Here is a 243,346-nt window from a genome sequence, read left to right on the forward strand (position 1 = left end):
CTCACTTTCACTGAGTTGGGATGCGGGAGGGGGCATGGGCTCTGGGGTGGGGCCAGAAATGAGGGGTTCAGGGTGCAGGAGCGGGCTCCAGGCTGAGGCAGGGGGTTGGGGTGTGGGGAGGGGGTGAGGGTGAGGGCTCCAGCTGCAGGGTGCGGGCTCTGGGGTGAGACTGGGGATGAGGGGTTTGAGGTGCAGAAGGGGGCTCCGCCTCCGGGCTGGAGCCAAGGGGTTTGGAGTGCAGGAGCGGGCTCAGGGCTGGGGCAGGGGGTTGAGCTGTGGGAGGGGGTGCAGGCTCTGGCTGAGGGTGTGGGCTCTGGGGTGTGGCCGGGGATGAGGGGTTTGGGGTTTAGGAGGGGGCTCTGGGCTGGGGCCAAGGCGTTTGCAGTGCAGGAAGGAGTGCGGGGTCTGGGAGGGAGTTGTGGTGTGGAAGGGGGTTCCGATCTGGGCCAGAGGGTTCAGGGTGCAGGGTCTGGGAGTGAGTTATGGTGCGGGAAGGGGTTCCGACCTGGGACAGATGGTTCAGGTTGTGGGCTCTGGCTGGGCGGCACTTACCTCAAGCGGCTCCTGGTTGGTGGTGCAGCGGGGATAAGGCAGGCTCCCTGGCTCTGCGCCGCTCCCGGAAGTGGATGGCATGTCCAGCTGCTAGGCGGAGAGACCGGGGGCTCTGTGAGATGTGCACTGCCCATGCTCGCAGGAGCCGGTCTTGCAGCTCCCATTGGCTGTGGTTCCCGGTGGGAGATGTGGAGCCAGCGCTGGGGGCAGGGATAGCATGTGGAGCTTCCCTGATCACCCCTCCACCTAGGGTCCAGTCATGCCGTCCATTTCCGGGGAGCTGTGCAGAGCTAGGGCAATCAGGGAGCCTGCCTTAGCCCCGGTGCACCGCCAACCAGACTTTTAATCACCTGGTCAGCAGTGCTGACCAGAGCCACCAGGGTCCCTTTTCAACCAGCCATTCCGGTCGAAACCAAATGCCAGGCAACCCTATGGGGGGTTGCCTTCCTCGGCAGCATTTCGATGCAGGTCAGTTGCAAGGATTACCTGGGTATCTCTCACTTAATCATTTCCCTGCCATTGCAGAGGCCTCAGGCACCTCGATTCTTCCTGTTCTCTTTCAGTGGTACATGACAGTCTGATCTACTGTGGGCTGTAATACTTTGGTCTAGTGTCAGTTGCTAGGTTTAGTGTGCGGGTGCTGGGTAGTGTTGGTGACCTATGATACAGGATGTCAGACTAGATGACCTCATGATTCTTTCTGGCCTTAAACTCGGACAGAACAAAATAAGATGTTAAAATATGTAATAGTTGCAATTGTGGGTCAGCCTTTTATTTTAGGTATGTCCAATTTGCTTACCGCTATATTATCTCACTCTATTTATGGATATTCTAGCATAAGGCAAAGTGTAACACATTCTGCTGTATTTAGAAGACCATAGCACCATTCCTTCTATAAGTTAATACACAGTTGAAACTAGAAATAAGGTTCTGAATGTAAGTATGCTAAGTAGAAGGCATATTCTCTATTAAACTGTATTATGGACACCTTTTGCAATGTTTAAGGACTCAATCTGACAAGATTCTGAGCATTCTGAGTGTTTTGATGGATCTGGTAAGGAGTACTCAGCATATTTCGGGACTCTTCACTTGTTTAAAGTTAATCATGTGCTTCAGTGCCTTACTAGATCAGGGCCAATGTGCTCCACACCTTGAAAGATCAAGCCCTAACGTGTTTGTGTCAACCTGAGCCCTCGTGAAAGTGATATGACATCTCAGTATAATATTATGACACACACAAAACCACCTTCCTCCCCTCCACCCAAGAAAGAAAAAAATCCAGAAGGAAAGTTTTGCAGTAAAATGTAGTGCTAAGTCAGACAGCCAATCAAGAGGAGGAAGTGGGTTCTCTGCACATGAATGGGATCAAAAGATTGAAATCAAGGTAAAACCCATGATCAAAATAGAAGGAAAAATAAAGTTTGGTGCAGGATGAAATATTCCATCACATTACATGCCCTGCTGCTATAAAGATTAGCACCATGCTTGTGCTTTAACTCATTGGGAAGGTGCAAAATATCACAACCTAATATGAGAACCAATGGAAGCACTCGTAGCAGTAACACACATCTCTCTTCTCACTGATGGTTCTGGTATCTCAGCATGTTTTAAATGAAGGTCCCATTAGATGGAATTCTTTAATTCTGTTCCCCCCCCCGTTCTTCTATTCGAGCAGTCCCCAAACTTTTGAGGGTCATTGCCACTGTTCCCTCTAAGCTGTGCGCGTGTGCGCACACACACAGATCCTAAACTCTGCGCACATGGCAAAACACTGCACATACAACAATTTGCACAGAAGAAATTTTTTGCGCACACGGTCTGTCAAAAATTAGAGGGAACATTGGTCATGGCCCCCTTTACCCCTGTCCATGCCCCTCTGTCCCCCCAGAGCCAGGGCTGAGAGTAGGGCCACGGCTTCGGGATCAGGGGGAAACAGACAGGGTAAAGGGGCCGCAGCTGGAGGTGGGGCTGGGGCTGGGAGTGGGGACATGGCCAGGGGCTGAGGCTGGGGGCAGGAATGGAGCCACAGCCAGGCTGCAGTGTGGGCTGGCAGCCAGTCCGGCAGCCAAGTGTGGTTTCACTCCCAGCCTCGCCTTCAGCATCAGCCCCAGGCTGGCGACAGAGCTGTGGGCAGGGGCTGGCATGGGGCTGGGAACAGGGCCAGGAGCCAGGGACACAGCTGTGGGCAGGACCAGAGCACAGCTGGGGATGGAGAGGGGCTGGGTGGCACTCCCTCCTTACCGCCCCCCATGGGGGCTGGCCTGGGCCCTGTTCTGCCCCCTGGATGTTCCTCCAACCTCCTCCCTCGCCCAGGGGCGCGCCCCATAGTTTGGGATGTCTGTTCTATTCCTACATCTTCCTTCTATCAGTTGCCTGTTATGTTCAGATTTCCCTCTGAAATCAGCCATCTTGGCTCAATGTTCCATATTTTACTCCCTTTTATCCCACCTTTTGGTGATATATATCCCACATTAGTAAATCAGCTGGTTTAAAGAGAGTATGAGGATTACTTGCTACGTGTATCATATGACTTTTTGCAGAGCCTTAGACTTTGATCCTTCCTCTGTAATGCTAGAGTCTAATGTCCCCATTTACACCACATGATTGAGTTACATTACAGCTGATGGTATAACTTTAGATTTCTCTTCTGGATCCGATCTTTACCTGGGTGGTACAGACAGTGATACCATTGGCTGTCATTAGTTTATAGGAAATAATTGACAGAAGAGGGAACAGAGCTCAGTAGAAAGGAGTCTTACATTAGCATTAATATGAAAAACAACCTCTGGTTCTTATTAAAAATATTTTCCATGTTTTTGATAAATGATACCTTTTTATTGCAGAGTGCAATTTTTATAATACCAATCCTCCAATGTCCTTCTGTGCCAATTCCAGGTATTGGATACAAATCCTACTGATAAGTGAAGACAAAAAATACCAACGCTCTTGTGAATTCACTCCTAAAACAGCAGAGTCTGGCTCACTCCCCAGTTGACTCGTCTTAGTTGTTATTCCATTTCCAGGAAATTAAGGCAGCTCTTTTGGGTAATCAGGTTAGATTGTGGGGTGTTTCCCTTTTCTCTAATAAATGTTTTCCCTAACCCTTTCCTTTATTTTTAGGTTTTGAGTAGGCTACTCTTGTAGTGAAGAGGTTGTTATTTTTTCTTCTGCTCAGAGTACTCTAAGAAGTTTAAGGCCTTTTTACATTTGAACACTGTAAATATAGGGCCATTTTGGTACTGGGGGAAATAGGCACATACCTCTTTACCTCCATCACAATCATTTGGACTAATGAGCATCTTGGAGGGAAAGAGTAGGAAAATGGTCAGTGTTTTACTGGCAAATAGAAGCTATGTCATCTAAATGGAGACAGTTGGTCTAAATGTCCAGCTGTCCGAGATCAACTAGTGAGCAAGCAGCCTCCATTTGTGACCCTGCTTTGTCTTCATGGCCACAATATCCCACACAATCAACTAGGTGGCACTGGTCACTGCTCTCCAGGAGAGCCCTGGATGATTGGTTGGGGCAGCTAAAATCAAGAAGAAAGGCAACCCTGGCAGTTAGCAGGGTGCCATTTTTTCTGGAATCTTAGAGCAGGGTGATAAATCAAGCCAAGAACTCTCTCTGTCTCAGGAACTGTCTTGGAGCCAAGTCCAATATTTAGGTCAACAAGGAGTTCCTTCCAGAGCATCTCATCATGAAACTGAAGATTGAAGTCATCTCCTTGATTCAATGAGTCTGAGAGCCTGGCTGGGTCTTCAAGTGCTGGGCTACATGGGGATGTCTCTGGTGCGACTGCCCTGGGTATATGCAACCAGTCCTGCTTTGGCATCTCAGCCATTGTTTCTCTTCAACCAAGCTCCACTGGCTCACCTTTCCTTGCCTCTAGAGATGAAGCCTGCTCTAATCTGTGGGTTACATGATGGGAATATCCACCAGGATTTGTCCTTCGATCTCTCTGGTCCACCATGATGGAAATGAACCTTTTGGGAGAGGAAGCCATATAGGCTGCAAGGGGGTGCAGGGCCATTGGTCTTGTTGTCAGAACAAACTTGAAATTGAGCTTGTTTTCATTTCCTCCCCAAAGTCTCTTTCCTGACTCTGTCTGTCATCTTGAAATGAGAAACAACCTTTATGTGAAGAGGGGTCTGCATATTAATCTGATAATACGGGCTTCAACAAAGATTTCTCAGCCTCATTGGGTTCAAAACTTTATTCTATTCAGGATTCAAATGCTTTGCTTTCTTTCAAGGCCAATTCCATGAAAGCAGTCTGTCTCTCAGGATGAGAAAGGGGGTGCTTCCCACCTAAAGTAGTATAAAGCATAATTCCATATAATTTCCATTAAAGACTTGTGGTGGCAGTTTCTGCTGGTGCCCCAATTGAAAGTTGGGTCCTGTATACTGTACTCATTTGACTTTTTCAGATAGCCTACGTCTGTTCTGGCCTTAGCCACTGCTGTTTTCGTTCTCACCCGGTGGACTGGCACAGTAGGATGTTGGAGAATACCAATTTCTTTTCTATTCATTTGTTTTCTCTATGTCCTCCTAGGCAAGCCAAGTTATCCCATCTGTTTTTTGTTTTGTTGTGTGATCGGATGTTTGCCCCACACAGGTGTGGAAGGGATTAACCCTGTCTTAGCCCCAGAGTGGACGTGAGTCCTCCAAGCAGCCTAGAGAGGCTGCATGAGCCACAGGCAATCAGGGAAGGGCTGCAAGAGGCAGACAATCAGGGCCCAGTGGGCTTACATAAAAGGAGCTGCAGGGCCAGAGACTGGCAGTTGCTTCAGGGAGTCTAAGGAGCAAGGATTGTGTTCCTAGGGGGCTGCAGGAAGGTAACATCTTTGACAGAGCAGTTGCTGGCATGGACTGGGGGAGCAGGAGGGAGCTCATGGCTGGCTGCTGGGACTTGTGGGCTGGAGGCCTTGAGAAGGGGGAAAAGAAGGTGCTGGGGCTGCGGTGAAGTAGCCCAGGGAATTGAAGCAGCACTGGTGGAAAAGTTAAGGAGTGGCAGAAGGAGGCTACTATCTACAAAGTCCCTGGGTTGGGACCCAGACTGGTGGGTGGGCTGTCCCCTCCTCTTGCCACTGGGGAAGTGTCTGGACTATAGAACCAGAAGACACTCCCTCTCCCCTTCCCCTCCCAGGGGGGAAACATGGATCGTGGCATGACTGAAGGGCTGAGTCATGAAAAAGACATTGTAGTTCCTGGGCTGAGATGGATCTGCAGGTGAAGGCCGCAGGAAAGGCACCACCCAGGAGAGGGCATGCTGATGGCAGAGATCTAATCCCTGAGACAACCAGCAGGAGGCACTGCTCTGGTGGGTGAACCCTGTCACATGGTGGTAGACTTCAGCCTATCTTTTCCTGAAATACTGAATTAAAATTAATGGAATTTGTTTTGCTTGGGCAGTCTCTAAGGGTATGTCTAGACTACAAAAAGATGTGTCTCTTAGCTTGAGTTAGCTAACCCAGGTTAAAATAGCAGTGAAGATATGGGAACTTGGTTTTTAACTTGGGTTAGAGCAGAGGTGGGCAAACTACGGCCTGCAGGCCACATGTAGTGTATTAAATTACCCATAGGAATGTGCTACTTATGGTGTACTACTTATGGCTGCCAGTCCTGGTGCTCTGAGCGGCATGGTAAGGGGGTGGGGAGCGGGGTGGTTGGATGGGGTGGAGGTTCTGGGGGTGGTGGTCAGGGGATGGGGAACGGGGGGTTGGATAGGTATGGGAGTCCTGGGGGGCCTGTCAGGGGTCAGGGACAGGAAGCAGAGGGGGTTGGATAGGGGTCGGGGACAGGAAGCAGAGGGGGTTGGATAGGGGCTGGGGTCCTGGGGGGGGTGCCTAAGGGGGGGTCCTGGGAGGGGGCGGTCAGGGGACAAGGAGCAGGGAGGGTTGAATGGGTTGGGGGTTCTGAGGGGGGGCAGTCAGGGGGTGGAAAGTGGGAGGGGGCAGATAGGGGGCAGGGGCCCGGCTGTTTGGGGAGGCATGGCTGTTTGGGGAGGCAAAGCCTTCCCTACCCTGTCTTCCATACAGTTTCGGAACCCCAATGTGGCCCTCAGGCCAAAAAGTTTGCCCACGGCAGCACATACACTAAAATTGGAAAGATACAGAGAAGATTAGCATGGCCCCTGCGCAAGGATGACACGCAAATTCATGAAGCGTTCCTGGGTTAGAGGCTGAATTTCAACCCTAGGTTACCCTACAGGCTTAGCTTGAGGCACTAACCAGAGTTAAATGCTGTATCTTCATTGCTATTCTAAACCCAGTTAGCTAATTCAGGTTAGCTATCCCAAGTCTAAATCACTTTTTTAAAAAAAAATTTCAGTGCAGACATAATCAGAATCTGGTTCAGCCAAACCTCCCTATAAAAAAGGAATTACATTGTAAAGACTTTTTTTTTCCTTTTCTTTGTGCTGGTAGGAGAACCCTCTTTATCAGGATTGGCAAAGAGGGACTTGAAGAAACCAAATTATCAGGTAAGAAATTGCCATTCCTCAATTTGCAGGATTTCATTTTGGCAGTGAGCATGATATGATAGCTTAATTGAAAGAAATTTATCTTCTAATACAACTCCTGAAGCTCCTAATTTCACTAAAGCTAATTATAAAATCTCTCTCTATAGCATTCAAGATAAAGGGATTTCAATGAGAGAATTTTCTCAAATTCCTTTCCTTTTATCTGTCATTCTGCCAGCTATTTTTGCATGGTACTTCAAGACCTAGATGTTTGTTACTGTGCTGAGATTTACATATCAGCTTGAGAACTTTCCCTGAACACACAATATTGCCTAGTAAGTCATATGGTTTCTAATGATATATGCAAATGCTGAGGGCCAAATTGAGGTCGTTGCTTGGTTTGTCCTTCTATGGAAGAATAGGATTTGGCCCTGCATGAGTTTCACCTCTGTCACTAGCTAATGTCTGGAGGCAAACTGTCCAGGGTAAGCTAGCCCTTCAAGGGGATTGGGGTTCAGCTTCATTTGTGGTAGGCTTAGCCCCCTTCACCAGGGTAGAGGGAATTAATTCAAGCTTCATATGATAGGAAGCATGTAACTAAAATCCAGGCCTGCTGAGAGGCGTGGATGCATCCTGAAGTCATTTAGGAGAGAGACTTCAAGGAGCTGGTATGTGTTCAGAAGAAAAACCTCAGCAGGGACAGGTCTAAGATCCCTGAGAGAGTGAGCCAGCCAGGAAGGCTGAGTGGAAGATTTGGGCTGTTTTGAGCTAAGCCTCTAAAATGGAAGGATTATTGAGAAAACGCTTGCAGTGTGAAATCTGATTAACTGGGGAAGAAAGGTAAACTGAGGCAACAACCAGGCCTGAAGTCAGACTGGCCAAGTTGCTGCCAACAGACATACAGCTAGAACTTGTTTTACTAGGACTGAAAGGGAGAAAACCTGCAATGGTTTCAGTGGAGAAGATGCATAGTATAAACAAAACCTTTGGGCCACAGAAGAGAGACCCACAGCTCTGATTTTATTTTCTTATTTTTAGATGAAAAGATTCATTTGATTCCAAGAACCTGGAACCTCCAGTGCCCCTCTCAACTCTTTCTCTGCTTCTTGCTTCTACAGGTCCCTTTCCCTAGAGCAGTGGTTCCCAAACTTGTTCCACCACTTGTGCAGGGAAAGCCCATAGCAGGCTTTGTTTACCTGCCATGTCCGCAGGTTCAGCTGATCGTGGCTCCCAGTGGCCGCCGAACCTGTGGACGCGGCAGGTAAACAAACCGGCCCAGCCCGCCAGGGGCTTTCCCTGCACAAGCAGCGAAACAAGTTTGGGAACCACTGCTTTAGAGCTGTTAATATACTGAAATATTTGTTGTAGAACCTGCAAACATTGTATTCAGTTTACAGAGGTTAAAACTTGCATATTTTGTTGAGAACGTTCCTGAATATGCCAGATCTGTTTCTATGAATCTAAAGTTAGTGATACTGGGATGGGGCGGTGGGGGCGTCTTGACCCCCACTACCTAATTCTAACCACTTCCTTCTTAGGGCTTTTTTCCAGTTGGGAATTTTTGTCTTTGATTTATTGATAAATAAAATCTGTCCACTTCACAGAAGTATCACTATCCTTTTTTTGTTATCCTAGGCCCAGATTTTCAAAGGCAAGTATGTCCATTTTGTTAGCATATCTTTACATGCACATTTGAGCATGTGTGTGTAGTAAGGTGGCATGAATGTGTTGTGTGTGCACTGCTGTGCTGTATGCTCAGTGATTGCTACCCCAGATACGGCTACATTAGAGGTGCTTTACAGCATACGTATAAGTGGTTTTAGAGTAAATGTCTGCAAAAATATAGATATACACTGAAATCTTATTATACTTAAAATTCTCTGATATTACTATTTCTTTAAAAATTGCCCCTACTAATTTTGAATACCTATATGTAAATAGGGTAGGGTATTTATTCAAGTAAAAAATATCCATACAATGGGATTGTTAATCAGCTCCCCTGTTTGTGTCATTCAGTTCATAATTACTCATTTCCATTTTCTTGATCTGTCTCTGACGCTCAAGGGAAAAATAAATCTGCTTTTCTGGGATTTAATCATTACACCCCACTCCCTTTTCTAAGCATTTGAGCAATAAAGGTTTTGGTAATCATATACAATATGTAGTATGACTGTTCTCTTAGGGCAGTCATTGGTAGTCAAGTTTCATGACTAATCTAAAACTTAGGCACAGCTGTTAGAATAGAAAGGTATGGCACCAAAAGTATAGATTGAAATACAAAAAAAGCTGTGGCATTAGCTCCAAGTATCAAATTGAAAGTGCATTAGCAAATCATGACTTCATCAAAAGCATTAAATAGTTAGTATTTACAGGAAGACAAACATTTAGATTGGCAAATGTGTCAGTGAAAATGAACAACTTTTATGTTTGCAGTGTTGTAGCACTGTTGGGCCCAGGATGTTGGAGGGACAGAGTGGGTGATGTAATACCTTTTGTTGGTAAGAGAGACAAGCTTTTGCACTTACACAGAGTTCTTCTTCAGATCTGGGAAAAGTACTCACAATTAAAAACAAGATTAATCTGTTCCACCTTGCATTTAGCTGTGCACTCTGGTATTACCTCACCTACCTTGTCTCTGTAATGAACATCTTTTAGTTATTTATGAAACTCAAATGAAATGTACTAGCAGAATCGAGCTCCAAGCATCTCTTCTAAAAGCTAAGTTGTAAATCTATAACATTCATCTCTAAATGATGTGACGGACCATTATCATTTTCATTTTTTATTTAAAGGAGGCATTGCAGAGTATTCAGTATTACCAATGTCAATCACGGCTGTCCGTCGAATCTGACGATGATGTCTCTGCATCTAGTGTGTTCTCTACTGATGTTGATATATAATTAAAACCACAGAAGGAGATCTATGTTCTTGCCTGTTGTTTTAATTATATATCACTAATGTTGATCTATAATTAAACCATAGGCAAGAACATAAGCATCCTCATTAATCGTATTGCCAAGTGTCAGAGTTCTTTAAAAGATTATTTAAAATGATGCTGTGGTGGGGCGGTGCCCCACCCCCATGCCAGATTGGGCTACAACAGGCCAGAGCAGCTGTGCAAGGCAGCAGCCAATCAGGGCCAATATTACAGCCAGCCAATCAGGGCTAGACTAGCCCTATATAAAGGCTGCCCAGGAAGGGAGCAGGTAGTCTCTCCCAGGCCTTCAGAGGGTGAAGGTCTGTCTCCTGTGTGAGGGGGACAGGGACGGGGACAGGGACGGGGACGGGGACGGGGACGGGGACGGGGACAGGGACAGGGACAGGGACAGGGACAGGGACAGGGACAGTGCTGAGCAGGCAGGGGGAGCAGAAGGGAACTCCCACCCGGTACCTGCTGGGCTGCGGGCCCTGAGAAAAGGGGCCTAGTCAGTGTAAAGGGACCTAAGGAGAAATGGCCCAGGGAGAAAAGGAGGGCAGGCAGGAAGGCTGCTGCCAAAGGGTCCCTGGGTCAGGACCCAAAGTAGAGGGCGGGCCTGGATCCCTCCCCCTTGCACTTCCACCTGGCTGTTTGGAGTGGCCATCACAGACTGCACCAGACCCCTGCCAAAAAGAGTTAGACTTTGGGGTGTGGTTGGCCATTGTGCTGGGGTGAAGAGAAGGACTGCTGATAACACCAAACCCCCGGAAGGGGGTGAGACCGGAGCAGTGGGTACTGCCAGAGGGTAGTGCCCTGAAGACGACGACGCAAGCTTGGAGCAACGTGGGTTGAGATGCCGATCTAGGGTGAGAGACGGACTGATGGGACGCCCACTGGCAGAGGGCGCTCCGTATGAATTGAGCTAATTCCCAGAGTGAGTGGCAGGAGGCACTGCGGTGGTGAGTCCCAACCCCATCACAGATGATCAATATTATTTTAAAATGATGCTCAGTGAGAACAATATTAAAAGGACACACATGCTTTGTTGCTCTCTAACTCTTCTAGTTTTACTGTGGGTTGACACAAGTTTGTGACCACAGGGTACTGGTCATCTCTCAATTTTGGTTACTTTCTGTTTCTCCTCTGTCCCCAGCTCTACACACAATACTTACATAATCTTCATATCTGCTTCCTGCAGTGCTAGCTGACCTTGGTTATGATCTCTCACTTGTAGCTAGCTGAGAACCTTCTCCAAGGCTGTTCTCGCTGCTACTGCTGCTTTGAAGTTTAGCTGTCATGGCATTGTCCCTCCTTCTGGGGACAAACTGTTTGTACTTCTGCTGCCCCTCTACTCTGCACCAAAAGTTAGGAGTTAGTGTTACTCCACAACATGGCTATTTCACACAGCAATTCAGGGCTGGTCTGCACTTAAATTAGATGAATTTACCTACATTGCTCTGGGGGGGTGGGGTTGAAAATGTACATCCCTGAGTGCCAGAGTTGAGCCAACCTAACTCCCAATGTAGACGCGGCTAAGTCGATGGAAGAATTCTTCCATCAACCAAGCTACTGCTGATTGGAGGTGTAGATTAGCTACAGTGATGAAAAAGACCCTTCCATCACTCTACGAAGTGTCTACATTTTGGCGCTGCTGCCCTATAGTTGTGCCACTTTAGTGCCCATAGATGCTGCCACCGTCTCCAGCCAGTGTAGCAGTGGTTTTGATATCGTCTCTTTGTTTGCCAAGTGATTTTTTTTTTCTTTCAGTTCGGTGTAATTGTTACACTGGTAGTTTTAACAACTTTTGATTTAAGATAGCAAGAAAATGTTTGAGAAAATTAGCATCCATTTCAGTTAACCTCTTCCACCTAACTTTTGCCTGTGAATGAATAAAAGCTAATAAGCGCTGTATTGTATCTCGGGGGATTTCTTGTTTACAATTATAGGGCTTGATTCTTCTCCAATTGGTGTAAATCAGGCATAACTTTAATGACACTGGTGTAAAACCAGTGTCAAGTCTGAAAAGAATCCGCCCCCGATAGGCGTCAAGGAGGCCATACTGAATCAGTATTGGGTTTAGATTAAAATATGGTCGATGCCAAGCCAGACGTAGGGTTGGGGCATGGCAAAGCACAAAAATCTTGCAAGCCAGTTTTGGAAGATCTTGGCCTGAAACTGGTGAAATATCGTAAGACCACATGAACTATTTTAAATCTGAACAGGAGGTGGAACGATGGCCACTTCTGATTCTGGACCCAACCTAGGAAGCAGAACAACAAGGTGGATTTTGATACAGGAATTTGAATTCAAAGCCTCCCAAATTAGGCTGGGGTGAGTAGTTGATCTGATGATCCAAGTCAGCCTCTGCCATCAGACCAGCTATTTATAAAAGCACTTAACAGAAGGAAATGGAGTAGAGCAATAACTTGAGTTTGTGATGCATGTCCAGGAGTTGCAGCTCAGAACTTGAACCTTTTGTTCAAGGGCTGCTCTTGAAGCCAAGATGGTTCCCTAGGGGCTATTGTCTGTTCCGGCACCCCGCCTTCTGGACCAACCCCATAATGCTGCACACATCCTGCCCTCCCCGACACACCCTTTATGCTGGGGTTTGTGAGGGGTCCTGCAGAGAGCACTCTTTCCCCCTGTTTCAGCTAACAGACTTGGATTGCCCTTGTCTGCTGCCACAGCAGCTTGCGGGGACCATTAGGGGGAGTGACAGTCCCATCTGGAGCACTTTGCAGAGTTGGGTTCTGCAATTATGTAAAACAGGAGCAAAGCAAAAAAGGCTGAAATGTAAATACACGAAAGGTACAAGTAAGTTGTCTTGCAGGCTAGTTACAATGAGGTAGGATTGACAGTGGTAGGAAGACTGATCCATGGAAGGAGAAGAGCATCTCCAACGGGAAATTGAAATGCCTCCACTTTGTTTTCAGTGCTCACCTCCCTCTCGCATCCAATTTCTTGCTGCTATTAATAAAAATGGACAAAATACATTTTAAAATGTCACTTACTGGGGAAATAATATCTCCCGTCCTTTAAATGGATAGGGGCAATAATGAGGCTGAAGCACTATCAGGAACTGTTGAAGAATTGTCTTTGCAGCTTACCAGGTCACAATCCCTTTCTCTGTTACTTCTGTATATTAATGAATGTCTTTAGACTATGGCCCCGTGACATCCATAGCAGCGACACCATCGAAACAGCCAAGATTTTTCTGAGGCTGTCCTTAGGGGCCTGAGAAATCTGCTAGATGTCTAGCAGCAGGCAAGCATGGAGGAGAGGGATGCTAGGAGTTGTGGCAGGAGGAACAGGGGGTAGGGGAAACACAATGCCAAGATGGAGAGACTGGCTGGCGGAGGAGGGGGTGTTTAGGACCAAGGGGACAAAGAAGCAAAGGCAGGCTTAATGATGGGGGTGGGGGGCGGGAAGGCTAGGGACCAATATGAGAGGAAAGGGATCCAAGGGAAGGAAAGGACCAGAGGTTGTGGAAGAGGGACGTGGAGCAGAAAAGAAACCACAAGGAAATTAGTTAAGAAATCAGAGCAGTGAATGTGGGACAGCACTGAAGGAATGTCACATCAAAGAGAATAAAGCTTTAAAGAAAGGGTAAGGCTTTTTCCCTGAAGGAATAGAGAGGACAAAAGGAATAAATGTTCAAAGGGAATGAAGAACTTAAGGCTGACAGTCACAAAGAAGGAAGATCCCACAATGCTTCAGTAAGTTATTTGTTTTATTGAATGTTTGTTTTTATTCAGCATTCTACACCTGTGACTTAATGGCTGATTGGTTGTTTCCTTCCCTAGATTCAACCTGCTTTAAACCCCATATAGATCAGCCTCATTTTTCATTCTGAAAAGTTGACCCATCCCCCACTGCTTGCAGAGGAAAATCAAACTGAAATAGAGCTCTTGAATTGGTACTTGTTCTTTTCTGTTGTAAATGGCTTTTGAGATGCTCCTTGCAGTATGAGACTTCTTATTGTGGTGGCAACAACTGGCACCAGCTCTCCGCTGAGGCCCTGATCCTGCAGTTTGCTGTGGACAGGTGGCCTGCCTCACCCTCATAGAGCCCCATAGAAGGAAAAGGGATTCTGCATGGGCACAGCATAGTTCATGCCCCCAGACAATGAATTGTAGGATTGGATTCTAATTCTCACTTAGCTCATCTGAAAATATGATCATTCTCAAATGCATGTGGCCTCACCCTGCCTGCCAGCAAAGATGGAGAAGTCTAATATTACTAAAGCTTCATTACTCCTATAAAATATACTACAGGAGAATACTTACCAGCACACTGAACTCCAAGAGTAAATAAGAGAGGTGATCTTGGTGGACATTACTTTTATTCTCATCTGAAATTATTTAAGAAACTCTTGGGTGTTACACAATGCAGGGCCATTACTAAGTTTCTGGTGAACAGTGGGTTAATACCAGCTCAGCTTCACCCCCTGCCTTGGCACAAGTGCTTAAAGGAAGGTATCTAAGAATTGTTGCTTAGGAAATGGGGGAAAAATACCTCTGGGACGATAGGGCTCCGGGCTCTGGCTTGAACCCCAAGATGGGAGATTTTGTCTGCTTTTAACTTACGTTTTTGGTTTGGTTTTTTTGGTTCCAAATACTGCTCTGGGAGGGAAAACACTTCTGACTGCTTCCATAGTCTTCCCTCTGAATCATCAGGTCAGTGCATATGTTATCAACCCATGCATAATAGTGGAGAAAGCCACCTTTTGAACAAGTGTATATGGTCCTAGCTGTGCTCCAAGGGAGTGGGACCTGCAGGGAGAACTTGGCAACTCCTATGTGCCCCATCTGACTATCTCAGGGGAAGAGGGGCTAGAGGGTGTGAAAATTGGCAGCCTTAATCTGGGCACTGTTTATGTGCTCTTGACTGAGCAGAGCTGGGGTATGCTCTCCTTTACTGGCTCTGCAGGAGCTACAAGCAACCTGTGGCTGTTTCAAGTGGTTTGAGAATGTATACAGTAAGATTTGGCCATCTTCATTCTTAGTGAGTAGTACCTTACTCTGAGTAGTCCCATTGATTTGGGGCCAACTCATGGAGTAAAGCACTAGTCAGCATAAGGGTAGCAGTATCTAGCCCATAATGAGTGAGTTCTGAGGCACTGACACAATGTTTGTGGTGTCTGAGTTCCTGTTGCTACAGGGGAATATTTAAATTCTTCTAAAAACTGTTGTACCTTCTTTGTCAAAACTTTTTATTCCTATTAGGAATTTTAAGAAAAGCTTTAACTCTGTTTTTGTTCACAGGCATAACAAATCCAAGTCAAGGTTCCTCAAAAAGACACATTAGAGAAAATAAGCAGATCTGCTCCAGTCTACGCTCAATGAAGTGAAATTAGTGCAGTGCTCATCAAACTGATAGGAATTCCTTTTGCCAGGCCTAATGCAGGGAAAGCATGTACAAACTTTCTCCTTCCCCTCCATTTTGCTTGAATCACTCTCCTATTCCAGTCAGAGCATCTTCTGAGAGAGACTGAATATCATGCCAAATTTCATGTGTGTACAGTGGTGCAAGTGGCATAATTATTTGGCTGGATCAAGGTCTAAGGCAGGAGAGACAGGTCTAACTTAGCAAGACATCCCTGCCTTCTATCATTGCTATGTACCCTATAAATTCTGGGGCATATGAGGGCCATGTTTGGCCAACATGACACCTACCATATTGAGATTCAATGTAGAAACTCATTTCTGAGGAATACTTAATTTCATACTCCCAAACACGTAGAAATTCTATTTTAGCAATAGGATAGTGACCATGCAAGTTCTGCAATGCAGAAATAAACAACTTGAAAAAACTAATTTAACAGTGGGCAGTAGCCTGCAGGCCATGCTAGTTTTCCCCAAGCACCAAATTAGATTTGATTCAGTTTCTCCTGGACAACCACAATTAATGTTTAGACATAAGGTAATGGCCAGTTTCAAAAGGGAGCAATATGTCTATCTGTGTATCTCATAAACCCACTGTCAAGAACATGTATAGTCCTGCCTGACTTTCAACAACCTCCACTGTGAAACTTAAACCAAATGTTCCAGACAGTCTCTTCTTCAGTGATGAGCAGAATATAATGAGATGAGAATGGTTGTGATTTGCAGCTGGAATCAGTTGTTGAGAGATTTTTTGACCCAGATTCTCCCCTGACTTAGGGCTCCTTTGCAATATAGGCACGCTAAATTGACATGGCTAGCCCCAGGAATATTCCACATTCACATACCCCACTATTGATCAGTGGCTAGAATGGGGGACATGATGTGGGGAAACGGGCACCTCCAGGGCTTTCCTGTACCTCAGCAATCCCTGATTGCCATAACAGCCCCTTGGTAACTAGCCTGGTGCACAGCAAGCCCAAATCTGGGGAGTGCAGAGATGACTTAATGCCACTCTGCATCCCAACCCCCTCCGAAGTTTCTCTGTGAAATTGCCTCGCCACAAGTAAAGATCTGGGCCTTTGTAACTCTTGTAATGTCACGGTTGACAGGCCCCAACTTTGGGTCTCTCCTCATTAGAAAATAACATGTTAATTTCTTATCACTGGGATGTTTTGAAACAATCACCCCTGAGGTCCCAGTACTGAAGTCTTTAAAATGGCAACTCTCAGACTGTGCACTCTACCCAAAACAAATGCAGAAGGCTGAGTTTGTTCTGAGAGGGAGGGGGATGTTTGTGTGCAAGGTGTAGTCCCCTGCTCTCCCTGCTGCCTCTGCTCTTGGTGGCTGAGAAGGGACTGGAATTCTCACCTTTTGGTTTCCATCCATTTCAATTTGCTGGCTGCTCATAATACAGTCCTTATCCCCTAACAGCTGTGTGGCCTATGTGAAATTAACATGTGCCCTCAGTCCAGTTCCTAGTGGACAGGTGCTCATATGCAGGAATCAACATAGCTGGCACTCATTGGCACCATCATCTGCAGTCTCAGCTGTGAGGCCCACAAACTAGATGTGCCCGGGGACTGAAGTACCCTGTCCTCCCCAGAGGTGGTGGTCTCGGGTCAGGATTGTGACACATCAGCAGGAAGCAGTGTGGGGAAGCTAACATGATTGCTGCCCATGTTGTACCTGTTCTATGAATGAATATTTAATATTAAGCTGTATCCAGGATTCCTTACTCTAGCACTGGGTGAAAAGGCACGTGTGTAATTTATCAGAGACTTTCTCTGCCCTATCGTTCTGTCTACCACATCTATACATCCTGTTCAAACTTAGGGTATATCTACACTGCAGGCTTGCCATATGTTGTTGCCCAAACCCCCTTACCATCTACACTCAAAGCCCTTAAATGCAAGTGAGGATGTAGGATATGAGGCACGTGCCGCTCTGCAGTGTGGATACTCTGAAGCGGCCTTGGCTAACACATGTCTTCCTTCATGTGAGTCAGGTATAGTCTGGCATGCCGATATATCCTGAATCTCCTTTGCCTCCCTGTGCTGCATTGTGACATTTTGGGGTTCACCAAGCCAGTAAATAGTTCAGTCACCATCTGCCTTGTAACCCAGGGTGTCTTGTGGCTGTGCAGCTTTGATCCAGCGCTCTGACCCCACCAGCAGCCCATAAGCCCAACCCTGGCATATTTTTTTACAAATATTACTGCAATAGGGTGTGAATAGAGGGACTCACATGCACAGTTAAGGACTCCTGTGTCTTTCTCCTACCCCATCTGTCTGAAATTCTCTCCCATCTTCTAAGACACTGACTCATTCTTCTCTTCAGCCATTGACTTTCATTGAATAGTTTTACATGTTGGATGCTATATAAGGAAACCAGTCATACTGAAGTGTATTAGCAAAAAGGCTGTTTGTTTGATTGTTTTATTTTGGTTCTTTAGTTCAGCATTAGGAACAATTTACCAAACCCTTCAAACTTTCTGAAAAGACTGACTCATGCTGGTGACTTAGAGGGATTACATAATGGCTTGACACAGCTGTATGCGCCAAATGTCTTTCTCCTGCATTCATTCGTTCCCTTATTCAGTCTTGATCATTTTCTCTGAAATTATTCAGAGGATGCTATAGTTAGCATATTTCATGTAGAACTGAAGACTCAATTAACTTGTACACTATAATTAGACAAAAAAGTAACACCTCTGAAAATAAATGGCCAAGAGATGGGGGGGGGGGTGTTTGTGTTTGTGTGTGGTTTTTTTTGGTGGTATGTTACAAAACAAGTGGGTGGACAGTCAGACAGAACTGTGGCTATGGAGCCAGAGCTGCAAGTGATGTAAATCCACATAACTCCATTGGATTCAGGGGAGCTACACCAATTGACATCAGCTGTGCATCTGTGGTGCAGTTGTGATAAGAGCGTAAAAATGATAATTATAGATAATATCAGTGGAAGCCTCTTCTGGCAAGGAGTTCTACAGCTGGAGTCCTGCCAATGCAAATGCTGCCTCCCAGCGTGATGATCTGAACTTTGGATCTCTTGTTGCACTATCCATGAATAGCTGCTTTGGGCAGTCATGGATGATAATGACATCTGAGGTAACTAGGTCCCAATCCATTAAAGCAGAGATTTACAAACTATGCCCATGGAGCATTTACTGAGGCCCCATGGGGAGCTGATTGGTCACAAGATACTGTTCTCCTCATTTTCAGGAGATTGATGTATTTTTAGCTTCTTTTAATACAGCCAAATACTTTCCTGATGTTACTCCTTCATGTACATGCCCATGTGATCACAATTCAGAGACAATGCATCAATGAGACCAGCTCTATATTAATATGTGGTCCACACTGAAAATCTGCATTAATGGCTGGATAGAGTTAGGCTTAGTTTTCACTAGTAATTTTTGCTGGTATAATGTCATTTTTGACAACATTTTTATAATGGCAAAAGCCCTGGTGTAGATACAGTTATACTGGCAAAAAAGTGCTTTTGCTGATATAGCTGCTTTTTCTCGGAACTGGTATACACTACACTGGTAAAAGCACTCTTCCTCCCTGCCCTCCAGTATAGATATACTGGCACAGCTATTCTGGCAAGCTCTTTCTAGTGTAGGCAAGGCCTAAGACTAGGTCACTGAAATATCTCCTGAAACGGATAAGGAGGCAATGGGATTTTCTAAACTTGGGTGTGGTGTATTCTCATTGGCCAATCTCATCAGGTATCAGCCTCATTGTTGTGTTTCCTTCAATGTCAGGTAGGAACAGTTGCAGTACCTGGAGTCTAATGTGAAGGACAAAAGCATCACCACAGTGGTTAGGCCCTTCTCCTTAGACCACTGGAAGATGCAGCATTACCAACCCTAAACATTCACAAATTGTGAGTCAGGACGCAAACACTCATGAGATCAATTTAAAAATTGAGAGAAAACCACAACAACAAAAAGCACATTTTGGTTCATTTTACTTGTAGTTTTTGAGCCTTTCAGGCAGTCTTGGGTCACAACTTCATTGTTCTGTTCACAATCACGAGAACTAGAAACATTTTTTTAATTAATCACAGGACTCCAGGAGTTGGGACTTTGTTTTTTTCCTTAATCACTGCACAACTCGTAATACAATCACTAGAGTGGGCTACACTGAAGATGCATAAAGGAATGCCTTGCTACTGAGCTAATCTGTACATCCAGGAACAGTGGTGATTCAAGCATGGCCTGAGGCATCATGATTTTTAGTCATATGCCCTTAATCACTTTTGAGGTAAGAATATTGACATATTTCCCAAATGTTTTTTCTCTTCCTACTAACATCACTTCTCTGCCTTTCCTGGATTAAGTTTTGGAGTAAAAAATTCAAAAAGCAGATAAGCTACTTTTGAAAATTGGGGGGGCTCTTAAATCACTTAGGAACTCTTTGAAACTTTTACTATTATCCACTGCATATCCAAATTCTCCCATGCTGTAGCATTTGTTTATGGCATCTGACAGACAGATCCTCAGCTGGTGCAAATTGGTGAGGGCTTCATTAGGATCCGCTAGGAGCCTATGTTGAGAGTGGAAGTTAAAATGAAACCTTTCAAATCCACTTCAGTTCTCATTTTGTTTGCATTAACCAGACCAAAGCAGATCTGTGGGGGCTTACTTCAAAGTGTAGTACATGTTTCTAAAATTTAGAAACACTACTTGAAAAGAAATCCATAGCCACTTGTTTGCCATTTGAGAAAGTAAAACATTGTTAAATCCAGTTATTTACACTGGCCTTTCCAGGTACGTGTTGTCTTCCCCATTTTTCTAAAAGTCAAAAGAATGCTCTTGTCACTGCACTTCAGTATTTATTACTCAGCAGTGCCATAACACACATTGTTCTTCATCTTTAGTTTATTTACTGCCTTTGGCTGATCACAGCTCTGCAAATTGCATTTTATAATTCATGTGTAAACCTCATGAATTTATAGAAATTGGAGCACCAGATGAGAGCTATGTCAGTAATCAGACTGGTCACCAATTTTATAGACTCAATTAAAAAGTTGCGAAAACAAAGGATGCACATAGGAAATTAGTTACTGATGGTTTGTATTAAAAACCTGGCAGCACTGCTATGTGCTTATCTGTAGTGTATTCTAAACATACACTATGATTTTTGCTCCTATCACTCAGGGCAAGTCAACACTATGGTGCTACTTCGGCAACGCTGTAGCATATCTTTACCAGACATGCTATGCTGATGGGAGAGCGCCTGTGTGGACAGCACTTAGGTCAATGTAACTTGCGTTGCTCGGGATGGGAGGGGTCTTTTTCACACACCCTGAGCGATGTAAGTTACATCCACTTAAGCGGTAGCGTAGACCAGCCCTGACTTATATCTCTACCAGCAGCAGGTCTCATCAGTTTTGTTCTTTGCCTCTGCATTTTTGGAGTACATCTGACTACCAGTGTTGGAGCAAAGGTTCATTTCTTAGTGTTGGCATATGAATTTCAGTCTTTGACCGCAACCCTGTCCGATGTTCTGTATGGACAGACCTCACTGTGCAAGCAGAGCTCCAATGAATTGTGGATGTAGTGGTGCTAATGCTATAAGGATTCATTGAAGCATAAAGACTGAGAGCTCTTGTAAATTTGGTCTTAGCTAGGGTGACTGGAGGTGATTCACTCACTCCTATAAATGTCTGTTTCTCTTAATAATATTAAGAGAAACATCTTAGCAAGATTATCTGGTGGGACTAACTCTGGGATTAATTCTTCTGGAGGGGCTCCCTAGTATACACCAATTACTTCTACTTGGTAGATCAAGCAGAGATGGACCCTGGTGAGTAGAATTGATCAGTACCGTTAACATTAATAAAGCTATGATATTTGAGGCCCTTGAGACAGTCTGCTGTCTTTGGTAAGAAGGAACAGTGAGATTGAGGCTTTATTTCCCAAATTTATAGTGGTGTGTGTTTTATTTTAAAAGATGTTTCATTTGACAGTCCTGAATGCCCAAAATTCTTCTCTTTTAAAGAAGCTGGATTGCATGCTAAACAGTATATTAATGCACCTGTTAATGATTTGGTCTCTTTCACTTCTTCTCCTTTCTTGTCTCCTCCCTCCCCAAATTCTGATTTCCATTCTGTTATATTGGCTTCTTTAACACAGTGGCTGGAGGGCCAGATGCAAAAAGGCAAAGTTGTTTGAATTTTTAACACAAGAGCCAGTGTTTTCTTGCAAGAAAACAGCTTTGCATCCTGAAAACCAGAGTAATAAGGTAAGAGAATAGGAAGAGAGAGTATTATTGAGCCACAATTCTAAGGGGAGTGCTCAAGTGGTGGTTCTGTTCATCTTGGTATAGCGGCATAGTTCCTTTTCTTATAGCAGGCTGTACAGAGCTGCCTCCTACAGGTAGAAATTGAGACCAGTAGTGTACTCTGGGTTGGGATGGTGTGCAAATTTGCACAAAAACCCCACATAATACACAGGTCTTATCTAGTAGTGACCTTGAGAATACTGTTATTCTCCAGGAGACTAAACCATGGGCATCAGTGCAGTTACGGCAGAAAGGCTGAAGCGTTACACCGGTAGTCCAGCACAGAATTGTTTCCTATTTGATTGATGTGTGGTGGTTCTCTCACCTGGCAGTGCTCAATGGCTCAAAGTTAATTCCAGTCAGATATCAGGGGCTAGACTGGATCAGTTCTGTATTTCCAAAAATAAGAGGTCAGTGGTCTTTCTCCCTCTTGTCAGGTCAGTGTTATGATGATTAAGGACTTCAGCTTCACAGAAGTGTTCACACTTTGGGGGAGAACTGTCAACAGCAGAAACATTTCTACACGTCTCTGAGACAGTGGTGGGATGTAGGGAAACTTAAATGCAACTGTTTGTGGTAAGCTGGATGTACTATTCACAAATCTACTTGACTCAGGCCATGCAAGGTCTGGAATAAAATATCCTGGAACTTGACAAGACCCTAAGCAGGGAGACTAGTATGAGGCTATACCAGATCTTATAAGAGAAGAAACCACTTTGGGGAAGCCTGATGCTGGAGAGGTACCAAAGGCTCCACGTAGGGCCCATTTTACCAAATTGAAAGATGGGCTGCAGCAGGGTTCTTGACTGGTTTGGAAAGTCTGGAACACAAAGCATAGAAAGCTGCCCAGTGATCAAGAGAGAGCTGGTGCTACAGAATTTACAAAAGCTGCCCATGCTGATTCAGGACTGTGAAGTGCTGGCAATGGAGGAGCTGCTGCACCCAGAATTATCCTGCCCTGATTTGTAATTCCCATCTGAATTATCAATTGGTTTTTCTTCATCTATGTAACGAGAGAGCTTCTGACAGTGAAGGTTAGTCCAGTATGTTCTCTAAACAGCTTTGAACATAATTGGTAATGACTTATGTATTCCTGGAACGTATTCAGGAGAATGAGCTGCCTCTCCACTGCTGCCAGAGAAAGGAGATCTGTAACTTTAAGGAACTGGAGACCTAACTCTTTACCCTGCTCCAATTACAAGATATTGTTAAACCCTAGCAAATTGTTAAAGCAAAAAAATTACATGCTCAGCAGCATCAAATGATCCATCTTATTGCATTGTAAATTCAATTTTTGAGAGAGTGTTTTTAATCCAACATGATTTAACTGTTTGCAGACTTCTTAAGCTCATTTCAGTACTTCTGTAAAAAGCACTTCATGGAGTTGATTGGAACTGTACCAGTTTTTACCTCTTGTGTTACAGTAATGTATCACAATGTAGGTAGTTTTAAAGATTAATAAAGGTCTCAGCCAGCGTCTCCCTGTTAAAAGCTCCACTGTCTCTAATGCATTTGTTGACGAGCCTCTTGGGTGAAATTTTCTGTGCCAGGTAGGTCAATAGGCACATCTGCTTGTCAGGATAATGATGTCACTTTTTTAAAAAAATTTCCACAGAGTGATGTGCAGGCTCTTTGCAAACAGGCACAGAAGTAGCCTATTCTGTCTGCCCAAACTGGGCTAAAAAGAATACCTTTTAGCAAGTTCTTGGCAGGGTGGCAGCTCACAATCTACTCCTCATGGCAATTGCTTGGGGTGTTCTTTGGGTGTAATCAGCTTATGACTGAAAACAGGGAGGAGCCATGGAAAAAAATGAAGATTTGATTGCAGAACTGTTGCTTGGGCTCTTTCAGAGGAAAACCTTTTCGCTAGTAATTTGACAACTTCCATGTTGGGGCACAGTTGAGTGTATGTAGGCCGTTCCTCAGGGGGCTGCTGGGACAGACCCAAGAGTACGTTACTCTTTTTGTAATGTTTATTACTAGTTAAAACCCACTTCATTGTGTTTGACATTGCCTAAAGGAAGACAGGAGTTGATTGATCTGGTTGCTAGGGTGGCAGCATTTCACCTGCAGTCTGCTCTGTTGTTGCATTTACACTCTCCTTTTGCTTTTTTTCTTTCCTCTGTCCTGCTGGGTGCTGATTTAAACACTTATTTCAGCGGGATAACAGTGGGTTGTATAGCAGGAATTTGCACCCTTTAAAATAGAATCTTCTAAATGCCTGGAAACCATTACAATGTCATGTACTCAGATTGAAATGACCCTACAACACAACAGCCAATGGTATTCAGAGGAGCATTGTTTTTTACTTTTCTCTTGTCTTCTGTGGTTCCTTCCCTTAGAGTTTGTTGCAATTTTTACGCATGCTGGGTTAGCAAAGCTATCTCCTGTGAATGACTTTGATCTTTTAGGTTGGAAGGCTGGAGGAAATCATTGCTGTTCAGACGGGGATTAGATCTTTGTTTTCTGGATTAAAATCCTCCACAGGCTACTCATTTCGTCCAACACATTTTCAAGGAGAATATTTTAGCAGAGAGAGGATGCTGTTTTTCCATCATTGGTTTACTCTTCCTCGGTGGACAAGATTAATGTGCAACAATGGAGTGGAATTGTCTAGGGCACTAGCCAGGGACTACGGACACCTGGGTTCAATTTCTTGCTCTGCCACAGACTTCCTGTGTGCCATTGGGCAAGTCACTGTGGCACAGATTCTCAATGAGAGAGGCACCTAACTCTCACTGATTGCAATGGGAGTTAGCCATCTAAATATCTTTGAGGATCTGGGGTTAATCTCTCTGGCTCAGTTCCCCACCTGTAAAATGGGACAAAAGCACTTCCTGACCTCAGTGGGGTTATGAGGATAAATATATAAAGATGGTGAGGTGCTCAGATACGATGGTAATCGGGACTGTACACACATCATAGAAGGGGAAGAAACAGTTTTGTGGCTGTATAATGTTACAGCATTATCCATCGCTTAAAGATTTCCTTACTACCTTTTAGCAGACGTATTTGTCCCTGTATGATTCCATCTCCTGTCTGCAGAAAGCTGTTTAAAGCCACCATTACCTGCACTCTCTCCCTGAACTGCACTGGAGGAGACCACACAGAATCTCAACCAGAATATTTCAGGTGTTTTGTTGTTTTTTTGGGGGGGGGGTCGGATTGTCCATGCCTCTTTCTTCCTTCATTCTTGAATCGTGTGTGTACTTGAGAAGTACAGCTAATTCAGAACTCTGTGCTGTAGTTCAAGTAAGTTCCTTCCAATGAGCATCACCTCTTTCTCCACAATTTCATTTACAGTTAAGTCTTCCAACTAATTACAATAGTTTTCTTAGATCCTTCTGGTGCTCTTAGTCATCCTGCCTAGTTTTGACAAACCAAAATAATTCGGTATCTTGAGCAAATTTTATTACCTCACTCTTTATCATCACTTGCAGACCAGAAATAATATACTGAACATTGGTTCCAGCACTGGTCATTGGGGCACTTGGTTAATAACCTCTTTCTATACTGAGAACTAGTAATCTATTCCTTCTTTCTCCTAACTAGTTTTTAATTCATGACAGGACTTTACCTCTCATGCTGGTTATCAAGTTTTCTATATAGTCTCTTGAGAGGGACTTTATCAAAAAGTTTGAAGGTCTAAATAAATTGTATCCACATTTCTCCTTTATCCATTATTTTAGTTTATTTTAAAAATTTTAACAGCTTAGACCTGATTTGCCATCATAAATGTTATGGTTGTTTGTCTCTATCCTAATATACTCATCGACCTGCCTTAGAAATGCATTATTTCTCCCAATGCTGAGGTCAGACTCACAAGTCTATATGATTCAACAATTTACCTTGGCTCCTCTTTTAAAAGTGAGCACAGTATTTTCACCTTCCTCTGAGTCCTTCTAAATTACATAGTATAGGACCTGATCCAAAACCCTTTTCCACTGTTTTAACTTGGTTCTGGATCAGGACTGTAGTGAGAAGTTTAGTTACTTCATTATTTAGTTCTCAGAGAACTCTCTCATATAACCTGCTCCCGGTGATGTAATGGAATTTAATCTTGCTAACGTTTGCATTACCTTTTTAAACACACACCTCTGATGGTGTGTCCACTTCTTTACCTGTAAAAAAAAAAAAAGTAAGCTGTGTGTAGATATTGCCTCCCTCTCCCCTACCTTTGACTGGGGTGGAGAACAGTGCAAATAAATAATTTGGCTTTCCTTCTGTTTGTTTTTCCTCTTTGACTGTAAATGGAGGGGTGTTGAACTTCACTATTTAAGATTTTAAAAATGCACTTGTTGTGTTCTGCATTCTTTAAATATGCACAAAGCAATGCATTGCAAATGTTTGCCCTGGGATTTAGTATAGCTGCACAATTGGATTGAGGGGGTTTAATGCTAGGGGAAGATTACATTTCCCATAATTAAAGAATTTCCTGCTGGTAGGTTTTTTTTTTTTAATGCTCATGTGGTTTCAAATGGTATCATTTGAGATTAACCAAGTAATGATCAGGTTTCAAAAGCTTTCCACCCTTTGTCTAGGAGGTTACAAAATGGCGAGGTCACTGTACATTCTGTTATGTCTGTAGGGAGCTGTGGCTGCATACATTCCAAGCAACCATTTGCCAGGTCAGTGATTGGCTGGATTGGGGTGACCACGTTGACCTGACTATATATGGGCTCCATGTGAATGAGTCCCTTTCAGACCTGTAAGCAGTGACCTTTATCTTTGCTTGCTCACATACTGGACCAGTGGCATGGTGTGGGAGGCTTTTTTTGCTTGCTTTGCTCCTGTGTTAGCCTTGTCAGTCACTTGTGTCAAATTCTCGCAAAATGTGCCTGTTATGGAAAGGAAGGGATTAAAGAGCAGCTCCAGGGCCAAGTGTCTCCACCCTGTAACACATGCAAAGATTGCACAGACTCAAGGAGTTCAGTAATGGTAGAGACTAGAGGTGGGCTGACCTACACTCTGAGCTCCTGGGAAGGAGTCCCACAGGAGCTCTTGCTGCATGAAGCCTGGTGGTAGTGACTTTGCCAAGCCAACAAAGAATGGTCCTGTGGCTCTCTGAAGGTTTATCTTTGTGTTCAGTTCTGTAAGATCTTTCCCCACTGGAAAGAGAAAAGGCTGGGAGGAAGTGGTCCAGAGAGGCAGCTGCATTGCACTCTAGGATATGGGACTTATCTGGTTACCACTGGTCCCTGGATTGGAACTGGATTCCCTACCAAACCCTCAGGAATGGTTGAATATGGAAGCCTAAGACTGGTGTGGGGAATATAGTTGAGGGAAGGCCCTGAAGCTAGAAGAGTGCAGATCATGAGACTGTGACCCAAGGTGAAGCCCAGGGTCCTTTGCCTAACCCAGAAGGCTGTCCCATTGTTGTGCTCTTTACATGTACTCTGAAAGAGGTGGATTTGAACACAGGACCTGGATGAAGGAGCAGATCTTTGCAGGGCCAGAGCAGCCATAAAAAGGGGAGTGCCTGGGAAGAGAAACATCTGCCAGGCCCTTGCCTGACCCCTGGGCAGTGCCAGCAGTGAGTGTTCCCTTCACAGTACCATGTATACTTTTTCTCTCCTCCCCACCGATAAATGTGTTTCTATACAATTGGTGATGTTTGCAGCTCTGCTGCTACAGCTTTCCTCCAGAGGGGGACTCGGAGGCCCATCCATCAGCAGCCAACACTGCTGCACAAATGGCATCTACAGAGTAAAGCATGGATGGAGGTGTGCCTGCACAATGGCCCTGTTTTGTATGGTATTGGGCCAGGGAAGGGCTTGGCTGAATTATCACCAGTGGGAGGTTCAGCTTCCAGTACCTGACTCTAGAGATGGTTTTTCCTTGGGGACACAAGGAGTACTGGTGAAGTTTCAGCTGTTATCTGTTTTGATCCATTAGCATGAAGTACCTAATCCAATGTTCATGCAAGTGAAAATGAGGTAGGATCAGAGGCTAAAATACGGAAAAAACAAGTTCTAAATTACTTTAGACAAGTTAGATGTCTTCAAGTCACCAGGGCCTGATGAAATACATCCTAGAATAATCAAGGAGCTGACTGAGGAAATATCTGAGCCATTAACAATTATCTTTGAAAAGTCATGGAAAACAGGTGAGATTCCAGAGGACTAGAAAAGGGCATCTATAAAAAGGGAAATAAGGACAACCCAGGGAATTACAGACCAGTCAGCTTAACTTCAATACCTGGAAAGATAATGGAGCAAATAATTAAGCAATCAATGTGCAGACACCTAAAAAATAATACGATACCTAACAGTTAGCATGGATTTGTCAAAAACAAATCATGTCAGATCAACCTAATAGCTTTCTTTGACAGGGTAACAAGCTATGTGGATGGGGAGGGAAGAGATAGATGTGATGTATCCTGACTTTAGTAAGGGCTTTGATACTGTCTTACCTGACCTTCTCATAAATAAACTAGGAAAATGTAACCTAGATGGAGCTACTATAAGGTGGGTGCATAACTGGTTGGAAAACATTCCCAGAGAGTAGTTATCAGTGGTTCACAGTCAAGCTAGAAGGGGGGCATATCAACTGGGGTCTGCAGGGATCAATTCTGGGGTCTGTTTCTGTTCAATATCTTCATCAATGATTTAAATAATGGCATAAAAAGTACACTTAAAGTGTGTGGATGATACCAAGCTGGGAAGGGTTGCAAGTGCTTTGGAGGACAGGATTAAAATGCAAAATGATCTGGACAAACTGGAGAAATGAAAGAAATAGGATGAAATTCAATAAGGACAAATGCAAAGTACTCCACTTAGGAAGGTACAAACTGGGAAATAATTGGTAGTACTGCAGAAAGGGACTTGGGGATCATAGTAGATCACAAGCTAAATATGAGTCAGTGAAACAGTGCTTTTTTTTTTTTTTTTTTTTTTTTGGAGCAACAGTAACATTTTGGGATTTTTGGGGATCATTTTAGCAGGAATGTTCTAAGCAAGACATAAGAATTAATTCTTCTGCTCTACTCTGTACTGATCAGGCCTCTGCTGGAGTATGTGTGTCCTGTTCTGGGTTCCACATTTCAGGAAAGGTGTGGACAAATTGGAGAAAGTTCAGAGAAGAGCAAGAAAAATTATTAAAAGTCTAGAAAACACAACCTATGAGGGAAGATTGGAAAAAATTGGGTTTGTTTCAGCTGGAGAAGAGAAGACTGAGAGGGGACATAATAGTTTTCAAGTACATAAGAGGTTGTTAAAAGGAGGAGGGAGAAAAAATTCTTGTTAACCTGTGAGGATAGGACAAGAAGCAATGGGCTTAAATTGCAGTAAGGGTGTTCAGGTTGGACATTAGGAAAAACTTCCTAACTGTCAGGGTGGCTAAGCACTGGAATAATCGCCCTGGCAGGTTGTGGAATCACCATCATTGGAGACTTTTTCAGGAGTAGGTTAGACCATATACCTGACAGGGATGGTCTAGATGATACTTAGTCCTGCCATGAGTGCAGGGGACTGGACTAGATGACCTCTTGAGATCCCTTCAGTCCTACAATTGTATGATTCATTGATGTCAAATGGTGGAGGGTTTTCCCCATTATCTTTAGTGACTTTTTTGGACCAACCTCTAAGGCCCAGATCTTCAAAGGTATTTAGGCTCATAACGTCTATTGATATTCATGAAATACCTTTTGAGGAGCTGGGCCTAAGTAACTGCCTGGAATTGTAATGAAAGTGTGAATAAAATGGGTACCCCTTTTTTCCTCCCTGTTGCTGTATCTTGCCTTTGGCAACAAACTTTGCCTGGGGTAACTGACCTGTTCTGTGCAGTCAGGGTCAAGGATGATTTGTACTTTTCCCATCCTCTATGGCCAGGTGTTAAAATGGGAAATATGCCATTCTAGCACACTTCTAAATCTCTTTAAAACTCAGCCCCTGAGACTTATAGGTGAGGTTTCTACTGGACAATAGCAGAATTCTGTCAGTCTAACTTCACCTCTCCACCAATGAAAAACTAACTGTAGCTTTCTATTAATGTTTCCTCGCAGAACACTCCACTCATTTACTCAAGCTGTGGGCAACCTTTCCAGTTTATTCTAGTTAGGTTCTTACATTGTACTCTATGAGGGCTGGGTACAAATGTGGGAGTGGTGGAAAGGTGTATTATCTTTTATTTAGGTGTTATGGTGTGCCTATGCATGCTGAGACTCCTTATAATGCAGCCCTGGTCTAAAGGGAATATAAATGGTCTGTGTGGAGAAAGGGGGAAAATGTAAATCAGAAAATGCATCTTTTATTTAAAAAAAATAAAATAAAATTGTGAGCTACTGTAGGTGGAGGAAGGAAAGGAGTGTTGAAGCAAGGGTGTAGCTACATTCCCATCACAGAAGTCATCAGCACAGGCATGAATTCAACAGATCCAACCAGCCAGTAACCACCACAACTAACCAACAAAAATCAGGGAAACAGTGAGGACTGATCCAGTGCAAATACCAGCCCAGTTACTATGTACTGAGCTGTGGCTACTGCAGCAGTTCGCTGTTTACCAGAAAGTATCAGACTTTGCATGTGCACGAGCCTGGAACAAATGCCTAGTACACAGCCTTCAGCTGCTTCCTTATAGGGACTGGCTATACACTGCACAGGGCAGAGGTAAGCAAGCATTCAGTGTCCCAGTACTTCGTCAGGACTAATGGTAAACATAGAAGGTCTCCAGGCTGAACAACATCACAATGCACTGACCAACACAAAGGGCAAGCCAGGTGTAGATGTGAGCAGCCCTCACCAACACACAATATGCAGTCTAGGCAATGACAGCATTAGCCAACCATTTTCAGTATTGCCAACGCCATGAGCACAAAAACCAGGATTTAGACCCCAAAATCATGAGATGGCTTAAATAACTGGATTTTAAAAATAATAAACTGAGGAGAAGGAAGGTATCTTTCTTCTCAGTTTTGAGGCTTCAGGGTGTTCTCGGTTCATGTTTGCTGGCTCTTCTCTCTAACTGTGAGGGTTAAAAACTCCTTTTTAAAACAAAAACTGACTCCCACAAAATCACTTCATCCAAGTGCTAGGGTCTGAAGAAAAATGTCACCTTGTGATTTACCTGATTAAAATCACAGGAGCTAGCACCAGTGACTTCTCCACAGCACCAGTGAAGCCCAGGCATTTCAATACCGCTTTCCCACCTGCTGCCTTTGCAGATGCCCCCTGGCTTGTGTGTGAAAATGTCATTCTTGTGGTTTTATCAACCTGCTGAGCATCTTCCCTGACAGTCTTGGTAGTGAACCACATCCACTGATTTGGGCTACTAATGCACCATAGCAGCATCCCATTTCCAGTTTACGTGCTCCAGAGTATCTACTTTATATAGGGGAGGCTTGATTCTTTGCTCTCACACATCCAGTGTTAATCAGAAATAAGTCTATTAAAGTCTACAAGGTTACACTGTATAGGAGAAAAGGATTCTGCAGCTTAATTTACAGTGCTTGTACATGTGACTTTTTTTTTCAGCATTCTTTAGACCACTGCGGATCAAATGTACCCCTGGTGTAACACCATTGCTTTCACTGGGCACACATCAGGGATGAATCGGTCCCAGGCAGTCAGTAAACCATCTCATTGTGGTTGTGTCTCTGAGCCCCAGTCAAGGAGCAGGACCCCATAGTGCTAGGTCCTGTCCATTCACAGAACACAGAGTCCTGGCCCCAAAGAGCTTACAAGTACATTTTCCATTTCTCATTTCTTTTAAAGGAATTGATATTGCATTTTATTTGAGACTCCTTCCTTGGGAATTGTTTCTTGTTGCTTCCTACTTTCCAGAGGTAATGTCCAGACCATGTATGTGAAAAATAATTAAAAATAATGGAGGCATCCACTGGTCTGGACAGACCCTCTCTATATCAAAAACATATGTGATAAAAATTAAATCTTCGCTTCAATGGGGTTCCAGTTTTGGAAGGGAGTTCCTGGGGTCAGAGTATAGTTCTGCGGGACTCCAGCAGAGGGACTCTGAACGTGAAGAGGGAGAAAATCCTAGACTGCCTCCTTTGTGGAGGAATCCACAGACCCAACCTATGGGAAAGGGCCAATCCAGTAGAAAGTGATTTTTCTCTTTCATTCACCTCCTTCCTCTTCATGTGATCGCTTCTGGCCATGTTCCCTTCCCCCACCCCTCCCTTGCCAAAATGGAAATTTCCAGGTTTTTCCCCCCATTTTGTTTTAGAAAGCTGGGGGACAATCAAGTGATTTGCATGCAGGTAAGGAGGGTAAGGTTTGGTGCAGCAGATGATCTGGTTGCTTGCCTCCACAGCTATAGACAAGCTGAAACGTGCATTGCAAACTTAGGCAAAGACAGTCTTTTTTTTTTTTTAAACTGGTATGAAATATTAGGAAAGTTCCTTGTTCTTGGAACAACATGGGTAAGCAGCAGGGCCAAAGGCATCGACATTGTGGCATAAGTGCTCAAGAGGGATAACTTGCACCCCAGAGACATTCAGCAGGAATGTAACAGGAGTATAATTGACTTGCTAGAGAGCAGGGGGAATAAGTGAAGGAGGCCATGGCCAGGTGAAAGGAGGGACAGACAGATTAGGAAGAGGGCCACATTCAGCAGTAGTGCAAATGGCTGGAAACATAACTGAGGGGGAGATGCAAACTAGTTTTATACAAGATCATGGAGCTACTTAGTCTGTAAACACAGCAGAGTGACTACACACCTTCCTGTGTCCAGCCATTTAACACAACAGTGTGGATGAGATGTTATCCTTCCCAGTTCTCAATGGTCACCAACACATACTGGAAAGTAAGGCTACCAGTAGGTGGTTAAGATGAGACTCCCCAGGAAGGAGGAGGAGAAAAAGGAGTATTACTAGGGGAGGATGAACAGATTTCTGACAGTGAGCCTGGAGGGAGGCTATAAAAAAGGGTAACACGCAAAATGCTCAGACAATAAGCAATGATGAAGCCAGTCACTTCACTGCTCACACACCTCTGCCACTATTCAAACTGCCTAAGCCACCAGGACACTGCACTGAGTGTAGATGCTCTGCACAGGTGCACCATGCCTTTTTGTCTTTGGCCCACTTAGTAACACACAAGTCTGACAAAAAATGAAAAATCTTAACATCTCATTGAGTAGGATACAGGAGAGGTAATTGTGTTAGGGTTGGAAAGACTGGAAATCAAAAGGCAGTCTTTCACTGGACTAACTAGAATTTAACTGTGTGCTTTTGAGAATCGCTCTCTATCAAACCCTGGGAAAGAGCAAGATGCATACACACACGTAGTGTCAGGGTCTTAATTCAGACCATGTAATTTTTAATTCGGAATTACATTAGATCAAAGGGAAACTGAACAAGGAATATGTAGAATGAAGTTCCTCTTCTTTAATAGCTCGGGAAGAATTAAAGTGGCATACAGCTCTATCAATCAGAAGAGGAAAATCAAAGCATGAGGATAAAGTGAAGGTTGAGTGCACAAGACCGAGGAATATCTCCACAGCTTTCCTTTCATTATTATAAATGGGATGGTTTTGTGGTAACAGATCTATTAAGAAGAAAAACACCAATCTATATGATTACCTGATTTTTGTGTGTCCACACAGTTTCCTCTGATGAACAATAGATGCATCTAACTTTTAATTTTGTGGTCTGAATTAACATACTGCCATTATATCTCCGTGCTCCCATATCTGGTGGAGATAACAATGTGATTCTTGAAAGTGTGTCCATTTAATGTTTGTTTTTAGTTAGTCCCACAAAAGGATAACCTAAAATATCTGTTCATTATTTGTCAAATGGTAGGGTAGAACAAAAGAAAAGGGAGGGATAACTCAGTGGTTTGAGCATTGGCCTGCTAAACCCAGGGTTGTGAGTTCAATCCTTGAGGGCCATTTAGGGATCTAGGGCAAAAATTGGGGATTGGTTATGCTTTGAGCAGGGGGTTGGACTAGATGACCTCCTGAGGTCCATTCCAACCCTGATATTCTATGACTCTCTGAAAAAGAGGCAGATTTCTGAGCCCTCAGAGGTTTGTCTTGTCCTAGGTCATTGCTGTCCAGAGGGACCGATTTACACACACACAGGCCACATTCCTTTCTGGTAGAACTGCAGTGACATGAACCCCAGAGATGTTTGGTCCATGATGAATAAGAGAACGCTAAATCTTGGTAAGAAGATATGGAACTCTAAATATCCCCGCCTTTAAGACAGGGCTGAAAATCAATATTTTAGACTGGAATTCAGTTTGTCTTTGTTTAGCATTTGGCTTTGATTTATTGCTTATTGTAGAGCTCTGTGACTGTAGATATCAATCATGCTCTTAAGTCCATACGTGTTCTGCCATTGATTTCAATGGCAGTGCAATCAGGCCCTATGTGTGCACAACTATATAACATTTTATTATTGTATAGCCACTGAGAGGGTTTACTAGATTTGTTACCTAATGTTCCCTTAATCACTTTGCAGCTGGAGGCCATCATAACTTCAGTGCAGTAATGGCAATCTTTAAAGGGGTATTGCCAACTTTAATATGCCCCAAAACTTTTATTTGGGGGAAAAACAAGCTTTTATATGACCTAAAACAATAGAAATGTTTACTCATTTTAAAATTCCAATTGTTTTCAGACCAATATACATTTCCTTGCAATGTTTGAATCCCATACACTGCAGCACTTGCAACCTAAAAGTAGAATAATATAAACAAAAGTGAAACTGACCTCAGTGCTTTTCATTGGTCAAGAAATGTAAAAATTGGCCATAAAAAGTGACAAATTATTTCTGTCTCATGTAAAGCATGAATGAATTATATTCTACATAGTCTATGGTGATTTTAGTAGCATAGGTAAAATCTATATTGTGTTACAACATAGTTTTTCAGCTGCCTGTCTTTTTTTTTTTTTTTTTTTAAAGTGCCAGCATTGTCTGATGTATGTACTTCAAACAAATTCATAAGGTACATAGCACAGCATGAGTTTTTTCCATTAGACTGCAGACAAATAGTTAAGTTGTATTATTTGACATAAATATGATACTGAGTTGGGTCCCACACACTCATGTGGTCAACAAGGTTCGCCCAAAAACTAGGGGCACTGCCACACTCTCTCATTTTTTGCCTGCATTGATTCCTGTCCCTGGAAAACCTCTCCTCTCACTCTATCCCTCTTTAACTTAAACCCCACTGTGTTGGGGCACATTAAGCCCATTTTGTCAGCCTACCTTTACTCTTCCCTAACATCTTGGCATTGAACCCTGCAGGGCTGCACAGACGTGTTCGAGGGCCCCAGACAAAATCTGAAACTGAGCCCACCCACACGCTTCCAAAAAAAAAATTACCACCGCTTGGAGAGCAAGCCTGCCACTCACTCACCCCATAGTGACTGCTCCTGTCCTGTGGGGTTGGGCCTGGCTTCTCATTCTGGGTGGTGCGACCTGGCATATGGGGTCACAGGGCCACTTGGGTTTGACCCAGCTGCTCCTCCATCATGACAGAGGACAGCGGGGCCAAATTTGAGTGAGTGGCATCACAACCACCATGTGCTACGTCGCAATGCCAGTGGGGCCCTCTCAAAGGGGCCTTTTGCTCTCCCCTGCCTGCAGCCCTGGAACCCAGTATAATAGCACATATGAGCACGAACTTTGTGCACTTACCACAGTCATCCCAATTAAGGAAAAATGCAAAACTTGGAACATAAATTGAAAGCAACTGATTTCTTGGTCAAAGAAAAATTGTATGCCATGGCACACACCTGCCTACATCCCTGGAAGCCTTGAGCTAACAATTTGGGAAAGAATTGGAGCACCCATTAAAGAGTACATAGAATCCGCCTAGCGCTTCTAACCATCTTTGTTTTTGTTTTTTGGTGCTTCAAACACCTCATTAGTGATTCTGCTTGCTTTTTCAATATAACTCAGCCAAGCATGTTAATTTTAGGGTGTTAATGGCTTTTTTTCTGGGCTGGGGAGGTTGGATTTTTTTTTTTCTTAATTGAGTCTACTGCCTTTTAGAGAGAGCCCTACAATTCAGATTCCTTGTTGACCCAGCCGTTCTCAATCTGGAAGTTGACGGAGCAGATCTTAACCTTTCAGAGTAGCAGCCGTGTTAGTCTGTATTCGCAAAAAGAAAAGGAGCACTTGTGGCACCTTAGAGACTAACACATTTATTAGAGCATAAGCTTTCGTGAGCTACAGCTCACTTCATCGGATGCATTAACCTTAGCATTCAACATGTTCTTGTTGGATGATGGAATATTTATGTCCTGTCACTGAAGACGCCAAGTATTTAATGCGAGGACTAGAAAAATGCAATGTGCAAGCACCTCCTCCTCCTTCCGCGAAGCCAGTAGCGGCAGCCGCCCCAGCGGAGGCGGGACTGGCTAAGGCTGTTCTTTGTTAGCGTATCGAGCGAAACCACAGGATGGGCAAGGACGGAGCCTGTTCGGAGAAAGGCAGACCGAAGTTAGATCTCTGCCTGAAACAGTTTAACGGGGTAGGGACCATTCCTGCCTCCTTTTAAGAATTAAGGTATAATCTTGACTCCTTCCTTTACAGTGCTCTTCTTTTCTAGCTCTGCATTGTATTTGTTGGTGTGCGCAGTAAGGTGGGGGTGCGATCCTTGCACGTGTGAACGGACATGAGTAATTCAGCCCACGGACCTTCCTGGTGTAGTTTGAACGTTCCGGGGCGTGTTTGTCAATGGATTTGCCTGGCAGCGTCTGGACAGCCCGGTCCTGTCCGCTCCGTGGCTGGGACCGGAGCCCTGACAGCTCGCGTGACACTTCTTGTAAGCGCCCTTGGGGGGAAAGCCCCGTCCCCGCGAGTGTGACGCCTGCTGGGGACACGGTGACCGGTCTCCAGCGGGGGCTGCACGGGAGGAAGGGCGCCACACACGTGCCGGGGATGCTCAGATCTGCCTGTTACCCCATGGGCAGCAGGCATGCTCCGGCCACGGACAAACCGCACCAGTTGTTGTGGCTCCGACAAAGGTGCAACAGAGTTCGGAATCAGTTTGCTCCGCTGAAATCCAGGCTGCGCAGCCTTCGGCGCCAGGCTGCTGGGGGCCGAGCACCAGAAGTGCAGGAACGAGGGGTGCTGCCGCACCCCCTGGCTTGAAGCGGTTTCTGTTATACACAGGGCTCACCGTTTGGTTCAATGGCGCTCAGCACCCCGGCTGTAGAAACGGATCCAGCACCTCTGCTGAGCACCTGGCTTTGCTGGGCTGCCAGGGGAGCTGGCCCACCCCGCACTTGTTTCCACTACAGTGCCAGCTGCTGCTCGGAGAGGGGCTGGGAACCTGTCCCTCCGGTTGGCCCCCTGAGTGACAGCTCCCCACGCTGCTGGCAGCAGCGTATTGACCGCCCGCACCCCATCCTCTTTCTCCACCTGTCCGAGAGGCGCCTCTCGCTGACATCATGGAAACACCCGCCCTCCTCAGACTAGCCGGGAAGGCGGGCGCTAGCGCCTCCTTTGCTTGGCCCAGAGTAGAGGTTTTCGTTGGTCAGTCCAGCTGTCAATCAATGAGATGAAGCCCGCCCGCTCTGGAACCTCCCTTGGAGTCAAGAGACCCGAAGAGCCGGTCCCACGGCTCCCCGCTCCAGCAGGCAACCAGGTGGAGCCGCTGAGTGTATGATTCTGGTTGCCATCCCCCGCCCACCTCCTTTTTTGCTGGTGCCTGTAGCAGCCGGTTGAGGAGAAGGGCTGAGCTGCTTGTGTCTACCTGGGGCGCCGCCGCCGCCTGGGAGCTTCTCTTAGCCCGGCTGCTGCCTGCGGCCACGCGCTCAGGTAGGTGCCCGGCTCCCACCCCGCTGTGACCCTGCGGGGGGTCAGGGACTAGGCTGGGGTTTGGCACCCCCGACCCCTGCCTGCCCTTGGGGCTCGGCGCCCTGGGAGTGAAGGGACCTTGTTCCCCTCCCCAGCCGGTTGGTGTCCCTGGGGTGGGTGCATTGCTGCCCGGGGGTCTTGTTGCATTTTCTCCCGGGGATGTGAACTGGGGGGGGGGCTTCCAAGGGGTGTGGGATGTTGCTGCTAACTCCCGAGGAGCCCAACGCGCGGGGGATCAGTCGTACGGTACAGGTAAATGGGTCTGGTTAGTTTTTCCCCCTTGCTCTGTGACACATCCTCCCACCCCCAAAGCTGACGAGCTGGCTTGGCTTACTGGGAAAAGAGGAGTTGTGCCTTTTGGGGTGTCCCCTGCCAGTCCGGAGAGAGAGTGGAGAGGCTGCGAAATTGAAGAGACACCAAGGAAACTTTGTAACAACAAAGTGGCTTTTAAAAACAATCACACACACACACACACACTTTTTTTTCAGTATGTGGCCGTTGGGAATTAAGGTTAATTGGAGACTTGGGAGAAAATAACTGTCTTGGGGGTGAGCTACTTATGCTCAGCCTTCATGTCGTTGCTTGGAAACCTTCGCATTGCCAGAGCTATCAGCTTTCCTGTAAATTTCAGGAAATGTCTGAAGAGGATTTAGAGACTGTTCCCTCTTGTGAAATACAGCCAGTAGGGGAAAATAGTTCCTTTCTTCCTCTAATGTATGGGGAATCTTGACTTGAACTATAAACAAAACACATTACCACATCAGTCTTTGTATATTCTGTCCCCTCTACTAACGTGTCCTAAAAAGAAATAGGATTTATATATCAGTCTAGTCATCTCTTGAAATTCATTGAGATCCTTAGATGTGCTGTTACAGAACAGAATATTTATTTTTTTTTTATTACACAATTTAAAAAAAAAATCTTGACTGGCTTTGAATTGTGCACCATTCAAGATTTTCATTGTGTTGGATTCATTGTGTTTTCTTTGTGGCATTGGAATAGACCTAATTCTAGATTAATTGATATATTAAGCATCTGTTTCTAAAACATAATCCTGTATCAATTACTAAGTCTTCAGGGTTGAGAGGTGAATTTCCCAGGAGTCATTCAGCAGGGAGCCACCACAGATTTTCCCCTCTTGCTGTGTGCTTTGGAAAATGTAACTGGAAGCCAGCTGGCTGCTAAATGTAACTTCAGAAATCTTGAGGATATTTCCAAGTTACTCACTCTTCAGCTGGTTCTGTGATTCTCTTTAGTAGTAAAAAAACAAAGTTGCCATGATTATTTTTTTTTCTTCTTGTCCACCTCTTTAAGGAAAATAGGTTAATTAAATCCAATCACTTCAGTACAATTTCCAAACCAGTGTAATTTCCATCAGGACTTTGAGTCCAAATTAGTAAATGAGCATTTAAGTATTCTACTGCATGAAATCCATCTGGTACTCATCTCTCACTTGCTGACTTTCAGTAGTTTAATATTGTGCACCATTTGGAATGGGTATAGAAAAGGCTATTTAACTACAGCCATCTCTTCCTTGGGAGGTTTCAAAGTAGCAGCCGTGTTAGTCTGTATTCGCAAAAAAGAAAAGGAGTACTTGTGGCACCTTAGAGACAAAGAAATTTATTTGGGCATAAGCTTTCGTGGGCTAAAACTAATGTAATGTAATTTTGACCCTACTGAATTTCAGAAAAGTATGTAGGTGTGATTTAAGTGTTTAAAGCATAAGAAATACTCAGGCAAACAGGAAACAATTTTAATTTCCATGATCTTTAACGTAATTATTAGGACCATCTCCTGGTTGAAATATGTAACAATAATTAACAAATACACTTTAATCTTTTTTTTTAAACTTCTTCCTAGAATAGGAAATAAATTAATGTCGTTCTTGTTAAATGAATTGGTTGAATGTTCTGTAATTAGATTTCACCAACCAAGTAGCAAGAGTAAACTCCATAAGCCCTATCACAGCCTTGCCATGGAATCACAGACAGGCTGAAGTGCCCCAGGGGTCTATCTTGCCACCCAGGCAAGCCTGCCTTTGTGGTAGGTGATCCCTTGCATCAAAAATCACAATAATATTCAGGCTACTCAAGTCCCAAAGGACGAGTCACTTATCTCAGGTCAATAGCGCCCCAAATCTCTCACCAAAGACCACTCTTGTAGCTAATCCTGTAATTAACTAAAGATTTATTAACTGAGAAAAGAAATACCTTATTTACAAGGTTAAAGCAGGTGACATGTGTACACACAAATGAGTTACAATCTTAAATTCTGAAAGATAATTTCTATAATAAGCAAACTCCATATGTCCTCTAGGGCTAAAGTGGGTGGGGTGGTGATTTTTTATGCTTAGTAATTCTTGCCCCTTTAGGATATGTCTACACTTCAGTTAGACACCTGTGGCTGGCCCATGCCAGCTGACTTGGGCTAAGGGGCTGTTTAATTATGGTGTAGACATTTGGGCTTGCTGGAACCCAGGCTGTGGGACCTTGGAAGGTGGGAGGGTCCCAGAGCTCAGGCTGCAACCCAAGTCTGCATATCTACACTGCAATTAAACAGCCCCTTAGCCTGAGTCAGATGGCATGAGCCAGCTGCAGGTGTCTAATTGCAGTGTAGACATACACTTGTAGTCCAAGCAGCCAAAAAGAACCCAGTTTCTCCTTGTCAGAGATTTTTATCCATTTCTCCCCATAGTCGAAGCTGATGTGATGAGTTCATGAACCACTCTCTTCCTGGAGGGGCTGAAGAATGCAATTAACAAAGTCTTTGTTCTTTGACCCTCACATCCACTCATTTTGTTTCTAAGGCCTTCTTGTTGGCCAGGGCCTAAAGTCTTCTGGAGGAAGCCAGCATTTGCATTAGAGAAAGCTTCTCTTGTGGAACTCAAAGAGAGGTTTACAATGCAAACACTCAATATAACCTTATACCATGGGCTACCGAGGTTATAAGTGAAATCAATAATGTGACACCCTATAACACTAAACACATTCTTATCAATTTAACATCGCTAATGTGCTGATAAGCCAGATTAGTTTCCAGCTATGCATTTGACAGTGTTCAGTGAGGCCTGGGGGGGCCTTGGCATGAGCTGGCACCGGGTCTGCTGATGTCACACCTTACTCCACAGGAAAGGTGGATCTATTCATGGAATAAATTATTACTCAGTGGTGCATGTGCATGCTAGGGGCTGGTGCAGAATCAGGCCCAGAACAAGGAGGTCGCAGCTGAGAATTATGAGCTTGCTTACCAAAGACAGGAAACACTGGTAAGACTTCAGGTGGGGTATATTTAGTACAATGATTAACATATAGATAGTTTTGTGGTGCACTTTGCAAATGCAAACACTATATATAAATGCTAAATATTTTTTATTCTCACTAGAGCTTGAACAGTTAAAAGCACATGACTATAAATGGAGTACATTTCATTCAGTAATGGGTTTCCCCAGCATACATTTGCTGTATTATATGTACTTTTGTTGCATACTATCTAGAGAACAGATGAAAAGTTGCATTATTCTGGCATGCTTAGATTTCATGGATTCTAATGGCAGAAAATGAGTTCTCAGTTGCTTCAGTGGTGTTAGCAGTTTATATATTAATTAGTGTTTTAAGTATCAAGGTTTCTGTTGGTTTGTAGCAATTAACCTTTTAGCTAAATTTCATCTTGCTGTGGTGTTCGGTTCAAAGGAATGCTATGATAAATATGGTGCAGTAGGTTATAAAATTATGGCTATCTTTTATCTTAGGAGAGGCTTATTTACTTCACCTGGGGCCACTGAAGCCAGTAGAAACTTTTGCTGTGGTTTCAATGGCATTAGGATCTGATGTTGGTGAACATCTTAGTGGTAAAGGTTTGGAAACTCGGCAGTATAGTCATAGGTAGTAGTATTAGTGTTGTTGCTGCATGGACTGTTAGCATAAAGGGCCTTCTAATTATATCCTATTTTCCATTCATACACCTTCTTTATTCAGGGCTTTAGGGAAGGTGCCCCATCATGTGACTAATGCAGAATTAGTTTGGATAAAACAGTAGCACATATTCTGTTATGCAGGGACCCAGAATCCATGCCTCTATCGCAGATTGTGCTGTGTAATTTTCATTTTTAAAAAATTGTTGCAAAGAAAACCTTTTCATTTATCACATTTTGTTCATGCTTTAATTTGTCATCTTCTGTAATCTGCAGATAGCATGAAATGGTAGCTCAGAAATGTGAAATGCATTTCAAAGTGGTGTTAACTCTGAAACCTAGAGGATAAATTGAATGTCATTTAACTATTTCAATGTTGATCATTTTAGTTTCCTATTATTGTACTTATCCCAGAATTCCATGCTGCTTCTCATGTCTTCTCCGGTACCAAGAACTCACGGTGTCTCCTAGGCACCTGCCAAAAGCTTCAGCTTCCCCCTGATGGATTCTAGGATGCAGTTTATATGTTGTGCAATATATTTTTGTGATAACTTTGGAAAATTAAAGATTTGGTGATAGCTTGTTAAATGTAATATAAAAATAACTTGGGGCTACAGTACTGATTGTTTCATATGTAATTCAACAAATACTTAGCTTCATTTATATTAAAAAGCAGCTACAAAACTTCCAATCTTCTGCACCAGAGTGGCACAGAATCTAGGGCCAGTTTCATATGGAGTTCACAGGGCCTTGACCACAGAGAACAATCCTGCATTGATGAAGAAAATGAGGTCACTTCCATAACTAGCTTCAGAGTCTGTAACTTGGCATTGGAGCTAACTTGTCTTTTTTTATAAAATGTTACCAGACCAAAACTTTGCTGGTTTGGCACTTTCAGTTTATTTATTTTATATATATATATATATATATATATATATATATATATATATATATATATATATATATATATATATATATATATATATATATATATATATATATATATATATATATATAAAATAAAAACAAACCATATACATCAACCCCCTACTGGTATTTGGAAGGGGTACATTCTTCAGGTTGTGTGGATTTAGACTTGTGCAGCTAATCATTTGTGGTGGAGGCATTTAAATCCCAACACACCATAGAGGTGCCTGAAAGTAAAGAGGAAGCTAAAATAATGAAACAATAGCCTCTCTGGGAGTGGAGGAAGGGTGTGTGTGAGTTAATATAGAAACAACTAAGAGAGAAATTTGGTTAAATTAACCTTGAGCACTGAGACTGACATACAAATCAACAAAAGTAAAGGAACTGGGATATTATGGCGATGAGTGTGCTATAAGTACCTGTACAGAACAGAAAACATGCCCCTTACTGTTGGCCTGATCCTGAGAGATGCTGCATTTCCTTAACTCCCATTCATTCAGCTTCAGCTCTTAGTCTCTTAGAGACTATCAAATTTATTTGAGCATAAGCTTTCGTGAGCTACAGTTGTAGCTCACGAAAGTTTATGCTCAAATAAATTTGTTAGTCTCTAAGGTGCCACAAGTACTCCTTTTTCTTTTTGCGAATACAGACTAACACGGCTGCTACTCTGAAACCAGTTCTTAGTCTGCTACTCTTGCAGAGTTCTTGAAGCTGCTCATCCCTTTATATAAAATCTCTTGCTTGTGATGTACTTAAGGTTGAGACATGAGTCAATGTTATACTTTTTGCAGCTTTTGAGTGCTACCACAATACTAATAATGAAAGTAAAGAGCTAGTGACTTGATCCAGTTTTAGCATTGCAGGTACTGTGCAAGCTTTACTGTGCAATTCTGCTAGTTCTCTTCAGATACAAAACCCCTACTACTCAATCCTAAGTCACTTCTAAAGAAATTCATATTCGCGTCAAGTCTTGTATATCTGTTGTGTGTACAGATGGAAACTAAATAAGTCTGGAAGCTAACTTTCATTGAAATCTAAGGCATCACTTGAAATAGCCTCATTGTGAATTTCTGGATTTCAAAGTAAATCTCATGTTCTCTCATTTCATTATTGTCTCAAGATCCTTGTGCTTTCAAGAATGGCTCAACATTAGCATTTGTTAGACATAGGAAGGAATGCATGATGATGATGATTTAAAAACCAAAAAAGTCACATGTAGTATCAGTTTGCTATCTGGTCACCCTGTTCTTTGAGGACATCCCTATTAGTCTGTCCATTGCTTCCAAGGTGTGTAAACAGACTTGTCTCTTATATTCCTTTGTCTTCTGACATAATGTTTGAGTTGTGAGTTGCTGAGTTTCTCATTAGATTTCTTTTAGCATATCTGATCGTTAACCCTGTCTGTTTTTTTGCAGTGGTGGACAATCTTTGGGTCTCTTCATGCATGCTCACTGAGCTCTCAGTTATAACACCTATGTAATCAGTAAAATCTAGATCTTAGTGTGCTGTTGATGAGCCATTCAAAGACTGTTGCATCTGTCTACACTTCTCATAATGAAGTATGATGTTGCTATTGACAGTAGAGGTGAGAGAGAGCATCTGACACCTGTGTTTATTTTGAACCATTCGTTCAAGTCTGTTTACCTTATCAACATGCCACATGCAGTTATAAAGCCTAGCTGGTGGTGGTAGGTTTTGTTGGCATGCCATAACACTGCAAGTTGTTGCTGAGTGAATCCTGATGGAGGCTATTGAACATTTTCCTGAAATCTATGAAGTTGGTGTAGTTTTTGCCATTCAATGCTCTCTTCAATGATTGTTCTTAGGGAGAAAAACTGGTCAACAATGATCTTCTGGGTTGCAATTCAGCCTGATCATCCCTTAGCTTTGTCTCACCTACTTGCTTTATTCTGCCTAAGATGATACTACAGGAAATTTCACCTGTCACCTGAAAGGACTGTTGTGCTTTGCCAGTTGTTGCAATTGCTTAGGTCACCTTTCTTTGGTGACTTATTATAATGCAGTTTCCCCATTGTTCTGGAGCTTTTCCTCATCCCAGTTTCTATAAATGTGGTGTTCTGACCTCAATTGGGTCTGTCGCTTTAAAAAATTTTTTAAAATTACTTTTTTTTTTTGCTTGTATTTGTTTAATTGCTGGTAGAGTTGTGTTAAGTTCCAAGATGTTACAGCTAATTATATGCTTTCCATCATGCAAATCCTACAACAGACCACACACAAAGCACACCCACACTGTCACTTCTCCCTTGACGTACATTTGTACACGCTTCTTCTTAAACAATAGAGGCACCCAATGCAAACGCAGACTCTAACATCACATCAACCACAAGTGGAGCCACATTTATGCATGAGCCTTCACTCATCTCTGCTTGTGCACACATCCCATGTGTCATTCCTATGAAGTGGGAACCTTTGTGAGTTTCCTTTCCCTCTTTCTTCTCTCCCCTGCTAGCTTCCTCAATGAAACGTCCCGTGAGCCATTGTTACAAAAGGTTGAGAATAGCAAAGAAAAGCAGGAGGCTCATATCTTGCTACAGGAAAGCTTGTTTTATAATCAGTCTTTTTAAAGTGCTGTGGATTTTATCTTATGCTTCCCCATCATTTGTCTGTTGCACAGATGGGACTGGATTCTCATTTACCCAAAAACCCTTTTACACTGTCTTGGCAGTATAAAGAAACCATAGAGTGAATGTAAATGCAATTTTTGCTACCAGGGCCTTCATGTAAATGTGAATCGGGCCCGTGGGACTCATCTTCCCAGAAAGATGAAAGGATTTTATTGTAGGTGGCTGGCTGAGTGCCTCCTTGAAATGACTTATTTTTAGTGCTACTGAGATTTTATTGTATTACAAGGCTTGAGGCATCCTTATATGTAATTTAGAATTTCAATCTAAATAAATCTAGGAGCTGGACTGCACAGGGAAGAAGAAACCAGAGTGCATGCCCTGGGTACAGCTGTAGATAGTGGCAGGGTAGCAGGGGGTGTTTGCCTGAAACCAGATGTTTATCCTTGTGGAAAACTGAAGTGGGTTTTGCTGGCTCACTGATGCAGGTCCCTTATTACCCCACTTAGATATCAGAGAGGTAGGTGTGACTCTCTAAGGGAGAGGTAGATCCAGCTGTGGGCGGACCAGACCTATTAGAGAACACAAGGAAAGGCCAAGTCTGAGAAGAAAATTTTGAGCTGAAATTTATTTGATTGTTGATTTTTTTGATTGATAAGGCCAAGCTCCAGGAAGGAGATGAGCTTGGATTTTACATAGTATAAGGTCTGTGCTCTTATGACAGGTTGTGAAGGATGCCTGTCTTCAGGAAACTGCTCTAGAAGCTCAAAAAAACAACATAATTTACCCTTGCTATGATCCATTGGCAGGTCAGGAATACTGTTGGTAAATGTCTATTTTACAAACCCATGCAGGTTTCTTTTTCGGGTTATTTGGGGTGTACCAAACCCCGGGTGGCCCATCCAACCCAGTTTGTCTTGTCCAGTGAAGGCGGTCATGAATTATTGTTGGTAAATGGTATCTGAGGCAATGGACAGATAAATCAATAATTAACATGGACACCACTTCTTCTGCCAGCCCTAAAAGGAAATCAACAACCAACAAAACCAGTGCAGTTTCAGTAGCACAAACCTGATTTTAACAAGTCTGGTTGAGTTTAGAGACTTGGGAACTCAAGATTTGGAGACTGGACCTGCTTTGCCAAAACATTGTCAGTCTTGCTTCTAAACAGAAAGTTTGAAATAGTGCAACAGTTAGAGAAGTCTTCAGCACCAAGCAGTGGCTTCTTGAACCAGGGTATAACAATGCTTCCCAATTGGAAGCAGGGAAGGCACTGTTGTGCTGACAATCTATTCCAAAGCAGCCCCTTTCACTGGTGGCACGCTGACTGTACTTATAGGTAGTAGTTTGAAGTTCCTCTGGTACCACCAGAGCTGCTGAAATTCTAAGCCCATACATTTGTCCTCATTAGATGCAGATGTGCGGCCTCAGAGCTCTGCCACAGCTCTTCTCCCCACCCCAACCCCCAATCAGACCAATCTATCTTGTCTGCAAAGTTTTTTTTTTCCCCCTTTTTTAAAAAAAAAAAATTCCTCATTACAAATAACCTCCATAAATCACTGAGCACAAACACACATATCAGACTCCCACTGGCAATGTGAGGGTAAGGAATGTTGTAAGTTGGGGGGGAAAGCATAGGGACATGGGAGGGAATTATAACTGTGCACAAGTAACGATAGTATATATTCCTGCACTAATTAATGACCAGTCTGTTTCAGTGGAATCAGCTTTATTTTTTCCAACCAAAAGTATTTTATCGTGACAGTTATGAGCTTACGCTATCATAGTCCGAGTGTTTAATCTGATTTCTCTCTTTACAAATATATTAACTGAGTAAAAATAACTTAATTTCTGACTCCTAGATAAGGCGTTAGAACTTTACATGTGTGATATCTGTGCCTGTGTTTTCACTGCATTTCACAGCTAACATTTTTATGTATTTGAATGACACCTTAAAGTCAAATTGAAATCCTGGTTCCGTTGAAGTTAATGGCAAAACTCCCATTGATTTTAGTGGTACCAGGGTTGCACCCTTGCATGAAACTTCTCGAAAATAAAGAATCTAGTAGCAGTCTCCTTTTTCTTTTGCGGAATACAGTATGTTGATAAGGGAAACGTGTGAAACATTTCCCCCTGTACTAAGTAACAATAACGTGTACAAGCTGGTTGCTTGCTACCATGACTTCTGTATGTAACTCCTAGTGCACTGAAGAACCCTTATTGATGATGATCTTCCCTTTTAAAAGATCAAAATTCAAGTACTAGGACATCATTTAATGTTTTCTTATGCATCAAAAAAATGGTCAGTCAGGCTTTACAAAAGCTGCTTTCAATCTGAGTTGATCAGCTGTAACAGGAAAGAAGTACAACTTCCTATTTAAGATCTAGCTGTGGGTTCAGCAATCTTTTTATTTTCAAACAGCCTCATTAATGTTTCATTGCAGTTGAATTGTAAGGTATTGTTAATATCCTGGTGTTGTCGTGAGTTGAATTTTCTCATATTTGGAAGTATTATGCCACTTGCCTGAGAACAGGTACTCTCCACTGCAGAGCTACAAGAAGGATAAAGTGTGTCTGTGATGGAAGATGTTTTGTGAAGATTCTGAACTAATGATTCCACTTTACAGCCTTGGTAACTTTGATATAACATCACTACAATAATGACCATTCATATTATGTTACCAACCATATTTTGCAAAATGACCTTGCATTATTTATTTTCCCATGATTAGAGTATGGGGGTAGCATAAAACAGTCCTTTGTTTAATACAGAAAGACAAACGTTTATCTTTGGTATTCTCAAGCTGAACTATTAAATAGTAGGTTTCAGAGTAGCAACCATGTTAGTCTGTATCCGCAAAAAGAAAAGGAGTACTTGTGTCACCTTAGAGACTAACAAATCTGATGAAGTGAGCTGTAGCTCACGAAAGCTTATGCTCAAATAAATTTGTTAGTTTCTAAGGTGCCACAAGTACTTATTAAGTAGTCATTGCATATGGAATGGCTATTCAGATTAATTATTCTCAACTCACTGCAGAATGGAATTCCTATTTCATTAGGGCTTTGGCTGAAAGCTTTTCTGCTTGTATCTTGCATGTTGGCAAGGATATAGTGCTGTTTTAACATGGTCTGTTATCTGCTGACCTTATCACTAAGGTTGAACTCTGAAGGGAATTTCTTTCCTCGTGTCGTTGCTCAACAGTGGCAAAACTTGACACTTGCCCAAATATGAGACAATGTTTCTGAAGTGCAGGAGGGAACATGTGGGCATATGTTGTTGAGCACTATGCTTCACTTGTGCCTACATAACTAGAGACTAATTAGCTTCTGTACTTGCGGACTGATATTCCTGAAATGAGGGAGATGGGGAAGGCCGGAGCAAGGAATCAAAATGGAATATTTTTTAGAACAGTTAGTCTTCTGTTAAAATGTACTTTTCATATTGTTTGAGTGCTTTCTTTCCACTCCCCCCCCCCCCCCCCCAATGGCTCTGCCTCCCTCTCTGTAAGCATTTGCATGTTCTGGCCTATCTAGATAATTGTTTGGTTCTCTTCCCACTATCTGGGTGCCTCAGCTGCTCCTGCACATAGCTCTTCCAGGAGCAACAACATGAAAATGACAATGGTGGTGGTACTAGGGAGCACGTTATAGACAACAGATACAAATCACAAGACGGGGATTAAAAAACAGTGCTAGTGATTGTGAGGAAAAATCAAGTATTTCCCTGATGCCAGTGCTAAAATTGCCCTAGGGTATATGAGTGGATGTAAAGAAATGTGTATTACAATTAGGGCTTCTGATTTTTGGTTTTAACCTATAAAACACCCTCAAAACACACACGCAATGAAATCAATGTTTATCCAATAAACCCTGGAAATGGTTACTTATATCTAAGGGTTTGTCTACACAGTAGTAATGTGGACTACTGGGGTGTGACTTTTTTTTTTAAAGCACACTAACATGCTGTGCATTGATTGGTCCATGAAGACCCTGCTGGTGTGCACTTAAGGTTCACTAGTGCACTTGAACATAGTACTGTTTGAAACAATAGTATGTTAAAGCACACTAGGGAACCTTACAACAAGATTACACATTACAATATGCACTACAGTAATGTGTCTATAATATACGTAAATCATTACAATATATTCAATGAGCTCCGAAAGCCCCCACTTGTTTTACATCTATATAAAACTCAATGCTTAAAAAATGAAATTAATAAACCTCCCAAAACAAGCCCTAATTATAATATGTATGAGGTTTAAAAAAAACTAATATGGAACTATAAATAAAAATAACTTTAGGACAGAACAGCAGTTTTAGATTTGAGCCTTTACAATCTAAATTTATTACAGAAAATATCCAGTGACTGTATGGAAAGCATATGACCAATGAATCAAGGGACATTGCGTTCATCCTACTGTATATTGTCAAGAGACATGAACTGTAGGGAGGTGCACAGAAGATAGTATATGGATATGACCTTCTAGTATATCAAACTGTTCCATTAGGAGTGGAAGGAAGAATTCATGTGATTTCTAGAGCAGTGACCTAATGAACATGGTGTAGCTATGACTATGTACATGAACAGGGATGTAGAATTAATTAGTTGATAGTTTGGGCCAAACAAGACACCCAAATGATTGGGGGCAGGGTGGAAATAACTGTACACCTAGTTAGAGGGACTATTTTAATATATTGGTTTTCTGAACTACAGTACCGACAAGCTATTCAATTCAATGGTAAATTTTTTTCTTAAAAATGACCTATAAATTTTCCACAATGGCCTCAAAATGTAGTAATAGGTGCTGCTGTGGCTACAATTTAGTCATTCTTGTAAGAATATTAATAAAAGGAACTGGACAGTGAACAACTTCTGGGATGTGTATGTATTATTGCTGGAAACATTAGATATGTGTTTTTTGTTTTTTGTTTTCCCCAGGAACAATTTTCTGAATAAGCTTAATATCAGTAGGCCCCAGCTATTGGAGGGTGACTTGTACATACTGGTGAAATTTAGGTTATTTTAACATTGTGTTTAAAAAAAAAAAAAAAAAAAAAAAGAGGGGGGCTTCTATAAAGTCTTGGGAATCATCCAGATTTCCAGATGCTTATCAAAGCCTACGGAGCTTGGACTCAAAGATTCATTTCCCCCACCCTCTGACTCATACTTGGAGGAGGAAGATAAATCCTCTTTGGTGTGTTCAGAGGCAGGACAGCAGATCAGTTTCTTCTTTCCTGGTGGGGGTTCCTCATCTTCAGAGCCCTGGTGGGTACAAATTTGTATCTGCAGCTGATCTGCGATCCGCAAACGTGGTCCATGGATATAAAGCTGAAATCCGCAGCTTTGCAGGTCTCTACTCTTCTTTCTCTCCTGCTGAGATCCATCTGTTTCCCTGCTCAGTGCGTACTCTTTCCACCCCTACTCCCAAAAATCTGTCATCTCTTTTCTCACTTAGATAGGAGGCAGGGAGTCTGAAGCTCCCACTCTGGTACTAGGTATGGGAAGGATGTAAGGTGCCTGGGTGCTCAAGTCACTATACAAAGCATGCCACTGTCTGTCTCTTCTCTTCTTCTTCAGAGAACGTAAGGCAGGGAGGAGAGTGGAAAGCCCTTGGTCACCAGCCTCACATCCACTCCTTGGCCCCATTATAGGCACACTGTTTAAGTGTGTTTCCTTATAATAGATGTTCAGGGTATATTTTTAAAAAATATATAAATACATTGAAAAGACTACTCCGCCTTGGCTGGGGCTGGTTTTAAAACTGGAATGGCTCCTGCCAAAACAGAGTAGCTTGTAAGAGTGTGATGCAAGAAATTAGTGTAGAACAGGGGTTCTCAACCTTTTTCTTTCTGAGGCTCTTGCAACATGCTACAAAATCTCCATGGTGGGGGGACGGACTTAGCGCTCCAGGCTGGGAGCGGCCCTCGGGCATAGGTATAGTTTGACTTGTATTTTGGGGGGGTAGGTGACAGATGGGCTCAAGCAAGCTCTGCATGCCAGGGTCTGGGGAGGGAGTGCCACCTCTACCCCTGACTCACTTCAGCAGGCCACCCAGCCGGTCTGGGTTGTGTGTGGGGGTGGTGGAGCAACCAAAAATTATAACTCAAAGGTGGGGTGTGGGGACGCAGTTCAAAAAGTTTGAAAACAGCGCAGGGAGAGGGTGCTAGGGACTGTGTGCGGGTAGGGGCATAGCTCAGGATACGGGGAAAGGGATAGCTAGAGGCTGTGCAGGAAGGGTGTACCTCCGGATACAGGGAGAAGGGTAGCTAGGAACTATGTGCAGACAGGGGGTAGCTTATGATGCAGAGAGAGGGGTAGCTAGGGGCTGTGTCCCAGGAGGATCCCCTCTTGTGGCTGCTGTTTCCCAAAGGTTCTGCTGGTCCTGGAGCCAGGTCCTCCCTTCTGGGAGAGACTTACCAGCTGCCTGAGCAGTCAAATTGGGCTGGGAGCTGAGGAGCAGCCACAACCCTGGGCAGCAGCAGGAGATGGGGGAATGCTGCAGCTGCCTGCTCCATGGCACCAGGCAGTGCATTGCCTGGCTCTGGCTTCCCACCTCCAACCTAGCCAGGGAGCAGGGCTTCGGGGGTTGGGAGAGGGGTGGAGCTGCTTCTGGGACTGCCCTGATCTGGGTAAGGCACTGCAGTTTGGGGTGGCAAGGCTCCCAGTGCCCTACAACTCCGCACATGGGCTCAAGGTTCTGCCCTAGGAAGAGCATCAGGGCTGTGGGATTCAGCCCCATAACTTCAGGCTTTAGCCCCATGGGGGCTGACACAAGGCTACGGACCCCTCGGTTGAGAATCACTGGTGTAGAAGGCGCCTACAGAGCCCATGAACTATATACTGATCCTTATTTTATGAAACTGTTTACATATTTTAAGTAAACTATTAGGTCACTGTCCTAGCTACTTGTAGTAATTTCCTTATTCAGAGAGTAAATTGAGGTAACAAAGTCCATCTAAACCAGTTCTCAACCATGGGTTCTCAGAGGCCTTCCAGGGGGTACATCAACTCCTCTAGATGCTTGCCTAGTTTTACAACAGGCTACATAAAAAGCACTAGTGAAGTCAGTAGAAACTAAAATTTCATACAGACAGTGACTTATTTATACTGTTCTAGTATAGTATACACTGAAATGTAAGTACTATATTTATATTCCAATTGATTTATTGTATGGTAAAATGAGAGAGGAAGAAATTTTTCAGTAATGTGCTGTGACACTTCTGGATTTTTATGTTTGATTTTGAAAGCAAGTAGCTTTTAAGTGAGGTGAAACTTGGGGATCTGCAAGACAAATGAGACTTCTGAAGAGGGTACAGTAATCTGGAGAGGCTGAGAGCCACTGATCTAAACAACTTTAGTATCCTTTTTATGCTCTAATGCAGAACTTTGCGTAAGTTCTCAGTGTGCCTCCTTGGCTTCCTTTTAAAGGGAAATTAAAGAATAAACAACATTCCTCTGAGTGTTTTGCCCGTCCAGTCTGCGGGTGGGGGAAGGGCCAGGGCAGTGAACAGAGTAAGCTGTAGCATCTTGGATCCACCTCTTCTTAATGCAAACATGCTGCTGTAACTATGTGTAATGCAGGTGACAGCTCCTTGAAAGCCACCTTCCTTCCTCTGCAGCTTCCATAGTAGTCCCTAAGGCAGATGATCACAACCCTATGACATTGGCAAGGCTGCACTCTTAGGCAACCCACAGATCTACGTTTTTTCTCTGCTCCCATGGCACTCAGCTAAAGCTGTATGCAACTAAGCTTATGGAGCCTCGAATGAATGGCCACGCCCACCTTAGGTAGCTTTCCACCTTCTGTGAGTGGGGAACAAAGAGGGGAAACCACAAAAGAACAAAAATAAGTTCAACATATGAAAGAAAGAGGTGGGTTGGTGAAACAGGAGAGAGAATAGGCAGGGGGAGAAGTTGGTGAGAACTGTGATGCAACATGCATGCGTGAGAGGAAATAAAAGGGGTACCTAACTGTCAGTCACTGGGGTCTCCTTAAGAACACATTGGGTGTCAGTGCTTCTTGAAAAACAGCCTACCACCACCACCTCTTCTATCTTGCTGTCTGACTTCAACTTTTATAATGTGCTTTTTTTAATTAGATGATCAGAAATGCTGAACCCATATATTTGTTAGCTGACAGCTAGAAATAAATCTTCAGAGGTAGGTACTGGTTATGAATTCTTGAGATTATCATTAAAACTGGAATTCACAGAAATCCATGTTCCGTGCCATGAGACACAGGTCTCTTCAGTGCTTTTGCATTAAGTCCTAGAGAGGACGAATGGCTGACTAGGTTTGGAGAAGGATAGGTGTGCACATTGCAGTGCAGCCTGTAGACCAGCTTTTTCAAACCGCAGGTCCTGACCAAAAGGGGATCCCAAGCCTGTTGTAGGGGAGTTGCGATATTGCCACCCTTTCTTCCATGCTGCCTTCAGGGCTGGGCTGGCGGAGAGCAGCGGCTGGGCACCCAGCTCTGAAGGCATTGCCGCCGCCAGCAGCAGTGCAGAAATAAGGGTGGCCTGGGTAGTACTAAACACTGACTTCTTGTAAATAGCTTATCTGCAGTGCAGTTCATGCAAACTATTTTAATCTGCAGTTTCTCTTAAAAATCAAGTCCACTGATGGCTTTGATACATAAGCCTTAGTGTGATTTTTAGAATGCACTTAAATCACTCCAGGTACTTGTTGAAGAATGTCTGCTTTTATTACTGCGCAGTGTTTAATTTTTAATGTTGACTTAGTTTTGTTGGGCTCCGTGGTGGACTTTTTTGCCCCAGAAATACTTTCAGGAATGTGCAGTTTCTGTGAAACTGGCACTGTAGATAAAAGCTTGATTGCTTTGTAGTTGTGAAATGGACAATTGTGTTGCTGGTTCCTCTTTCTTTGGTACCAAACAATTCTTTTGTATCTCTTTCCTTGGCTGTGGTCACCCATGGACAAACCTACTTTCTTATTTCTTAACTTTCTCTTCTTCTTCTTCAATGACTCGTAACTTACATTCTTCTGGAATCTCTTTTTGGAAACCTGTGAACTTGGCATACAGATGTGTTTAATATGTCAGCGACCACTCAATTCGAAGATGAGCTTTACCACAGATTTACATATGGGTCTTGAGATGATTCAGGAGACCGACCCTGGATCCACAGATCTGTCCGCAGTAGGTACAGACATTTCCTGGCAGGGCAGCTGCCTGCTGGGAGAAAATTTTCTTTTTTTTTCCCTTCTCTTTCTTTCCAGCTTCTAGGACTAAGTGCTTCTCCTCGAACCAGGCCACTGCCTGATGGAGGATGTGGTGCCATTGAGGTCAGTTGGTGGCTTGCTCCTCCCAGCTTGTGATACACTTTGTAGTGTTTCCTCTGACCACTATAGGATCTCTGACCATAGGTGAGCTGAGAGTAGAGGGCTTGTTTTGGGAGGTGAGATATGGGACTTAAGTGACTACTTGTGTGGAATTCTTTTTTCCTAAAACTAAATAAAAAGCTGAAAAATTGTCTACCATTCAGAGTCACAAAATGTTTGGAGGGGTATGGGGTCAAATTAGCTGGTATATATCATTGGAGATCCAGAAGTGTGCTGCATTGCAACAGTATTCAGGAATGCAGTTTGTGTAAACGTAGATTATCAATTGGGCCAACAAAAAACAAGCAAAGTGATTTGTGGAAAGAACTTGCTGAGGTATTCAGGAGATGAAGAGCAAGCTCTATAGTCTTATCAGGCTGGTTGATATATCAAAAGATAACTTGTGCGTCACACAGGCTTGTTCTGTGTTACAGGCTGAAGTTTTGGGGTCTTGCTTACAATGCCAAGAACAGAGCAGAGCTTGGCTGAATGGAGGAAATGCACTGTGTGCTGAGGTCTCTGACCAAGGGCATATCTTCACTACAGAGTTAACTGTGCAGTGATGCAGACTTCAGTTACTCCTCTCCCGTTAGTGTAGCTCAAATGAGAATCACTCCACTGCAGGGCAACACTCGAGTTGTTGTTGTGTCCACACTGGTGCTGCACTACTTGTGTGTGTTGCTAGGACTTCTGGGGCATGTCCCATGGTTCTTTGTGCTGCAGTAAGCTGGGCTGTTCTATGAATTCTTTCCCAGTGAACTGTGGGAGAACTTATCTGTTCTTTGTGGGTATACTGGCGAGGGGTAGGGGTGGATCGGAGAACTAGTTGCACTCAAGTGGTGCTAGCCAGCATCCATGCTACAGAGTGGTTGTGCTAGCAGCTGAATAAGGCATGTCTACACTAGCACTTTTTGTAGGTAAAACTTTTGTTGGTTAAGGTGTGGAGAGAAAACACTCCCAACAGACAGACAAATTTCACTGACAGAAGCGCTGGTGTGAACATAGCTCTCCTGCCAACCACAGCAGCTTGTTGTGGGTGGTTTAGTTATGCTGACGGGAGAGCTCTCTCCTGTCAGCATGGAGCAGCGGTACAGCTGTGCCACTATAAGGTCTTTAGTGTAGACATAGCCTTACTCAGCATTAGCCTATGTCCCCTGATGAGCCAGTAAAAAGAACCGCCATACCCAAGTTCTGGGTTGTTGGGTGTGGGCAAGACTCAAATTGGGAGCAATGCTCTAGTTATAACTTAAGTTAACTTTGCAATAAAGACAAGGCTGAACAGTCCTTCCTACGCAGATAGGTCTGCTCAGAAGCCACCGCTGTAGGGCTGTGGAAGATTCTCCAATTTTGTGTTTTGTGGCTTTTAGTGAAGTGGGATTTTTGGTTTTTAGGCAGAAAAGCAGCTTTTTGGAGAGCAAAATAGTGAAGCTTTCTACCTGCAACTCCCTTCTATTCCCTTGACCCATGAAATTACTGTCTAAGGCCTGGGCCTTGTAGGCCATGCTAAAACTGCAATTGTTTTTGGTTTACTTTGGGCTTAAGCCTTTCCCATTTTTTTTCATGCTTTAGTTTGGGGATGACTTACTAATGGAAGGGCAGGTGGAAAATCTTTCCTGCCAAAACCTAATTGCTCATTTGTTTTAAAATAATCAGGCCAAAGTCTACATACTTTACTTTTTGGAAATTTGAACACTTTCACTATACATGTTAATTCATCAAACATTTCTATGGTAGAAGTGCATTAAAAGGTACTCTTCTGCATGTCACTTTGCTGGGATCCATATTAGAGTCTCTAATGGAATGTATACAAAATATATCTCAATTATAATTTGATAAGTAGCCTGTTTCTAATCAGAATTTTTGTTTTAATTTTTACAGATATAAATGGTACAAGGAGTTGAAGCTACAAGCTTCTTAGTTTCTCAAGAAGCAATTTTATTACCTAAACAGTGATAAGTATTTAACATAGGATAGCCTAATTTGTGTGTCATTTGGAAAAAATGCTAATCGATGGATTTAGGAGTGTCTAACTAATAACTTTTACGTCACACTATTTCAGCCACCCCTACACACTGCAAGTTCCTGCAAGTGAAAAATGCTGGTGGTCTTTTGCTTTGTTAGCTATTGTAAGGCAACACAAAACAATGGGGAAAAAAAATTTGGATTGATAACATTTTGTAACTATGATCCTGTCCATACATCACTTTTTTTAATCTACCTTTTTAAAACATCCAGCCCTGGTATTTAACTGCTGCTTTTTATCAAAAATATAAAGAACTAATAAAGTAAAACAGCTAGTATAAAAAATACCAAGGAGTCTAGCTTCACAGGCAGCTCATGACTCGGTAGTGGTAATTTCAGGAATATAATATAACAAATGGGAAAAGGGAGAAGTTGATAGCAATGGCTATACATTAGCAGTTATGAAATGTAGACAACTGGTAAGAAAACCTAAAGTCTATGGGTTGATGACAATATGGATTTTTTTTTAAAGAACTCTTAGCCGTCAGCAATGATGTAAGCCAATTATTAGACAGGGATGGTAATATCAATAATGATTCCCAAAAGGCAAAAGTGCTTAATAAATAAGCTGGATGAAACTATTCACAGATAATGAAGTACTTTAATATCTTCTTTAGTTTCTGTCAAAATAGAAACGGCAACTGCTAAAGCTAAATATTTTCAAGTCTGCTGGACTGGAGAAATGAAAAGATCTCTGAGCCATTGATGTTAATATTTAATAAATCTTGGAATACTAGGGAAGTCCCAGAGGACAGGATAAAAGCAAATGTTACCCTAAGAGTTACAAAGGGTAAATGGGATGACTCAGATAAATTCGCTAGCTTGATTTGATCCTGGGTAAAAGGCTAATATAGCATGGCAACGTGATTGTCTTCATGCAGGAAGCATTTTTAAGTTCTATGGTTAGACTAGATGATGATAATGGTCCCTTCTGGCCTTAAAATCTATGAATATAGTTGCAACCTAAAATTATTTTTCTATCTGCAGATTAACTTTTTTAGCTTTCCAGTTGAGCATCTACCCCAGACCTTGTCAGAAACAGCCTCCTGGCACAGGGCTTTCATTACTCTACAGGTGCATCTCTGGGTATGTCTACACAGGAATAAAAAGCCTGTGACTGACCTGAGTCAGCTGACTCAGGCTCTTGGGTGAAAAATCTGTGTAGATGTTTGGGCTCAGGCTGGAGCCCAAACTCTGGAACCCTGAGAGGGTGCAGCGTCCCAGAGCTCAGGCTCAAGACTGAATGTCTGTCTTAGATATTTTTCGCCCCACCAGCCCAAGTCAGCTGACCCAGGCCAGCCATGGCCATGCCGTGGGTCTTTTATCCCTGTGTAGACATACCAAATGGTGCCACTCTTCAAGCCCCTAAAGCTACAAAATGTGATTGTCTCATCAACAGGGGGTAGCTTTAACTAAAGGTCAGAACTGAAAACCTTGGGTATATTTTAAGGTAACCAATTTAATAATAGATGGAGGAGGTCAACATAGGTCACTTTTTTTTTTCCTTTTCCTTCTTTTCTATGTAGGATTTCCCCCTCTGTTTGTTCTGTTTGCTAATATAACTCTGAAGTCATTGTACAGTGTCCTGGAGCCTTGTGGGGCAGGGATGGCTTCCATTAAGAAATCCACTACTTATTTATTTTATTGACTTTAATCTCACTCCAGGCTAAAATTTCACTGTCTTCCATGGCAGCGCTCTGCTAATTTGGACCTTTGATGCATTATGATTGGAGAGGGGATCTTAAAGATTCAGAATATGTTAAGAAAAGTCAGTAATGTACTTTCAGCCTTGGTAATAGCCTTGAAAATGCAAACTGATCTTCATAAGGAAAAGAGCTAGAAGCTCATTACTTTTTTTTTTTTTTTTAAATGAGAACTGACACTGATATTTGTAGATTTTTCCCCTTCCTCCTCCTCCAGTCATAGTGGGTCACAGGCTTCATGGGACCCCAAAGGCCATATGTGAGAATCAACTTTCCTTTTCTCCTCATATGTTATGTCTCTTTCTAGTCTAAAATCAGTTTAATGTGTGAGGTTGTCAGACTTTCCTGACAGGATTGCTTGAACTCAGAATGGCTAGAGAAAGTAGATGTTTAGATTCCTTGCACTTGTGCAAGTAGAGGAGTGATCCAGTGTAAGTTCTTTGTTGTGGTTGTGAATTCTCTCTCCAGACTTCAAGTAGAAGGCAAGTTATTAGGGACCCTAATTTCAGCCCAGAGGATGAACTTTGTTGCTCTGACAAGCTTTATAAAGAAAAACTTCCTCAGACATAGAGACCTGGAGACAACTAGGCTTTAAATTTTCTCCACCATCAAAAATACACCAGGGGACAAATCTTAGACATGGGGAGAACTTTCATTTTCTTTTGGGGATGATGCATTATACTTATTGGTGCTGCCTATAATGGAGGCCTGGGGTGGAGAGGAGGAATGAGCCTGTTCATAATCTTGGGGCGCACTGAGTGTATTTTATGGTCTGCCAGTGGGAGGGAAATTGTTCAATTCCCACCCATGAAGGTATTGTCTATGGTTCATTACTTCCCAGAGATGACTAGGAAGGTATTGTGCATATAGATAGTGTTCTGGAATCTTTGAGAACAATAGCTCCATGTATCCTCTTCTCATAAAAATGTATATACTTCTGTCTTGCTTCACTAGTTTCTCAGCTAGTTTATTTCAGTGTTTGTCGTATTAACCAACAGTTCTGAAGCTCAGCAAATGAAAGAATAACAGACAAACATTTCTGTGGTATGCTAAACCTGTAATTTTAATGTGTTTTTTTGAGTTGTGAGCATGTGCAGGATTGTTAGCCCCTACCTGATCTGGCAGAACTTATTTCACATTCTGTCCTCAATAGTTTCAGATAAGAGTAATGAAAAACATAAATATGTAGCAGGCCCCCAGCTATGCCAGAGAGATTGAATCTTTCCTGGAAACAGTCCATCTAAAGAAAATATGACTTGTAACTTCTGAGAATTTGAAAACAGACTCACAAGACAAAGAATAGCTGATGTGGGGCAGAGGGAAGAAACCTTAATTGTGCATATATTTTGTTTTTAGATGTAGCCAGAAATGTTCAATAATTTTATTGCTAGTTGTAGGAAAGGCATGTGAGAATTGCAAATATTATTTCTTATAATACTAAGAATTAATACTTGGCTTTCCTATAGCATTTTCATCCATAGATCTCAAAGTACTTTATAAAGAAGTTTGGTATCATTATCCCCATTTTCTTCAGGAATTTGTGATGACTGCCTCATTCTCAGCTGTCTGGCCTAAGGGAAATTGATGAGTAGGTGCTGAGTTTTTGTTCTCCCTGCTTCCCTTCTGTGATGTTCTATAGCTACACATTATTTTATAAGGAGGATCTAATTAGCTAGAAATAGCTGCCTTGAGCTATTGACTCCCTTAAGGCTTGGCGCGCTCGCTCGCTCTCTCTCTCTCTCCAATGCGCTCATAGCATCAGGCACCCTGGAACTTTTATCTGATTAAGTATCAGGTATTCCTCATATAAAAACTCTTCTCCAGGACTACAGCAAACAGGACACTTTTAGTATCTCTCGGACTCACCAAGTTTGATGCACAGTATCAGACTTTCAACCTCTAAAGCAAGGACAGTTCTCTTCTTTTTACACTGAATTCTCATCCCAAGAAGTGCACAGTAGTTTTTAGTAAGACTGGAAAGCACAGGACTCAGTCTGGTATAAATGCATGCATACTCGCATGCTGTTTTAAAAACACTGGTTCAGCAAATTTTAATAGCAACTATATTAAATTAAAATTATAATGTAAAATCAAATCGACTACATGAGCCCACTGCCTTGTGCAACTGGAGACCTACTTTCAGAGAGTGCCTGGGCTTTTACTCTTGGTCTAATAAAGCATAGTCATGTAGTGAGAATGGCACACCTGGATTCCGTTGAAGGAAATGTCTGGGTGCTGCATGAGCGCTTTACCTTGACAGAAAGTGACTGTATTTAGTATTAATCACAGAGATTATTTTTGTGCATTCCATGGTTTATCAGGAAAGAAGTAATGTTGCATTGGTCTAATGCCTTTTAATCAAGAATTTCAATGAACATCATTTAATAAAAAAGCTTCCCCCCACTATGAGGCAAGTAAATGGACTCATTTTACAGATGGGTGGGGAGGAAGAGAATGAACAGAGTGAGTGGTTTGTACCCAAGCTCACACAAGAAGTCTGTGACAGATCCAGGGACATCCCTAAGTTTTCTGCCCCCAGTTCTTTACCTTTAAAGAAAGAAAATAGACTGGAAGAGATCTGTTATGGTAGGGTCACTAATATCCTATCTTTAGCCTGTTAAAATATTTAGACCTTTTTTTATTTAGTTTTTAAATTCCTGGATTTGTATATAAATGGCTGCAATTCTTCCATCAACACTTACTTCTCTTGACTGGTACTAACTAGAACAAGTGACTAAGATTTTTGTCTAGTAGGTAGTTTTAAATGCGTTTTACTGCTGCTCCCAATGCTCATGATCCTGTGTAATTAATCAAGGCCATGACATTTTTTTTTTCTTGATCCTTCTATATTAGGCTATAACAAACTAGTGCCTAGAGTCAGGATGGATTGCAATTGGGCTAAACCCTCCCGTTTCGATGCCTTACAATTGTTCATACTCTCTCACAAGGTAGAGAGGAACAAAGAGCTTGTAACAGTAATTGTAACAGAAGCAGTAATTAACATAACTAACACAATAGATCTATAAAGAATATGAGCCCTGTGTACTGCATTGCAAACTCTTGCAGTAAAGTTTGCATGCAAGGAAAACTATGGAAAAGTAAAAAGAAAAGGAGTACTTGTGGCACCTTAGAGACTAACAAATTTGTGTCTGATCATTTTAGAAGGAAGCTTTCTTGGCTGGCCTGCACTTTAGGAACAGGAGTAAGTTAACTTCTGGAAGCATTACAGTAGGATCTGTGCAACATGGGATTCTTCAGCACCTTTCCTAAAGGCTTTGGAGGAAGCCAAAGTTCCTTCCACTCAAAATTCTTCCACCTCTCACTGAAGTTGCGTATGCCCTTTTATCTAAAGCTTATCCATTAATTCAGCCCCATGATTAGATAGATAGACTTTGTGGTTAAAGAAGCCAGTAGTAACCTAGGCACTGTGATGATACAAATAAATAGCAGCCACTTATGTTCCTTGTACCTCGGGTAGTGCAAAGATGTCCTCATTTGCATGTGGCTGAACCCCAGTCTTCAATAAGTTTACATCCTAGTAAACATGGTAGACTGAATAGCCTCTACCCCGATATAACGCGGTCCTCGTGAGACGACAAATCACACCACGTTATATCGAACTTGCTTTGCCCCCCTCGTTCTGACCTCCCCCTCCAGAGACCCCCATCCTTAATCGCTCCCAGGACACCCCGCCAACCCAACCCCCCTGTCCCCTGACTGCTCCAACCCCTATCTACACACCCCACCCCCTGACAGGCACCCGCCGCCAGCGGCGGAAGCGGAGCAGCTCGCTCCCAGCCCGCTCCACTCCGCCAGCTCCCAGGCGTGGCGCTCGGCTTCCCGCCGCCAGTGAGCGCGGGAAGGTTGGGGAAAGGATGCCCCCCGTACTCACCTGCGGCAGGAAGTGGAGCGCCACGCCTGGGAGCTGGCAGAGTGGAGCGGGCTGCTCCGCTTCCGGCGCTGCTGGTGAATGCGGGGGGATCCTTTCCCCCAAGCCCCCTCCCCCGAGTGACACGGCTGGGGTGAGGGAAGCAGAGCAGGCTGCTCCCAGGCCCCCCGCTAATCCCCCCGGGCCACCAAAAGTGCCCCCCAGCTTCTGCCTCCCAGACCGTGGGGGTGGGGAGAATCCCTGACCACCCCCAAGACCCTCTGCCCCTTATCCAACCCCTCGGCCCTGGCCCGGCCTGCTTAACAAGCCGCTCAGAGCAGCGGGTGGGAGCTTTACCGTGTTGTATGCGAACCTGTGTTATATCGTCACACTATATTGGGGTAGAGGTGTACATTCTATCTTGTTTTACTAGAATGAATATTTACCCAACCCTTCCATGTTCTCTTAAATCTGCCTAGATTCTGAGGAGTTGCTTCAAGCAGGTCTACACTTAAAACGCTGCAGCGGTGCCACTGTAGCGCTTCAGTGCAGATGCAACTACTTCTGTGGGAGAGCTTCCCTCGTCTGTGTAATTAATCTACCTCTGTGAGAGGAGGCAGCTATGCTGCCAGGAGAAGCACTCCTGTCAACTAGCACTGTCTATACCGGGGATTAGGTAGGTATAACTGTGTTGCTCTGAGCGAAGTAGCTATACTGGTGTAAGTTTATAGTTGTCTACCAAGAATGGATGTATTAGCAAAGAAGAGATTTGCTGCTTTCTAGGTGTGTAGGTCTGAGAAAAATATCAACAATGAATAACTGTCACACTGGAATTTTCAGAAAAACAACCTCTTATTGGACTGTACAAGATATTTAAAGGATAAAGCAAACGTGGCTTAGATTTAGAAACAAGTGCAATTGCTAGATTTCCCCTTTCAGTTTTGTAGTGATGCAAGTACTGCAGTGTGGAGACAGGGAACTGAAATTTTGGTCCTGGTATGGGAATGTTAGTTGGTGAAGAAAATATATTTGGCTGTTCTCTAGTGACTCTCATTCTCTCTCCCTTTCATCCTCCAGGTAAATGTCATAAGTACTGTTGTCTCCCTTTAGGAATGGTCATATCCAGCTCCACTTCCAGATGGAGGGTCACGGTAACAGGACTCAAAAGGCATTTGAGGGAGGAGATTGGGGTGCCAGCATCCACTCGGATTTGAGATGTATGGTATACAAGCTCTCCTGCGTCTTTTCTGTTAACATGACAGACAGGGGAAAACAACAGGTCATAAAATATGCAAAAGCTCTAACAGTGTCACACAAATAAAAGAATGAGCCAGTTATTTGGTTTCCAAGGGTATATTATAATGGTGGAAACTATAGAAGGCTCTTGCATAAGAGCTAGTTAGATCTAAGTGATATAAACTGGCATTTTCAGAGTAGCAGCCGTGTTAGTCTGTATTCGCAAAAAGAAAAGGAGTACTTGTGGCACCTTAGAGACTAATAAATGTATTTGAGCATAAGCATTCGTGAGCTACAGCTCACTTCATCGGATGCATCACGAATCTTATGCTCATGAATGCTTATGCTCAAATAAATTTGTTAGTCTCTAAGGTGCCACAAGTACTCCTTTTCTTTTTATAAACTGGCATTGTTGCTTTTTGAGGGAGCTGTTTCCTTACAGAATGGTCATGAATAAAGCCTTCTATAACAATGGAAATGTAGATTATGGGGAAGTTTCTCTTACAGCAGACTAATGGGCACAAGAATGATTTGTGGCATGCTTTCTCAGACATATATACAGTATGTATGTAAATGATGTGCACAATGAGTGAACGAAAATGTTTGTCTTAATTTGAAATGTGAGGCTATAGCATGGTGTGTTGCTTTAGAAAATTAGCAAGTGGAAAGGAGACCAGTTTCTTTTGTGTGACCAAGTCTACATGTTTTATTTATTATATCTTCTAGAAATGCATTGTCTCTCTATTCCTCCTTTTTGTTTTTGTTTCTGAACCCTGGACTACATCTGCAAAGGAATATTTTTTTCCTTAAATTTGACACATCCAATCAGTAGTAGTGGATGCTTCACTTATTTTTATGGGAGTGGTTAGTGCATGGCTTTGAATGAAAATGAGCAAAGTCCTTTCAATCAGTAATTTTGAAACTTTTTTTTGAGCTTCTAATCTATAAAATGTGAAAACTGTGTACCCTCCCTCCCCCCCACACCTTCTTTTGTGCTGCACCTTATACCTGGATCATCTTTGCTTTCTTCCTTCAAATTCATTAATTCACATTTCACTCCATAAAACTCTCTGGCTCTGTTCTTGATCTAGTGCCTGGTCAGACCATTTAAAATGAAATAATAAAAATGAACATAAATAATTGTAAATAACTGCAGAGACAACAGGTGATCGTTCCTGAGTGTGTATCTCCCTTTCTATTGTTCAGTCTCCCTTTCACTTGCTAACCAGCATGCACATTGTCATCTTTTGTGAAGATTTCTGCCTAGCCTAGGTTATGAACTTTTTGATGGGAGAGCGGTGACACAGGAACATAGAAATTATCATACTAGATCAGCCCAGTGGCCCATCTATTTCATTATCCTGTCTCTAGCAGTGGCCCATAACAGATGCTTCAGAAGAATCCCTGTACTGGACAGTTATGGAATAACCTGTCCTTAGGAAAAGTTTCTTCCTAACCCTTCTTAGGTAGAGGCTGACTATGTAATATACAATATTTATAAATATTATGGCAGCATCTAGAGGCCCCAGTTAGTGTCGGTGTCGCATTGTGCTAGGCACTGTACACACATGTAAGTTAAGATTGTCCCTGCCACTTACAGTCTAAGTCAATGGTGTGCAAACTTTTCCAGTTGTGCCCTCCTCCATTACTGCACAGCCAAGGCTTCCTCCACGGCATAGCTGGGGGAGGAGCTGGGGCTAGAGGCCGGGAGGGAATGAAGGCAGAGCTGGACTGGGGGCAGAGCAGAGCTGGGATGGAGTGGGATTGGGAGGTGAAGCTGGGCCTGGAGACGGACCAGGACTGAGGGCTGAGCAGGGTTGGGGGCAGAGCAGGGCTGGAAGTGTGATGCTCCTTCCCCACCCTCCGTGGGGACTGTCCTGGGCACCCCTTCTCCTCCCCCCCAAAAAAGTTACTCCATGCTCCTCTGGTAGGGCGCCACCCCATAGTTTAAGATAGTTAGTTGATCTGGAAAGGGTTAACTGCACTTTGAATCAAACATTGTGAATGTTAATTCACACCTATTTTCTTTATTGCCAGTATGAATTATGCTGACCCTCTGACTTCCAGGTACTACTACAAAAGTTCTCCTGTTGATTGGGTAGAACGTAGCACCATCAAAAGTCATCTGGTAACTGACCTAGAGGAAGAGTAGTGTCAGCTTCTCTCTCTCTTGTAGGCAGAGGTAAGAGTGTGGCAGATCTGCAAGAATAATGGCCCGGGCCATAAAAATTGATACAGATGTTCAGTCGTCGTTGTCATCTTCCACACTAAGCCAAACAGTCAGCCGCAGCGATCGTTTGCCATTTGGTCTGTTCCTGCGCGGATGCTAGGACTTAGTCCAACATTGGAACAGACTTGATAGATGTTCAGTGAAATATTCAAAGATGTTCAAACTCTTCAAAGACACAAACAGTCTTAATTCTTAAATTAGTTGCCTTTTAGCTAAGCACTTGAAATATGTGCTGCTTTCTCTGACCAAAATCATCTAACGTATGGTGATTTTTAATTGTCTTTAGGCCCATGGGATTGAGTGCAAGACTTCAGTATTGCTTAGTTAATGAAATTCTAGTCTTTGACCTGGAGACGGAGAACATAATGTTTTTAATTTTTCGTTTCAAAGGTTGGCTTTATTTGTGATCCAGCTAGGAGCCTTAACATGGCCTCCAGTTAGGATGTGGCTGTTATAACAGAGGACAGGATGCTTGCTGGAATTATTATTTATGCAGGGTATTACTGCAACACTTATTTAATCATAAATTCCTTTATTAAACCCAAAGACCAAATGGTATTTATGCAATTGCTGTAAACATGCATAAAAAGCCAAATAATCAATTTACTACATCCAAACAGTAACCAAACACTTATCTACATTTGATCAAGATCCTTACAAATGGGCAAAACCCAGGGGTGCTTAGACCCATATTGGCTTGCTCCAGTGTGGTCAGTCAGGTATTGGCAATGAATCCTTTAAGAGTTTACTTTTTATATACCTTTCAACAAACAAGTGATGTCATTGCCAAGTACTGACCTCAGCTAAAAACCTGTTTGAGACTGTTGACCCCTTTTTTCCAGACTTAATCCCAGATATGATTTGCAACCTCCTTTCCTCCCTATCTCCTCTCTTCCTGGCTGAGCAACAATTTTTCCTTTGCACCTGAGTTCATGGAGGTCCTAATTTTTGAGATAACACTGGTATGTGGGGTGGGCAGGACCATTTTGGCTCATTTTAAGCTTTTTTTTAATTTAAAATCTGCAGTTTACCCCTGTTTGATCAGGGGCCTTCTTTTTAGAAACCTCTCCATATTTCGTTAGTTATTCTTTGAACCAGACCTCCCCCCTGCTTCATTCCTTCTGACCTTGTAACTGATTATTTTCAAGGCCTTCTTCCTTCTGCTTGCTAAACAGGACCTTTACAACAACACCAACACCAAATTTCCTTAACCAAAGTTAAGAACTCTAATTCTTTAATTTCATATTTATCCTACAGTGCTAATGAATGCCGTTTAAGGATTCCCTGCCCCTCTTTCCTTGTAGGGTATATTTCATACCTGCCAACAAAGCAAATGTTAACACTTCTGCACCTACACCATGAAGTACACCCTTGAAATTTTGAGATACAGGATGTTAATTTTTGCTACTGAAATATGTAAGATCTAGCCTGTGCAAGATAGCTCTATAAAAGCTCAGATACAATGCCATTTATTGTATTTGGATTGTATGGTAGACAACTTTGAGACCTTAGTATTTAACTCACTATCTGAGAGAGAAACCTGTGTCCTTGCATAAGGACGTGAGGCCTGATTGTCCTTTTTCATTTACATCAGGGTAACTCCTTACTTAGATCAGTGCTGAAGGAAGGAAAACCAGGCCCATAGCATGTCTAGAATTGATTTTGCAATTTACAAAATCAAAACATACTAACAAATGTTATCGCTCTCCTGGTGTAGACATAGCCAATCTGTGTGTATTCAGTTTCATTTACTGAGAGAGAGAGAGGAGGAGGAATGCTTGGTTTTTAAATGAACAGTAACTGGATTACTGTGCTTGATTTACTTTCCTGTGCACGTTGTGGTGGCATCAAGCTAATGACAATTCTCATGTGCTCGTTTGTGCAAGTGCTGCTAGCTTCTTAGACTTGCCTGGGAAGTATGGGGAAAGTGGTATAACCTATCCCATTTGGAAAATGTAGCTAGCTGTAACACTCACCTGTAACACTTTTGTATCCAGTGTTTTGGCCTATCTGTAGAAAAGAATTTCAAAAATTAGGTATTTGGCGGGGAGGAAAAATGAGGCTGATAGTATACAGACTGGCAGTAACAGTTGAGAGACTATTAAAACCACATGTGGAGTCCCCAAGCAAACAGGAAGACAGACCAATTTGTGGAATGAAGCACAGGCAGTAAGTTACAGCATTTACGGGACACTGTTTTATGCAATTCCAGTACACAGCCCTACAGGATAATTGAAGTGCAAGACCTGACTTAGGCTCTCTAAAAATAAGCTTGTTAAACACCAGGAAGAATAAATGCAACTTTATTTCTAGTATTTGGAAGCAAGAAAGAAATTCAGAGATGGATGAGAATCTGGGTGCCTACGAACATGGTATCATTTACAGCATATTAAAAATCCAAAGTGGGATAGAGAATGCAGTTCTTGGGTCGGAAGAGTGTTTTAACACAAACTGAAAACTGAGCTAAAATTAAGGGGAGATTTTCAAAAGGTACAGAGGGCAGACAGGTGCCCAGCTCTCATTGAAAGTCATCAGGAGTTGGGCACTCAACTCCCTCCCATTCGTGTCTTTGAACCCCCCTCCTACTCCCCCCCCAAAAAAACCAAGCCAAAACCTAATTCTACAAAGATAAAAGTTCAGTGTGAAATACCAGAATCTCTCAGTCAAGGTATTTGGCAGAATACATTTTTTTTCCCTGCTCCTGAATCACAGGCTTTCAAGGTGAGCCAGGTTGCTATTATGTAAATGGGGGAATAGTCCCGCTATTGTGGGGAACTTTCCTGGCTTCTGCACTACCCTGGTGAAGTGGGCTAGCAAAAGGATCTGAGTCCTCACTCCCACTTCCTTTATCCAACCCAGTGGCCTCCCTGCCCTTGAGGACTCCCCTTCCACTCTCCTGTCTGGCAGAGTCCTCGTAACCCCAACAAGGTTGGGCCCAGGATTCCTGAGGGGCTCGACCCCCAATCCTGCTGTGGTCATCTAGGACAGGGGCTAGGGTATCCCCACTCCAGGGTACTCTCTCTGCACTGGGAACTTCTCTGACCCACTGATTGTTGCATGCAATTTGAAGCAAATGCAAGTTATTTAATCAAAAAATAATTTTAAAAAGAAAAAGGAAATGGGAAAAGTTAAAGGAAACACATCAACCTGCTCTGTGGCACGGAACGTCACAAACAGTGTCTCTGGAATGTCTGGGCAGTTCAGTCTGTTCCTTGTAAGTCCCAGGCCGCCTTCTAAGGCCCTGGCTGTGCTGCAGGGATGCTGTGGGTTGGACACTTGCTCTGGTGATGGCCACAGGCACTAGGTGGCAGGGCCCTTCTTCCCAGCGTTGCCCCTGCCCTGTCAGGGTTACCAATCCCTCTTCAAGTCTGGCCTGCTGAGGCATCTCCCTGTGCTGGGCCCACTGCCCAGGATCCCCCCCACGCTTTCCCCAGCTGCTCATGACACCTGGCTCCAGACTGCCCCAGCACTCTGCCTCAGCACGGCTGCTGCTCTGCCTCCAGCTCCCAGGCTGCTTCTCTGGCCCCTCTGGCTCTGGTTGCTGTAGCTCTGTTCTCCAGGGTCTGCTCTCTCTGGGCTGCTTTTCTGGTTCCTCTGGATCTGGCACAGCTCTGCTCCCCAGCCCCGCTTGGGCCCCTGCTTTCTCCTTAGCTCGGCCCCACTCTGTCTGTCTGACCCAGGCAATTCCAGCTCACGTGGAGGATGGGACCTCCCTGGCCTCCTGACTCCCTGATTTAGCCTGCCCACCCTGTCATTCAGGCTGACCTGGAGCATTGGCCTCTCCCCATTGTTCCTGGGGACTGTCAGTCTCAGGGTCCTGATACCCCATCAACCCTTCCCTTTTGAGTAGTGGGAGTTAGCAATTAAAACACCCCCACTGAATGTTAGTAAGGGGGCAGCAGTCCCTTACATATTATTGACAGAACTCAGTTTACTAAGATGGATCCAAACCAAAGGTACCAAATTGTCCAACTGGCTCTCAAGAATTGTCTCCTGCAGCAGTCTGATTTTTTTTTTTTTAAATTATCATGAACTTTTGTAAACTGCTGAAAGCAATGGTAACCTGTTAACATGATATGTCCTATATCTTAACTGTCATCTCCAGAAGTCACAGATGGAACTAGAGCAGAGGTTCTCACAACAAAATTTTTGATGGCCTCAGAATGCAGCCATCAACTCTTGCTGGTGGGCACTCTGACCCTGAGAAGTGGGTCCCCACCAGCCCGAGCCGCCCTGCCCCAGGAAAGCTGGGTCAGGAACTCACTGGCTGCCTGCAGAGTCCTTGTGCCCCAGCCAAGCAGGAGCAGGGGAGCGCCCAGGCGACTGAACGCCAGAGCTGCCTCTGGTGTGCCACACACACTGGCCCCGTGTCTCCAGAGGCGCTGTCCAGAGCCACCTAGGAGGCTATGTGGTGCAGGGCGCAGATCCTTGCTGGCTGCACCAGTGCAAACACCAAGGCAGTGTATCCAAGAGCAACACCTGAGTGATTCAGGGCGGGGCCGCAGCTTTGCCTCCCCTTTCCCTAATCTCTGCCATCCTTTGAAGTCTGTCATGGCCGCAGTAAAATCTGCTGCTGGTTGCATGCGGTCACAGTGGCCGCATTTGAGAAATGCTGAGCCAGAATCATGCAGGAGGCCTGCTGCTGCTCGTGCTTTTCATCAATTTTATGGTCCAGCCTCTTGGCCACTGAATGATTTGGCAGGAGTTGTCTCATTACTTATCCTCTCCACCCTCAGCAGTTGGCATTGTAAACCCTCCTTAGGAGCACCCTCCCTTCTCAGGCTCTAAATCACTGACCAATTTAGTAGTAGTTGCAGCAACAGCAGCCTGTCTGGTAATTCTCCAGATTAGGGCCAGCTTTAAAGCACAAAATGTCATCCTGACAAAGTTCTGGACGTACATGGCCTTTAGTTATCAGCAGAACTGCTTGGCCTGTAATTCTAGTCTAATTAAAGACCCTCTCCTCCTTCACGTTGAAGTACACAGATACACTGTGCGTTCTTTGCTATGCATACTGTGACCTTTCAACATCCGTAAACTGCTAACAACAAAACTTGTTTGGTGTATGTCAGCTACAGGTATCTGTCAAAGTGAACTTATTTTTTCATCATCTTTAAGGAAAGCCTAGAGAGATGAACGAGGGATTCTTTTCCCTCATTCACAATAATAGTTTCTTTTCAGAGCAACCCTTATCTTGGAAATGAAGGAAGTGAAATCTGCTCTCACTCCTTCCAGTTTTGCTGATCTTGATGGGTGGTGGCGAGTAGTAGTGTGGGAGTTGGTAATCGGAAATCTGAGTTCAGTGGGACTCCCCATCCTTTCCTTTGCTGCAGCGACAAGCATATGATTTGTTTTCTTCAGTTTGAGCGCAGGTGGGAAGATCTATTGAAACTACAAATGCTGATTCATGTAACATCTTCTAATGTAATCTTTTCAGCTATTGCTCATCTCTCAACATTTATATTTAAACAAGCTTCCTGCAGCAATGCTTGTCATTTTGGGACAATAAAAATAAAATCTGAGCCATTTTTTGGCATATTTTGTGATGTCTTCCCAACACAGTACAGCATAAGATTTGTTAAGCAGAAACTGAACTTGTCTTTTCAAAGACACTTAAGTTTCTTAAAGGAGAGCTTAGTGTTGAATGGAGAGCCGAATGGCTTTAACACCGGTGTTTTGAGTTCTGTTTACTTATGTTACTATTCAAAGTAATTTTCTCTTTACTCTTCCATATCTTTGTTTTGCTGCAAATGAAATTTCATTTTTCCTTTTCACAATTAAACATTTTTTGAATTGAATATACATTATATTTTCATGTAATGTTAATATCGCATTGTTTAAAATAATAAAAATCTCAAGAAATGCAAAGCTAAGGTTCCAGTAGCAATATTAAATTGTCTGCATTGCATGTGTATATTATTTTCTATTCCTGACAAAGTCAGTGCTAGAGTTATGCATAAGCTTAAGTGTTTGCTGGAGAGGAACCTTATTTTTTTTCCCCCTTAAATCAAGCAAAGGCAATAACCCTCAGTGGAAACTACGTATGCAACAAGTTTCAAACTTCATGTTTGTCTGAAAAACGTGTGTGTGTGTGTGTGTGTGTGTGTTTAAACATTTTCCCCTTTTCCTTCTACACACTCTTCCATATATATATATATATATATATATAAAATATAATTGTATTTATTTTAATGCCGGAGAGATTTAACAAAACAAAAATCGCGTGTACATGCGCGTCTCACACTTGGTTTTGGGTTTTTGTTTTTAATTACGTATCTCTTCAGTAAAGACCAAGCATAGAAAACATAATCACCAAACATGAATGTTTCAGAACATTGTCTCTATTTATTTATTTATTTATTTGTTAAAACTGTCCTTCCTAGAATGGACACAATCAGCACCGGCTTAGAAATTTACTTTCTATCTTGATGTTTCCTCAACTTTACACCCTAGTCTTCTCTTGTGTGGAATTTTTTTTTGTGCTTTTAGCTCTTTGCTTCTACTAAATAGATCTTTTTGCCAAAGCATATTTTAATGAATTTCATCAAATGGATTAGTACAAATAAAGGAAAATCTTTAAATTGATCAGGATTAAAGCTTCGGAAAAACGTGAAACCATAGGTGTAAGTATCTTTGTGGCAACCATCTTGCTTATTTCCCCCCCCCCCCCCGCCCCAACACATTTGGAAAAATGGAAGGGAGGGAGGAAGAAAAACAAAATGGTGGGACTTCCATTTTTTTTGTTGGTGTTCAGGAGCAAGTTTGAGCAAGTTTAAACAAGCAAGTTTAAACAGGAATTGTACAACTTATGAGGCAGGTTGCATCTGCTCTTCTGTATAATCTAAAAATAAACCCCAGATAACTGAGTTATAGTAGAACCATAATTTTAAAACAGTCATGGAAATTCTAAGCAGCGAGAAGAATAGTAAACGGTGAATGAATTATAAAGTGTCCATGACAACTCTGCTGCCAGTCTTCTCAGTATTTCCGTTCAGCGGTGACTGGAGCTGGAATTGAAATGATTGATAGAACACTCCATAGCAGTAATAAAACAGATGGTTAAATTATAGTACTGACGCGCCCAACTCAGTTGAGATGCATTGTAAATTCTGTTTTTAACAGTGCTGGTAACTCGTTTTAGAACAACTCCAATCTTAACTTCTAGAAATACTAGGAAATGGGGAATGCATCTACAGCTTCTTCAATTGTTTAAAGAAAAGGCAGTTATCCAGTAGGCTGCAATAACCTATATAGATCTTGATTCTGCAAAGTGAGCCACCAGTGCAGACAGTAGGCCTCCTGGAAACCCATAAAACTTTTAATAGGAATAAGGATTTGTACCACTAGCTCCTCTTCCTGGAGTGGCGCCATGGTTTGCATTTGAGTGCTATACTGTAGTTGGAAGGATCGAATCTTTGGGAATAAGGCAAGTCCATTAAGGCTCACGTACATCTTTCATATTCTGGTCTGTCTGCAATAGTGCTAAATTATTCATTATTAACTCAAATCCATCCTTGTTGGCCAATTTCTTATTTACAGACATCTAGGTATTAAATTGACCTAGCTAAAAAAAATTTGCCACCTTCAACATAAAAAGGAGTATCAGACTTAAATTAAATTCTAATAAGGCCCATCTTTTTTTCAAATAGTGCATCCCCCTAGTGGGACTCCAAGGCATCCTGGAAAGGGCAGTGGAAGCGAAGGGTCTCTTTTTTTTTTTTTTTTTTTTTTTCTTTTTAAGTAAATCTCTTTAAATTACACTAACACATTTTCCCAAATTCAGGAAAGGCAGATCCCTCACTAATTTCACAAAATTCTGAGTAAAATTTTCAAAGGCACCTAATTCCCATTTTCAAAAGTAACTTGGTCTCCCAAGTCACTTACGTACTTTTGAACAGTTATTTTTTAAAAACAGTACAGTATCACTTAATATAACCTTTGCTTAAACTAGAAACTTTATAACCAAGACTTCACAGACTTGTACATTACTGTAACTGTATCAGTGGGTAATCTTGTCACAAACCATGAAGGAAAGAGTGAAAGATGCTCTGGATCAATAAAATGGAATTGCTGTCCATCTCCTTGCCTATTTTGGAAAAGTGAATTTCAATCCTACGTGAGGTCGCAACAGCTGTTTAGAAGATTTTTTGAGACCGTGAAACCATTTACCCTTTGTTTTACATCCTGCTTGTCGTTAGGTAATTTTGGTGTGCAGGAACGTGTTTATCATCTAGCTGGAACGGGTTCTGTGTTCCACTGCATAAAAACAGCCATTGTGACCTTTCCCTTCCTTTTAATGTCTATCTCTATATGTTTAAGATCATATTTGCTCCGTCAGGCAATATTTGTAAATTGAACATGTATATATGCAGTTTTATACCTTGTGGCTGTTTTTGTTTTGCAGATTTTTCCAGTGTTTTTATAAAATAAAGATGAGATGGTGACCAAGGCACTTAGTTCCTTTATCTAATAAATTACTATATTTATAGCACATTAATTTAATAGTACAGAATAATCTAGTAATCCTACAATCCAGCAAGAGGGTTCTTCATGGTTACAATGACAAAATCAGTCAAGGCTATGTAATGGGTATAATTATTTTCTTATTCCAGTTTATGAAACCTAATTTGAGAGATGTAAGCACACTAAAATAAAACTGAGTGGGAAAATTGATAGTGTGTGTGGTGGCGGGAAGGAATTAGATAGGAGGGGAAAATGTTTTCCTATCGCCATTGTTGTTGCCTGAGTGCTGTTGAATGGCAAATCCTATATTTATTCTGAAGTATGCTTCTGGGCAACTTCCCTCCACGCATAACTACACCAAAAACATGAGGCCTCAATCCCACAAAAGCCTAAGCATATGCCTAACGTTAAGCATATGAGAAGTCCCTTGGAGTACAGTTGCAGTGGGTTTAATGGGACTACTCTCGTGCTTAAATTTAAGCATGTGTTTCAGTACTTTGCATGATTGGGGCATTTGCAGAGAGTAAATGGTGTGGGGGTTTTTTTTGTTTTTTTTTTTTTTTTGTTTCCCATGCTGGCCCATTTCTCCAGGGCAAATGTTTTTGTAAACACAGTTTTATTGCACTTTTCCCATGGGCTCACTAATTTAAGGGGGGAGAGAATTTTCAGATACAAGTTCAAGAGTTCTGGCATTAAGGGAATAGCTGTGGAACTTTTCCACATATGAGTGCAGTTGATTGAAGTGGTGAGATCCTCCAGTAACTCCCTCACTCTGTGAGCAGAGCAAATGAAGCCATGGCATATTGAGTTGTGGAGGATTAAATTACCTTCTGTAGATCAAAGGAAGACTTGTGTCTAGTTACCATGCTCATTGGTGGTGAGCTTTAAAACCCTAGGCGGTGATAGGGCTTCTCAAAGAATGGAAAAATTAAAATCTGCAAAAGTGCAGTTTTTCTTTTCCTAATTTCAATTGAAACTCTATTTTGAAAAATTTCCTATGATGTCCACTAGACAAGTATGTAGCAGAGTTCCAGTAGGAATGGGAAGAAAATACATTCTGCCTGACGGTATTTAATTCCTAGGATAGATAGCCCAGTCTTCTCAAACCTTCATGTTCCTTCGCTATTTCCGAATTATTGCCTCCAGAAGACGTGCTGGAAAAAGTAACCAATGCTCCTGAGTGATACCCACTATTACTGCTTGAGAGGGGTTCATTAGGCAAGTTACCATGGCGTCCAGCACCCTTTTGTAAGTATGTACACTTCCCTGAAATGGCTGAAGCATCTCTAGGCTGTGCTTGGCTTAGCTTTAATAAACCCGGAACTACCTGTGTTATCACACCTTGTTGCTTTTTTTTCCCCCTCTCCCTTTTCTCATTGCACATCAGGAGGTAGACTGGGAGTTTCATGAAGAATTTCAGAGAATTCCCCACCCCCTTTTTTTTCTACGGCTCTCCAGTAGGTTCTGATATGAAATGATAGAATCATAGGGTTAGAAGGGATCACAAGGATCCTCTAGTCTAACCCTGCCAAGATGCAGGATTTGTTGTGTCTAAACCATCCAAGACAAATGGCTAACCAGCCTCTTTTTGAAAACCTCCAGTAAAAGAGCTTCCACAGCTTCCCTAGGCAGTCTGTTCCATTGTCCATTGATGAGAGACATTGATGCTTCCAGAGTTCTAGCAGCAGAGAAGTGACTGTCTCAGTTCAGACACTACCAGCTTAAGATGCTAACTTATTTTGCTGGCATCTGCCATGTTACATGGCCACGGAAAGGCATGCCGCTGAACATCAAAGTTTAGATATGTTTTCATCAGGCTGTGCCTATTGAAATAACCCTGTAGAAACGGAGAGAGAACTCCATTTTTAGAAATCTGGGATGAGGGAGAGATTGCTGCTTTAAAACTTTGTTCTGTTCATTAGATACACTACTTCTATTATTTCCCAAGGCCTACTCCTTTTTAAACAGTAAGAGATGACCCAAAAAAAGGCAACCAGCCACTGCTGAAATCTGGAAGCTTAGTGGTAAACCATTTTACATTTGTAACCCATCTCTGGGTTCTTATAATTAAGTATCATAAGTGATCGCTTCAGAGCATTCTTACTGTAGATGAGGTGGATGTATGCCATAAAGAGTTGCATAGTTTTCAAATGCTGCTTTCCTCACTGAAAACTACAAATATTCTCCAGTATGCTTCCTTATCTTCTGTTTCTTGCTACTAGTAAGGCACTGCCTCTAGCTAAGGGTAAGAAATGCACCTTCTGCTGCGGCTGTCTTTGGTACCTCTGCATTAATTAGTTGTAAGGGAGTGCTTCAGAATAATTCTGTCTGGGTTCCCTATTTATGTAACTGGCTTGAGCGCTGTATGCATCTTGTGTATCAGCTCTCAAGTGACAGAAAACTTGCATCTTATTCTGTCTCCACATTTAAATGCTCACTATAGCACTTTACCCTAATTAACTGAGCCAGCTGCAATTAGGGTAAAAAGTGCTATAGTGAGCATTTAAATGTGGAGACAGAATAAGATGCAAGTTTTCTGTCACTGAAATCCACTTTATGAATGGAGAACAGGGAAGGCAGGAGAAAATAAATAACCAATGGAAGTCATTGAAGCACTCCTAGTGCACTAACCTTCGCACATTAAGTCAGGAGTCTTCTGTGTGATATTTTAAAATACATTTAGCTGGCAAACAAATTCTCAAATTATTTTGTTGGATAAATGTTATATTGGAGATGAGAAACAACCAACCTCCTCCCCCCGCCCCTCCCGACTATTATCAGATGCCTGAGCCATCCAGTCTTGAGGACTTTGTTTTAATTTGACTTTAAAGAATGGTAGGGCTAAGTATCATTTTAAATAAGGTGAATTAGGTAAGAAATACCATGCTTTAGATGAAAAAGGGGTATTTTGGTAGAAACTTTATAGCAAGGCTTCAGTTAAATTTTCTTAAAGGAAAATACGTTATTGATTTTTGAAAAGATCCTCTGATAACATCTAAATTCTGGTTTATAGCAGCACAGAGAGGTATTGTCTGAAGATCTGGGGAAGACAGCACTGTATTAGGTTACATTTGGACACTTATTTTAAACTAGCTTTTTCAAAAAGGAAGCTTGGTTTCTTTAAAAAATGTGTGCCTTAGGCCCCTCCATTTAGTAGGGTTGCTCTAATTAATCTGGCCTCTGAACGTATTTTTCAAGCCTTTTAAAAAACAAAAAACAAACAAAACCCCCTGCTCAGTGCACAGTAAGACTAATGTACTACTGGAGTGTAAGCTGGCACAACTATTTATTTAAGGCAATGGAGTCACATGCACTTACATCAGCAATAAAATCTTCCTCCACTGTAGAAACTTCCTTACTTTAAGCCCTTCCTCCTATCATGGAAATTCTTAGGCTGCTTTGTCCATGAGCAGTCAAGTATGAAGTGATACACAACTTGCACAAATTTTTTTCCCCAGGTTTTGAAAAATGACTCGTGTCCTTTTGGGTGAAAAACCATTGCCATGGCAACCGTTGCTGACACTGCAAATCCGTCATTTGGGGTTTCCATCAAGTTTTTTTGCACACATTGCAACACCACTATTAGACAAGCTATTAATCTTCCTGCCACTCACTTAGTCACAGAAGTGACTTACCAATTTCTAACTCCAGGTACAGTTAGTCATGCCCACCTGTAAGTAGCTAAGTTTGCACAATTCTTCTAAAAATGAAAGCAACTTCTGGAGCTGCAAATGTGCACTGTATCTAAATTCTTAAGGAATCTGGAAGTTAATTATATGTTCTGGTTTTTCCCTTCTTGTGGGATATTTAGTTTCTCCACGCCATTCACAAAGGTTCTGTTCTTTTCTAACTTTCTGAATTTCTTGTTTTTATGTAATAGCCTTGTTCAGGGTTTTTTTATATTTCTTGTGATGGGGTCTGACCACTGGTGCCTCCTGGGCTACTTTCCCTTCGGCCCTATGCCCCTGCCTGGCTTAGGCTGGCAGCCTGAGGTTTTCCTTAGTCAGAGCTCCCCAGCTCCTTCTAGCCTTCCCAAGCACTGCTCTGTCCAAGGAGCATAGGAGCCAATCCTCCTCCCTTCTCCACCAGGGAGAGACTGCCTGCTCTCTTCTTGAGCAGCCTTTATATATGGCTGAGTCTGGCTCTGATTGGCTCCCTAGCAGGCCTTCTCTGATTGGCCGCCCACCCGCACCGCCTCCCTGACCTGCTGAAGCCATCTAGGATAGGAGTGGGGCAGCCACCCTACTACACACCCTCCCCATTAAGAACGCTCTCGGGGGGTGGGGGGGTTAGAGACCCCCAGTAGGGGAGCCCAAGCCCGCCCTCCTTCACCGTGCTTCGACCTAGAACCCTGTCATTGAGGGTGTGATCTGACCCGGGTCAGCGGGGAATCCTACCACAACATGCTGCCCTCATTGTGGTGGGAAATACCACTCCCTTCCCTTTCCTGGGTCACTTCTTACCAGTTCTCCTGACGTAGCAGTCCCTGTGGCACCCAAGCCTTCAGGTTCCTTAGCCCCTGGGGCTCTCCAGGGTTCCCACAGCTGCCAGTCTCTAGTCCCACTTCTGGGCCCATCGGCTCTCCCCAGTAAGAGTTGCCCCTGCTCCTGGGTTGGAGCCTCTGCTGGGTGTCCTCCTTCCTCAGCCGCCCACCCTGACTGAGCAGCTCTGCAGGCTTTTGTACTTGACTCTCTGTTGGAGCGTGCCCAGCAGAGCCTCAGGCATGTGGCTTTTTCTGCCAGTAGGGAAAGGCTGACAGTCTCCTACCCAGTGCGGGGCCCGTCCGCCTCGTCACACACCCTCCCCGTTAGAATGATGGTAGGGGTTTCCCTTGCCCCGTCCCCTTTGTCGTCGTTCTATTCTCCCCTCTGGGAGAAAGTCTGCATTTCCATGGGCCTTACTTGGCCTGTGCAGTACTTGAAAGGTACAGGACTGGAGGCACAAATACCACCTCATAATTTGGTCATTTGTTTCTTTCATGCTGTTGATCCAGCGGAGGGGGGCGTGATTAGTCACTAAGAAGAAGTGGTTCCTCAGCAAGTAGTACCGCAGTGTTTCGACTGACCACTTAACTGCTAGGGCCTCCCGTTCTATGGTAGAGTAGTGCGTCTCACTGGAAAGAGCTTCTGGCTGAGGTATAAAATGGGGTGGTCTTCCCCCTCTACCTTTTGCAACAGTACAGCTCCTGTGCCTACTCCAGACATCTCCGTCTGGAGAGTGAAAGGCTTCGATAAGTCAGGTTGACTTAACACCGGCTCCCTGGTTAGTTGTTATCTGAGTACGTGGAAGGTATTATTGCATTCCTCTGTCCATTGGATCTTCTGGGGCTGGGTTTTTTTTGTTAGGCCCATCAAGGGGGTCGCTTTTGGCCAGGGATAGTGGTGATATGGTGGCTGATCACAGTCTTCCTGGGTTGAGCAGACACTACAGTGGGGAATGCGGCTACCACCTGCCGTATCTGTTCTCGTTGTGTAGGGTTGAGCTCCCGGCCAATGTCTATCCTGCCCGGCTCCTCGTACTCACCGGCTAAGGGCCCTAGCTCGGGCTATGGGGCAATCATAAACCCCTCTCTGTCCTTCCACGCCTTCAGCAGGTTCATGTGGCATATCTGGGTGTCCCTTCATCACCCAGACATCTGGATCTCATAATCAACACGCACCAAACCACCTCGAATGGTCCCTGCCACTTGTCTAATAAACAGCAACAGCAGAACTCGGTCCCCCGGTTCAAAATTCCTCATCTTTGTCCCTCGATTGTACTGGATCTGCTGATTGTGTTGTACTTGTAACACGTTCTCTCTGGCTTGGGTGCCTAGTTCCCAAAGCTGTTCCCTCAAATGGAGGATATAGTGGACCAAACCTTTGACCCGGGTCTCCTGTTCCTCCAGGTTTCTTTCAAGAGGTCCAAAATTCCCTGGGGTCATCTCCCATAGAGGAGCTCAAATGGGGAGAACCCAGTGGAAGTTTGTGGCACCCCACGTATGGCAAAGAAGTGCTGGCAGGTACTTGTCCCCCTGACGGGGGTCGTCCCCCACAAATTTCCACAGCATCACTTTCAGGGTCACATTAAAGCGTTCTACCAATCCGTCCATCTGGGGATGGTAGACAGAGGTCTTAAGGGCCCGGATGTTCAGTAGTCTGCAGAGCTCTGCCATCAGTTTGGAGGTTACATTAGTCCCCTGGTCTGTCAGTATCTCTTGTGGCAACCCCACCCAGGAAAATATCAGTAACAGCTCATTGGCGATGACAGGGGCTGTAGTTGTTTGTAAGGGTATTGCCTCTGGATACCTAGTCGCATAGTCTACTATGACCAGGATGTATCTATGTCCCGAGCTACTTTTCTCCAGGGCCCCCACCAGGTCGAGGCCAATCCATTTGAAAGGGGTGCCAATCGCTGGTAGAGGCACCAGCGGGGTCCTGGGTACCCTGTTTGGGCCAGCCTTTTGGCTCTACGGGCAAGAGTCACAGTAATACTGGACCTCTTGGTGTATGCCGGGCCAGAAAAACCATTGGGCTAATCATAGGAACGTCTTTTCTCTCCCCAAATGCCCTGCCAGGGGACCGCATGGGCCAGGCGGAGCAGTGTTCTGCGGAACTTTTGGGGGACCAACAATTGGCACACCTCAGCTTGTGTCTCTGGCTCTTGGGCCAGTCGATAAAGTAAGTTGTTGTAGATTTCAAAATGGGGGCCTTGGGGCCGATATTGCCAAAGATGGGTCTCTCCATCCCGGCTCTCCGCTTGCTCCCAAGCTCGACTAAGGCTGGAGTCCCCACTCTGTTCCTCCAGGAAATCTCCATCAACCTCCAGCCACCTTGTCTCTTATCCTGTTGGAACGCCAGTCGGGGTTTGGCTCCCTTCAGTTACTTCGGGCCCTCTCGATGTCCCCTCCAAGGGGTCTTGTGGCCCGGGTTGGCTCAACAACCCATGCTTCCCATAGCAGGCTCTTTTCCCCTTCCCAGGCTGTCCACTCCACCCCTGCATAAGATCAGCAAAACCCGGCCAGTCGCAACCCAAGACCACGGGGTATGCTAATCTAGGGGCCACCCCCACTAAGCAACGTGCCTCTTGTTGGGTGACCTCCAGTTGTACCCAGATGGTGGGGTAAGCCTTCATGTCCCCATGTATACATTGTAACTGTATCGGGGCCCCGGTGGGAAGGGAGTCCTCTACCAGGCCCAGGCGAATGACAGTCTGGCTGCACCCTGAGTCAACCAACACTAAGGTTGGGGTTCCCTCCACTCACACCGGGATCACCATCTTCGCTGGCCCATCCTTCCGGGCTCATCGGTCCGCCATCAGACCCTGTCCATAATTACAGTCTATGTAGGGGCACTCTCTCCTGAAATGCCCTCTTTGTCCGCACTGGTAGCACCTATCGTGATTCCCCTCTGAGGGTAGGGTGCCTTGTGGGAGGCTTGATTCCCCAGACAGGTCCTCTTGGTCTCGGAACAGGCGTGCTGCCGAGGGGCCCCGGGGTTTGTTGGAGACCCAGACTGCCAGGCGGGCAAGCAGGGACCTCCCCCGCCGGTCTTATGCGCCGCTCCCTCCAGGGGTCGACTCCCCCTGGTGAAGTCCTTGTCTTAAGACCCATTCGCTCTTCTGGCTCCGCTGCCATGAAGTCTTTGACAAGGGACGTAGCCTCTGCAAGGGTCTTCGGCCGGTGTCACTGAACCCACTCCGTCCCCCCAGTGGGATGGATTCAGAGGAACTGCTCCAGCATCACAGTGTCGGCCACCTGGCAACTAGTATGGCGATCAGGCTCTAGCCACCTCCAACAGAGGTCACGGACCTTCTGGGTTACGTCCCGTGGTCTGGCCCCGATCAGATATTTCTCTCAGCGCAACCTCTGTTGGTACGTCTCCGGACTGATGCCCATCTGGTCTAGGATGGCAGCCTTAACCTTCTCGTATTGCAGTGCCTCCTGTGGATCCATATCGCAGTAAGCGGCCTGCGCGGTCCCGTTAAAAACGGGGTGAGAATAGTGGCCCAATGCTCAAGGGGCCACCAAGTGGCCGTAGCTACCTGTTCAAAAGTTACTAAGAAGGCTTCGGGGTCGTCCCCCGGCCCCATTTTTGTCAGCCGCACCAGTAGTCCCCCGCAGCCCTCCCCGGCTCTCCTCCGGCTGGGTTGGAGGGAGGCCTGGCTGCCATTTTCAACAAGGTCACCACCTGTTTGAAAGAGTCTAATCTTGACTTGCTTGCTGCTGGGCGGCTAACTCCCGAGCCAGCTGTTGGTGGGATTCTTGTTGCTTTGCTGCCTGCAGTTGCTGCTGCGCCGCCAGTTGCTGCAACAGCTGCGTCTGCTGTTGCTGCTGTTGTACAGCCTGTTGCTGCTGGTTTTCCAGCAGCCGTTTTAGGAGCTTGTCCATCTCCATCTTGTACATGGGGGGGTCCTTCTAGCAGGCCCTGGTCGTTGCCCACATTCTCCACCACTTGTGACAGGGTTAGGACTCACCACCGCTGGCGCCTCCTGCTGGTTGCTCCAGGAATTAGCTCTGTCCAGTAATGGAGCACCTTTTTTGCATGGTGCCTTGCCCTTCGGCCGCTCTGCTGCTTCAGGGACCCTCGTTGCTCCCCGCTTGGCAGAGTCCTCTTCAGGACACTACCCTCTGGCCGTGCCCACTGCTCCGGTCCCACCCCCTTCCAGGGATTTGGTGTTACCAGCACTCCACAGTCTGCACCTGTTGTAGTGGCTGGCTCCAGCCTTGAAGTCTAGCCCCTTATCGCAGGGACAAGCCACAGCCTGGATCAGGCCATGCTCCTCTTCAGCCAGGTGTAGCACAATAGGAAGAGGGGGACCCAGGCCCCCCTGCTACTCTGGGTCGTGACCCAGGGACCCTCTAGCAGCAGCCTCTCTACCCTCCTTTTCTCCCCTTGCCCTGCTATTGTCCCTGGGCCACTTTCCCTTCGGCCCTATGCCCCTGCCTGGCCTAGGTCAGCAGCCTAGGGCTTTCCTTGGTCGGAGCTCCCCAGCGCCTTCTGGCCTTCCCCAGCACTACTCTGTCTAAGGTGCTACCTTTCAGCCTAGGAGCCTATCCTTCTCCCTTGACCACCAGGGAGAGACTACCCGCTCCCTTCCTGAGCAGCCTTTATATATGGCTGAGTCTGGCTCTGATTGGCTGTCTCTAACTCAGCCTCTGATTGGCTCCCTAGCAGGCCTTCTCTGATTGCCTGCCCACCTGCACCACCTCCTTGGCCTGCTGAAGCCCCATCTAGGATAGGAGTGGGGCAGCCACTCCACTACATTTATTTATATAAATAAATAATAAATATAAACTTGCTCATGGTTTGGATGCTTTAATCTTTAAAGAGAAGCTTGATGTTGCATTTAAACTCTGTTCTTTACAAGCAGTCAGATGGTATCATGACTTTCAAATGTCAGAGAGAAACAACAAGACAGTGGGTTCTAACTACTTGTTTTAAAATTATCATAAAGCAGTTGTTCAGTTAATTTCTAATAACAAATAGTAGTGCAGTCCAACTACGTTACCAAAGACTTTCTTATGAATTCTTAACTCATGTTTCCAAATAACATGGACTATATCTGCTGCTCATGTGTTTCTGGTTTTTCTCTTAGGAATCTCCTTGTGGCCCCAAGGATGCCATTGGAATGCATATGGGTAAACAATGACTCTTGCCCATGTCTCTCCCATGTCTTCCAATACACTTGTTTAATTCCCTTCGGATGGTGTTCTAACTAAATAGACACAAAACAAACTGTCTCTGGGATCATGAGTGAAGAAAAGAGCTTTGGTGTGTCCCAGAAGGTGTTGTCACCTTCAAGAAGTACCAGCAGCTGCTCCTCCAAACAGGGAAGTCGACAGGTAAAGTAAACTTCACTCGCTCCTATTTGGTTAAGGGCAGGGGGGACTTCAAAGTATTAGGAGAAATGGTCTGCTCTAGTGACCTTGATGAACAAAATTATGTGTTTAAGGGTCTGTTGTGCAGTTGTTTGATCTTTTTTCTTTTTTCCATTTTCCTCTTTTTTGCCAATGGCAGCATCTTGTCTTCAGTCAAGTGAAATAAACAGATATTAATGAGTAGCTGATACTTATAACATTGGAAGGGGCAACCAGGAATTCAGTTAATACCGTGCTCTCGCTCTCTAGATGCAGTGTGCCTATAGCAGGGGTGGGCAAACTTTTTGGCCCGTGGGCCACATCTGGGTATGGAAATTGTATGGTGGGCCATGAATGCTCATGAAATTGGGGGTTGGAGTGCGAGAGAGGGTTCCCGCTGGGGGTGCGGGCTCTAGGGTGGGGCCAGAAATGAGGAGTTCGGGGTGTGAGAGGGAGCTCCGGTTGGGGGGTGCGGGCTCTTCGGTGCAGGAGGGTGGGACTGAGGGGTTTGGACGGTGGGAGGGGGATCAGGGCTGGGGCAAGGGATTGGGGCAAAGGAGGGGGTTGGGGTGAAGGCTCCGTGTGGTGCTTACCTCCAAGTAGCTCCCGGAAGCAGCAGCATGTCCTCTCTCTCCAGCTCCTACATGGAGGCATGGCCAGGAAGCTCTGCATGCTGCCCCATCCGCAGACGCTGCCCCTGCAGCTCCCATTGGCCCCATTTGCTGGCCAATGGGAGCTGTGGGAGGGGTGCAGAGCCCCTGGCTGCCCCTATGCACAGGAGCCAGAGGGGGGATATGCTGCTTCCGGGAGCCACACAAAGCAAGCCCCCGACCCCGCTCCCCAGCAGGAGCTTGAGGGCTGTAATAAAAGATCTGAAGGGCCAGATGTAGCCCCCAGGCCATAGTTTGCCCACCCCGACCTATAGTCTGCTGCTGAATGCTTGGCTTCTGTAGTTTGGTGCTTAGAACCCATAAATCTCCCATAGAAAAGGTCACCCCAGTAATAGCTGCCTACTCAAGTCTTCAGTGACGTGTGTGTGTGTGTGTGTATATCAGTTAGGAACATTCTTTATCTGCCTGTGTTGCCAATATTGATACTGAAAATCTGCCCAGGAGTGCAGATTGTTGCAGTGGCACTAGGGTGGCCGATACACAAACCCAAACACCCGTGCCTCTTCTCCAAGGTCCCACCCCACGCATTTTATCCCCCCTCCCTCTGTTGCTTGCTCTTCCCCACCCTCACTTACTTTCACAGGGCAGGGGGTTGGGGAGATGTGGGGGGGCATGCAGGCTCTGGGCTGGAGCCGAGGGGTTCGGAGTGTGGGGGGGCGTCTGGGCTGAGCCTGGGGAAGAGGGTTGGGGTGCAGGCTCTGGGAGGGGTCTTGGGGTTGGGGCAGGGGGGTTGGGGTGGGGTGCTGGCTCTGCCTGGATGGCACTTACCTTGGGGAGCTCCCAGTCGGCCCCGCTCCCAGAAGTGTCCAGCATGGCCCCACGCACTGCTGCTGCAGATCCTGGCCAATGGGAGCTGTGGAGTCTGCATTTGGAGTGGGGCAGTGTGCAGAGACCACCCTCCCCCACCCGCAGGGATGTGTCAGCCACTTCCCGGAGCGGCGCAGAGCCAGGGCAGGCAGGGAGCCTGCCTTAGCCCCGCTGCACCGCCAGACTGTTAGCGGCCTAAAATCTCCTGGTTTGGCTTCAGTAGTCTCCAGGAGATAGAGCCCAATTTCAGGAGACTCCCGGTGAAACCAGGAAAGTTGGCAATCCCATGTGGCACCCAAAGGTCCTGATAAATTCATATAAAAAAACCCCACGGTCTGTGCTTCAGAGTTTATCATCTGTGCCTGTTTTAAATTTTAGGGTTAGGTTTTTCAAGTGTGCCAACAAGTGTTTGAACATCAAAGTGAGAGCATGCAGATATCCAAGCACAGCTTTGTTCTTGGAGAAACAGACCCTGTGCTGCAGCCTCACTGAAAATGTATGCTTATGTGCACTTGAGCCATTTTTCCCTATCGGTGAATAAAAGTGAGTGTGAGTGGCTTTGTTGCAGTAAAGCTTTATGTGCACAGAACAGGCTGGTTGAGATTTTCAAAGCTGCCTCTAATTGAATTTCACTGGGAATTGGGCATCCAAATCCTTTAGACAGCTTTGAAATCTCAGCCATGATGTTTTGAAATGTTACTCCTTCATGCAAAGAGACAGAGGCAGTCTAATCTCCTCAATGATTTCTGCCTCTAGGACTGTTGTGCTTGTAAGCAAAAGAATCCCATGTTTATAGCTTTGAGTGAGAGATGCATTTGCTTTTAAGATACTTTTTTCTTTCAAGCATTTTTTTTTCATTATAAGGTTAACTTAAAAAAATTGCAAGATATAAATGAAGTTTGTTCTTGGAGATAATGTCAAGCAAGCATTATTAGCACACAGGATTTCAGTTATAACTTAATAAGATTTACATGAGCATGGCTAAATCCCGCTAAAAGTATATTGCATAGTAAAAGCATAAAAGTAAAATCATACATTTGCAGGCACAATTTCTGTAAGAACATGCACAATAAGACTTCAAAATAAATACCCACTAGCATGGCTCAGCTTTGCTGGCCAGAGCATTGGGGTAGAACTCACTATTCACCCCACTGTGTCTGCCTTCTCTATGGGGATGGGGGGGTTGCGAGGGAGTTGGTGCTGTGTACTCTTACTCCTGTGTCTACCAAATCAGTCTGGGTAGCCTTCACACAGGGAGTTAGGGAAGGGAGTGTTTCTTATATGGATATATAATCCAAGATATAATCTAGCCCTGAGCGTGGAAAGATTACAAGTCTAGCACATGGAGCATACCTTCACCCTACAAACCTTTTGTCTGGGTTGTCTTAGCCATCTAGCCTTCAACCAAGCCATGTTGTCTGTTAGGCGCTGGCTAAATAGTCAACTGCACCAACCAGGTCAGGTGAGATGGAGGTATAAAGCTGGATGCCACTTGTATCCAGGAGGCACCACAATTCATATGTCCTCCTCATAAGAGTATGAGACCTAGTGATATACCATCTTCCTGATTTGATTAATACTTAGACCTTTCCTGTTCTAAAGAGTCTGATAAGTGTAGTCAATCATCACAATACTCTAAGTGGATATTATCCCAATTTCACATATGGGAAACTGGAGCATGAAAGTTGAGTGACTTGCCCAAGACCTCAGAGAAAGTTAATGTCCGAGTCAGAAACAGAATTCAACAGGTTTCTTTGGTAGAGGAGAACATTGATAATTGGTAGAACATGTGACCATTAAAGCATGATATCAGGCTGAGATTGGAGGAGGAATGCTGAAAGCTGGGGCCAATACTGCATTATACAGTTGAAATGCAGAATGCTTATTTCTTAGAAATGTATTCCTGAAGAGCATGTGTTATCAAGTGTGGGTGGCAGTGAAATCTTTTCTGGAGGATTTTTTTTTAAATGTGGATTTGTAATTACTTATTGCCAGATTTTTTTTTAACATTTTTCTCCCCTTTTTGGGGGGGGGGCAAATATAATAACTTGGAATACAAGCTCTACCCAACTGCCCAATACAAGCAGGAGATCTTCTCCCAGTACAGTCTATTCCTGTCAAAAATGCAGTTCTTTGAATTGAATTGGTGGATTTTCAGCATCAATTGTCAAGAGTTCCCAGAAGTGAGCTTGTCTTGACTACTACGTTACTGGTGCTCATTGTTTAACTCCACAATGATGTTGGTGTGCCATAAATGACTGATTCTACACTAGAATGTACAAATCAAGATCTGTTTTGTGGAATATTTTAAATATTTTTTTGATTCTACACAAAAACGGTCTTTCCCGTTTGGATAGTTACCTGCTAATAACCAGTAGGTGGGAAATACAAGAAATATAAAATTGGGGCTGATGTCTGCTTTGATTAAGAAAGATGGCTTGATCACATGTAACTTTTAAAAGTTAATATGTTAAGTCTGACTGTCAAGTGTTCATGAAATTCAAAAAATAATGCAATGTTCTGGAAAATATTTCTTTTCTTTCTGTTGCATATGAAAAAGACAGACACTTTGGACCAAATAGCGCAGTATTCTACACATTTGTAGAGCAACTGAGAAGGAAGAGGCATGCTGCTAGATGACTTGCTGTTCATGTTTAAGTAGAAATGTGATCTGTTCTCTAACTGTTTCAGTGCTAGTGAGGAGAGAGTAATCTCTAGGTAGCTCAATTTAAATGGGTTCTGAGGTTGATTCTTCCAAAGAGAGGGAGGGAGCCCAGAAAAGAAAAGGAGTTTTGAGTCTTCACAAAATCTGCTCATTCACCTTTTAACATGATATTGTTGGTGATGATAGCCACGCTGAAAGTTATCTGGTGGGTTTTTCTGGTAACTTGTAGGGGAGCAGAAGTTTGTGAGGCTGGATTATATGGGGAGTTTCTATTTGGTACTGTCAATTGGATTTGACAGAATACACATTGCGTTGTTAACTAATTGCACTCTTCTCCCCAAACCCTTCTAACTGGTGAATAATTGCTGCATTCCCATCCCTGCCACTGTGCAGACATCAGACAGACATTTCCCTCTTTCCCCATCTCTAGAGACAACACCAATCCTTAAATGAAAGAGACTGGTTACTTTTACTAGGTATTTAGGTTTCTTCTCCATCACTGATGCAATTTTGCTTAAATTACAGCTTTTACATTGCTTGTTTTTCTAAAACAACTTTTTTTTTTTTAACCAAGGTAGTTTTATGAAACTATAAGAACTAAAACTGAAAGAAAAGGTCCGGCAGTGCTCCAGAGGGACAAATAGAGTACACTCCACTATTTTTATTAGAAGGAGCCCCAAAACTACAGCTTACAATTTCAGATCCTCTGTGGGAAAGTGAAGAATATTGTTTCTAATCATCTAGTATTCTTCTCTTCTTCCATTCCAATGAGGAATTTATTCCCCCTCCTCCATGCACGCACACCCATATGCCCCTTCCTGATCCGCTTCAGTCAGAACTGTCCTCTTTATTTTCTGCTATATCAAGACAGTGTTGGCTGGCCACCTCTTTCCCCTTTGCCTCAGGGTCTCTGCAGCTGATCTCATAGGACAGGACAGTCCTTTAATCAGATTAAGTGGAAAGAAACTGTTACAAAGCACAGGGGAGAAAGGGATCTTGGCAGACATTTTGTGGAGTAGTGGGGTATGCGTTACCAGTTTCTCAAACTCAAGCAAGCAGGGAGCGCTACCACAAGTGCAGTCGGACCCCAGAGAAAGGGAAATTATTTGGGAGTGTGGTATTGTGCAACTGATGGAATAAGGGCACTGCCTGGGATCAGAGTATTTTAGTCTGATGTGATGTGACTGCTCCTTCCCACAGAGCAGCATATGGCACTGGTGACACTTATGTAAAGATCCCCGTGATGCAGACCAGAGACCATTATGGCTTGAGAGATTGGTTCAAGTGGGGTTGTGGAACTTTTGTTTTAGGACAGTCTTCCTTCCCTCGCTAATCCTAGTGCCCTGTTTCTGGCAGCCTGAATACATTTTGCAGCATGACTCTGAAAACAATGACAATTTAATCCCTTCCCAGGAAATGGGACTGACCTTCACCTTTAAGCATCAGTAGTTGGTGGGAAATGATTTCCATTTCCACACCTCCCACCTCCGTAATGCAATATAACGTATGCCATTAGATCATAATTTTAAATATATTTTGAGGGAGGGAAAAACATCATTATCTTTTTTAAAGTTTAAAATTGACGTTCAAAATAAATAGTGTGGATGGGAAAGCAATACATTTGTGAAATAAGTAGATACAGTAAGGAAAGGCACTAAGAGCTATATTAAAATCTTGTACTAAAAAGAAAATTCAGTAATTTTTGCCAAATTTATGAACCATAACACATGCTTTAGTTGCTGCTGATGCAAAACCTTATCCTCCACGAAGCCGCTTTCTATTTTTGGCACTTTAAAACATGCAGTACATCTGGCTGCATTTTATACTAGAAGGAAGTCTGGCATCAACTATATTCAGACATCTATCCGAGAGCCGTTCAAACTCGTTACTTCATTCTTTTCTCTACAAACAAAATATAGCCTTGAGGAGTTTCTGGTGTGCTGTGTTGTAGAAAATCAGGGTGCTTTTATTTGATGAGTTAATTTAATGCCAGGTTACCAGACCTTGAGACCAAAGTCCTTCAGAACTGTTCCTTGGCTAACCCAGACCGCAGCAGTGCAAATTTCTTCTGCTGACCTGCCTCAGGCATTGGCCTTTGTTGTCACTGCTGTCACAGATAATGGTTTTGCTCGTTCTATGTTGATGTTGGTCCACAAGGAAGTCAATTTTTGTTCTAAATGAAGTTGCTTTCTGCTGCAGCATTGCATTTTTTCACCCCACCAGTCTGGACATGGACTGTGCTGCTGCTATTGATTTTTTTTTTAATGTAATTGAGCTTCTCCAAACCTTAGTTTTGAGTCCCCAGCAGGGGGTAAGAATCGGCAAGAGAACATGCTATAAATGCTGCCTGCAACTGTGAAGAAATCTTTTATGTTCCCGCTCTGATATTACAGACAGATTAGAACAGACAGATTTATTTGACTTCATTTTAAGATCATTGGCTGAGCAGACCTAACTGCAGTAGTTCCTTCTAGCAGCATACTACCACAGATCCTTTTTCTTTTTCTTTTTTTTTTTCTCGAGATGAGACAAGTTGTGGATAAATTGCAGGCCACATCAGCTCTGTTCTGTTCAGCGTGGTGTGTCCTTTAAGGGGCATAAGATTCAGATCAAGGGAAAATTGCATCTTTCAAACGAAAAGGAGAGACAAAGGAAATCAAGGGTTCATCTGGGAGTTATTTGATTCCTGGACCTTCTACATGTCTGAGGTCTTGCATCGTTGCTCAAGTGTTGATTATTACTGCAGGAAAAGAACCTGCAAGTGGCTGTGAGATCACCCACCTCTCACCCTATCCATTTGGGGACTATAGAAACTGCCCTTTCCCATTGCCACATATCTCTAGGGTGACCATATTTCCCTATGCTGAATACGGGACACGTGGTAAAATTACTCCTTCAAGCAAGTTCAACGGCAATCGTACAAACATTCAAATTTAACATTAAGTTGACTGAGCCCCTGTTAAAAAGAAATTCTGGGTAGTTGGCTTCTTTTTATTTACCTTTTTATCTTTAAGGCTTTAGAGTTCACATGGGTAGGGGTGACACACATCCCTACCTCCCCCACCACCACACACACAGGGCAGGGTGACACACACATACTTCTGCTGTGTGAGAGAGGAGTATGGGAGTGACTGACCAACTTGACCCTCCATGCTTGGCTTGGCCCCCGGGACAGAGCTGCCTCTTCTGGTACCTGGCATCACGTCTTCCTGAAGTAACACATGGGGGGCATGCAGGGTCACATCCTCCCCCCCGCCTGATTTCTGCCAGAATGTGGCCAACAGCAGCCTTTCAGCACTGTGAAGGAGGGAAGGGACAGGAGCTGCTTCCATCCACAGGGGAGGGAAAGTGGGGGTGGAGGGAAGGAATGACCTGGCCTGTGTCTTCGCAGAGCTCATCTCTCTCCCACCCCATCGCTCCGGTGTGGCTGGAAACAGCTTTTCCCTTCCTGCCTGCACAGTGTCAAAAGGCAGCTAATACATCCAGATGGTTGCTGGCCACCAACATAACCCAGCCACTGCCTGTCCCCTCGCTACCGTGCGGGCAGGAAGGAGTTAAGCCCTCAGGATGCATGGTGCACCAGGGTCTAGGGAGCCTGACTGAAGGGCAGTGGCGTAGCCAGGTTCTAACATCATGGGGAATGAACACACAGAAAAAGGCGCCACCCGACATATCAAATTACTAATTACATGCTTTTAAATTCATTATACGTATTTATTTTGTACTTAAAATAAAAACACAATGATATTGTTTTACAAGTACATGTTTTGTATTTAAAATATAAAGACAGTTTTACAGTATGACATCTATTTATATTGTATATAAAATCAAAACATAATAAAACGTGTTATTTACTTATTTTATATTTCAAAGATAAGATCAAAACAATATGATCTATGAAGCAACTACAACATCCTCTTTCATCTAAGCTTCATTCTAGCAAAGTTATCTATTACTTTATAATAATCTATTTCAGTAGCCAATTGTCTTTCAATGGAGAGCAAAGCAAATCCAGACAATCTATCTTCACCCATTGTAGAGTGCAGGTAGGACTTCATAAGTTTGTCGGCTAAAGGATCGTTCCGCAACTGCGCTACTTATTGGCAAGGAAAATGTAGTACAATCTCGAAAGGTTAGGATAAATGGAACACATCATTGGCGATCACAAATTTCAGTACACTGTTGATGGAGAGTTTCTCGTCGACACTTGACTTTACCCTACTACTAGTGCTCATTATCTCTTTTGTACATGTCTTTAAATGAAAGAAACTCTTCCACAATTTTGGTTTTGACTGTCGATCACATCTGAGTATGTCTGCCAAAAATTCTAATTTGTTCACATTATCCTCTTTGTCAAAATGCTTTGGAACTAAACCACTAAATTTGGCAGCCACATTTTTAAACTGCTCGAATCTTTTACTTGTGCTATTTATAACATAATCTAAGGACACTAAGTAGGATTCAACTATGAATTTCTCCCGGGCATCAAATATTCCTTCTTCATCCTCTGCAATTTCCTCATGGAATCTTTCTCTTGCTTATTCTGTGCTGCTTATATTCCGTAGTAATATCACATTTTTGAGCCAACTCGGTGGCTTCATTCTCAATCTGCTTGAATTCAGATTCAAATTCACTTTGTTTTTCATAGCATTTTAAAAAATCTGAAGCAAATGAGAAGCTGTTACCAGATCTAGACTACTTTTCTGTAAATATGTGGATAAATGGAAAGCCTTCTCTAGCACTTTACTCCAGAATATAAGAACAACTAAGAATTCATAAGTATCGACTGTTGCCAGAATACCCTTTGCCTCAGTGAGCTGTTTAGGAGTACAGTTTATGTCACCATCCACAATTCTTTGCAGGGCAATTACTAGTGCTGGAAAATTTTGCAAGACTGCCTCTACTGCTGACTTTGTGATACCAGATGGGTGTCTAGAAAGTTTCTTTAGAGTTAATGCAAAAGATTTGATAAGATTGCATTGTTCTTCTTTTAGTATTGAAAGATGAGGTAAACTGCCAGGAAAAAGAAGTATACAGACTTTCTAGAGTTCAGAGTTTGAATATTGGAGCTCAATGCATTAATCAGAATTAAATTAAAAGTATGCGACAGCAGTGTGTAAAGAGTGCATTTGGAGCAATTTCCCGTATCCTAGTTTGGAGACCTGATATTTCATCCGACATGGTGCTTGCTCCCATTGTAAGACCAACCGTAACACATAGTTATTGATAACCCCAAGTTTTTGATTGCTGAAAGAAGAATGTTGAAAAAATCTTCAGCACTTGCTCCAGGTAATTCGCTGAATTGTATAAATCGTTCCACTGCATCACCGTTTACTGTTACATATCATAAGGATAAAGAAAATTGATCAGTTCTGCTGATATCAATAGTAGAGTCAACAATTTAAGGCAAAATACTTTGATTTCAGCTACTATCTTTGATAGAAGCTCGGCTGATAAGGACTGTATCAGATCATTTTGTGTGTCAGGACTGAGATGTTGCATTTCGATCACTCAGTAATAAATGTTGTTCCAGTAATGTATTATTTTTAGCCGACAGCTTAATAAGTTCCAAAAAATTGCCTACATTTGTACTTGGGGAACCTAAACCTCAATACTCATGATGACCGCGGAATGCCAATCCCTGAATTCCCAAAAAGAGAACTGCATCTATAATACATCGTAAAATCATCCTATTTTTTCTATCTCTTTCCTTTCCGCCATTAGAAGACCAGCCAAGACTATTCAAATAGAATTTTTCCTTACCAAATTCCTTCTCTGCTTTTTTTAATGACTTCTTTTCACTTGTTTTCATGATTTTCAATTTTGTGCGTACCTTTTGCAAAATTCTTGCTTCTTGGATCACTCCAAGCATCCGACCGATTTGCAAAAAGCCAACAAGCAAAACAAATCATAGCGTTTGCTTTTGGTGAGTAAACCATCCAGTGCCGGTCGATTGTACAAACGCTTTTCACTTGTTTTTGTTTGTACCAAGTTGCACTGAAATGACGTCCAGCTTCATCTTTTGGAAAATTGTCAAAATTATCTTTAAGTCCTGGCTGACAAGGGCCTAACTCAAGCAGAGCACGTACTAGATCGGGTGTGTCACAAAACAAGGGTGGATCTGTTGGGTATTCCCTATGTATGTCAACAATAGCACGGAATCTTACTGTGTCATTCTTGTCCTCTATATGATAGTCTGCTGAAGTAATCATGTCTTCTGAGGACTCTACTTCCACTATCTGTGCAGCCGCAGCAATCCAGATGCTGTAAGCAGCTCCTAGGTTGAAGGTAGGTACTAACAAGTCTTCAGAGGGTTTTACCTCTGGTGAAGCCGCAATGGCCGGGGCACCAGTTCCTGGGCTGAAGGTAGGTAGCAAGTCTTCAGAATGTTCCACCTCTGGTGCAAAAGACGTCGTGGGTGTGTCGAATGAAAAGTAGGCCTCCAACCTCACATATTTTGATGATTCTTTTACTCTATTTGCATCTTCCTTCATCTTCTTTGTGTCCCACCCGGATAGTTTCTTCTTAGTGCGCTTATCCATCCCGTATCAGAAACAAATAAAATAAATATGAACAACATATGATTTTGTTTTTAAAATGTGATTTATTTAAAAAACTGTCCACACAGCAGCCAGGTCAATTTCACAGCTCTAGGAATTTGACGCCTGTCAAATTTGGTCAGCAAAGTGTTAAATGATTTGTTGAAAAGGCGCCACTTTATTCAAAACTAGAGGAGAAGTGAAAACAATCCACATACTAAGAAGTAATCAAACAGACTGAACTATTTGAAATTATCCAGAGGGTTCAGCATTTCTTTACACTGCAGGAAACAATTCTTATGAGTACGCGCACTTGTGTGGGTGCCTGGGTGTGTGAGTGCACATGTCAACCGATTAAAAAAAAAAAAAAAGCGCTGACAAAAGGGAAAAGACAAAATGTTTTAAAAAAAATTGTGGGCCTCTTGGCTCTTGCAAGGGATTCACGTGTTACAAGATTGACTAATGCTGTAGTGATAAAGTGTTACAAGTGTACAGACGACATTTCTATCGCATTTGATTATGGGATGGAAGTTTGTCCAGAAGAAAATGAGCGCGCTCAAAAATTACTTGGAAGTACCTGTATCGGAATGCACTCTTTCGTCGGCGTTCTTTTGTCGGCACTTTTTTTGTCCTGCATCGCACTGGCGCCAACTTTCCTTGGTGCTGGTGGGTGCTTGTGCCCCTGCCTTGTCCTGACTCTGCCCCATTGGACCCTCCCCAAATCCCTACCCTGGCCCTGCCTGTTCCCCAGCGTGCTGCATTCCCCCTCCTCCCCCACCCCCAGCTTGCCACACAAATCAGCTGTTTCACAGCGCAAGCACTGGGAGTCAGGGGGAGAAGCAGAAGGCAGTGGCATGCTCAGGGGAGGAGGTGGAGCGGAGACGGAGGGGAGCTGGGCAGGGGGACAGAGCGGGGACCAGGGAGCTGCCAGTGGGTGCTCAGCACCCACCAATTTTTCCCCGTGGGTGCTCCAGCCCTGGAGTCGGCGCCTAAGGTGCCACTTTTGGAGAATATGCTCAGTGGGAGCGGCTGCTTTTCCCCTCCCCTCCTTCCCCCCCCCCCACTACATTACTGCTGCAGGGGCTTCAGCAAACCCAGCCAGAGAGGTGACTCAGCAGGGGAGGCTGCCTAGGGGATGGAGCAGCCCTGTGTTCCATGGAGACAGGACCCGGGGGAGGGGGGGTGCAGCTGAGTGGTGAAGAGGGTGCTAAATCCCTGCCTTGGGAGCTGCTGTGGAGCCTGCAGGTTCAGGGTATGAACAGGCTGGAAATCGCTCCCCGCCCCTGACCATGCTAGAGCTGAGCTGAGGGGGCAGAGAGGCTTCCCCATGCCAGCACTGTGCGGGGCTTTGATATGTGCAAGGCTTGTCTCCTCCTGGCCAGTGTCCCAGGCCCAGTCAAGGCAGTGGGGGAAGGAAGGAGGCTGCAGGCCAGGCTGTTAGTAAGCTGGACGCTCCGACCAGGGGCTGGTTCTCTGCACAGTGCTGGGAGCGAGAACAAGTTTATGCCTCCAAATTGATGCATTTTGATGAGCCTTCTTTCTATTCTTTCCTCATCACCTCATGTGCCCCCATCTGCTATGACCCTCTCATCACCTGTGGACTCCACTTCTTTGTAACCTTCCCCCATACAAGTGTCCTGATTCCCCTGTGCTCAGGTGTTTTCCAACCTGGAAATTGGATAGTGTTATGAGGAAAAGATTAGGCATGAGCTCTATTATGCTCTGATCCTTTTCAATATGTTCTTGTTGGTTGATAGGAGTGCAGATTGAACTATGAATAACTAATTTGAAATTATAAGGTTCAGCTTCTCTCCCACCCATCCCAAGTCAAGGTGTTTGTGGTTTGCTAAAGAGCTTATGTGAACATGCTTGGTTTGTTTTCTTCTATGACCATTAGATCAATAGAAAGTACTGTAAATCTCCTGCACTTTGGAAATTATTTACCTTCCAAAAGATTGAAGACCTTTCTATCAGATCTATTCTCTGCTTATGCTTAACAAAAATGCACAAGGACTGAACCCAGATGATCAAGGACTCCCCCAAACTTGTCAAAAAAAACAAATGATCTATAGTGCACTAAGAAGGCTCCATGTTCAGTAGTTTATTCAGTTCTTATCGGATTTATTCTTTTTCATTATAGGCTATGGTTTTGGGCGCTGCTATCAAGTATGTTTGGGCTAAAGCAGTGGGTGACAGTTGTCATGTATAATGCTTGCTTGAGAATTTTTTTCTCTGAAGGGAGTAATCTAATTGATGGGGAAGCCAATACAACTCTTAAGCAGTTGGCTCATTCCAAGGATAAAAATCTGTAGAAATATCAAGTACGTTTTCAGTCTTTTAGCTACATTGGTAGGCTCTCTAGCCAAGGAAAACTTCAGTTAAATCCAGCAGTTTTTCTATAGGTTTTTTTTTCTTGAGCACCAAATCCAAAAGCAACCCTTGTCAAGCTGTGCTTAGTGGAAAATTCTTCCTTAACAAGGACATTTATCCACACACTTAACCTTTTGCAAAAGTTAGTATAATTGTGACATTTTAACGTATTCCCATTACTTAACTAATGTAATAGAAAATCACTGGTTTCCTGTTCCAAACAGCACTTGCTGTCAACTACTGCACTTGCATTCTGTTGTGTGCAGTGTTTCAGTTTACACTACATAACTGTATGCTTTTTGCCCAGTTACATGGGTTTATGTCCAGATATTGTATAAAACAGTGACCTAGTCAGATTACAGTGATGAAGCTAGAATGAAATTAAATGACTGAACGCTTTTGTAAAGCATGTCCACTTCTCTGATATGATGCGGACAGCTTGGAGCTACTCCAGTGGTGCAAAGATGTTAGGACTAGTCACTAAACCTTGGGTGGTGCAGTGTGAGGCTGGACTTCCTTATGCCCAGCTGCCAGAGCAGCCTTTTCAGGCCAGACTAGCATCCAGATGGTGCCAGGATTACATAGCACTGCTTTTTTCTGGGGTGGCACTGCGGCTCTTTGACAAGGTCTCTGTGAGTCACTTTCCATTTTTAGCCTGAGAAACTTACTGAAAAATCCTGGATGAGGTCAGAACGTTTTTGGGCAGAATGATGACGACATGAAAGAAGCCTTGACTTTTTTCCAAACCAAGTGTAGCAGCACTTCATTGGGCAAAAGAACCTTCAAGGCTAAGAAGGGAAGATGTAGTCTATGTTCCAGGACTCTGATAAAGCAGATGAGTCTCCAGCTTCATAGCCTCATACAGCATTTGCTGAGTTTCCCAGGAGCTGCTTCTTAATATCATGCTTCTTCAATGATTTAAAATGGCTGGGATTATGTGAGAGTCAATAGACCATCTTTAGAGGTTGGCGTATTCCATCCTGCACCACCATGGAGGCAGTTTCATTATAGACTCAATCACTTTAGTACAGAAAGGATGGTGGAACATACACTTTCTTTGGCTTTAAAGAGTATACATTAATACATGTTGTTGGGATTCCCTCTGAGACCTACCTACACACACCGCCAAAAATCCACAACACCTTTATTTATGAAATTTATAGCCTGCTTTAGTTTTTGCATATATCTCTAGCAGTAAATAATCAACTAAGGCAGTGGTTCTCAACCAAGGGTACCCCCTGGAAGACCTCTGCATATGCATACATCAACTCATCTAGATATTTGCCTAGTTTTACAACAGGCTACATAAAAAGCACTAACTAAGTCAATACAAACTCAAATTTCATACATACAATGACTTGTTTATACTGCTCTGTATACTAGACACTGAAATGTAAGTACAGTATTTATATTCCAATTGATTTTATAATTGTACGGTAAAAATGAGAAAGTAAGCAATTTTTCAGTTATAGTGTGCCGAGACACTTTTTTGTATTTTTGTCTGATTTTGTAAGCAAATACTCTGTAAGTGAGGTGAAACTTGGGGTATGCAAGACCAATCAGACTCCTGAAAGTGGTACAGTAGTCTAGAAAAGTTGAGAACTACTGAACTAGGGGCTAGCTTATTGATTGATGAGAGACCCTATTCTTCAGGGGTATCCATCTAAGACCTAGTTATCTCTCTGCTTGATCCTTGCTCCAGGAGGGAAGGGTAGTAATTTGCTGTTATCCTCAACCAGAAGCAAACTACAATGCCCACTACTCTGGCTCACTTTTGGCTGGTTCATTAGAGAACAGAGCCAAGAGTTCACCAATTCACCACCTACTCCTTGTCCACCTGCTCTGGGTGGGTATAAGTGGGTTCTGTGTATCATGATCAAAGGTCCAGCTAACTTACTTAGAAGTGTAAGGGGGCAGAGAGTCTCCTGTGGATGTATAGTTCAAGCTACAATCTAGCCCAAATGGGGAAAGATTAAAAAGTAAGGAAAACCATGTTTTTGCAAGTCTTTATTATAAATAATACTTAAGTGATCACTTAAATATATTTCAGATTGGAAGGGGAGAGGAAAATATTCTTCTATAACACAGCCAAAAAAGGAGGCATAACCAACAAAGGGCAACATGCAAAACTTTCCTATAATAGGAATTTAAATTAGGGAAACTGGACATTTAGCTCATCTTTGGTTTGTGGAATCCCATTGTGAGTTAAATATTGTGTTGTGTTATGAGACCTGATTAGTGCCACCCTTCTAACTCTTGTAGACTGTTTAGTGCTGGGGAATATTGATTCTCAGTGCAGGAAGGTGTTCTGAAGTGGAAGGCAGGGAAAACAGAGGAACAAACTGAGGAATCTTCACCAGGGACACAAGTAAATGGGGGAATAATTTTGCTTAAACTGTTTATGAAATGCATATTTTGCGGTATCTTGCTATTCTACATCATTACTTTATTAATATATTGCTTTATCTCGCTTCCCAAGGATTGTGGGGAGTGGGTTATTGTACCTAGACACTTGTATTTCCTGTAGCTCCCATGTCAACTAATGTTGCATAAAAGGAAGGATCAATATGCCTCTATATTTGTTGACCTCTTGTCTCTATGTGCTGATCTAGTTTGGCTCTACTGAAGGGCCAGTGTGATGGTTCAGACTAAACTCTTGTTGGGCATTCTAGATATAAAAATATTTTGCAAACCAGAATTGTTTGAACACAGAATAGAGGAATGCAACAAATACCGTTTTAGAATTTTTTTTGTAAAGATTTCTTGGGTCAAGGAAGTCCTATGTGACCCCTCGCATGTTACTGCTTTGTATAATTTAAGTAGGGAAGCCAGATACCTAAAATATTCCCCTTCCTGCTGTCATTTGATAGGACCAGTGTATTCCATTACAGTAGTGTTCCAAATCATTAAAAAGCCAGCAGGTAAAATTATCTAGATTTTTTTTCCCTCCCTTTTTTCCTCCCTCATCCTCCCCCTCCACTCCTGCCAAATATGGGGCTATGACACAAAGAGCATGTATGTACTACTGTGAAAAATAAATTTCCCCGTGTGTGTGTGTGTGTGTGTGTATAATATAAAAAATAAAATAAACTGTCTGGTCCAATGATAGTTGAACCAAAGTCACTACTTTTATAGGAGGATACCTCTGGTTAGAAATCTGGGAAGTTACATTTTCATTAACACTTTTCTATAAATGAAATATCATGAACAAAAATCATAGAATCAGCAGCAGCTCTGTTCCTGCCTCTACGTCAGATTACTTCAAGGTCACTCCTTTAGGACTGTCATGCAGAAGAAGAAAGCGTTTTTTCTGTTGGCATTTTCATGTAGGTTTTCCTCCTTTGAACCTGCCTCTTGCGTGTCTCAGTACTTGAGTTGCTCATCTAGCTTTGGTTTTGTTTGTTGTTTTTTTGGGCGGGGGGTGGACCTTGAGTTGCTCATGTGTGCTGAAAAACTGCCAGAAATCTAGGTTTTTATGGTCTGCTTTACAGACAATGATACACTAAGGAGATCTTTTTCAGTAGGAGTTGTTTTTGCCCATATTGATATAAAGGTTTTATACTAAACTGTGGTGTACCCTGTGGCTATGTATTATATGTAAATAATCCTGGTAGGCACATACATTCAATGAGACATGGTGTCAGAAAAATTGCACTTCTTTTACTTTGTGTTGTCTCACTCAATGTGAGACTCTGGTCTCACTGGGTTTTATTCAGAGAAATGTTTTCATTCTGTTCCTTTTTTAAAAAAAAAATCAGGTTTGGATTTTGTGTTTTAATAGGACAGCTGGGAAGTTGTAGAAGGACTGCGAGGAATCATGAATTATACTCAGGAACCACAGAAACAGGAAGGCTACCTGCTGAAAAAGAGGAAATGGCCTCTGAAAGGCTGGCACAAGGTAGGAAAGAAGTGTGTATCTTAGGGTTAGTTGCTATTTAAACTTGGTGTGTTGTCCTTGTTGAAAAGTTAACAGCAGAAGATGCCCTTATAGTGGAATACATTGTATCATTTCCTGCTCTGCTATAAAAGGTTTCTTTTGCATTTCTGATTTCAGAGATACTTCTTCTTGGACAAAGGAATTTTGAAGTATGCCAAGTGTCAAACTGATGTAAGTTGTGTGTCTCTCTCCATTTTGTGGTATTTCATATGAATACCAGGACGTGGGTCATGTTGTGAAAAGGAAAGATAGATTTTGAATTTCTAAACTACAAGATGAATTAAAAATGTTGGTCCTGCCAATCAGTGCATCTCTTCTCCTACCCTGCCTCAGGCATTAATGCTATTTTTCTATTTAAAATCTTTCTTTGCAGGTAGAAAGAGAGAAGCTGCATGGCTGCATTGATGTTGGACTTTCAGTGATGTCTGTAAAGAAATCAACAAAATGTATAGATTTGGATACAGAAGAATACATATACCATCTAAAGGTAATTCTTTAAGGCAATCATATTCTGTATCTTACCAATTAAATTGTAAAAATATTAAAACATTGTAATGCACCTAGTGATCTCTGTGTGTGTGTTGTTGGCCTCTTAATAAAGGGTGCTGGAAATATTGGTTAACTTGAAGGAAAAACATTTTAAATTCTGCAGTAGTTGTCAAATTTGGCCAAACTTTATAGTTTGCTGAGAAGCAATTGATCTCCTTTATTTTACTGTAGTTCAGTTTCTGGAATTTGTAATTCTGTAAAATCTCTCTAACTTTAAATTTTGTCAAACACATAGTCTCATAGTTGGCAGCAATTTTTTATACTTAAATTTAGTTACTCCTTTTTGTGAGATGAATATGTGTGTGTATGGTTGGGGGCGGAGCGGAATGGACCAGAGTAATTAGATGCTGCTGTTGTGCCCTCTGGCATCTTTTCCATTATGCGAGCGTACTTGCATTTATCTAATCTATTAATAGGACATAATTAAGAAGGAATGTATTTATTTTATCTGTGGACTATATTCTGTAGTTTTAAAGTTGCAAGTTTATCGTTTGATCTAATCTAAATTGACTTAAAATATATAGTTGAGTTTTTGATTTTTTTTTTACATTTTAAAACCTATATTTAAGATTTAAAGTCCTTGTTTTTTTTTTTAAAAAAAAAAAAAACCTTAAAAGCAAATAAGTTTGGAAGTAAAACTGAAAATATATATATATACACATACACACACAACTATGGCATGTGTGAAGACTTAATGCTACAATGCTTCTGAGAGTCTAAGTTGAGCCTGTCCTCTAGATGACAGGCTTACAAGACTTGTATTTAAGTTCACAATAGGGGTACCCTATTTAGTAAGGTACCCCTTTTTAGGATAGCACTTAAGCATGTGCTTAAGTCCTATTGAAGTCAATGAGACTTAAGCATGTGCATCAGTGTTGCCCTAAGTAGGGATGGACTCAAACATTTGTTTGTGCTTTCCTTAATTGGGGCCTTAGGGAGAGACTTCAGCTAACATAAAAAGAAAAGGAGTACTTGTGGCACCTTAGAGACTAACAAATTTATTAGAGCATAAGCTTTCGTGAGCTACAGCTCACTTCATCGGATGCATTTGGTGGAAAAAACAGAGGAGAGATTTATACACACACACACACACACACACACACACACACACACACACACACACACACACACACACACAGAGAACATGAAACAATGGGTTTATCATACACACTGTAAGGAGAGTGATCACTTAAGATAAGCCATCACCAGCAGCAGGGGGGGGAAAGGAGGAAAACCTTTCATGGTGACAAGCAAGGTAGGCTAATTCCAGCAGTTAACAAGAATATCAGAGGAACAGTGGGGGGTGGGGTGGGAGGGAGAAATACCATGGAGAAATAGTTTTACTTTGTGTAATGACTCATCCATTCCCAATCTCTATTCAAGCCTAAGTTAATTGTATCCAGTTTGCAAATTAATTCCAATTCAGCAGTCTCTCATTGGAGTCTGTTTTTGAAGCTTTTTTGTTGAAGTATAGCCACTCTTAGGTCTGTGATCGAGTGACCAGAGAGATTGAAGTGTTCTCCAACTGGTTTTTGAATGTTATAATTCTTGACGTCTGATTTGTGTCCATTCATTCTTTTACGTAGAGACTGTGCAGTTGGGCCAATGTACATGGCAGAGGGGCATTGCTGGCACATGATGGCATATATCACATTGGTAGATGCGCAGGTGAACGAGCCTCTGATGGTGTGGCTGATGTGATTAGGCCCTATGATGGTATCCCCGAATAGATATGGTGGACAGAATTGGCAACGGGCTTTGTTGCAAGGATAGGTTCCTGGGTTAGTGGTTCTGTTGTGTGGTGTGTGGTTGCTGGTGAGTATTTATCCCCGATACTGTCACGGCTAACCTGGTGGCTGAACTTTGTGACTTTGTCCTGACCCATAACTATTTCACATTTGGTGACAATGTATACTTTCAAATCAGCGGCACTGCGATGGGTACCCGCATGGCCCCACAGTATGCCAACATTTTTATGGCTGACTTAGAACAACGCTTCCTCAGCTCTCGTCCCCTAATGCCCCTACTCTACTTGCGCTACATTGATGACATCTTCATCATCTGGACCCATGGAAAAGAAGCTCTTGAGGAATTCCACCATGATTTCAACAATTTCCATCCCACCATCAACCTCAGCCTGGACCAGTCCACACAAGAGATCCACTTCCTGGACACTATGGTGCTAATAAGCGATGGTCACATAAACACCACCCTATATCAGAAACCTACTGACCGCTATTCCTACCTACATGCCTCTAGCTTTCATCCAGATCGTACCACTCGATCCATTGTCTACAGCCAAGCGCTACGATATAACCGCATTTGCTCCAACCCCTCAGACAGAGACAAACACCTACAAGATCTCTATCATGCATTCCTACAACTACAATACCCACCTGCTAAAGTGAAGAAACAGATTGACAGAGCCAGAAGAGTACCCAGAAGTCACCTACTACAGGACAGGCCCAACAAAGAAAACAACAGAACGCCACTAGCCATCACCTTCAGCCCCCAACTAAAACCTCTCCAACGCATCATCAAAGATCTACAACCTATCCTGAAGGACGAGCCATCACTCTCACAGATCTTGGGAGACAGACCAGTCCTTGCTTACAGACAGCTCCCCAATCTGAAGCAAATACTCACCAGCAACCACACACCACACAACAGAACCACTAACCCAGGAACCTATCCTTGCAACAAAGCCCGTTGCCAACTCTGTCCACATATCTATTCAGGGGATACCATCATAGGGCCTAATCACATCAGCCACACTATCAGAGGCTCGTTCACCTGCGCATCTACCAATGTGATATATGCCATCATGTGCCAGCAATGCCCCTCTGCCATGTACATTGGCCAAACTGGACAGTCTCTACGTAAAAGAATGAATGGACACAAATCAGACGTCAAGAATTATAACATTCAAAAACCAGTTGGAGAACACTTCAATCTCTCTGGTCACTCGATCACAGACCTAAGAGTGCCTATCCTTCAACAAAAAAGCTTCAACACAGACTCCAACGAGAGACTGCTGAATTGGAATTAATTTGCAAACTGGATACAATTAACTTAGGCTTGAATAGAGATTGGGAATGGATGAGTCATTACACAAAGTAAAACTATTTCCCCATGGTATTTCTCCCTCCCACCCCACTGTTCCTCTGATATTCTTGTTAACTGCTGGAATTAGCCTACCTTGCTTGTCACCATGAAAGGTTTTCCTCCTTCCCCCCCCTGCTGCTGGTGATGGCTTATCTTAAGTGATCACTCTCCTTACAGTGTGTATGATAAACCCATTGTTTCATGTTCTCTGTGTGTGTGTGTGTATATATAAATCTCTCCTCTGTCTTTTCCACCAAATGCATCCGATGAAGTGAGCTGTAGCTCACGAAAGCTTGTGCTCTAATAAATTTGTTAGTCTCTAAGGTGCCACAAGTACTCCTTTTCTTTTTGCGAATACAGACTAACACAGCTGCTACTCTGAAACCTGTGATTCAGCAACATAGTTTTCCTCTTAAGCTGCTCCATGAATTTTTTTCTGTGTTGTATTCAGGCAAGTGATGAGTACTATTTAACAGGCACACTTTATTGACACTTTGTCAAGAATTCAGAACCCTTTGTGGCCATCTTATAAGAAATAAGAAAAAATAAGATCTAGTTTTGTCTAGTAATTTAAGGTTGAACCATGACTCCCTATCATATAACTTAACTATTTTCTGTAGGTGAAATCTCAGGAACTGTTTGACGAATGGGTAGCAAAACTGCGTCACCACAGACTATATCGTCAAAATGAAATTGCCATGTTTCCACATGATATCAATGATCATTTCTTCCCAGCGTCCTCTACCGCAGACTCTGTACCTGGTGTGTTCGACTCTGTCTCAAGTAGAAAGGTAATGATGAGCTTTCATCAAGGATTAATTTAGCTTGATTTCCTCTACCCAACCAAAAACTTAATTACGGTCTTTACACAAACTGATAAAGATTTGGTGTAAGATGTAAACAGTAAAATGGTCTAATGCAGGTGGTCTCAACCTTTTTCTTTCTGAGGATTCCCCACCAACACACTATAAAAACTCTATAGCCCACCTGTCCCACAACAACTGGTTTTCTGCATATAAAAGCCAGGGCCGGCGTTAGTGGGTAGCAAGCAAGGCAATTGCCTGGGGCCCCCATGCCACAAGGGCCCCTGCGAAGCTAAGTTGCTAAGGCTTTGGCTTCAGCCCCAGGTGGCGGGGCTCAGGGTCCGAGGCTTCGGCCTCAGGCTTCAGCCCCATGTAGTGGGGCTTTGGCTTTCTGCCGTGGGCCCAAGTGACTGGCCATGCTTGGTGGACCCCCTGGAACATGCTCAAGGGACCGTGGACCCTTGGTTGAGAACCACTGCTACAGAATACTGTACAGTTATCCTGTGTTTTTAAAATATCATTGTTTAAAGTTGTATTAAAATTTAATTTTCTTTTGCTTCATTTAAACAATAACAAGGCCAGTATTGGAAAAGTTATAACCTGTTAATGGTTGCATAATACATATCTTTGATACACATGAGTTTTGCTGTCGGAATGGGAAAAGTAACTCTAGATTTTTACTTAAATTTAAGCTTTGTCCATTCATGCTAAAGTGGTGAAAATGTGTGGGTTTAGCATTAAAACTTAGATACTCTATGAAATTATTTGCTATAAGAACTACAAAACATTAGCAACCCAATATTATGATAAATAATTAGGCTTCCTTTAAAAATGTGCAATGATGATAAAACTGTAAATCATAAATTTGCCAATGTGTTTAATTGACATGAAATTTTCTTCTTCAAGATGAGTTGTTCACACAGATTCTAGTCTTACCATGCATGCACCCCATGTGCACAAGTTTGGATTCTTTTGGCCAGCCACGGCTATTGGGGCCATGCCTGCACCGTAGATATCCTTGTGCTAACCACCCCATACGCATACACTCCTGAGGGAATAAAGGGCAGAATGGATCTTTTGGTTCCTTTTTACCACCAAAGAGCACCACTGCGGGGCAAAGATAGATGCAGGTCACCTTCACCTAGCAAGCGGAGACAGAAGAGCCATCAAACTTCTGGTTTGGCTTGGTTTAGGCTCAAATTTAGGCTTAATTTCCTAATGCCCAAAAGCATAACCAGGCCTCTTGAAGTACCCTAGTACCAATTACCAACACAGCATCAGCAGTACTCAGAGTCTATGGACACCTCTCTCTCTCTCTCTCCACCAGTCCTTCGGCATCAATCTCAACACTGGGTATCTTGGTATCCAGAGCCTTGGCACAGTGTCTCAGTACCCAGATTCCTGGTGCCTATTGCCTCCATACCAGTCATCTCAAAAGAGTGTTCCCCAGTACTAGCTATCTTGGTACCCAAAGCATACACTGTACCCAAGTGACTTATCCGTGAGCCCAGTACCCAAGTCACCCCTCCTTATAAGATTGAAGGTGGTGATATTCAAGCCACCAGCTTCTGAGTTATCAGTTCATCAGGTTAAGAAAGTATTTTCAGTGGGGTGGGCAGCCATACTCTAGAGAGCCTGCATCTTTTACTGTCTCCAGAGCTAGATCCTCCTCCCCAAAGAGGTAATATAGGTCGTTCCAGCCATGCCATCTAGTGCAGTCTCAAATATTAGTAAGGCAAGAGCTGGAAAGTGAGGAAGAGCATTAGCTGCAAGGAGGAAAATCATCTGGTCCTCCTTGCCATCTTCGCATCCTCCCCAGATGGGGCAGTGAATCCTGCAATGTCTTCCTCAGTGGATGACTTCAGGGTGTTCCAGGAACATGGCAAAGACCCTGGGTATACTACTGGAAGTGGTACAGGAGAAATGATATCAACTCATGGATATCTAACACCTTTCCACACCTGGCAGGCTCACCAGGCCCACAAAATGAGGAACTATTGGAGCCTGAAACACACCCAAGTGAGCCAATAGATCATTTTCAGATACTAGCTCCTTTCCGGGGAATTTAGATATTTCTGTTCATAGCCAATACTGGGTTTGCATGCAGAGGCCACTGTCCAGGAAACAAAAACAGGGACCTCCCAGATGAATACCTTGAGAGAAGACCCCAAATAAATTGGACCTCTTTAGGTGTCAGGTATACTCATCAGTCAGCATCCAGATGCATATAACTAATTATCAGGTCCTCCTCTCCAAGTATGGGATAAGTTGTCTAGCTTGTAGATAAGCTTCCAAAAGCACATCAAGAGAAGATGAAGGTCCTTTTGCTGAAGGACCAATTGACAGACTGTGCTGAATACATTTGACATATGTAATATGGCCACATTGATGGCAATGAGTAGGTCTTCCTGGCTCTAGTCTGTAGGGATCCCCTGGGAGGCCTAAACAACAATTGAGGACCTTCCATTGGTGGGTAGTGAACCTCTTAATTCTAGGATGGATGAGACCCTCCATTCCCTGAGACTTGAGGGCAACTCTGTTCTTGAGACTGGAACACAATGGCCCAAAGAAGGAAGCAAACATGTCAACAATCGTCCTTCAAGCAGTGCTTCTCTGCCTAGTACTGTTGTCAGCCCCAGAGGACCCCAAAAACACAAAGATCTAGCTGAAGTAGAAGTTTCACTAGAGATGAGACTGCCCCTCTCTGCTGCTGCTGCACATGCTGTGGTGTCCACCAGGCAGCAGGTCTGATGCCAACGTCAAGAGCCCAACAGAATTATCTGGAATCTTTGCCAAAGGGGGGTAAAAAAGGAAATTGCATCTTATTTTTGGAAAGCCTGGGCTGGATCACCTTGGGCTGGTGGCTCCTAGAGATTGCGAAAAAGGGATCTTTCCAGTTCCAAACCCTTCCTACCCCTTACCCCCACCCCCATCAATTTTCAGGGACCTGTCTCGCAAGATACTGTTAAAGCAAGAAGTGGACTGCCTTCTACAACTGGGAGCAGTGAAGGAGGTGCCTTCAGGGAGATGGGGTCTATTTCTATTATTTTTTCTTCCGAAAGAAGAAAGGGGGTGTCTCAGACCTTTAATGTCTGAACAAAGTAATTTTGTTTTCAAGTTAAGGATGGTGACTTCCCTCATCAGAGCCTCAAGACTGGTTTGCAGCTCTTGACTGGCAAGACATCTAATCAACCAGCCCACAGGTAGTTGCTCAGAGTCTTGGTAGGAACACAGTAGAGTATCCTGCCCTTTGGTCTTTCCACAACACCAAGGGCATTACCCAAATGCTTGGCAGTTGTGGCTGCTCATCTAAGGAGACAAGGAATCCAGGTTTGCCTACATCTTAACTGTCTGATCCAAGAAAGATCACACCAGCAGGTGACCAACTTGAATCCAAGTAACCTTAAAGCTCTTTACCTTATTGGGCCTCAAAGTCAACAGAGCGAAATCCACACTGACTCAGACTCCAAGCATAGCATTCATAGGAGAAGTGTTAGATTCCAGGTCAATGAGCTTACCTTCCCAGCTTCAAGCGCACACATGAGCATCCATGAGAACTTACCTGGGATTTATGGCCTCATGAACCTAAATGATATAGTTTGCCATACTTCACCTCCACTCCATACAAGGGTGGCTGAAATCAATGTATCTACAGCAGGCATAACATAGACATAATGGTCATGGTCCCACAAGAAGCCCCCTTCTCATTAAACTGGTGGAAAGACCCTCTTTATGTGTGCAACCTCTTTGCATCTCTATCCACTAAGACTGTGGAGATGGACACCATGGGAAGCTTATCTAGATCACCAATCCCCCCCTTCAATAACCTTGCAACCTCCCCTCCACACACCCCCCCCCCACACACACACACACCGCTACCTACCTCTTTAGGTCAGGACCCCTACAATTACAATACGGTGACATTTCAGATTTAAATAGCTGAAATCATGAAATTTACTATTTTTAAAATCCTATGACCATGAAATTGACCAAAATGGACTGTGAATTTGGTAGGGCCCTAATTATGACAACAGACAAGGGGAAGCAAGGATGTCTTTGCTCAGTCAGGAGGGCATGCAGCTCTGGAGTTGGTGCATTTTGAATCAAATCACACCACTGGCTATGTACCTTCCCAGCTTTCAGAACAGCTTGGCAGATCAACTCGGCAGACAGTTCTCAGACAACTAGTGGTACAGTACATCTTTCACAAGTGGGGATTCCCAGACCCCAGATGTTTGCCCAGACCATGACAATTGTCAGGCATTCTGTTTCAGAGCAGGGGGCTTCAGCTCAATGGCCCGTGACAGATGCTTTTTTCACCCCTGGACACTGGGACCGATCTATGCTTTTCTGCTGATCCCCATGATACAGAGGATTCTTAGGAACTGAGGCAAAAGGCAGGACTGAGGATTAAGATAGCCCTGGCATGAGCCAGGCAGTTCTGGTATTTGGATCTGATGAATCTCTCAACATAGCCACCAAGCACATGACTTGCTTGTGCCAGCAATGCCCCTCTGCCATGTACATTGTTCAAACTGGACAGTATCTACGTAAAAGAATAAATGGACACAAATCAGACATCAAGAATTATAACATTCAAAAACCAGTCGGAGAACACTTCAGTCTCTCCGGTCACTCGATTATAGACCTGAGGGTGGCTATCCTTCAACAAAAAAACTTCAAAAACAGACTCCAACGAGAGACTGCTGAACTGGAATTAATTTGTAAACTGGATACAATTAATTTAGGCTTGAATAGAGACTGGGAATGGATGAGTCATTACACAAAGTAAAACTATTTCCCCATGTTATTTCTCCCCCCACACCCCACCCCCCCATTGTTCCTCAGATGTTCTTGTTAACTGCTGGAAATGGCCTACCTTGCTTGTCACCATGAAAGGTTTTCCTCCTTTCCCCCCCCCCGCTGCTGGTGATGGCTCATCTTAAGTGATCAGTGTCCTTACAGTTTGTATGGTAAAACCCATTGTTTCATGTTCTCTGTGTGTGTGTATATAAATCTCCCCATTATATTTTCCACCAAATGCATCCAATGAAGTGAGCTGTAGCTCACAAAAGCTTATGGTCAGATAAATTTGTTAGTCTCTAAGGTGCCACAAGTACTCCTTTTCTTGTCACATGACTTGCTGTGACTGACATGGTCTCACAGAGAATAGTCAGATCCTGCATCCAGACCCAACCTCCTTACATCTGGCAGTCTAGAAAGAAGCTGTCCAGCTGGAGTTCAGAACAATCTGATCCACAGCAGAAAAACCTCCACTGGACTTATTTAAAGCAAAGTGGAGGAGGTTCTAGTTGGACATTTCAGTACCAGCTTTTTCCCCTGACAACACCCATTTCAGCAATATCAGGCTATCTATCAGCAACATGCAGCAACAATAGCTGCACTTACACTCCTATTCAGGGTCATATTGTTTATTCCCACCCTACAGTGGTAGGGTTGCTTAAGAACCCTCAATCATGTATTTCTCCCAGTTCAGGGGCTCCCTCACCCTGGGGACCTCAATATACTATTAGCAGGGTTGTTGGATTCTCCCCTCCCCTTCTCCCTTGAGCCAAAGCTATTTCAGAATTCTGGGTTAACCTATTCATTCATCTCCCAGTATTCTTCCCCAGGCCTCGTTCCACCTCCAGGGAAGCAAAACTTCACCCACTTAATGGAGTAAGGGCATTGTTTCTTTACAATGATGGGACAGAGCCATATAGAAACATACCTAGACCTGTTTGTAGCCTTTGTAGAGAGGGTCCTTTCAGGCTAGGTAAGTGGGTCTCCAACTGCATAAGGACATGTTATGAGTTAGCCAGGCTAGAGCCAGCCCCCTAAGCACATAAGATCTCATTTCACTAGAGCTTGTGCAGCCTCTGCTGCCTGCTTGAAGAGTATCCATATTATGAAATCTGTAAGAGCAGCTACAAGGAACTCAGTCCACATCTTTAAAAGACGCTATTCTATTGTAGCGGTGTCCAGATCGAATTCCTGCTTTGGTAGGGATATCTTGCACTCACTTGTTTAAGTAGCACTCCTACTACCCACCTCTGAGCAGAGACAACTGCTTCCTATGGACGATCACTCAAAAGAATGGTTACTTACCTTACAGTACCTGTGGGTCTTTGAGATGTGTTGTCTGTGTGGATTCCACGAACTGCCCTCCTTCCCCACTGCTACAGAAACCTACTCCTCTGGGATTCTGTATTGGCAAATAAACTGAAGGATGGTTGGATCCACTCCACCCTTTATGCACACGGGTGGGGAAAATGCAAGGATATCTAAGGCACAGAGGCTCCCCCAATGGACACCGCTGCCTGAAAGAATCTGATCACATGCATAGCAAGAGTGGAACCTATGGGGATAACGCAACTTGAAGAACCAGAGGTACAGTAACGTAACTTTATTTTTAATATGAAATACTTTGTGTACTGCCAATTTATTAACCCAGTTTTGAAGTCAGTGGAGGCAAGCCAGTTTACACCAGCTGAAGATTTGGCCCATGGGCAATGTTCTATGTTACACATTTTAACAGCTTGTAAAATGTTTGCATTCTAAGGGTTAACGTTCTCTTTGCGAGTCAGTGTGTCCAGCTAGATGGAGCTATAAAGGCGCTTGCTTCCTTCCCTGCCTCTTTTTTGGCAACTTCTCCCCCCTCCTCCCAATTTGTGTATGAATTGTAGGGCAAAAGTAAATTTCACATTATGAATTTTGGAGAAGTAAATGTGAAATGTGTGTACAAAGTTGTTCTAAATTGTTCATCTTTATAAACTCCATCTGCACATTCCAGAAGGTGGGTAACATGTTGTTTAATACATATGGATGGCTACAGCTTTCTGCAGTGATTTTAACGAACTAGAGCAGCTGTATGGCTGAGCAACCATACATTAATTAATGATAGTTACTAATTGATATTTACTGTCTTGGTTCTGACTAAACAAGCTGTATTTAATACACTTATTCTAATGTCAGTATATAAAACCAATAGTATCAATAGATATAGTGTGTTCAACTTTCTTCCCACCCCCATAAGTAAAAAGGACTAAAGAAAGGCAACAAGCTTATTACTATAGAGGGATAGAAGAGACTTTCATATGAAAACAAATTTAAGGCTTGTATTGCTTAGTTTAGAGAGGAGCTGAGGAAGAGGAAACGTGAAAGAAGAGTATAAAATAGGTGATAGAGATTATCTAAGCCCTTCCAATTAACCTTTCTCATAATACTAGAATAAAGGGGACACACAATGAAATTGCAAAGGAAGCAATATATTTAAAATGGATTTTAAAAGAAATGTTTTATGAAACTTCTAAATTAGCCTGGGGAACTTGTTCCTGCAAGAGTCTACTGAGCGTAAAAAGCTTACTGGGACCCGAAAAAGGCTTAGGCACTTGTATAAATAAAAGTTCCTCTGTAGTTATTCTAGATAGGATAAGAGTATTATCAACCAATCACCAACTCATTTTAGTGTTAGTAAGAAACTTCCCCCATAAGCATGATACTGCATAATTGGCTTTTATGGGGGATTTACATGTTCTGAGGCATGTGATACTGGTTGCCGTTGGAGACCAGTAATAGAATAGCAGACTACATCAGCTATTGGTGGATATAGCATGGTAATTCTTATGCAGAAGAGGCATATAGTCAAAAGGATACTAAGGACTATCATTCAAGATCCTCATAATTGAGTCAGACCAACGGCCCATCTAGGCCAGTATCCTGTCTTCTGACAGTGGCCAATGCCAGGTGCTTCAAAGGTAATGAACAGAACAGGCAATCATTGAGTAATCCAGTCCCTGTTCAGAGGTTAGAGACGCCCAGAGCATGGGACTGCATCCCTGACCGTCTTGGCTAATAGCTATTGATGGACCTATCTTCCATGAACTTATTGAATTCTTTTTTGAACCACATTATAGTTTTTGGCCTTCACAGCATCCCCTGGAAATAAATTCCGCAGGTTGACTGTGTGTAGCGTGAAGAAGTACTTCTTTAGTTTTTAAACCTGCTACTTATCAATTTCATTGGGTGACCCCTGGTTCTTTCCTTATTCACTTTCTCCATGCCAGTCACAATTTTATAGACCTCTGACATCCACACTTAGTCATCTCTTTTCCAAGCTGAAAAATCCAAGTCTTTTTAATCTCTCCACATACGGAAGTTGTTAAATACTTTTAATCATAGGAATAGGAACATTAGTCAATTCTTCAGATAACATCTGGTGAAACTTGCCCCCTTTCTTTAAAATCTTCCTAATATTTAAATTATTTGTGGTTTGTTCCTTGTTTTGCTGAGTCGGAAATGGGGAGAACATTAAAGGCAGATGATGTGCTATTCAATTTACTACTCTGACATACTGGTTTCGAGTGTTTAAACCTTTTTAAATCTACTTTTCAGCAAACCCAGTTCTTGTTGTTTTTTCTTCTGTATTTGGCTTTCTGTTGCTAGTAGCTGCTAGTCAGCTCACTCCCTTATTCAGATTTTCACGTATCCATAAGAGATGGTATTAAATAAAAAATGTGCATATCTTTGTTGACTCATATATTTGAGACACCTTTGGTGCATATAATATTCATCAGCTTCTGAACCTGGTCCTTTTCATCTGGATGCCATAATGTATCTTCACCACAATAATAGATTGTCTTTTTGTATTAGTCCATTCATTTCTGTTTCTTTGGAACAGGCAGACAGCATGACAAAACAGAACTCATTGCGAATTGGAAGTAGTTTACAGTTTTCCTGTCCAAGTAGTGAGTCCAAGATTCCACCTTGGCTACAGTCTTCTGAGGATATGGAAAAATGCTCAAAAGGTAATGTTATTTGAAGGAACTTTAAACTATTAGGTTATTTCAGATTTCCTGACTGTAACTGGAATTGACTGACTCTGTAAGGGCTGTCCTTGTGTAGTGTTTGTCTGAAAACAATGGTGGTAGCTTTTTTTTTTTTTTTTTAAGTGAATTATATCCACATTTTATAGGAATAGTCATTTTCGAGCACCTTCATTTCTGGGCGGCCAACATGAGACCTCTTAAAGGGGCCTGACTTTTTCAGAAAGCTTTGGGCATCAATCTTCTGATGATCAGGTTTTGAGGTGTCTCAAACTAGGCACCCAGAAATTGAAGCATCCAAAATTAATAGCCATTTTTGAAAATTTGGGCCTTAATTGACATCACAAGTGCCAGCCATATTTACAGTCCAAGAGGTTGAGATTCTTTTGAAGTTATTTCCCTATAGAACAAAAATGCATGAACAGCAGCAATTTAAGCTTGCCCCATCAATATGCCTCTATCCTGATCTAGAAGGACCCACCTCTAGGGCTGAGAAGATAATATGGTCTCCAAGCCTGTGGCATCATTGCCCTCTCCACTAAGGGGGCTGACTAATGCCAAACTGTGGTAACAATCTTTGTGCTGCTGACACCAATCTGTTATAAACTAGACTGCAAAGACGAGAGGTGAATCAAAGTAAGACTTTAAATCTGAGATGGGCAAACAGCCCGCAGGCCACATCTGGCCCGCAGGCCCGTCCTGCCTGGCCCTTGAGCTCCCAGCCAGGGAGGCTAGCTCCCGGCCCCTCCCCTGCTGTCCCCCTGCTCCCCAGCCTCAGCTCGCCGTGCCACCAGCGCTCTGGGCTGCGAGCTCCTGCCAGGCAGCACGGTGGTGTGGCAGGCTCTGTCCGGGTGGCGCGGCTGCCAGTCTTCATAGAATCATAGAATATCGGAGTTGGAAGGGACCTTAGGAAGTCATCTAGTCCAACCCCCTACTCAGAGCAGGACCAATCCCCAACTAAATCATCCCAGCCAGGGCTTTGTCAAGCCTGACCTTAAAAACTTCTAAGGAAGGAGATTCCACCACCTCCCTAGGTAACACATTCCAGTGTTTCACCACCCTCCTAGTGAAAAAGTTTTTCCTAATATTCAACCTAAACCTCCCCCACTGCAACTTGAGACCATTACTCCTTGTTTTGTCATCTGCTACCACTGAGAACAGTCTAGAACCATCCTTTTTGGAACCCCCTTTCAGGTAGTTGAAAGCAACTATCAAATCCCCACTCTGAGCAGCATGGTAAGGGGGTGGGGAGTGGGGGGGGCGTTGGATAAGGGGCAGGGGTTCCCGGGGGCAGTCAAGGAACAGGGAGTAGGGGGCAGTTGGATAGGGCAGAGGTTCTGGGGGGAGGCGGTCAGGGGACAGGGGTGTGGATGGGGTCGAGGCAGTCGGGACAGGGAGCAGGGGGGGTTGGATAGGGCAGGGGGGTCCCAGGAGGGGGCGGGCAGGGAGGGTAGCCTGGGTTGGGGATTCTGAGGGGGGCAGATGGGGGTGGGGACCAGGCTGTTTGGGGAGGCACAGCCTTCCCTACCTGGCCTACCATACAGTTTTGGAACCCCAATGTGGCCCAAAAAGTTTGCCATCCCCTACTTTAACTGCATGTAAAAAATTACATCCCATGTCTCCATTTCTTGGGAGAAACTGGAAGTGTATTCTCTTTCAAAACAGATCTCTCATATTGTCACACATATTTAATGGAAATGAGCCAGCTGTTACGGAGCATGGAAGTTCTCCATAGGACACGTTCAGCACCTGCTATAAATGCCATGCAGGTCAGTTGTGAAAATTATTACATCAGGGAAGTGGGAGGGGTGTTAAGGTGTTGATTCTTCTTAGCAGTATTGTTTCATGACACCTACCATTGTTCTTGTTCCCTGTGTTGTTAAAAGGGGGGATCTTTTGAAAGTCCAAAAAAGGAAAAAAGAATTCACAGGATGTGGCGGTCTAGAGTTATTGGGAAAGATGCTAAAGGAATGTTGCAGGTAACTGGAACAGTCTTTTTCCTGCCCTAACCCAACTTTCTCAAAATACTAACCTGCTTATTGATCCTTTCTTGCTCTATCGCTTTTAAGGACATTTGAATCCTTCTAAATCAGGTAATATGTAAGATTAGATTTCACTGTGCCCTGGGACTCAAAATAATCATTGAGCAAAATCCTGATGACTTTGACATCCATAGCAAAAATCCCATTGATTTAAAAGTGGCCAAGATTTCACACACGGTCTCAAATGACCCTCCACTTCTGGGCTCGGAAGCCATTGCAAATCTTACAGTACTATTTAACTGTCTGTTTACCTAATGGCATGTTGTTGGTGAGTTATAAATTGAAACCATGGTACAACAATATTCTCTCCAACACTCCCCAGACCAAAAATAATGTTTCCACTAAATTTTTGCTAAATCTCCAAGTTTGAAACCTTTGAGCATGTTCTCTCCTATTCTTTGGTTTGCCAAATGTATTATCCATGCAAAAAACCATTGCTGATCAACAGCAGTTCCTCCCATGCTGTTGTCTAAGGCCTGATTGTACATTGTCTGCAATGTAAATGTAAAACTTTGACTTGTCATATTTTACCAACTGTAAATGTCCTCCTTTTAGGTACCTACAGTATTTTCTGCCCCCATGCGACTGCATGCTTCCAATCCTAATTTATCTACAATAGATTTTGGGGAAGAGAAAAATTACTCTGATGGCTCTGAAACATCAGAATTTTCTAAAATGCAAGACGACTTGTATCACATTGCACATAAAGGTGAGTGAGTTTCTGTATGTTTCTTGTATGGCGATGTGAAGTGTCAGCTAAAATAATAATGTGATATGAGCCTGGCTTATGTTAAAATTGAAAGTCCTAGATAACGTCACATCCCATCCCCCTGCTTCCCAAGATGTGACAGGCACTGAAATGCGGTGGGCTCAGGTCATCAAAATAGTAGCTTAACTGTTGAGTTATTTTCTTTTCTTCAAAATTTTAGATTTGTAATCAGAGTACAGTCTGAGCCCTGTCCAAGTCCAGAAAATGTTGTGGTTTCACGTAATTAGAGCCCTGTGCAATGCAAAATGTGTATCCACATCTGATCTGCAATCCGTGGCTATAAAGTGAATATCAGCAGATTTTCAGGGCTCTACATGTAATACATAAATTGAAACTCATTTTGTGTATACTTTTTTAAAAAGTTGATTCCTTTTAAATTGACTTCAATTTTCCTTTAGCTGCTTCTCAGTTCATAGTACACTCCAGTGGTCTCTTTTTTTTCAAGGGCAGAACCCCATCAAACCCAGTGACCTCAGAGTAATAAGCCAGTCTGAATGGAATTATTGGAATTTCCACTCCCTGTTGAATGATGGTGGCCTGCCTTTCCCCCCAGTTTTATGTGTAATCACTCAAGACTCTGTTATCCTGGGAAGAAGCAGTTGTCCTAAAATCAGTTTCTATAAATGCAGCAGTATATTGCTCTTGTGTGTGTGAGCGAGAGAGTGCCAACTCTCTCACTCATGTGCATGTTTTCTCTCGCTTGCGTGTGCACACACAGTATGCATTCAGGATGGTTTCAGTATTTCAGAGCTAACATTTGTTTGTGATGCAAGGGTTGCTATGGTAGTAACCTATTTTTAGTGAATACAGAAGAGTAAAATCTCATGATAAGCAACCACTAGCTCAAGTTGCCACTGAACAGCCATTTCTGCAAAAACGTTTTTCCATAGCTATGCTTTGCTAACATGAAATAGTCAGTCAGTCAGTCAGTCATCTCTCTCTCTCCTCCCCCCCCATTCCCACCCCACCATCTACTGTCACACCCTAGCAGTATCTTTTTATTTGGAGGGTGGGGGGAGTAAGGAGAGTCCTTGTAAATAAGGCTGTTATGAACAGGAAATTAAATGACTTTTTTTTTTTTTTGAAGCATTCCACCATTAATGAGGACATCTCACAGAAAACCCACTTTCCCTGGCTATGCAGCAATGTTATCATAAACATTCCTCATTTGTTTTTCCCCTGTGGTGGAGAAATGTTTTAGATGCTGTACTTACATAAGTGAACTCTCTTACCATTGAGTTTTGCAAAATCAAATGTGGTCAAAATTAGATATGTTTTTTTAAATGCAGTAACACCAAATAAGATGTTTTAAGAATCTTCTTCCTTGACATAATCGTGGCAGAAATATTGCTCTCTTAGAAATAAAAATATACATCATGGCTATAGGCTTTATGCTAGAAACCAAAGTGCAATACCTGTTTTTTGCTGGGGTGATTGTTGGCTCAGTGTCATTTAATGCCCTTTTATGAAGGGTATATAATATTTTCTTAATGCTGCTTTATTTCACACTGTCTCATCTATACTTCTGAAATAGGAAAATAATATTTTGAATGGAGGAGAGGTTTGTTTTATCTTTATGATTTAAACCAAATGTAGCATTTAAAAGGCATGGTTTCTTTAAATCTAAATATGTGCTGATACATCTCCTGGAGAGTAGAGTTGTTTTTTGTTTTTTTTTTAAGGCATATATTACGTTGTTGGAGATCAGACATGTTGTCATTTCAAAATTTTAAGAGTTTGAGCAGTGAGAGTAAAATCAGCCTTTAGTTTCACATCTGAAGTAATATTTTTTGAGAGATAACATTCTAGAATGTATATTTGTGTAATCTAAAATGGTTCTGCCCCTCTGACTCTGAGTATATTCCCAAATAATATTTGAGGAGAGAAGAGTTCCTGTGGGAACTGAGCTAGTTTTACAAGCAACAGCTGATATACTTGTCTTTCTGGTGCATTTCTCTAAAACATTTGAGAATGGTATAATGAATAAAAGCTGAGAACCAGAGCATGATGATGACTTACAGTGCAGCATTTTAGCATAAGAGCTCAAGAATAGTTCCTACTCTTGTGGCAGTTTAGATATACCAGCTCACATATCTAACTCAATCCCCAGGTGGGTCAGTAGAGGGCCTGTCTATTTTTCCATCTGCTAGAGGTAATATCAGCTTACCAGTCAAGGTCTGGAATGTGGCCAAAGAGCTAGTACACTTCTCGGTCTGCCCTGCCTTTCTTGCTTTCCCATATCCGGTTCCAAATTTCTACTGGCAGCCATCCTGAACTGTGCCTCAGTTTCCCCAGGTTTGATCCCTCCGTTTCAGCTGTAGTCTTGGTCATAGCCACCCTGAGCTGAGCCTCAGTTTCCCTAAACTTGGGGTTCAATTTCAGGTGGTGCCTTGGATGCAGCCAACTTTGACCTGTCCCTCAGTTCCCTCCAAAGGTGGTCCTCAGTTATGGCTGGAATCTAAGCCACAGCCACCCTGAGATGTGCCTCCATTTCCCCAAGAGTGGTGTCAGTTATGGGTGGAGTCTTTGGCCACTGCCATCCTGAGCTGTACCTCAGTTTTTCCCCAGTTTTTGTTACCTGCAGAGATGCTCACCATATTGCATTCCCCCTCCTTGCAGGGGAAGTGCTCAGTGTCCTTTGGCCCTGTTCCTAAGCTCCTTCTCTGAGTTGGATCAAAAGTGTTTTTGATCTGTAGTATTCTGCCTGCTGGGGAGACTCCTCCTCCCCAGCCAACTTCTGCCTGCCCCCAGACCCAGCACTTTTGTGTAGCCTGCAGAGTGCCTGGACTCCTTCATGTCCCGACTCTAGGACCTGGGGAATCCCAGGAAAGAGATTCCAAACTCTGGGAATGTCCCTGTATCTCTCCAGTTCTCCTTCCTGCCCCTCACAGCTCTGTTGAGGTGGGAAGAGGCCGGCTAGTTACCCAGTCTCCTCCCTCCCCATATAAGAGGGGCCCCACAGCTGGAAGGAAGAGCACCACTGCCCCATTCACAGAGGTGCTGACACACTGGGTTGCCGCCGCCAGGCATTCACTCTACAGTAGGGGGAGTGTCCAGGCAGCCACCCAACAGGTCCCCTCTGCGGTATAGGGAGCCATTCAGTGGCACACCCTTTGCCCACTCTGTGGTATGGGGACCTTGGTCAGTACCCACCACTGTAAGCGGCCACTCACCTTTCCTACTCTCGCTCAGCCTGCCCTCCCCCGCTGCACATCCTCTCGCGTATGGATGAGGAAAACCCTCTGCCAAAGGAAAACAGCCGCCCTTCTCTGGGTCCTGCAGCTGCCTGTCACTGCTGCTACTGCCTGTCCGACTGTGTGGTGTGATCCTGGGGTGACTTCAGCCAGTCCTCCACTGGGACCTGGCTGGTCACCCTGAGGCTCCTCTGGACCCCCAACACCAAATGGTGGGTCCTGGCAGGCTCCTCTGCCGCCTCCTTCTTGCAGCTGCTACTGATGGGCGATTGAGAGCCTTGTGATGTCCCCCTTACTGACTGGGGGAGGTCCCTTTCCTCCTGTGCCTCTGCACCCCCCCACTGTCTGGGGTACCCTAGTTCTGCATCCTGTCTCATATGTTTAGGGATCCTCCCCCCTCCCAGGCCAATCTGAGGTCCCCCATGTGCTGGGTGGGGAGGATTCCCCACCTCCCCCATCTCGCCATGCTGCTGCATCTGGAATTGGTGCTGTTGCTTCCAGCTTGATCCTGGTAAAGGGGCTTTTCTGAGGCTGCATGGGGTATAAATCACCCCATTGTAGGGGGGGTCTTAAAAGGGCCCGCACCCCTTTTCTTGACAGCCAGGCAAGGATTCCCCACATGGAGGCTGTGTGGCACACATTGTAATACTTCCATTAGGAAATGCAGAATGGCTATGTACAACTTAATGCAGTATTGAAGAAGGCTCATCACCCATGAGTCTTGTAGTTTTATCCTATTAGGTTGACTACAACTTGCTGTTTGATGTTAAAATCAGATGCACCATCTGAGGCACACTGCGCATACGCTAAGAAGATTGCTCTGGTAATCTCATGAGGGTTGGAAATCAGATTTTGCACAGTGCTGTTAGAACACTACAGTCCATTTTTTAGACATGTGATAAGTTATTCCTCTGCTCTTAGTAACCACTGTAAAATTATGAGTGGTATTTCATAAATGGCTTCCGTAGGCTTTGCACTGCATATGACACAAAAAGTAATTAGGAGTATGACTAGGTTATCTTCTCTACATCATAACTATAGGCAAAGATTTTCAAGTTCCTTTTGTAAATCTTGAGCGCAAGTCTATTGGACCAGTACCTGAGTCTGATCCCTTGGTTTTAACTCAGAATATTCACTGACAGCATAGACAGAGCTGGCTGTACAGCACTGTAGGTTTCCTCCCAGTAGGGGCTGATCATACAGCATTCCCTTTTGATGGTCACTGGGAATTGTGGATGTTCATTCCCTTTTATGATCAAGCCCCTTTAGGGCTTTTCTTCACTGCAGAGTAAACCTGGGCTCTTACTCGTGTGTTGCCCCAACATCTCTCCCATCCACACATACAAACCTCTAATCTGAGTTGGTGTAAACTGGTCCAGCCAGTGGTATAGGCTAAAGCCTGGGTTAAGCTTTCACTTGGGATGGTAACCTGTCCACTTTTCAGTGAGGACACAGGCTAAGCCAGTCAGGGACTGATTTTTCTCCAGTGCTTCCCACAATTTCCCCCATATGCCCAGAAAGATAGACAAATTCTCCCGTGATTCACTGAGCAGTTCAACTTACTGCAGCGCTCAGAACCATGGGATGTGTGCCCAGAAGTCCTAGTGATACAGGTGAGTGCAGCACCAGTCTTGACTCAGTAACTTAAGCATAACTTTGCAATATGATCACTCACACCTGAGCTAGGTGCTGACTGCCCAAGATAACTCTGCAGTGAAGACATACTCTTGATTAGAACTAGTTGCTTTCCTCTCCATTTACCTTTTCATTTGGCTCTGTCATCCTCACGTCTCACAAATCTTAAGCCCCCATCTCCTCTGTGAGCATGTGAATGTAGTGTTGCCAACTCTATGTTGCAAGTCTCATGATATTTGGTCCTACCCCTAAATCCGCAGCTCCTGGAATCAAGTGAATAAAAAAATACTGTATGAGAATTTCAGCAAAGTTTCTAGCCAACATGGTTGAAGAAAAGCTTGGAAAAAAATGAACCCATGTACCCCCAAAATCTCAAAAAACAAAGAAAATGAAAGGATTCCAAAATGTATTACTACTTGAAGTCTTATGCTTGTTAAGCTGATCTCATGAAATTTTTGAGGCCTGACTCATGATTCGTGAACACTTGAGGTTAGCAACACAGAGGTAGGAATGGAAATAGAAGTGTGAAGTTTGCATAGTATGCGAGTTACCTCCTAAACAAATTCAATATCTTGTTGTTTGGTTCCATTTAGTTCTTGTAACTTAAATTTAAATATCCCCACACAGATAGATGCAGCATGGCCTAACACCTCAGAGCCCTGTTCATGAACAAATTATTAGCCTATGCACAGTTGGATTGCTTCCCCTGTGAATCAGTTAGCACAGGTTAGCATGTCTCCTTGATTTTTCACTGGAAATGTTATTTATTCAAGGAATGTAGGATAGATCCTCAAGTGTTTGGAGACTAAAACCATACTGAGGAAGGGAAGCAAGTTAATTTAGCACGTTTAGTTATAATGCTACCATTTATAATAAAGAATCAAAATACTTTGACTCTGAAAATACAGGAGCACAGAGCATTTGTCATAATAAATACTTAATTCGCAATATTGTGGAAATTGCAGATCCCTCAATATTCAGCTTTTACCCAGGCAATTTTGCCAGCTGATGGCGGGAACCCCGGACATCCCAGGCAGCTGACGGCCAGGGCTCCCATTGTCAACCCCATACGTTGACTGTAATATAGTTTCAGCAAAATGTCTGGTTATCAAAAAATTTAGCAGACATAACATAATACTTGAGGGTTTATATTGTTCCAGCAAATTTTTCTTTTTAAAAAAAAAAAAAAAGTGTCTTCTCTGGCTTTTCCAAATTACCCCAATTAATAAAGGTCTATTATTACTTTACTTTTTCTATGTCTTGTCCATAACTCAGCAGCAATTATTTGACAATCATCTGCGATTCAAGTAGGGCCCTTATAAGAAGCATTTTTCCTAATAAAAATCCAGGTTGTAACCTTGCCTATCTTTAGTGCTGTGTCCCCACAAGTCTTATTTCTGTCACTGTATATTAAGCTGCATTGAAATGTTGTTTCACAACTGGCTATACAACTGGTGGCATTTTTCTAACTGTCTACTTTTTAAAAAAAAAAAAAATTATTTTAGCTTACCTCATCTTAAAGTCGGCTTTTAATACAATCTCCATTGAAAGAGAGAAACTGAAGCAGCTGCTGGAACATGATGCAGCCTCATCTCCATCTGCACAAATAGCTGAGTTGAAGAATGCCTTATCATCCGTAAGTAATATGTCGAGTTCAGTGAAATTCAGAGGGATTGGTTATAACAGTTCATAAGATCTCTCATTCTTCAGTATCTTGGGATATATTTGTATCTTATTAATACTAAAGCAAACAAACTATGTATATGGTGTTTCATATAATCCGCTTATTCCAAACCTTGGAGGTGTGGATGTGCCCCTCAAATTAACAGGACATTACTGTGCAGAGCTAATCTATCAATCGTATTTATTTTATTAAGTGTTAGAAATATTCTGTTGAGTCAGAACTGCTGTTTGACAGTGATCCAAAGTTACTATTTTCTCTAATTTGGTGCTTTGTACTATACTAACAGTACAAATGGCTGTTGGAAACTGCATAACCCTATGGATCATAGCTGTGAAATTATGAAGCCGTGTGGCATTATAAACAGAACTGTCAGAGAGCAGACTCTAATTTTAAAATTTCTATTTTATTTTTACCGCCAAGGTGTGGGGAGGTTTGTATTACAGCAGTCAGGCATTGTACAACATGCTTTGGCCTAAAGTCATTTCTTGGGTGGCTGAAACCTTTGGCTGCCCCTGCTAAACTAATCGAAATGCAACTAAAAACAGTAGTTCTGCTTTTGCTAATGCTTGTTCATAATTTTTCATTGATCAACTTTTTTCACTGGATTCTGGTGAAGAAAAGACCGCTATAAAATACAATCCCTGGACTGGCACCAGCTTGGTCTCAAGCAGTGATTTTGAGATTCCCACTCCCAAGACTGTTGGTGATCAAACTCCCGAGATTCACATTGTTTGATCTTCAGAGAGGGGAGAGTTGTCATTGCCTCTCTCTTAGATTGTAACTTATCTTGCAATCTTCTGGTTGGAGGCGGTGGTGACTGTGCTGTGGGTGAACTGATAGAACTTGGTGCACAGCTAGAGTTAGCATAGGTGGTAACTACCATTCGCTTTCCAGAATCTCTGTTTATGGAAAGAGTTTCTCGCTCATAGCATCTCTACTAGTCCAACTTCTAGCTGCCTCCTCTCTCCACAGAAATCAGAGGCAACTGAAGCTTCTTGCATGCCAGCTGTGTTCATGTGACCACACCTTTGTTTGTTTCCCATGAGGCCCGCTTCTGAGAGCTAGATAGGTCACAGCTGTACAAGCTGTCATTTTCCAAAGTTATTTTCTTACTACTTTTAAATCAGTAAGGGAGAAAAATGCTTAGTTTAGGCTCTCTGCACAGAGTGGACAGTCAGTTGAGTGGGTGTAACCTTTTCCCAAAAGGCTAAATATTTGATCTTCAGACACTTCCTCTTGGATTCCCCGTGAAAAACTCTCTACCAGCTCCCATCCCCTGCTGTTGCATAATGGGACTTAAAAAAAAGGAACACCACACTGAAAAGAGTGCTCCATCTGTGAAGCTCTTCACTCCTCAGCTCAGAATTCACTGTGAGACCTGTTCTCAGCCTGTAAAGCCAGAGAAAGTGATAGTGCAGCACTAACCTGATCATCCCATGCAGAAAGGAATGTTCAGGAAGAAGCCAGGAGCTTTCTTTGCAGGCATTTGGAATGGTGGACGTACATCAAGAGTGCAGCAGTTATGATCCAAGTACCAAAACTCTTCCTGGCTAAGATCTGCTTCTTTTTAAATAGAGTTCCAGCCAAAATCCCCACAGTCTTTACCAAGATGTTTAAAGGGATTTCTGGGCAGCCTGAGCTAAGTGCTCAGAGTAGCAGGCTGTGAAGGTGATCAGGCAGACTTAGAGAGAGAAATCATTCTACTACTTTCTTCCTGGCTCTGGAGAGAGGGAAGCTGAAAGACAAACTCATTCCTACCTTATCCTGTAAAAAGCATTCCACTCACACAAACAAAAGGTACTCTCTCTTGCTGAGAAGGCAATAATCCTGTCCTTCACAAACAAACCAAGAGCAGCAAATAATCAAAGAAAAATCCCTCTCCTTAGGCTGAACACTACAAGAAGGAGAACATTCTGCAGCAGACCATAAAAATCAGGAACAGGATACATAGGAAAGGTGTAAGTTTTTTCTTCCTGTCTGTTGCTTATGTAACACTGTAGATTAGTAATAACTAGTGCTGTTCATCTAGCTAATTGAAGGGGAAAGATAAATACCTACCTTCTGAATTCAAACTCATTGATTCTTGGGGGTGTGTATGTTGTCTTCCCTCCTCCATCATTTCCCTCCGCGCCCCCCCCCCCCCCAAAATCATGAATAGATCGGGGAAGGAATTTCTTTGGGAGAGAGGTGGGAGATTAGTAAACAAGGGCGGTTTCTGAAATCCAGGGTCAAGAAGAAAAAAATCTGGTTCAGATCCTGAAAGAAGACTCGGTGACGGCTTCTGTAGCTGGGGCCATGGTGCTCCCATCAGAAGGTGATTTTTCTTTCTAGTAAACACACTCAAAAAGAATTGAAAATATGTTTAAGGACTCTGAGGCCATCATCATCAAATATTGACACCTACTTGCTTCATGAGAGTGGTGTTGTACTGGCTCAATCATTTAAAAAAATACAGACCTCTCATCAACCCAGAGGATTTTTTTTGTCCTTTTATGGATAATGTCAGTTTTTCATTTTTCATAAGACACTAAATATATATGCAGTGGTTTTCACTCCCAGGGCTGTGGTCTGCAAAACAGTGGTTAGGGAGGCTACTGTGGCTGAGACCATGGAAATCGGAGACTCACTCTAAAAGCCAATAATTATTCCTGTAAGCTTGCCGATGAAAGGTGGTTTGTCTGGTGGTCATTTCCATAATAGGGTTGTGAGGAATCCATCTGCACCTCTTCCTGGCTGAGAGCTGGCTCTTTTCAGTATATCTCCAGGAAACACTGGAGAAAGTGTTGGCAGGGAATAGAAACATGCAAATGACCTTTTGTCAAATTATTCTAAGAGCCAGAGGAAATATTTCAAACCCAGTTATAGAAAGCAGTACTTTGGCTGTATTCCTAGCAGAGATTCCCCCTCAAAGACATATGGTATCCAATAATGAAAATTCTGGAACAAGAACACCAGAGGCTGACCCTGTCTTTCTCCCTCCTCCTCCTGACTAAAAAATCCTGCACAGAAGATGACTGAGGCTGAACACAGAATTGAGGGTATTTCTCTTCTTTGTGATCCAGCTGGTCAACTTCAACAACAAACACCTGGGTCTTAGAAATTTTGTGGCAAGAATATGTGGTAGTCCTCCTCCCAGCTCCCTCCATACTTCACTCAGCCCTGACAAACATCAGACCTTCCAAAAGATAGATGGCCTCTACTCCACTCAGGGTCATAGAACCCATCTGATCAGAAGAGTCTCCTGGCACTGCTCCACCTTCTTCATATGGGAAGAGACCCAAGAGAGTGATGGTTATACTAAACCCCCAGTACCTTATTAAACGGATAAAGAAATCCACATTCAAAATAGGAAACTGCAAGATCAGCAGTAACTGCAAAATCTCCAGAGACTATTCCTGGCAGAAGCATTTCCAGTTCTCAGGGGGGTCATTATGAGATTCTGTTTCTCATACAGATTAGACCTATACCTGGACAAACCCCAAAAGGCTTCATGAAGCTACTGAGGGGCAGACAGTAATGAATTTTTGCCAGAGCAGAGCTCCTGTACCTCTGTTTGCTGCATCAGTCATGAATATAAAAAATTTGCTTGAGTCCCAGCACCTCTTTCATTACAAATTAAGCACTGATGGCAGTCATTATTAAGATGAGGTTGTCAGGCCCCCTTCTCTATCAATTCCAGGATGAACCAAATCTCTTCAAGAATCCAGGAAACCAACAGCCAAAACCTTAATTGCTCTCTAGGAGTACTGTATCCACCCAAACCTGAAGAAAGGACACTAAAAGACTATCCAGCCTCAGAATGGAAATAGACACCACAAGAGGCTTCATAATACTTACAGACCAAGAGAGGAAGGGATAATCAGACTCCAGAATAGATCATGCAGATTCCCCAAAAGACCAGTTCTCAGACATTCAGACGTGTCTCAAAATTTTGGAATCTGTGATGATGCAAGCTTCTTTTATACGCCATTGCAATCATCTCTGTGCGTCCAGTTCTCAGATGGATCACAGCCCATTCAACCAGGTAAGTATCAGCCACCAGGATTGAGAGGTCTCAGGCAACAGCACATATATGCAGAGGCCACCTAGCTATCCATGTCTACATTCACCACACATTTATGCAGCTGATGTACAGTCTTCTACATATGAAAGTGAGTGTGTCCAAGAGGCAGTCCATACATACGCTCCTTAAAATGACTTTAGTTTTTGGGTTGCACTAATATTTAGACTATATGCTTTTATCTGAGCCTGCCCTATCTTACTACTTATTGTCTGTTATTCCCCAGACATTTCAGGGCTAATGGAAATGCTAAGAACTAGAATTGAACATTCTTAGCCGAAAACTTCCTTTCTGGGGAATGGTGTGTCCACTAGTCTGTCACGCCCACTTAAATTATGCTGTATACTTCACATTTTATCCAGCATCGATGCTCCCTTTGTAACCCCTCAAAACTAATTTTATATAGTTAGTTATTTAAATGTTCTATATGCAGTTTAAGGGAAAGTTTTTATTTCCAAGTTATCAAGTTTATTAGTGAAGTTGTTTAAAGATTTTTGTGTTTGTAAATTCAGCTTCAGAAGCACTTATTTGGGAACTAAAAGGGGCCTTGGCCAAAAAGATGTGGCTGCCGGGTATTAAGTTTCAACAGCATCCAGTTTCTGCAGTGAAAACACACACACTCAAAAGTCAGGACTAATGAAGGCCCTATTACCAGAAGGGTAAATATCGGGAAGGAAACGTTTCATAGTGCCTCTGCAAACCTTCTAACATTTAATGTTTCCTTCCTAAAATTAACAACTCATCTTGTTTATGAAATGGTGAGGGAATATTTGTCAGGGTCTTAGGCACCTGGTATAAGGGGTTTGTTTGTTTGTTTGTTTTTGTTTTTTGTTTCATCTTGACTGAAACAAGTGAACTCACCTCCTCTTCTGTCTTCAGTATTTAAAAACTCATGTTTAAATGTAAAGGAAACATTCCCATTTGATACAGTGGTGTTATGCTATATATAAGTGGTTTCTTTTCATAATAGATCACCTTTGTATTTATTATTTGAAGAGATATCTGCTTCTGAAATGGAGTATAGAATGGGGCATTCCATTATCACTGGTATGGAGAAATTTGTGTTTTAACTGTTAGTGAAAACTAATTTCAAAAATTAAAAATATAATTTCAAAATGTTTGATAATAAAATTATTTGCACTAAGCAAAGTCTCACAATATCTTTTTCAGTTTGAGGAAGACAGAGCTAGTCCCATTCACTTCATAATCCTGTTTGATCTTGCGCAAACTACATGAACAAAACCTAATGTTGAATTTAGGTGTTAAAATATGAAAAGTGCCTTTCCTCACTTTCACTTCTGTTCCCCATTGTTCCAGCCACTCTGCCAATGGAACTGTCCTTCTGCCATCACTGGAGTTCTTTCTTGGAGAAACACGCTTGGCCTCTAGTGTATAAGGGCTGTCCTGTGCTCTCTAACACTGCTTGCTCCATCCTTGCCCAAGTAGCGTAGTGTTTATAACCCACAGGTTCAGATGCAGCAGAAGGAAGTGGATTTAGGGCAGTTTTAGAGGAGCAAAGCCAATCGTATGGCTGCTCTGGGGATTACATTTAGGAAAAGTGCCAGTAGTCTGGATGTGCTGTCAGTGATGCAGTGGCAAGCGAAGGGAAGTGTTTTATGTCGGGCTGAAAGGGAAATGCATGTTTCTAATTGCACAGCTTTATAGTTCTGGGGGAAATAGTTTGAGTTAACAGGCATGATTAGAGAGGATAAGTTGTAGAAGGGGATAGAGGAAAAGACCTCAAGGGGGAAAAAACCCATAAACTTTTAAAAACCAGCATATAGCCTCTGGTGGCCTAAGATTTCCCATAGAATCATAAAATATTACGGTTGGAAGGGACTTCAGGAGGTCATCTAGTCCAACCCCCTGCTCAAAGCAGGACCAATCCCCAATTTTTGCCCCAGATCCCTAAATGGTCCACTCAAGGATTGAACTCACAAATCCTGGGTTTAGCAGGCTAATGCTCAAACCACTGAGCTATCCCTCCCATCTCCCCATTCCATTTATTTGAAGTCTCCCTTCCCTCTTCCCTGCCCCCGCACCCCTCCAAAATACTCATGTTTGAGAGAGGAACAATGTCTGAAGCATTTGTGATGTACTAAATGCAAGACCAATAACAGGTCATGTATCTAGTGACTTTTTTCTTTTTTTCTGCTTCATTCAAAGTTTTCTTCTGCCCCTTTTGCACAATGAAGCCACTGTCTACATTAGAAAACTTTATAGCAACAATATTTTTTGTTAAATGTTCCAGGCCATAGCACAAAACACAGATCTTAGAGACCGGTTACGCAGAATACATGCCGAGTCTGTGCTCCTTGATTCAGCAGCCAATGCAAAATCAAGTCCCGATTTGGTGAAGGTGGGTATGGATTTCCTGTTTCAGTGGTCTCTGTTGCTGCAAACCCTTACACTTCGACTGTTGCCTAGCTGCATACTGTCTTGTTCCTCTGTTCCTCATGCAGTGAGTTGTATTAGCAAAAGGAGCTCCTCTTCCCTCGTGTGTGGCTCACGTGATGCTGCATTGTGCAGTATTAATTTAGAACAGTTTTCTAAACACTTCCATTGCTTTTTGCTGGCAGGTCCTTTGTTCTTCTGTTACTTGCCCCTTGCCTTAGGCATGAGCAAAGTCACCCCAACATTCTATCTGGCATTATTTTGTCTCAACGCTGTCTGTTTTCCTTGATCATTCTCGTGTTCCCTAGTTGCTATTGTCACCCATATAGCAGCTTTAACACAGAACCCAAGTAATTGCAGAAGGGGAAGGGTAACTTTACTGTAAAATACATTAAGTATTGTACTTCAGGTGTATTTTATTCTATTAATTTGGTTTGACTCCTTGTTAGTACAGAACATCAGCTGCCAGATCACATGTTTCACTAAGGGCTAGTTATATTTTAGATAAGTGCTAATAACATGCAAAAATAGGTCATTCTTTTAATTAAAAAAAAACAATGGAAAAATGAGAGAGATGAGCAGTTTTAGCAATTCAGTTTTCCTTGTATGTAGCTAGGATGTCCCCTACATATCTCAAATGTCAGTTATAAATAAAAGTTACCCCTTGAAGGAAAGAGAGAGAGAGAGAGAGTGTGTGTGTGTGTGTGTGTGTGTGTGTGTGTGTGTGTTCTGTTTCTGGTGAATTTCCTAAATATTAAATCAAAGAAACTTCTGTAGCCATTGTATAGCAAACGTTTCATTAGAAGTTGAATGGGAGATTTCATTTTGTTTCATGTCCTCTGTAAAGTATTAGTTAGTTTCCTTTATTAAAAAAAGACATTTATTTCATCATTCGGTTAGTTCAACTGTCTTGGTATAATGTACCATTTGAGCTAGATTTTGGTCACACTTGTAGATTTTAAAGTGTAATTGATTGTGCTAGTGGTCTTTGCATTTTATCCCCTTGAGAATTTGAACAGTGTTTCAAAAATGTATAACAGGTCTTCTGGATGTTAGCTTATCTCAGACCAACTCTTAGTCTTGAAAAGATTTTCTTATGAATACATAAAAGGCCTTGCCATGACAATGGGTCAGCGCTGAAGCAATGTATATACCATGCAGTACATGCCTAAATACATAAGGAAAAAAACCTTTAATGTTTCATTCACAAACTGTCCATAACTTGGCTCAGGATTTATCTTCGTTAGCTCAAGGACCAAGGCTCTTGCACTGGACCTGTTTCATTCTAGTTAAATGTGTTCTGAAAGACTGTTAGAGCAGTGTACTCTAGAGCAGTGGGAGTGGTGAGAAAGGGCCACTGTACAAAATTTGGTTTAAGTGCACTCAAGGATACTATTACTTTGCCATTCCAAGTTTCCTGTGTCATTTTTCAGGGTAAATCTAATTTATTTGGAGGGTGCTAATTGATTTTATCATGTTGAAAAGTATTGAATTTTCACAGGATGGGCCACTTTATTCATCCTAACTCTTTTGATGCCAGAAATTGGCAGAATGTCTTAAGCTCCGGTTGCACTACGGCCGTGGTTATGCTCCAGAAATGTACCACTTTGACTGTATGGTGTCACAGGGCTTTGATTTGGTGACAGCTTCTTTGTGCTCTCTACACTCTCCGGTGTAATCATGGCACTTTGGTAACAAATTATGATGATAGACCCTGTAGAAGTCAAACCAGTGTGTGGGAGGGGGCAAACCTAGTTCAAGATTTAGGGTAAAAGTTTAGTTTGTCCGTATAGCAGCTCATGACTTTACTTTATTGCTCATCTTGGAGTCTTATGAAGTAAAGAAGAGAAAATAAAACTCCCACACAGGAAATTGTAAGAACCTACCAGATTCTCAGATGGGACTAATTACTTCATCTTGTTGTTTTTTAATATTGTTTTCAGTCATATACGCAATCCCAGGAACAAGAGTTATCCTGTAAGACTTTGATTATTAGATACCTTTCCCCTCCTAACAAAGAATATTATGAAGCTTTAAATCTTGTGAAGTTATACCTTTTTTTCCCTTCCGTTTTATCACAATTGTATAAGAAAAATCAATGCTGTTCTTGGTATGTTAGTTCACTGATCTTGTACAGAATTTCATAGTATAGTAGAATCTTATTGACTGGCATAAGCTCCCATGGAAACACACCTCAATTAAGCAATCCTCCAAATTCATCAGAGCAATATGGATATGTGGCTCTAGTGCACTTCACTTGCTTAATGCATTGCTTAAAAAATATAAAGCACTAAAACAGTCTATTAAATGTAAGAGATTTGATTATTAGAACAAAATAGGGAAGCTGCTGAATGAAAACTTCATGCTATTAAACACCTGGAAACTATTGCAAATATGTCTGCAGATAACACTGGGCTAGCCAGTGGTTTTTATCCTCAAAAGGAGGATCAGCTCAAAAGAAACAAACAATTAAAGAATGGGGAGTTAACAGACTATGGCAGGGAAGTTTGGGCAAGCAGGACAGGGTTGGTAGTGGAAACAGATCTGGTATCATATGAAGAGGAGTGGAACCACCTCAAAAGATCATGGATTATGGGGGTGGAAGAGGTTTGTGGACAAGGAAGATGGGGTGCAGGAAGGGAAGAAGGGAGAAAGAGAAGAGTTGGTGGACCCCTGAAGTGCAGGTAGCAATCCGAAATAAGAAAATGGTGCATAAGGAAAGAGAAACGAATCGTAAAATATCACAGGTTTCAGAGTAGCAGCCGTGTTAGTCTGTATTCGCAAAAAGAAAAGGAGTACTTGTGGCACCTTAGAGACTAACAAATTTATTAGAGCATAAGCTTTCGTGAGCTACAGCTCACTTCAAATGCATCCGATGAAGTGAGCTGTAGCTCACGAAAGCTTATGCTCTAATAAATTTGTTAGTCTCTAAGGTGCCACAAGTACTCCTTTTCTTTTTTCATAAAATATCAGGGTTGGAAGGGACAGCAGGAGGTCATCTAGTCCAACCTCCTGCTCAAAGCAGGACCAATCCCCAATTTTTGCCCCAGATCCCTAAATGACGCCCTCAAAGATTGAACTCACAACCCTGGGTTTAGCAGGCTAACGCGCAAACCACTGAGCTATGCCTCCTTCCGTCTACAAGCTCATTTTACAGGGAGCAACAAACAACCCACAGTTGGCTGGCAAAAAGACTACTATAGCATTACAAAAATGAGACGCGGAGGGAAGGAAGATGATGCTGCAACACCATTTGATGACTGGAGGAGACTGCAAGTAACACCCGAACAAGCAAAGGAGAGGTGGAAACAATGCTCCGAGTCTTTCTGAAATGAGGCGAGCCCCTTTCAGGTGGAGTTGTCCACACGTGCACCTAATGTGGTGCTTGAGCCTGACATAATGGAGGAAGAGGTGAGAAATGCAGTCTGGAAAATGAAGAATGGTAAAGCAGTGGGACCTGATGAGGTGACCATGGACCTGGTGAAAGTCTTGGGTTAGAGAGAGGCATAAAATAGATGAGCAGAGTGACTAAAACAGTCTGGCAAGACAAGAGATTCCCCCAAGATTGGTGCAGGTCTATCTTGATCCCAATACATAAGAAGGGAAGCATCTGTGAATGTGGAAACTATATTAAGGATTAAAGTTACTGTTGCCTGGGATGATGGTACTGGAACATATCTTAGATGCTAGGATTAGGAGATGATGGAAGCTATCCCCCATATAAGAACAGTTCAGCTTCAGGAAAGGATGAGGAACCACAGATGCCATGTTTGTCATTCCGCAATTGATAGAGAAGGGTCTAGAGTACCAACAGGATTGCTCCTGGGCTCCTATAGACCTAGAAAAGGCACCTGATAAAGTGGACAGAAGGATACTCATACCAGTGCTGAGGAAATATGGAGTTTCTCATTTAATAACTATGGTGTGTGCACTGTATAGATTACCCAACGTGATCAAAACATGTTTTGGAGCGAGCTCCTTTTGAAGTGAAAGTTGGACTGCATCGGGAGTTGACCCTCAGTCCTCTCCTGTTTACCATATTGATGGACTACATCAGCAAAAACATCCCAGTGCGAAAAAGTGAGAAGCCACTTTATCCATGGTATGACTAGCTAAGCAGTCATGCTAGTTTCCATCCCATGCCTAAGACTGAAGTCAGTTGGGTCAGTAAAGTGCCACAGGGAAACTGGATATAAAGTTTAATGGAGTACCATTAAACCAGTCTGGCCAATTCAAGTATCTTGGCAGCTGTGTTAAGGAGATGGCAAGTTTGAACATGAGATACAGTCCAGACTGGAGAGTGCTGGGAGTGTGTGAAATAACTTCTCGGGTTGTGAATGACAAGCACATACCATTGAGACTAAAAGCCTAATTGTATAGAACTATGGTGTGCCGTGCAGTGCTACATGATTCAGAAGCATGGGTTGTAAAGAGATGGCAGGGCCAATATCTACAGGTGTTTGAAATGAGATGTTTTCATGCAATAAAGAGTCACACAGAGAGAGATTGACTTCCATTCTAATGCTTTCATTTTGCAAAGTCTGTGATGTGGCTGACAAAATCCAGGAAGCACAACTTTGCTGGTTTGGATACATATAGATGGTGAATGAAGAGGGCCTGGGGAAGATAGCATAGCAGGAGAGGAAAGTAGGAAAAGAGACCCTGAGGAAGCAATGGTTGAATTGCATCAAAGAAGGTGGTAAGCAGGTGGACATTGGTGTTGCCTTGGTCAGACAAAGGTGGTAGATGCTTGCAACACATCTGCCCCGGATGACAGAATATGGGGAAGATGTGAGCTATTTATCGTGTGCTCAGTCACTAAAACTCATTGCACTGAGTGTGTTCCCTGACAGTTACCTAAGTAGGGGCAGCCATTTATTAGGCTACCAGTTAGTTAAGTAGGTTCTACTATATTGGATCTTAAAATAAACATAGGTATATGCAGAATGAAACTTGAGGGCAGTAACGTGCTCAGCAGGCCACCTTGTCCTTCTCCCCAGTAGCTGTGGAGGTGTTAGAGAACAAGGACGCTTGTTCCTACCCACTTCTTTTCCCTCTCTATACCCAGTAGATAGTCCAAAATAATAAGTCTCTTGGTGCTTCTCCTGCCATCACTAGCCTGCCAACAGCGTCACTCTGCCAAGTACACAAAGACTGTTTAAAACTTGCTGTGGTCAAGACATTCTTGAATCCCCATTATAATGTATAAACTCTATGAATCCTGCAGCAAAGGTTATTTCCTTTAAGTAACCTTGGTAATATGATATTCTTCATTAACAGGGGGTGCTGCACATGAGAAGTGGGTGCAGTACTGGTGCTGCATTAGTGGCCTAGCAGCAGAAAGATAGCTAGGAAAGCAAGACCTTCATTTAGAATACTCTTTGGCTCCTGTAAATCTTTGTATGCCAATTCACTGAACATTTTGTGTTTTAAACAAGGCTTGGGAGGAAATAAATGACAAATTTGCAGAGGCTAGGAGAGAGTCTTACATTTAGTGCCATATCCATTACAATCAGCCAGAAGTTTTGGGGGATGATGGCCTACATCCGTCAGATGGAGATGCTGACATACATGTTCAGACATGGATTGGGCAGGGGTTGTGATACCGGGCTGCATGACTGGGTGGGGCTAGTTGCTGGCACCCCCTCTGGGTTGTTTCTAGTGTAGTTAAGAGAATAAAATGTGGAGTTCCCAGCAGTAAAAATTCTGGGATTTTGGTGATAGGCCTTGGGCTCATGTAATAGGGTGGAGACCTTGTGAGCTGAGGTCCCCACCTTGCTGCAAAGTCCCTCTCCCTTGTGGTGGGGAGGCTGCTAGGATTCTGAGAGAGCCGCCTCCTTGGTGGGAGGGAGGAGAGGGGAGGCTGAGGAGAGATCCACCCCATGTTGTGGGTTACATGGTAAGGAGCCCTGTAACCCTGCACTGGAACCAATTAAGTGCCTGCTATAGAAGAGTCTGTGTGATGCGTGGCTGATGCCCCTCTCCTGTGTTAAAGTTGTGGCCTGCCGCTTAATTCCATGCATATGTCTGTTCCATTTTGCTGTTGTGTCCACATCAATAAACGGAGTTTTTTGTAGTTGCTTCCCTTTCATAGGGAATCGATGTACATGCATGCATTGAGCTAAACAGATCACTTGACTCTTGCAACATTTTAACACTGTTCTTGAAAAAAGATGCATATGCAAGAGCAGTAACTAATTCTGCAAAATAGACGTTACTGAGCTTCACTTTGTCTTTTGGGTGTCTGATTCTTTTGCACTTGACTGCTTGTCCCCGCTTTGAAATGCATGCTTCCCACAGTAAACTGCAGGGCGCATGCGTTCATCTGTGGCAACATTTAAGCCCTCTCTCTGAGTCATGTATCTGTTGGTTTGTACATATATATGTACTTTGCTACTTACCATACTTTTCCCTAAAAGCCTTTTATTTATTTTAAACAGGAAAATTCAAGAGAAAGAAGTAGAAGCCTGGTTCACCAGCTCTCTAGTGAAAGTAGGCTGTCTGTCACGGACTCTCTCTCAGAGTTTTTTGATGCTCAAGAAGTCCTGCTGTCTGCAAGTTCTTCAGAAAACGAGGTCTGAGCACAAATATCAGAATATCTCTCTGATGTACCATATTTCAACATATTTAACCTTTTATCTTTTTGTGTGGTAATTGCAAACTTGCTGATCTTCCACAAATGAAATATTTTGGAGGATTTCAGCATCACATATGCTTAATTGTTTGCTACTCTCTTTTTTTAAAAAAAAAAAAAAACAGTTAAAAAGTATGTACAGGAGGTGGCTGAAGAGGGAGAACAGGCAATGTAGTTTGCATGCCTGATTTTAAAATAAAGTATAAGGAATGTATTTTTGCAGCATCTGTCCTGAATCATTCTACAGGAGCTGCAAGAAATTTTATCATACGATTGTGTATTTGTATGTGTTTTTTTTTCTTGCGGCACCTGTAGGTTGACCTATGGTAGATGCTACTGCAGCATGCAATTGTAAACTTTTTCTATTTCTTGAAATCTGGTCTTATCAACTTTTTGGCATTTCAGGAAAGGCCTCTCTAAATTTTCAGGATCAAAGAAAAAAGTTTTATCTTCAATAAAATTTAATAATGATTTATGAAATCGTTTTAGTGATAGATCTGTGATCTGTACACCTTTTTGATTGTTAGTCTTACCTGTTGCTTCTATGCAACACAGAAACACAGAGAAAACAATACAGATCTCTTTAAATGATGGAACTTTTTTCCGTTAATTTCACAAAGCATCGTAACAGATGTCAGGAGTAGCATAATGCAAACTTATTTTTATATATATATAAAATGTACATTATTTCCTTCCCCCGCCCACCAGGTATCCAATGATGACTCATATGTCAGTGATATAAGTGATAACATCTCGGAGGATAACCTAAGTAACGACATTGAGAACGAAAGGCAAACTTTGGGTAAGATTGGTGTTTTGTTGTATCCTATTCTGAGAAGAGGCATTTTATTACCAGAAATCACTCTGGTATCACAGATTTCAAGATGTAGATGTTGGCTAGTTTTTGCTTTCCTTTTAAGATTTGAACTGTTTTTGGAGTAGTGTTGTTTGGATACTCGTAGTGCAGTCAACAGTGCTCTGATCATTTTAAGGTGGGAGGGTTGCTGTGTATCAGCACAGACACTTGTCTGCTGTCTGTCACCTCTCTGCAGAGACCTGCAGCTGCTCCCATGCTTCTTTCCATGACCTTGGAACCCTATGGAGTAGCTAACCCCAGGTCCTATCTCTTCACTAAAAGGTAGATATTTTCTCATCACTCTGGATCTTCAATACGAACTTGTACCCTTACATACCATTCAAATCCACAGAATAGTTATGGTTAACAAAATGCAGCTTATTTAAAGAAATGTAAGAATAATTCTACACTGATAGGCCTGGTGTATGACCATAGTACTTTCCTCTTCTTGGTTTAGTCTACACTAGCACTTGTGTCAGCAAAACCTTTTTCAGAAAATGGTGTGAAAAAACACAACCCTGACTGACATGACCATCTCCCGCCAACATAGCTACCGCCATTCTTTGGGGGTGGTTTAATTAAGCCAGCAGGAGAGCTTTCTACTCCTGGCATAGAGTGGCTACGCAGGAGACCTTACAGCAACGCAGCTGCAGCGGTACAGATGTGCTGCTCTAAGGTCTGTAGTGTAGATGTAGACTTTGTGTTCTTTTCTCCTGATTACAGTGGTAATTATTGTGTTTAGGGCTGTCGATTAATCGCAGTTAATTCACACTATTAACTACAAAAAATTTAATTGTGATTAATCACAGTTTTAATCGCACTGTTAAACAATAGAATACCATTGAAATTTATTAAATATCTTGATGGTTTTTCTACATTTTTATATATATTGTATTCGGTGTTGTAATTGAAATCAAATTGTATATTTTTATTACAAATATTTGCACTGTAAAAATGATAAAAGAATTGGTATTTTTCAGTTCACCTCATACAAGTACTGTAGTGCAATCTTTGTTGTGAAAGTGCAATTTACAAATGTAGATTTGTTTTGTTTTTTGGTTACATAACTACACTCAAAAACAAAACAATGTAAAACTTCAGCGCCTACAAGTCCACTCAGTCCTACTTCTTGTTCAGCCAATTGCTAAGAGAAACAAGTTTGTTTGCATTTGTAGGAGATAATGCTGCCCTCTTCTTATTTACAATGTCACCAGAAAGTGAGAAATGCCATTTGCATGGCACTTTTGTAGCCGGCAAGGTACTTGTGTACCAGATATGCTAAACATTTGTATGCCCTTCATGTTTAAACCTCCATTGCAGAGGATATGCTTCCATGCTGATGCAGCTCATTAAAAAAAAAAATGTGTTAATTAAATTTGTGACGAATTCCTTGGGGGAGAATTGTATGTCCCTTGCTCTGTTTTACCCGCATTCAACCATATATTTCGTGTTATAGCAGTCTCGGATGATGACCCAGCACATGTTGTTCATTTTAAGGACACTTTCACTACAGATTTCACAAGACACAAAAAAGGTACCAATGTGAGATTTCTAAAGATAGCTACAGCACTCGACCCAAGATTTAAAAATCTGAAGTGCCATCAAAAATCTGAGAGGGATGAGGTGTGAAGCATGCTTTCAGAAGTCTTAAAACAACACCACTCCAATGTGGAAACTACAGAATCCGAACCACCAAAAAAGAAAATCAACTTTTTGCTGGTGGCATCTGACTGAGATAATGAAAATGACCATGCGTCAGTCTGCACTGCTTTGGATGGTTATCAAGCAGAATCCGTCATCAGTATGGACGCATGTCCACTGGAATGGTGGTTGAAGCATGAAGGGAACTAGGAATCTTAGTGCATCTGGCACGTAAATATCTTGCGACGATGGCTACAACAGTGCCATGAGAATGCCTGTTGTCACTTTCAGGTAACATTGTAAACAAGAGGCGGGCATCATTATCTCCTGCAAATGTAAACAAACTTGTCTGAGTGATTGGCTGAACAAGAAGTAGGGCTGAGTGGACTTGCAAGCTCTAAAATTTTGCATTGTTTTATTTTTGGATTCTGAGTGGTTTTTTTGTACATAATTCTACATTTGTAAGCTCAACTTTCATGATAAAGAGAGAGCACTTCAGTACTCGTATTAGGTGAATTGAAAAATACTATTTGTTTTTTACAGTGCAAATACTTGTAATCAAAAATAAATATAAAGTGAGCACTGTACACTTTATATTCTGTGTTGTATTGATTTCAATTACATTTGAAAATGTAGAAAACCTCCTCCTCCAAAAATATTTAAATAAATGGTACTCTATTGTTTAACAGTGTGATTAATCATGAAATTAATTGTGATTAACAGTGTGATTAATTGTGATTAATTTAATTGCTTGACAGCCCTAATTGTGTTCATTTAAATATCTTGCTGATTGCATGGGGACCTTGCATTTTTCATTCAAAATGATTCTTTTAAAAAAAAAAAAAATGGGAAGAAATGCATAAAACTAACATCATATAATATGCTTTTCTCTTGTCCTGGACTATGGAAAGCTGCACTAAGGAGTTATTTGATTACAAGGGTTAGAGGCTGGAACTATAACTTTTGTATTAGAAGTTCTGTCAATGCTGAGTTCCTGGTTCCCTGTTCTCCCTCTGCCACTTCAGCTTAAATCAAGATTGGATGTCTTTCTAGAAGATACGCTTTTAGCTGAACTAGAAATTACAGGATTGATACAAGAATCATTTGGTGAAATTCAGTGGCCTATGATCTGCAGGAGCTCAGACTAGCTGATCATAATTGTCCCATCTGCTCTTAAAATCTAATTCTCAAGACAGCTCAGCATGTCCGTGATCTCCCGCACTGTGTAGCAAGACCATCTGTTACAACTCTAGGAAACCATCACCAAATTTTTCAAATGTACACTCCTAAAGTTAGACACTGAAAGAAGCTTCCTGACTATTACAGGTGCTCAACGCCCACAACTCTAAATGAAACCAGCAGCCACTGAAAAATCTGCACTTCTGGAAATAGAACATTGTATGTAGGCACCCAAAGTATGGATGTAAGTGCCTAAAAAGCTAGCCTTGGTGTCAAGCCTCCATTAGCATGGTTAGACTATACATCTGCTGTTTATCTCGGATTATGTAGGCCCTGATGTATTTACAGCTGTTGATATTGCTTTTAATAGGCCACATCTTTGGTGACTTCCATGGAGCTACAACAACTTACACCAGTTGAGGATGTAGCCCAAACTATTTAGTTCAGTTGATTAGTCCTTGCTATGCAATCTCAGGGTTTCAAAGGGTGTGACAGCATCCCATTTCAAAGAGTTGTTTTGAACCAGAATACATTTTTAGCACTTTTTTGTTGCCTTTTCAAAGGCGATCTCCTCCCTGCTGCAGTCTAGGAAAACAGCTTCCCTTTGGGCTGAGTCTTTTCTCTTTTGATGTTAATTGTCTTCCTCCCCCATGGGAAGGTCTGAGTCAACTCCTTTCTGAAAGGGAAGTCAGACAAGTATGTTAATTATTTTCTTACCCCTGGTGGGCTCTCAAGTTTAGGATGTTTGCAGTCTTTTATGCAAACTAGCATTATGACAGATTGCATTTAGGCAGGAAAATAATGTGCAACAAATTATAATTCACCTATTCTGTGTTGTTTGTCATAGCTACCATGCAGGGATGAGATTTCAAACTCTTAGTCCTTCATTCTAGGGTAATCAGTGTCTGGGAGAACCGCAGAGGCAGAGCGCTCTGGGCAGCGCTGTAACTTTGTGTGCATTGGCAACTTTCTGGAAATTCACTAAAAAGAAAAGGAGTACTTGTGGCACCTTAGAGACTAACAAATTTATTTGAGCATAAGCTTTCGTGAGCTACAGCTCACTTCATCGGATGCATTTGGTGAAAAATACAGAGGGGAGATTGATATACACGCACACAGAGAACATGAAACAATGGGTTTTATCATACACACTGTAAGGAGAGTGATCACTTAAGATGAGCCATCACCAGCAGCAGGGGGGGAGGGAGGAAAACCTTTCATGGTGACAAGCAAGGTAGGCTATTTCCAGACGTTAACAAGAACATCTGAGGAACGGTGGGGTGGGGTGGGGGGAGAGAAACACTTCAATCTCTCTGGTCACTCGATTACAGACCTAAGGGTGGCTATTCTTCAACAAAAAAACTTCAAAAACAGACTCCAACGAGAGACTGCGGAATTGGAATTAATTTGCAAACTGGATACAATTAACTTAGGCTTGAATAGAGACTGGGAATGGATGAGTCATTACACAAAGTAAAACTATTTCCCCATGGTATTTCTCCCTCCCACCCCACCCCCCACTGTTCCTCTGATATTCTTGTTAACTGCTGGAAATGGCCTACCTTGCTTGTCACCATGAGAGGTTTTCCTCCCTCCCCCCCTGCTGCTGGTGATGGCTCATCTTAAGTGATCACTCTCCTTACAGTGTGTATGATAAAACCCATTGTTTCATGTTCTCTGTGTGTGTATATCAATCTCCCCTCTGTATTTTCCACCAAATGCATCCGATGAAGTGAGCTGTAGCTCACGAAAGCTTATGCTCAAATAAATTTGTTAGTCTGTAAGGTGCCACAAGTCCTCCTTTTCTTTTTGCGAATACAGACTAACACGGCTGCTACTCTGAAACCTGGAAATTCATTGATGCCCTTAAAACAGTGATGACAAAGTTGGCAGCAATAGTGTAGTCCGGCCAGGTGCCACTTTTCTTCAGTGTCATTTTGGCATGGTCTTAGCAGAGTTAGACAATGTAATGTAGATGGCCACTATATTTTTACCACCATCTCACTATTGCGGGCACCAGTGGAGTTTTACTGGTGTTAGTACAAAGTGGGAAACTTTTTAAAAATGGACAGACTGTATCTTCATGGGCAATGCTTTGCAGGAAAGTGTAGACAGACTATGGAAGCAGTCATATCCATCCCTCTGAGTGGGACATGGCCTTGAAGACTCATGTGGGGAAGACAACATGGAAAAGGAGGAAATGATTTTGGGCAGCACCCAAATGTACCAGGATCAGAGATGGGCGCTGTAGAAACAAATAGATGCTGTTCAGGGTGATTGAAAATAAGATGGTGAGATAGTGGGAGGGATGAGAGAGAATATACCTGATGGTTTAGACAAATAGGGGAACATATAGCTAATCCAAGTATTCTACTCAGGCCATTTTGTGACACGCTGTCTGGGCTAAGGCTTATCTCTGTGGTGTGGCTTTTATTTTAAATCTATCTCAAGTCATTTACTATAAAACTTGGAACTATTTATCATGCCCAGATTGCTCTGACACCCCAACACAGAGCTCAGCCAGTCTCTTGGATGTGTGAGTTACCCTTTGAATGTCAAGTAAACTCGTAGTCTTCCTGTGACCTTTTCCAGCACATAGGTGTGTCATGAAGCTAAATTCAGTAATGTTTGTGAGGTATTTGGGTACTCAGATATGCACCATGGAAAAGCCTGCCAACAAATATCTGGTGTTTGGCTACAGCAACAGATTTTTCCTGATATGAGGAGTCCATCAATTCAGTAGAAAGAGTTGAAGGAGGAGGTGTTTTCACATTTGAGTTCTGTAAAGCACACTTTTGTCTTCTAAAAAGAATGTCAGCTTAATTGAAGATCTGTCAGGAAGGCGTTTTTATGTTACTTAAATGTACATGAATCAGTCTCTTGTAAAACAAGATAAAATATGTGCTCTTTAGAGGTGTAACTTCTAAGAGCCTGTGGATATGTCTACACTGCACTAAAACACCCGTGGCTGAGCTATACCAAGTGACTCGGACTTGCAGGGCTTGGGTTGCGGGGCTATAAAATTGCAGGGTAGACATTCAGGCTCAGGGATTCTCCCTTCTCCTGGGGTCCCATAGTCTGGGTTCCAGCCTGAGCCGAACTGTCTACATTGTAATTTTATAGCCCTGCAGGCCGAGCCCCATGACCCAATCAGCTGACACGGGCCAGCTGCAAGAGTTTTATTGCAGTGTAGACCTACTCTTTTAGACTTTTACAGAGCATTTCAAGAGATTCTTTTCAAGCATTTATGCTTCATATCTATCTCCATAAAACTTGCTTGGTTTAAAATCTTGTTTTAAATTATCAGTGTACAGCAGATATCTTCAAACCAGAAGTCAATATTTGAGTCACCTGGGGAGCGAAGGTTTGTCTGAAGGATAAGGAAATTGCTGATGCTTTAAAACATCCATAGTGTTTTCAAAAGAGATGATACTGTAAGAAAACAATGAATTGCTTAATGTGCTCCTGGCATTTCCTTCCAGATTGCATTGCTGAAAGTGGGATGGGAAGCCATTCCAAGCGGAGAACATGTTTGCCGGCTCCATGTCCTAATACCAGTAACATCAGCCTATGGAATATCCTGAGAAACAATATAGGGAAGGATCTCTCCAAGGTGGCCATGCCTGTTGAGTTAAACGAGCCACTTAACACTCTTCAGCGACTTTGTGAAGAACTGGAATACAGCGAACTACTGGATAAAGCAACACATACCCCGAATTCATTTGAAAGGATGGTAAAATAAAAAAAAATAAAAAAAAAACCCCTTATCTTTCCAATTCTGAGCAACATGAGATGTAACCGAAACAGAACACAATGGATTTTCTTAAGCCTAAGAGAGCAGAAAGTACTTTTTTCATTTCTTGTGCTTACAGCACAGAGGGGCAGGTTTTTAAAAGAAAACATAACTAGCTCCTGTGATCTGTTTGACATAATTTCCATTGTCCTAACTGAGTAGCCATTCTTAGATGTCTGATTCTCCTGCAAATTTAGTTAAGGGAGAAGGTTAGTTCTGGTCTGTGTTGCCTGTCTTCTCTCTCAAAGGTTTAAAATGTGATTGATTTTTTTGTTTTGTTTTGTTGTGGAACTAATATGCTTTGTTTAGAGGACTTATTCCTTCACCCACTTACTTCCCTGGTCCTTCTCGCATGAACAGAGAGCAACAATACCCGAAGTCCAAAGGTGCAAACAATTCGATGTTTATTGGGGTGAACTTCCAGCAAGCATGATTCCAGTTTCCTTCCTTAGTGTCCCCCTTCCCAGCTCTGACACCACAGAGCCTTACACCTGCGTCCCTGTTCCCATTCCTGCCCTTAGCCAAACATGATTCCCATTTCCTCACTGCCATTCCCTGTTCCCATTTCCCACCCACACACCCACTTCCTGATTGACTGCAGACTATATAGTAAAACTTGAGTTGGACTTAGCTATACCTTAACCAATCATTTTCCTGAAATTTAACTAACCAATCCTAACATATTGTAACATGATTATGTAACCAATTATATCCCACCACCTTAATTAGTTTACACCCAGCAAAATTAATTATACAGCAGACAGAAACAATCACAGAACCAGACAGATTATATAGACAAACAATAGCAAAGTGGGAACTATAATGACAAAACAATACAGAAGTGAGGATTTCACATCCCAGCTATTGATAAGTGAGTTCTTGCCAGACAGGATGCTATCAAACTAAGTTTCCTTTTACATCTTCTAGGCACTTCCCTTTCTCTGGAGGTGATAGGCACTATCAGGTCAGGACTGTATTCCTAACAGCTCAATAGCATCTTATTTCAATGTGACTAGTTTGGAATGTGAGGAGGTGACCGGTCGCTTCCCAGCTTATGGCTGCCTCTGTTGCTTAGCCAAGGGCCTTAGCCTAAGAACAAGGCCTCAGACGGTTACAGTAAGAGAAGGACCTTACACCGGCGGACAGTGATTTTGATTCTTTCTTTTAAACCTCTAACTAGCCAAGTGATAAGAATACAACTAAATTCTTAGAGTATAGGCCTTTACAGACAGGCCTGAATATCTATATCCTAACATGCTTCACTGATTAACACAAAGGGTACAATATCTATCCTGCTTTCACAACATTTTGTAAGTGCATGGGGGACACAGAGATGACCTGTGCCTGCCAATTAATGGGGGCGGGGGGCAGAGTAAGGGCAGCCAGCTTCAGCAGTACAAGTCAAGCTGCAAATCAGGAGGGGAGCCTGTGATCCCGTATATTTCCCCCCACACACACTTGCATCCCCTGTGGGGGGGACACATTCTGGGTCTTCCAACAAAATGTTAACTACAACAGTATTAACAGAATGAGCTACCTTTTTTTTAATCAGACTTTTTGTGTAAAGCTTTTTGAGTCACCATCAAATATTTGAGATCTCAAACTGGGCAAGAGATGTGTATTTGGTCAAAACACAAAAGCCCTTTTGAAATGAAATTTTTGAAGAGCCATTTCTCCTTTACTTATCAGCCAAGACGGGACTTCATGTTTCTTCATTTCCTGGGCTAACCACCTAACTCAGCACTGCTGGGCGGGCTGGGTAGGGTATGCATGTGCTATTGGAAAGACAGAACTCTGAATTCAGAACTTGGCAGGTAAGGGAGGGAGAAATGGATTTTAATCATACCTTGTTTCTAAGTGTAATCTCATATTAATATTTTAAGTCTATAATTATATTCTAATTGGTTTAAAATCCCTTATTAGCATTCTTAATGTTTGGAACTAATGCTTTGCAGTTTCCCTTGAAGTGCATAAACACTTCAGCTCAATGGCTTTCATGGTGAAGTGTCACTGTTCTCTTCTGTATTCAAACAATCCTGAACAGAAACTTTTAAATTCTGTATAACGAAAATTTAATCCCATTTTAAAGATCCTACCTCATTTCTGCTGATTCTGCTAGAGGTATACTTGAGTCTGTGTCAAAGTAAGTAATGTCTTAAGGTCCATTATCAATAGACATGATTTTCTTTCTTCTCTTTGCTCGAGAATGTGTATTAAAAAAGAAAATAAGTAATTACCTTTTTAGAAGGAAGTAAAAACAAGACAATTTTTTTTGTCCTTAGTTTTCAGGGAAGTTACATTCGGGAAGAGAAATAGGGAATTCTCCAGCATGAGAACCCCCAAACCAGGGTTAATGTTAATGAATGTCCTGAAATCCCACTACCTTGTAGTCTACTTCTGAGTGTTTCATTTACGGATTAAGGTACTGAGATATGAGAGGGAGCACATCTTTTTAAGCAGTTTCTCATTTACTGGTTTCTGTTCTTTAGAATGGCATTTTGTTTAAAGTGGTTTTTTTAGAAGTACCATTTTTATGTACATTTTAAATTGGTGTCAAATCTGAGATGCTTTAACAGATTTTTTTTTTTATTGGACCAACTTCTGTTGGTGGAGGGGACAAGCTTTTGAACTTCACAGAGCTCTTTCTCCGCTCTGGAGAAGATGACAAGGTGAGACAGATTGTTAAGCATTAAGGGTCCATATGTTGTAGAAGACCACTTAAAATGAAGTGGGTATGTAGCACATCTACAGTCCTAGGCCATAAAATGAGCCATAAAAGCAGTGTCTCTGTTAAGCCCATGATTTTTAATGTCCAGCATAGTTATTAAATTAATTTCCCAGGCTTGTCTTTTGAAGATGTCATGTAGGTTTCCTTTTGAAGATGAGGATTGAGAGGTCAGATATACAGTGTACCACATCCAGTGCATCAAATGCCCCAACAACTATATGGGTGAAACCAGATAATCAGTATGCTTTCAAAAGAACTTGTACAGCAAAATGATAAAAGACAAAAACACCCTATCACCCATAGACTAATACTTTTCACAAAGAGATCACTCCATATCTGACCTCGCAATCCTCGAAAGCTTGTCCCTTCCACCAACAGAAGTTGGTCCAGTAAAAGATATTACCTCACCCACTTTGGTAACATGGTCTGTGTAGACATAATCAGAGGATGTTGTGAAGGCCAAGACTATAACAAGGTTCAAAAAAGAACTAGATAAATTCATGGATCCATCAATGGCTATTAGCCAGGGTGGGCAGGGATGGTGTCCCTAACCACTGTTTGCCAGAAGTTGGGAATAGAAGACAGGGAATGGATCACTTGATGATTACCTGTTCTGTTCGTTCCCTCTGGGGCACCTGGTATTGGCCACTGTCGGAAGACAGGATACTGGGCTAGATGGAGTTTTGGTCTGACCCCGTACGGCCATTCTTATGTTCTTACACTATGTTCTTACATTCTTGCACATGTTCTTGCAGCTGCGTCGCTGTAAGGTCTCCTGCATAGCTGCTCTATGCCAGTGAGAGAAATCTCTCATGCCGGCATAATTAAACCATCTCCAACAAGTGGTGGTAGATATGTCAGCGGGAGGATACTCTTCCACTGACATAGCGCAGTCTACACTGGCGCTTTTGTCAGTCGGGGTATTTTTTCACACCCCTGACCAACCGAACTTTTGCTGACAAGTGCTGGTATAGACATAGCCTTTGTGTGTCTCATATTCTGGGAACAACAGGGCTGCAACACTGCAGACTAATAGCTCTAGTATTCTTTGATCCAGCATTTGGAGTTCACAGACTGTGTGTGTGTGTGTGTGTGGTTTCTCTCTCTCTCCATTTTTGGTGTGTGCCTCTGATTTCATTTTTTCCTGCATAGTTGTAAAAGGAGAAATTGAAGTACATTTTAAATCTTTTATGAATTTGGATCCTTCCTATTTTTAATAAAGACCTTGAAATGACTCTGCAAACTGAGTCATACCTCAATGCTCGTGTTAAAGGTTGGCTTGCAATAAGCCACACATTTGCAAACTGCAGAAAAATGTAGCATCTGGCATCTTATGAGGCCTCTTTTGTCCATAAAATCAAAAGATAAAGATATATTATGAAAACAGTTAGTGACCAATTAAGCAAAATCCTGTTTGTTCTCAGGTGTACGTGGCTGCTTTTGCAGTATCTGCATATGCATCCAGTTACTGCAGGGCTGGAAGTAAGCCATTTAATCCGGTGCTTGGAGAAACCTATGAATGTGTCCGGGAAGATAAGGGCTTCCAATTTTTTTCAGAACAGGTACTGTATATTGTGCCTTTTAACTGTCCCACTAGTCACTTTAATAGACTGTTCAATTCTGTATACATGGCAGCAGTCATCTGGGGCGCCTCACAGAATGTGAGCATAAGTCATATATGGCATCTTCAGAAGACATTGCAGAATTAAAAACTATAGAGATCACTCCACTATCTGCTAAAAACGTAGCTGTCTCTGGGGTGGAACATGGTAGGAGCCATTATAGAAGTGCTAACATTACACACCAGTTTATGGCCACGAAGCAAAGAATAACAGCTTATCTACTTGAAGTAATAGAAGAACTTCCCTGGGCAAAAGCCAATTGCCTATATTGAAAACTGGCCTGGACCAGGGCATGTATTCGTATTCCTGTGAAAAGTTTCATGTGATCTTTAACAATCAGTCCAGACCTTGTTATTGCATTTCAGCATGGTGCCCCCTCATACTGCAATAAACCAACTGTCCAACCAGCAAAACTACTTTCTGTAGCACCCTGGGTTGTCTTCAGGTACTGGCTGCGTCCTTACCCTGTAAGATCAGGGATCTCCTCTCAGGTAGTTGTAGGCCATATACAGCTAGGCAAAGAGTCTGAGTATTTCTGCAAATAATCTCCAGACAGGAAGATGACTAAAGTATAGGAAATATAATACCGGGTTAAAAACAGGGCTCTATCAAAAGCAGGTGGAGTTATTGAAGCACTAAATTAATATGGGGGGGGGATTTTGGTTACTATGGTATTCACTAAAGTAACAGATTAAAAACTGTTTCAGCTCATCTAGACATGATAAAAAGGCATGGGGAAAAAATTGTGCATTTTGTAGGACTTTGGTCACAGGTAACCCTAAATTAGAATCCATTAAGAAACGCAAGTTTTTTCTTAAACTGAAAAGGCAGAACCTAGAACAACAGATCTTAAGCAGGTGACCAAAAAAAGTGCTATGTAATCTTAACTTAGCCCCAGGAAATGAGTCGCAGGCATTACTGAGATGGAAATATGGGAATGGGTAGGGCAAGTGTCAGGTTTAAAATTCCATTAGTGGTCCTGATTCTCCAGTTTTATGGTGATGAAAACCATTGATTCGTGGAAATTGCACTGGTATAAAACTGACCTAGAGTAATGAAGTGGTGAATCAGGCCCGCTGTTGCAATGTCACAGTAATTTCAGATAATGTGGAAGGATTTGCCCTGCTAACCTGTATAAAGCATATGGTTGCCAACCCTCCAGGATTGTCCTGGAGTCCCCAGGAATTAAAGATTGTCATGTGATGAAACCTCCAACCAAATACATCCAACCAAAATTGGCAACCTTAATAAAGCAAATAATAAAAACACTGTTATTTCTAACTTGGTAGGAATCTAAGAACCATCATGGAGGCTTCTATTATCCTACAGACACACTCCACTATGTGCATATATTAAATAAAAATGGAAGGTAATACAGTGAATTTACTGGCAAGAGGGTGAGGGAGCAGTTGGCAGGTACAGAGAAATACAGGAAAAACACAACATGCAGCAAGCAGGGCAGCCAACTTCTTGTCAGATCTATTTAGATTGAAAGTTCTTTGGGGCAGGGATTGTTGTTTATCAGGTGTCTGCCAGCACCTGGTTGTGGCCTCTAAGTGTTACTATAATACAGATAATAAATGAGGAGAATAATTCTGCCCTGTTACCAGTGTAAATATTTAGCGCATAGAGTATATTTTAAAAACTAGGGTGAATGCAGTGCCACCTGAGAAGGAGACTATCATCCCAATGTGGGTTAGGACAGTGCTAAAGGTTAGCTATATATTAGACTCGCCACAATACGTTAAAGGATATTCAATAAGGACATGAATGCCTTTACAGAAAAAACAGAAGGATTTAATAAGGAATAAGAGAAATTATAACAGAGGAGAAAATAAATTGCATTATTTACATGTCCAGCTAAAACAGAAATGTGACTCCAAGTAGCATGTATTTACTCTTGAGAGAAAATAAATTTTTGTTTCATTCCTGTTACTTGTCTGGCATTGAATGTCTGTCATTTAACACAGTTCCTACTCACATCTATCAAGAAATGAATGTGAATGTGGTGACTGCTGCTTCTACCCTGTGTGGTTGCTTTACCACACTCCTCCTCTTTCTTTCTCTGCAACATCAAATTTATTTATTTTTTACAATCCTGGCTTTATTTGGCGGTTGCCCTAATTTAGGTCTATGCAACTACACAAGCCGAATTCTGAGGAAATGCTGTGGTTGAGGTTTTCTGCTGGGAAGAACAAGTGCAGAAGACTGTGTATTGTAGCAGCTATTGTTAGAAGATGGGGTTATGTGGTCTGATTTTTTCCCAGAGGTGCTGAGCAGCATCAGTTTCCATTGAAGTTAATGGGATTTTTGGGTATCCGCAGCTTTGAAAATGAAGCCAACTTTCCCTTTACTCTGCTTACACCAGAAGTGAACTTGATCCTTTGTTTTTGCATATCTGTTTGTGGCTACTGTTAATACATTCATGGGACCTCAGGCCATATGTAATTACTAAATGAGTGACCATGTGCAACATATGCAGTTAATAGTTCACCCAACCCACAAATGTCACAGGTCTTTTCTTTGTAATATTTGCTTGAAATCCCTCTTCCCACAACCCTTTTTAATCATCAGTGCTTATCGGTTAATTCTACTAGCTTCCCTTAAGGACAAAATTATGAAAGGAAAATGAGGCATTTAAGCTGTAAAATTCAAACATGAAAAAATTTAAGCAGATTCTAATGAACTTGGTAAACATTAATGCATTTTTTCCCTTCTTCCAACTAGGTCAGTCATCACCCACCAATATCTGCATGTCATGCTGAATCTGTGAATTTTGCTTTTTGGCAAGGTAATTCTTTAGTTTATCATTTACTGCTGTCATTTTCATGGTGGCTTCATTTTATGTCTAACATTAAACCTCCAGTCGAACAAGAAAGACAGGCCTCCCGAGCTGTTCAGTAATATTAGAACTGCTCTAGGCAATCTCAGCCCCTAGACTATGGCATGCCTTTTATAGCGTTTGTGAAATCATTCCTGAATAATAACGAATGGTATTTTACCAGTACAAACATCTGCATTTCTAAAACAACCTGGAAATGTTGTGCTGTAGCTTAAATAAAGCATTGGAAAAGTTGTATCTCAAGTTTAGAAAAAAATTTAAAAATGTGATTAGAACTAGAAAACTAGGGCCTGGTCTGATTCATTTGCAGGATTTACCACATTTTAATTCCACTCCCACCACGACCCCCACGGAAGAGATTTGGACAAGACAATGGAGAAACCTATGTACCATTTTTTAAAACTGAGACCATAAGGGGAAAAGGAAATCATTACAACCTGATAGGCGTTTGTCTGGTTTGACTCTTTAGCCCCTGTCTTGGGATTCCCAATTTTTCCAAAAAACATGGGTGCAAAGACCTCGCCTGCTTCACAACTATGGCAAAGTCATGGGACCTAGTTACAACAGGCTTTTCCCTTGACCAATATACTTAGTCTAAGAAATAGAGTAGATGGAACCTAACCATGTCCCCATAACTGATTTAAACCCTTTGAACGTGAGAGGTTTGACAATGCATGACGTATCTGGGCTGCTTGAAGTCTGTCTTTTAATTGTGTTGTCTGACTTCAGTATAGTTATTACACCTGTGGCCATATTTAAAATAATTGGGGCTCTTACTAGTCTGTTTGATCATTCAACGTATTCCTCTTCCTTGCAAATAAATACAAGACAAGAGTCCTTTATTCTTGACCTGAAATAGCTAATGGTTAAAAGTTCAGGCAAAAGAGCCAGACAATGTACAAGGAAGACTGTATAGTATCATGGCAAGGAAGAAACTGTCTAATAAAATTGAAGACGCTATACAAATGGCTGGTTTTGTGTTTGTTTTTTTTTAAATACCATCTCTGGCTATGATAACATCTTGTGCATTGTGAGAACAAAATGCTCCTCCAGAAAGAATCTGGCGTTGTAAGTGAGAATCTAGTTTCCTTTTGGGTGCCTGAGGAGACAGAATCTGGGCACGTGTAGTTCATTAAAAAGTAGTCGGATGAGCTGTTAGAGTACTCTGACAACACTTTGACTTTTGCTAGGAGAATGCTGGGGCTAAGGCTGCCACATCTTTCCACAGGACAGTCCCCATCATTTGTGGAACTCTAAGCATCAAGAAATTTAATCCTAAAACAGCTAGTGTGTGAGGAAAGTTCTTTGTATGGTGTGAATGTTTCCCAATCCTACATCCTCCTTTGTTAAAAGGAGGGAACTTTGGTCTAGTCCAGGGTTTGCTGAGCCTGGCAAAGCTGTCAGGATGGAGTATTTTAGGCTCTCTAAATTTAAGAGGCTTCTTTCCTCTCGAGAGAGCTGTGGTTCCTGGAATTTGATCATTCGTATGTTTTGGAGGAACTGGATGCTGAGTGACAGTTTTTGTGGGGGTCTTCTGAAGAATATTCCTCTTTCTGCTCCTCAGTCCCCACCCAACCCTACCTTGCCTTTTCTATTGTGACTCTGTCCTCTAAGCTGGCTCTGCTGCGTCTTTCTCATTAATGAGGTCATTAAAACTTGTGAGGCAGGAGAGTGGGTTCTGACCATGCTGTTTATTCTGGTAACCATTTTTTTCCACATTGTGAAACTGAAACTTTTGGTTGCCTATTCCACTGTCACATGTTAAGGAGACCTTGATAAATACTGGTCTCTCTATTCTTCTAAAGCACCTACCGTTGCAGTATCTGTGCCTTGACTACCACAGGTACAGCTTCCAGTTAACTCCTCATTTGGTACAAATGTTACCCAAACTTTCTGGATTCTCATGCTACATTTTTCTTGAGATGTTTCCAATATACTGATCTTTAAATATGACAGCCTTACTACATAAGAGACCATAAAGCATCTCATAAGTGTCCGTACAGTACCTTAACACTTAAACTTTGTGAGAGGTCTGTGTACTATTGACACGTCTATTATATGGCAGCACTTCATATCACATAATAAGTAGAAGATCAACATTACCTGAAGTTGTGACAGCGTTCCCGGGATGCAACCTAGACTGTGGACTACTGAGCCCTCTGTCCCACCAACCTGGGGTATCCCTAGGGTTGCCAGACACCTGGTTTTCAATTGGAGTCCCCAGTCAAAAACAGACCCTGGCGACTCCAGTCACTGCCACTGATCAAGCAGTTAAAAGTCCGGTCAGCAGTGCAGCAGAGCTAAGGCAGGCTTTATGCCTTCCCTAGCTCTGCGCAGCTCCCAGAAGTGACCGACATGTCCCTGCGTCCCCTAAGTGCAAGAACGATCAGGGAAGCTCTCTGTGCTACACCTGTCCCAAGCGCCACCTCTGCTGCTCCCATTGGCCAGGAACTGCGGCCAATGGGAGCTGCAGGGGCAGTGCCTGTGGGCATTGCACACCACACAGAGCTGCCTAACTACGTTTCTGCCTAGGGGCTGGACGTGACGGCCACTTCTGGAAGCAGTGCGGAGCCAGGGCAGGTGGGGAGCCTGTCTTAGCCCCGCTGCACCACCTACTGGGAACTGCCTGAGGTAAGTGCCACCAGTCTGGAGGCCGAACCCCTTCCCGCACCCCAACCCTCTGCCCCAGGTCAGAACCCCCCGCACCTAACTCCCTCCCAGAGCCTGCATCCCAAACCCCCCTGCCCCATGTCAGAACCCCCTCCCACACTCAAACACCCTCCCAGAGCCCGCACCTCAACCCCCTTCCTCATCCCAACCCTCTGCCTCAGCCCAGTGAAAGTGAGTGAGGGTGGGGGAGAGCGAGCAACAAAGGAAGCAGGAGATGGAATGATTGGGGTGGGATCTCGGGCTGGGGGCAGGGCAAGCGTGTTTGATTTTGTGCAATTAGAAAGTTGGCAATCCTAGGTATCCCTCTTTCTGTGATGCTGTTGCCAAGCTACAAACCTCTGACAGGTGTTGCGCACATGCGTGCGCACACAGAGAAAGAGAGACACCAAACTGAATGACAGGAATGATCTCCCAGCCACTCATGAACCAACAACAGAGAGGCTTTAGCCAAATTCCTTTCTCCCTCCCCCCCCCCCCCGCAGCTCTTCAGCCGTGCACCCCAGAACAGTACCATCTTACACTGCTCAGAAGCCATATCTTTGTGTGTGTTTCACAAGTCAATTTCCTTGAAATATGAGTTTTGCTTTTGGAGATGGCCTTGTTCTAATAAAATATTGAGTGTGAATGAAGTATATGTTATCTAGGAATTGTTCATTCCAATTCCATTCATTTGAACAAAATCTGATAAAGAATATTTTCATTTTCTTCTACTTCTGGCTTTGACTTTCTGGTTGACATGTTATACATGCATCCCTTGGAAAAATGAGAAACTATTTGCAGGTCAATAGCTGAAACTTTGCTTAGGATCTCAAACACTTTATTACATAAGGCTTTTTCAAAATAATTCCTCTCAGAAATTGTTTTATTGACTGTATTTACTACTAAATGTGTCAATGTTTTTCTGTTTCAGATGTGAGATGGAAAAACAAATTCTGGGGAAAGTCCATGGAAATCGTTCCAATTGGTACAACACATGTAACTCTGCCAGCGTAAGTGCTGCATCAACATATTACTATCCACAGACAAAGCAGGGCTGCATTTACAAAATAGAACCACAACTACAGTATGGTAGTATACCTCTCGGAGCCTTTTGCTATTGGTTTAAAGTCTAAAATCCTTTAGCAGTTCTTCTATCTATACACAGTTACAATTGTTTTACAAATACTTAGAAAATTAATTTATCCTTTTTTTTTTTTTTAAGGGAAAGCTGCGGGCTTCATACTTGTGGTATATGGGGGTCATGGAGTCTTTTCTTTCTTTGGCAACATTAGCTGCCCTTAATAATGAAAGCGCTCCTTGGGTCAGGGACTCTGTTCTGTGTTTTCTACAGTGTCTAACACAATGGTCCTGGGCCCTACTGCAATATAAATAATTACTATTAATAATAAATAGCAAAAGCAGCATATTCTTTTGTGTGAAATCAACAGCTAACGTGATGAATTACACAACTTCAGTGCTTAATAAATATCCTTTGATTTAAAAAGAAAAGAAATAAACAAGGTGTTCCTGGGCTGCTGTGGCACAGAGTATTCATTACTAGCTCGAAAGATTAAAACTCCATGGTAGAATCTGGCCTATTTCAATCTTTTGTTGCAAAACACAGGTCTAAAGTTTGAGCAGTGTTCCATTTAAATCTGCTATTTCCTAAACAATAAAATTGAATTAACCTGCCATTTAAAAGCTCTGGCTAGACAGACAAAACTTGTATGTATATACAGATTAAACAAAATATGTATTCATTAGCTGGCAATGCAAACATTACATCAGGTTCCTTTCTGGGCTCCGGGGGTGGTGAAGTAAGAAGAGGAGCTTTATCATGAAGAGATGATTGAGTCCACATTTATTAGTTTATTCCTGTTAAGTTTGACTCTGCACTGTGTGGTACACCAAGAAGAGTATACATAGATCTGTAAAAAAACAACCCATAAAAGTTAAAGGCTAAAATCATTTTCACTAATTGTTCTTCATTACCTGAATTCATGAGCAAAATGTTTCTCCTTACCCTCATTCCATGTAGTTCGCTTTGTTTGTGCAAAACAGCCCCAATGAGGGGTCATTTGGAGTGGCTGCCTCCTCCTTTGTTCTCATTGTTATTTAAAAGGTATACTTGATATTGAAGGTCCTTTAACTTTGCTGCCCCAGCTAGTCTGCTTGTCCCCTGTTCTGCTGAATTGGCACCTTTTGGAAGCAGTGATTCTTTTCTGAGTCCTAGAATTATTGACTCAGTAGAGCACTGGACTCTAAGACTTACAGAAATAAAATACTTCTTCAGACTAAGATTTTCAAGGTGAGAGAGAACAGAGGAGAAGTTGAAAAGACTGTGGCAAAAAGGAAGGAATTGATCCCCCAAGCACCATTCCCACTTTCTCTGGTTTCTATAGAAGCAGCAATAGCCATTTTTCTTTCTGGATATCTACTGTAAGACTTAAAGGTGTGGTTCCTCACACTTGCCCCAGCACTATTCCTTGAGAAATATTTACAAGTGTCCTCCTACCAACTTCCTCTCTCCACCTTGCCTCTTATACCATGCCTCTCTACACTCTGTCTCTATGTACTTTCTTTCCTCTTCTTCATCTCTTTTGTCTTTTGATGTCCTAATTTTCCTTTGCAACACAACTTGTAAAATCTGTGAACATAATTTTATCTATATCTATCTGTAAATGTTCACGATGCAGGCACATGTGCCACATGGGTCCCTGTCCCAAAAACTTCGGTTCTAAAGACAATCCTGTATAATGTCATGTAAAGCAAACTCATGACCATGCATCATACTCACTGGAAGGATTAATGGAACAGGTGGGTTTATAGAGAGCTTTGGAGGAAAGGGAAGGAGTTTGGGCAAATATTAGATAAGGAAGCATGGTGTAATGGTTAAAGCACAGGATTGGGAATCAAGATAAAACTGGGTAGTAATCCTAGTTTTTCTATCCACTTTGAGTGATTTGGGGCACGTCACTTAAAATGCATTTCTAGTCTGAAAAGTGATTGCATAAAATGGTATTCTGGAGTTCTAGGTTTGAGTCTCAATGGTGCTATCTCAAATTTACTCAGTTCAGAATTTTTAAAATATTTTTACCAGCTGTTAACTCAGCCTGGTATCTGAGAGCCCAGTCGGAGTTAAGTCTTCATTGATGCTATTGAGATCATGATATGGCCCTCAGATACTTTATTACCAGTGATGATACTGGTACGTGAGAGAACAAGATAATTCAGCTTGACTTTCAGATCTCAGGTTGTGTCTGCAGATCTGGAGTAAGTTTACATCTTAATTGGAACTTCCAAATTCTTTGCAATCATTGACTAAAACTGGAAAATCTATTCTACGGATACAGGTATGTCAACTCCTTTCTCCGCTCCTTGATTATCAATGTACTAGCTTGCTGTAATGAATGGAGTACATGAAAGTTTGTGTACACTGGACTGGGTAAAGATATGTTACTCTGTAACAGTAGAAGGCTGGGATTCTCCTCACATTTTTGAGGGTAAATAGAGAGGGTACATGGTGATCCATTCCACAGAGGGAGGATAAGTGAAATAAATTTGATTTCAGAGTAGCAGCCGTGTTAGTCTGTATCCACAAAAAGAAAAGGAGTATTTGTGGCATCTTAGAGACTAATAAATTTATTTGAGCATAAGCTTTTGTAAGCTACAGCTCAAACAATTTTTTTTAGTCTGTAAGGTACCAAAAGTACTCCTTTTCTTTTTGTGAAATAAATTAGACTTTCAGCCTCATAGTGGAATTGTGGATTTGGAAATGCTGCTGTTTCTGGTCTGTATATGGAGAATAGAGGATGATGTATTGTGGTCTCTTGTCCATACTAGAAAGTCTGAATTGGGGAGGGAGAAATCTGTAGATGGAGGGTAAGAGGCAAGATATCGGTGGTTTGGGGCTGGTGAACTGGAAGATGGTCTGCGGGCCCTGTACAGTTTGCAGGTAATGATGCCTATGAAAACAGTGTTCAGTGTAGTGTTGGGTGCAGGAAGGTTTCTATAGGTGGTAGATTGGCAGAATTAAGGTTGGTTTTGGAATGTGCAATGTGGTATTTTAAATATGCATATATATTGGAGACCATAAGAACTGAGAGGACATTTGAACACTTATCAACCTTCCTTTAATTGTTCATTTTCAGACATTGTTAAATGTTCGTTGTTTTTAAAAATGGAGAATTTGCTTGAAATATACATGTTAATGTTATATAATTACCTTGTTAGTTTATTTTATTAATATTTTTTTCTTTTTGCTCTTGCTCTAGTATGCAACTGCCTCTTCAGGAATTAAGTCTGTGGTGTTATGCTCTTATCTAGAGCACAAACTCACTTATGCATTGAAGTCAATAGACTCCCCTTGACTTCAGCGGACTTTCAGTCAGGCCCTAGATGTTGGTGAGGGACTGTGAACAGTGGACACTTAACAAAATGGGCATAGATTCATAGATATTAAGGTCACAAGGGACCATTATGATCATCTAGTCCGACCTCCTGCAAAATGCAGGCCACAGAATCTCACCCACCCACTCCTGCGAAAAACTTCTCACCTATGTCTGAGCTATTGAAGTCCTCAAATCGTGGTTTAAAGATTTCAAGGAGCAGAGAATCCTCCAGCAAGTGACCAGTGTCCCATGCTACAGAGGAAGGCGAAAAACCTCCAGGGTCTCTTCCAATCTGCCCGGGAGGAAAATTCCTTCCCGACCCAAATATGGTGATCAGCTAAACCCTGAGCATATGGGCAAGATTCACCAGCCAGATACCCAGGAAAGAAAGTAGTAACTCAGATCCCATCCTATCACAGGCTAATGGGCCTAATTACCATGAATATTTAAAGATCAATTAATTACCAAAATCATGTTATCCCATCATACCAGCTCCTCCATAAACTTATCGAGTTTAATCTTAAAGCCAGATAAGTCTTTTGCCCCCACTGCTTCCCTTGGAAGGCTATTCCAAAACTTCACTCCTCTGATGGTTAGAAACCTTTGTCTAATTTCAAGTCTCAACTTCTTGGTAGTCAGTTTATATCCATTTGTTCTTGTGTCCACAGTGGTACTGAGCTGAAATAATTCTTCTCCCTCTCCAGCATTTATCCCTCTGATATATTTATAGAGAGCAATCATATCTCCGCTCAGCCTTCTTTTAGTTAGGCTAAACAAGCCAAGCTCCTTGAGTCTCTTTTTTCATAAGACAGGTTTTCTATTCCTCGGATCATCCTAGTAGCCCTTCCCTGTACCTGTTCCAGTTTGAATTCATCCTTCTTAAACATGGGAGACCAGAACTGCACACAGTATTCCAGCTGAGGTTTCACCAGTGCCTTGTATAATGGTACTAAAACCTCCTTATCTCTACTGGAAATATCTCACCTGATGCATCCCAAGACCACATTAGCTTTTTTCACAGCCATATCACATTGGCAGCTCATAGTCATCCTATGATTAACCAATACTCCAAGGTCCTTCTCCTCTTCCGTTACTTCTAATTGATGCGTCCCCAGCTTCTAACTAAAATTCTTGTTATTAATCCCTAAATACATAAACTTACCCTTCTCATTATTAAATTTCATCCTATTACTATTACTCCAGTTTACAAGGTCATCCAAATCTTCCGGTATGATTTCCCAGTCCTTCTCTAAATTGGCAATACCTCCCAGCTTTGTATCATCTGCAAACTTTATTAGCACACTCCTACTTTTTGTGCCAAGGTCAGTAATAAAAAGATTAAATAAGATTGGTCCCAAAACCGATCCCTGAGGAACTCCACTGGTAACCTCCCTCCAGCCTGACAGTTCACCTTTCAGTAGGACCCGCTGTAGTCTCTCTGTTAACCAATTCCTTATTCACCTTTCAATTTTTATATTGATCCCCATCTTTTCCAATTTAACTAATAATTCCCCATGTGGCACAGTATCAAATGCCTTACTGAAATCTAGATAAATTAGATCCAGTGCGTTTCCTTTGTCTAAAAAAATCTGTTACTTTCTCAAAGGAGGAGATCAGGTTGGTTTGGCACGGTCTACCTTTTGTAAAACCATGTTGGATTTTGTCCCATCTACCATTGACCTCAATGTCCTTAACTACTTTCTCCTTCTTCAAAAAATTTTCCAAGACCTTGCATACTACAGACATCAAACTAACAGGCATGTAGTTATCCGGATCACTTTTTTTCCCTTTCTTAAAAATAGAATCTATGTTAGCAATTCTCCAGTCATACAGTACAATCCCTGAGTTTACAGATTCATTAAAAATTCTTGCTAATGGGCTTGCAATTTCATGTGCCAATTCCTTTAATATTCTTGGATTAAGATTATCTGGGCCCCCCAATTTAGTCCCATTAAGCTGTTCGAGTTTCGCTTCTACCTCAGATATTGTAATATTTACCTCCATATCCTCATTCCTATTTGTCATGCTACCATTTTCCCTAAGATCCTCTCTAGCTTTATTAAAGACTGAGGCAAAGTATTTGTTTAGATATTGGGCCATGCCTAGATTATCCTTGACCTCCACTCCATCCTCAGTGTTTAGCGGTCCCACATTTTCTTTCTTTGTTTTCTTCTTATTTTATGGCTATAGAACCTTTTACTATTGGTTTTAATTCCCTTTGCAAGGTCCAACTCTACTCAACTTTTAGCCTGTCTCACTTTATCCCTTCATGTTCTGACCTCAATAAGGTAGCTTTCCTTGCTGATCCCTTCCATCTTCCACTCCCTGTATGCTTTCTGCTTTTTCTTAATCACCTCTCTGAGTGATTGCTCATCCAGCTTGGTCTACAACTCCTGCCTTTGAATTTTTTCCCCTTTCTTGGGATGCAGGCTTCCGATAGCTTCTGCAGCTTTGATTTAAAGTAATCCCAGGCCTCCTCTGCCTTTAGATCCATAAATTCTTCAGTCCAATCCACTTCCCTAACTAATTTCCTTAATTTTTGAAAGTCAGTCCTTTTGAAATCAAAAACCCTAGTTGCAGATTTATTTTTGTTAATCCTTCCGTTCAGTTTGAACTGAATTAGCTCATGATCACTTGAACCAAGATTGTCCCCTACAATCATTTCTTCTATGAGGTCCTCACTACTCGCCAAAACGAAATCTAAAATGGCATCCCCTCTTGTTGGTTCAGCAACTACTTGATGAAGGAATCCATCAGCTATCGCATCTAGGAAAATCTGAGCCCTATTATTATTACTAGCACTCATCCTCCAGTCTATATCTGGGAAGTTAGTCTCCCATGATCACACAGTTTCCATTAGTATTTACTTCATTAAAAACATTAAAGAGGGCTCTATCCATATTCAAATTAGATCCCGGTGGTCTATAGCACACCATAAGCACTATCCCAGGGGAGGCTCTAATAGTTTTCTTCCCCAATGTAATTTTTGCCCAGACAGACTCTGTCTTATCCATTGCATCACTTCTTATTTCTTTACATTCTACCTCATCATTAGTATACAATGCTACTCCACCACCTTTTGCCTTTTATTTCTGTCTTTCCTAAACAGCACATACCCTTCAATACCTGTAGTCCAGTCATGACTACTATTCCACCATGTTTCTGTTATCCCTATAATATCTGGTTTCACTTCCTGCACCAGTAGCTCTAGTTACTCCATTTTGTTACCTAGGCTCCTAGCACTGGTGTACAAACATCTTAATTTTTGCTGTTTGGCCTCGCTCACATTCTTTACCCGATTAGGCACAGACATTCTACAGCCAGTATGACCTATTAGACTGGTATCCACACTGCCCTTCCTTCTTGTATACATTCTCCTACCCACGGCTGTATTCTTTCTTACTTCGTTTTCTTCCCTCTCAATGCTAAAATCCAGCGTGGAGATTACCTGGACATCTCCCAACCACCTCCCCCAAATTCCTAGTTTAAAGCTCTCTTAATCAGTTGTGCCAGCCTCCATCCTAGAAGTCTATTTCCTTCCCTACTCAGATGAAGTCCATCCCGAGAGAACTGTCCTCCGTCCGTGAATGCCTCCCAGTGGCCATACATCCCCAAACCCTCCTTATAGCACCACTGCCTAAGCCATCTGTTGATAGTCATAATCTTGTCACGCCTTTGTTGCCCTTCTCTAGGAACAGGCAGAATCCCACTAAAGATTACCTGAGCCTCAATTTCCTTAAGTGTCTTCCCCAGCCTAGCATAGTCTCCCTTTCCAGCGATAATCTAGCCATATCATTTGTTCCCACGTGAAGGATAATTAGGGGATTCTTTCCTGCTCTCTTTAGGATCTTTTTCAACCTCAGGTCTACATCCCGTACCTTAGCAACTGGAAGACAGCACACCCTTCTATTTTCTGGATCAGCTCTGGTTACAGACCTGTCTGTTCTTCTCAGTAAAGAGTCGCCAATCACATAGACCTGCCTTTTCCTGGTGATGGTGCTATTCTCCAGTCTCTCCCCTGTTCCCTCTGGCTGCAAGTTCTTTCCATTCCTATACTCCCTTTATAATCCTCTTCAACCCATCCTGTATCTTCCTGGGGCTCATATTTGGTGTAGTCTTCATTGACTGGATATTATACAGGAGGATCTGGATGACCTTGTAAACTGGAGTAATAGTAATAGGATGAAATTTAATAGTGAGAAGTGTAAGGTTATGCATTTAGGGATTAATAACAAGAATTTTAGTTAGAAGCTGGGGACGCATCAATTAGAAGTAACGGAAGAGGAGAAGGACCTTGGAGTATTGGTTGATCATAGGATGACTATGAGCTGCCAATGTGATATGGCTGTGAAAAAAGCTAATGCGGTTTTGGGATGCATCAGGAGAGGCATTTCCAGTAGGGATAAGGAGGTTTTAGTACCATTATACAAGGCACTGGTGAGACCTCACCTAGAATACTGTGTGCAGTTCTGGTCTCCCATGTTTAAAAAGGATGAATTCAAACTGGAGCAGGTACAGAGAAGGTTACTAGGATGATCCGAGGAATGGAAAACTTGTCTTATGAAAGGAGACTTAAGGAGCTTGGCTTGTTTAGCCTAACTAAAAGAAGGTTGAGGGGAGATATGATTGCCCTCTATAAATATATCAGAGGGATAAATGCTGGAGAGGGAGAGGAATTATTTCAGCTCAGCACCAGTGTGGACACAAGAACAAATGGGTATAAACTGGCCACCAGGAAGTTTAGACTTGAAATTAGACGAAGGTTTCTAACCATCAGAGGAGTGAAGTTTTGGAATAGCTTTCCAAGGGAAGCAATGGGGGCAAAAGATCTATCTGGTTTTAAGATTCTACTCGATAAGTTTATGGAGGAGATGGTATGATGGGATAATGGATTTTGGTAAGTAATTGATCTTTAAATATTCAGGGTAAATAGGCCTAATCCCCTGAGATGGGATATTAGATGGATGGGATCTGAGTTACCCAGGAAAGAATCTTCTATAGTATCTGGCTGGTGAATCTTGCCCATATGCGCAGGGTTTAGCTGATCGCCATATTTGGGGTCGGGAAGGAATTTTCGTCCAGGGCAGATTGGAGAGGCCCTGGAGGTTTTTCGCCTCCTCTGTAGCATGGGGCATGGGTGACTTGAGGGAGGCTTCTCTGCTCCTTGAAGTCTTTAAACCATGATTTAAGGACTTCAATAGCTCAGACATAGGTGAGGTTTTTCGTAGGAGTGGGTGGGTGAGATTCTGTGGCCTGTGTTGTGCAGGAGGTCGGACTAGATGATCAGAATGGTCCCTTTTGACCTTAGTATCTATGAATCTATGACTCTTCCCCTTTTCCTATAGAACTAGCTGCTCTTCTCTTCTTCTTCCTTGCCTTACCACCTTCAGTGACTACCTGCTGAGCCCCTTCTTCATTTTCCAACTCTGCAAACCTGTTCTTGAGCTCTATTTCTCCTTCACTAGCCCATCTTTTCCTCTGCCTGGTGCTTTTAGTCACATGTTTCCACTGACCACTTTCCTCACCCAGTCTCCCCTCAAAGTTCCTCAGTTCTGCTTCCATCTGCAAGTCTGAGCTTTTCCCTTCAGATACCTCATGTCTTTGCTCCATAATCTGCTCGAACCCCTTTCTAAACTCAACCAAACTTTCCACCTGCATCTCCAAACCTCAGATCTTTCCCTCCATCAGCTCTATCAGACGGCATTTCATGTAGACAAAACTCTTACCGGGTACCCCCTTCAGGATCATGTACATACCACAGCTTCCACATCCAGTCTTCTCCATTGTGTCTTCCACTACATGAGTCATTCCCACTGCTGCCTCTGTATCTGTTATAGCCTTCCCACCTAAATCCTGTTAATCTGAGAAACACAAACCACACCAAAACACCACCACCCACAGCAAAAACAAACCCCAAACAAGCACCACAATACAAACTCCCACTAAAACTCCCGTTTTCAGCTCTGTTTGCTAGCTCCTGTGCCGCTAATGTTTCTTTCCTTAATCAATTGTTGTATGCAATACGAGCACTGTTTTTTTAACTTTGGATGAGCTAAGAGAACTAACTGAATTCAATGCTATGGTTTACATCAGAAGTGCAAAGGTTTTTCAGGGAAATGGATTTTCTTGCTGTGTCATTGTGCTTGCCCCGCAGGAAGGGAGAGGGGAAAGGGAGAGAAGATTGATGCATTTAGAAAGACTCATTTAACATTTTTGAATAAGAAGATTCCTCCATTAGTCATTGTTATGAATTCATTGGTTATTTTAGGGATGGCATCAATCACCTCTTTATCTTGCTTCAAGTTTCAGAGACCATTTTGTGTGGAATAAGGTGACTTCTTGTATCCATAACATCTTAAGTGGGCAAAGATGGATTGAACACTACGGAGAGATCATCATCAAAAACCTGAATGATGACACTTGTCTCTGCAAACTGACTTTCATAAAGGTGTGACTTTCACTCACCACAGTGTTGTTAATACTTTTTCTAATGAGCGCTGCTGTAAGGAGGATGCTATATAGTAGAGTCATGTCCAGCAGGGTACTCTTATTCCTTGGGCTGCTTATGAATTACATTTTCCCTTTGATCTAATTATAATTGACACTGGTGTGTTGGAGATTTTTGTACATCAGGAGGAGAATAGAACTCTAAAAATTGCATTTCATTAGGGAGGGCCAGGCAGAAAGTAAAAGTTGCTGCTTGGTGTGAGGAGACTCCTGAGATGTGGGAAGAAACCACCAGGGTAGGGGAAGAATGGGTACTTTCCAGCTGCCTCTGACTAAAGATAGGCACTAGGTATCCACTAGTGGTGACTCCCCACGTGCCGCTCACTAAACCCCTGTGGGGCAGTCTGTTCTGTTTGCTTTCAAGTTATCTTTTAACAGCAGCTATAGAATTGGCACTCACAGTCCAAGTGCCTAACAAGACTCCAGGTGAGCAGCCAGTACTCTACTTATCCCTTTTGTGTACCCAGAGTACTAGCTTAGTACTTAGTACAACTAGTACTGAGTTGTTGTCTAAGGCTTATGCATCAGTAGGAGGCATGAAGTACTCCTGACCATCCAATTTAAAGTTATATTAGCAGTGGATTAAAATGGCTTCTTGGAAGCACATGGCAACTAGAAACCCAGCAAGGCATCTATTGACTAGGCTGGTCACTACCTGAATGAGACTTTTGCATATCATATTGAGATACTTGCCTCAATCCTGGTTCTCCTTATCTAAGTTTCTTGGAGCAAGTGTTTGTTTCATCCCTTCCATCCAAACATAAGTGCTGTTGCATGCACCATGCATCTGCAACAGGGGAAAATAAACTACTGTAAAACATCCTTTGAAATTTCATTTTTGTGTTGATTTGTTCCCATGAGTATTATGTCACTTTCTAGGTAACACTGAAATGATTTTCAAATGCTTATTTTTAACTGAAAAATTACAAAGACGTTATATACAGTTAGTGTTTGGAACTGAGATTTTAAAGTTTGAGATGTATTGCAAATCTTAAGTATTCTGCATTGTAAACTGGCTAAAAGTGGAACTGTTTATCTGAGCATCAATCTCTCAAATTTGCAGAAGTGAAGGAGTTTAGATAAACAGGCCATAGATCTGACCCATCTCTCGTTCTGCCTTGGGTTTTGTAAAATCAAAGTCCAGTCCCTGCTTTATCTTTCTCTGCTTAACTTTGCCCTTAAAAAAAAAATGGAACTTTCAGAGATTTTTATAAACATTTAAAGAGGTTTTGCAAGTCAACTAGTTAAAATTACTGGGGTTGCTTGATGTCTGTAAAACTGTGTAGTGTAGATGAAAATGAATGGATGTGTGTCCCAGATCTTACATATAACTATTCCTTAAGAAAAAGTACCCTCATATGAGTCCTACAACAATAACATATCTAAATGGCAAAATAGTTCATGCTTCCAAATTTGCAGCAATGTTGTTTCTGTTCATTTTAACTATAGGCAAAATATTGGAATCCTAATATGCATGAGATTGAAGGCACTGTCATGGACAGAAATGGGAAAGTAGTGCATCGGCTTTTTGGGAAATGGCACGAGAGTATACATTGTGGGACCCCGTCTTCACCAACCTGCATATGGCGAGCAAGTTAGTAACCAGTATAATCAACACTTGTGCAGAATTTAAATTTGCTTGAGAATGAATTTACCCCTATGTTCATACCTCATCTTGCGCTACATGTTAGGTCCAGGTTTATTATTATTGTACACAAATTTGCTCTTCTGCTTCTAATGTGTAAAACTTAAATCTGAAAAGCTAAATTGTATAATTAGATTTCTGAAATATTACTTCTGGTAAGGAAACTAATCAGGGATTTTTTTTCCTTCTGCACTGTATTCCCCTTATTTTGGGTCTCAATTCCACATTTGGGCAAGTGTAGGTGTTAGGGGTTTATTTCTAAAAAATAAAAGGGACATTTTTAAGTTTCTGAAGATGTTTAGTGGATGCCTGTTCTTAGAAATTAAAGATGGGCCCAAAAAGTTCAGTACTGCAATCTGATTCAAATATGAACTCCCACAAAGTTAGATGGTTTGCACCCATCTCTCTCCAAAATGGTATCAAGCTGTGAAGTCATGCCCTTCTGCAATATGTAATGTATTAATTTTTGATTTATTTTGACTGAGATTCCAAGAAGCTATTTGGGGTGGTGTGAGCTTTAAAGCCTTAACATATTAAAATAGCAGAACTTCATAACAAAAAAAAAAGATAAAAGCCTAATTTGCACACTCTATACTTGTTTGTTTGTTTTTTAGATCCCAGGCCTAAAGATTATGAGCAGTTTTATGGATTTACACAGTTTGCATTAGAGTTAAATGAATTGGACCCACAGACTAGGCCATTCCTACCACCTACTGACACACGATTTAGGCCAGACCAAAGGTAACATGTTCTGTATATATATTCCTTATTCTTTATGTATTTTTATGTCTGATTTTTGTAAGCAAGTACAAAGTGAGGTGAAACTTGGGGGTACGCAAGACAAATCAGACTCGTGAAAGGGATACAGTAGTTTGGAAAGGTTGAGAGCCACTGGTCTAGTTCATCCTCCAGAGCTCAGGCAGGATTAAGTATACTTGCACCATCTTTCACAGGTGTTTTCCTAACCTATTCTTAAAAACCTCCAGTGATGGGGATCCCACAACCTGCTTAGGTAACCTATTCCAGAGCTTAACTACCCTTCTAGTTTGAAAGTTTTTCATATACCTAACTTAAATTGCTCTAGCTGCAAACTAAGCTGATTACTACAGCTATTCTGTGGCCATGGAGAACAGTTGATCACTATCTGTTTTAGAACAACCTTTTACATATTTGAATTATCATGTTCCTCTTCAGTCTTCTCTTATCTAGACTAAACATGCCCAATTTTTTTCAATCTTTCCTCAGACACTGTGATTTCTAAACCTTTTATCATTTTTGTTAATCTCCTCTGGACTTTCTCCAGTTTATTCACATCCTCCTTAAAGTATGGTGCTAAAATTGGACACAGTATCTCAGCAAAGGCCTCACCATTGAGGAGAGTGGGGGGGGAGGGGAAATTACCTCCTGCATCTTAGATATGACACTCCTGGTAATAAATCCAGAATGACATTTGCCTTTTCACAACAGTATCACATTGTTCACTCATATTCAATTTGAGAGAGACAAGATAGGCGAGGTAATCTCTTATTGGACCCACTTCTGTTGGTGGAAGGGACAAACTTTTGAGCTTCTCAGAGTTTTCCTTCAGGTCTGAGGAAGGTAACCAGAGCGTCTGAGCTAAATATAACAAGTTGACAGATTGTTAAGCATAAGGGGTTCACACATGCTGTGGGAGACCACTTAAAACAAAGTAGGCAATTAAGGGTTAGCAGTCAGGGTGTTGTACATTTTGTTGTAAGAAGACAGTATCTCTAAGTCCATGATTTTTAGAGTCTAGTGGAGTTAGGAATTTAAGCTCCCAGGCTTGTCTTTTGAAGGTGTTCTCTAGGATGAGAACGGACGGATCAGATATGAAGTGATCACTTTGTGAAAAGTGTTCACCCGGGTGATATGGTGTTTTGTCTTTTTATCACATTTCTGTATGAGTGTCTGGTTTCACCCGCACAGTTGTTGGAGCATTTGATGCACTGGATGAATTACACCACGTGTTGTGATAAGCATGTATAGAACCCATGGTTATTGAACAGAATGTTGGGGAGAGGGATATTGATCATCATTAAGGCTACGATTTAGTCATGGGTATTTTTCAGTAAAAGTCATGAACAATAACCAAAATGTCACAGCCAGTGACCTGTCCATGACTTTTACTAAAAATACCCCTAACTAAATCTTAGGTGCTATGGGAGGGGGCTCCTGGACTGATACTCTGGGACAGTGCCTGGGACCAGTTACCTAGGGCTGCCAGAGCAGCGGCCGGTACGGCTGGCCCCAGGGCCACTCCAAGTGCCTTCCAAGACTTCCATGAAAGGCTTGCAGCCTTAATCATCGTAGCAGTGGATATATGTCTGCAGGTTTTGCATCTATTGTTCTGGCAGGATCTGGTGCCACTTTGAGTTAATGTGTCCTGGCCTGTGGGGAGCTTGCTTCTGATGATGATCTTGGCGAGATTAGGTGGTGGCTTGAAGGACAGAATATGGGGTTCAGGAAAGATTGCTTTCAGTATGTGGTTCTCATCAAGTATGGATTGTAATTCTTTGACATCACCCCACCCCACAATGGAACCCCTGTGGGGTAGGTGACAACTAGGGCTGTGCTCTCAGTGAGGTGGGTTTTTTTCTGTAGCAGAAGCAGATGCTCCTAGGGTATTTGGGTGGCCCGTTCCATGATGCAATTTACTTCTCTGGCAGAGTGTCCTTGTTTGGTGAAAGCAGTTTTAAGTGCGCTTAGGTGTGTATCCTGGACTTTCTCTCAGGAGCATATTCTGTGGTATCTTTGAGCCTGGCTGTAGAAACCAATTTCTTGGCTGGATCTGTGGAAGTAAGTGTGGTGATCAGTGGGTTTCTTGTATGTAGTTGTTCTTAGGATTCCGTTGTTGAAGATGACGCTGGTGTGGGAATGTTCTAGAGAGTGTCTGATGGACGGGTGGTGATTGTTGAAGATGTGGTGGAAATCCATATTCAATTTGTGATCCCTATAACCCCCTGATCCTTTTCCGCAATATTGCTGTCTACCCATTTATTTCACTTTTTTTATTTGTGCATTGGATTTTTCCTCCCTAACTATGGTCCTTTGCACTTGTCTTTATTGAATGTAATCTAAATTCTAATCCTGTCCTCAAAAGTGCTTGCAACCTCTCCCAGTTTGATGCATCACTTTCCTTTTATGCGAATGAAAAATTTTGCTCTGCTGATTTTAATTGTTCACAATAGCTGAACTACAAACTGGAGGATCTTAGAGTTCAGATGCTGAAACTTTGAGTCAATGAGAGGGCACTGCAAAAACAAAGAGCGGAAGCACCAATAATCTTTGGTTCTTATATGATTGCTGTACTATAGGTTTCTAGAGGAAGGGAATATTGAAGGAGCTGAAATGCAAAAGCAGAGGATTGAACAGTTACAGAGAGAACGGCGAAAGATTCTAGAAGAAAACAACCTGGAGCATCAACCTAGATTTTTCAGGTACTATGTAACCAATGGGAAATACTGTAATTTAGTGAAGTTTTTGCGTCACAGCACTGGCTTTGTATCACCATGGGGCAGAGGATGAGTATTTCCATAAGTCAACTTTTACAACCATGTTTTTTTTGGAACCTGGCCGTATAAACTTGCTTCAAACTTAGATTAGTAGCCAAGGAACAAATATGCCCTTCCCCATGACATCCCTAAACTTTTTTTGTTTATATTTGTAATCCTGGAAAACAAATCTCAGTTGGCAGTCTCCATACCGAGGCTGCAGATTGAATTTGCCTGGGGAATGAACTTGTCTTTTCATCCCTTTTGAGTAAGAGTTAAGGCACACAATTGAAGTGGAAGGATTAAGCTTGGCACCTGCTCTGTGTAAGCCCTCTCTGCATAGCCCTCCCAATGAAGTCGACAGGAACGCCGTGTGCAGCAGGTTTGTTTCCTGGGCTAGCAATCTGACACTTTACGCAAGCAATGAAGTCACTTCCATCATTTGAATGTGTTTTGTCTATATAAGGGGGGAGAGAGAAACCTTGCATTCATAACATAAAATGGCTAACACAGGCTTTGGCGACTACAAGTTTAAAAATGAATGTTGGAGAGAACATTGCACTTACCTGCCATGTCCTTGGTTCAGGATCTAGTAGGAAGGTTGGGGCCAGATTCAGAGTAGAACAGATATCTATCAAGACAAAAGGCCTGGGGATTCATGAGGAATTAATTCTTTGTAGTGGGGGTAGGTGTATTACTTTTAGAGGGAGAATTTGAGAGAAATATAGGAACATTTCCAATGTAAGTATAAAGAGGTGACTAAAAAAAATTCCTTGTGTGTATGAGGAGTGGGGATGAGTTAATCTCTGATTACCCAATATCAGCTATAACTACTAAACTCGGATGGTAACTTGATGATTTTGACTAAAGGGAAGCAAGCTTTGCCTCCAGCAGGCTAACCAGTCAGTGTAGCCGGTAAGAGACCAGAGTACTGTTTAATTGTGCATTCCCCCAGATCCTTTAATATGAAGAAATTGTTGATCTATTCAATATTCCCCAAAGGCAGATTGCAGGAGGGAATGCCCCTTGATTTGGAGAAACAAAATTTGGTTAAATATTGGGAAAGATGGAACATATGTAAATGTATATTGGTAGAAGTGTAATTATGAGGGTAGTGAGCTCTAACAGAGAATCAGGGCAGGTCAACATGAAGGTAGAGTCACTCTAAGAGTATGTGGGGCACGTGCTTTGGTTTAAATCAATAGGGTAAAATCTCTAGCAAGGTTGTTACCCAAACCTTAGATCAGATATGGATTATACAGGGTTTACCTTTTGATTACTTGGATTTTCTCTCTTCTAAAATGAGTAAACCTGGCTTTATTTAAAATAATTTTAGAGTAAATGGCTGTTGGGTCATAAATGCTCTGTTAGATTAAAGTTTTATTATAATCTTCTCAAAGCAGGACCTGTCTATACATACAGTGCCTAACTCCATGGACCCTGACCCTTGATTGAGGCCTCTATGCACTACCACTGTAAAAATAACTGCCATAAGCTATTCTTGGAGTGAAGTTAAAGACAGGTCTAGATTCAGACAGTCACAGTGCAGACAAAAGTAATATCGTGGATCATTTAGGAAAACCATTCTCACAAGGGTTTCCAGGAAGTTGGCTGTGAACCTTGAGGCAAGGGAGAAGCCTAGAGCCTGATTTTAAAAAGTACTGAGCACTCACCATTCCAGCAGAAGTCAAAGCAAACTGTGGTGTTTACCAGCTCTGAAAATCGGGCAACTCAAGACCTAAACGGGGGTGGCAGGACCAAGAAACCAAAGGGCAGCAAAAGTACAAAAGTCTTCAGCTATACATGCAGGAAATCGTTTAATCTTTTGACAGGAAATCCACAGATGACTCCTGGGTGAGCAATGGAACATACATGGATCTTAGAAAAGACCCTGGTTTTTCCAAACTGGACAATCCTGTTCTCTGGTGAGAGAGGACCTTAGAAGATGCTCATCTGTGTTACTCTGATTTATGTGTGTGTTCCGCTTCATACATTAAGTGTACCTTCTAGAATTGTGCTTCATTTAGAATTTGACACATATATTTTCTTCATTTTTATTGTTACCATGATTGTCTGAATGTATTAAAAAACTGTTTTTATTAACTATTTAATAAAATAAACATTATTGAATATTAATGGCTGGGGAGGGGAGAAAGAGAAGCTTTAACACTACTTTTCCAAAATTTAATAATGCAAATCCAGATTTAATGTATGCCTTATTGAATTACAAAGGAGAAAATATCGGCCTCTCCTGGCTGTGCTAAGAAACATGAATGGAAGCCATGGTTACATGAACTTTAAGTGGGCTACCAAGGTTGGAAAGACAGTTTTTAATTACTGAAACAAAGTGAGCCTGCTGGTGCTGGAGTCTGAGTAACCTTTTTATTTTTTTCTGTAGAGATTAAATAAATTCCTGTTTTTATTTGCTTGTCACTAGCCTATTAAAAAAGGTAATAGTGAGCTTGTGGTTCTACTGCCTTACTTAGACAATTGTACCCTGCTACGTGTAACACTAGAAGATCAAGAATCACCACCAAATCTTCTCACCCGGAATCTTCAAATTTACAGCCCCAAAAAGGGCTTGGTTAATTCTTGAGCACTGACGGGATGAAAGAAGATTTTTCTCTTTTTTTCCAGTAAGTAAAATAGACGTAGAGCACGAAATCTTCTGCTTCCATAGCTGGACTTCTTTTATTTACCTGAAAAAATCAAACAGGGATACTTTTTAAAAACTTAGTCAAGTAAATTATTGTGTTAAAGTAACAGATGTTTTCTGAAATAAATTTTTTATATATTCTACCTCTTATTATAAGCAGCGTATTTAAGATCTTGTATTAAAAAAAAGACCATCTGCCTTATAATTATATGTATGGAATCTTTGATCTTCCTTTAACTGCTTGTTGTGTTCAGATAAATATTTAAGTGTCTCTTGCACTAAATTGGTTTTCTGTTTTCTGTACTCTTTGTACATATAGGTAGTATTTTTGTGCATATCAGAAGTATGTCTATCAAACTACAGCAGAAAATAGATGTATAAAAAATTGCACACTTGAGTGCAGGTGATGGGGTGTTCCCTCTTCCCTCAAAATCAAAGTAATACAGTAGCACATGTAGCAAAACAAATTGTACTCTCAAAGCAATTTACATTCCTGACCATACTAGAACCCAAGCCTGATCCACATCTTCTAGGTCTATTGCATACAAACCTTTTGCGAGACTCTCTGTGGTAACAACACTGAAAGGTTTCCACTGTGCAAAAAAAAAAGAAAGGAAAAAGTAAATTATTAGTGGAGGTTTTGCGATTGTACAAATTAAAACACGAGTGAGTCAAAAGTTGTTGCTATGTTTAACCAGTTTATTACTGGTGCAAGTTGCAGCTAGGGGAGATGAAGACTTGAGAGATCAACAGCTTTGAAAAACTTCCAATTTACTGTGTGCCGATGCAGTCTTAAAGAAAACCCTTTAAATATTAGATCTGTTTACTGCAAGTTTATTGTATCATGTATAACATTAAACAAGTGCTATAAAAGTTGCATTTTAAAACTGTTCTGTGATGTCAGTTAAATTTATTATTTAATTTTGCCCAGTAGCACCTTTACAACTCCACTTCACTGATTTCGTAGCCAGAGCTGCTACCTTAGGCTGATTTGTGAAGTGAGTTAAGCTCCTTTCTCTCATTTGCACAGTGTTACTTAAGCATTGTTCTCTTTTATTTGATCTGGCCTTTAAAGATGCAGGACACACTAATTGTTTAAAGTCAGCAGTTTTAAATAATACATGCTCAGCGTGAGACAGGTGAAACCTGGGCTTTCTGACTCAACAGGAAAACTGATCCACTGGGCATAGTTGGAGTGTTTTGAGAGAGAGTTGTGGGAATTGCACAGTCCAATCCGCTGTTTCATCTCCATCTTAGTTTATTTTCTCATTAACAATCAAAAGCTGTCTGAAGAATTAATTGCCACTTCAAGATCAGAGGGGGGACATGGGAGGGGAGTCATGTGCCACCCAGATTGGTTACTTGGCTTGTACTGAGCTCGCTCACATGGAATGAGCATGCTCAGTAACACTGCTGAAGTCTGCTGCCCTTACTTTGCCCCGCGCTCTCAGCAGGCCCAGGTGGTCTCTGTTCTCGTTGTCCCTGCCGTCAGTAGTTACCAGGCATTCCAAATAGAATCTTTCCATCATTATTATTTTCCTACAAAATTAACTTTAAAAAAGAAAATTCTCAAGGAAAATTTGAGGAAGAGACTAAGGTGGTATTTAAGGGTTTGTGTCACAATTAACAAGTATCACCATTGTTATCAGATGTGACCATTATTATACCTTCTGCATGCTGTCTGTTCCCCCCGCCCCAAATCTGTGTAATGTGCTTAATTCATTAATGATCAAAAGCTGGCTCAAGAACCATAAGTTAATGGAGTCCAAAGCAGGAGGCTGTTTATGCAACTAAGCAGTGTTGCCAACTCTCACAATTTTATCATGTGTCAGTTTAGAAATATTTCTAGCTCTCATGATTGTGAGAAAAGCTTGAAAACATGAGCTCCTAAAAACTCAGACTCCAGAAGGCAAACTAAACCCCAAATGTGTCATTGTTTTAAAATCTCATGATTGGGGGAGGGGAAGTTTGACTCATTATTTTTGAGCACTGTGAGTTGGCAATACTGTTTTGGGATATTTGTGACTATTTAAAATCTTTAAAACTTTTCTTATTACATACCCCCTTCCAGATATACCAGCTGCCTGCATACCCCTACACTTCTCATCACTGATACTTTGTGTGTTCTTAAAACAACCTGTCTTTAGCCATTTGTCCCTATTTCACTGTTGCATACAGATATAGTGCAAGGTATACAACCGAGGGGGGGACCCTAAATTCTGAGCTCAGTTAGACTGGACAGTTGCTAGGCAACTGAACCCAGGCTGTATGGTGATTAGAGGTGAGGGTTCTGTGCATCTCTGTTCTCAATGGTACATCTTGAAGTAAATTAACTACCGTATTATATATAACAAATTCCTACAGTTTTAAAGCTTTGTCTGACTCGCTTATTATGGAAATGCAGTAAATAAAATAAGAAAATCCACCAATTTCTTCCATGCACCACCCTCCAGAGATGTTTTGTGTACCCCGGAGGTAAGCCTACTACAGTTTGGGACCCCCTGGATAATTTAGGACCTAAGCTAATGCAAAAATGCATTTTTACCAATGACTCGGTACACAGGCCTAATCCTTCACTCCTCTCTCAGGCAAAACTCCCAGATCAGGAAGCTGGGTTAATTTTGTACTACTCCGGTTCTTATACTGTGCCTGTCACTGTGGTACCAAAGGAATCCAGAATATTTCTTTCAGAGTAGCAGCTGTGTTAGTCTGTATTCGCAAAAAGAAAAGGAGTACTTGTAGCACCTTAGAGACTAACAAATTTATTAGAGCATAAGCTTTCGTGAGCTACAGCTCACTTCATCGGATGCATTTGGTGGAAAAAACAGAGGAGAGATTTACACACACACACACACACACACACACACAGAACATGAAACAATGGATTTATCATACACACTGTAAGGAGAGTGATCACTTAAGATAAGCCATCACTAGCAGCAGGGGGGGAAAGGAGGAAAACCTTTCATGGTGACAAGCAAGGTAGGCTAATTCCAGCAGTTAACAAGAATATCAGAGGAACAGTGGGGGGTGGGGTGGGGGGGAGAAATACCATGGGGAAATAGTTTTACTTTGTGTAATGACTCATCCATTCCCAGTCTCTATTCAAGCCTAAGTTAATTGTATCCAGTTTGCAAATTAATTCCAATTCAGCAGTCTCTCGTTGGAGTCTGTTTTTGAAGCTTTTTTGTTGAAGGATAGCCACTCTTAGGTCTGTGATTGAGTGACCAGAGAGATTGAAGTGTTCTCCAACTGGTTTTTGAATGTTATAATTATCCCCGATACTGTCACGGCTAACCTGGTGGCTGAACTTTGTGACTTTGTCCTCACCCATAACTATTTCACATTTGGTGACAATGTATACCTTCAAATCAGCGGCACTGTGATGGGTACCCGCATGGCCCCACAGTATGCCAACATTTTTATGGCTGACTTAGAACAACGCTTCCTCAGCTCTCGTCCCCTAATGCCCCTACTCTACTTGTGCTACATTGATGACATCTTCATCATCTGGACCCATGGAAAAGAAGCTCTTGAGGAATTCCACCATGATTTCAACAATTTCCATCCCACCATCAACCTCAGCCTGGACCAGTCCACACAAGAGATCCACTTCCTGGACACTACGGTGCTAATAAGCGATGGTCACATAAACACCACCCTATATCTGAAACCTACTGACCGCTATTCCTACCTACGTGCCTCTAGCTTTCATCCAGATCATACCACTCGATCCATTGTCTACAGCCAAGCGCTATGATATAACCGCATTTGCTCCAACCCCTCAGACAGAGACAAACACCTACGAGATCTCTATCATGCATTCCTACAACTACAATACCCACCTGCTGAAGTGAAGAAACAGATTGACAGAGCTAGAAGAGTACCCAGAAGTCACCTACTACAGGACAGGCCCAACAAAGAAAACAACAGAACGCCACTAGCCATCACCTTCAGCCCCCAACTAAAACCGCTCCAACGCATCATCAAGGATCTACAACCTATCCTGAAGGACGAGCCATCACTCTCACAGATCTTGGGAGACAGACCAGTCCTTGCTTACAGACAGCCCCCCCAATCTGAAGCAAATACTCACCAGCAACCACACACCACACAACAGAACCACTAACCCAGGAACCTATCCTTGCAACAAAGCCCGTTGCCAACTCTGTCCACATATCTATTCAGGGGATACCATCATAGGGCCTAATCACATCAGCCACACTATCAGAGGCTCGTTCACCTGCGCATCTACCAATGTGATATATGCCATCATGTGCCAGCAATGCCCCTCTGCCATGTACATTGGCCAAACTGGACAGTCTCTACGTAAAAGAATGAATGGACACAAATCAGACGTCAAGAATTATAACATTCAAAAACCAGTTGGAGAACACTTCAATCTCTCTGGTCACTCGATCACAGATCTTAGAGTGGCTATCCTTCAACAAAAAAGCTTCAAAAACAGACTCCAACGAGAGACTGCTGAATTGGAATTAATTTGCAAACTGGATACAATTAACTTAGGCTTGAATAGAGACTGGGAATGGATGAGTCATTACACAAAGTAAAAGTATTTCCCCATGGTATTTCTCCTCCCCACCCCACCCCCCACTGTTCCTCTGATATTCTTGTTAACTGCTGGAATTAGCCTACCTTGCTTGTCACCATGAAAAGTTTTCCTCCTTTTCCCCCCCCTGCTGCTGGTGATGGCTTATCTTAAGTGATCACTCTCCTTACAGTGTGTATGATAAACCCATTGTTTCATGTTTTCTATGTGTGTGTATATAAATCTCTCCTCTGTTTTTTCCACCAAATGCATCCGATGAAGTGAGCTGTAGCTCACGAAAGCTTATGCTCTAATAAATTTGTTAATCTCTAGAATATTTCTTGTATATCGAAGTAAAACAATTTGAACCTGGTAGTCCCTCCTCATTGTATGCTTCCCAGGTTTGCAGCATGAATATTAACTATTGGGAAAGGTAAAGCTACTGAGAAAGTTAGAGCCGTGGTGTCTCTTACACCACATTCCACGGCTAGCTGACTCTAGTTGTTGATCCTTTTAGTTAATTACAAATAGATTCAGAGGTAGAAGAAAAATGCCTTGAAAACGTGTGTGTGCGCGCGCACAAACCCATTCATAGCCCATATGTGTAAGCAATTACTCATGGCAAGATGAACATGTAATTCATACCAGCCTCCTGAAGTATAGTGTAGCTTTTCTTTTTAATGACTAAATAAATAACATTTTGTTTAATTTAGATTTATATGTAGTCACACTTCCTCCCTGCATACTAAGAACAAAATATTGTGTTTTCCTTTCATATTGTCAATTTTTAAAAAAAACTGCATTGAAATAAAAAGGCCCTGACATCAGCCCACAAAACCAAGGAAGTTGTTAAAATGGACATGCATCCTTAACATAAATGAAGAGCAAGTACCATTGCTACCATCCTCTATTCTGGAGTGTTAGCTGTTCTTGTGTATCTTATGAGCTATAGCGAGGGATTCTGGCTTTCTGTTTTAACTCCTGCAACTATCTGAAGCTACCTCTCCTCGTGGTGGTATTTTAAACATGAACACTGAAAAGAACTGATTCAGTCGCCTAATTTGTTCATGAGAAATTAGGAGCTGTCATGACTTCAATTTTACCAACTTTTTGGTGTTAATAGATAAGAGCAGACTCCTGAACTAAAACATTGTAAGTGGGAGGAAAATTTGAGTGAACATAGAGAAGCATGCCTTTGGATTTTCTAAAAAATTATAGTAAGACATTTTGAAATGAGTCAATTTGTGTAAAACAAACACTGAATTTCAGAAAAGTGGTAAACGTAAAACCAAAATCTCTCATAATACTTGCAGAATTTCAGGAATGAAGTTTTAACTCTGTCCCTTTTGCTGTTGTGGGTTTGTTAGACTTTAAATAGTTTTTCCTCACATGCACACCTTTTTGGTATGTAATTATTTTAGGGGAATTAAACAGTAGTATAGCTTTATATAGGACAACCTTTCTGGAAGTGTAAAATTTGAATTATTTTTTTTAAGAAGCAATTCACATATGCTGCCAATCTTTACAGAAAGTCAAATCATTGACCTGTCCAAGCATCTGCCAACAGAGTTTGTTGAAGGTTAAACCAGTTTTGACATCACTAGCCTCTTCTGCAGCGAGAATGTTTCTTCATTTCAGTTGATTCAACAAGTTCAGTTCAATGACTAGGTCATTCACAGTTATGAAACCAAGTGGGAGCTGAAAAAGCAGAAAGCTTGTGCTCCTCTTCCAAGCTCTGAATAAAAGACTTGGTGTAAGAGGATGAGAACTATTAGTTCTAAAATCTTGAAGGGCCTAGTGAACCGAAACAATCCGTTCAATTCATTAGCTATTGCTACTTTTTAATAATTCAGTTGGTTTAAAATGCAAAAGATGATTTGATAACCTTCTTGATAAGAAAGTTTGTATCTAGCAGATAAGAGTTTTATTTAACTATTTTGTGTAAAAATAAATTTAGAAATGCTGTTTTGGTGCATTTTAAATTGAATTTTAATTTGTATGCAAATAGACCGTGGCACAAATCACAAGTAAAAAAAAAAATCTAGTAAGTAAAATATGCATAATACAAAAATGTACAAGTTCAGAATTGGAATAAATGTGAGTTAAGCTATGTAATGGCTTATATGTGTAGATATAGCATAACTATGGTATAGCTCTAAATTTAATGCGAGTCTATATTTAGTTGCAGATGAACACATTTTAATGGTTACTAAACCATGAGAATCCGCCTTTCTTTAGGAAAATAAAAAGTACAAATGCAAACGATTAAAATAGATTATCTATTTAAATAATAAAAATGTATTTAAAATTGTGATTTAAAATTGGCGATTTTGATCACTTCAATCTAAATCAATTCACCCTACTATTCTTGGTAAGCAGAATCTCATTAAAATCTGTTGAAATTTTGACCAGAGCAGATCTTAGCATTTTTTTTGGGTGGGCCTGTGAAACACTTGGTTGCTTCTCAAGATGTAACCAACTCCCATCTGAACTGACCTGAAGATGTGGGAGAAGATTGCTAAGATGGTTCTTTGCGATATATATACTGGACTTAATGGTCTAACTTACATTAAAAGCATTGGTATTGGGGAGTGGGGAGGAACACTTTTTCAGTTCCTCTAAACGTGGCTTCTTGCTGCGGAAGTGGCTCCCGGCTGCTTGTGTTGGAGCTCTGTTTATGGGCACTGCACTACGCGCTACGGGTGTGATTCCCCGGCCTGTGTACACATACTTGCACTAGCTCTTACCGAACTAGCATGTGTGTACACAGCAATGTAGCCGCTGTAGCATAGGTGGTGGCGGGGAGCAAGTACCGAACCACCAGTTTCAGGCAGGTTTTGTACTCGGTATGGCTAAGCCGTGCCCTGTGGCTGTCTGTGCTACCATGGCTACACAGCTGTTTACACTTGTGCTATCTCGATGAGAACTGTGCAAGCAAAGGTACACATGCAGGATAGTCACATAGTGTTGACAGCTATAGCTACAGCTACATTTTTTATTTTTTTTTTAAGTTGCCAGAGGCAATCATCCAAATGAATTAGGGACCAGAGGACTGCTAGGTTCCTCAGCTACTGAAAGATGTCATGTCTCTTCTAATAGAATTTAGCATGGCTGTATTACAGCCAGTTGGAAAACTTCCAACTTAAGACCAAAATGCAAAAGCATTTGTTAAACTTTTTGCTGAAACTATTTTGAAACTAGAGTTAGAAACTATTTTGTTTCCTATATTGGGAAAGAGGCGAGGGAATGGCTGCAGGGTTTCCGATGAAGTGAGCTGTAGCTCACGAAAGCTTATGCTCTAATAAATTTGTTAGTCTCTAAGGTGCCACAAGTACTGCTTTTCTTTTTACAAGTCCTAAAGCTCTTCTCTAGTTTTTACCTAATAGAGTATTGCTACAGTGTTTGATAAGCCTTCCCGTTGCACCCCCGGCCAGTTTTTCTGCTCCTGTAATTGTTCCAACATGCTGCAGGATTTTTCAACAATGCTACACCCCAATCCACCCTTCTGTCCCCTTTTAATGTTTAAATTGTGATTCATGTTTTTATTTTAATGAGTGCAAATAAAGACCAGATAAACACTGGTATAGATCTAAATTATTGAATGTAAATTTCACAATTTACAGCCATATAAGTTAACACATTTTATGTGTGTGTGTATATATAGTGGATATAGAGTGATTGCCATTATAAAAAGATGTTTGTCAACTGTGGCCATAGGTTTCTAGTCTCAGTATCTCAAATACCACTGTGCAAGCAAATGCTGACTTTTTTAAGGATGACTATTTAAGCTGAGATGTAGTGCTGGAAGGGAGTAAGATTAAAGAATGATCCACCGGAGGCAGGTCCATAGCCCTGTATTGATTTAACAGTGTCAACTACGTAGAAAATGTTCAGGCAGTGCTTTCAACATCCCCCAACAAAACAGACCCCTTAATTTGTTTATGGCTTTTGATCAGCTATCAACTGGACTTCAATCACACCTGTATGTGGCACCCTAGAATTTCAACAGTTTATTTTTCATCGGAATAGCCTTTGTCATGTAGCGTGTTGTTCCTTGGTTGTTACCCAGCAAATACCTTCAGGTTGGACAATAGAGCAACAAGAACTGAACTGGAAAAACAATCTTCCTGGAAGAAAATAATCAATGTAATTTTTGCTGGTTTTATGAGTTAAATTTTTATTTTTTAAACAAAACTTGTAAATCAGGAGCATAACAGCAACATTGATGTAGTATAGGTTTATATTTATTTATAGGTATGCTTACTAGGTAGTCTTATAAATCAGTCTTGTTTTGAGGGGAGTGAAAAACTTGGCAAACAAATGGGACATGTAAACCACCCACATTGTTTAGCGTTATTATAACAAGGTTGTGAACTAAGACTCTGCCAGCTCGGTTTCTCTATAGGCACATCACAAGGTGTGCAACTTCAGTACATCACAATACATCCAGCTTGTTTGGGTTTCTCCATATCTTCCATAAAGACTAAATTGCACCACCCTGCTTTATATGCTGTATTATAATGTTGATGGGTTCGTGCTTATGTCTCACTCATATTGTGACCAAAGAAAGGGCTGGTCTACACTAATGCTGTAAGTCTAAGTTATGCTAGTTCAGTTATGTATGTTATGTAACTGAAGTCGACATAACTTAGGGCAGTGTAGACACCGCTGTAAGTCAACCTATGTCGATGAAAGCGCACTCTCCCATCGACACAGCTTCCGCCTCTCGAGGAGGTGGACTGCAGATGTCGACGGGAGAGTGCTCTCCTGTCATCGACTTGTGCATGGGGGGGAAGAGGTAGATGTGGTCTATCTTGACTTCAGTAAAGCTTTTGAAACTGTCTCGCATGACCTTCTCATGAACAAACTAGGAAAGTGCAACCTAGATGGAGCTACTATAAGGTGGATGCAAAACTGGTGGGAAAACAGTTCCCAGAGAGTAGTTATCAGTTCTTCACAGTCATGCTAGAAGGGTATAACGTGTGGGGTCCCCTAGGGATCGGTTATGGGTCTGGTTCTGTTCAATATTTTCATCAGTGCTTTAGATAATGGTATAGAGAGTATACTTATAAAGTTTGCAGACAATACCAAGCTGTGAGGAGTTGAAAGTGCTTTGGAGGCTAGGATTAAAATTAAAAATGATTTGGACAAACTAGGGAGTCTTAAGTAAACAGGATGAAATTCAATAAGGACAAATGCAAAGTACTCCACTTAAGAAGGAACAATCAGTTGCACACATACAAAATGGGAAATGACTGCCTAAGAAAGAGTACTGCAGAAAGGGATCTGGGAGTCATAGTGGACCACAAGCTAAATATACTGTTGAGTCAACACTGTTGCAAAAAAAGCAAACATCATTCTGGGATGTATTAGCAGGAGTGTTGTAAGCAAGGCCCGAGAAGTAATTCTTCTGCTCTACGCCATGCTTATTAGGCTTCAACGGGAGTATTGTGTCCAGTTCTGGGCACCACATTTGCAGGGGTGGGAAGAGGCGGGGCAGGGGCAGGGACAGCGTTCCTGGCTAGCTCAGTTGGCTGGGGTATCGGTCTGGCCACTGGAGCAGCACACAGCTGCATAGGGCACCAGGAAATCTGGGGCAATTTGGTGCCTCAAATTTCCTGGTGCTCTATGCAGCTGCGTCGTTTGTATATGGATAAGGATGGGCCCTGTGCCAATTTAGTTGGTAGTGTAGACATGGCCAAAGTGACAAAAAATAGTTGTCTGTTACACAATTTAGTTTTTCTCTGCTGCCTCTCCTGGCTGGACACCCATCCTATCCCAGTGTATCAGTGGAAAACTCTCTCTCTCTCCATTCAAAATCCTCACCAAAACTCACTGCTCAAAGGCCCACAAATGCTAAGTCATGTTAGTAAATGCTAAGTCCACTGTACTATTTTAAACCAAGTAAGCTATGTCTAAAGGCCTGCTTCTGACCTTCTCCCTCACTTTGAGTATTTCCTTACTTCTAGAATAGTTGCAAAATCAATGGGCTATCCAGGAATGAATAAGGTATTGTTCAGGGTCAGTAAGGGTGGCAGAAATGGGTCCTAAATTAGCACCATCCTCTGATCTGCATTCTAGTGTTATCTGTTTAGGGGATAAGCTCCTGAGGGCAGGGACTCTACCTTCTTTTGTTAACTCAGAAAGGGTATTCAACAGCGAGCTACTGAATTTAGCTACCAGCCCTCATCCTACAGACTCATACTTCTCCTCTATCTGTCACTGGGGATGATATTCACAGGAATAACACAAAGCAAACAGGATATAAAATACAAACAAGGTCAAATTTATTAAACAGGACTCCCAACTAAATAATAGTTCACATTGATGGGTAACACAAAGCACTCGGTTGTTAATTCAACAGATTGGCCTTAAGCCAAGGACCCCCCAAAAAATAAGGTAGGTATACAACTAATTCAGGTAAGTCAGTACATCACTGGATCACAGGCTATGATGGACACGGAACACACACACAGATCCAGGGCCACAGCAAGATCATCAACAACCGCAGGAACCAGAGACCACATGACACAGGATTCTGGAGCGGACACACTCAGGATCAGAAACAGGAATGGCAGGCAGATCTTCTTTTGTTGACAAGTAGTCTCAGCTAGGATACCCTAAACACTGGACTGCTAACAGGATTGACAGTTTCTGGCACTGGATGCACAAATTTTTTAAGCCCTCTTGTTACTGAGCAGATTACCTAGGTCACATGGCACCATCTTTCCCACCTTAAGTGAAAAGGGCACCATCTGGCCCAACAAAAAGTGGTACCAAGATGGTAGACAAACCACAATGTAAACAAAATGGTGATTTTTAAAAATTCTCTCTACACCTTAGGCCTTGTCTGTACTATTGGGATAAGTGGACCTAAATTATGCTACTCCAGCTACGTGAATAACTTAGCTGGATTCAACATAGCTTAGGTCGACTTACTGCAGTGTCTTCACTGCGCTGTGTCGATAGGAGACGCCCTCTCATTGACTTACCTTACTCCTCTTGCTCTGGTGGAGTGCCGGAGTTGACCGAAGAGTGCTCTGCCATTGATTTAGTGGGTCTTCACTAGACCTGCTTTATCAATTGCAGCAGCGTCAATCCCTGGTAAGTGTAAATTCCATGGCCCTAGTTTTGGACAGCTTGGGCTATGTTGCTCGTGCTTAACAAATAATCAATACACAGTGCCAAATCTCGCTTTGAGAAGTACATCCACTATCTCCAGATTAACCTTACTGAAGTCAACTGAAGTTATCTGGGACTTACAACCATATAAATGAAAGCAGAATTTGGCCCATAATACAAACTGATGAAAGCCATCTTCTCAACAGAATTTGGCTCCTATTGCAATCACGAAGGGCTAGTGGAACTATTGGAAAGATGAGTGAAGTTAAAATGGAATGTAAATAGATTTCTCAGCCATCAATAACTCTGCTATTCTCAGTACCATCCCGGGTTGCTACTGAGGGCAATCCTCCATTGAGTAAAGTCTTAAGCTAACAAACAGTTACAAAGGCCCAGATCATCAAAAGTATGTAGGCTCCCTCTTCCATTGAAACCTTTGCAGATCTGAGCCAAAATATTAACTAGCTTTCCTGTTAAAACTTAATAAATGCCTAAACATATCACCAATTGCATTATTGTATGTTGCAGCAGTTATAAACAATTCCTGCAGGTTCTAATTTTGAGAACAGTAAAACAAGTTTAGTTGAACCCAGATGTAAACAGTTGTCATATATTAAAGATTATTTTAAATGGTTATTTTTATACAAATTCTTTCAATATTTGTTACTGTTTTGAGCTTTGAACAGTTTTGTTTTACGTGAGGACTTTTTTGGGGGGGGGGTAGAGCCACAAGAGAGGGGGAGCTTTCTCAATTCTGCTGAGTTCAGTAGGAGTTGAGCATACTCGGAATCGCTCAGGATCCTGTCCTTTCTTGTTTGTTTTTTTGCTAGTTCCTACGTTTCAAAAAGTGTATTGTGTATGTCTGAGCTATTACAAATATTAAACTGTTAAAAAAAATTAAAAGATGTATTTGATTTTTAGAGGGGCACTAGAGACTAGACGCTATGCAAGGAAGGTATTTTATTCATTACAGTTATCACGGCTGTCTATTTTGAAGACCCTACTTCCATAGTCAGAATCATTTCTGTCCTCTTCATTTGCTGTAAAAATATTGGATCATCCTACTGTGTAATTTATGGCTTGTTTTCTCTCTCTAACCAGTTTAGCTAGATGTTAATAAATATTACATATGAAAGGTCACAGAACATCCTCATTTTTCTTCTGATTTATTTCAGCTGTCATTTATACAGATGCCAACAATTCTATCTGCTGTAATTCTTTATGACTTTATACTTTCCAAAATGGACAGGCTGGAAGTACTCTCGTCTGGTGGAGCTGATGCATCCCTTCCACAATCCTCCTAGGACTTAACTTTGCCTTTCCCAGTAAGGTCTATATGACTGTTTAACCTTACCTGCACACATGATAAAACAGGTTTCAGAGTAGCAGCCGTGTTAGTCTGTATTCGCAAAAAGAAAAAGAGTACTTGTGGCACCTTAGAGACTAACAAATTTATTTGAGCATAAGCTTTCGTGAGCTACAGCTCAATGCATCCGATGAAGTGAGCTGTAGCTCATGAAAGCTTATGCTCAAATAAATTTGTTAGTCTCTAAGGTGCCACAAGTACTCTCTTTCTTTTCATGAAAAACACCACATCATGGATATTATGCTGAGGAGGGGATGGAAGGAAAATCACGGAATACGTACATTTACACCAAAGAGAAACTTAACCTTAATGAGAATGATCAATAGAAAAACGCACAGCCCAGAAATATGCTATAACACAGCTAGAGAGACCACAGTCTTCACATTCTATCAGCAACAAAACCTTTAAACATAAAACTTGTACTTATGGCTGCAGAGAGAACATGAATGTGAACCAGTACAGTGCTTTCTTCTTGAGTCCACACACAGATACTGAATCAATAGCACTATGGTGGAAATCTTGCCCTTCCTTTTATGGTTGCAGGGGTCCTGAGATGTAGTTTGGTTGCACAGGGGATGGGTGGAATGGGATGGGGTGAGCCCATACAGATGGAATATACTCTGATCAGCCTGGAGCACAGCTCTGCTCCATTTCCTACACCCTGCTTGTAGAGAAGGCTTTGGGGGCATGCCATGGTAGAGCTGGGAGAGCGTGATCATTGAATTCACTACCATAACATTACAGTCATTTCACTCTGCAGACCAAGCATAGGAGCCCAAAGTAAGTATGGCTATAGCGAGTGAGAATTCTTTCCTGCTAGTTCCCTTAGGGAAATCCAGCCACTTCGGCCACATGCTGGATTGAGGATTTAGCCCTACGTCAGTGAACTACCCCTGGTTCATATCAGTGAGGTGTTAACATCTTCATGATCATTTAATGGTAACTATTTCATTGCTGATCATGTTGATAGAAACATCAGCTAATGTACTTGAGCCAGCGTGGCTAGAGGAATTGTAAAGAACATTTCACAGAAGCAAATGGTTTTTTTTATAAAATATTTGATTGGGGATGAGAGCAGCAGGATCTTCGAGGCTCAAGAGGAATAAGGTGCAGTGACTGAAGACCTAAGGGGAAAGGAAGATGTGGGAGAAGAGATGGGGGGAGGGAGTAGAAAAATGTGACAATCTGAGGAGGAAGATGAAGGTGGTTTTTTTTAAGAATACAAAAGACAAACATGCAGATAACTTACTAGACTAGACAATGTATTAATGTGTTGTATGTGTGTTGAGTTAATGGGCATTAAAAATGTCAGACTTCACAAAACATTTCCACATAGCCTACAGGATTAAATTCTGCAGCATGTGGTATAGTTTCTACAGATTGCCAATGGCCATTATAATAGACCAAGCATCAGCAGTACACATAAACAACACAATATACAGTTCCTATTTCTTAGGAGCTTCCAGTCTAAACTGGACACAACACTTTCATGAGCCACATTTGCTGTACTTTCGCTATATTTTCCAAGTGTCCTACAGTAGTCTCCATTTTAAAAGTCAGCCTTTGCCACACAATGACTTGAGATGCTACTATTACTGTCTCTAAATAAAAGGATACATTTTGACATTCAAGATACTCTAGCTTTGTATAGTAGCTCTTTGCAAATGTTAAGTTTTTAATAAAATCATTTTAAGTTTCCCATCTTGCAAATGCTTTTGTCCATGCTTAATTTGACACACATGACTTAGTTCCATTGGGTTATGCATGTGCACAAGAATTTTTAGGACCGGGGCCTGTCTGTAAATCAGGTCAAGTAGAAAGCCTGGATGCCGTAATATATCACTATTTGGTGTACGCGTCTGATTTTTTCCCCGGTATTTGCAACACCACTCTTTATTTGTTACTGAGAAGAACTATTTCCCAATATTGTGAGTCAGAGTCTCAAAGTACATAAATCAGCATAGCTGCATTGAACTCAATGGAACTGTGCTGATTTACATCTGAGGATTTGGCCCCTTGAATTTATCAATGTAATTTTTACAATTTTTGGAAAAACAAAACAGTTAATTCCTAGAATAGAAGAACTTGTACATAGAGTAATTTACACCAGATGAAGGTCTGGTCTGTACCTCCACAGTGATTTGACTTCTTGTAACTTGTTGAGACATTACTTTGTCTTATTAAGCCTTATTTGAAATGCTTCCTGTAATTCCATTTTAACTTCTGTTGCCCCAAGGCCAACGATAGTCATCAGAAAAGAATTACATTTGCATAATTAACAATACTTTTCTTTTACCAAAAATTGAGTTAGCTGTATCACCAAACATATCATTACCGGATTATTTAAAAATGGCATGAAAAGATTTGATCTTGAGCAAAAGACTGCACTAGAAACTAGTTTAAAAAGAAGTATTACAATAGGTGGCTTGAAACGTATTTTTCTCTTTGTTTCTTGTCAGAACATCGCTGCAATGTCTGGAATTTTGGAAAGATTACATAGATTTATCACTAGACAGGATCCTGTCTAACAGCTGAAAGAGAGAAGTGATTTACCATTGTGAAATGGTGCCAGACACAAAAGTAAACAGTCATTGTCAAACTGAAGATGGAGTGAAGTCAAGACATCATCCTTCTTGTATTCAATGTATGCTACTTTCCCATTAGTCAAAGAAATAAATCTTCTGGAAGCTGCTAAAGACAGAATTGTTAAATAGCTTTGAAAAAGACTGCATTTTCTTAAAGGTTTTAAAATCCTGATCTTAATCCTGCAATCCTTATTCAGGCAAAGCCCCCACAGATTCCAATGGAAGCTTTGGCCAAGTAAGGACTATCTGAGGAGGCCAATAACAACAAATGTAATTTATTTCTAAAGGAAAATAAAATTATATAGTGATTTGATTTAGTACTATATATATATCAAAACATGGCAAACCCACTCCCTTCTCTGTCCTAAATTGTTACCTAGCCTTCTTTCAGAAAATAAACAAAATCCAGACTTTTATGTCTGCCAGATTAAATGTTGGGGCAGGGAGGACAAAATGAGGCTAGCAGAAGATGGATGCTCATTTCCTAGTTAGCCACTGCAGTGCTCGTCCAAAAAAAGTTGACTGCTTCAGTGTGTTTAAGCTACAGAAACTCTGCCTCAAACAAACCCATTCTGTTTGTCCTGTTGTACAGTGAGGGTCTTTTGTTCAGGGACACTTGAAAGGAGTTCAACTGTCTTTATTCAGAAAATAATTTAAACCTCCTATGACAGGGTGCTGAGCAGAAAGACTGCAGAATCAGCCCCCTGCCACACCAGCCCCCTTTAGGTGAATAAAGTGGAGCTGGCTGAAAAGAACATTGCCCTAATTGGGGAATGAGAGCGAGCTGCTAGCCCAATTAGCCCAGGGCTACATAAGAGGCTGGGAAGAAAGACGCTAGTGTAGCTAGTTGGTGGGTGTGCGTGCCTGGGTTCAGACACCAGGAACGCAAAGCTCTGAATGCTGTATGGTGATGAAGGTGGTGGGAGCACAAACTTGTAAATAAAAGCACCAGTGGTTTCAGAACCCAAGGGTCTCTAAGTGACTTTATCTGAGCCTAGCAGAGGCAGGAGCCAGGAGAGCTCTGTTACACCTCCTTCCAACCAAATTTGCAGCTGGTAAAAGAGGCCCTGACAGTAATTAATCAATTTTTCACAGCTCTTTGAATATGTAAAGTACTCCAGAAATGCTATGTTATTACTTTTTCATTAATACTGGGCTGATGAGGGTGTACACAAATGACAGCGCCTACCCATGACTTTGAAATGACAGGGAAAAAAAGGACATATAAAATTCATGGAAATTAAGTATGTGGGCAGGAAGTGCTGGTAAAGAGAACAAGAGAGCACTCACTTTGCCTGTACTAGTTAATCATTTGTTCCTGTTAGCTTAACACTGGCTAGCAGGACACAATTTGTCTTCCCTCTCAGTCAAAGGCTGCTTCGCTCCTCTCCTGATGCACAGCCAGTAGTTCCTGGAGGGCCGTGGCTCAGTCTCATCAGTCCAGGCTTAGACCTGCTCCATGGAAGGTAGTATGTCTCCAACTGCTACAAAGTGAAAAGGCCACAGCCACCCATAAGAAAGCCATCGATGGAGGCTACTTGCATCACCTTCTTCAGCAGCCGCTCATCTGCTTACCTTCCAACCTACCCTTCCATTCAGCTCGGCAGAAATCTCAAAAGGAGAGAGGAGCCGGGGAGCATTTGTTTGAATCCTGTGACTGATTGCCCAGCTTCATTGTAAACTCTTTGAGGAGGGACCCTCTCTTTGCTCTAGGCTTGTCTAGTACAATGGGGCTCTGGTTTCTAGGTACTATGCAATAGAAATAGGCTAGGCAGAATTTGATTTTTTTCTTATAATTGACTGTTTTTAAGCACATTCTTATCAATTTAAATGTTCACAGTCGTGCAAAATGCTGGGTTTTAAGGATTTTTTATTTTTATTTATTTAAATTTTCACCGTTTGGTGAAATTATGTGAGGGGGTGGGTTTATCTGACTATGAGGGGAGTCAGATAATTGTTTAATGCCAGTAAAGTTAAAGCTGTATAACTATTAAACGAACTGTCAACATCACGTGAAAATACACAAAGTAAATAGACTTGCATCAAACTCTAATAAGTGCTCAGGAAGCATTTTTCTTACTTTGTTTATCTATACATTCCAATTAGCAATGGCAATATTTTTTCCTAGCTTCTGTGTGTAGGGTAAAATTGACATTACTGTCATTTACCAATAAAATGTTATCTTTTCTAAATATAAATAGTAATAATAATCTGGAATGGGGCAGTTTTGGCCATTTCCACTATTCCACTGGCATACTGAGGTGGTTGTTAAATCTCTCCCCATCTGCTTCCTCACAGGTAGCCTCTTTGGTTTCCAATTTAGGCCCTGTGTATTTGTTCACCATACCTGATATCTAATTTCCCACACAATTGGCAACCCTTGTAATTTTCAGCAATATGCCTCCAGTGTTGCCAACTCTTCTTATTTTATAACAAGTCTCACAATATTTGGTGTTTCAGAGTAGCAGCCGTGTTAGTCTGTATTCGCAAAAAGAAAAGGAGTACTTGTGGCACCTTAGAGACTAACAAATTTATTAGAGCATAAGCTTTCGTGAGCTACAGCTCACTTCATCGGATGCATTTGGTGGAAAAAACAGAGGAGAGATTTATATACACACACACAGAGAACATGAAACAATGGGTTTATCATACACACTGTAAGGAGAGTGATCACTTAAGATAAGCCATCACCAACAGCAGGGGGGGGAAGGAGGAAAACCTTGTGCCAGCAATGCCCCTCTGCCATGTACATTGGCCAAACTGGACAGTCTCTACGTAAAAGAATGAATGGACACAAATCAGACGTCAAGAATTATAACATTCAAAAACCAGTTGGAGAACACTTCAATCTCTCTGGTCACTCGATCACAGACCTAAGAGTGGCTATACTTCAACAAAAAAGCTTCAAAAACAGACTCCAACGAGAGACTGCTGAATTGGAATTAATTTGCAAACTGGATACAATTAACTTAGGCTTGAATAGAGACTGGGAATGGATGAGTCATTACACAAAGTAAAACTATTTCCCCATGGTATTTCTCCCTCCCACCCCACCCCCCACTGTTCCTCTGATATTCTTGTTAACTGCTGGAATTAGCCTACCTGCTTGTCACCATGAAAGGTTTTCCTCCTTCCCCCCCCTGCTGTTGGTGATGGCTTATCTTAAGTGATCACTCTCCTTACAGTGTGTATGATAAACCCATTGTTTCATGTTCTCTGTGTGTGTGTATATAAATCTCTCCTCTGTTTTTTCCACCAAATGCATCCGATGAAGTGAGCTGTAGCTCACGAAAGCTTATGCTCTAATAAATTTGTTAGTCTCTAAGGTGCCACAAGTACTCCTTTTCTTTTTGCGAATATTTGGTGTGTGAAGCCCCAGCTCCTGGAATCATGTAATTATGCAAGAATCTCAACTTTCATATAAAAGGAAACAATAAGTGAGTTATTGTTGAGAAGAAAAGCTTGAAAACTTGATCCAAGTGCCCCCTAAAGGCTCAGAACCAGATGACATTTATTTCAAATCCCCTGATTTTTTAGGATGATGCTTGATTTTCAAACATTTGAGGTTGGTAAGTCTTTGTCCCATATCTCTGTGCTGCAAACAATATCAGCTTATGAACTTTTACACTTTAGACACTAGGTGTCATCAGAGCACATGCCAATTCTGCAGTGACAAGGAGGAATTGGTTGTGGTCTGTGTAGAAAAGAGATTGAGGAAGATGAGAGAGTGAAAGAGAGGATTTTATTGAAGAAAATGGGAGAAGCAGAAAACATAACACAAAGAATGAAAATGGGGAAGGGAAAGGGAGAGAAAAGAATCGAGTCACATAAATGTTATAACAAAATAGTGTAATAACCTACACTGTTGTTATAATCATATTATTAAACAATTATAGTGCAGGAGCACCTAAAGGCCACAACCAGGTTGCGCCCCATTGTGCTAGATACTATACAAATACATAATTGTAACAGTCATTGTACCAAAGAACTCAGAGTCCCACAGACATATTGGAGGTGAAATATAAATATGAATGGCCTGATTTTCAGACATGCTGAGCACCCACAACTCCACTTGGAGTTAACAGCTTGGATTCTCAGCACTTTTGGAAATCAAACCCTAATATTTCTTATTCTAGTATAGTCTGTCATTTACTTCATAAACTATGTGAAGGCAATCTCCTAAATGTATAAGACAGAAGAAGAAAGGAAAAACTAATTTCTTATAATCTTTAGAGATACTGTCAAGAAGTTTGGTTCCAAATTTTAATCTAGTATATTTGCAAAAATTCTTATCTTCTGGTGTGGAATATTTAAATACTTTGGATTTTTTTTTTTTACATTTATGTAGGATCTACATAAAAACGTTTTGTGCTCTTTTCTGTTGTCTTCATAGCTATTCCTTTTGCTTTATTTATGTTAAAATCCTATATCTTGGAAAATGCAGCTTTCAGGTGGTCTTTAATAAAACATTAAAAAGACCAGATGGTTCTTAATAAGGTATTATTGAAGCAACCTTGGAAGTAGGCAAGAAACATTATCCATACCTAACCCTTAATTTACCACTGTTACACAGGAAATAAAGAGGACATTTCTATGTTTTACATTTAGTCCATGTTTTATGGTTTTAGTATCACTTAGCTACTGAAGGATTGAGTTTACCAGACCTATTATCAAATATGCTCTCCATTATATTATATGAGAGGCACAGCTGGATGGTTCCTAAAGCAACCGCAATCAAAACACTATGCCACTTACTAGGAAGGAACCATCTTCTTTCTGCCATATTTGACCAATCTCCTTCAATCTTCTGATCTAAGAACCATCATATTTTTGGGTCTTCAAGGGTAGATCTTTAAAAAGGTCTGGCAATCTCAAAATCCCATCTCTAATCCTCTCCAACCTTTCCTTGAGGAAGAGGAAAAAAAGTTCTAGCAATGATATGTGGGAGTCCAACAGGCATCCGATGAAGTGAGCTGTAGCTCACGAAAGCTTATGGTCTAATAAATTTGTTAGTCTCTAAGTTGCCACAAGTACTGCTTTTCTTTTTGCGAATACAGACTAACACGGCTGCTACTCTGAAACCAACAATATAATGTACTTCTCAGCTATAACTAAATATTGTAACTTCTTTCTCAAAGCCAAGTTCAACACCTCAGACATAAGCGGTGACTTCTGCATTACATTGAAATCAACTAACAAAACTATATTGAAGCACATCCGTCTGTCTATCTAGGCTCCTTTAAGTCTATCATCAGCATAGTATCCAAGTGCCTTCTGCTTGAAAAGATTTGTAAACAATTCTCTTTCCCTTTTCCTCCTCCTGTAAGGATAGCTAATAAGCACATAAGCAAATTTGTCAAAATAGCTCCTAAATGTCTTCTGCCTCTAACCTTTTGCATTGGCTTTTTAACCACTTTGTCTGTGAGACATACACTACCACCAACAGCAATGGTGGGAATTTTTTTCAAAAAAATCTTAGATTCTTCCTAGTAAACAAAACAAGCAAGGTTTGGGGGTTGTTTGTTGAAAAATTATTCTGATATTTTTCATATGAAATGAAAAAGCCACATGGGGGGAGGGAGGGGCACCGAATTGCTCATTTCTTTGTTGGTTATCTTTAAAAAGGAAATTTGCTCCACAAAATAGCCTTAAATTTAAATAAAAACCCAAAAGGTCCCCCGTCTTTCTACTTCATCTACTTCCCAGAAGGAATCTAGACCAGTGGAGCCTTCTCCAGCCACTTTGATGGCTGAAGAGGCCTGAAATGGAACCACAAAGAGCTTTGCAAGATTTCTTAAAGTCTTACTAGAAAGAAATCATGCAGCATACATATATTAATTATTCTCTAATAGACACAGATGCAGATGGAAAGACCTCTGAATGACAATTAATAGGACTTTTATTCAGTACATATTAATATATGCATATAATTAAAGGATTGAAGAGAAGTACAAGTCAGGCCATAGATCTACAGTACTGACTATTTTCTGTCTAAGCAATTTCCCTTTGCAGAAAATTTTGTGCTTACATCAGTGACTGAAAAATAAATCAGTGTCATATTACTATATAAAATAAAAATATAAGCTGTAGCATTAATCAGTTCAAGGAAGTAATCTTTCTACAATACTGACACCTGGTGGCTTTTAAATCTTATTTACTCTCTTACCATAGTTCAGACACAATGTAAGAGGATTCTCACACTAAGGCATTTGAGCAACATCTTAACACTTTTGAATTTTTCACTTTAGACTTCTCTGCCTTCATATTGTATGGGTCACTATTTACAGGTGAAGTGTACTTTCCATTGGTTAAATTTTGTAATGTAACTTTTTCAGTTCTTGATCAGCTTGCTTCATTTTGTCTCCTTTTTTTGTTTGTTTGATTTTTGTTTTTCATTTGGGTGATGTAACCGATTGGGTTACATCCCTGTCCTGTGCTGAATGTTGTTCTATCCTGTGCCACACTTACCACATGTTTACAGTTTTATTCTGGTTCAGCTAGTAGTGCCTTTCTTTCATGCAGCTCTATGCAATGAACTTCATGCTTCTGCTGTTGGTGTCCAGCACCTTCAAGAAGTTCAGAATGTGGCAAGGAGATTCTTACACAGGCTACTCTGATAGTCTGTATTTCCTCAGTGCCTTGGCCACTGTGTTGGCTTCTTGTTCACCAGTGAGGTAATTTCATAAGAATGACCACACTGGGTTAGACTAATGATCCATCTAGCCCAGTATCTTGTTTTCTGACAGTGGCCTGTGCCAGGTGCTTCAGAGGGCATGAAAAGAACAAGGCATTTATTGAATTATCCATCCCCTGTCATCCAGCCCCAGCTTCTGGCGCTCAGAGGCTTAGGAACACCCAAAGCATCCCTGGTTGCGTCCCTGACCATCTTGGCTAATAGCCATTGATAGACTTATTCCCCATGAACTTGTCTAGTTTTTTTTTTTAACCCATTTATACTTTTGGCCTTCACAACATCCACTGGCAAGGAGTTCCACAGGTTGACTGTGCATTGTGTGAAGAAATACTTCCTTATGTTTGTTTTAACTCTGCTGCCTATTAATTTCATTAGGTGACCCGTGGTTCTTGTGTTATGGAAAGGGATAAATAACACTTCCTTATTTACTTCCTACATACCAGTCATGATTGTGTAGAGCTCTATCACATCTCTGTTTAGTCCTCTCTTGTCTCAGATGAAGAGTCTCAGTATTTTTAATCCCTCTTTGTATGGAAGCTGTTCCATGCCCCAATCATTTTTGTTATCCTTCTCCATACTTCTTTTCCAATTCTAATATATTGTTTTTTGAGATGGGGTGACCAAATTGCATGCAGTATTCAAGGTGTGGGTATAGCATGGATTTCTGTAGTGTCATCGTATTTTCTGTCTTCTTATATTTCCCTCTGGTAATGGTTCCTAACATGGTTAGCTTTTTTGTCTGCTGCTGCACATCAAGCAGATGTTTTCAGAGAACTATCCACAATGATTCCAAGATCTCTCTCTTCCTTCTAAGAAAAGGAGTACCCGTGGCACCTTAGAGACTAACAAATTTATTAGAGCATAAGCTTTCGTGAGCTACAGCTCACTTCATCGGATGCATTTGGTGGAAAAACCACCCTCTCTTCCTTCTATCAGTTTCAACTGCCCTGCATGTCTGATCATCACCTATTTATATTCTGACTGAAGTACAAGTGACAACTCATCTGCCACAGGCATCCTTCCATATTCAGTGTTCCAGGGGTCAGGTTTGCCACCAGTGCATAATGTGTGAAAACTAATAGAATTGTATGGTCTTGAGCGATCAGTATGATGATACCTAGACCTAAATAACTGTCTCTTCCAACCACAGTGAGTGTATCTCAAAACTGTCAGGATTCCTGCCATGTTGCAGATTGGATAAATGACAGCTGGTTAAACTTAAACACTGGTAAGATGGAAATATCACTGGGGGAGTAAGGAGGATTTCACTTGTTCAGTAGAGTGCTTGACTATCAATAAGAGACACCCCAAGCTGGCTGACAAGATTCACAATTTGTGGATATTTTTTTTCCCTATTGATGTTTCCACAGTGATCCATTTCACTGACATCTTGGCTGAATTTCTCAAATGAGCTTCACTAGGCACTTCCATGTACAATGACTCAGAGGTTGTAACTGCAAAGAGTACCATCAAAGAGAACGGATGACACCTGGGGTGGCTAGTGTGGGAGATTCTTTCTGTCATCTGCAAGACTTTGTGACTCTGCAGCTGTGGCCTGATCCTGAAGGAGGTTGAGCACGTGCACTGAAGTAAGAGAGAGCTGTGAGTGCTGAGCCTCTCTCAGGATTAGGCTCTATTTTAAGGGGTAGGGATTTTTGTTTTTTCTGTCTCCGTTTTTATATTATTAGGCTGTGTTGCCTTTATAAAAGTTTATCATTAGTTTTTGTTTTGTAACTTTTCACACTTTTTAGTTAGTTACAGTTAAAAAAACAGTAAGTATTATTGAGTCATTAAGGGTATTAATGAGGGCTATTAAGGAATGGAATGTCAGATCTAAACCTTACTAAAATGCATAGGAGAAGCTGGGACATTTGGTAGGATGGAATGAAAAACTGGTAATAGGCCTGCTTTAAAAAAAAAAAAAAAAAAAAAAAAGGAACTGTTACCAGAGACTGTTAGTTAATTTAAGGTCATCTGACTTCAAGCTTCTTTTTGTTCCAAAGCCCAATCTTGGGCCTATTAACACCTAGTGATTTAACATTTTTGTCATTATGGCCGAGATCCTCAAAGGAATTAGGTACCTAACTCCTATTGATTTCAATGGGAGCCTAAATACCTGGATCTGGGACCATTTTACTGCAGCCTAGAACTCCTGCCCCCAGACTCTCAAGGAAGCTAGCTGTTGTGTGGTGTGATTCATGTGAAAAAGGCATCTCTGATTTCTATGCAAAGTTGCACATTCCTTGAAAAAATGACTTCTTTCTGTTTCTGCAGCCAGGTGTAAAAGCCAAATATATTTCTTTTGAATCAGACCTTTGATGTCTTTAAGAGCAAAGTTAGGAACAGAGCTACATTTAAAGATCTTATAAGTATATGTATATGTGTATAAGTATATGTGTATGGTGTCATACACTGTGAAACTATTTGTATTTCATAAATCCCCCCGCTCCATTTTATATGGTTTTTTATTTACTTGCATCTTGTTTTATACCATGTGGCTCCAGATTTGGGGCTAGATTGGGGATTGGACCTAAATTTATGTTAGGGAATTGATGTTTCACTTTCATAATAATTAAGAATCAGTTGGATTGCACTGGAGACTGAACCAGGAAAGTAAGTAGCAGAACAGGCTCCCCCAAGCCATCCTGACAAAACGTGCCTCCAGCATATTATGGAAGGACTACATCTCAGAATAGGAGGGTAATTCAGTCCCCATGAGTCATTCAGTGCTTGGACTCTGCTAAGTCTGACAAAAATGCCAATTGTATTTGTGATGACATCTTTTGAGTTGTAGACAACCTGGAGAACTGGGGTAGATGCCAACAAATTCATTTTATATGGGTAACTGAATCTCCAGCAGATTTTTGGTCACTAGTGACATGAACCAGATTTGAATAGGTGACTTAGGCTTTGTCCTCACTGATGACACAAAGGTGGTGTTTTTTTGTTTGTCTGTTTATTTTTACAGCAAGGTAACTAACACATAATAGTTATCTCACTGTAAAATCTTCAGTGGAGACAAGGCACTTATAGTGTTTATCAGGAGGTAGCTAGGCGAGGTCAGTATTATACACCCTGCCTTTGGCAGACCTTACTTCATCTACTTCATAATAACATTAAAGTGCATTGTCTCCACTGAGGTTTCACAGTGGGATAGCTCATACACATTAGTTATTATCCCTGAATAAAAACACACCTACAAGTGCCTTGAATCAACTTTGGATTTTACAGAGAGATACAAATTAACTTGCTGTAAAAACACCACCTTTGTGTCAGTGAAGATAAAGCCTTAGAGGCAATTCTAGTCCCCAGAATTATCCAATACAATACAATTATCTAAACTATGTGAATAGTTATGTTTACCATCCTTATTGAAGAACGTTAAGAGTTATAGACAAAAAGCACTAAAGTGTAAAACATTACATTTTGTGTATGTGTGCAAAACCTCATGTTAACATGGCACTTTTTTAATTTGGTGGAAGCACCTTTCATGTTAATTTAAGTTACAAACACAGTTATATTGTTTCCTGAATGGCAAGGAATTAAAATAATAGGGCTGTCGAGCAATTAAAAAAATTGTCATTAATCGCACTGTTAAACAATACCAGAATACCATTTATTTCACAACATGATAGAATCATAGAAGATTAGGGTTGGAAGAGACCTCAGGAAATCATCTTTTCCAACCCCCTGCTCAAAGCAGGACCAACCCCAACTAAATCATCCCAGGCAGGGCTTTGTCAAGTCAGGCCTTAAAAACTTCTAAGGATGGAGATTCCACCACCTCCCTAGGTAACCCATTCCAGTGCTTCACCACTCTCCCAGTGAAACAGTTTTTCCTAATATCCTCCCCACTGCAACTTCCTAATATCCTCCCCCACTGCAACTTGAGACCATTGCTCCTTGGTCTGTCATCTGACTAAGAGCCGAGCTCTATCCTCTTTGGAACCCCCTTTCAGGTAGTTGAAGGCTATCAAATCCCCCCTCACTCTTCTCTTCTGCAGACTAAATAAGCCCAGTTCCCTCAGCCTCTCCTAAGAAGTCATGTGCCCCAGCCCCCTGATAATTTTCGTTGCCCTCCGGGTCTTCACTAGACCCGCTAAATCAACACTAACTGCATCAATTGCAGCAGCATGGATCTCCCCACAGTGACAACAAGCCTCTAACTGCATCTACAATGGATGGTTAGGTCAATCCAACTTTGTCAAACAAGGCGTGAAATCTTTCACAGCCTTGAGAATTGTAGGTAGGTTGATGTAATTTTTAGACCAGGCCTTAGGCCCGATCCTGCAAACACTTCCTCATGTGCTTAACTCTCGGGGTTACGCCAATAATCAAGTTTCACATGAGCACGTTGGCAGGGCTGGGGCCTTACGGATCTGGTGGAACTGCTACCTTGGCTCCGTTGCCCGGGAGTTCACGCTAGAGTTGCCAGTTCTGGTTGGAGGTATTCCTGGAGGATTCATCACATGACATACTCTTTAATTAATCTTTCAATCCTGGAGCTGGGTTGGCAACCCGAGTTCACAGGGCGCCTTCTTCTCAGGGCCTCCGCAGACTGTCACCGCAGGTGTGGACCTGTGGGCCGCTGAGGCAGGTGCCGGAGGAAAAACGCTCCACCCCAGAGTGGCAGGCAAAGTCGCTGGTTCTGGGCACTCAGACTCTGGGCTGCCCAGCCGGGCGGATAGTCTCTAAGGTGCCACAAGTACTCCTTTTCTTTTCATGATGGGAAGGGCAATTTCAGCCTCTTCTGCAGCTGGGGCTTCCCCTCCAGCTTCAGCTGCTGGCTTTGCCACTGACCCAGGCGAGAAGTTTCCTTGCGGGCCCGCCCACAGAGCGTGCTGCCTGCCGCGGGTCTCTTCTCACCCCCCCCGCCCCCCCGCAGTCAGGGAGCCACGCCCCCTCCCAGGTCCACTGCTTTCCAGCCGCGCTGCCGAGGCCCGGCAAACTCAGCTCAGGAGTGAGGCGGCTGCGGGCGCCAGCCAAGGGACTAGAGAGCGCGCGGCGAGCGTCCGTCCCCCGCGGGGCAGGCTGCGGCGGGGCGAGCCACGGGCGCGCCGGTGAGTACGAGCCGGGCGCGCCGGGAAGGCGAAGGGGAGACGCCCGCCCTGGGGAGGGGGGGGCGCTGCAAAGGCTCCGCCCTGCCCCTCCTCCCGGTGCGGGCGCCCGCCCCAGGGCCACTCGCCCTCCCGCTCTCTCCCTTCGTTCTCCTCGCCCCGGTCCCCGAGCGAGGCTGCTGGTAGCGGGGCTTTAGTGACCTCGCTGCGACGTCGCGTCTGGATGCCCTGAGGGGGATTTCAGACGGGCTTGGGTCAGTCTGGCTAACCACGGCTGTGTGTATCCACGCCCCAGGGTTAAACCTGCAAGCTGCTGTGTAGACGCACCCGAAAGCCGAAGTATGGCTGGGGGGACGCGCTCAGGGGGGGGTGTTTGCGGGTTTTGTTTTGTTTTTAACGGAAATAGTTATAAAGAGACCTTGCGCCACAGATTCCTCTGCCCCTAAAGGGATGACCTGTACTAGCATAAGCAATTTAGTCCAGTGCAAACTGGGTCCGTGCTAGGGATTTTTTTTTTTTTTTTTTTTTACTGCTTTAATTATACTGCTGTAGGAATGCAATACAACTCTGTAGACTAGCCCTTAGAGGTTAAAGGCTGTAGTTCACCAGAATTGGAAACAATCATCTTTTTCAGTGCTGCTAAATAATGTGCATGTGATTGCGGGGAGGAGGGCCTGAAATTAACTCGTTTGAGGACCGAAGGACTGCATGAACTTTTTCCGAAGCCTGAATGGACTATTGTGATGACCCAGTCTGACCTGTGTAACACAGGCTCTAGAACAGGGGTGGGCAAACTTTTTGGCCCGAGGGACACATCAGGGTTGCGAAACAGTATGGAGGGCTGGGTAGGGAAGGCTGTGCCTCCCCAAACAGCCTGGCCCCTGCCCCCTGACTGGCCCCCTCAGAACCTCCACCCCCCAGCTCCTTGTCCCTTGACTGCCCCCCCCCAGGACCCCTGCCCCTAACCGCCCCCCCGGGATCTCACCCCCCTATCCAACCCTTCCTGTCCCCTGACTGCCATGACCCCATCCAACCTCCCCTGTCCCCCAGGACCCCGTCCCTAACTCCCCCCCCGACCCATCCCCTATCCAACCTCCCCGTCTCCTGACTGCCACCCCCCCTCCCCTGAACCTCTGCCCTATCCAACTGTCCCCTGACTGCCCCTGGGGCCTCCTGCCCCTTATCCAAACCCCCTTACCCTTACCATGCCACTCAGAGTGGCAGGACCAGGCTTATTTGAAAGCCTGGGAGGTGGGCAGGCACAAGCCATGCTACCCTCATGGTGGCATTGCTGCAGGGGAGGGGAGACAGCAGGGGCGGGGCCAGGGGTGAGCCTCCCTAGCTGGGAGCTCAGGACTGTTCTGCCTGGCCCCTATAGGCTGCACGTGGCCCGCAAGCCGTAGTTTGCCCACCCGTGCCCTAGAACTAAAATTCCCACACTAATCTTTTGGCATTTGCTTTTATGGTTTTTAAAAATTTAAGTTGTCCAGAAAAATAAGGCAATGAAAATTAGTTCCAAATTTTGCTATAAAAGAGTAATAAAATTTACATGCTATTTGTTGTGACCTACTCTCTTTACATGTCTCTCAGTATAATTCAGTATAGACTCAGGCCCCATTAGAATTCAAAGGATATCTCCTCTGTTGCAGTTCTTCACTAAATATAAAGTCTAACAGCTCTTTGGACTGTCAAGCTACTTGTTCAGACTTGTTTGGTACACAAGGACTCTCCTATGAAGTATTTATGTACAACTTGAATTTGTAATCAATGTTCTAACATTCTGTAGTATTGCTCTCATCTTGCACATCTGCCTTCCTCCTCGTATTGCCTAAGGCTTTGAGCAATTTTGTTCTTTAGTCAAAACTAATTTTTTTTTAAATTACATTTTAATATACTGACGAATGGGAAATACTGGGTAACTTTCCTGAAACTTCCTGTTTTGCTGTCCAGAGTAAAATGTACTCACTTTCACAATCCTCTTTGCCCTTCTAAAATGTTCCTGTAGAATTAATATTCCTAAATACAGATTACTGGGGTAATGTTCCTAAACATATAGCTATAGAATTGCAATAAATGTATGCAAATATTATGAAGCACAGGGTGATGTTTATTTAACTAGATCAGTGGTTCTCAAACTGGGAGTTGGGACCCTTCAGGGGGTTGTAAGATTAATAGCTTTGCATCCAGCATTTATAATGGTGTTACATTAAAAACACTTTTTGATATATTTGGGGGGGGGGGGTCGCACTCAGAGGCTTGCTATGTGAAAGAGGTCACAGTACAAAAGTTTGAGAAATCTGAACTAGATTTTTTTTTTATTTATTTGTACTATTATGGCACCTACAAGCCTTAGTCGTTGACCAGAACCCCACTGTGATAGGCACTGCACAAATACAGGAAAAAAAAAAAAAAGACAATCTCTACTCCAGAGAATAATGAGGTGTCCATCATGGGGGGGAGAGGGGGATGGGGAATGAGTTTAGCTGACATGTTTTTCCTCTGCATCTTTTTAGTGATGTTCTTATTAAACACTATCCCCTCCCCATCCCACATGCAAACTCATTTTAATGGCTTAGCTCATGTCCCCAGTCAAGCAAACAAAACACCCCTCCTCTTCTCTGCTGGTTTCTTTCATGAGATTACAGTAATTTGTTTCATTTAGACATGGGGGGGGGGAATAGCTTTCCCTCTAGTTCTGTCAATCCAAGCCCTGGTCTAACACAAACCTCCAAAGCAAGAAAATTCAAAGGTAATGTCCTCTCAACACTTAGCGCCCTGCCCGTTCGCCGGCACACCTGAAGTTTTTTAGGAAACCCGGTCGAACACTGTTTTACCATTGAGACTAGAAGTATCCCTTTGAAACAATTCTATCTGAATGGAAGTCTGTGAAAAGAGTATGTAGGATTAGTTGGCATCAAGTTCAAGGAGACAATGATATTTCTATGAGCAACAGGTTTAAAATTTGAATTGAAAAAACAAGGTAACTCCTTCATGTAGCAGAAACTAATCTTAACCGAAAGCTGTGTTAGATTCTTCCATTGAGATTCACATTAATCTAGAGACTTCTGACATTCCTAGAAGATGAGGCTGCTGTAGGGTAGACTGAGGTAAATGATGTGTCATTTTTAGGATCCATTTCTGCAATTGTATCTGTGTGAGTGGTGAACCTCCTTTCTGCATTAACCTCTTTGAAGTCAGTGGCCCTCTTCATATGTAAAAGGGTCTGCCCATGCAGATCTGATTACTCGTTATTCTGAAATGAAGTCAAAGGATATGCAAACCACAAGTGTATGCATGTACTTAGAGGGAGGAGAAGAAGAAGAAGAAGATGTTCCTTGGGCATAAGAAGTCATTGGACATTTAGAAACAGGTAACAGATACTTTAGCAGGGAATAAGAATTTCTCTGGTATTCCTCCTCCAAGGCAAATAATTTGTCAAGTTAGTTCCAGAAGTCAACTTCACCATAGTAGAATTCTGTGGGGGAAACCCTGCTTGTTGGTGGTTCAGGTTCTTCCCTTCCAAATATAAATGGAGTTGAACGATTGTAATTTAAAATGTTTTGAAAATGTGTCCTATACTTGTACATATGCATGTCATTTTTAAATTGAGCCTAAATGATGCGAGTGGGAGTTTGAAAATGCAAGAATCTGAACAAATTTAGAGCTAAGGAATTGATCCACCAGCCACTGAAGTTAGTGGAAGTATTCCCATCGGTCATTGGACTGTGCTCCAAGTACATTGCAATAACAGATTATAATGAAAGTGCTGAGAGACCTTTAGGTAAAATGTTGTTTAACTTTAAAACATTACACAAAAAATGGAAGGAATTTTACAGTCAGGAAGTACCTTTTACTAACCTTGATTAAATATAGAACTAAGAATAGGCAACAGGGGTCTCATGAGAAAATACCTGAACATCAATTGGTTAACATTGTGTGAAGTATTATCTGAAATGGAATTTTGGGAGTTAATAGAAGGGCAAGTTTCTGTCTTTAAAGATATTTTCTTCTTTCGCTCTATTAATAATGAAACGAGCTCTATGGCCAAGTTCCCCTCAGTATTTTTTTTTTTCGGTCTCTCTTCTGTCAATATTCACCAGTGTTCACTGAGTGTCTGTCCTTGCTTTGAAGTCTGTCCTCCCCTATCCTGGTCTGCATCTCTAATTGACAGATCTAATATCTGTGTGGAACAGAACAGATAATTAATGAAGAAGGTGTGAATATACCGCTTCAAAGAAAAGAAATGGACAGATAAGACATTTTACATTTCAACTTGAACTCTTCAGTGTTTGCAGTCGGATTTAAAAGAACACTGTCAAGTTAAAAATATTTCACTCTGAAAATATTTCACTTAACTGTTGGTACAGGTAACACATAGGTATATAAAAACAGAGATGGGAGAAAAATATTTTCCTCAGTTTATTAACTTTATGCATTTGACTCTACTTTATGTAGTCATTTTCACTGTTTCCTCTATATGGTTCCTCTTTTAGAAGAATCTTTGTGAAATACACTGATTTGGGTAGAGGAAGGCCCTTAAACAAAAGGTGATACTAATACTGACATTCTCATATTAACTCTCTCTCAAACTCTAAGCTTCTTGAAAGGGGACAACTAAGCACTGATACTTTCCAATTGTACTTTTAAAGGGGATTTGGTCTTTCAGATATTAAACGATTCCACAAGATGTTTGCGAAAGCAACAAAAAAATTTGTGAGAGAGACTGACTGTGGCGGTGACTTGATCCCTGTATCCCGCTTGAATGACTCGGATAAATTACAGCTTCTCAACTTAGTAACAAAGAAGAAGAAATTGTGGTGCTGGCAGAAACCAAAGTACCATTTCTTGACAGTCACGCTGAATGATGTGCTTACTGAAGACAAACCTATAAAACCAGGTAAAACTATACTGGTATGACATTACAGTAGATAAGAAGAATGCAAAGTACAATCTGTTCTAACCATTATTAAATAAAGTTCTTATAGCATGTTACTGTAAGGTTTCTTTTGGTTCTGAAATATTCAGCATTATTAAATATGAGATGGTTTGATCTTTTCTGTGGTTGACTTGTCATCTAGCTAATAACAATACTAATAAAATGTTAGTTAAAAAGTGAAATGTCTTGCCCAGTGGGAGTAGTGTGATTGAATGCTGGAGACTCCATATGACAGTGTTGTTAAATGTTATTATTTTATGGCTTGACATTCTGAAGAGCTCTTTCAGAGTCACTATCAGGCTCCAGTGTGTGGTAATACTGTGCAGTCATAGTGCACTCTAGGTGAGAGCGCACTGTGATATGCTCAGCAGTTACCCCTTGCCACTCCACAGGTGAGGTGAGCTGCATCTCATAATCCTCAAGCCCTGGGGCAAATGATGAATTTGGGGCAAATCAGTCTTGACGGCTATCTGAGCTTTTATAATACATTTTTAAAAAATGTTTGTTTCAGATGCTTAATTAGCTGATGTGGGGAAAAAGGTTTTATATTGATCCCCAAAACAGAAACAGCACAGGTAGCAGGAATGCAAGCTTTCCCACATTTATCAACCCTGACTTGGAAAGTCCAGCTTCAGTTGCATACAGAGGAGAGCTCCGTCTTCCTTCCTGTTTATTCCTTGGCATCTCTGCCAAAATTGAAGACATTTGGTCACAGGTGACTAAACCTAGATTTGATTGAGTGACCAGCAAGTGAAGGAGTCTGGGTCTGATTCTGATACAGGTTACACTGGTTTATGCTAATGTGTACCAATGAAAATCTACTGGTGGTAGCAACAGTGGAAGCACTTGTGTAGACAGGGCTCAGGCATTTTTATCCCTATGTCGTCATCTCCTGTGTGGAGTGTCTGTATTTGTGTTTCCTCAGGTTGTTCCCACCATTGAGTTGCACCACTGCTAGACCAACATTCGAAAGGATAGCATGGACAAGATCAGTATCTCTAGGCAGACATGACTATCCAACATAAACAAGTAATGTGGAGTGATCTATGTTTATAACTTGCACATTACAGTTCCCAATTTTGAGTTCTGTGTTTATGTTTTTGGCATTAAAGGCCATGATCCAAAGCCCATTAAATCAATGGGAGTCTTTCCATTGGCTTCAGTGGGCTTTGGCTCAGGCCCATGATGAGACAAACCAAGATAATGGAAAATAAAAAGGTGAGAAAATAGGTAGTTGAGTTGTGTATGTATTCTGTGTATGGCAGGAAAAAATCTCTAGGGTACTTTATAAACCTCTCATAGGATTTGAACTCAGTACTGTAAACATCATACATTTCCTTAAAATGCCAAAATGAAAAATAGTGTAAATGGGGGGGGAGAGAGGGGGAAAGATGGAACAAACAAAAATAAGGATTGTAGGCCAGTTAACTCTTCTGTGTGACTTTATTTACCTGTTCATATTTTCCACAGGCTTCTGTTTTTCAATCAGATCCTGCTACTTCTTTCAAGATCTATTATTTTCAAGTCTGCATTAGTCATTTTTTTTTGTGGGTTTTTTTTTTCTCTTCCAAGTTGTTGTTGAGTCTGACTTTGTGAAATATGAGGGGAAGTTTGAAGATTTTGCCAGAGGAAGTATTGAAACTTCATTTGGACAGATCAACCTGGGTGCTGGAGGAAAAGGCTTTGTAGAAAGCCAGTCTTCATTTGGAAACCTAAAAAAGCAGGAGGCTGACTTGCAGCACCTTATGAAAGACCTCAAGGGAAGGTATGAGTTTTAACTTTGCCATCCATGTCAAGCTTGAAGATATTTTTACATGTTCATTATTCCTTTTTAAGTGGCTTATTTTTACACTGAATTTACATGTTGAACTTGGAGCCAAATCCTCCCTCTGTGGGACTCTGTGTGGGTGCAGGGATCTGTTTGTTTGGGTGGTTGGTGCAGGACTGGAGCCCGAGTTTAGACAGGTTGTAACCAGTGGGAGTAACAAACCATGGGAGAGGAAAAAGCAATGCCAAAGATATGGACTAGAATCAGGTAGTTTCTTGGATTGTAAGTCTTGTGTAAGGATTGTGTAGGTCTTGATGGATCCAGTAAGAATACTTTTAATGTATATTGGTTGTTTACAAACTAGAACATTTTGAGGATTTTCTTCACCAGATGTCTAGGGCAAATACTCATGGAAACCAAACAACAAATACCCAGTATTCTAGTAAGCAAGCTTTAAAATCCGTTCTCTGAGTGTTCAAGCTAGTAAAACTTGATTGCTCAAATTTAATAGGAGTGAAATACAAAAGGGGAGCAATATGTCATTGAAAATTCATTTACAAATTAAATGAATAATCAAAGAGGAAAGTGCTGTAAAATGTTCTATCACTAATACAAACTATCACTTATAACCTGAGGGAAAAATAGACTTCCGAAGTTGGGGGCTTAGTTCCATAAAATACGGAGCACCTCCTGACAATCTTTGCGTGCCCCTAAATCCCATATAAGGGCATCATACTACCATGAGTTGTCCATGGACAAACCCCCTTTGTGAAACCCAACTTACTTCAGTGGGGATCTTGTGCACTTTGCCTTGCAGGATTGGGGTGTGAATCATATGGGAGTCAAGGGTACTCAGCATGTGGTAGGATCAAACCCTTAATCTGTTGGATTCAATGCAACATACTTTAACAACCGTTGCTAATGCTTTGATGATGAGAGGTGGCAGGTGTAGAAATGAGATGGAAGAATTTAGTTTTTTCGCTAGCTGGATGATAGTTGTCTAAAGCAGTGTAAATTTCCTTTAAACAGATGCTCTAAAAGTAATCAATTTCTCACAGTAAGGATTGCCTGCTGTTCTACTTGTCATAAGCCTTTACAAACAGCCATTGAAAGGCACCTTGTTACTTTCTTAGTAAATTTCCTGATTAAAAACATAAATATCATAGCAAATGTGTGTACCATGATTCAAAAATGAATTTATATGTAGTATAAAGGGGGGAAAAAAATTTCTCAAGATTTAGAGTAGTTGTCATGACAACGACACACTAGGTCATGCCTAGTATCCCCTGGAAAAGATGAGTTTTGAAAAAGCTAGTTAGCTGCTCCATTAGAATAGGCAACTCTCCCATAGCAAATGGAAATGTACTGAAGTTAATCCAACATCTGTGGGCTCACAATCTTCACAGTAATTAAACCGCATTTACAAACATTATCTGTATTCCACTCGGGATGGTCATAAGGTATTCACCAATCTATGAATATGTAAAATGAAAATTTAAGATCCCAATGATTTGTATCATGTTTGTAATTGTAGTGTATTAATTTAATACAAGCCCTAATCTAGTAAAAATGTATTTGGCTTCTGAAGTGTGGGAACGCACATGGAACTGCAGAATCCTTGGTTTGTTAGACTCAAACCAGTTATTGAGGCCCTTAATTTTCTGAAGGTAATATGCTCTGTATATGAGTCTCACTGGATTGTTTATGCAGATTTTGCACTGGAAGTATGCCAGCGCAATATGCCTGCATTGCACCCAAGCATCTGGCTCATTTTCTCTAGAAATGACACTTCATAACTTAATGCTTATGATACAAAATATATTGCCAATATTCCAGCCAGTCCTAGTTTCACTAGGAGTTGGGAGATTACAGAGCAAGATTAATTTGCAGTTTTTCTGTGTCCCTGGTCATAAGCAGTATGGCCTGTAGAATTTACCATGCTGAGGCAGTTCTTTAAAATTGAAATTTCCTGTATTTGCATCTTAGTTGTTTCATGATGTGCCACAAATTTTTTCTCCAGCATCTACCTATTATCTTGCTCATAGAACATTATGTGATGACATTAAACACTGGTGATCTTGAAACTGAGGGTTTGATTTTAAGCAATATATTATCAGGGGGATGTTTACTTCACCGAATGAAATGACTTATCCAGGGTTTGCTGGATATATAATTATTTTGTTCATTTTTAATGTATGTCCTAACTGTTTGCAAAAATGCAGTGCTTGTTTTGCACTACTTGAATTGTGATATAATTCAGAAGTTTAAATAAAGTTTAAAAAATTTGTCCTCCATGTACAGAATGTGATACTGTCCTGCGAGGTGTAAAATCAGCTTCCCTCCACTTATATGTACTTTCTAAAGGAGAAACATAGTAAAGCTTAGAATTAAATTACGAAAACCTATGGTATATCCCCTTTTTTAGCAAGGATTTAACAGCTGAATGGTGTGATGCAAGGTCCTGCATAAATAAAATTTCATTACTTTTTTACAAAATATGCCATACAACAACTGTTAACATAATATGAAGTATCGAAAATTAAAACACTCTCTTGTCAAATACATGAACAAAGTGCATTTTGTGATGCATTATCCTTGCTCTTTTTTGCTGTGTTTGCTGAACTAAGTTGCTAATTCACAAAATGTAGTAATTCACTGTCTTGCAGCTGCTTAGAGTGAATAAATGAGGCTCTACTACTAATCAATTTGTTAGAAAATAAGCTCAAGAATAATTGTTTTGTTTTATACCATCATAGAAGTGTAGGACTGGAAGGGACCTCAATAGGTCATCTAGTCCAATCTCCTGCACTCAAGACTGGATTTAATAGTGCTAGACTGTCTAATCTGTTCTTAAAAACCTCCAAACACCTGTCAGGGACAATGAGGGAGATTCCACAACCTCCCTAGGCAATTTGTTCCAGTGATTAATTGCCCTGACAGGAAGTTTTTCCTAATGTCCAACCTAACGCCCCCCGCTGCAATTCAAGCCCGCTGCTTTTTGTCCGATCCTCAGAGGCTAACAAGAACAGTTTTTCACCCTTCTCTTTGTAACAACCTTTTATGTACTTGAAAACTGTTATCATGTGCCCTCTGTCTTCTCTTCTCCAGGCTAAACAAACCTCCCTCCCTGTCCCCATCTTTCCTCATAGGTCATGTTTTCTAGACCTTTAATCATTTTTGTTGCTCTTCTCTGGACTTTCTCCAATGTATCCACATCTTTCCTGAAATGTGGCACCCAGAACTGGACACAATACTCCAGCTGAGGTCTAATCAGTGTGGAGTAGAGTGGAAGAGTTGCTTGCTTCCAGCTCTCCTACTAATACATCCCTCAGTCCGCATGGCAGCCAGCACATCCCTCAGTCCGCGCCACTTCCCACAGCCCCCACTGGCCTGGCACAGCAAAGTTCTTCAAAATGGAGCCAGTGGGAGCTGCAATTGGCTGAACCTGTGGAAGCTGCAGGTAAACAAACTGGTCCAGCCTGTCAGCAGGCCACGTACCAAAGATTGCTGATCCTGCTCTAAATCATTTATGAAGATATTGAACAGGACTGGGCCCATATTGAAATATGTTCTGGTATATTCCACCTTAAAAATCACTTTGGTTAATTAACTCACTACATAAGCAATAACAGATTTACTTTATATATGCCTAAACTGAGTAATGGTAGGAGTTTTATTGCTGTTAATCTTGTCCTTCTTTCCCCTCCCTATTGTTTGTTCCCCTCACTTGTCAAGTAATGCATGAAGTTAAATTGTAATGTCATTAAGGCAGGGACCATGTGCTTGTATTTGTTCTTTAAAACCCTAGCGGGTTTTTGAGCACTGTTGAAATATTTAGAGGCTGGTAAGATTACGGTTATCTGTTCAATGTAGATTTCAATCAGTGGTATTGTATGGCTTAAGTGAACTCATAAAACATCACCACTCAGAATTGCATACAATCAGATGGGGGGGGAGGGGAATGGAGTACAGGAAGTTGGAAAGAAAATTCAGGAGCAGTGTCCCCCTTTGAACTCAGTCATAAGTCTTTTAGTACTCTCGGGAAGGTGTGGCATAGAGTAATTGCCCGGTGTCTCTGTAAGGGAACTGTGAAATACTGTATTTAAGGACAGGTTTTAGAGTAGTAGCTGTGTTAGTCTGTATTTGCAAAAAGAAAAGGAGTACTTGTGGCACCTTAGAGACTAAAATTTATTTGAGCATAAGCTTTCGTGAGCTACAGCTCACTTCATTGGATGTGAAGTGAGCTGTAACTCACAAAAGCTTATGCTCAAATTTTTGTCTCTAAGGTGCCACAAGTACTCCTTGTATTTAAGGAGATTATAGTAAGTACTTATCATCACACCATAACACACTAATCAGTCAGAAAACTGATATTTTAAATGGCTTAATAAAGGAAATAATAAGGAACTGTTTAGTGGAATGTGACAGTGGATTAGACTGGTGTTCTCTGCTGTCTGAGACCAGGCTACAGACTTTTGTTCTGAGAAGGAATAAAGCTTTACAAGAGTTGACCTTGTAAAGTAGGAGGTGGTAGTTGAATAGAAGAAATAGGTTATTGTGCTTTATAAGTGAGGTGGAGAAGATTGAACTGACTAGTATATTTCTGTTGAGTAGGTCAGAGAAATGATTTTATAATGTGAAGAAGTAGATGCATTTCTTTTCGGGGGGGAGTGTAGCATACATTTGTGATTGGTACAGCTAGAAATTGGTTCACATGTGGAAACGGTTCTTCAGCAGTGTAGTTGATTTTTAAAGTGGTGAGCAGAAATATGTGGTGCTAGGAGATAGGATGTTGCCCATCAGTGAGTGTGCCTAAGGGCCCAACATTGCAAGCCCTCTCTGTTTAGAATGCCCAGCAAATAGCTGAGTACTTTGCAGGATTGGGCCTTTCATCTTGTTTCCCTGGAAAATCTAGGTAGGATTGGATGGAAGAGTGGTCCTAGCCCGCCTGAGGAAACTCTGGCTGCAGGGGACCTGAGGAGGCCACTCGAATGGTGGCTGTAAATTTTTGTTTCTCTAGATTTGTAATCCTTTACCTATTAGAGAATACTATAGTGCTAGATGCTGGGCTGCTTGTATCCACCTGTCATGCTCCTTCCTTTTATTGGCTCCACTATTTTTCTCTTTGCTGCCTCTGTTCTGCAGCAGAGAGAGAGAGTACTCAGTGCTCCTATTTACCCTTTCTTATAATACAAAAAGAGAACTTCCAACAAAATTGAAAGACAGTGGGCGTAATCCTGCTCCCATTGTAAGTCAATTGGAGTTTTGCTGTTGACTTCGTTGGAGGCAGGATCAGCTCAAGTGAGTTTTTAAAATTGATAAAAGGTTTTTTATTTTTTATTACACAATGTATAGCTAAATCATAAACTTTCATTTCATCTTTTAACTTACAAAAACACATACAGAATTAAAAGTAAATATATCTGTGATTTGAGGTATCCAGCATTTCAAACGTTTTATAATGTTTCCTTTGTAAAGCATTTCAGCTCACCTTTAAAGAGTTTGAAAGGAATGCAGTGGAGCAATAGGAAATTAACCCAGATCGATGATGATGCTGTAAAATAGAATGTGAAAGAGATTAGTGATATGTTGCATACCATAAATAAGAGCATTTAAAATATGGCTTGTGAAATGGAGACCAATTTATTTGAGCATAAGCTTTCGTGAGCTACAGCTCACTTCATCGGATGAAGTGAGCTGTAGCTCACGAAAGTTTATGCTCAAATAAATTTGTTTTTAAGGTGCCACAAGTACTCCTTTTCTTTTTTCAGATACAGACTAACACGGCTGCTACTCTGAAACCTGTTGAAATAAAAACTGCAGCTCCATTTGTATACATCCTCAGTCATTTAATCTTCCTGCATTTCATGTTAACTATGCTCATACTACAAGGCTAAGGAAAACTGAGTGAATGAGGGGTCTTAGGCTTGGCCTATACTACAGAGTTAGGTTGACATAGGCAGCTTATGTCGACCTGTGTCAGTGTCTACACTACAGCCTTGCTCCCACCAATGTAAGTGCCATGCTATACCGACATAACTCCACCTCCACAAGAGGTGTAGGGCTTATGTCTGTGTAGTTAGGGTGACATAAACGCTGTGTTTCTTGTCAATTTCATGGCTCCCCGGCCCTGAAATTGACAAGAAAGCTAGCTGCTGTCAGGTCTCCACTCCAAGACAGGCTTGGGCTGCCACTCAGGCTCCCCACCGGGAGCCCTGCTGCCCCCAGGGTTCTGGGACTCCAGGTGCAGATCTCGCCGTCTAAGGCAAGAGGCTCCTAGCAGGGAGCTGTGTGGAACAGAGAGCCTTGACTCTCTTCCCCTCTTTGCCCCCCCCCCCGCCACACACACACACGCTTCCCCTCTTCAGTCAATGGAAGCACTCCTGGTGAGGACTAACACCAGCAACAGAAGAAGGGTAGTGTGGACATCACAGTAATTACTGCAGTGGCTGTAAGTTAACGTAACATCGGTTGATTTAGATTGTAATGTAGACTTGCCCTTTAATCATTGGAATTCTCTGATGCATGGTGGACACTGTCCCCCGATACAGTAAACCCAGCTTTAACTGCTGCACATTTGCCTTATGTTGTATCCTTAAAGACTATTTCTGAAGATAATTAAGATATGATGGCTATTCATTTACTTCATCTGATGAGGTTTATTCAATGTTTTCTTTTTCTTTCATCCAAAAGAGCACAGTGTTCTCTAGGGCTCCAATCCTGCATTGTGATCCACATGAGGAGTTAACAGCAGCCCAGGACTTCAGCAATCTGCCCACACAGATCACAATGCGGAACTGGGGGCTAGGATGTTATAGCTGTTCGAAAATAAACTGAGTGGTGTGTCTCTGTGGGAAGTAATTTAACTGTGTTGTCCTTAAAAGACTTATTTCAAGATTAATTATTACCATTATATATAATATATATATTTTCACATTAAAGTCAGTGAGGACAGGAGGGAGGCCACTGGTGTACGGGGACCATATTCAGGAAAGCATTTAGTGTATGTCCTGTTGGAGTCAATGGAATTGAGACTTGAGAATAGGAGGCTTCAATTTTGGCACAGGACTCTTAGTTGGTTAGCTGTACTCCAGAGTCAAAGGATATAAGAGGGTTTGGGCCAGATTAACTCCATTGCAATAGATGAAACTGAACTCTGAAGGGCCATTAAATTTTAAAAAAATTTAAGCAGGTTTTGAAGTACTTCTTGAGTTAGTACTATTTCTGGTACCAAATTAATCTGGTTGTATTTTTCTACATTCTCATTTCTTTTCCTATAACTGGATAGGTAACTTTGTAACCACCTAAAATAGGTGGAATGAAAACAAGAGAGCATGGGGGGAAAGGTTCTTGTGTTGCATCCCTGTTGGTCCTTATGTTGCCTATTGCAAGTTCTTTGAAGCATGGACCCATCTTGCTGTATATCGTCAAGATGCCTAGCACACTTCTGAATACTGCATAAAGCTTAATTATAGTAATAATATGGAAAGTGTAATCTCTGTTAGTTACTATGCTGCTCAGTAGCCCCAGTTTTGCATGTTGGTGGGAGTTTCCAAGAACACTGCTGTTTGTGACCATTTGAAAATTCTTGGATTTCAAAGAGCCTGACCTTTCAGATATAAAACTAAGCTTTGCAAAAAAAAAAAAACTCAGGAATGTTTGGGTGCATTGTTATAACGATTATTACGTTGCTTTGATATATTTTGTTCCTCATCTGCACAATTTTTAGGGTTTTTAGACCGTTCTTTCTGAATGACTGAGCTTTCACAAACGGGTTTCTAAATTCCACACCGATCAAAAATTGTCTGACCGTATGGTGTGTTTTGTTTTTTGAGGGTGGGGGTGGATTAGTTTTTAAAGAAAATAAAGAACCAAGCTGACTTCAATCTGATGATGTGCTGTCTGTGTAACGTCTGAAGCTCCAGAAACTGGGGTGTCTAAACTTTTTTTAATTGTTTACCAAAAAAAAAAAAGCTAAAATGTATTGATTTAAATGAATCTGAGGAGAACATGTCTTTTGTATTGTATTTTCTGGGAATGATGATTTAACCCCTCTGAATACCCCATTTACAGTAAAATGGAGAAAAAAGGATTAAATAACTCCTGGCAAGGATAGCAATCTTTTAATCTTCTAGCTATCTTGCTAGAACTGTCTGTTAATAAAAGGTATGACCCCTCTTTTAGGAACCTCAGATGAGTATTTTGAAAAAGGTTGGTATAATTTATACATTTTAGTTGATGGAATACAGTTAAAAGTTCCTTTAACTTCACTGACAGGATTGAATCCTTTATCATAGACCCCAGAAGATGTGGTAATGAAGTATGTAATCCATTTCTTAGAAAAACTTTGTGGTTTCTTGACATTTTTAGGGCATGATTCTGGTACCCTTTCTCATGTTGAATAGCATCTTACTTCAGGAGTGCCTTCAGTGGGACTTAAGGAGATGCTTAAGTGCTTTGCTGAGTTGGGATGATTTGCTAAACTGGGACATATTAAGGTGCTACTCAACATGAGTAAAGGGGGCAGAATCGCCCCCCCCTTTTAATTTCCCCACCCCCCACCTTGCCATCTTTTGAATGCGATAGTTCTGATTGGTGGGGGGTTTTTTTTTTTAAATGTATCCTTGACCTTTGCAGATGCATTGGAACTGACACGGAATAACATCAAGGTAACCTTTTAGTCCAAGCAAGAGCTTTAAGCTAAACAAATTCACGCTAGAAATAAAACCTTCATTTTTATCCATGAGGGGTAATTAACCATTGAAACAACTTCCTAGGGATAGGGGGATTCTCCATTTCTTGAACTTCTTTAAGTCAAGACTGGATTTCTTTCTAAAAGATGTATGCTATCACTGAAATAAAGTTATGGACTAAATACAGAAATTATTGGGTGAAGGTCTATGACTTGGGTTATGCAGGAGGTCAGATTGGATGATTTTAACAGTCTCTTCTGTCCTTAAAATCTATTAAATGTTACCTACTTCTACCATCTAAAGTACTTGGTTAGTTTTGATCCCAGTTTACCAGCCATGAGTCTGACTAGACACTAAAATGGCTTTATTAATAGCAAGTTTAGAAAACAGAGGTAATTAGTTATTATAGGTGGGGTTGGGAAAATGTCCTCTTATTAAGGTTTCCTGATATGTCCTATTATAAGACCTGTTTTCAGTCGTTTATAACTTTAGCTGATTCATCTGAAATTTTCCATGTTGGAGGTCTGTCTCAAGCAAAATTTTTTTGAACATTTTTAGCCAAAACAGTTGCATTGTTTCTGAGAACAACGCCAAGGAAAAAAATCTTGTTTTGCCCATTTTAAAAAAATTCTGATGTCCTTTTCTTTGAAAACTGTAGTTGCCCCCATGCTTTGGAGCAGGGATGTGAAATTTGCAGGAGGGTGATCTTTGTGTCGGGATATGCCATTTGCTATCCCCTGATAAAACTATCCAAGTTACAAGCTTTTGAAAAATTGCAGTTCACACATGGTCAGTCGAGACTTGCTAGAGCATTCCAGCTAAAATTGTGGAAGATTCTGTCCTTGCTGAGCATGCTTGAACCTCTTGCAGGTACTAGTGTTGACCAGACTGTGCATGTACCATCCCCATAGAGTGACAGAGTATGGTCCAGCCCAGGGCTTCAGAGGTCAAAGCTGGAGTTTCCCTATAATGGCTGCTCTGTGCCACAGTGGAGCCAATCTCTCCTATGCTCTCAATGACACCTCACCCTTGCTGGCACCCAGACAGTGTGGAGGAGGAAGCTGTCTGATCAAATGCAAAGGGGACAAAAAAGAGAGCAGGGGGAAGGAAAAGGAGTAGATTGGGACAAGGAGATTTTTTGGAACTGGGAGCTGGGACTGGGAGGTAAATTAATTCTGGTATTTTCTAGCATTTGAGTGCTTGACTTTGCAGCCTTAATTTTCTTTTAATAATTTCAAATTACACCCAAAAAACACTGGCTAGTAGACAAGGATGTCTATCTCACACCCTTAGGTATGCCACTGGATGAACCACAATTTTTTTTTTTTTTTTTGGTACTTGGTGCAGTCCTTATTTGGGAATTGGCTATTATGTGGCTCAATGACTTCAATGGGACTATGCTTGTTAGGGTATGTCTACGCTAAGAAATTAGGTCGAATTTATAGAAGTCGGTTTTGTAGAAAGCGTTTTTATACAGTCGAGTATGTTTGTCCCCACACAAATGCTCTAAGTGCATGTAGTCGGCGGACTGTGTCCACAGTACCGAGGCAACAGTCGACTTCCGGAGCTTTGCACTGTGGGTAGCTATCCCACAGTTCCCGCAGTCTCCACCACCCATTTGAATTCTGGGTAGAAATCCCAGTGCCTGATGGGGTTAAAACATTGTCGCGGGTGGTTCTGGGTACAACTCTGGTCAGGCTCCCTCCCTCCCTCCCTCTCTCCCTCCATAAAAGCAACGGCAGACAATCATTTTGCGCCTTTTTTCTTGAGTTACCTGTGCAGATGCCATACCACGGCAAGCATGGAGCCCGCTCAGCTAACCGTCACCGTATGTCTTCTGGGTGCTGGCGGACATGGTACTGCATTGCTACACAGCAGCAGTTTATTGCCTTTTGGCAGCAGACAGTGCAGTATGACTGATAGCCGTTGTCGACGTAGTCCTGGGTGCTCTTTTTAACCGGGTGCCTGGGCAAACATGGGAGTGACTCAGCCAGGTCATTTCCCTTGTTTCATCTCATGGCGATTGAGTCCTACCAGCAGTGCACTGTCTTTTAATCTGCAGCTAGCAGAAGACAATGGCCAGCAGTCATACTGCACCGTCTTCTGCCAAGCACCCAGGAGGTGACGATGGCTAGCGGTCAGACTGCACAGTCTGCTGCCAGCATGATGTATAAAGATAGATGAAGTGGCTCAAAACAAGAAATAGACCAGATTTGTTTTGTATTCATTTTCTCCTCCCTCTGTGAAATCAACGGCCTGCTAAACCCAGTTTTGAGTTCTATCCTTGAGGCGGCCATTCAGTTTCTCGCAAAGCCACCCCCTTTGTTGATTTTAATTCCTTGTAAGCCAACCCTGTAAGCTATGTCGTGAGTCGCCCCTCCCTCCGTCAGGGCAACAGCAGACAATCGTTCTGTGCCTTTTTTCTGTGCAGATGCCATACCACGGCAAGCATGGAGCCCGCTCAGATCACTTTGGCAATTAGGAGCACATTAAACACCACACGCATTATCCAGCAGTATATGCAGCACCAGAACCTGGCAAAGTGAAACTGGACGAGTAGGCGACATCAGCGCGGTGATGAGGACATGGACACAGACTTCTCTCAAAGCACGGGCCCTGCTAATGTGGGCATCATGGTACTAATGGGGCAGGTTCATGCGGTGGAACACCGATTCTGGGCTCGGGAAACAAGCACAGACTGGTGGGACCGCATACTGTTGCAGGTCTGGGACGATTCCCAGTGGCTGCAAAACTTTCGCATGCGTAAGGGCACTTCCATGGAACTTTGTGACTTGCTTGCTTTCCCCCACCTTGAGGCGCAAGAATACCAAGATGAGAGCAGCCCTCACAGTTGAGAAGCGAGTGGCAATAGCCCTGTGGAATCTTGCAACGCCAGACAGCTACCGATCAGTCAGGAATCAATTTGGAGTGGGCAAATCTACTGTGGGGCTGCTGTGATGCAAGTAGCCAACGCAATCAAAGATCTGCTGATATCAAGGGTAGTGACCCTGGGAAATGTGCAGGTCATAGTGGATGGCTTTGCTGCAATGAGATTCCTTAACTGTGGTGGGGCCATAGACGGAACCCATATCCCTATCTTGGCACCGGAGCACCAAGCCAGCGAGTACATAAACCGCAAGGGGTACTTTTCAATAGTGCTGCAAGCACTGGTGGATCACAAGGGACATTTCACCAACATCAGCGTGGGATGGCCGGGAAAGGTACATGACGCTCGCATCTTCAGAAACTCTGGTCTGTTTCAAAAGCTGCAGGAAAGGACTTTATTCCCAGACCAGAAAATAACCATTGGGGATGTTGAAATGCCTATAGTTATCCGGGGACCCAGACTATCCCTTAATGCCATGGCTCATGAAGCCATATATAGGCAGCCTGGATAGTAGTCAGGAGCTGTTCAACTACAGGCTGAGCAAGTGCAGAATGGTGGGAGAATGTGCATTTGGACGTTTAAAAGCGCGCTGGCGCAGTTTACAGACTCAATTAGACCTCAGCGAAACCAATATTCCTACTGTTATTACTGCTTGCTATGCGCTACACAATATCTGTGAGAGTAAGGGGTAGACGTTTATGGCGGGGTGGGAAGATGAGGCAAATCGCCTGGCTGCTGGTTACGCACAGCCAGACACCAGGGCAGTTAGAGCACAGGAGAGTGCAGTGCGCATCAGAGAAGCTTTGAAGACCAGTTTCATGACTGGCCAGGCTACGGTGTGAAAGTTCTGTTTGTTTCTCCTTGATGAAACCCCCCGCCCCTTGGTTCACTCTACTTCGCTGTAAGCTAACCACCCTCCCCACCTCCCTTCAATCACTGCTTGCAGAGGCAATAAAGTCATTGTTGCTTCACATTCATGCATTCTTTATTAATTCATCACACAAATAGGGGGATAATTATCAAGGTAGCCCAGGAGGGGTGGTGGAGGAGGGAAGGACAAGGCCACACAGCACTCTAAAAGTTTAAAACTTATTGAATGCCAGCCTTCTGTTACTTGGGCAATCCTCTGGGGTGGAGTGGCTGGGTGGCCAGAGGCCCCTCCACCGCGTTCTTGGGCGTCTGGGTGAGGAGGCTATGGAACCTGGGGAGGAGGGCAGCTGATTACACAGGGGCTGTAGCGGCGGTCTGTGCTGCTGCTGCCTTTCCTGCTGGAGCATATTAGTTTGATCCTCCAGCAGCCTCAGCATTGAATTCTGCCTCCTCTCATCATGCTGCCGCCAACTTTCAGCTTCAGCCCTCTCTTCAGCCTGCCACCTCTCCTCCCGGTCATTTTGTGCTTTCCTGCACTCTGACATTGTCTGCCTCCATGCATGCATCTGTGCTCTGTCAGTGTGGGAGGACAGCATGAGCTCAGAGAACATTTCATCGTGAGTGCATTTTTTTCACCTTCTAATCTTCGCTAGCCTCTGGGAAGGAGAAGAACCTATGATCCTTGAAACACATGCAGCTGGTGGAGAGGAAAAAAAAAAAGGGACATGGTATTTAAAAAGACCCATTTTATAGAACAATGGGTACACTCTTTCACAGTAAACCTTGCAGTTAACATTACAAACATAGCACATGTGCTTTCGTTACAAGGTCGCATTTTGCCTCCCCCCACCGTGTGGCTAACAGTGGGGAACATTTCTGTTCAGCCATAGGCAAACAGCCCAGCAGGAACGGGCACCTCTGAATGTCCCCTTAAGAAAAGCACCCTATTTCAACCAGGTGACCATGAATGATATCACTCTCCTGAGGATAATACAGAGAGATAAAGAACGGATGTTGTTTGAATGCCAGTGAACATACACTGCAATGCTTTGTTCTACAGTGATTCCCGACTACGTGCTACTGGCCTGGAGTGGTAAAGTGTCCTACCATGGTGGATGGAATAAGCCTGCCCTCCCCAGAAACCTTTTGCATTGGCTTCAGGAGTATATCCAGGAGAGCCACGAATGCCAGGGCAAATTAATCATTAAACATGCTGGCTTTTAAACCTTGTATAGTATTTTAAAAGGTACACTCACCAGAGGTCCCTTCTCCACCTGGTGGGTCCGGGAGGCAGCCTTGGGTGGGTTCAGGGGGTACTGGCTCCAGATCCAGGGTGAGAAACAGTTCCTGGCTGTCGGGAAAACTGGTTTCTCCGCTTGTTTGCTGTGAGCTATCTACAACCTCCTCATCGTCTTTCTTGTCCCCAAAACCTGCTTCCATGTTGCCTCCATCTTCATTGAAGGAGTCAAACAACATGGCTGGGGTAGTGGTGGCTGAACCCCCTAAAATGGCATACAGCTCATCGTAGAAGCGGCATGTTTGGGGCTCTGACCCGGAATGGCCGTTCGGACCTCTGGTTTTCTGGTAGGCTTGCCTCAGCTCCTTAAGTTTCACGCGGCACTGCTTCGGGTCCCTGTTATGGCCTCTGTCCTTCATGCCCTGGGAGATTTTCACAAATGTTTTGGCATTTCGAAAACTGGAACATAGTTCTGATAGCACGGATTCCTCTCCCCATACAGCAATCAGATCCCATACCTCCCGTTCGGTCCATGCTGGAGCTCTTTTGCGATTCTGGGACTCCATCATGGTCCCTCTGCTGATGAGCTCTGCATGGTCACCTGCAGCTTGCCACACTGGCCAAACAGGAAATTGAAATTCAAAAGTTCGCGGGCCTTTTCCTGTCTACCTGGTCAGTGCATCGGAGTTAAGAGCGCTGTCCAGAACGGTCACAATGGAGCACTCTGGGATCGCTCCCGGAGGCCAATACCATCTAATTGCATCCACAGTACCCCAAATTTGACCCAGCAAAACCGATTTCAGCGCTAATCCCCTTGTCGGGTGGAGTAAGGAAATCGATTTTAAGAGTCCTTTTTAGTCGAAAAAAGGGCTTCGTCCTGTGGACGGGTGCAGGATTACATCGATTTAACACTGCTAAATTCAACCTCAACGCCTAGTGTAGACCAGGGCTTAGTCGGCAATAGACTGAAGCTAGTGGGGCAGATTCTCATCTGGTGTAAATTTTCATAGCTCTGTTGAAGTCCATGACAACTAACCCAGCAGCTGAGGATATGCCCTTAGGTTTGCAAGATCTGTTTATTTGTTTTCAAATCTCAAAGGAGTCTTAAATTTGTCTGAAGTTATTTGGCTTTTATTTAAACAAGTAAAAATAACTAAATTGCCTTTTTGCTGGAAATGATGAACCAAGAATTCACTAAATATGGTGGGATTTAAATTTTTCCAAACAGATCATTACAGTCTTGCTGCTACCAGATAACAAAAGAGAACATAATAATTTGAGGAGGATACTCATATTGAAGCCATTTATACTTTACAATAAAAGCTTCTTACAAAGATTGCTGGGCATACAATTAAGAAGAATGTGTTTTATCAGCTGCAGTGTTTATGCTATTAATTTTTTTTTTTAAATTTCAGAACAATAAATCTAAACAATAATTTACTGCAACAAGTGCTAGGAAGAAAACATGAGGTACTATGTATCTTGACAGAAAAGATAGTAACAACTCAAAAGTGTTTGGTGTCTGAACATATTCAGACAGAAGAAAAATATGGTGGCATGGTGGGACTCCATACAAAAATTGTAAAGGTAAAAAACAAAACAACCCACCAACCATGCAGAGCGCGGGCACAAATATTTCTTCAACATCATTAGATGCCTTCAAAACCTCAGTTATGATATTAAAAAAACAATAATTTGAAAAAATTTCCACTTTTTTTTCCCCTCTTGATTTTGGACAAACCATATTATAACTGACCATATCCTGCCCTTGATTTATTAATTGATCTAATAGATCTGATTCTTCTCTTACTGCTAGAGCTAAGCACACAACTGGTAATGAGCATGTTACCTAATTAATTTAGCTCTTTCTCCTCCATATGAATTTTCTGAGAACAGATCACTTTCTTCATATGTATTCATTATTTTTAAGTATTTGGCAATTTTTGTCTATTTTAAACTGTATCCATTGCAAATGGTTCTCCACAAGTATTCAATACATTGTTTAGTTGTCACTGATTGGTAGAGTTTTCCCTAGTTGGATGAGCGTGCAAGGTCTTTTGGGGTGAATCTAGAATATGGTTTCCATGAATACTCTTGACATTTGACGTACTCTTGATTCAGTTTTTGTGAACATTCATGCCCACGACATATAACACGAATGTTTTTAAAAAAAAAAAAAAAAAGCACGTTAGAGGGGCAAGAGCACAGCTGAAGCCAATTCATGTAAAAATTCAAGTGACTATTTGGAAACCAGGTTTTGCCATGTCACCCAGCTCCACAGAGTACTAGGATCCTCATTGTTTGACCATTTTCTTCAGGTGCATTCAAGGTGCTTCTGAAATAACTGTCTAACAAACTGAGGCAAAATCGTTAGAACTACCAACAAATCCCCACTGTAGGGGCACTTCCACTGATATAAAGCTGGCAAAGGTACCTGCTCTACCAGTTCTTGTGCACCTGGTTGTAAAGAGGATGGGGATGAGCAGCAGGGGTGTCAGGGTGGGAGGGCAGAGCAGCAGTATGACAAAGCAAGGACCAGTTTTCCCCTGATGTCATGGGACTTTACACCAGGAGCATAAGTGAAAGCTACCGCCTGCACACGCTGGGGCTGGAGGCTGAGGGTTGAGGCGCTGCTCTTGTCTCCTGCCACAGGGCTGAGCTCAGGCCCGGAGAGCTTTAAGATACATGTTTGCAGACCTCTAATATCACATGTGATCTTGATTTGGGCACAGTGGAGAATTGAGCTAATGCTTTTACTAATCTAATTTGTGTTACCCTGAAGTTCATTTTGTGTGCAAGCTGCTCTGTAGTTGAATCAAATAAACAGTGGCTGAATCTGTCCCCCAGGTTTCAGTGAGCGAAAATGGGAATGTGAGAAAGGATTCCAATGTGGTTTTAGAGATTCCTGCTCCCACCGCTATTGCCTATGGCGTAACTGAACTGTATATAAAGCGTGATGGTCAGTTCGGTAAGTACAATGCCCATTTTCTTTTGCATGTAGCTCTGATATGGAAAAGAGCTACCTCCTCAAGTAAAGCCTTTCATTCACCTGCAGGCTTACAGCACCTGGTTCTTCATTGCCCTGCATCTTGCATAGTCGTTTACACCAGTGCAAAATGGGCATAAAATGCTGCTACCATTTTTATTTAGTAGCATTTTATACACTCTCTTTGCACTAACCTTTTCATTCTTATAAATAACTACATAAGATGCAGGGCAACAGTCAGAGTATTGCCTGTCTGTACAACATTTTATTAGAAAAAATGAAGAAATAAAGTGTGAGGCTGGTGGTTCATGAGTTTTACTGATTTTACATTCAAATGAATATAGATCAGCTCAGAAAAATGACTCTAAAATTTTTCTTGCCATGTTCAGTCTTTGTCTCTTGATTACTCCAGATCAAATTCACTCAGATTACAAGTAAAACTACATTGGGGTTGGGGATTTTGGTTTGTTTTGCTGGGTTTTTTGGTTTGTTTTGTAACTCCCTGCTCTGGACATTCCATCTGGGCTCTTCCTTGTGTATCATAACTAAAAATCCCAGACCCACCTGAGGATAATGTGCAAGAGGGAAAGAACCCAGGTTGAGTGTGCAGTGTAGGCAGTTAGAAAAGTTAGTGCATCCAAGATGAACTGTAGATGTCCTTAAGGTGCAATTGAGATATAAACCTACAATGCATTTCATTTAGGTCTGTTACAGGAGATGATGGCCAGCTGGAATCTGGACTGACTTTTTTTAATCTCCTGATGGGTTTGTAGGACTGGCAGGAATAATAATAATACATTTTGTTTACAATTTTTTTTATTATTTTTATTTGACTTAGTCATCGAGACACAATGAACAGGAAAATTCCCAAAGGCTGTGCATTTTATAGTCACTTTTTTCAGAACTCAACTGTGTTTCCCAGTTAACTACACTACTTGCTGAATCACGTGTTAATAAGACATCAGGCTAACAATGTGTATTAAAATATTGTTTAGTAAAAGTTTGTAGCTGGGAATCTCTCTCCCTGGGAATATCCTGTGTTCTGTCAGCTGGTTAGTGTGTGCGTGCATTCTTTGATCCGTATTCTCATGTATGTTTCTTCACTGCTGCCTGACCCTATTTTCATTTTAATTACCTAGTCTTTCCCTCTTCATAAACAACATATGTCTCTTGTTGACTTTATTTGTTGGACCTCATAAACAACATATGTCTAGTGTCTTTTTTTTTTTTTTTTTTTTTTTTTAAATTTGTGTTTGTTGCAACTATCATCCATCCCTTTCCTTCCTTTCAGTGGGCAGGGAAACCAGTGGGACTAATTGCAGAGTAAGGTACTCTTCAGCAAGAGTAAGAGTGGAATTAATGTCTACTTAGGAATATAAGAATTGCTATACTGGATAAGACCAGAGGTCCATCTAGTCCAGTGCCCTGCCTCTGATAGTGGCCAGTTCCAGCTGCTTTGGAGGAAGATGGAAGAATCCCCATAATAGATAATTATTGAATAACCTGCACATGAGTTTTGTTTTTCTCATTTCTATCAGTGGTTGGCTTATGCCTTAAGGCATGAGAATTTAGTCCTCTCTCTGTATATACACGCCCTAACATGGCTAGGGAGGGTCTTAGCTATAAAAATGTCTAACCCTTTTTTGAATCCTGCTGACCCCTTTAGCACAGTGATTTTTTTATGTGTCTGTGTTCCACGGGTTAATTTTGCACTGAATATAAAAACATTCTTTTTTAAAGAGTTGAATCATTTTTTTTTTAAATTTTTTTCCCTTTGATTTCATTTTGTCCCTTTTGGTTTTGTGTTACAAGAGAGGATAAATAGTAGCACCTGGCTGATTTGCTTTGTACCATTCATTGTTTTATATACCTTTGACATGTCTCCCCTTAATCCTCTTAGTCTCTCTGCCTCTCATTATTTTCATTGCCCATCTCTGGATCTCTTCTGTTTCTGTCAGCATGTCTGAGACAAGGTGACAAGAAGTGATCACTGTGCCCTAGGAGAGGGTGCACCATTGATTTTTATATAATGGCATTATGATATTTTGACTTTCCAAACCTCCCTGCCCTCACCCCCACCTCTATAAAGGGTCATGCAAACTTAATGTGCTATAAAAATAATGAACAATAGTAACCATACAAACTTTCATAGACTTGTTTGCTTTTGAATCCAGATCTGTTATGGGATTTGACAGTTGACTGCCTCACTTATTTTCACATGATGCTGTGTATGTATTTCAGTCACTGGCCTCATTCTCCCATAAAGGCCAGTTGGGTTTTTTTGTTAGTTTGTTTTTTTAGTGATAGCTTCTCCCTTCAGGTATGCATATGAAATCGCTCTAACAGTAATGGGAGTAACACAAGCACACTGAGACAAGACTATACTCCTTAGTCGGTAATGCCTTGGCTGCTGCCCTTGCTGGGAAAGGCTTTTATTTGTGTTAATCTCTTTCTGTTCCTCTATAACTTGCTTTCCTCTTTAAGTTGTTTTACAGGTGACAGCAGCTTTCTGAAAGATTGCTTTTTTTCCCCTCCTTCTGTAGCAGAGATTGTTTTTCCCCCCTCACCCTTTGAAATACTGGTTTACTTTTGGACTTTCTTTTCTTTGTCACATACTACTTTAAAACTGACTGACTTTTTTTAGTCTACCCATTTGTTTTGCTACAAAATGCCATGGATGGTGTATAGTTCAATATCTTTTTGGGCCATTAAATTTTGTAATAATATACAGGGTCTTGGATTATTTCACAGATATATTATTCTTTTGGCATGGCCTAGTGGCTGAGCATAGGTCTGGAAGTTACAAACTTGTACATTCTAATCCTGGCTCTGACAGTGGCTCCCTTTGTGTCCTTAATTTCTGCCTTGGTTTCCCCATCTGTAAAATGAAACTTGCCTAACTCTCAGGGTAGTTACTGTTTGTGAAGAACTGTAAAGCTGGACATTGTTGGGTAGACAGTACTCTGTTATTAGCGATAGTCTTCCATATGATGAGCCAGATTGTGCCCTCTGAATTGGGTGGAGAAGAGATCCTCAGCACACAAATGTCCCCTCTCCTTCACAGAAGGGTGGATCAGTGCCTTCTGTGGCATTGCTCCCACCTCCTTTCCAGTAACCCACATAGAAATCTGGCTGGGGGCAAGGAGGTGGCAGCCCCACATTGGGTGGGTAGAAGATGCACATCAGCCCATCGTGAACTGACCAAGACTAGATTGGAAACATAATGCAGCTCGAAGCTGTATTTCCTTTCCCCTGGAGTCCCCTCCACAGTGGGTGTCTCCCTTGAAGGGTAGTCCTGGAAGCATCCATGGCCAGAGGAAGACCCTAGTGATGCGACTCTGTGGGAGCCAGGCTGCTACTGAGCTAGCATGGACCTGGCCTGTCACTGATCTATGGGGCTTAGGGATGGACCTGCAGCCCACTGATAGAAGGACCAGGGCAAAGCTCTGAGGGATGCTCATGGAGTTTTTCTGACCTGTAGCTCTTTCACAGGGGTTCCTGCAGGAAGGGGTGATCTGGCCCACTGTATATAACATCTAGTAGTTTATAGATAATGTGAGAAATATATAGATCCTTCTCTCATATACAGTATGCAGGTTTTAGTTGTCCGCAAGGAGCATTGTTCTAATTTAGCAGATTGCTTCTTTTCTTGGTATTTGCTGAATGGATTATTAAATGCATCCACAAAATCTTGTCTCACGTTCTGTAGTTAGTACCTGTTTCCATTTACATCAAGGCAGATCTGTGTTGTGCACAGCACGGTTCTAAATAAGCAACAACATATAATGTACAGTAGTTCATGTAGACTGTGACTGTTAACCATCTTTTTCCATCTACAAGAAATCTGATACATAGCCTTCCTGAGTGCATGTTTCTAATGTCTACATTGAAAGTTCTATCATTAATATTTGCTTTTGTACACTCATGTGGTTTTATTTATTTATTCACTTGTATTTCTAATTACAGAATTCTGCCTGCTAAATGAGCAAGAAGGAGGTTTTGAAAGAGAAAACACAGAAGGCTCATCTTATCCATATTCTTTACCGTTTAGAGACTCTTCCTTTCTATATCAGCTAGACACTGTGGATAGTGACAGGCACTCTGGAGATAGAAACATCATTCCCAGCCATGCTTCTTTAAGTGTACTGAAACAAGGTATTACCAGAAACGCTTTATTTGATTACACTACAGAGTCTTAAGCAAGATAACAGAAGGAGGTATTCTTGCAAAATAGTACATAGAAATCATGCTGTCCTGTTTTTAATAGCCACTAGCAATAACTCCTTGGTGATCACTTAGAAAAAATTGGAAGATGTACTTCTGGAATGAATGTATGAAGGGAATGGGAGTAAGTTGTTTCTCTCCTAGGAACATATTGTTACCCTTTGTCATAAATATAACCTTATACAGTTTTGGTTTTACATCAATTTTATTATATCCTTGCTAAACTGCACAAGATTAATAATTTATTTTGGCACTGAAAAATGTTCATTGAGAATATTTGACACATGATGTGAAAACATTCTCTTAATAAAGCTTCTCGGGGAAAGTTATTTGACATCTCCAGAAATACAAAGCAGTTTTTTCTTCCTGAACCTCTCTGAGTTATGAGAAACCTTGAAAAAATCTGAGTTGAACACTAGGACTAAACTCAGATTGAGCTAAATGACAGTGTGAATTACATGTTGGCAAATTAAATGGCTAGGGTATGGAAGGGTACGGTTGTACCAAAACAACAAACAGGAAGGAGTGAGAAGGCCTAAAATAAAGGAGGCCCCATCCCTCTTTTATATTGCCTCCAGTAGTCCTGCCTTTACACCCACTTCCACATACCAAGGTATAATTTACCAGTTATGTCACCTCTGAATTTGGCCCTGAGTTCATAATTTAGTCAATAAATTATGACCAAAATAGCCATTTTATTGCACTAGAATAAATCCTATTCTTCTCTAGTGTAGAACTTCTAGTAGAGAAGTTCTCTTTGTAGGGATAACAATTTTTTTTTTGTGAAGGACTCTATGTTGCACTGTTCTTTCTTAATACCCTCTGTGCCCGTCTGTCTTAAAGAATTGTCATTCTGTTTCTTTAATTAACCTACCCTATTTATTGAAATGCTTTTATATTGGAATAATTTGGGGCAGGTGTTTGACCCGCTTCCCCCTTTTCCTCCCATCATGACATTCTAGTATTTGTATAATTATTTGGTTGATCCATATGGAGAGAGACTACGTATAGTAAAATTGTTTTTCAATATCGTATAATTATTGATGTGAAACAGGCGTCTTTAAAGATCATGTGTTCGTTTGACAAGTGTTACATCAGGCTTTAAAAGTAACATCAGGCATCTTCAGGGATTCAATAAAAAAAAAAACCCAACCCCTAAATTTCTGTTTTTGACTGGAACTCACTGCTGGAATATTGATTTCCTACTCATAAAACATCTTGGCTTAATACCATGTTTGCATTGCAGGAAATGTAATCTAATAAACTATAGTTGAGTTTATAAACTACATACTGTAATAGGTTAAATATTATGTAAAACTTAAACCGTATGTTTTTTGGTCAAAGGAGAGAGGTGTAAATCATGTAAAGCTGGTGATGAAATATGAGGACAGTAAGAAAGTGTTACTGTCTGAGTTTTTAATTTGAAGTATGAACAATATCATCAGTCTTAGTTATTCATGATGTTTTACCATAATATGAAGCAGTTCAGGAATAAAATATTCTGGTTGAGAAGTAAGACTACCTGGTTCTAAAAATGAACATCCTATTGGGAATCATGAACAGCTTTCATGTGAAAAACAGTATTAAAATATTGAAATCTTAAAACTGAATATTGATGCCTAATAACAGTATTTTTCTCTGTTTGCACTGACACTTCTTTAATTTGCAAAGGTCACTAGTAAAACACACCTGTAACCAAATGTGTCCTAACATTTATCTGGCAAATTGCATTACTTAGTGTCGGAGGCCACTTGTCGCATGAGCCTGAGAAATGTCCTGACTGATGTCTTTGGGTAACCCTCGAGTTGCTCAGTAAGGTTGAGAATGATGTCCATAGCCTCTGTTTCCCAGAAGCTGGGATTGGGCGACAGGGGATGGATGAGGATAGCTCAGTGGCTTGAGCATTGGCCTGCTAAACCCAGGGTTGTGAGTTGAATCCTTGAGGGGGCCATTTAGGGATCTGGGGCAAAAATTGGGGATTGTGCCTGCTTTGAGCAGGGGGTTGGACTAGATGATCTCCTGAGGTCCCTTCCAACCCTGATATTCTATGATTCTATGATTTCATTGTGAATTCTGGAGATTAGTGATTACAGAATTTTAGTTGCATATACTGGCATTTGTAAGAGTCACGAGTTTAACATTGTGTTTCTTTCTTGGAAAGATCTGTTGCTGTTAAAGATGCAGTTCCAACCCATTGTGAAGCTTCCGGAAGACAAGCAAGGAGCTTTAAATAAAATATTTTATGAACTCTTGCATCATGAAGAAATTGTGACTGCACTGGAGGAGGTGGTAAGATGGTGGAACTTTTTTTTTTTTTCTTTCTAAAAATAATAGAGCTAACACGTCCCTCTATTCAAACACTACTTTTATAAGTATTCTTTAACAAGTTTTGTTGACTTCAGTGGGAGGAAGATCAGGGTTTGTTTCTCTGTCTAGTTTAAAATGTGAGAACCTAATAATGTATCTTTTTTCCTCTTTCCAGTTAGATAGTATTTTCACAGGAGAAGAGCCGGATTTTACAGACCTGAAGGAGTTGAAACCTCCACAGCAGCAAAACATAACCGACTTCTTGCAGCTGGTCGGGTACAGTTTACAGAATGAGCTGTTGCAGAAAGACCAACTTCATGATAAGGGCCTCTTCTCAGCTGCTCACATCCTGATCAGTGCAGTGGCAGGTACAATGGAGATAACTGCAGCTTTCCCACTTAGAAATTCCTCCTCTTTTGTGTACAGCATGAATTTTTATTTTGTAGGTAAATTGTAACAGCTGGCTAGCTTCAGTACATGTAGTGATTTCTGTTTCAGCTTCATGGGGCTAGGGTGGATAGAGAAGAAAGCACTTTGTGATTCAGGCTAAGAATTAAATTCAAACCCCCTTCACTGCATATTTTACAAGTAAAATTTAACATTCCCTGGAAATCATTTGATTTGAGTTTCCATTGAAGCCAGACCTTTTCACTCAGTTTTATAAATGAATTACTGTTCTCATTGTGCGTCCGAATCCTTCATATCTAGTGTCTCAAGGTTGCATTGTAGGTGCTGACTTCCTTGTATTTGCCGAATATGTGGCTCATGTTAAAGTACAAACCATAGTTAGCAAAAATACTTTAATATGTAGATCTGTAATTAGAGGGTTTTTATGCTGCCACAGAAAAAGGAAATTAAACATAAATGTAAATGAATGCCACCCTTACAATGAAATTGGCACTACAGTGTTAATTAAAAGCCACCTGCAAATCCAACTTTCTCATAAAAATCTTCGTTCCATTAAGTCAGGTGTTGAGGAAGTGAAGTGTGATATTGGGTAAATATGTAGCACTGTACAGTGTAAGGTCAGTTTCCATGCAACTACATGGTACCAGTTTATGACAGATAAGAGACATTTTGAAAGCATGACCCAGTTGCCGAGATTCAAAAGCAATTGAACAAAACAGAGACCTGTTGATTTACTGATATTTTTAATAGTCTGACAAGTAATGTACAGTTCATCAAATGTAACCTGGCTCTGGACATAATATCTAGATCTGACATTCATGTATACCTGAAGCAGTATCTGTAACCAGAAGATTGCTTTGTAGATGTTTTCCATTGGGAATTATAATGATGTGGATTATACAGTGTCTCTCTCATATTAATGTTGGGGCAGGTACCCTGTCTTCCTTTAGGCCCAAATCCTCTGTCCAGCACCCAGACCTAATACCATGCCAGGCACTAGGATAGGCAGGAGACGAGGAGAGAGACATTCTCCCACCCATGCTGGAAAGCTGCCTTTACCACCCAAAGGCTTACATGGCCCTCCTAGCTCCACCCCCTGCCAACTACTTGCACTGACTGATATGCTGCTGCTAGGTTCATGCAGAGCAGGACTCTGCAACACACGGAGAGTGTATACACTTAGTGCAGCTCCTAGCATCCATTTCCCCCACACATAGACTTAAAGGCTGTAGGGCCAGAAGGGGCCATCATGATCATCTAGTCCAGGGGCTGGCAAACTTTTTGGCCTGAGGGCCACTTCGGGTTTCCAAAACTGTACAGAGGGCTGGTTAGGAGAGGCTGTGCGTCCCCCAAACAGCATATGCGCCCCCCCAACTCCCCTGCCCTCTATTCAACCCCCTCTTACCATGCTGCCTGGAGCACCGGTGGCTGGCAGTGCTACAGTTGCACTGCTGCGCACCACAGAGCACGGGGTCAGGCTGGGCTCTGCAGCTGTGCTGCCCCAGGAGGTCGCAGCGTGCCCTCCCCGCCCCCACTGCCCAGGGCATTGTGCTGGTGGTGCAGTGAGCTGGGGCTGCAGGGGAGGGGGAAACAGTGGGGGAGGGGCCGGGGGCTAGCATCCCAGGCCAGGAGCTCAGGGGCTGGGCTGGAGGATCCCACAGGCCATAGTTTGTTCACCTCTGATCTATGGCCTGGAACGTGCAGAGGGTCAGACTAGAACCTCGCCCGCCAACCCGCTCCTGTAATAGACTCATAACCTGTGGCTGAGTTACTGAAATCCTCAAATTATGATTTCAAGACTTCAAGTTACAGAGAATCTACCATTTGCACTAGTTTAGACCTGCAAGTGACCTGTGACCCATGCTGCAGAGGAAGGTGGGGAAAAAACCTCAGGGTCTCTGCCAATCGGACCTAAGGGAAAATTCCTTCCCGACCCCAAATATGGTGGTTGGTTAGACCCTGTGCATGTTGGCAAGAATTTTATGTAGTAACTCCAAGCCCTCCCCATCTAGTGTCTCATCACTGGCCGTTGGGGATATTTGCTGCTAGCAGTCGCAGATCAGCTACATGCCATTGTAGGCAGTCCCATCATAATAACCCCTTCAGAAACTTATCAAGCTCAGTCTTGAAGCCAGTTAGGTTTTTTGCCCCCATTGCTCCACTTGGAAGGCTGCTTCTGCTGTCTGGAGAGCTTGTACACACACAAGGAAGGGGCTAGATTTGCCTCTTATGGATGTGCAGCACAAAGCACACTGACAGTGCTCAATAAAACACATAATTCCCTTCAGTGGTGGGTTTGTGTTGGTCTCCAGAGCACTTTATACTAATCAGGACTGCACTGAAGGAAACAGTGGAGCTGTCACTGTCCAGCAATGGAATTTCATAACTGTGTGTGTGTGTGTGTGTGTGTAGGCTTAGCTTGTTCATATACATTCCTACAGGCTACTTTTAGCAACCACCCTGCTTCAGAGATCATTGAAACTAACTCTTCTTTATATATCTCCTTCCACAGAATTGTCCGACTACACACTGGCTCTGCTGCGTGCTTGCTGTGATATACAAATAGTCCCTATCTTGTGCTGTTTGGTAAGTAATCCAAAAGGGAGTGGACTGCCTTAGTGTTCAGAGGTCAGTCCTAGTGACTTTGAGGAGTCTGTAGGCTCTGGCTGATTGTATCTGTCATTAAATAAAGGAGAGTTCAGAATATGCTACAAATTACATCAGTAGGCATTGATTAAGCCTAATTACCATCTGGTCCAGTGTGTTAAAATGACAAACCGTGCAGCTACTTTAAACCAAAACTGGATTTCTTCCTTCTGACACCTTGTGGCATGTAGAAAACTACATCAAATGTGAAGCAAGAGAAAATAGGAACTTTGGTTCGAGTGTCAAAGGTTACAATTTTATTTTACTAAACATCTAATTAGACCACTTCATAAACCAAAAACCTGCAGTGGGCGTCAGAGGCAGGTGAGATGGGAATTGCATTGTGCAAACAGTAATATGTAGGCAGTGGTAAGTTTGGAGTGCAGAAGCTCTGAGCCTGCCTGTTACAATACTTTGTTAGAGGTTGTGAGGAGAGGGGTGGGAGACCTCAGTTGCTCTAGGTTCTGTTGGGTTCAGTGACAAAATCTTGGTAGGGAGCTATAGGCAGGCTTGTGAAGAACAAGGATCAGAGTGGAAAGTCAGCTGGGGGAAGAGGAGCTGAACTTGCTATCTGGAAGCAGAATGACTGGAACTCTTTCACTGTGGGCAGGTGTTGGGGAGGGATCAGAGGCCTGCAGAGGACGGATAGGTAGCTGAGGTTGTAGGATAGGCTGGAGTGCTCTTGGCCGTGGACCACTCTGTCCCACTACACAACCATGCATGTAGGAATCCTGAGCTTTGAACTTCTTTGGAAGTCCTCTGGCCAGCTGAAACTGTCACAATGCCCCCTTGATTGCTGGTCCATGGGCTTAGGTTGATAGTGGCCAAAAAAGATGATGTGGGTCTCATCCTTTCTATCTATTGGAACAATGGCAGTCTCTGTAGGGCACCGGGGGCTAAGGATTACATATGGAAATAGTAGCCCCCACAGTGAGGACCTGAGCAAGAGGCTTCGCTCAGCTGCTTTGAGGAAAAGCTCAGTTAAAGCATCACTTTCTTTTAACATCAAGCCCCTACTTTAAGTGGGGCAAAATGAGTGCCTCAACTGTTGGTGCCAGTCTGAGATATGTTGGGCCTGATTTTTAGATTTGCCAAGCACCTCAAACTCCCAGGGAAGTCACCAGGAGCAGCAGGGTGTAGGCTCCTTTGAAAGCCAGGCTCACGTTGTCTCAAATTAGACACCAAAAATGGAGGAATCTTAAAATTAGTGGACGCTTCTGAGAATATCTAAGTGAGTTTAAGTCTCCATTCAGGCTGAGTGTATCACACTTGTTAATCTTTACTGTACCTAAATGTATCCTTTGGCAGCAAGACAATATGTTTTCTCGTTTTTCCAGAACCTGAGCCCCCTGAGTTTTAATGCAGAGAGCAAAGTTCTGTGATGTCAGAAACTGTACTCTATGAAAATAGCTTTAACCTCTTTCTGTCTATATAAATACAGCCTAACGTCGCTTCAGCTGATGGCACTTTGACACTGAGAGATCCTTCCCTGGCCCCTCTGACTGACACAGGAAGATTTCACATAGTGCAAAGGCTGTTCGCCCTGTCAAACATCAACCTTGAAATGATGGAGTCTTCAGTGAAAGCTGTAACCATGAAAGAACCTAGCTTTTTCCCATTCATTCTTTATATTGCCTTGTATGGATTTTATGCCTTAGGTGGGACCATCTGAGGAAAAAAGAAAAACCTAGAATAATAGCTGAACATACTGCACTAATAAATGCCAGATTTGCAGTGCTATAGAACCCTGCAAATTTGCACTTGTATGCCTGGGAGACAACTGCAAATCACTGAATTTTGTAACTAAGTGGGTGATTAAATGAACATGAAAAATACAAGGGCACCGCATCCCAGCATGATTGTTGTTCATTTAGGGCCTGGGCCTGCAGCGTGCCCTCAAGTGCTACTCAACTCGGCACCTTGCAAAATCAGGCGTTTATTTTGTCAGTAGTAGTTTAGATTGTTTTATGGCAATACTCCACAGTATAGCAAATACTCCATGTCTCTCATTTACTTTCCTAAAACTAATCAAATTAGTGATTAGACCTCACTACAGCATTTTTGCTGATCGCTTTTTTGTGCAAGTTTCAGCAGCATGCTGTGTTTAAATTACACCCTAAACTCTCCCTTAAAAATGTAATGATTCCTTTTGAGGCATATGCATGTGCTTCACTCTGGTTCAGTCCAGACAAACACTTGTTATACCCTTCTGACCTTTTCAGTGTGGTGGTTTTTTAATAAAAGTAAAGTGTTTGTTCTCAGTGCATTACTTCATCTGTCCTCTTTAATCCTAATTGGGGTTTTTTCCTCCTCATGTGAATGGTGATAAAATATCACCATGCACTAAAAATACAGTGCAAATAATTGTAAATGTTGGTTTGGGAAGATTTTAGTTAAGACTGAGGGTCATGTTCTTATACTGCCTGTAGTGGATCGTAAAGTGAACAAAGGCCGCGTTGTGGAAGTGTGCCTCGGCAGGAAGAATGGTTCAGTATCTAGGGTGCTAACTTGGGATTAAGGAGATTGGGGTTCAGTTCCCTGCTCCCTTCCTCTGTGACTTTAAACATGTCATTTAGGGCCAGCTTATCAAAGATATTTAGGTGACTAAAATTACAGATTGACAGCAAGGGATTTATAAGCTAAGATTGCAATGGCCATTAGGGTGCTAAACTGCTTTGGAGTTTTTGCAAATCCCATTAGGTGCCTATGTGCATCTTTGGGCACTTAAATACCTTTAAAATCTGGTTCCTGGGCTCTAAGCCTCCGTTCCCCATCTGTAAAACAGGAGATAATAGCACTGCCTTACCTCACAGGATGCGGGGAGGATACATACATTAAAGATTTTGAGGTGCTCAACTTCTATGGAGGCAAAGGCCACATAATTCCCTTATTACAGACACACACAGGCTATCGTTTACTGTAGTTGTGTGTTAATTTGTAAGTGGGGAAAAGTGGAGTGGCAGAAGTCCCTCTGTCTAACTGCCAACCGCTCACTCACACAGTGTGAGCCAGCCTCACTCAAGTGTGAAAATTCCTGCCATGATTCCTAGCCATGGTTGGAAGCTCAGTAGTGATCAGACCCATTTCCCTGGGAATGGGAAAAAATAGCCAACCAGGGCTACTAGTCCAAGCTCTCCTTCCACCTCTCAGGAGCCACAGAAGTGTCTGGGGAGGGGAGGAGGGATTAACTCACACAACACTTGCAGGAGGAAAAGAGGAGAAAGAGCCCAGCAGCACCAGGGATCTCTGGCCCTGCCCTTTTCTCCCTCCCCTCCTTAGAATAATAGGCGAGGGTGTCCCTACTCCTCTCCCTCCCTGTCGCTCACCTCTACTCCTACCACTGGAGAGCTGGACCCCTCCTCACTCAAATCTGCAGAAGGAGGTGTGTGGGAGGGGGAAGAGAAGGGGGAAATTAAGTGTTTCTGCTCTCCTCCCATGCCTGAGAGCAGGGGCAGGTGTGAAGAGGCTCCAGAACTGCAGGAGTAGAGGTGGGGCTGCTGGGGGCAGACATGGGTTATTTGAGAGTGTGGGCGGGATGTGGTGGTTAGAATTGGCGCAGTCATGGGGAGACAAAGTTGATGGGCTGAAGACTGGGGCAGATGTAAGGGCTTGGACACCATTGATAGGGCAATGAGGGGCACAGATTTACATGGGGCTGCATAATTAATTGCTAGGCAAGGAAATGGGCAGATGCGGTGGGGGGGCTATGGCCTTCATGGGAATTTTGGGGAGACCATCTACAAATTTGAGTCATTTGACCTCAGCTGGGTCTTCCCGTAAGATGGGGTGGGCAAACCTTTTGGCCCAAGGGCCACATCTGGATATGGAAATTGTATGGTTGGCTCTGGGATGAAGAAGGGTGGAACGGGGATCCGGGCTGGGGCAAGGAGTTAGGGCACAGGAGGGGGTCAGGGAGTGCAAGGCTTTGGGTGGCGCTTACCTCAAGCACTCCTAGAAGCAGCAGCATGTCCCTCCTCTGGCTCCTATGCAGAAGCACGGGTAGGTGGCTCGGTGCGCTACCCCAGCTGCAGGCAGGGGCAGCATATGGAGCCCCTTAGCAGCCCCTACACGTAGGAGCTAGAGGGGGGATGTGCCACAGCTTCCAGGAGCTGTACGGAGCAAGCCCCCGACCCCACTCCCAAGCAGGAGCTCAAAGCTTAAACCATCTGAAAGGCCAGATGTGGCCCCCCAAGCCATAGTTTGTCCACCCCTGCCATAAGAGCTCCTGCACTGGGGGCAAAACACATTTTTCACTGTGAATTTGAGAGATGTAGTAGCACTGTAGTTGTCCCACACGCACTGGGGTTGGGCACTAGGAACTCGAGAGGATAGTGTGTTTTGGTCTAGCATCTTTTTTAAAAAAAAAAATTTTCATAACGCTTCATAGGGAGAGGTCTAATTCCTCCCCCGAGGTTGGAAATACTGCTGTGTCACTGCAGCAGGGCCCCTCCCCCTATAACTAACCTACGGCCAAGAGGAGACAAGAGCTGCTAGAGCAGTGGAAGGGAGGGGAAGCAGCAGCAGCCATGGGGGGACCAGGACCCCCGAGGTGAAAGCTAAGAAAGCCAGGAGAAGAGCTGTGCAGCTCATGGCTACTATTACTGCTCCTGCTTTTCCAACTGTCTCGTGACAAAGGGGAGACTGCTCCCTGCCTTAATACACATGATATGTGCCTATAGGTAAATGGGTAACAGGTGCTAGTGGCTGGCGCTCATTAAGACCTGTGCAAAACCTAGGAACAAAACTCATGCACTGCACTTGGCTTCTTCTGTGAAGCCCTCCATCAGTTGCAAAGAAGAGCTCCAAGGGGGAAAGGTCGGGCTCTTCCCCATAGCTCTGCTAGGATATGCCTCAAGGAAAGGGGGAATGTGCCCCCCCCCCCCATTGACTCCCCCTCTTCAGCAGGAACAGTCACCCACTTGGGTGATAGGGAGCCCCTTCCCTTGTTAGGGATCGTTCTGAGGGAAGCAGCTCGAGGAGAAGCAGCAGGGGGATTTTGAAGTCCTTTCTGCTGCCAGCTGTTCCTTTTACAAGTGCTAGTAAAGAAAGTTGAAGGAAGGATGGACTGATAGAGGCAGGAGCAGCAGAATGAAGCTGGGGTGTTCTGTAGCAGCCCCCAAACAGCAGGGGTGCCACCCTAGCCAAAGTTTTAGGATTTGTCTAGATTAGTATTGAAGGTATAAAGTGTTTGTGGTAGCTAAAATAGATTTTGGCACTCACCTTGACTGTAACTCAAGCAATTTAGCATGCTACAGGCACTGTGCTTGTCTAGACTATGCTTTCAAAACGTATCAGCACATTAGTGAACAGGTGTGAATAGCACAGCTTAAATTCTAGTCTAGACAAGGCTGCAGTCCCTTGGAGTGGATTGGAGGCAGAAGTCCAACGCCCACCTGTAAACTCCTTCCTGCACCCGAGTGAGGAATCAGAAGGAAGGGAGTAGCTGAGAGGGAGGGGTTGCTGAAAGCAGGGTAGGACTGGGAGTTGTCCTAAGAATCCTGCACTTCTGTCTCACTTCCTCCTCCAGGTCCCCTGTTCTGTGTGGGGGGCAGGTAGAAAGGAGCGGTGTACCTCTGCCTAGGTTTCTTCCCACGCCTCAGCTGCAGGAGCAGGACTGAGAGGATCTCCCTTAGCCAACAACCGCTCTCAGGGCCCTTCAATGTTCTCGGTTAGGTTTGGAGACGGTGGGGAGAAAGCTGTTAACTGAGTACAGCTTTGACCCACTCTGCTTGCAGCAGGCTGGGAGCTCTGTGACTCAGGAAAAGCACAGATAACTGCATATGAAGGGAGTAGCTGGGGGAGGTTGTGTGAGGGATGGTGGAAGCAGCACAGGAAGGTCAGGGAACAGACAGGGCAGTCATCACTTGGCAACCAATCAAAAGACTGGCTTATGAGTTGCTGCAAAGAAGAGGGAGGGGAGCATTCAAATACATTTGTTAGTCTCTAAGGTGCCACAAGTCCTCCTTTTCTTATTCCAGGAGGAGTTTGCTGTGCTCCACCTGCCACTGCAGCTGCTGCTCTCCCCCCTCCCCTTGTGCTGTCCTTTGGGTGGGGAGAGAAAGAGGCTCCATTTGGAAAGCTGGCTTTCATAGCAGCCACGAGGTTCAGTGGGAGCAACGTCTCATTGCACTGGGTGCTTGCCCTCCACAGCAGAAGCAAAGCGTTCCACGACTTTTCTTCAAGGATTCCAGAACACAGACTTAGCAAACCACTTTCTCTATCCTTTGCGCCACCTCTTCCTCTGGCCACACCAAGAGATGCAGCCCCATTCTTCCAAAGCCTTCCTGCCTAAAGATAATGACCTGAAGTAGGCCAATGTATCTGCCACCCTTTCACATCACATTTGGGTCACTTTGGTCCTTTCTGAAATGCTCCTTAAGTCCTGAACAAAGCAGACTAAGGTCAGCAGAACCTTGCAGGGACTTCAGTTCACACAAGGATAAAGTTTACTCTGGACACATGCATGATTCATTTCTAGGTATTAATGGAGGCCCTTGTAATTGAGCCTATCTTCCACTCTTAACAGAGCTGTAGTTAGTAGCTCTCTTCCTTTCCCTTTCACCCTAACAAGGGAGATGGAAGGTACAAGAAAAGAGGGTGGGATCTGGCATTGAAGAAGTCTCACAAGAATAGCTAACAGCTCAGACGAACCTCCCACCAGCTGTAGTCACCAGAGAACATACAGCTGCTGCTGTCACTGTCTTCCTTGCCTCCTCCAACTCTTCAAGACACAGACCTAAGAGAATGCAAGCCAGCTTTTCTCTTTCCTATTCTGCAGATAGACCCTTTTTAGAGATTAGGTATAGGACTCTTTCATAGATCATGCCTACTAAAGCTGTTTCTGAAGCTACTGGTGGAACACAGAGGCCTGCAGGCCTCCAGTGCTGACGCTACAGGTAGAACTAGAAGTTGAGGGCATGTTCTTCCAAATTTTCTTTGGTTATACCAAGAGCTGAGGCAGCAGCTTCCTGCCCCCCTCCCCACACACACTTTCCTGTACTAATAGCTAATCCAGAACTGATGCTGAGCCAGAGTTGTGGCCTTGTGTACCAAATTTGTAAGCTCCTATGGCCAGTTTTCTAGTGGTATTTAGGCACCTAAAGATTCAGATAGGGCATTTTGGAAAGCTGACTAGATGCTGAACTCCCATTGCTTTTTATGCATCTAGGGCTTTTTGAAAATCCCCCTATTTGCATCTTTAACTGCCTATGTAAATTTAAAATCTGACACCTTGTGTTAGTCCTGGGTAAGGAACTAGAAGGTATTAATATTCACAGCTTAGAAGATTTAAACCATAGATGGGTAAACCCTTCAAATGACTCCCACTACCAAAATTCAGGAATTTGAGACACAATTTAATGGGTTTGGCCTATTTCCCCCCTCTAATCACAGTGAGTTAGGCACCAAGCTCTGATAGAGGAGGGTGTGGGAAATATTTACGGTACTTCTATGCTCCCATCACTATGCTGTCAATGTGCCTCACAGTCTTTGAATGCATCTGTGAAGGGATGCCATTACCCCATTTTACAGATAGAGAAGTGAGGCAGAGACTAATGCCCCATATCGCACAGTCTGTGGCAGAGTCAGGAATTAAACATGGGTCTCCTGCGTTGTAGGCTAGTACCCTAATCACTAGAACCAGGGGTTCTCAATCTTTTCCTGAGGCCTTGCCCCACACATGCTATAAAAATTCCATGGCCCAGCTATGCTACAACTGTTTTTCAGTAGATTAAAAGCCAGGGCCAGCATTAGAGTGGTAGCAAGCAGAGCAATTGCCCAGGGCGCTGCAAAGCTAAGTTGCTCAGGCTTTGGCTTTCTACCCTGGGCCCCAGTGAGTAACACTAGCTCTGTTCTCTGGTTTATTTTAGTAGACCCCCTGAAACCTGCTCACAACCCCACAGGGGGCACTGCACCCCTGGTTGAGAACCAATGCACTAGACCATCCTTTCCCCTTTAGATAGCAGCGGTAGCATATATTTTTTTAAAGGAAGAATACACCTTCTTGCCTTTTAGACAGGGATGTAGAATAAAGCAGTCTGCCACAATGCCTTCAGCAGCTAGTCCAAAGTAGGATGCAAGGGGACAGCCACCCTACTGGAAGGTGCTTCCTGGCCCAGGTATTTCATCTACGGCTCTTGTAAATTTCTGGATTGGCATGGACTCAAAAATCTGGCTGACAAACTCCAGAAAAGTTGCCTTTACAATGGCATCAAAAGTATCATTCTGGTTAATTTAGTCTGAGCGCACAAGTGAGTGGATCTGAAAAGGTTATCCACAAGGCTGTATCCTTGACAAACAGAGTCAGTACTGACTACTCCTTTGTCAAAGACCCTTGGTGCTGGGAATACTGGTGTTGGGGCCAATCTCTGTACATCAAGAGAGCAAACTTCAAGGGCTTGGCCACTGATGTGGGCACACACTCACAAAAAGTCCAATGGCACCCAGACATCTGGCAACTTACGTCATAGGGCTAGGGGAAAGCTCCATGGCAGCACTGCAACCTTCCAGCCAGCTTCAGGGATGACCAGGTCTGACTTGGCCAGGTTCCTGAACTTGCACTGCTACTGAATATTCCCAGTTTAGTCTCCTCCACGCACCATTATCCATCATTTCTTCTAAGGACAAGATACCTCATTGGTTAAGGCAGAGCTTAGTACCATCAATTTCAAGAGTCAAGACAAAAAGAACAGGAGTACTTGTGGCACCTTAGAGACTAACAAATTTATTAGAGCATAAGCTTTCGTGGGCCACAACCCACTTCATCGGATGCATAGACAGCGGTACTCAATAAACAGCAAGAAGTTCCAGGCTTAGAAGGGAAGAAGAAAAATGATAAAAGACAAAAACACCCTATCACCTGCGGGTGAACACTTTTCACGAAGTGATTACTCTATATTGGTCCTCATCCTCAAAGGAAACTTGCTCAACATTTTCAAAAGACGAGCCTGGGAACTTAAATTCATAACTTTGCTAGAAACTGAAAATCATAGTCTTAAAGAACTAGATTTATGGCTTAATACAACAATCTGTAACCTACTATTGCCCCATTTTTGTTCTATCACTACGGGAGTGTTAACAGGCCACTTCACTTTGAATGGTTCCTTAGAATATGTGCCAAGTACTTGTACTAAACTATCTGTTTGACCCTGTATTTAGTAGTGGCACTATGAGTACCTTTCCCAGACCTGAGGAAGAGCTCTGAGTAGCTGGAAAACTAGTCTCTCTCACCAACAGAAGTTGATCCAATAAAAAGAAATTCTCACCCACCTTGTCTCTCTATAATCCTAAAAATAAACTATACTTGAGGCAGGCAGTTTTGAAGCCCAAAACTCTGAAGCCACAGAGAAAACTGAGGCTTTATTAAATGTTTCATGGAGAAGCCCAAGTACAGGCACTAAGGCACCAATGTTTTCAAAACAGACACTGAAGCACCAAGGCAACGTGACAACTCACCAAAACCCTGACATGAGATGGAACAACAAACTACTGCAAATACAGACGCTGGCAAGGCCAGGCCAAGGCAAACTGAGAAAAGTGCCTAAAAAATCTTGACCACAGACTGCTCCTGGTGGAAGACGGGACAAATTCCTTCACTAAGGAAGAAGCTTCCAATAGTTTTGAATAGTTTTGTTGCCTAAGAACAGTGGTTAGAGTCCTGAGTGGTGCACACAACCACTAGTAACAGGGAAAGGATGAGGGTCACTTGCAAAGTTCTACCTTTCTTGTGCTGTAAAGAACTCAAGAATTTAAATGTGTAGGTTTCCTTTCAGTATGAGGACTGAAGTCAGATATAGTGATCATTTTGTGAAAAAAGTGTTCATCCACAGGTGATAGGGTGTTTTTGTGCTGTAAGAGCACAAGAGCCAAACAATTGTCAAAACAATCTCTAGAGGGAAAAAAAATGTTTCCATTGACATATATGGAAGGAATAGAATGGTTTTCCCAAAAAATTTAGAATAGAGATTGTGGTGTTACACAAGCACCAAAGTGCTTCTGGATATCCAAGGACCCAGGGTATTTCCCCCCTAGATATTTTTAAACTTAAAGCATACATCCCACCAATATATTCTCTACATTATGACTCAAGTTAATTACCTTATTGGAAAGTTGCCTGCTGGCCTCCCAGAGAGTGTTTTGGATAGGCCATGTCTAAACTAGTTTCTCATATAATTTTCAGTGGAAGTGTTAAGAGGCAAACTTTAGGACCACTGCTACTGTTTTAGACACAAACAGAGAAACTTTAAAATATCTGTTTGAAGAAATAGTTCGAGCCATTTCTGTAGAACCGAAGACTTTCATTTCATTTTTATATCTGGCCCTTTTCCTTGCCCACTTCTGAGAACAGTACCATACTTCACATGGAGTGAAATGTTAAAACTGATTTTTAGTAACTAAGGAAAATTACTACATTTATGTGCTTAGGGCTCAAACTGGCAATTTGATCCATGAGGATGGACCTGAGTCCATTTGTAACCCCTTTGACTTTAATGGGATTCAGCCCAGGCAAAAAGATTAACTGTTGCTGATCAGATCACAGAGCCTTGGTTTGTATGTCATCTGCCAGAATACTGTAGCAGAATTTCTAGGTATACTGATTAAGTGCATTGGTTGACAGACAGTCCACTTGCAACACCAGAGGAATTTTTGCACTTAAGAGAATAAGATGGGCTTTATTTATTTATTTATTTTAGGGATTTATTGAGGTAGGATCTAATGCAGAGGGGGGCAAACTATGGCCTGTGGGCCACACCCAGGCTGCGGGATCGTCCTGCCCAGCCCCTGAGCCCCTGGCCCTTCCCCCATAGCCA

At 42.3% G+C, this 243,346-nt stretch overlaps 2 protein-coding genes, 2 long non-coding RNA genes and 1 other non-coding gene across 11 annotated transcripts; 4 read left to right on the plus strand and 1 right to left on the minus strand.

The window, feature by feature from the left end:
* The first annotated feature begins 5,338 nt into the window (after positions 1-5,338).
* Positions 5,339-8,254, plus strand: LOC119850387. Its single transcript, XR_005290831.2, has 4 exons — positions 5,339-5,386; positions 5,698-5,871; positions 6,977-7,032; positions 8,050-8,254. It is a non-coding gene; the product is annotated as an uncharacterized LOC119850387 (long non-coding RNA).
* Positions 6,626-6,729, plus strand: LOC119852332. Its single transcript, XR_005291602.1, has one exon. It is a non-coding gene; the product is annotated as a U6 spliceosomal RNA (small nuclear RNA).
* A 27,652-nt stretch (positions 8,255-35,906) lies between the features above and the next one.
* Positions 35,907-171,630, plus strand: OSBPL3 (oxysterol binding protein like 3). Of its 5 annotated transcripts, none has more exons than XM_038391864.2 (23): positions 35,947-36,081; positions 83,238-83,484; positions 100,333-100,449; positions 100,606-100,659; positions 100,862-100,975; positions 104,763-104,933; positions 113,626-113,752; positions 115,436-115,539; positions 115,657-115,749; positions 116,368-116,521; positions 122,916-123,046; positions 129,406-129,513; positions 135,989-136,123; positions 136,891-136,984; positions 143,341-143,591; positions 147,804-147,941; positions 150,729-150,792; positions 154,424-154,502; positions 164,187-164,331; positions 165,840-165,984; positions 166,650-166,776; positions 169,371-169,493; positions 171,380-171,630. In XM_038391864.2, exons 2-23 carry the CDS (start codon positions 83,392-83,394, stop codon positions 171,474-171,476), a joined length of 2,664 nt encoding a protein of 887 aa, XP_038247792.1. In that variant the 5' UTR covers positions 35,947-36,081; positions 83,238-83,391; the 3' UTR covers positions 171,477-171,630. The 5 variants fall into 5 exon arrangements, with proteins under 5 accessions (XP_043365094.1, XP_038247792.1, XP_043365095.1 ...); XM_038391863.2 differs by lacking the exon at positions 35,947-36,081 and adding an exon at positions 36,310-37,338; XM_043509159.1 differs by lacking the exon at positions 129,406-129,513 and having other exon boundaries at positions 35,907-36,081.
* Positions 140,486-144,218, minus strand: LOC122458973. Its single transcript, XR_006279357.1, has 2 exons — positions 141,705-144,218; positions 140,486-140,828 (listed from the first exon to the last, which is right to left on the minus strand). It is a non-coding gene; the product is annotated as an uncharacterized LOC122458973 (long non-coding RNA).
* Positions 171,631-199,246: 27,616 nt separating the features above from the next.
* On the plus strand, positions 199,247-234,804 carry GSDME (gasdermin E). Of its 3 annotated transcripts, none has more exons than XM_038391096.2 (10): positions 199,247-199,579; positions 204,243-204,473; positions 206,085-206,277; positions 221,383-221,554; positions 222,815-222,935; positions 226,920-227,108; positions 229,339-229,466; positions 229,660-229,852; positions 232,405-232,478; positions 233,980-234,804. In XM_038391096.2, the coding sequence occupies exons 2-10, from the start codon at positions 204,263-204,265 to the stop codon at positions 234,208-234,210; spliced, it is 1,512 nt and encodes a 503-aa protein (XP_038247024.1). In that variant the 5' UTR covers positions 199,247-199,579; positions 204,243-204,262; the 3' UTR covers positions 234,211-234,804. The 3 variants fall into 3 exon arrangements, with proteins under 3 accessions (XP_038247024.1, XP_043365096.1, XP_038247025.1); XM_043509161.1 differs by having other exon boundaries at positions 199,308-199,579; positions 233,876-234,804; XM_038391097.2 differs by having other exon boundaries at positions 199,432-199,579; positions 204,226-204,473.
* The last annotated feature ends 8,542 nt before the right edge of the window (positions 234,805-243,346 follow it).

The sequence above is a fragment of the Dermochelys coriacea genome, chromosome 2 (assembly GCF_009764565.3).
Source record: "Dermochelys coriacea isolate rDerCor1 chromosome 2, rDerCor1.pri.v4, whole genome shotgun sequence".
Taxonomy (NCBI): Eukaryota; Metazoa; Chordata; order Testudines; family Dermochelyidae; genus Dermochelys; species Dermochelys coriacea.

Coding starts and splice junctions, on each gene's coding strand:
- OSBPL3 (XM_038391864.2), top strand. CDS start 83,392: ATGAGTGAAGAAAAGAGCTTTGGTGTGTCCCAGAAGGTGTTGTCACCT. Junction 104,934..113,625: donor ACTCTGTCTCAAGTAGAAAG/GTAATGATGAGC, acceptor TCTTTGGAACAG/GCAGACAGCATGACAAAACA. Junction 164,332..165,839: donor GCAAACTGACTTTCATAAAG/GTGTGACTTTCA, acceptor TTTTAACTATAG/GCAAAATATTGGAATCCTAA.
- GSDME (XM_038391096.2), top strand. CDS start 204,263: ATGTTTGCGAAAGCAACAAAAAAATTTGTGAGAGAGACTGACTGTGGC. Junction 222,936..226,919: donor AAAGCGTGATGGTCAGTTCG/GTAAGTACAATG, acceptor TTCTAATTACAG/AATTCTGCCTGCTAAATGAG. Junction 232,479..233,979: donor TCCCTATCTTGTGCTGTTTG/GTAAGTAATCCA, acceptor ATATAAATACAG/CCTAACGTCGCTTCAGCTGA.